Source organism: Podarcis pityusensis (assembly GCF_964106645.2).
Source record: "Podarcis pityusensis genome assembly, chromosome: 3".
Taxonomy (NCBI): domain Eukaryota; kingdom Metazoa; phylum Chordata; class Lepidosauria; order Squamata; family Lacertidae; genus Podarcis; species Podarcis pityusensis.
The window spans coordinates 121659844-121946023 of NC_138026.1; the positions used below are offsets into that span (position 1 = coordinate 121659844).

The following is a 286180-nucleotide window of genomic DNA, read 5'->3' on the forward strand; positions in this document are numbered from 1 at the left end:
CCCATAAAATGAAGAGGAAGAGGAAGGGAATATTGCCGCAGGGCTCAGTCCTAGTCTTGAGCGTCTCCCCAACTTGATTCCCAGCAACTTGCTGCATCGGTCATGCAGCTGCAGCATAGAATTATAGGACTGCCAAGTTGGAAGGGACCCCTGAAGGTCATCCAGTCCAACCCCGATTTGCAATGCATCTCACGCTTAGGTTAGTTAGGCTGAGATTTCTCCCCCCCCCCCCCCCCCCAGACTTGAGCCACCGCCTTTGGTGCGCAGCGTTAGCCGGAAAAGGAAAGCGGAGCGGCTCTTTGGCAAAGGAGAGGCGTAGCAATGGGTAGGAGCAGCGTGCCAGTGCCAGCGAAGGGAGGCTACGGGTTCGAGTTCCGACCAGAGACATGTCCAGAGGCTTCAGCTTTTGCATTTGGCAGACTTCATTCTTTCGCAGCGGAGTCTTGCAACAGGGTAGAAGGCAGGCTTTTTGCATTTTGCCACCTGTTATGAATTTCTGGATTTATTTTTGCAACAAAGCATTTCCCTTTGATGAGTGTATTGGGATCGGTTTGCCCATCAGAGCAATGGGGCAATGTGAAAAAACAGCTGGCACCTGCCTTTGGCTTGCTTAGTGGCCTTGGCCCTCCCAGTTGCATGTCAGCCAGGGATTCTTTTGCTGAGGTCCCTGCATTGCAGGGGGTTAGACTGGATGATCCTTGAGGGCCCCTCCCAAAATTATGATTCAATGATTCTGTCTACCCTCTTCCCACCCCAGTTGCACCATAAAATACTCACCCAGACTCAATGATTTCTCCCAGCTGGTTGTGGGAGAATCACTGCAGCTCTTAAGCTGTAAGAATCATAGAACTGTTGAGTTGGGGGGTGGGGCTACCAAGGGTCATCCAGCCTGACCCCTTTGCCATGCAGGAATCTCAGCTAATGCACACTTCCTTGTTCACACATACATTTCCTCCACTCTTTCCAGGCATGGCTCACTCTTTATGTGGGATGTGAAACACAAGAGCAGTCAAGTACAACATTCCTAGAGTGAACATGTTTACACATGGGGAGGAATGTTTGTCCAGCCAGCAGGTCAACTTCCTGTTTCCTTCTGGGCTGGGACAGACTTCCTCTGCATGTGACTAGAGGTGGGTGTGGCCTCACCTGTGCAGGTAACGACAACAGCACAGGGCAGGGCAGCCATCTCTCTCTTTTTGACTACATGCATCGAAGAAGCAACATCTGCCTAGGGACTGTCTCCTTATGAGATAGTCTCCAGGTGTATGTTACTTTTCTAAGCTAAGTCTGCCTTCTGGGATCCGATTGTGAACAGAATGTGAGTAAACTCTTTTTATACTTTTATAGAAGACTGTGTTGTGTCTTATCTTTTATGAGGGAATAAGGGGGAAATACCAGAACAGTTATTATAGAGGCTTGAGCGAGCCTGAGCAAACGCATCCGCTGTGAGTTTAAAAAGGGGGATGTTACTCTGCTAAATTGTGAACACAAGTTGGAAAGGCTATAATCAGACAATATATGCTCTCTTGCATCCCTGAACATTCCCACACTTTAAAGCTCAATGTCCGAGCACCGCCCTTCCCCCCCCCACCGGAAACTCGATCTCTAAAGCTGAATCGGAGCAAACAGCAATGGGCAGGAAACCTGAATTGACCTTTGCTCTGATAATGCACTCAAGAGTGTTTCTTTTCGTGGGGGGAAAGATGGAGCTTTAAAGCACACAGCTGTGTCAGGAAAGAGCTGGGTGAAAGGTGGGTGTGGCCAAGTCCCTGAGACAGCTTTCAAATGCCACTCTCATTCATTGCTTCTGGGTGTTGCGGCTGAATATTATCATTTTTCTGGTTTCTATCTTTATTCCCCCGTCACCAGTGAAGCCCTGCGGAATTCCCCCTGCAGTCGAGGAATTCAGCAAAAGTCCCTGATTTCGAAGCAGGACAGGGAAAGAAGTCTAAAAACACATTTTTTCCCTAGACTTTAGCTGCCCGGCTAATTCGTTGCAGCAGAATCGCTTCTGATAGCTCAAGGAAAACAGACCGTGAACCCAGATCCGTTGATGGGGGGGGGGGAGGTCTTATTATTCTGAGATAATAACCCTGCAAGTTGCTTCCATCTCAGAATAATTAGGAGGCTCTGAGTTTAAGACTGGGGGTGACTAGGGACTCTTGATCTGCCTTGGTTTCGTCTGGCGCCAAGTGAGGAAACTGCACTCATTTCCTTGGATGTGCAAAGGCGGGTGGAATATAGGGTTTCCCCGGAAACAAGCAGTGGATCAAGAATAAGGAGCTTGGATGGAAATAATTTGGGGTTCGCTGCACCCACATTATTGTGTGTATGTGTGTGTGTCCTGCTGTCTGAACATGGAGAACCGCCAACTACTGCAAAATGACCCCGGCGTGGGTCATTCATGTTGCACGTAACTCAATGTTAAGTCCTGTTGAGCTCAATAGGACTTAGAAGCATAGAGTTTCAGAGTTGCAAGGGACACCCAAAGCTCACCTAGTCGAACCCGTGCAACGCAGGGATCGGGGCTTGTAAATTGAGACTCATTTCTCCCTGCGCAGCTCAGATGTGTGTGACTCATTGCCTCTAGTGTGGGGCTCTACTGTTAAGGGTGTGGGATGTGATACATAAGGAGCAGTCAAGTACAACATTCCTCGTTTTCCTAGAGTGGACATGCAGGGGGATGTTTGGTCCAGCCAGTTGAATACTTCCTGTTTCCTCCTGGCTGGAGCATCCTTCCTTTGCATGTGACTGAATGTGGGTGTGACCTTACCTGTCCAGGTAACACAAAAGGATAGGACACGCAGCACACTCTCTCTTTGACGCCATGCATCATTGGATCAGCTTTCTAGCTAGAGATGCTCTGTTGGCTTCCAGCCAACAGAGGACACTGGGATTATCCCCATATGGGGTACATCCACATGTATATACTTTGTACCTAAGTCTGCCTTCAGGGATCCAACTGTGAACAGAATGTGAGTAAACTACTTTACACAAGATTGTGGCTTGTTTATTCTTTTAAGAGGGATATAAGGTGACTTACCAGGAACCTAATAGTGAGAGGCTTACACGAGCCTGCAACCAGCTACCCACTGTGCATTTAAAAGGGGAAAGTGAAAGTCTGCTAAGTTATAGAACTTGCTAGCACAAGTTAGGAAGGATATTAATAAACAATATATCCTCTCCTGCCTCCCTGAACATTTCCACGAAGCGAACCATAGTGATCAACACACATTTGAGGTTCACATACTATATTGCAGGGTTACTGGTATAACCATAAAATTGGTTGCAAGGGACCCTCAAAGGTCATCCAGCCCAACCCCCTGAGATGCAGGAATCACAGCAAACTGATGGTATTCAGGATAATTTTATAATATGACTTTTCTCGTGGTTGTGCTGTTTAGCCTATTTGTTAAGCTGTTTCGTTAACAGTGCTTTATCGAAGGAGGTTGTTTTACCGATGATTTGTTAATTATTTTACATTATTTATGTTGTGATTGCGGTGTTCTGCTATGGTATTATTTATTGTACGTAAGCCGCTTTGTGACTCGGGTGAGTTAAAAGCGGTATACAAATTTTAAAATGAAATGAAATGGATGAAAGCGCATCAGGGGAGCCTTGCTGGAACAGAACAAAAAACTCATCTTGCCTCCTGCAGACAAACAGATATTCCCAGGCATCAGTCAGGGATTTTCCAAGGGGAGGGGGGCAAAGGAAAACACAGAAAGAGAGAGAGCAAGTTAACACCCCCCAAAAAATTAGAAAAGCACCTATACGTTGTGCCTCCTATCTCAGGTTCTACAAAGGCTAGAAACTTATTCTTGATTTTTTGAATGAAAAATGGGGATCTGGAGATTATGGTTCATATGGAGGGGGTGGGAACTGCCCTCTTTGTCGCCCTGGGGGCACCCATATTTTCAGGGTCTCATGAAGAGGGGTATTCCTGAGGGATTAGAACAGGCTTCCTCAACCTCGGCCCTCCAGATGGTTTGGGACTACAACTCCCATGATCCCTAGCTAGCAGGACCAGTGGTCGGGGATGATGGGAATTGTAGTCTCAAAACATCTGGAGGGCCGAGGTTGAGGCAGCCTGGATTAGAACCACAGAATCGTTGAATTGTGGAGCTGGAAGAGACCTCCATGGGAGTTGTTCACACAACACGTAGATTCACAGTCGCCCAGGTACGTGTTGCCGGGTGCATGCAGTTTTCTGTTGTGAAATGTTGCCTTAAAAAGGCAAGGAATTAATGAGGAATGCTGGGAAGAAGACTACAGCTCCCATAATCCCCAGCGGCTGGCCAGGGATGATCGGAACTCTAGACCAGCATTCTCAGGAGAGCAGCGTGTTGGCCACCCCTGAGTTCAAAGGCCAGGGACACAGGAGGGGCGCAAGACCTCCCTGCCATGTTTCAGTTTCAGCAAATGCCATCTTTGAGGTCCTGAGCCGGGGCTTCACTGTGTTCCCAACGCTGGATCTGAATTGCGAAGGAAGTGCACCTGAGCATGTGCAGAGCGCCTGCCCAGAACTCGCTCCCGGAACCCTGGACAGCCACCGCTAGGCAGCATGAGGGTTCCTGTGCTGGGCTGAACCCTGGCTTGTCTCAGTCCCAGATTCCTGACTTCCTGGGATCCTACAATCCAGACTTTGCTCCTCTTGGATCAGGGTTTCCAGGGACAATTGATCCTCCACTTGAGATACTGTGGCTCATTTAAGCCAGCCGGCAGATATTGCTTTCTCGCCTCCCTTCTTACTCCCAGGTAATGAAATGCGTGAGGGAAGATCTCATTCGCTCAGTGCCTCCCCTCCCCGTTAAGCCACTATTGCTTAACGACGCGGGATGGGCATGATTGACAGCGGCGAGAGCAATATGCTCGCTTAATGCTTCCTGGCCTAATTCTGCCTCCTAAGAGGCCTGTACAGCTTTGCCAAAATGGACGGATCAGAAAAGGGGTTTTTATCGAGCGGGGCCGCGAATTGCACACATGCATTTCTTTCCGCACCCTCCTTCCGAAAAGAGCCCAGGGATCGTTCCTCCTCCATCGACCCATCCATCTTCCCCCTCCACGCTTTGCGCTCTGGAACCAGCCACAGGGCACCGGGCGGCATCCCAGAGGGTTCGTCTGCAACCCAGCCGGCCTCGACTTCCTCCTTTGCCTACGTGACGCTTCGCGGGTTGCCTCTGCCGCCGCGGCCGGGGTCACATGGGCAGAAATATAAAAAGCTTTCGCCTAAGACCGTCTTAGCCTAATTTGCTCGCTGGTGCGTGAGCCTGTTTTACTTGGGAAGCAGAGCTGGACTGTGATTCTCTCTCTCTCTCTCTCTCTCTCTCTCTCTCTCTCTCTCTCCTTTCCTCCTGATTCCCTCCGCTGCACCACACACAGTGTTCTGCACACCAATGTTCAGCAAATGTGCAGAAGGAGAAGTAACGGATGCTCGGGAGAAAGTTTAATGCTCTTAGCTCCAGAGCAGGCCATGGACGGAGGGCGAGGTCAGTGGAACTTGCCCCAGGAAGGGAGAGAATGGGGACAGGGGTTCTCCACCACCACCATCACTCAGAAAGAACAGCGGCCTCTAGGGCCAGCCCCAAACATTGCGCTGCCCAAAGGGAGTGGCAAGATGGCGTCCGCTCCCGGACCGATCTAGGACGTTGGAGATGGAAGAGAAGTGCCAGGACCCCTCCTCCTCCTTTGCAACCCCTCGCCCACTGCCACAGCTTCCACCATCTGAAACAACGACAGCTGTACCTTGGTTCTCAAACGGAATCCGTTCCAGAAGTCCGTTCCACTTCCGAAAACGTTCAACAACCGAGGCGCAGCTTCTGATTGGCTGCAGGAACTTCCTGCACTCAACTGGAAACAGCGTTGAAGGTTCGGCTTCCGAAAAAGGTTCACAAACCGGAACCCTCATTTCTGGGTTTGCGGCATTCGGGAGCCAAAACGAACGAGTACCAAGGCGTTTGACAACCAAGGTACGACTGTAATATAAGATGGGGGACACATCCTGTGCAACTGTCCTGTTTAAAGTGGGACATCCTGAATCTACAGATGTCACCCCGGCATCTGATCCCAACCTCTAAAATAGATGTCCTATTTTAGCACCAGTGCTTTGGTTGCCCCAGAGCGTCGGGCCAAAAGACACACTTTTGGGATCCCACACTGTGGCAGTGCAAGTCTGTTGGCTCACACCAGAGGCTGGAACCGACTCTACAGTTCTATGATTCTAAGAACCAGAGGCCACTCCAGGAAGCCCCATCTCTGCGCCACTTTTTGTATTCTGCTCCAGTAAGGCAGCCAAATAGTATCATAGAGTCGTAATTTGAATCCAATGCCGATGAACTTTAATCTTTTTTTAGAGAGAGAGAAATCACAAACTGGTGTGGAATCATGGAGAACTGAACTGGAAAAGATGAGAAACCAAAATGGGCAGATCTGAGTTGGCAGAGGGAGGGGGCCACTGGTCTGGCTGACCCCACAACGTTCTAGCATGCCCCCAGCGGCTTTGCGGGTTTGTTCCAAGGCCATTGGCCAACATCAATGGCGGAGATGTGGCTGGTTTTCTAATAGGAGCAACTGGCTGGTGGGGTCAATGGACTTCTCACTGGCTCATTTTTGCCTGCTAAATACCCCTCTTTTGTATGGCTACTGCATTTTTGCAGGAAAACAGCCGTTCCTAGAAAAGTGGGAATCTCTTGGCTGCAGGGGTGATGGATCGGAGCTTGCCCCCACAAATCAGGATGTTGGTGGCATGATCCTGCGCTGTGCCTAAAGAAAAGAGAAATGCAACCGCCCTCCAAAACAGAGACGGATTTAAGAGGAAGCTGTGGGGGCTGAGGGCAAAAAGAGGGAGGGGTGGGTCAAGACTGGGGAGATGTGGGGCACAGCTCTGAGCCCCGTGGAGCAGGATTTGGGTGTTTTACGGGCTTCATGTACTCTTGCATAAAAGGTCTTGTATAAAGCTGCAAGGAGGGGCGAGTTCATCCGCGTTGCGGAAAACACACAAGCCCAGAGGTGCGCGACCCAGGAGCTGCTTTGCATGGCCTTGTCCCCTGGAGTGGAGATCGCCCCGAAGGAACGGGACGCAGCACATCAATGGCCGCCTTTGGTCACCCAAGAGCCAACACACACCATTCGTAACTGAAGACATTTGCACACTTAGGGTCAGAGTTCCCTGCCCCGTATCCGATGCACAAACCCCTCCTTACAGGGGAGAAAGGAGCTAACTCACCCCTAAAATGAAGGGAATGAAATGAATGGCGTGGGGTGACCCAGAACTTAATTTTCCCCCATTTATTGGCCAGGGGTGAGGAGAGATGCTATGTCCTTCCATCAGTCTACACTCTATATACAGAGGTATAAATCACACTCAGCCAGGAGAGCTGCCGCTGCCCCCCGCCCCACTTTATCCCATACCCCACTCCCATGGGGGGGGGGACCCCGATTTTCAAGTTTCACATTTTTGCGGAGCTGCTGCAACTGGGAGCATTCAGAAGTGTGGCTGGCGGGACTCCCTTCCAGGGAAGAATGGGCTCGAAGCAGCTGACCCCTCTGGAGCAGCTTGACCTCCATATCTCACCCCCCTTTCTGCAGCTGAGCCCCCTCGGAGCTCTCCATGACTCGGTTTCCCCGTGACCCAGGGAGCCAACCCATCTCTTGCTCTGTCCTCCTAGGCCCACACCCACAACGCCCGGCCCAGCTGCCGACTCTTCCCTTCCCTTTAGATTGTCACCTGTATGAATTTTCGGTTACGGTGGGTATCGTTCCTCCCAGCCTGGGGTCTCTGCCTGCCTATCTCCCCACCCCACCCCCACCGCTCTCCTCCTCCCCTTCCTCTGCCATTTAGGACAGTCCCGGAGAGGGTCTCGCCAGCCTTCAGACCGAGCTGCGCCGCTTCATGAGTCCCTGGAAGGCGGACAGGCTGTGCAGGCCTGTGGATACAGAGCTGATGGCCGATCGCTGGGCGTTGCAGAAGCACCGGTTGGGCGGCGTCTCGGGGTACCGTCCCGGAGACGAGTGGCTCTGTTCCATGCAGGTGTCTGAGGTGGAGAGGTCCCTGGGGATGATCATGGGAATGGAGTACTGCAGCTTCTCCCGGCTCTTGTACCAGAGGCAGGAGCACATGGACTGGAAGTGCAGGACCTCGGCATAGACGTTCCGGAGGCCCCCCCGGCCCCCGGCCCCGCTGCCCACCCCCACGCCCCCCAGTGCGGCGGCCGTGGAGGACGCCGTGGTGTCTGTGGTGTGGACGCTGCTGGCTTGGCCGTTGCGGCTGAGCAGCGCCCGGTGCTCGGCGTCCCTCTTCTCATCCTCAGCGTTCATGGTCATGAAACGCAGCACCACCAGGTTGAGGAAGGCGCCGATCACGGTCAGGCCGGTGAGGATGTAGATGAAGCTGAAGGCCACGTACTGGGGCTGAGTCTGCAGGGCCTGCTCCTTCTGCAGGGCCACATAGTCTCCGAAGCCGATGGTGGTGAGCGTGATGAAGCAGTAGTAGTAGGCCTGGAAGAAGGTCCAGTTTTCGTAGTAGGAGAAGGCGGCGGCCCCGATGCAGAGGGTGCTGATGCAGGAGAAGAAGCCGATGGTCACCATGTTGGCCATCGAGACCTCCGGCCGCCTCATCCCAAGGCACTTCTTGATGCGGTGCAGGAGGTACCTCACCAGCGTGTTAATCCTCTCCCCGAGGCTCTGGAACATGACCAGGGTGAGCGGGATCCCCAGCAGGGCGTAGAACATGCAGAAGACCTTCCCACCATCGGTGCTCGGGGCCGCATGGCCGTACCCTGCGGAACAAAGACACAAAGCAGAGGCAAGCCCGGTCAGTAGCGCCTCGTGGGTTACGGGGACCGGTCGCTGGCAGGGAGGAAGGTGGAGAGAAGGGCCTCCCACCTCCTCGTCTGGGCTCGGCAGGCAGGCGTGCTGGGAGTTGCCTCCTCCTCCTCGTCCAAAATGGCAGCCGGAGAGACGGGAGGGGAGTCGGGCGCCGCTCTGGCCTGCAAACTCGGTGGTGGTGTGTCTGGGCCACGGTCCTCCTCTTCCGGTCCATGTGCTCCTGCTTCTGGTACAAGAGCCCGGAGAAGCCACAAGGCTCCATCGCCATGATGATGTTGTTGCCGCCCCCGATGCCGCCACCCCATCCCTCCAGCCTGGGCACGCAGCAGAGCCACACCACCATGTCTGCAGGCAGGAGCAGCGCCCACCTCAAGCAAAGCGAGGGGGCAAAGGGGGGAATGGGGGGGTCAGAGACGTGGGGGGTTGGCCTTGTCGTAGGGCTCACCTAATGGTCATGGAGGGCTGTGTGGGGAGGAGAAAGGGATGGGCGAACGGAAACTTGGAAGGGTGGAGGGGGGAATCGGAGGGGAACAAAGTCACGGAGTGTGGTGTGGCTATGCAAAGTGCCCAAGGTGTGCTTCCCCCACAGACCCACACATTTAGTTATTTATTGTTAAGTACAGTCATACCTCGTGTTGCGTCTGCTTCAGGTTGTGTTTTTTCGGGTTGCGGACTGCTGAAACATGGAAGTACCGGAACGGGTTACTTCCGGGTTTTGGCAGTCGCGCATGCGCAGAATAATAATAATAATAATCATAATAATAATAATCATCATAATTTATTTGTACCCCGCCCATCTGGGCAGCTTCCACAGAGACCAATAATACACTAAGCTGTCACACATTAAAAACTTCCCTGAACAGGGCTGCCTTAAGATGTCTTCTGAATGTCAGGTAGTTGTTTATCTCTTTGACATCTGATGGGAGGGCATTCCACAGGGAGGGCGCCACCACCAAGAAGGCCCTCTGCCTCCTTCAGGTATACTGGGCCGAGCCAGTGCTTTGCGCATGCGCAGAAGCGCCGAATTGCATCCCGTGCGTGTTGTGAACGCTGCGGGTTGCGAACATTCATCCTGCACAGATCGCGTTCGCAACCCGAGCATCCACTGTACTCTTCACCTTAAAGTCCAACCGTCAGGGAGCTGACAAGAAGAGCAGGTCGTTCACAGATCAGAGAAAGACAGGGAAACACCAGCTAACGTACAATTAATTGGTTTTTGTTTTTTTCCATTAAGGAAGCAGAACAGAGACTTCTCAGGGTTGATCCTGTCTAGATGAAGCACTTGCCCGGACTGGCTTGTAACGCCGCCGCCCCCTCCTCTCCTTATCCCTCTGTGTCCAGCCCTTCACTCTGTCTACGCAACTCCCAAGGGACCCTCTCTGTGTCTGCCTGGCTCTCTGCTCAGACGCCTTGTTCTGGGAGTGGAGGGGGCTTGCCAGCTGTCAGAGGAGAAGCTGTTAGGGTGGCTCTGTGATGGAGCTGCCAGGTCAGATTCCTGTCTCTGCCTTGCGCTGGGCCACCTGCCTGTTTCCTCCTCTTTCTCCTCCTCCAAGATCCCAGCCTCCAGCACTTTTCAGCTCTTCCCCTCCTCTGGGGTGTGGGCCTAAACCACTATTCCCACCACTAGAATCCAGAATTCAAATTGTCTTCCTATGTGCTTCCACCATTCCTCTTCATCCAGCCAGTGCCTGACACTAGGGCAGATTACAGCAAATTATTATTATTATTATTATTATTATTATTATTATTATTATTTATTTATTTGTACCCCACCCATCTGGCTGGGTTTCCCCAGCCACTCTGGGCTGCTTCCAACAAAGATTAAAAATACATCAAAATGTCACACATTAAAAACTTCCCTGAGCAGGGCTGCCTTCAGATGTCTTCTAAATGTCAGGTAGTTGTTTATCTCTTTGACATTACAAAACAGCATTAAAAATAAACAACAGCAACAATGTATTATCTATATCCCGCCCCTCTGGGCGACTCCCAACAGAATTAAAAGCACAATAAAACATTAAACATTAAAAACTTCCCTAAACAGATGTCTTCTAAAAGTCAGATAGTTGTTTATTTCCTTGACATCTGATGGGAGGGTGTTCTGCAGGGTGGGTGCCACCACCAAGAAGGCCCTCTGCCTGGTTCCCTGTAAGCTCACTTCTCACAGGGAGGGAACCTCCAGAAGGCCCTTGGTTAAGGTTACCAGACAACCCTGTTTCCCTGGATTTACTAATCAGTCCCCTGACAAAATCCATCTATTTAGTAGGAAGTTGAAAGGTGTCGCTTGGTGCTGGACCTCAGTATCCTGATTGAACGATTGGGATGGAGACACTCCTTCAGGTATACTGAGCCTTTGAGGCTGTTTAGGGCTTTAAAGGTCAGCACCAACACTTTGAATTGTGCTCGGAAACATACTGGGAGCCAATGTAGGTCTTTCAGGACTGGTGTTATACGGTCTCGCGGCCGCTCCCAGTCACCAGTCTGGCTGCCACATTCTGGATTAATTGTAGTTTCCGGGTCACCTTCAAAGGTAGCCCCATGTAGAGCGCATTGCAGTAGCCCAAGCGGGAGATAACCAGAGCATGCACCACTCTGGCGAGACAGTCTGCGGGCAGGGAGGGTCTCAGCCTGGGTACCAGATGGAGCTGCTAGACAGCTGCCCTGGACACAGAATTAACCTGCACCTCCATGGACAGCTGTGAGTCCAAAATGACTCCCAGGCTGCACACCTGGTCCTTCAGGGGCACAGTTACCCCATTCAGGACCAGGGAGTCCTCCACACCCACCAGCCCCCCTGTCTCCCCAAAAAATAGTACTTCTGCCTTGTCAGGATTCAACCTCAATATGTTAGCCGCCATCCATCCTCCAACCGCCTTTCAACGGCTGAAACAACTTTCGACCCTAAAAACAAGGTGGGTCCTAAGAACATACCACTCCAGTGTCAAGAGTAAAGAGGTATTTCTTCTGCAACCTTTGGAAGCCATACAACGAAGGTGCCATAGCTTAGGGGCCACCACTGAGAAGACCATATCCTGCTGGACCAGAACCACCCCTGAGCCTCTGAGGATGTAGAAACAACAAAGAGAGCCCCCTCTGCTGATTTCAGCACCCACTGCAGGGAAGGAGGCAAACCTCTTGATATTTCACCTTCTGGTTCTCCCTCACAAAGCGTGGTTGATTTGCCAGCTGGGATGTACGGAACTGGAAAGCAAAAACTCTTGTTCCAGTTTCAGACAAAGGCGTTAAAGGTCAGGTTTCCCAGGGGGCTTGCATAACAGGCTACTGCCGTTTGGGGTGGGGTCACAGCTTCTGTCCCCCCACCCCCATTTCAAATTGGAAGCCTGCTTGTGTTGGGTTTTTCTTTATCTTGAGATGGTCAATGGTGCTACTTAGAGGCTTGGCAGCACACCTGTGGTCTCTTGTCAATGTGACTAATTGAAGGGGGAGTTTACTTTCTGCACCGAATGAAGAGATGTGATAGGGTAATTGGTTATTTGAAAACTGTATTTAAGTTAATCAAATGTTTTGTATGCTGCTGGTGATGAGTGATGGCTTACAGCGTTTGACTGTTAAGTATTTGAAATAAAACTAAGCAAAGATATTTATTTCTTTGCCCCAGTCGCTGCGCACACTCTGTGTTGGCACAGAAGTCCAACAGCCAAATGAGACAGAAATTTCAGCCAGTCGGATCTAGGATTGGGGGAGAAATCCAATGCAGAACATGTTCAAAATCAGCTCTACCCAATCCACACTTTCCAAGGCGATATGCAGATTGAGACTCAGATGTCCTTCAAAAGTCGCACTTAGCCGAATTTTGCAATGCAGTGCTCCAACCAAGCAATGCTTGCATAAATGCAAACATTACAGGAGCATGTGCATAAGAATGAAGGTATTAGTGCAAATAATGTACCAAAAAAATAGGGGAAACGGCTTGCAAAAAATGATAAGGCTGCATATAAATATGTGTTTATCAGGACAGATTTGCACTGAAATCCTGACAAATTTTCACTGGTAATCACAAATTGCCACCAGATGCAGAGGACTGTGTTTAAGACTGGGGGGAAATGAGAAAGTGAGAGATCATGAATTGACAGGTCCTGTCCTTCCATCCCTTGTTAAATCAGATACAGGAAATGACAATAGCCGTAAATCTCAGCAGCCTTGATTGTTACTGGGCAGGAGAAGCCAGGCCTTCGAGACAAACTAGACAGCTAGGTTGCTCCCCACTGCTGGCCCTTTGCAGTCCTGGATTTATGTGGGGGCCCCAAAAAAATTTAAAGGGGACAAATTGGATGTATATTTCCAAAATATAAGATAAAAAACAAATAAAATAAAACCTGTTTTGTGTTGTGTAGGCTCCTAAGATGTAAGTCATGGGCCCCGCCTGCTCGCCTGCTCCCTCTAATATCACTGGTTTGATCATTTCTATATATAGGGTGCCTACATTCTGCATGGACTGGTTGCAGGGCAACATGTGCAAATGGCTTGAGATACCTGTGAGGTCCATAAATGACCATATAGCATCTATTCAACACAAAAACAGGGACAATTTGTTGTTGGCAAAGGACAGCTGGACATAGAAAGGGCCCCATTCCCTTCAGGAGCTTAGGGCCTCATCCAACCTCAATCCAGCCCTGGTCCTTTGTAACGGGGAAGAGAGGGCTAGTGGGAAGAGCTCGCTGGCAGTTAACCCATGACGAGCCGGGCTTGAACTTAAGTCAAGTTGTGGACTCGGATAATGAGCTGGGGGAGAGGATGAGAAAATTTTGAACTGTGGCAATCTCTTTGGTGCAGCCCATCAAAAGGAAAACACACAGCCACAATTCTTCACAGCTGGCGATTCTCTGTCCAGGAATCAGAGAGCATCAACTCAGAAGACCTTCTGGCACAGGAGAGTGGTTTGTACAGAAGGAGGCATTCTTACTCCCAAACCAGCCAGAGGATGCTGCCACCATTTATGGGCTTGTTTTATTTCATAGACCACTGACTGTAGGAGGAGAAAAACAAACAAACCTTGAAGCAGTTTACAAAAAAGATAAAGCCATAAAATGATCACTAAGAAAAAAATTGCAGGAGCGCAGAGAGAAGAATTGTGCATCTTCAGCAGCACAACTGGACGCCTTCCTCTGCCCCGGCTGCAACAAAACATGTCTCTCCTGCATCAGTCTCTGCAGCCACAACTGGTGCTGCAACCTCCCAGCGGTTTGACTCTGCCCACAAAGGCACAGCCTTCCCCTGTCTCCCAAGACAGGCGGATGTCAAGAAAAACTAGCAACAATTACCGTACTTTTCCATGTATTAGACGGCGGTTTTTAATTTTTAAAAAAGCTTTAAAATTCAGGGTTGTCCTATACACGGATAGTGCATAGGGGTGACGTGTGATTGGCTGTTGCCACGACCCGGAGGTTGTCAGCGGCTATTAGGCATGCTATTGGTGGCTGCGGCAAGGGGTGGTGTTGATTGGCTGTCACTGCGTTAATTGGGCGGGTGTTTGGAGGCTTGTGCCTGCGATGGGACAGATGACAAACAGGCAAGCAGCTATCGTGACGTATGCGAGCAGCAGGGCATGCGGGTGAGCGATTTTTGGCAATGCTCCCTAAAAAAAACTCAAGAATTTCCCAGAGTTGCAGGTGTTGCCACACCGAACAATTGAGTTCTTGCAAATGTGGAATGGCACCGATCGAAGAGGTTCCCGATTGAAGAGGTTGTGTTGGTGCACGTAGGGTTAAATGATCTCACAGGTAAACAGAGAATCGTAGAGTTATAAGGGACCCCAAGGATCATCTAGTCCAACCGCCTGCAATGCAGGAATATGCAGTTGTCCCATACGGAGATCAGATCTGCACCACGCTCTAGCCAACTGAGCTATCCAGACACATCATTGTAAATTTAATTTAATTTAAAAATATGGTGTGTGTTTTTTCAACTACCCTCTCAGCAATCTTAAGAAGCATTTTAAGTGTAATACTAAGAAGTATTATAACAGATGGAGAACTGAGGCAGCAAAAAAAATTATTTTCCAAGACCATATCAAGAAGGTACAGGAGAGATTATGTATGTCAGGCCAGTTCTTCACCCCATCCAAGTCAAGCACAACCATCCACAGGAGGGGCATATTTCTTGGGATCATCTTGAATTATCTTGCACCCATTTTTTGGACCAATAAGTAAATCTGAGCAGCCCTTTTCTATTATTTGCACACAAAAACCCGTTGAATTATTTACACAGGAACATGAAGAGGGAATTAGCCACAAACTTTCGAAAAGCAAAGGAAACTCACAAGTATCGTTATCCGATGAAGCTGGCAGGTCATGCATTTAAGAGGGCAGATAAAGGAAATATTAAAAATATTATTTACATCCCCTTAAAAAAATGATGTAGTGATGTATGGAAGTGAGAGCTGGACCATAAAGAAGGCTGATCGCCGAAGAATTGATGCTTTTGAATTATGGTGCTGGAGGAGACTCTTGAGAGTCCCATGGACTGCAAGAAGATCCAACCTCTCCATTCTGAAGGAAATCAGCCCTGAGTGCTCACTGGAAGGACAGATCCTGAAGCTGTGGCTCCAAGACTTTGGCCACCTCATGAGAAGAGAAGACTCCCTGGAAAAGACCCTGATGTTGGGAAAGATGGGGGGCAGAAGGAGAAGGGGACGACAGAGGACGAGATGGTGGGACAGTGTACTCGAAGCTACCAGCATGAGTCTGACCAAACTGCAGGAGGCAGTGGAAGACAGGAGGGCCTGGCGTGCTCTGGTCCATGGGGCCATGAAGAATCGAACACGACTAAACAACAACAACAACACCTCAATTTACATTGAGCAGGCAGGCAGTGTGCATTAAACAAGAGAGGTAAATATATAGGCTGCTATGGAATTCAAATAGGGACGTGGGTGGCGCTGTGGGTTAAACCGCAGAGCCTAGGACTTGCTGATCAGAAGGTCGGCGGTTTCGAATCCCCGCGACGGGGTGAGCTCCCGTTGCTCGGTCCCTGCTCCTGCCAACCTAGCAGTTCAAAAGCACGTCAAAGTGCAAGTAGATAAATAGGTACCACTCCAGTGGGAAGGTAAGCGGCGTTTCCGTGCGCTGCTCTGGTTCGCCAGAAGCGGCTTAGTCCTGCTGGCCACATGACCCGGAAGCTGTACGCCGGCTCCCTCGGCCAGTAAAGCGAGACGAGCGCCCAGAGCAACCCCAGAGTTGGCCACGACTGGACCTAACGGTCAGGGGTACCTTTACCTTTACCTTTATGGAATTCAAATAAGGAGATCAGACAAATTTATGGAAGACAGTAAGGCCGTCCATGAATATGAAGGACAAAAGAGAAACAGCATGGAAATTTGCACCTCGCCCAGCTTGCCCTTTTCAGAAGGAAGCTGCATTCCATTCAGTTGGATCTCCTGGCAGCCAGGTCAGGATGTAGACTTGTAGGAGCTAATAACTGCAGAATCATAGAGTTGGAAGGGACCCCAACGGTCATCTAGTCCAACCCCTGTGATGTAGGAATCTCAGCTCAAGCATCCATGTCAGGTGGCCACCCAACCTCTGCTTAAAAACCTCCAAGGAAGGAGAGTCCAGCCGCCTTTTGAGAGAGTCTGTTCCATAATCAAACAGCTCCTATTGTCAGAAAGTTCTTCCTACAGTTTAGTCGGAATCTCGTTCTTGAAGCCATGGGTTCAGGTCCTACCCTCTGAAGCAAATGGAAGCAAGCTTGCTCCATCTTGAATGTATCATTTCTTCATCATCATTAATAATAATAATAATAATAATAATAATAATAATAATGTTGTTGTTTAGTCATGTCCGACTCTTCGTGACCCCATGGACCAGAGCACGCCAGGCACTCCTGTCTTCCACTGCCTCCCCCAGTTTGGTCAAACTCATGCTGGTAGCTTCGAGAACACTGTCCCACCATCTCATCCTCTGTCGTCCCCTTCTCCTTGTGCCCTCCATCTTTCCCAACATCAGGGTCTTTTCCAGGGAGTCTTCTCTTCTCATTTTTATTATTTATATTTTTATTATTTTTATTTCCACAACTTCATTACAGACAGGTAAGACATGGGTCCCAGAATTGGGCACACACTTCATTCTATTAAAAAAGAAATAATTATTTGAATTTAATGATGTTTGAGGAAGCTCCCCAATAACTCTGCCGCTGGCTTCTGCAGGCAGGGAGGTCACCGAAAGATGTTTCTCAATTTAATCTGCACGGAAGCGGCGGTTAATAACAGAGCCTCGCAGAGTCTTAGCGAAGATTCAGCTCCACATCTCTCTACCTGCCGCCATGTACTTTTCTAGCCAGCTCTCATTTCTGGAAGCACAACATTGTGTCTTCTCATTGTGGAGCTTTCCGTTCTGACGTTTCAATTTCAAAGTTGGATGGATTTATATTATGGGCGCTCCTGTTTTAAGATTTGCGTAATGGGTTGTTTTTTTTACACTTTGTACACTGCTTAGAAGGCATTAAGCAGCATGTAAATTAAATAGTTACAAGTGATAGAAGAAAATGGGTCAAGGAGGGTGACCAAGACTGATCAAGGAAGCCAAGCCTTATGAGGATGCTTGAGGGAGCTGGAGAATAATTGGTTTAATTTGCACTGAAATGTACGGTGAAAAGGCCATAACTTGGAGGCTTTCCACAGGGCTATATGAAAAGCAAAAGAGCTCTCTCTTTTTGGAGGTTAAAAATTAACTGTTGGAAGCCGCCCAGAGTGGCTGGGGAAACCCAGTCAGATGGGCGGGGTATAAATGAATTATTATTATTATTATTATTATTATTATTATTATTATTATTACAGTCGTACCTCCGCTTACATATCCCTCCGGTTACGTAAATTTCAGGATACATAAGCGGCAAACCCGGAAGTATATTTCCGGGTTTTTGCCGTGCGCACATGCACAGAAGCGGTCTCTCCAGTTGTGAAAACCTCAGGATCCGACCAGACCTCCGGAACGGATCTCCTTCGCAACCACTGTATTATTATTATTATTATTATTATTATTATTATTATTATTATATCTGGCAGGGATTATTCTTTAGCTGTCATTCCTGCATTGCAAGGAGGTTGAACTAGATGGCCTTTGGGGATCTCTCCCAATTTTACAATTCTATGATCCCACCATCATGGGGAGCAAGAGACTATGGCCAGGACTCTGGCCAGGTCTGTGCTAGTCCACCTTGCTGCTCCCTGTTCCCTTCTTCAAGTAGAGGACTATCTCTTGCAAAAGTGGGACACTTCCCACCTCTATTCCCTCGGCACGTGTGTGAGAAACAAGCCGGCGGGTGCCATTTTGATAAATAATGCATAAACGGCGCAGAATTCAAGTTTTCTTGGCAGAGACTCTTGACATATTTATGCACGGAGTCCTGAATTATGCATGTCGTGCAGAAAGTGGAGGAAGAAAAGTCTTTCTCCTCCTCTCGTCACGTTAGAACTTTCGGGCATCCAGGGAAGCTGAGCGTTGGAAGATTCGAGGCAGGCAAAAGGGAGTTCTTCTTCTGCGCAGCGCATGGGGTTCAACTGTGGAACTCCTTGCCACAAGAGGGAGTGATGGCCGCCAATCGGGATGGGTTTAAAAGAGGGCTGGACAAATCCCCCTTTTTTTCAGCTGGACCTCGCCGGAACTAAGTTCTGGCACCTCTCAGATGGGTACCATTGCCATTTCAAGAGAACGAGGGAGAATTTCATTGTGATGATGATGATGATGATGATGATGATGATGATAAATTTTATTTATATCCTGCCCTCCCCAGCCGAAGCCGGGCTCAGGGTGGCTAACAACAATAAAATAGTACAACATTCTAAAATCATTTCATTATAAAATTAATTCAAATCAAATTGATGGCAACCATTGGGCTAGAGTTCTGTGAAGATTGCCAAAGGAGGGAGTCAGGCTGCACCCTGGCCAAAGGCTTGGCGGAACAGCTCTGTCTTGCAGGCCTTGTGGAAAGATGTCAAGTCCCGCAGGGCCCTAGTCTCTTGGGACAGAGCGTTCCACCAGATCAGAGCCAACGCCGAAAAAGCCCTGGCTCTAGTTGAGGCCAGCCTAACCTCCCTGTGGCCCGGGATCTCCAAGATGTTTTTATTTGAAGACTGTAAGGTCCTCCATGGGACATACCAGGAGAGGCGGTCCCGTAGGTACGAGGGTCCTAGGCCATATAGGGCTTTAAAGGTTAAAACCAGCACCTTAAACCTGATCCTGTACTCCACCGGGAGCCAGTGCAGCTGGTATAGCACAGGGTGAATGTGATCCCATGGCAAGGACCCCGTAAGGAGTCTCGCCGCGGCATTCTGCACCTGCTGGAGTTTCTGGGTCAGTCTCAAGGGCAACCCCACGTAGAGTGAGTTACAATAATCCAGTCTGGAGGTGACCGTCGCGTGGATCACAGTGGCTAGGTCAGGGCGAGAGAGGTAAGGAGCCAACTGCTTAGCTTGGCGAAAATGAAAAAATGCTGCCTTGGTTATAGCTGCAATCTGCGCCTCCATGGAAAGAGAGGTGTCGAAGATTACACCCAAATTCTTAACGGACGGTGCTGGCACTAATTGCACCCCCGCAAGAGATGGGAGTTGCCCCCTCAATCCCATATTGTCCCGTCCCAGCCAGAGGACCACTGTCTTCGAAGGATTTAACTTCAACCGGCTCCCACGTAACCATCCAGCCACAGATGATGATGATGATGATGATGGATCTATGCCCCGCCTTTTCAGCTGACAGGGCACCAAGGTAGCTTACAGATAAAGTAAGAACAGCCTGCACCCTCACCACACTCTGAGGATGGTTACTCTGGCATCACTGTCAGGAAAGGAGTAACCGAATGTTACCTTGATGAACACATGCTGGGAAGGAGTTTTGTGGGCCATTGTGTGGGATGTGAAACACAAGAGCAGTCAAGTACAACATTCCTAGAGTGAACATGCTTACACATGGGGAGGAATGTTTGTCCAGCCAGCAGGTCAACTTCCTGTTTCCTTCTGGGCTGGGACAGACTTCCTCTGCATGTGACTAGAGGTGGGCGTGGCCTCACCTGTGCAGGTAACGACAAAAGCACAGGGCAGGGCAGCCATCTCTCTCTCTTTGACTACATGCATCGAAGAAGCAACATCTGCTTAGCCACAGATGCTCTCTTGGCTCCAGCCAAGAGAGGACAAAGGGACTGTCTCCTTATGAGATAGTCTCCAGGTGTATGTTACTTTTCTAAGCTAAGTCTGCCTTCTGGGATCCGATTGTGAACAGAATGCGAATAAACTCTTTTTATACTTTTATAGAAGACCGTGTCGTGTCTTATCTTTTATGAGGGAATAAGGGGGAAATACCAGAACAGTTATTATAGAGGCTTTAGCAAGCCTGAGCAAACGCATCCGCTGCAAGTTTAAAAAGGGGAATGTTACTCTGCTAAATTGTGAACTTGTTAACACAAGTTGGAAAAGCTATAATCAAACAATATATCCTCTCCTGCATCCCTGAACATTCCCACACATTGGCATTCGGGCATCCTTTGCCAGATTTAAGCCAAGTGAAATTGTTTGTTCCCTTCTCCTCTAATTTGGACAAGCAGACCTCTTTACAAAGACAAAAATAGGCTCCGCAACAGAGGTCTTCCTAAGACAAGTGAAAGTTAAGAGGCCCCCACTGTCAGCATTGTCCTCGTCATCTGTGACCAAAGAATTACCCATGATCCTCCTCTCGGCAGCCATCTTCGCTGGTCCCCCCAAAATGCAACTGGTTCCCACTAGAGGGCTCCAAAGATGCTTGCTGAGCCCTCAAATGTGGTGGCCTGTCTACTGACCCTCTTGCAGCTTCCTGAGTGGATGATGGGAAATTTCCTCATTGACTGATCTCTGCAGCAGTGAAAATGAAAACTGGGCAGTGAAATCAGCTTTCAACTTGCCCTGGAGTTGCAAGGCATAATTACAGATGGTTCTAAAGCCTTAAGAGGATAATATGACGAGAGAGAGAGAGAGAGAGGAGAGAGAGAGAGAGAGAGAGAGAGAGAAATGTGGTGATGATGGTGGCAGCAGCAGGAACACCAGTGGCTCAGCAGGGTAGCACGACAAATATAAAAAGGCGTTCCTCCTGGTTTGCAGGGTAAAAAAGATTAGAAGAAGAAGAGTTGGATTTGATATCCCGCTTTATCCCTACCCGAAGGAGTCTCAAAGCGGCTCACATTCTCCTTTCCCTTCCTCCCCCACAACAAACACTCTGTGAGGTGAGTGGGGCTGAGAGACTTCAGAGAAGTGTGACTGGCCCAAGGTCACCCAGCAGCTGCATATGGAGGAGCGGAGACGCGAACCCGGTTCCCCAGATTACGAGTCTACCGCTCTTAACCACTACACCACACTGGCTCGGTACTTAGGGGTTACTTCTGGGCTTCCATGACTTCCGAGTGAATTTCAAGCAAATTCCAGGTTGCAGAATCAAAATGGATTTGAAGGTCTCGTGCAACAAACTCGTCTCTCCAAAAGATTAGACGTTGCACCATAAAGGGAGCAGAAACGATTATTTGTGTATGCAACGACAGCAGTGCGGATACTACTGGCCCAGAGATGGAAAAAAGACCAGAGACCAGAGATGAATGGTTGATGATGGCGAAATGGACTGGAAAATCAGAAACCAGGAAGAGAAGAACTTTAAGAGGGAATGGGGGGGAATTATAATGTATTTAAGAGAACACTGTAAACAACTAATAACTTGGGCAGGATGTGAGTAACGCTTGTAATGTACTAAAAATAATGGCAAAAATGGATTATTTAAGACAAATAAGAGAAACTGTTGGAAAGAGATTGATAGTGGTAACCATGGAAGGACGGAAGGGAGTTGAAGGATTCAGACAATCCTTAATGTCAATGGGTTTTGGTGTGGTTTTTTTGGTTTGTTTGTTTTTTTGGTTGTTAGTCTTCCTCTTCTTTTTATTTTAATTTATTTAATCATTTTTTCAATACTAACAACCACCACAAAAAACACATACAACAAACCCGCAATAACACTAATAACACAATTTAACATTTCAGATTTGAGTACTGATATACCTATGACTACACCTTTTGAACAATATTTCCCCACCTCTCCTCCCCCTACTTCCCACCACCGTCCGCCTCATCGCTTAAATATTCCTTCCAGATTTCTTCATATTTATCCATTCTTAATTTGAGTCGACATGCAATTCGTTCATATGTGGCTAGTCTGTCCATACTGTCAATCCATGTGCTCAATGGAACCTTTTTGCAGCTCTTCCAATTCATCAGAACAAGTTTTTTTGCTTCTAATATGGCACGGTACATCCATTTTTTTTAATGTTTAATGTTCGAATGTAAATCTGCTATGTAAAACTTAATAAAAAAGATTTGACAAAAAAAAAAAGACTGCACCATAAAGCGATGGGAGGGAAAGTTCACTGGAAAGTGTGGAATAATTTTGTGCCTTAATGTTGTCTAACGCAGCTATTTTTCTAGAAAAAGAAGTGGCCGAACTCACCATGAACACCTCCCTCATTCTCTTAGAATGGCAACGGCGCCCATCTGAGAGGTGCCAGAATTGATTTCTGGCAAGTTCCAGCTGGGAAAAAAGCCCTGGTCTAACCCCCCTGCAAAACAAACCAGGATGAATGCATTGCAGAGGGTTGGTTTACATGACCCTTGGGTTCCTTCCAGCTCTACAAATCTATGGATGTTCATCAGGAAGCTACCTAAGAGGACCTCAAGAGGGAGCCTGTGCCAGCCTCAGGCTAGATTCGTTTCCTTCAAAGAGCCCCAGGGAAAAACATTTCTGCTGCTTAATTTTCCCTTTCCCTGAATCACAGCAACTCAATCCCCTAATTATTTGTTCCTGATAATACAATCATTGACATTGACACCAAGTGGGATGATCTAGGATCAATTTGCCGTAGGTTCTCCATTGTGGGCAAGTAAAGAGTTGTGCAAACCCTACGCCTGACGGTTCTGCTGAACAGACCGGGATTATTTTGCTGGGCCTTGAAATTCCTACAGATGTTTTGCCTGAGCAAAAGGCAGCCCATTTAATCATCGGCACCACCGTCTGTCTTCCCCCATCCCCCGCCCTCCACAAATCAAGAGATTTGAATAATTGCTCTCATTTGCAGCTGATCTTACTGCTGGGATACATCCCTGAATTGCCTCTCGCTTATGCGCTCTTCATTGCTTTCTGGAGATTGCTTTCTGGAGTGAGCTTTGCTTACTACATTACACGGGTTCTGGATCAATTGCATTGGCTTTCTGTTTGTTTCCTGATGTGCCTTCAATGCGCTGGCAAGCAAAATACAAATTCTCCCCCAGCTGAGTTAACATGGCCTCCAGTTGGGAGAGAAGTGAGTACAGTGGTACCTCTGGTTGCGAACGGGATCCATTCCAGAGGCCCGTTCGCAACATGAGAAGAACACAACCCATGTCTGCGCGTCTGCGGGTCGCAATTTGCTGCTCCTGTGCATGCGCGTGACATCATTTTGCGCATCTGCACATGCACGAGCGGCAAAACCCGGAAGTAACCCTTTCTGGTACTTCTGGGTCGCCGCGGGACACAACCTGAAAATGTTCAACCTGAAGCAAATATAACACGAGGCATGACTGTATGCATAGTGCGTTTGCACTCCCCAGGGACACTGTCCCCATTTTCGTCACACGTGGGCACACCCCGTCCTTGCGGGAATGGCTGACCTATGCACTTTGGGGAAGGACTCTCTAGATCAAGGGTAAACCTTCTGCCCTGCATGCAAAGGTCTCAGGTTTTATTTCTGATGGCATCTCCAGGGCAGGTTGGGAGAGATGCCTGTCTGACCAGCTGCACAAACATAAGATGGGGAACATCTGGCTTACCAGTGGTACATGTGAAAAGGATCTAGAGGTCTTGGTGGACCACAAGCTTAACATGAGTCAATCAACTTTGTTGGACTGGTCATGTTGTACGAATGCCTGATGATCGTCTTCCAAAACAACTACTGTATTCAGAACTTAAAGATGATAAGCGTAATGCTGGTGGTCAACAAAAGAGGTTCAAAGACTCTCTTAAGGCAAATCTTTTTTAAAAATGTAGTAGAAACATCAACAACTGGGAAACACTGGCCTACAAGCACTCCAATTGGAAAACAGCATTTATCAAAGGTGTCATGGGCTTTGAAGACGCTCAAACTCAGGACAAAAGGGAGAAACGTGCTAGGAGGAAGGCACGCTTGGCAAATCCACACCGTGATCAATTCCCACCCGGAAACCAATGTCCCCACTGTGGAAGGACGTGTGGATCCACAAGTGGCCTCCACAGTCACTTATGGACTCACTGTTAAGACCGTGTTCGTGGAAGACCATCTTACTCAGCTACAAGTGTTAGAAGAAGAAGAAGAAGAAGAAGAAGAAGAAGAAGAAGAAGAAGAAGAAGAAGGCAGCAAAGGGATGCTATTCTAGGCTGTGTCCACAGAAGTCTAGTGTCCAGATCAAGGGAAGTCATAGTCCCACTCTATTCTGCCTTGGTCAGACCACACCTGGAATACTATGTCCAATTCTGGGCGCCATAATTTAAAAAGCATGTTAACAAGACAAGGATACGGGAAATGCAAGACTAAGAGGAGATATGGTAGCCAAGTAGGTAGATGGAGTAAGCAAGCAAGAGGTTCCTACCAAACATTAGGAAGATGGTAAGAGCTGTTTGACGGTGGAACAGACTTCCTTGGAAAGTGATGGACTCTCCTTTGTGGAGGCTTTTAAGCAGATGTTGGATGGTCACCAGTTCGGGATTCTTCAAGTGGGATTCCTGCCTTGGACTAGATGACTTGGCTTGGGGTCCCTTCCAGTTCTACAACTCCAAGATGCTATGATAAGGACATTGGTGACCTCTAACCTATACAATTCCCAGTGCTGAGAACCACATACCATTGGTACAATTTAGAAAGGGAGTTTCAGAGCTATACAGTCGTAGCTGTTGCAATCTACAAGGGCGAACTATATGGTCATGATGCACCAGAGATCCTGAATGTGCCCCCCCCCCCAAATAACCCTGTGTGCCCTCCATGTGAGGAGGTTCTTCTCCCAGTAAGGCTATGTCTCTAGGTTTCAAAATAGCCATGGGGATGGAGATGCCCCACAGGCTCTTTGCTGTGCTAGCCGATTCCATTAGACACAGATGCAGATAATCCCCCAGGAAATATAAGGAATAAGCCCTTTTAACATAATTTAACATGTGGTTTGGGACAGGCCAGATGGAGATTAATTGAAATCCTGCTTCAGGCATGAACCCTGCTCTCTGAGAGAGAGCTTTTCAGCCATTCTCAGCCATGCACCCCCAAATGACATGGGGGGTACCCCCTAGTTTTCCTGTTCCCCTTCCTAAAAGCTCAGCAGGCCTCAGCTTGGTGGCTGGTGAGGAAGTGGAGTCCTCTATGTGAGAGCTCCATGGAAGGCACTGCAATAGAAGGGGAAGAAATGGAGGCAGTGAGAGATTTCACTTTCTTGGGCTCCATGATTACTGCAGAAGGTAACAGCAGCCATGAAATTAAAAGACGCCTGCTTCTTGGGAGAAAAGCAATGGCAAACCTAGATAGCATCTTAAAAAGCAGAGACATCACCTTGCCGACAAAGGTCCGTCTAGTTAAAGCTATGGTTTTCCCAGTAGTGATGTATGGAAGTGAGAGCTGGACCATAAAGAAGGCTGATCGCCGAATAATTGATGCATTTGAATTCTGGTGCTGGAGGAGACTCTTGAGAGTCCCATGGACTGCAAGAAGATCAGACCTCTCCATTCTGAAGGAAATCAGCCCTGAGTGCTCACTGGAAGGACAGATCCTGAAGCTGAGGCTCCAGTACTTTGGCCGCCTCATGAGAAGAGAAGGCTCCCTGGAAAAGACCCTGTTGTTGGGAAAGATGGAGGGCACAAGGAGAAGGGGATGACAGAGGATGAGATGGTGGGACAGTGTTCTCAAAGTGACCAGCATGAGTTTGACCAAACTGCGGGAGGCAGTGGAAGACAGGAGGGCCTGGCGTGCTCTGGTCCAGGGGGTCACAAAGAGGCGGACACGACTAAATGACTAAACAACAACAAGGCCATAAGGTGAGCCTCACAGCAGGATCAGGCCATTGCCCATCTAGACCAACCCCTCATTCTCCTGGAGGCCAACCAGATGCTTGAATCCAAAAAGCAACACTCTGCCGGCCTGCGATTCCCAGGAACTGGGAGCCAGAATCTTAGAATCATAACCTTGGAAGGGACCCAGAAGATAATCTAGTCCAGGAATGCAGAACTAGGCAGCTGCCCCATATGGAGATTTGAACCTGCAACCTTAGTAGTAACAGCACCATGCTCCAACCAATGGAGCTACGCAGGCTGGCCAGCATTACTGCCTCTGATCATACGGAAAAACTTTCTGACAGTAAGAGCTGTCGTGCAGGAATTTCAGCTAAAGTACCCATGGCATCCAAACTTTGCTTAAAAACCTCCAAGGAAGGAGAGTCCATCGCCTTCTGGAAGAGTCCGTTCCACTGCTGAACAGCTCTTGCTGTCAGAAAGTTTCCCCCTATGTTTAGTCGGAATCTCCTTTCTCGTCACTTGAAGTCATGGGTTCGAGTCCTACCCTCCGGAGCAGGAGAAAGCAAGCTTGCCCCACCTTCCATGTAGTAACCAAACAATTAAACCAAACAATTAAACCCCTGTGTTGCAAACAATTATCAGTAATATCCAAGGCAACACGATGACACAGTACAACAATGCAATGTCAATATAAACTCTTTATATAATCTATACGGAACATAGAACAATATGAAATATGCACTCTCTGCAAACCCAATAAACAGAAATCTCTGAAAGTCACAAAATGTGCACTCTTCAAAACATAGAACCAAATAAACATAAGTCTTATAAGTCTCTGAAAGTCTTTGTAGACTATGCAAGTCTCTGAAAGAAGCAATGGGTCAGATTCTTATCTGGTGAAGACAAGCCGTAACGCTTTGTTTTGTGACGTCCAACGCTGCCAGAGTAGTCCGGAAACAGACATAGTGAACAGTGATTCCGGATATATCCCCCGTTTCGTAGCATTCTTCTTCAGCACAGCAGAAGGATACAGAAATGCTTCACAAACCCATCTATATGGTGAATGGAATTGTATAACTTTATGACCACTGCTCCATAGCTATGGTTGTTATACAGTTCCATTCACCATATAGATGGGTTTGTGAAGCATTTCTGTATCCACCTTTCATGTGACAGCCCTTCGGAGATTTAAAGATGCTCTCACCTAACAGGTGGACACCCAACCTCTGCTTAAAAACCTCCAACAAAGGAGAATCTGCCACTTTCCAAGGAAGTCTGTTCCACTGGCTAACAGCTCTTAAAAGGTAAAGGGACCCCTGACCATTAGGTCCAGTAGTGGCCGACTCTGGGGTTGCAGCGCTCATCTCACTTTATTGGCCAAGGAAGCCGGCGTACAGCTTCCGGGTCATGTGGCCTCATTGCGAGAAGTGAGGTTACAGGGAACCAGGCAGAGGGCCTTCTCGGTGGTGGCGCCCGCCCTGTGGAACACCCTCCCTTCAGATGTGAAGGAAATAAGCAGCTATCTTATCTTTAAGACATCTGAAGGCAGCCCTGTTGAGGGAAGTTTTTAATATTTAATGCTGTATTGTTTTTAACACTCTATTGGAAGCTGCGCAGAGTGGCTGGGGAAACTCAGCCAGATGGGCGGGGTATTTATTATTATTATTATTATTATTATTATTATTATTACTAAGCTGCTTCTGGCAAACCAGAGCAGTGCACGGAAATGCTATTTACCTTCCTGCTGGAGTGGTACCTATTTATCTACTTGCACTTTGACATGCTTTTGAACTGATAGGTTGGCAGGAGCAGGGACCAAGCAACGGGAGATCACCCCGTCACAGGGATTCGAACCCATACGGAATAACTTTCTGGCACGGTATGAGCTGTTTGACATTGGGACCGACCTCCTTGGAGGTTTTTAAGCAGAGGTTGGCTGGCCATCTGCCATGAATGCTTTATCTGAGATTCCTGCCTTGGAGGGGGTTGGACTAGATGACCCTCTGGATCCCTTCTGACAGGGCCCCTTCCAACTCTATGATTCTATGATGCATTATTTTAAATAACTAAGCTGAGTACCACTCAACCCGTCGCTGGATATTTTGATACTGCAGGAGTTTTGCTCATCACCATAGAAAATTTCATTTAAAGAAAGCACATGCTAAATTTTTGGTCGTTTCTGCCATCGCAGAGACAGTGCCATCCACTCTGGGGAATACTCCAAACCCCCTCCAGGAAAGCAATTAAATCTGACCCTACAAAAGGGCAGCCAATATTTGGAAAGAGTCAAGCTGTCTAAATAATTGGCACGACTCTTAGACTAATCAATAGACAAAGACCAAGATGCAACAGAGAGGAGGTTTTACGAGCCGGGTTCTATGCATCAATATCCTTAATCTGAAGATTAAGAATAGATTTTGCCTGGCAAAAGAGCAAGAAGAAAATTTGCAGAATGAAACCTAATGCCTGAAATTTGTTACTGGAAGCTTTTGGCCACGAAGTAACATAAATATCACGCTGGTGGATTATGGCAGAGGATATGGGCTGGACGTTGATTGGGAACAGGTCGTAGCTCAACAGGTAGAGCAGCTGCCTTGCGCTCAGAAGGTCCTAGGTTCAAATCCCAACCTTTGCAGGTAAGGCTGGGAGAGATCCCTGCCTGAAATCCCAGAGAGATGCTGTCGGCCAGAGCGGACAATACTGAGCGAGATGGACGAAGGCACTGATTGGGTATAAGGTGTTTTCCTATGTTGGACGCCTCTGCCTGCCTGCCTTGCATGGTCCAGGGAGGATCATGAGCAGCCCAGGAAGATTAAACCTCCAATGATTTAACTACAGGCTTAACACGAGTCAACAGGTTGATGCAGCAGCAAAAAAAGCTAATGCAATTCTTGTTGTTAAGTCGTTTATCCCTGTCCAACCCTTCCTGACCCCCTGGACCAGAGCACGCCAGGCACTCCTGTCTTCCACTGCCTCCCGCAGTTTGGTCAAACTCATGTTCGTAGCTTTGAGAACACTGCCCCACCATCTCGTCCTCTGTCATCCCCTTCTCCTTGTGCCCTCCATCTTTCCCAGCATCAGGGTCTTTTCCAGGGAGTCTTCTCTTCTCATGAGGTGGCCAAAGTACTGGAGCCTCGGCTTCAGGATCTGTTCTTCCAGTGAGCACTCAGGGCTGATTTCCTTCAGAATGGAGAGGTTGGATCTTCTTGCAGTCCATGGGACTCTCAAGAGTCTCCTCCAGCACCAGAATTCAAAAGCATCCATTCTTCGGCGATCAGCCTTCTTTATGGTCCAGCTCTCACTTCCATACATCACTAGCATTTTTACAAAGTAAAACACTTTTACAAAGTAAAAAAAGGGGGGAAATAAAGAGAATAGGAAGTGTTCCTGGGCATGCGCAAAGCGCAAATGGCCTGGCTTCCTTCTGCAGGGACCCTGCTGCCCTAAGGGTCAGTCCATTCCATGCTCTCTTCCTGTCCTCGCTTGACCTGCGCAGGGGACGGCACATGTTTTTAGAAGATGCCGGAGAGACAAAATGCTTCCTGCCTGATTGCATCTCCTTGCGGATGCAAGTATGAGGCCTGCAGGGGGCGGTTTCTGCCTGGGGTGTTCTGGGCACAGGGCACAGAGTTTCCTCCTCCCCTATTTATCAGGACACACACACACCCCCTCCCGCAGGTTGCCTGTCCTCACAGTGCCCCTGCCTTCAGGGAGGGAGAGACCCATCGCATTCGCTTAAGCGCAAAGCACAGAGACAGCTCATCTCACCAGGCAGGGATGCAGAGGAGGCTATAAAAAGCACAAAAGGGAGTCTGGGTCGTGCGCGTTGCTCATCTCCCCGGTCTGACTCAGCACCCTTTAGCCCGCCGCAAAAGAAAAAAGAAAAATTCCAAAGCCAATTTCGTCCCCCCTGGGCGAAACCCCAAAGCCGTCTCAGGCCAAGGGTTTTGAGCAAAGGACTTTGGCCCCAGAGCTTTAAATGCAGCCCTGGAAACGGAGAAGCATTAATAGAAAAGCCTGCCTCTGGGCATGTACGGAGTGCCTTAGCCTGGCCTTTGGCTCGGAGTCAATTTGATTCCCTCCCCCTCTTTCTTTTTCCTTTTTCCTTTCTCCTCCTGTGAGGAGGCTGCATTTTAATGTTTTAATGTTGTATTTTAATCTTGTTTTTAAGTTGTATTCATTCAACTTGTTTTTGTTATTGCTTGTTGGCCGCCCTGAGCCCGGCCTTGGCTGGGGAGGGCGGTGTATAAATAAAATGGATTATTATTATTATTATTATTAGCCGCAGCAAGCATATCAGGGAGCATGCAGAGGGCCAAAGTGAATGCTTCTCGTATCTGAAGTTTGTGCACCTAATCGACACAGTGCAAGATGGTTTCTGATAAATGTTAGGCAGCCCCGTCGTCTTTCTACTATGACGTCCACAGATTGGGCTGCAGAAAACTGCTATATTCATTTTTAAAAAATCATTTTTATTGATTTTCCAATAAAAAAAAATCCAATTAAATATCCAATCATAATACTTCAATTTAAAAAATTTAAAAAATTAAATGAAAATGATCAAGTTATAGTCCAAATTGTATTTATTTATTTATTTATTTATATTTAACTATATATAATATATAATAAATTTATATATAATAAATAAATAAATAAATTTAAATAAAAGAAAACGGCTATATTCAACTATGCTTTATTCAGAGTTGACCCACTCAAAGTAACAGACCTAACTTAGTCTACTCTGTGGAAAACCACCCTACATTTTGGAAAGTTGTTGGTTCGCTAGGCATTTGGACACCTCTTAAGACACTGTAACTGAATCTTGAAGGATTGTATAGAATTGTAGATTTGGAAGGAACCCCAGGGGTCATCTAGCCCAACCCCTTGCAGCGCAAGAATCGCAGATAAAAAATCCACGACAAGCAACCATCCCACCTTTCTTTAAAAACCTCCAACATAGGAAAGTCCAACACCTTCTGAGGGAGTCTATGGAACTCACTGCCACTGGGCCAGTGGCCTGACCCTGCAGCCTCTTCTTCCATCCACATGTCCTTATGTATTCTAAAATATAAGTCATGGGCCCCACCTGCTCGCCTGCTCCCTAAAATATCACTGCTTTGCTCCTTTCTATATATAGGGTGCCTACATTCTGCATGGACTGGTTGCATGGCAAGATGCGCAAATGGGTTTAGATACCTATGAGGTCCATAAATTATCATATAGTGTACAGTCAAACCTCCTGTTACGTTCGCTTCATGTTATGTTCTTTCAGATTACATCCCGTGGTGACCCGGAAATACTGGAAAGGGTTACTTCCGCGTTTCGCCGCTCGCGCATGCGCAGAAGTACAAAATCACGTCACGCGCATGCGCAGAAGCAGCAAATTGCAACCCGCGCATGCGCAGACGCGCCACTGCGGGTTGTGCTCTTTTCATGTTGCGAATGGGCCTCCAGAATGGATCCCGTTTGCAACCAGAGGTACCACTGTATATTCAACACAAAAAAACAGCAACGAGTGAGAGCTGGACCATAAAGGGGGCTGATCGCCGAAGAATTGATGCTTTTGAATTCTGGTGCTGGAGGAGACTCTGGAGAGTCCCATGGACTGCAAGAAGATCCAACCTCTCCATTCTGAAGGAAATCAGCCCTGAGTGCTCATTGGAATGACAGATCCTGAAGCTGAGTCTCCAAGACTTTGGCCACCTCAGGAGAAGAGAAGACTCCCTGGAAAAGACCCTGATGTTGGGAAAGATGGAGGGCACAAGGAGAAGGGGACGACGGAGGACGAGATGGTGGGAAAGTGTTATAGAAGCTACCAGCATGAGTTTGACCAAACTGCGGGAGGCAGTGGGAGACAGGAGGGCCTGGCGTGCTCTGGTCCATGGGAAGAGTCGGTCACGACTCAACAACTAAACAACAACAACAATCTGAACCCCGAGCTAAGGAGATAAGTAGCTATACAACCTTTGGAAGACATCTGAAAGCAGCCCTGGATAGGGAAGGTGTTTTTTTAAATGTTTAATGTTTTATTCTGTTTTTATATATGTTGGAAGCTGCTCAGGGGGTCACGAAGAAGAGGACACAATTAACCAACTAAACAACAACAACAAAGGACAGCTGGACATATAAAGGGCCCCATTACCTTCAGGAGCTTAGGGCCTCATCCAGCCTAAATCTGGCCCTGCTTGACATTTTGGGGTCTTTTCTCTTAATGCGAAGAACACAACAGTTTTCTGGAGTTGCCCCTTATCTCCAAACTCTCCTTGGAAGAGGAACGAGAGACTGAGTACATGTTGTGGGAACATTGATCTGACAGCTGATCTCGGAGTCTCCTCCAGGATTATCGTTCTCTTCTTCCCTAATCCCTCTCAGTTTAATAGACTTTTGAGATGGCTTGGAGGAGTGGAGAAGGTTGCTGCTGAGATCTTCCCCCCTTCTCTGCCACCCCCACCAGCTCCCATCTCAAAATATCTCTGCCCCGGGGGGCTGCCAGATCCCCACCCCAACTATCTCTAACATACAGGTGACAGGGGTGGGTGAAGACGAGCAAATCCATCCATTTCGCTTGATCTCACATCCCCTGTTTTAAGTTCATAGGAGGCAGTGTGGTGCAGTGGTTAGAGCGCTGGCCTATGACCTGGGAGAGACAAGGGTTCAATAATAATAATAATTTATTATTTATGCCTCGCCCATTTCACTTGATCTCACTTCCCCTGTTTTGAGTTCAGCTCTGCCTATTTCATACGCTGCATAGGAGGCAGTGTGGTGCAGTGGTTAGAGCGTTGGACTATGACCTGGGAGAGACAAGGATTCAATAATAATAATAATTTATTATTTATACCTCAGCCACTCTGGGCGGCTTCCAACCAAATATTAAAATACAATACAGCATTAAGCATTAAGAACTTCCCTAAACAGGAATAATAATAATAATAGTTCAAATCCCCACTGGGCCCTGAAGCTCACGGGATGTGTCTTTGGGGGCCAGTCACTACCTCTCAGCTTCACCTCTCTCACAAGGCTGTTCTTTGGACTAAATGAGAAGGGAGATAATCTTGCGCACCACCTTGATCGACCTCCTTAGAGGAAAAAGGTAGGGCTATAAATGCAATAAATAAATAAACATTTCGGCCTACGGCAATACGCAGCTAGGCCGTATTGCTGCGATAAAAATGAATGTATTGCCTAGAATGTTGTTTTTGTTTCAAACATTGCAAATTTTGGACAAAATGGATTGCTTCAAGAAGTGGCAGAGAGATATTTCTAGATTTGTCTGGCAGGGCAAGAAGCCTAGAATAAAATTTAAAATACTAACGGACGCAAAGGAAAGAGGTGGATTTGCCCTGCCAGACCTTAAACTTTATTATGAATCAGCAGCTTTTTGCTGGCTGAAAGAGTGGCTACTTCTTGAAAACACAGACATTTTGGATTTAGAAGGTTTTAATAATGTATTTGGATGGCATGCATATTTGTGGTATGATAAGGTCAAAGCACATAAAGCATTTAAAAATCATATTGTCAGGAAAGCATTGTTTAATGTCTGGATAAGATACAAGGACCTACTTGAAAATAAACCCCAAGGTGGTTGTCACCGATGGAAGCGAAGGCTTTGAAAAAGCTCAATATGGAGGCCAAATGGCCGAAATATTGGGAAATTTTGGAACAAGAGGGAGATAAATTGAAACTGCAGAGTTTTGAAAAACTAAAAAATAAAGTGCGAGATTGGCTTCATTATTATCAGATAATGGAGGCATATAATTTGGATAAGAAAATTGGCTTCCAGGTGGAAAAATCAAAATTGGAATCAGAACTGTTAGATTCCAAAACCAAGATTTTGTCAAAGATGTATAACTTGCTGTTGAAATGGAATACTCAGGATGAAACGGTGAAATCTGCTGATTAAATGGGCACAAGATGTTGGACATAACATAATGATGGCTGACTGGGAACAGTTATGGACCACAGGTATGAAGTTTATGGCATGTAATGCCTTAAGAGAGAATATTATGAAAATGATTTACAGGTGGTACATGACACCAGTCAAGCTTGCAAAAATCTATCATTTGCCCGATAATAAATGTTGGAAATGTAAAGAAACTGAAGGTACATTCTTTCACCTTTGGTGGACGTGCCCAAGGATTAAGGCTTTCTGGGAGATGATCTATAATGAAATGAAAAAGGTATTTAAATATACCTTCTTGAAGAAACCAGAGCCCTTTCTCCTGGGCATAGTCGGCCAATTGGTGCCAAAGAAGGACAGAACTTTCTTTATGTATGCCACAACAGCAGCAAGAATTCTTATTGCAAAGTACTGGAAGACACAAGATTTACCCACTCTGGAAGAATGGCAGATGAAGGTGATGGACTATATGGAACTGGCGGAAATGACTGGCAGAATCCGAGACCAGGGAGAAGAGTTGGTGGAAGAAGATTGGAAGAAATTTAAAGACTATCTACAGAAATACTGCAAAATCAATGAATGTTAGAATGATGTTGGATTGAAGTTAAATGGTTTCTAGCAGCAATGTTATAAAGGAATATGTAAAAATGGATTGTTAACAGGTGATAATCTAAAGTTACAATATATTAAGATAAAAGATTAAGATAGAATCAAAGAGGGAAAGGATTTGCTGAATTAACTAATTTGAACTGGAATACAAAAAAGGGAGGTGTGAGGAGGTCGGGGAAACAAGTAAATGAAAGATAAGATATGGAAATACTAATCTGTTTTTTAACTGTTTTTATTTTGTATTTTCATTTTCTACTTTTTTCTCTTTTTCTTTTTTCATTTTTTCGCTTATTTTTGTAATATGTTGAAACTTTAATAAAAATCTTATAAAATAAATAAATAAATAAATAAACATTTCGACATCGAATTGATTTTTTAAAAAAATGAACATTTGCCAGCCATTTAGTGCGAACTTCTCCCAGTAAGCGGATCGTTTGCCTGCCTAACGTTTTCACAAAGCAGTTTCCCTTCATGCAATCCATCTTTAGCTGTTATTTTCACTAATACTTGCATTTATTTGCACACTTTGCCTTAGTCCGTGCCTTTTTGTGCACACCGCTTGGGTGGAGAACTACACTGCAAAATTCAGAGAAGTGCAAATTTCAAAGAATGCCCTAGTTTCGGTTTTCAGGTTGTTTAGGAAAGTGCAAATTAGGCAGGTTCACCCTTGAAATATACTTGGAGTCGAGAGTGGATTTCATGCTCTTTATTCAGCTCATAGTGGTGAGAAGGAATGGAAGTTCCCCCAGAATGTCTGCATTATATACATTATTTACACAATGGGCCCCACGTGATTGCCTAATTCCAGGATTCTCCTGTAGGCCAATCATGTTGCGGATTCACTTCCAACTGGAGCTGGATTGGGTGGCTCCTGTGGACCAATTAGACTGCTGCATTCTGGGTCCTATTGTTCTAGGACCAATCAGACTGTTAAATCCCCAACTCTGGGTTGTGGCGCTCATCTCACTTTATTGGCCGAGGGAGCCGGCGTACAGCTTCTGGGTCATGTGGCCAGCATGACTAAGCCACTTCTGGCAAACCAGAGCAGCGCATGGAAATGCCGTTCACCTTCCCACCGGAGCGGTACCTATTTATCTACTTGCACTTTGACGGGCTTTTGAACTGCTAGGTGGGCAGGAGCAGGGACCGAGCAGCGGGAGCTCACCACGTCGCGGGGATTCGAACCGCCGACCTTCTGATCGGCAAGTCCTAGGCTCTGTGGTTCAACCCACAGCACCACAGATGCAGTAAATTTAATCTTAAAGATGGAACCCGTGCACGAAGGGAAGCAGGTCTAAGGGTTCGAAAGAACTCTGTATTTTGATGTTTGAAATGGTTTTGTTTTATATGTATAATTTTTTCAGAAAACTTAATCTCATACACACACACACACACACACACACACACAGTGGTACCTCAGGTTACATACGCTTCAGGTTACAGACGCTTCAGGTTACAGACTCCGCTAACCCAGAAGTAGTGCTTCAGATTAAGCACTTTGCTTCAGGATGAGAACAGAAATCACGCAGTGGCAGCATGGCAGCAGCTGGAGGCCCCATTAGCTAAAGTGGTGCTTCAGGTTAAGAACAGTTACAGGTTAAGAATGGACCTCCGGAACGAATTAAGTACTTAACCCGAGGTACCACTGTATATGGAAACATTTAGTGTAAGAGAAGTCACGCAGACATGGTCTAGACGCGAGTGGTCTAAAAAGCAGAAGTCAAATGGTTTGAGATGGGCCTGCGGTCGAGAAAAGCCACAGAAAGCCTGTCTGTCTGATTTAAATCTGCATGGAAAAGGTCACGAAGAACAGCGAGATCATTATCAGGAATATCACAATGCCCTTATCCCAATTTATGGTGCAACCGCGTTCGGGATAATGTGTGCAGTTCTGGCTGCCTCACCTGGAAAAGAATATCGTAGAGTAGGGGAAAGCACACACCCCCAAAAGAAAAAATGTTTAAAGGGATGGAGAGACACACCTGTGAAGGCAGTTTGCAGCCTTTGGGATTAGAGATTTAAAGGGAGGCATGATAAGAGTTTATAAAATTATGCCTGGCATGGGGAGAGTGGATAGAGGAAAGTTTCCCTTCCTCTCTCATAACGCTAGAATTCACGAAGCTCATGATGTACAGGGCTTTTTTGGCCATGGCCCCGATCTGGTGGAACGCTCTGTCCCAAGAGACCAGGGCCCTGCAGGACTTGACATCTTGCCACAGGGCCTGCAAGACGGAGCTGTTCCGCCTGGCCTTTGGCCAAGGCACAGTCTGACCCCCTCCTTCGGTAATCCTCATAGAACTCTAGCCCAATGGTTGCCATTAATTTGACTCTGAACTTATTTTAGAATGTATTTCAATTAATTGACTGTGATTTTATGTAAACTGTGCTATTTTTACTGTTGTTAGCCGCTCTGAGCCCGGCTTCAGCTGGGGAGGGTCGGATATAAATAAAAATTATTTAACTTTCTTGGGCTCCAGGATCACTGCAGATGGTGACAGCAGCCACGAAATTAAAAGACGCCTGCTTCTTGGGAGAAAAGCAATGACAAACCTAGACAGCATCTTAAAAAGCAGAGACATCACCTTGCCAACAAAGGTCCACATAGTTAAAGCTATGGTTTTCCCAGTAGTGATGTATGGAAGTGAGAGCTGGACCATAAAGAAGGCTGATCGCCAAAGAACTGATGCTTTTGAATTCTGGTGCTGGAGGAGACTCTTGAGAGTCCCATGGACTGCAAGAAGATCAAACCGATCCATTCTGAAGGAAATCAGCCCTGAGTGCTCACTGGAAGGACAGATCCTGAAGCTGAGGCTCCAAGACTCTGGCCACCTCCTGAGAAGAGAAGACTCCCTGGAAAAGACCCTGATGTTGGGGAAAATGGAGGGCACAAGGAGAAGGGGACGACAGAGGACGAGATGGTGGGACAGTGTTCTCGAAGCTACAAACATGAGTCTGACCAAACTGCGGGAGGCAGTGGAAGACAGGAGTGCCTGGCGTGCTCTGGTCCAGGGGGTCATGAAGAGTCGGACACGACTAAACAACAAATTATTATTATTACCAACTTGGGACCAGTTTACCTACCCCAAACAGGCTCCATATAGAGTGCATTGCAGTCATCCCATCTGGAAGCAGTCTACAAACACACACACACACACACACACACACACACACACACACACATCAAGGTTGTGTGAATCCTCTCCATCTCCTGGGATGGATGTTCTGGAAGAAGAAAGCTTTTGTTCCCTGCCAGAGCAACAACAAGATTTCGGTGGCCAAGTGACCTTCTGCCGGACATTCGCGGAGCATTTGGGAGCTAGCAGATGACAGCCCAATTGGCTCGGACGCCATCGGAGAGGAAGGACGCCTTGCCAAGGGGAGGCCGCTGCTGCCAACTATGCCTGCCCCTACCATCCCAGCTGTTGCCACCAAAGACAAAAGTATCCCCCAGGGGATGGAGATTTATGAAATAAGCCCTCGAGGGCACAATGAGGTCGAATCTCAGCTGCCCTGCTTTTTAAAAGAACAAGTGCTTAACCCTCATCGTTTGGGAGGGACGCAGGAGAGCTTTCACACTCAAGGCCGAGAAATCTGGTGGTGGGATTCCAGGGATCAGGATGCGGCTGTGGGAGGCACTGGGTTTCAGTCTCCTTGGTGCTAGGTGCCCATTTCCCACAAGCATCTAGTACAGGGATGTTACGCACTGAGTTGAATAGGATCCAAAATGCAGCAGTCTGATTGGTCCTAGAACAATAGGATTCAGAATGGAGCAGTCTGATTGGTCCACAATAGCCACCCAATCCAGCTCCAGGTGGAAGTGAATCCGCAACCTGATTGGCCTACAGGTGAATCCCGGAATTAGCCAATCACGTGGGGCCCATTGTGTAAATAATGTATATAAAGCAACATTCTGGGGGAACTTCCATTCCTCCTCCTCCCCACTATGGGCTGAAGAAAGAGCATGAAATCCACTCTCGACTCCAAGTATATTTCAAGGGGTGAGCAAACTTTTTCAGCAGGGGGCTGGTCCACCTTGTGGGGGGCTGGAGTATAATTTGGAGGGGGGGAATGAACAAATTCCTATGCCCCACAAATAACCCAGAGATGCATTTTAAATAAAAGGACACATTCTACTCGTGTAAAAACACGCTGATTCCTGGACCGTCCATGGGCCGCATTTAGAAGGCGATTGGGCCGGATCTGGCCCCCAGGCCTTAGTTTGCCTACCCATGATCTAGTGGAAGAAGCCAATGCAAGGAGCTTTCTGCCAGCCTGCCTGCATCAGAAGATGCAGTGCTGTGCAGTGGTTAGAGTGCTGGTGTCAGAGGCAGGTTCGCACCGGAACAGAGGATTGTACGATGCAGCGGCAAACCTGACACAATTCTAGGCTGCATCAACAGAAGGATAGCGTCTAGATCAAGGGAAGCAATGGCAAGGCTTTATTCTACCAGCCGGGAGTCTTGTGTCCAGTTCTGGGCACCACAATTTAAGGATATTGACAAGCTGGATTGTGTGCAACCAAGATGATCAAGGGTCTGGAAACCAAACCAAACATACCCAAGGAGCTGGGTATGTTTAGCCTGGAAAAAAGGAGACTGAGAGGAGATATGAGCGGTGCTTTTTTCCTTTAAAAAAAAATGTTTAGGGATACTCTCATTTTGACTCAAGAAAATCACTGGGAAAGGAAAGGAAGCCGCCACTGGAGGTGGTAACAACAAAACTGACCAATCACCATGCTAGATTCCAATTCCTACTTCACACATTAAACGCCCGCTTCCGTCTGAGACTCAGGATACACCGTGACAGGAATTGAAGCCGCCATCGGGAGTAGCAACGGAATGGATGGTTCACCGTACTAGAGAAGATTCACAAAATGTTTAGGGGTATGCATACCCCCTGCGTCCCCCCCCCCCGAGAAAAAGAAGCACTGGATATGAGCGTCACCTTAAAATACCTTAAGGGCTGTCCCATGGAAGAGGGAGCAAGCTTGTAGGACTCAAACCCATGACTTCAAGTTGCAACAAAGGAGATTCCGACTAAACATCTGGAAGAACTTTCTGACAGTGAGAACTGTTTGACAGTGGAACAGACACCCTTGGGAGGTGGTAGACTCTCCTTCCTTGAAGGTTTTAAGCAGAGGGCCATCTGTTATGGATACATTGCAGGGGGTTGGACTAGATGACCCGGGGGGGGTCCCTTCCAACTACCATATTTTTCGCTCCATAAGAAGCACTTTTTTCCTCCTAAAAAGTAAGGGGAAATGTCTGTGTGTCTTATGGAGCGAACGCGTTGTCCCTGGAGCCGAATTGCCCAGGGGCGAAAAGCAGATTGTGCTTTTTTTTTTTTTAGAAAGAGGGAAGGGGGTGTTGAAACGAAGCCGCTGAGCAGCTGATCAGCAAGCAATCGGGAGGGGAGATAAGGGACTCTAGCAATAAAGGAGGCTGCCTGGGAGGGAGGAGGTAAAAGCACATGGATCCTCAGGATAGGGTCACCCCAAATTCATCATCAGATCAAATAGCATGTCCATGGCTACAGCCTGACCAAAAAAATCATGCATCCACCTTTTCGTGGGGCCACAAAGGCTCAAAAACGTGGTTACAAAGCACAGATCCACATGGATCCTTAGGATTTTTGCATTAGGCTACCCCAAACTCACCGTCAAATCACATATCATGTCTGTGCCCACAGCATGAACCACAAAAATCAGACATCCTCTGAATATTTTTTCTCTTGTTTTCCTCCTCCAAAAACTAGGTGCATCTTATGGAGCAAAAAATACAGTACATAATTCTATTGTTATATGATTCTCATACCAGGTCAAAGCATTACTCAGTCCATCTAGCTCAATATGGCCTGCACTGAGTAGCAGCAGCTCCCCAGATTTCCAGTCAGGGCGCCATCCCCAGCCCTACTTGGAGTATCTGGTGATAGGATCTGGGACATTCTGGTGGAGTATCGGGTCAGGTTTAAGGTGCTGGTCTTGACCTTTAAAGCCCTTTGTGGCTTAGGGCCCTCGTATTTACAGGACCGCCTCTCCTGGTCTGCCCCACAGAGGACCTTAAGGTCCATGAATAATCATAGTTTAGAGGTCCCAGGCCCTAAGGAAGTCAGATTATCCTCCACCAGGGCCTTCTCAGTGGTGGCTCCGACCTGGTGGAACGCTCTGTCCCATGAGACCAGGGCCCTGCAGGATTCAACCTCCTATCATCGGGCATGTAAGACAGAGCTATTCCGCCTGGCTTTCAATTTGAATTAGTCTGATCTTTTATTCCCCTTCCTTCCCTCCCCCTCCCCTTTTATGAAGCTCTGGGATCCCACAGCTAATTCTCCCCTGGTCTCCTCGCTGGCCCAAATAGGACTAATTTAGCCAGCTAGCCCTGGTGATCATCTAATGTTTATTGGATGGATTTCCCCCCTAAATTGATTTTTGAATTCTGTATTTATTGTTATTCACATTTTATACTGCATTTTATGCTGTTTTTTGTTGCATCAATTAAGTGTTTTAAATTTGTTGTTAGCCGCCCTGGGCCCGGTTTTCTGAACCGGGAAGGGCGGGGTATAAATAAAAAATTATTATTATTTATTATTATTCTGCATGCAAGCAGGTGTTCTGCCAGGCTGCTGAGCCCTTCCCCCATCGCACACGCAACGACCTTGGAAATGTCACTGTGTCCCACCCTAAGCTACCTTCTAGTGTTGCTCTGAGGGTAAAAAGGACGGAGGGAACAGTTTGTGCCACCCGTGAGCTCCTTGTTGCAAAGGTGGGATAAAAAGGCACTCTAAATAAAGAGACGGGAATGGCAGGTGTTTCTGGGAAGTCAGCGAGCAGGGCATGGTGCCAACATCCACTTTGTTTACATGCAGAAAGATGCAGGCTGATATTTACAGACTCTATGCAGAGTCCATGAAGGAAGCATTGTTAGATATCCACGAATATGATCATTCCTTTTCCCTGTTTTACCATCATGCAGTCACGAAATTAAAAGACGCCTGCTTCTTGGGAGAAAAGCAATGACAAACCTAGACAGCATCTTAAAAAGCAGAGACATCACCTTGCCAAGAAAGGTCCGTATATTTAAAGCTATGGTTTTCCCTGTAGTGATGTATGGAAGTGATCATCACTACCATAAAGAAGGCTGATCGCCAAAGAATGGATGCTTTTGAATTCTGGTGCTGGAGGAGACTCTTGAGAGTCCCATGGACTGCAAGAAGATCAAAGATTCTTAAGGAAATCAGCCCCGAGTGCTCACTGGAAGGGCAGATCCTGAAGCTGAGGCTTCAAGACTTTGGCCACCTCATGAGAAGAGAAGACTCCCTGGAAAAGACCCTGATGTTGGGAAAGATGGAGGGCGCAAGGAGAAGGGGACGACAGAGGACGAGATGGTGGGACAGTGTTCTTGAAGGTACTAGCATGAGTTTGACCAAACTGCGGGAGGCAGTGGAAGACAGAAGTGCCTGGCGTGCTCTGGTCCAGGGGGTCACGAAGAGGCGGACACGACTAAACAACTAAACAAACAATCATTCAAGCCTACGGCCATTGCTACATTTAGAAACATCTCGAAGGGGTGTGTTTGTACAAGCAGCCCCAGGGTGGTGCAAGGGAAGGGGGCTTCATGGATGTCCCCCCAAAAAACTCCAGATGTTGTAGGACCAGAATTCCCATCACACCTGGTCCTTGGTCATCCTGCCTGTCCGCGGTGAGCGCTGGCCCAGTGACATCTCAAAGGCAGCAGGATGGGGGAAGCTGCCCTAAATCACCTGAGAGCTCTTCCTTCTCATATGTTTTACGTATTCTTAAGAAGCTAAGATCAGGATCAGGCCCACAGCGCGTCTAGCACAGCACCCTCTTCTTCCGCAAGCAGGATTTGAGCATGTATAATTTTCCAAACTGCTAGAGTTCACCTTTCACTGGCCTTTTCTCTAAGCCCATGGTTCTCAAAGGGTGTGGTGATGGAATCTTTTGAGGAGTTGGCGGTGGCGTTTATAAGTGGTCCATCTTTCACAAACATACAGGAAGGTACGCAGCAAATCCAAAGGATTTGCTGCGATAATTATTAACCAGGATACAAAAAAAGGGAGGAGGAGGAGGAGGTCAAAGAAAGAAGGTAATGAAAGTTGAAGATTTGAGAATGATTGTTTTATTTTTATCTGCTTGTGGTGTATTTTTGTTTTTTGAATTTGTATTGTTGGATGTGGCTTGTTTTCTTTTTCTTTTTTGTTTTTTCTTTCTCTGCTTTGTCTTTTTCTGTAATTTAAAAAAAAAAATTCAATAAATATCATTTTTTTAAAAAAGGTACGCTTGTGAAACATGGACCACTTATAAACACCATCTCCAACTCCTCAAAAGATTCCATCAACGGTGTCTTCAAAAAAATTTACACATGAAGACAGGCGAACTAATGCCAGTGTACTGGAAGAAGCAAAGATCACCCGTGTCAAAGCAATGATTCTTCAACATCAACTTCGTTGGAATGGTCATGTTGTGTGGATGCCTGATGATCGCCTTCCAAAGCAACTACTCTATTCTGAACTTAAAAATGGAAAGCGTAATGCTGGTGGTCAACAAAAGAGGTTTAAAGGCTCTCTCAAGGCAAATCTTAAAAAGTGTAGTATAAGCACTGACAACTGGGAAACACTGGCCTGCGAGTGCTCCAGTTGGAGAACAGCCTTTCCCAAAGATGTCATGGGCTTTGAAGACACTCAAACTCAGGACTTAAGGGAGAAATATGCTAAGAGGAAGGCACACTTGGCAAATCCAAACCATGAACAACTCCCACCTGGAAACCAATGTCCCCACTGTGGAAGGATGTGTGGATCCAGAATTGGCCTCCACAGTCACTTACGGACCCACTGTTAAGACCGTGTTTATGGAAGACAATCTTACTCAGCTACGAGGGATCACCAAAAAGAAGAAGAGTGAGCCCACACAGATGGCAGGAAGATTCAAGGACCATCAAAGAAACATTTAAATATTTCACTGTAGCATTATCTATCAAATCTATCCAGCTATCATCTATTATCTATCTATCTATATCTATCTATCTATCTATCTATCTATCTATCTATCTATCTATCATCATCTATCATCTATTATTTATCTATCATCTATCTATCTATCATCTATCTATCATCTATCTATCATCTATCTATCTATCTATCTATCTATCTATCATCATCTATCTATCATCTATCTATCATCTATTATTTATCTATCATCTATCTATCTATCTATCTATCTATCTATCTATCACCTATCATCTATCTATCTGTCTGTCTATCTATATCTATATCTATCTATCTATCTATCTATCTATCATCTATCATCTATTATCTATCTATATCTATCTATCTAGCTATCTATCATCATCTATCTATCATCTATTATTTATCTATCATCTATCTATCTATCATCTATCTATCATCTATCTATCATCTATCTATCTATCTATCTATCATCATCTATCTATCATCTATCTATCATCTATTATTTATCTATCATCTATCTATCTATCTATCTATCTATCACCTATCTATCATCTATCTATCTGTCTATCTATCTATATCTATCTATCTATCATCTATCTATCTATCTATCTATCTATCTATCTATCATCTATCCACGCACAACCAGAACCGTATTCATGCCTCTCTTGAAGAGCAATGGGTATTTTTCTACAGTTTTCCATGACATGTCTTGTTGTGAGCAGGGATTTTCAACTCTGACAAATATGCATTGCAGGGGGTTGGACTAGATGACCCCCAGGGTCCTTTCCAACTCAACAATTCTATGAAAGATCAGAAAAGAAAAGGCCTTCTTTGTGTTGGTGAGGAGATGAGAGTTTGTCTCAGATTAGATCTCGTGTAAATGAGATTACCTGGCAAAAGCAACCTCACGCCTCTCATTGACTTTGTATACAGGTACAAATCTAAGAGGCTCATTTATAATTATATTTTGGGCGGATTCACGTTCTCATGTAGCTGCATTGCTTAATACTTTCCGGGTGTCCCATGAGCATATTATAAAGAACTTGTGTTCTGTGTTATAAATCGAGCACTGCTAAGAGTTGCTTCTTTTTGTTTTCCATTGTATAAAAAAATTCAGTGTGGTGTGAGCAAGTTTTTATTCTGAAAAAGTGGCCCTGAGCGAAAATGTTTGAGAACCAGGCTTAAAACCCATCGTCAGCAGCTGGACAGCAGAATGAGAGTGGTACAAGTCACTTTGGCGATACGCATTTCTATTTAAATTGCAGCGACAATTTCTCAGTTTGCATCTAGTTGTATAAGTGAGCATAGGCGCATATTTATGCAATTATGTGCCCACCTTGTTTTGGGAGAGGGACGGGTGCATTTGCTCTTTGGGGGCAATGGATTACCGTATTTTTTGCTCTATAGGACGCACTTTTTCCTCTTCAAAAATGAAGGGGAAATGTGTGTACGTCCTATGGAGCGAAGACGCCATAGCCCTGCGACCCTCTCCCGGCTGGAGAGGTGACGCGCGGCTATGGCAGGAGCCTCTCCGCTGCGCCTTTCCGCTGCTCCCTGACCTGCTCTTTGGGGCTGGTGGTGGGCTTCCCCCCGCCAGCCCCAAAGAGCAGGTCGAAAGGAACCTAAAGCCTGGAGAGCGAGAGGGGTCAGTGCACACTGACCCCTCTCGCTCTCCAGGCTTCCAAGGTAGCCGCCTGAACGCACCTTAAACGGCACCTTGTTTTAGAGCGGGAAAACAAGAGGGGGAAAGTTCTCCCCCTCTCTGCGCAGCGCCTCCTGCCGCTTCACTGAAGGGGCGCTGGGCAGAGAGGGGGAGAATTTTTTTTTCTTGTTCTCCCCCCTCTAAAACAAAGTGCGTCCTATTGTCCGGTGCGTCCTATGGTGCGAAAAATACGGTAAGTGTCTCCCCATCTCTGCTGAGCACAGGCCTGGAGCAAGCTTTTTCCTAGAGACAAGGAGGTGAAGTCTGCCCTGTGATTGATCTCAATGGGCGGAGGAACTTCACGGAGCCTGGCTACCACATCCACCCCCAGCGCATGAAGACAAAACATTGCCTCTTCCTAATCATCCCCTTCTTCGGGTTACAGTGACTCCTTTTCTGTGCAGGATAGATATGAAGTCAAAAGACAGAAGAAAGGTCCCTCGCCGGGGCATCTTTTCCCAGGAGAGTAAATCAACAAGAGCTTGATCTTTCCCTGGCAGACGAATGACCGCGACTTGGTTCAGAGAAAGCATCTTCCTTTCATCTCAGAATCTCACCATGCTTTGGACGACAACATCCATCCAAACAAAGGATGTTGTTTGAATTAGAGAGACAGAAAGCTGGCAGGCGAGGCTCTTTTCCCCCCGGAGAATAAACTCCTAGGAGATGTTAATGGGAATCTCAGCACAAGAGTTTGGGGATTTGGTTCAGAGAGGTTCGGCACAGAGCAGGCTTCCTCAGCCTCGGCCCTCCAGATGTTTTTGGCCTACAACAAATGTCCATGGAAGTGCAGGTTAATTCTGTGTCCAGGGCGGCTGTCTACCAGCTCCACCTGGTGCGCAGGCTGAGACCCTATCTGTCCACGGACTGTCTCACCAGAGCGGTGCATGCTCTGGTTATCTCCCACTTGGACTACTGCAATGTGCTCTACGTGGGGCTACCTTTGAAGGTGACCCGGAAACTGCAACTAATCCAGAATGCGGCAGCTAGACTGGTGACTGGGAGTGGCTGCCGGGACCACATAACACCAGTCCTGAGAGATCTACATTGGCTCCCAGTACGTTTCTGAGCACAATTCAAAGTGTTGGTGTTGACCTTTAAAGCCCTAAACAGCCTCGGCCCTGTATACCTGAAGGAGCGTCTCCACCGCCATCGTTCAGCCTGGACACTGAGGTCCAGCTCCGAGGGCATTCTGGCAGTTCCCTCATTGCAAGGTTACAGGGAACCAGACAGAGGGCCTTCTCGGTGGTGGCACCTGCCCTGTGGAATGCCCTCCCTTCAGATGTGAAGGAAATAAGCAGCTATCTTATCTTTAAAAGACATCTGAAGGCAGCCCTGTTTAGGGAAGTTTTTAATATTTAATGCTGCATTGTTTTTAACACTCGATTGGGAGCCGCCCAGAGTGGCTGGGGAAATTCAGCCAGATGGGCAGGGTATAAATAATAAATTATTATTATTATTATTATTATTATTATTATTATTATTAAGCTGCAAAGGAGGAAGAGAGATGATCAGGAAGGTGGAGCACTGCGGCTCCAAGGACAGGCTAAAACTTTGGGACTTTTCCGTTCAGAAAACAAAAGTTAGGAGGAGTATTAGAGGTTTCTGAAATTATGCATGGGGAGGAGAAAGTGACGGGGGACGAGGACACAAAAGGCCAAGGCTGTTGGCAAGCTTCCCTCCCTTCCTGGCAACTGAGCCAGAGCGAGGGCAAAGCTATTGTGCCTTTGACACGTTTGGCCAGCGCATTGCCTCATTTACTAGAACTCCTCTCTTCCCATTCTCTGAAATGCCGGGAGTCATAATCACGTGCTGTGATCTCAGACATCCAAGATCTACCCCACCCTCCCCAAAAAATATTGTGCCCCTGCTTTGGCATGATGCAATAGCTTCGCAAAAATCTCTTTTTTTGACGCTCGTTTTCTTGCTGTGCTTTATCAAACCAAGAGGGATGAGTTCTGCTGCCCGGTGGATTGCAACAATCTGCCTGGTGCTTGCTAGGCCAGCTGACCTTACATTGCTGACATTCCTATTATTTTATTTTCTCCCGGTTCTCGTCCCCAGCTGTCACCCTTCGTTAGCGTTTTCTCCAAAGAACTGTTTACCCTCAAAGTGGCACCGAAACCTCACAACTCAGGGGGAGAAAATAGAGCATATGCTATTAATAAGGAAAGGGGCTCACGTGCTAAAGTCTCCGCCGAGAAGGATCCGGCAACGGAAGAGGAGTCAGCGGAGGCGGAAGAGGAGACCCCCACCCCAGCTCCTCTGGGTCTTAAGCATCGCACTGTGGGTGGGCTTCTGGCTGCAGATATCAACCCAGCTGTTGAAACAGCTGGATTTGTCTTGTGTGAACACGGCAGCAACTCTGGCCGGCACAGCCAAAGTGCACCCACGAGATGGCCTGCCAGGAATCCTAGAACTGTAGTGCTGGAAGGGACATCAGGGGTCATCTAGTCCAACCCTCTGTAGTCCAACAATAGAACACGGTAAAATTGTACATGGCATGGAGAAAGCAGGGGGAGAAACCATAGTATACCTGAAGGAGCGTCTCCACCCCCATCGTTCTGCCCAGACGCTGAGGTCCAGCGCCGAGGGCCTTCTGGTGGTTCCCTCACTGCAAGAAGCCAAGTTACAGGGAACCAGGCAGAGGGCCTTCTCGGAGGTGGCGCCCACCCTGTGGAACGCCCTTCCACCAGATGTCAAGGAAATAAAGAACTATCTGACTTTTAGAAGACATCTGAAGTCAGCCCTGTTCAGGGAAGTTTTTAATGCGTGACATTTTAGTGTATTTTTGGTCTTTGTTGGAAGCCGCCCAGAGTGGCTGGGGAAACCCAGCCAGATGGGCGGGGTATAAATAATAAATTAGTTGTAGTAGTAGTAGTAGCTTGAGGATGATGTAGTGGCTGTTAAAGGGACCCCTGACCATTAGGTCCAGTCGCTGACAACTCTGAGGTTGCGGCACTCATCTCGCTTTACTGGCCGAGGGAGCCGGCGTACAGCTTCCGGGTCACGTGGCCAGCAAGACTAAGCTGCTTCTGGCGAACCAGAGCAGCGCACGGAAACACCGTTTACCTTCCCGCCGGAGTGGTGCCTATTTATCTACTTGCACTTTGACGTGCTTTCAAACTGCTAGGTTGGCAGGAGCAGGTACAGAGCAACGGGAGCTCACCCTGTCGCGGGGATTCGAACCGCCGACCTTCTGATCGGCAAGTCCTAGGCTCTGTGGTTTCCAACAGAACATTACAAACACAATAAAACATCAAACGTTAAAAACTTCCCTGGTTCATAGTTCTGCTTGACTGGGGTTACTATAGATCAGTGTTTGTTCCAATTCAGCGGTAAACAATAGGGGAAAGCAGCAGCGCAAAAGGAAATCATAAATGGTAGAAGTGTAGAGTAGGAAGGGACAGCCAAGGGTCATCTAGTCCAACCCCCAGCGATGCAGGAATCACAGCATATTCTGTGCCTTCTGCACACAGATCGACATTGCTTCCCTTCCAACTCTACAATTCTACGACATTTGCACCGATTCGGTGGTAAAATCAGGTTTCCACAGGGGGAAGGGGTGAGAGGCAAGCAGGAGGCTAGATGAGCCCTGAGTGTTTGGATGAAGGTCATTTATGAATTATTTGGGGCACCTCAGCAGCTGGGGCCAGTTGCCAGAAAGGAGGGTCTGTGGACCCCAGCAATGAAGTGGAAATGGGAAGGGCTGGGGACTTTTGCCACACAGGGGAGGGAGCAGCAGGCAGCCTGGTAATCCAGGCAGTGGAACACCGGATTCCTGACTAATCCCTCATTTCCCTGAGAGGAGGGGGCAGGAAGCCAAGGCCTCTGACAGGAGAGATTTAGGACACTCGGCCCTAGAGACCCAGCTGTTCTCTGCCTGGGCATTTGGAAAGTCAGATGCAAAGGGACGACATTGTGTGTTTGCTTGTGTGCGCTTTGCTCCTGGCTGTATCTCTGCAACATTTCCAAGCACAATTCAAAGTGTTGGTGCTGACCTTTAAAGCCCTAAACGGCCTTGGTCCAGTATACCTGCAGGAGCGTCTCCACCCCCATCGTTCTGCCCGGACGCTGAGGTCCAGCGCCGAGGGCCTTCTGGTGGTTCCCTCCCTGCGAGAAGCAAAGCTACAGGGAACCAGGCAGAGGGCCTTCTCGGTGGTGGCGCCCGCCCTGTGGAACGCCCTCCCATCAGATGTCAAAGAGAACAACAACTACCAGACCTTTAGAAGACATCTGAAGGCAGCCCTGTTTAGGGAAGCTTTTAATGTTTGATGCATTACTGTATTTTAATACAGTGGTACCTCGGGTTACATACGCTTCAGGTTACATACTCTTCAGGTTACATATGCTTCAGGTTACAGACTGCGCTAACCCAGAAATAGTGCTTCAGGTTATGAATTTTGCTTCAGGGTGAGAACAGAAATCGGGCTCCGGCGGCCTGGCAGCAGCAGGAGGCCCCATTAGCTAAAGTGGTGCTTCAGGTTAAGAACAGTTTCAGGTTAAGTACGGACCTCCGGAACGAATTATGTACTTAACCAGAGGTACCACTGTATTGTGTTGGAAGCCGCCCAGAGTGGCTGGGGAAACCCAGCCAGATGGGTGGGGTATGGATAATAAATTATTATTATTATTATTATTATTATTATTATTATTATTATTAACCTGTCCCAGACTCGGTTTGGAAGGGCAAGGTCTCCAAAGAGAGAATGCTTGGGAGACATGAAGTCTGCATGCACTCAGAGGAACCCTTTCCGCAGCAAGGCTCCGCGTGTTCCAGCGCTGAGCCCAAGCTAAGGGTGGCCAGCTAGATGTCACCAAAAAGAGAAGGCAAAAGAGGACCACGAGTTTCACCAAGTTTGCAAAAGCTGGTTTTAGTGTGTAAGGAGAGGGTGCTGGATCAGGCCAATGGTCCATCTTGGTCCAGCATCCTGTTCTCACTGTGGCCAACCACAAACCCACAAAGAGCATTTCAGCACATTCCCCCAGACTCTCCAAGTGTCCCTATTTTCCAGGGACAGACCCAGATTTACAGAAGCCACCTCAGTTTCTGATTTGATCATGGAATGTCTCGTTTTTCCTTCGGACATCCCTATCTTCATCAGAAAAATGCTGGAGGGCATCACCTTGCCGACAAAGGTCCGTATAGTTAAAGCTCTGGTTTTCCCAGTAGTGATGTATGGAAGTGAGAGCTGGACCATAAAGAAGGCTGATGGCCGAAGAATTGATGCTTTTGAATTCTGGTGCTGGAGGAGACTCTTGAGAGTCCCATGGACTGCAAGAAGATCCAACCGATCCATTCTGAAGGAAATCAGCCCTGGGTGCTCACTGGAAGGACAGATCCTGAAGCTGAGGCTCCAAGACTTTGGCCACCTCATGAGAAGAGAAGACTCCCTGGAAAAGACCCTGATATTGGGAAAGATGGAGGGCACAGGGAGAAGGGGACGACAGAGGACGAGATGGTGGGTCAGTGTTCTCGAAGCTACCAGCATGAGTTTGACCCAACTGCGGGAGGCAGTGGAAGACAGGAGTGCCTGGCGTGCTCTGGTCCAGGGGGTCATGAAGAGTCGGACACGACTAAACAACAACAACAATCTGAATCCCGAGCTAAGGAGATAAGTAGCTATACAACCTTTAGAAGACATCTGAAGGCAGCCCTGGATAGGGAAGGTTTTTGTTTTTTTAATGTTTAATGTTTTATTCTGTTTTTATATATGTTGGAAGCAGCCCAGGGTGGCTGGAGCAACCTAGTCAGATGGGTAGGGTGTAAGTAATAGATTATTATTATTATTATTATTATTATTAGGCACATGACGGGGATGATGGGTCACAGAGCTTTCCTGTAAAATCTGCCAGAGAGAACTCTATGAGATCACTTCCTTTGCCTGCCTTGGCATGAAGCTATATTCAAGTCGTGCCTTGGATCTCAAACGCCTTGGCTCCCAAACAAATCAGCCCCCGAACAATTGAAACCCGGAAGTGAGTGTTCTGGTTTCTGAACAATTTTCAGAAGCCAAACGTCTGGCATGGCTTCTGCGGCTTCCGATTGGCTGCAGCAGCTTCCTGCAGCCAATCAGAGGCTGCATTATGGACGTCAAATAGACTTCCGGAACGGATTCCGTTCGACTTCCAAGGTCCAACTGTACTTCCTTCTGCCTCCTCTTTCTTTTACCTGCTTCCCAGCTGACCACACATGCAAGTCTGAACCATTTTGAACCTAGATTTATTATTGTTATTGTTACTGTTGAATAGAAACCGCCCCCCCCCCCATTTTCACTGGAGAAATTGTTGGAGAGTATGTTTCCAACAATTGGTTCCAGAAGCATCACTGCCTCTGAGAGATCGGAGCCATCAAATGAGCTTCATTCTCCTACATGAATTTGCCTAACCTTCTTTTAAAGCAATCCCAGGTGGTGGCCATGGCTGCCCCTTGTGGGAGGGAGTTCCACAGGTTATCTATGCGCTGTGCGAATAAGAAGTCTCATCTGTCCTGTATAATGAGATGAAAAGGATGTTGAAATATACATTTTTTTAAAAACAACAGAAGCCTTTTTACTTGGTATTATAGACCAAGACGTTAATAGACAAGATGTCAAACTGTTTTTATATGCAACAACTGCAGCAAGAGTATTGTTAGCCCAGAAGTGGAAGCAAGAAGAAATTCCGACGAAAGAAGAATGGCAGACGAAATTAATGGACTGTGCAGAATTGGACAAAATGACAGGAAGGATTCGAAACCTGCGGGACCAGAGATTCGCAGAAGATTGGAAGAAGTACATGAATTCTTTGAAAAGCAGCTGTAATCAACAAATTACGTTAGTAGGACTATAAGAAGTTTTGTAAGGAGAAATACAGTGGTACCTCAGGTTACATATGCTTCAGGTTACATACGCTTCAGGTTACAGGCTCTGCTAACCCAGAAATAATGCTTCAGGTTAAGAACTTTGCTTCAGGATGAGAACAGAAATCGTGCTCCGGCGGCGCAGCAGCAGCAGGAGGCCCCATTAGCTAAAGTGGTGCTTCAGGTTAAGAACAGTTTCAGGTTAAGAACGGACCTCCAGAATGAATTAAGTAATTAACCCGAGGTACCACTGTATACGAAGTGTTACAAAGTAGAAAAAGATAGAGATATTGGTTATGAGTTTGAAATGTAATAGGGAAGATAAGAAATGCACACTAAGAGATTAGATTGGAAAATTTTCAGACAGGATTGATGGAAGTCCAAAAAACTGCATAAGATGCAAAAGTAGGTTTAATTACTGTTGAAAATTATATGTTGAAAAACATACATATATATATATATATATATATATATATATATATATTATGGGACGTGGGTGGCACTGTAGGTTAAACCACAGAGCCTAGGGCTTGCCTATCAGAAGGTCAGCGGTTCGAATCCCCGCGACGGGGTGAGCTCCCGTTGCTTGGTCCCTGCTCCTGCCAACCTAGCAGTTCAAAATCACGTCAAAGTGCAAGTAGATCAATAGGTACTGATCTGGCGGGGAGGTAAACAGTGTTTCTGTGCGCTGCTCTGGTTCGCCTGAAGTGGCTTAGTCATGCTGGCCACATGACCCGGAAGCTGTACGCCGGCTCCCTCGGCCAATAAGGCGAGATGAGCACCGCAACTGCAGAGTCGTCCGCGACTGGACCAGGGGACCCTTTACCTTTACTATGCCTGAGAGACGCGGGTGGCGCTGTGGGTTACACCACAGAGCCTCTTGGGCTTGCCAATCAGAAGGTCGGCGGTTCGAATCCCCGTGACGGGGTGAGCTCCTGTTGCTCGGTCCCTGCTCCTGCCAACCTAGCAGTTCGAAAGCGCATCAAAGTGCAAGTAGATAAATAGGTACCGCTCCGGCGGGAAGGTAAATGGCGTTTCCGTGCACTGCTCTGGTTCGCCAGAAGTGGCTTAGTCATGCTGGCCACATGACCCGGAAGCTGTACGCCGGCTCCCTCGGCCAATAAAGCGAGATGAGCGCTGCAACCCCAGAGTCAGCCACGACTGGACCTAATGGTCAGGGGTCCCTTTTAAAGGACCCCTGGACAGTTAAGTCCAGTCAAAGGTGACTATGGGGTTGCGGCACTTGCTTTCAGGCCAAGGGAGCTGGTGTTTGTCCACAGACAGCTTTCCAGCTCATGTGGCCAGCAGGACTAAACCGCTTCTGGCACAATGGGACACCATGATGGACACCAGAGAGCACGGAAACGCCATTTACCTTCCCGCCACAGCGGTACCTATTTATCTAATTGCACTGGCTTGCTTTCGAACTGCTAGGTTGGCAGGAGCTGGACCTAATGGTCAGGGGTCCCTTTACCTTTATATATATATATAAAAGAAGTCTCATCTGTCCTGACCCTGCCCACATTCAGCTTCTTCTCTGCAAGATCCGGCGTTACAAGAAAGGGAGAAATGGCCGGCTGTATCCCAGGAAGGTCCAGCCAGCATCCAGACCTGTCAGGTCAAATTTGTCATCCTTGCCTGCCTCCCCCCCCCCCCCCCCCAGATCTCTGCTGCTGCTCAGCTGGGAGGGACCTCAGCCCTCCATCGGAGCTGATGGTGTCATGGAAAATGCTGCCGCCAGCCAAAGGGAGTGTTTGTGCCGACAGAATCAGGCAATTTCTCTGCTTTTTTCTGCTTTCTCCTTGGCGCCTGGCCAGGCACAGCCAAGTCCTTCCAGCAGAGGATCAAGGCAGAAGGAGAGAGAGAGAGAGAGAGAGAGAGAGAGAGAGAGAGAGAGAGAGAGAGAGCGCTCCGTCTTCTTCCCTCCCCTTCCCCACACCCAGGCCTGGAGGGAAAAATGCTTTCCCCCCCTCCAGTGACCACAACCTCCCTCCCCAGAAGCAGCTTGTTTTCACCAGCCAGAGGGAAGGAGGGTTTCAGAGGAAGGAGCAGGAAAAGAAGAAGAAGATGATGTAGCCACGCTCTTCTTCCATGGCCCAGTTGCTGTAAACTGCAGGAGGAGAAAAAGAGATCCTCCCTGCGGGTTTCTGGGTGGCCACTGCAAGAACAGGATGCTCAACTAGATAGTAATACTACTACTACTAATAATAATAATAATAATAATGAGAAAAGAATGCAATGAAGGTGCCTACTTGAGCTCAAGAGGCAGGGAGTTCCAAAGGGCAGGTGCTGCCACATGAAAAGATTGAGTTCTTGCAAATGCAAAACGGGTGTTGTATTGAACAGGGCAAGTTTTGCCGAGTGAAGCAGCGGGCTAGCCAGCCCAGGACATTTTGGCACCTAATAATAATAATAATAATAATTTATTTATACCCTGCACATCTGGCTGGGTTTCACCAGCCACTCTGGGTGGCTTCCAACAGAACACTAAAATACAATAACTTATACATCACCTTGCCAACAAAGGTCCGTATAGTTCAAGCTATGGTTTTCCCAGTAGTGATGTATGGAAGTGAGAGCTGGACCATAAAGAAGGCTGATCGCAGAAGAATGGATGCTTTTGAATTCTGGTGCTGGAGGAGACTCTTGAGAGTCCCATGGACTGCAAGAAGATCAAATCTATCCATTCTGAAGGAAATCAGCCCTGAGTGCCCGGACACTGAGGTCCAGCGCCAAGGGCCTTCTGGCGGTTCCCTCCCTGCAAGAAGCCAAGTTACAGGGAACCAGGCAGAGGGCCTTCTCGGTGGTGGCACCCGCCCTGTGGAACGCCCTCCCACCAGATGTCAAAGAGAAAAATAACTACCAAACTTTTAGAAGACATCTGAAGGCAGCCCTGTTTAGGGAAGCTTTTAATGTTTAATAGGTTATTGTATTTTAGTGTTTTGTTGGAAGCTGCCCAGAGTGGCTGGAGAAGCCCAGCCAGATTGGCGGGGTATAAATAATAAATTATTAGTAGTAGTAATAGTAGTAGTAGTAGTATCATCATCATCATCACACAGTTAAACTATGGAACTCCTTCCCACAGGACACAGTGAAGGCCACCAACATGGGTGGCTTTTAGAGGACTGGAGAAATTCGTGGAGGACGAGAGAGCTATCGGTGGCTACTACTAGTCAGCTCTGCCTTCACAGCTGGCAGCTGCTGAATCCCAGTTCGTTGCTGCAAGCCTCAGGAGGAGAGAATTGTTCTTGGGTTCTTGCAAGAGGGGTTTCCTGACTTTCGGGTTTGGTGGGTGTGCGTCAGTAAACGAGGGGAATTAAGACTAAGAGAGCTGGGTGAGGGTGTGCTTGTGTAATCTCACTGTATACAAGTTGTACAAGTGACAAGAAAGTATTTCAATTCTCAATTTCAATTTCTCAGGTGCCTGCCAGCTTTCAGAACTGCAAAAGCTGAGAATATGCAGAGTAGCCTCTTTTTCTGGAGAAAAAAAAATAGCATCCCCTGGCCTGATTCTCCCCCCACAATATTAAAGGTCAACTCCTTTTGCAACTTATTCAGAATCGGATTCTGAGCACATCCTCAATGAAACTTGTGCATTGCATTGTGTTATTTTAACTAAAACATTTTCTTTTTCATGCTGTTCTCCATTGCTATTTGACCCATTTAAGGTGGGCCATTTTATTCCCTCCCTCCTTTGGTTCCATTAGGATATTCCTGCATTGAAGGGGGTTGGACTAGATGTCCTTTGGGTACCTTCCAACTCTTAGATTCCATGATCCTATGATTCTATATCACAGCTGTTGTTATCGCGCTATACTTGGGGTTTTTTTAAGCATTAAAAAAAAGGGGGTTATTTATAAATAATAATAAAAAATCAGCAGAGGCTTGTTTTAGAGCAAAGTTCCATCCTGTGTCAGCAACACCACTATAGATGCTACGAGGGATTAAAAAAAGAAAGGAGTCACAGCAAATGCTCTTAAAATAAACTGCTCCTTTGCAACCTGGGTGACCGGCAGCTTCCATTCTGAACCCTTCCCAGTCGTGCGGAGGAGGCGGTGCCACTAGGCGCCGCTGTCTTTCGATGCTGACAGAGCATCTTTGCACTCGGGAAACCTTGGATTTTCTTGATATAGACCAATGGTAGAGCACAATTTGGCAAAACAGCCTTGCTGAAAAGATTATCACACAAATGCTTCTGGCATAATGGGACACCATGACGGAAACCAGAGCGCACGGAAACATCGTTTACCTTTCCGCCACAATGGTACCTATTTATCTACTTGCACTGGTGTGCTTTTGAACTACTAGGTTGGCAGGAGCAGGGACTGAGCAATGGGAGCTCAGCCCATCACCTGGATTCGAACAGGCAACCTTCCAATCGGCAAGCCCAAGAGTCTCGGTGGTTTAGACCACAGCGCCACCCACGTCTTTTACCTTTGCATCGGGTTAACCACTGTGAGGATAGGATGCTAGGCTACATGGTCTGCTGCCCTGGTCCTGCAGGCTCGTCTAATGTTCGTAATAAAGTGGCTTCATGTATGTATGTGTCGGGGTGTGCATGATCCAAACAGGCACCAGAAGAAGAAGAGTTTGGATTTGATATCCTGCTTTATCCCTACCCATAGGAGTCTCAAAGGGGTTAACAATCTCCTTTCCCTTCCTCCCCCACAACAAACACTTTGTGAGGTGAGTGAGGCTGAGAGACTTCAGAGAAGTATGACTAGCCCAAGGTCACCCACCAGCTGCATGTGGAGGAGCGGAGACGCGAACCTGGTTCCCCAGATTACGAGTCTACCGCTCTTAACCGCTACACCACACTGGCTCTCAGGGGGAAAGGGCAGAGATTCTGATTCAGCAGGAGACTCTTGGCTGGCAGTGGGTGATGGAACTAGAGAACGAAGACCCCAAGCAGGTTTGCGATGGGGGTATAAGGACATAAAACAGCAGGCCTTCCGATAAGCAAGCCCATGGGGCTCGTGGTTTAGACCACAGTGCCACCCACTCCCATAGTCGCCTTTGGCTGGACTTAACCATCCAGGGGTCCTTTACCTTTACCTTTAGGTGACAAGCAGGGTCTCCAGGAGCTCACAGAGAAAGGAAGAAGGCAGAGCAGATGTGGGCTTGCAACTGCTTGGGAAGAACCCTGGAGCCTTAGAGATTGGAGGAGCTTCAGTCCTCGCAACTGGCCTGTTGGAGCAAGACCTACTGGGAAGAGCTGGTGGGATCGCTAGGCCTGTTTTGGTTTCTTGAATAAAGAGTTAATTTCACTGACACCTTGGATTGCTGACCTATGCTTGATTCCAGCTCCTGACAGTACCCCTAATTTATGGCATGGATTTGCTTGTACAGAGAGTTAAAGCATTATTGCGATGAGTGCCCACCACCCAGACCCTGTGGCACAGAAAGTAAGCAAGCAAATGCAATAAGCAAAATGCTGCAACATTAATGGTAAGTGTATTATAATTTGCCTGGTTCACCATCAGTTCCTAATACTGAAAATAGATTTTTTTTAAAAAATTGGTGTGTTTTTTAATGAGCTCATAGATCCTAATGGTTTCAATTTACTTTAGTTTTCCTACACCCGAGGCACTTGCTTTTTCCTTTTGGTGTCCATTAATATTTTGAAATTCTATTTTAAAAAGCAATTTGGGTTGGAGGGAATTCCACTTGCATCTTAACTGGAACCTGCCTGACCAGAGCATCTTCAAGAAAACAAATATATGCATCGGGTCAGAGCTATCCTTCAAAATTTGCGCTTTTCCAGATTTTGCAAGGCGGTTCTCTAACCAAAAAAGAGCACCTGAAAACATACATAATGTTGGATAGTGCGCAGAGGGAAAAACTCTGTGAGGTTTCCTACAACTGAGCGGTATGTGAATTTTGTGCAATAAATAAGTAGATCAGGCTCTAACCACTGCACCGCATTGCTGCCTCTGCCTATGAGCCTCCCCTCCTCCCTAGCAGCGCTTGAGTCTCCCCACACACAATACTTTCCCACTTGCCCTTACCAAATTTCATTGTGTCGCTCCAGAGGCCCCTTTGCCAAGGTCAGGGGAAGTCCTCTAATCCTCTCCTCTCGAGGGTATCATCCTACTTTGACGTCCTGCTGTGCAGCCTGCAAAAATCCTGCTCCATGCCCAGAATTGCAGGCATGTGTGTGTGTGTGATTTAGCAAAGCCAAGGCCAGATCTAAATATTAATAACCTACTTGGATGTTGGACCAGCTTTGCAAAATGTCTGAAAGGCCAGATGATGTGTCAGGCGAGGCACAATTGCTGTCCTTATACCCCCATCGCAAAACTGCTTGGGGTCTTTGCTCTCTCGCTCTACCACCCTCTGCCAGCCAAGGGTCTCCTGCTGCATCAGAATCTCTGCCCTTTACCCCTGGTGCCTGTTTGGATCATGCTCACCCTGACACATACATACATGAAGACACTTCATTAAGAACATTAGACGAGCCTGCAGGACCAGGGCAGCAGGCCATATAGTCTAGCATCCTAACCTCATAGAGGTTAACCCAATGCAAAGGTAAAAGACGTGGGTGGCGTTGTGGGTTAAACCACTGAGCCTCTGGGGCTTGCTGATTGGAAGGTTGCCGGTTTGAATCCCGGTGACGGGGTGAGCTCCCATTGCTCTGTCCCAGCTCCTGCCAACCTAGCAGTTCGAAAGCACACCAGTGCAAGTAGATAAATAGGTACCGCTGTGGCGGGAAGGTAAACGGCGTTTCCATGCTCTCTGGTATCCATCACGGTGTCCTGTTGCACCAGAAGCGGTTTAGTCCTGCTGGCCACATGACCTGGAAAGCTGTCTGTGTACAAACGCCGTCTCCCTCAGCCTGAAAGCGAGATGAGCGCCACAACCCCATAGTCACCTTTGACTGGACTTAACTGTCCAGGGGTCCTTTAAAAGCGACCCCTGACCATTAGGTCCAGTCGTGGCTGACTCTGGGGTTGTGGTGCTCATCTCGCTTTACTGGCTGAGGGAGCCGGCGTCCAGCTTCTGGGTCATGTGGCCAGCAGGACTAAGCCGCTTCTGGCGAACCAGAGCAGCGCACGGAAATGCTGTTTACCTTCCCGCCGGAGTGGTACCTATTTATCTACTTGCACTTTGATGCGCTTTCGAACTGCTAGGTTGGCAGGAGCAGGGACCGAACAATGGGAGCTCACCCTGTCGTGGGGATTCGAACCACCGACCTTCTGATCAGCAAGCCCATGAGGCTCAGTGGTTTAACCCACAGCGCCACCCGCATCCCTCAGGGGTCCTTTACCTTTTACGTTTAACCCGATGTCCATTATGGGAAACCCGCCAGCGGGATCCGAGCACACATGCCTTCTCCTGAGATTTCCAGCAACTGGGATTCAGAAGCATCCCTGTCTGCAAGCACAGGCCTCCCTCAAACGCTTTAACTTTTCTCCAAAGGAAAACTCCCAGAACTCGGAGGAGCTGCAGGAACACGGCCCTCGGAAGTTGTGTACCTGCCACCTGATCTGCCTGAAAAGCTTATTTGCTGTTCTTTATTGCACTCCAACATACGAGGATCCTCTGAAAAGCAGTAGAGGAAGAAAATCGCTTGTGTATTGTTCAAAACCTGCCAATTTTGTCCAGGGAAACCCGTCTTCCAAGAGGAGGCAAAGTGAACGGGGCATGAATCGGCACGTCGGTCATAAAACCGACCTGGGAGAAGCAAGGCATGCCTGTGTTAATTAAATCAAAGGCCAGGTGGGTCTTCTTTCTATTGGTTTTGTCACCTGGGGTTTCATGAGCGTTGCTCTCTGACCTTGAAATGATGATGCTCGTAAATCCAAGAATGAAACAGCCTTGACTTATCTCTGCATCTCTCTCTCTCTCTCTCGGGTTCAGTTTCCAGGGACCAGGATGACACATTGATGTCCCCGTCCTCCTGACGCCATCTCACAGAGCAGGACAAAAGAGCAGTAAACACACCATGTGCAACACCTGTTGAGTTGACATCTCAAGGCCAGGCCAGTACAGGCTTCCACGTGGGGCCTTTCCACGTGTGGGGCGGGCGGAAAGGAAAAAACTCCCACCCTGCACCCTAGAACAGGGGAGGGTTTCATTTCTGTTCACATTTAAAGGCCAGCCTCCCAAGTTCACATTGTTCTAAAACGACACGTGGAACGGAACGCGGAGCCACTCTTCAGAAATTTGCAATGCCGTTCTCCAGCCAAGTAGTGCGCGTCAAAATGCTTTAATAACTCGTGCACATAAATGCATACATTAGTGAAACTAACGTGCAAAAAAGTGCATCACGTTGGAGAAATCTGTGTTGCAGAAAGTTCATTTTGGACAAAATTTCACTTGGAAATGCGTGCGGTCGGAGAAATTCGCACCAAAAGGCTGGCGAATGTTCGTGAGGACTTTAAAAAAAGATCCTCAGCTGATTCAGAAATGTTGGGAATGGAAGTTAAGATTCACAAAATGAGAAACTGAGAGGTTCACTCATCCCTACAGACAACAAGACAGCCCTCTTACTAACATATACTAGCTCAGAGATCGGCACTGGCTGCTGATTTTCTACCAAGCAGGTTTAGATTTAGCAATGCTTATCACTGAGCATCTTGCAAGAGCTGCAACTGAGAGAACAAGGACCTCAGGTGTAGCAAATAATGTTAATCTGGATGAAAAGGAGTGGGAACCTTGTAAGGAGCTCTGATTTAAGTCGGGCAGGATGGGCTTGCTTGTATCATTTGCAAAACGGTTTGGCTCCACCGTCAGCTAATTAAAACAAGGACCTGAAGTGCCTAGGTATACTCCGCTGTAAGCTGATTAAAATGAGAACATGAACCAGGCGGCGCTTTTAATTGGCTTGCAAACAAACTGCCTTGCCTGGCGCGGTGTTTTCCTGTGATCTGAAAAGCAGCTCATCGCTAAGAGATAATTGACTCTAATTGCCACGGACCTTGTTCAAGAAACAAGATTGAAAAGAAAGGCAGGGAACAAGAGAAGAGGCACAGAAACGGAAGGGAAGGGAGTCAGCAAAAGAGTGCAATGTCTCCATTGAGACCGGCACGCGCCACCTTCGCCATCCTGCAGCCAACTTTCAGTGGGTAGTGCCTGATTCCAGGACCACAAAGACCTTAAGCGCTTGTGATCAGAAGGAAATAAGTGGCTTGCCTTTGCGTCCTTCAAAAGTTGTGCCAGAAGAAATGTAAAGAAAAGGAAGGAACCTTTTATCATATGTGGTGGACCTGTCCCAAGGTGAAAGACTTCTGGGAAAAGATTTATAATGAATTGAAAAAAATGTTGAAATATATATTTATAAAGAAACCAGAAGCCTTTCTTCTTGGAATAACAGGTTTGGAATTGCCCAAGAAAGATGTTAAATTATTTTTGTATGCCACAACTGCTGCTCGTATTTTGTTAGCTAAAAAGTGGAAAACCCAAGAATTACCAACAATAGAAGAAAGGCAGATGAAGATGATGGATTTTTCGGAGCTAGCCGACCTGACTGGAAGAGTCCGCGACCAGAAGGAGGAGGAGTATCAGGAAGAATGGAATATATTTAATGATTATTTAGTTAAATTTGTTAAGTTAAACTAACTGGAAATAGCTTGCGGATACTTAATGGGCTTAGGATTTTATTTATGTTAAGTGATGAATTAATATGTTTAATTCTATAAGGTAAAGATTTAAGGATGTTAATGTTTAAGTTAAATTTCATAAAAATTGGGATTTGGAAAACCGTTAAAAGGACATGCAATGAAATTCAACCAAGGGGAAGCGAGGAAGTCGCTTAACAAAGTTAATAACTGTAATTTTTAATAAGGCTATGATTTATGTTTGTTTTGTTTGTTTGCCTTGTGTGTTTGTTTGTGTGTTTATAATACTGTGAAAACCAATAAAAATTTTGGAAGGAAAAAAAAAACAAAAGTTGTGCCAGAAGAGTCGCCAAGTCCCTGCTCATTCACAAAGTTGTGGGATTGGTTGCGGTTTAATTTCAAGAACACAAGCATTGCAGGGGGTGGGACTGCGTGACCCTCCAAGTCTTCGATTCTATGATTCTAAACTCCTTTCAGGAAGGGGCTGCAACCAAGCAGCGTAGAAATGTTATGAAACAGACATGCAATAATTTGACCGCGGAGAAATCCTTAATCCTCGTATAATAAATCCCACAGACCGTGGAGTGAAATTTGCACTTGCAAATCGAGGGTGAGGTGACCACAGCATGCTGCGGAACAGCATGAAGTGTTCTTGCACTCAGGCAAAGCTTTTCACAGAGGGGTCTTAATCAAAAGCCAGCCACTCCCAGCTCAAAGGCCTCCGATTAATCGTAGAATCCCGCCTGGCTGCCAAGTGCAACGAGCGAGCTGGAAGAAATAATCTCTCTCCCCCCACTTTCTCTAGCAGTTAAGTGAGACTGAAATTTCATGCCTCAGATGCAACAGCTGAACTCTCTCTAAGAAACAGGCGTGCCAAAGATTGTTAGCCAGCTTCCCAGTTAGCCATCCTTTTTCTGTTGCGCTGTGCCACTCTGCACCCCATTGCAGCTGCGCCAAGCCAATTCGGCTGCTCTGATCTTTGCTCAAGAACCTGCAGAAAGCTGTCCTAGGACCCACATACCTACGAGACAGCCTCTGCTGGTATGCCCCGCGGAGGACCTTAAGGTCCACAAATGACAACACTTTGGAGGTTGCAAGGTGGTTAGCTTGGTCTCAACTAGAGCCAGGGCCTTTTCTGTGCTGGCCCCGACTTGGTGGAACGCTCTGTCCCAAGAGACTAGGGCCCTGCGGGACTTGACATCTTTCCGCAGGGCCTGCAAGACAGAGCTGTTCTGCCTGGCCTTTGGTTTGGACTCGGTCTGACCCTTATGTTGCCCTCCCCTTATGGTTTTGATCTAGGGGCTACTTTTAAAATGAGGCTGCCTTTTAAATTGCATTTTAACCTGTATTTTAAATTGGTGGGTTTTTTTCCTATTATGTTTTTACTGTAATTTTACTGGTGTTAGCCGCCCTGAGCCCGGCTCTGGCCAGGGAGGGCAGGGTATAAATAAAAAATATTATTATTATTATTATTATTATTATTATTATTATTATTATTATTTCAAGACTGTGGCAGCCCCCCCCCCCTCCATCACCCATCCCTTGGCATTTTATGTAGCATGTACTGGATAAAAACAGATTCAGGTAGATAGCCATGTTGGTCTGATGCAGTGGAAATAAATAAAAAAAAACTGTCCAGCAGCACATTAGGTAAAGGTAAAGGGAGCCCTGACCATTAGGTCCAGTCGTGGCCGACTCTGGGGTTGTGACGCTCATCTCGCTTTACTGGCCGAGGGAGCCGGCGTTCAGCTTCCGGGTCATGTGGCTAGCATGACTAAGCCGCTTCTGGCAAACCAGAGCAGCACACGGAAACGCTGTTTACCTTCCCGCCGGAGCGGTACCTATTTATCTATTTGCACTTTGACGTGCTTTCGAACTGCTAGGTGGGCAGGAGCAGGGACCGAGCAATGGGAGCTCACCCCGTTGCAGAGATTTGAACCACTGACCTTCTGATCGGCAAGTCCTAGGCTCTGTGATTTAACCCACAGCGCCACCCGGCCACTAGAGACCAATTAAGTTTATTCTGGGTATAAGCTTTTGTGTGCATGCACAAATTCTGAAGAAGGAGGTCTCTGAAGAAGTGTGCATGCCCACGAAAGCTTATACCCAGAACAAACTTAGTTGGCCTCTAAGGTGCTACTGGACATTATTATGATGATGATTATTTGGATAAAAACAGTCACCCAGGCACCAGCAGTGAGCTGAAGATCCCAGAAGTTCGTGCCGTAACAAAATGGTTAGGTTGTCAGGTGCCGCAGAACACTTCACCATATTTGATACAACACGCTGATTCTGGGGAAGAAAGGGAGCTCAAAACAGGCCAAGGGTGGAGCACCTTCCTTGCAAGGAAGTGTTAAAGTACTCATTTGCAAAGTGGGTGGTGGCACCTGCTGGGGGTGGCAGGATTGCCTGGGGGTTCTGTGAGGCAAGAGGATGCAAAATGACTATCAGACCTTGAAAAGCTCATGTCCCTGGATAATCCCTTCTGTTGAGTTAAACTAAATGGTTTTTATTGGGTTTTGAAGAAATGTGCAATTAGCAGAGAAATGGTTCTTGCAGAGAGATAAAAACTATGCTATGAATAAGGTAAATGTTATGTACTGAGTTGAATAGGATCCAAAATGCAGCAGTCTGATTGGTCCTAGAACAATAGGATTCAGAATGCAGCAGTATGATTGGTCTGCAGGAGCCACCCAATCCAGCTCCAGGTGGAAGTGAATCCGCAACCTGATTGGTCTACAGGAGAATCCCGGAATTAGCCAATCACGTGCGGCCCATTGTGTAAATAATGTACATAAAGCAGATATTGTGGGGGAACTTTCATTCCTCGCTACTATGAGCTGAATAAAGAGCATGAAATCCACACTCGACTCCGAGTATATTTCAGTAAAGGTAAAGGACCCCTGGACGGTTAAGTCCAATCAAAGGCGACTATGGGGTTGCGAGGGAGCTGGCATTCGTCCACAGACAGCTTTCCGGGTCACGTGGCCAGCAGGACTAAACCGCTTCTGGTGCAACGGGACACCGTGACGGAAACCAGAGCACACGGAAACGGCGTTTACCTTCCAGCCGCAGTGGTACCTATTGATCTACTTGTAGTTTGACGTGCTTTTGAACTGCTAGGTTGGCAGGAGCTGGGACAGGGCAATGGGAGCTCACCCCGTCGCAGGGATTCGACCTGCCGACCTTCCAATAGGCAAGCCCAAGAGGCTCAGTGGTTTAGACCACATCACCACCCAGATCGTGATTCCACAGAAGCACAATGGAGCAATCAATAATAAGTCCCAGAATGCAGTCAAATCCAGATAAAGTCATCCTTTGCTAGGTATGAGTTTGTCTTTTGACGTAAAGCCACTTCCGACATAAGAAGGAGGTGGTGTTGCGGGCTCACGCCCCCAACACACACACGGGAGCCGGCTTCAACCCCCGCGCGAACAGGGGAATCCTCGGGGCCGCGTCATTCCCCGAGCCACCCTATCGGCCGGCTCTGGTGGCGTGGCTTGCCTCATTTAAGGCAAGCGCGGCCCTGGGATTTCCCTCTTTGGGTCTGCTCAGCTGGTAAGGTTTCCCCACCCACCCACCCTTTAAGGTTCCCCTTTCGACCTTGCTATGGACCTTGGTCTGCCCATGTGTGGGTCACGATTCGGAGCTTCTGCGCATGTGCAAAGCACGATTTAGCACTTCTGCGCATTTGCAAGCACCAAAACCCGGAAGTAACCCATTCCGGTGCTTCCGGGTTTGGCGCAGTGTGCAACCCGAAATCGCGCAACCCGAAGCGTCTGTAACCCGAGGTATGATTGTATTTGAAGAGCTGTCACATGGAGGGCACAGCAAGCTGGTTTTCTGCTGCTCCAGAGTAGAGGACACAAACCAAATGATTCAAATGAGATTCCGACAAAACATCAGGAAGGACTGTCTGACAGCAAGAGCTGTTCAGCAGTGGAAGGTTTTTAAAGAGAGCTTGGATGCCAGCCTGCCAGGGATTCTTTAGTTGTGATTCCTGCATCGCAGGGGGTTGGACTAGATGACCTTTGGAGTTCCCTTCCAACTCTACAATTCTGCTTCTATTATCTCTCCTCAGTTCAGAGGCCCAGCCCTCACCATCCACCCACCTCCGAAACACCTCCCTTGCCACAAGGAGTTAGTAAGCCCATTGGTTTCTAAGCACATTTTCCTTTCAGTGTGTTTAGCAAACATTAATCATCATATCCCTCCAGGGAGGTCAATTGGCAAATATTTTCTCTCTCGTGTGCAGATAATTAATCAAATAAAAATATGACAGGGTGTTTCAAAGGACCTTAGCAACTGCTCCAGCCTTCAATTTTCTGGGCAAACAAAATGAGAGGGGGTGGGGAAGGATCCACAGAATTTAGCAAAAGGTCACACATTTAAGGATATATGTATTCCGCTTCTGACGACTTCTTTAAAAAACAGAAATGAATATTGTCATTAAAAAAGATCAGACTTGGCCAAGGAAAACCAAAGCCATGGAACAGGCCACCACTAATGAATGGCTTTGATTTGATTAAAGCCTTTTTACTGGATTAAATAACCATAGAACTATAGTCTTCAAAGGAACCCTTTTAGAATTAGAGGCAGGATGTCCTATTCCTCATAAACCCAAGTAGTTTCCATACCAACTATTATTTCTGGACACTGTTTGAGAGACAGCGTGGCATAGCGGTTGACAGCGTGAGCTATGAGCTGGGAAACTGCCGGGTTCAAATCTTGCTCAGGTGTGAAAACAGGTCATGTAGCACAGGGGCGTTATCCAGACTCAAACCATTTGTCCCTTTCAATGTAGGAACATAAGAAGAGGCTGCTGGATCAAGCCCATGGCCCATCTAGTCCAGTATCCTGGTCTCACAGGGGCCAACCAGTTGGGGAAACCCGAAAGCAAGATCTGAGCACATGAACCCTTCTCTTCTCCTGGGGTTTCCAGCAATGGGAGCTCAGAGATTTTTCCGCCTCTGGCAGGCGAGGCAGAGCAGAGCAATCCTGGCCAGTAGCCATCCATAGCCCTCTCCTCTTCCATGAATTTGCCCAATCCTCATTCAAAGTCATCTAGATTGGTGGCCATCACTGTGCTCCAACGACAGTAAGATAAAGGTAAAGGGACCCCTGACCGTTAGGTCCGGTCGTGGCCGACTCTGGGGTTGTGGCGCTCAACTTGCTTTATTGGCTGAGGGAGCCAGCGTACAGCTTCCGGGTCATGTGGCCAGCATGACTAAGCCGCTTCTGGTGAACCAGAGCAGCGCATGGAAATGCCGTTTACCTTCCCGCCAGAGCAGTACCTATTTATCTACTTGCACTTTGACGTGCTTTGGAACTGCTAGGTTGGCAGGAGCAGGGACCGAGCAACGGGAGCTCACTCCATCGCGGGGATTTGAACCGCCGACCTTCTGATCGGCAAGCCCTAGGCTCTGTGGTTTAACCCACAGCGCCATCCGCATCCCTTCCAACGACAGAGGAAGTCAAAAAAAGACAGGGGGGCTGCGTGCCTTGTCCTTTTTGTTACCTGGACAGGTAAGGTCACGCCCACCTCTAGTCACATGCAAAGGAAGTACCGGTATGTCCCAGCCAGGAGGAAACAGGAAGTTCTGACTGGCTGGACCAAACATCCCCTTGCATGTCCACTCTAGGAAAACAAGGAATGTTGTACTTGACTGCTACTTATGTATCACATCCCACACCAGGGCCATCTAGGAATTGCACCTAAAGAGAACCCTGACAGGTGGCCATCCAATCTCTGGTTTAAAAACCCCAAGGAAGGAGAGTCCACCACATTCTACACTTGTCCATTCCACTGTCAAACGACTCTTACCATTAGAAGGATCTTCCTAAGGTTAAGTCAGAATCTCCTTTCTTGTCATTTGGATGGGTTCAGGTGGTCCTCCTTTCAAGGCAGCAGAAAACATGCTTATTCCATCCATTATTATTATTATTATTATTATTATTATTATTAATTATTATTTATACCCCGCCCATCTGGCTGAGTTTCCCCAGCCACTCTGTGCGGCTCCCAATCAAATGTTAAAAACAGTACAGCATTAAATGTTAAAAACTTCCCTGAACAGGGCTGCCTTCAGATGTCTTTTAAATATAGGATAGCTGCTTATTTCCTTCACATCTGAAGGGAGGGCATTCCACAGGTCGGGTGCCACTACCGAGAAGGCCCTCTGTCTGCTTCCCTGTAACCTCACTTCTTGCAATGAGGGAACCGCCAGAAGACCCTCCGTGTCCGGGCTGAACGACCTCCGTGTCCGGGCTGAACGATGGGGGTGTAGACGCTCCTTCAGGTATACTGGACCGAGGCTGTTTAGGGCTTTAAAGGTCAGCACCAACACTTTGAATTGTGCTCGGAAATGTGCTGGGAGCCAATGCAGATCTCTCAGGACTGGTGTTATGTGGTCCCAACGGCCAGTTCCAGTCACCAGTCTAGCTGCCGCATTCTGGTATTAGTTGTAGTTTCTGGGTCACCTTCAAAGGTAGCCCCAAGTAGTCCAAGCGGGAGATAACTAGAGCATGCACCACTCTGGTGAGACAGTCTGCAGGCAGATAGGGTCTCAGCCTGCGTACCAGTTGGAGCTGATAAACAGCTGCCCTGGACACAGAATTGACCTGCGCCTCCATGGATAGCTGTGAGTCCAGAATGACTCCCAGGCTGCGCACCTGGTCCTTCAGGGGCACAGTTACCCCATTCAGGACCAGGGAATCCCCCACACCTGCCCGCCTCCTGTCCCCCCAAAAACAGTACTTCTGTCTTGTCAGGATTCAACCTCAATCTGTTAGCCACCATCCATCCTCCAACCTCCTCCAGACACTCACACAGGACCTTCGCCGCCTTCACTGGTTCCATGGGACAGCCCTTCAGATATTTGAAGATGGGTGCCTTGTCGCCTCCCAGTCTCGACTCTTTCCCAGGCTAACCATCCCCAACTCCTTCGACCGTTCCTCACAAGGCTTGGTTTCCAGACCCTCATCATCCTGGCTGCTCACCTTCCCATGATGCACTAGTTCAGGATCCCTTCCTGCAATCTGCATGAGGAGGGAAAAACTTGGGGGGAGAGCAGCAGCAGCCGTCTTCTGGCAACACTTTGTGAGCTGGGGGGGGCGCAGGCCACGCTCCTTTGCCACCGGGCCTGCTCCCCCTCACTCGATTTGCCAGCTCCTCTCTCCCCGTCGGGACCCGCACCATGAATGATTCATTGGCCGAGTCAGCGCCTCGCCATATCCAGACGCCGGCAGTCACTCCAGCGCGAAAGTCATTTGATAAATATTTAATTGAACCCATCAATCCGGCAGCCGAGGCAGCAGCACCAGGTGCTAAAAATATTCGCTTTGCCTATAGGACTCTGCCGGGAGGGGTGAGGTGGCACGGGTGGCTCCAGGGGGCAAGGTTGGGGGAGAGAGATGCCAATCTCTCTTGTACAAGATGATGCCAGGTGCCCTCTGGCTTTGCTACCCTGTTTTGGGGATAGAATCCTAGAATTGTAGAATTGGGAGGGACCCCCAAAGGCCATCTAGTCCAACCCACTGCAATGCAGGAATCTCAGGTAAAGCATCCGCGGCAGTTTGGTGTGCTTAAAAAAATCTGTGTTTGATAACTTCAAACACCAGAAGGGTTCTTATCCTGAGTCACAAGAACATCAGAGGGACCCAATGGCCTCTCCGAAAATCTCAAAACCAGGACAGGTTCCTATGAGGGAATATGGTCTTTCAGAAAGCTTGGCTGCAAGTCTTTAAAGGTCATAATCAATGGCCAATCTCAGAGCCTGCAAGTGTCCCAGAACAGGGGCCGTTTTTTGTTGCTGTGATCTCACACGATTTCATGCCGACATCTCGCCCTGAAATAGGTGCGTTTATCAAGGCTGTGTTAAAGCCATGGTTTTCCCAGTAGTGATGTATGGAAGTGAGAGCTGGACCATCAAGAAGGCTGATCGCCCAAGAATGGATGCTTTTGAATTCTGGTGCTGGAGGAGACTCTTGAGAGTCCCATGGACTGCAAGAAGATCCAACCTCTCCATTCTGAAGGAAATCAGCCCTGAGTGCTCACTGGAACGACAGATCCTGAAGCTGTGGCTCCAAGACTTTGGCCACCTCATGAGAAGAGAAGACTCCCTGGAAAAGACCCTGATGTTGGGAAAGATGGAGGGCACAAGGAGAAGGGGACGACAGAGGACGAGATGGTTAGACAGTGTTCTCGAAGCTACAAACATGAGTCTGACCAAACTGCGGGAGGCAGTGGAAGATAGGAGTGCCTGGCCTGCTCTGGTCCATGGGGTCACGAAGAGGCGGACACGACTAAACGACTAAACAACAACAACAATCAAGGCTGTGATCTCTTGCGGTGCTCCAAAACGTGTCATGGGTATGGGCAGGCCAGCAACAGCCTGATCTGTTCTCTGGGTGAAGCTTGCCCACCTAAGAGTCATCCACTTACGTCTCGCACCAACCGGGCCATTGGTCCACCCAGCTCAATACTGCCTGCTTTTTAGCATCTCCAAAAAGGAATAACAGACTCATAGATCTGGAGACTTGGAAGGGAACCCAAAGGTCAACTAGTCCAGCCCCCCTTGCGATGCAGGAATTGCAGCTAAAGAAGTTTCAAAGCATCAGCTCAGTTGCTTAGAGCCTGGTGTTGATAACACCAATGTTGCAGGTTCGATCCCCGTATAGGACAGCTGCCTTGCAGCCGGATGGACTGGGGTGGCCAACTCCCAAGAGACTGTGATCTACCCACAGAGTTAAAAACTGACAGTGATCTTTTTTTAGGAACGAGGAAGGCCTGCTTTTTAGGGGAGTCAAAGTTATTGAGCTTCTTGGGGAGAACCAGTGATCTACCTTACCTTTCTCGCCCTGATCTGGCCACAGTGATCCATGCAACGGTCACCTCCAGGCTTGATTATTGCAACTCGCTCTACGTGGGGCTGCCCTTGAAGCTGACCCAGAAACTGCAGTGGGTGCAGAATCCCGTGGCAAGGCTCCTTAGATGGTTCTTGCCGTGGGATTGCATTCATCCAGTGCTTTACCAACTGCACTGGCTTCCGGTGGAGTACAGGGTCAGGTTTAAGGTGCTGGTTTTGACCTTTAGAGCCCTAGGACCCACATACCTACGGGACCGCCTCTCCTGGTATGCCCTGCAGAGGACCTTAAGGTCCACAAATGACAACACTTTGGAGGTCCCAAGTTGCAAGGTGGTTAGATTGGTCTCAACTAGGGCCAGGGCCTTTTCAGCACTGGCCCCGACTTGGTGGAACGCTCTGTCACAAGAGACCAGGGCCCTGCAGGACTTGACATCTTTCCACAGGGCCTGCAAGACGGAGCTGTTCCGCCTGGCCTTTGGGTTGGACTCAGTCTGACCCTTCTGTTTCCCTCCCCTTATGGTCTTGATTGATGGGCTACTTTTAAAATGAGGCTGCATTTTAAATTGCATTTTAACCTGTATTTTAAATTGGTTCCCCCCCCCCCCATTATGTTTTTACTGTGATTTTATTGGTGTTAGCCACCATGAGCCCGGCTCTGGCCGGGGAGGGCGGGGTATTAATAAAATTTATTATTATTATTATTATTATTATTATTATTATTATTACCACAATTCACGATCTACCTATTGAACGTGCCTCAACTAGATCCTCAAGGTTCTCTTCCTACAATTCTATGGGGCTGGGAGTTGGGCAAAGTATTTGCTTTCCCAGCTCAGTTCTTCTACCGGCTTCTCTTGGGGTTGAGAATCATTGCCCCAGCTCTATCCCCTTCAAAGTTGTGCAGCGGACAGAAATTCAACAGGTTCATCTCTCTCTCTCTACCTCCCTGCTGTAGAGATAAAGAGGGCTTCACCTGTTTGATTTCTGCAAAGGGCAGCAGCCCTGCCAGACAGAAAGGTGGAAACCCTTTTCCCCTAACACAAGCGGAAGATAGCCAGGGAGTTATGAGGGTGGGGCAGTGCAGGGGGGGGAGAGCAGGCAGGAATCTGACTGCAGCTGTTCCGCTTGGCAGTTGGGGAGAAGGTCACCCGGCAGATAATTTTTCCGTTTGGGCAGGGAGAGGGGGAGAGAGAGGGGACGTGACACACGCGAACATTGTTCTTGGATCCTTTCAAACCCTCCCCGCTGCGCTTCTCCCATCGAGCCTCGAGCCGATTTTGCTCATCGTTAATTAATGTATCCCTAAACATAGCCATTAAAATAATATCGGAGCAACATGGTCCATTTCTTTTTGTGCATTGCAGACCCAGAGTTTTCTTTCTCTCTGTGTATAAATCATATATGCATATATATATACACACACACTCACATACTGGTTAAGAGAACTTTTGTTCTGCAAGCATAGATCCACATTCCTGGCAGCTGCTGGGAATCCTTCCAAGGCCCTTTTTAGCATTCAGGAGAGCGGCTCCTTCCATTGCACGTGTGAGTTGGTCGGCTCAGCAAATCTAGGAAGAGAGCAGGCCTTGGATCTTTTAAGAGCCAGTGTGGTGTGGGCTGCTCAGAGTGCCGGACTAGGACCTGGGAGATGAGGGTTCGAATCCCCACTTGGTGAAGCTCGCCAGGCGCGATCTTGGGCCACTCGCCGCCTCGCCTGCCTCACAGGGTCGTCGTGAGCATGAAATGGCAAGGAGGAAAGCTGCTTGTGCTGCCTTGAGCTCCTTGGAGGATGGCAGGCAGGATGCAAATGGCAATAAATCAGCAAAATGAATAGAAGTGCAGAACTGTAGGGTTCGAAGGGATCCCCAAAGGTCATCTAGTCCAACCCCCTGCGATCCATGAATCGCAACTACAGACCCTGGAAAAAGCTTTCCCACACATGAGACTTGAAGGGTCTAACCCATAAGGGAGGCATTCAAAAGATGGTGGTCAAAATCAGCAAGTCGCGCTGGCGGTGGTATCAGGGTCGTCTCAGTGGTGGCCCCCTCTCTGTGGGATGCACAAATTTACACTGTTTTTGCTTTTTTAAAAAATAATTTTGTTACCCCTACTGCTTTTTAATTTGGAATCTTACGTTGTTTCATTATAGCAGTGGTAGTATTTTAAACCTGTTTTTCTAGTAACTGTCCTGAGTATATTTAGTGGAGGTCAGGGTGCAAAATACTCTTCAGACACGTCCAGCAGGTAGATTGTGATCTACCGGTAGATCATTGGACGTCTCTGGTAGATCACTGGCTCCCCTCAAAGAAGCTCAACAACTTTGGCTCCCCTAAAAAAAGCTCATGATTTTAGCCCTGCTTTCCTCCTCCCTAAATAAACCTCATCTTTGACCTGAACCCCCAAAAAGGGGGTAGATCACTGCCTGTTTTTAACTCTGTGAGTAGATTGCAGTCTCTTGGGAGTTGACCACCGCTGCTCTAAATGAATTAGCAGCATCTCACCTCAGCTATGAACTCATCTGGTGGGAGTCAGGCTTCCCAAACTACCTGACCTGATGGATCAATTATCTGTCGCTGCAAGTTTATTAAGGAAAGCCAGCATTGCAAATCTTCATAGTGTCCCTGTTTTCCAAGGACATACCTGATTTAGAGAAGCCGTCCCGGTTTCTGATTTGATCCTGGAATGTCTCGCTTTTCCTTGTTGTTGTTTAGTTGTTTAGTCATGTCCGCCTCTTCGTGACCACCTGGACCAGAGCACGCCAGGCACTCCTGTCTTCCACTGCCTCCCGCAGTTTAGTCAAACTCATGTTTGTAGCTTCGAGAACACTGTCCCACCATCTCGTCCTCTGTCGTCCCCTTCTCCTTGTGCCCTCCATCTTTCCCAGCATCAGGGTCTTTTCCAGGGAGTCTTCTCTTCTCATGAGGTGGCCAAAGTATTGGAGCCTCAGCTTCAGGATCTGTCCTTCCAGTGAGCACTCAGGGCTGATTTCCTTCAGAATGGATCAGTTTGATCTTCTTGCAGTCCATGGGACTCTCAAGAGTCTCCTCCAGCAACATAATTCAAAAGCATCAATTCTTTGGCGATCAGCCTTCTTCATGGTCCAGCTCTCACTTCCATACATCACTACTGGGAAAACCATAGCTTTAACTATACGGACCTTTTCCTTAAAGGTAAAGGGACCCCTGACCATTAGGTCCAGTCGCGACCAACTCTGGGGTTGCAGTGCTCATCTCGCTTTACTGGCCAAGGGAGCCAGTGTACAGCTTCCAGGTCATGTGACCAGGATGACTAAGCCGCTTCTGGCGAACCAGAGCAGCGCACGGAAACGCCGTTTACCTTCCCGCTGGAGCGGTACCTATTTATCTTCTTGTACTTTGATGTGCTTTCGAACTGCTAGCTTGGCAGGAGCAGGGACCAAGCAACGGGAGCTCACCCCGTCACGGGGATTCGAACTGCCAACCTTCTGATCGGCAAGTCCTAGGCTCTGTGGTTTAACCCACAGCGCCACCTGCATCCCACAACCTTTTCTTTAGGACACCCCTATTTCCATTTGAGAAATGTTGGAATTATCCGATCCCCGAGCCGTCTGAAGGCAATTCTGTATAGGGAAGGGCTTTTTAAAAAATGTTTAATGTTTTATTATTATTTTTAATATGTTGGAAGCCGCCCAGAGTGGCTGGGGCAACCCAGTGAGATGTGTGCGGGGTATAAATAATAAAAAATATCATTGTGGAATGGGATGTCCCTATTTCCATCGGAGAAATGTCAGAGGGTATGGGATTGTGCAGCGGCTGCAGCGTCGAACTAAGACCTCGGAGACCAGGGTTCAAATCTGCAAACCCAGCCATGAATCTCATGGGGTGACCCTGGGTCAGTCGGCCGAGCCTCCCTCCCAGGGTTGTTGTGGTTGGGATTAAATGAAGAGGGGAAGAAGTATGGCAGAGCTTAGCCATCATGGCTAGTAACTCTTCTGTCCACACAGCGGCCGGCCGGCTGGATGCATCTTCTGGAAAATCTGCAAGCAACAGCAACCCTTGCCCACACACACTCCCGGCTATTCGGCTTGGAATCAACTTGATTCCTCCCCCCCTTTCCTTTTTCCTTTCTCCTTCTGTGATGTATCTCCTATTTGGGGACTTCCCTGGCTTTTTCTGGCCCACGTAGGACCAGTCTGGATAGTTAGCCTTGGTGAAGACTTGACATTTTCATCCCCCCAAAAAAAGTTTTTGATTTGAGTTTCCATTGAAATGAGGCTGTATTTTAATGTTTTCATGTTGTATTTTAATCTTGTTTTTCAGTTGCATTTCAATCAATTTGTTTTTATATCAGGTGTTAGCCGCCCTGAGCCTGGTCTTGGCTGGGGAGGGCGGGGTATAATTTATTTATTTTTTTGGTATAATTTTTATTAAAGATTTAAACAAAACATATTATCCAAAAGATGCCATCCTTAATTTTCCCATTTCCCCTCAGTTCCAGTCTTTGCTTTCTTTGTGAACACTGATCTCTGCATGTTACAAAGTTGTATAAATCCTTAAATTGTTTAACTGATTATTGTCAATAAAAAGTTTGTGAGTGTTGATTCAAAGCCTGCCAAGAAGTCCAGTTCACTTTGTTGTCTTTGTGAAGGGTTCCCATTCATCTTTAAAGTCACAGTTATCCTTGTCCCGTAGCTTGTGTGTCAATTATTATTATTATTCACAGCAACTGGGATTCAGAACTGTGCTTCCACCGCCAATATCATGAGGGTGGGCTGCTAGATTCCCCACCTGTCAGGACCCAGCCTTTTCCTCTCCTTAGGAATCGGCCGCACCCAGCCAATGCCGCTGGCGAAAAGAGGCTTCCCACGTACGGCCCATCTGGCCGCATCCAGAGCCCTAGACGGCCGTCCACTCAGCCTCTCTGCTGGGTTCAGTTCAAGCCGAGGTCCCCATTGACGTCAGTGGCATTAGCGGCCGCACTCCGGCGAGAAAATCTTCTTAGCCCCGGGCAGCAGGCAGGGAAACGTGCCACACCTGCTGTGGCAAGAGAGGGACGGGGGCAGGCAGGTATCGTCCCCACGCACCCCAAACTTACTACCACCGTGGGCCCAGGAAGGCTGGAGGGAAGGGGGAGAGATGTCCAGCAAAGGCTCCGCTGAAACTAAAATTCTCATCATAAATAAGAGATTTCTCTTTCTCTCTCTCTCTCTCTCATATCAGGAGAGAGGGGCTTCCCTGTGCAACTCAGAAAAAGGCAGAATTTACAGTGGCAATTCTCTCATTGGCCTCTCATCAGGATAATAATAATAATAATAATAATAATAATAATAATAATAATAATTTTTATTTATACCCCGCACTTCCTGGTTTAAAAACCAGGCTCAGGGCGAATAACGGCAAATATAAAACATGGATTAAAATGTGACTTAAAAACAGCATAAAATGCAGAATCAATATCAATAAAGTTCAAAAATTCAGGGGTCATTTTTTGGGGAGGAACCCAGTCAATAGACATCAAATGATCACCAGGGCTAACTGGTCATGTTGGTCCTACTAGGGCCAGCAAGGAGACCAGGGAAGAGTTTAAATGTGGGGTCCCAGAAAGGGTTTCTTCATAGAAGAGAAAAGGGAAAAGGGGATAGAGGATCAGGCTAATTCAAATTGAAGGCCAGGCGGAATAGCTCTGTCTTACAGGCCCTGCGGAAGGAGATCAAGTCCTGCAGGGCCCTAGTCTCCTGGGACAGAGCATTCCACCAGGTCGGAGCCATCACTGAGAAGGCCCTGGCCCTGATGGAGGATAGTCTGGCTTCCTTAGGGCCTGGGACCTTCAAGCTACTATTATTCATGGACCTTAAGGTCCTCTGCAGGGCAGACCAGGAGAGGCGGTCTTGTAAATACGAGAGCCCTAAGCCACAAACTGGTAAAGCACTGAGTGAATATGCTCCCGTGGCAGGGACCCCATGAGGAGCACAGCATTCTGCACCCGCTGGAGTTTCTGGGACAGTTTCAAGGGCAGCCCCACATAGAGCGAATTACAGTAGTCAAGCCTGGGGATGACCGTCGCATGGATCACTGTGGCCAGGTCAGGGCAGGAAAGGTAAGAGACCAACTACTTGATACGGTGAAGATGGGAAAATGTCGCCTTGGCTGTTGCTGCAACCTGCGCCTCCATGGAAAGGGAGGCGTCAAGGATTACACCCAAACTCGGAACGGAAGGCACTGGCACTAATTGAGCACCTGCAAGAGATGGGAGTTGGCCCCCCAACCCCATGTTGTCCTGACCCGTTCCAGTACCTCTGGGTTCAGTACAGTGTGCAACCCGAAATCGCGCAACCCGAAGCGTCTGTAACCCGAGGCATGACTGTATGTTACATGTCACCCCAATCTCCAGGGGGTGAGAGATCCCTGGGGTACCAGGGTTCAGTTGGGTTCAGTTTCCTTGGAATTAAGGTCAGCAGAGAGAAATGGTTTTAACTACCCATATATACAAGCTGAGCCTAGGATGGAGAGGCTCACAGCATTGACAGCCCAACAGATCTTGCTTCTCCATTAGTCACGACTTCAAATCCAAGCAGGTCTCTGTGTCTCCAGCTTCCAGTTCATCTCACATCCACTCTGGCAAATGTCCTGGCAGCTAGGTGAGGGGGTGGAGGAAAGGCCCACCCATTACCCTGGAGAGCCCCAGGACTTAGTTGCAGCTCTTGCAAGCTGGCTCATTCTTTGGAGATGTTGATGAGGACACCCCAGCAACCAGTTAAGGTCGTTGTCTTACAAAGAAACCTGTCTGACTTGTTCAGCAATATTTATTAGATGCTAAACTTCCCTGGGTACAGGACCCCCGAGAATTGGAATGGTTACTCAGGGCATCATCCAGACTCACCTCTCCAAACCCACAACGTCACAATAAACCTCCAACAGTCCTTGCAACAGAGGCGTCATCAACACAACAATCAAAAGAGCCAGAGGTTCAAAACACATCAGATGGTAAACACTTGGCAGAAGAAGGAGGCAATAAAAGATGTTAAAATGAGTGCCAGATGAATATTCCCCATGTGGAGAGAATTCCACAGGGAGCCACAACCAAGGAGACTCTTTCAACATCTGGGTTTCAAAAACATTGTGCCACTTTGAGTTCCCTGCTGGAGGAAAAGTTGGGTGTCAGTGCCCTTAATTCCTTTACAGCCACTTTTGTCCAAATAGATGCACCTCATCATTGTTGATTTATTCCTGGAGCAGTTCCTAACACAGCTACAAAGTATAGAATCACAGAATAGTAGAGTTGAACTGGCAGCTAACAGATTGAGGTTGAATCCTGACAAGACAGAAGTACTGTTTCGGGGGGACAGGGGGTGTGCAGGTGTGGAGGACTCCCTGGTCCTAAGTGGGGCAACTGTGCCCCTGAAGGACCAGGTGCACAGCCTGGGAGTCATTTTGGACTCACAGCTGTCCATGGAGGCGCAGGTCAATTCTGTGTCCAGGGCAACTGTTTACCAGCTCCATCTGGTACGCAGGATGAGACCCTATCTGCCTGCGGACTGCCTCGCCAGAGTGGTGCATGGTCTCACTTGGACTACTGCAATGCACTCTATGTGGGGCTATCTTTGAAGGTGACCTGGAAACTACAACTAATCCAGAATGTGGCAGATGGACTGATGACTGGAAGCAGGCCGCCAAGACCACATAACACCGGTCAGAAAGACTTACATTGGCTCCCAGTATGTTTCTGAGTACAATTCAAAGTGTTGCTGCTGACCTTTAAAGCCCTAAATGGCCTCGGTCCAGTATACCTGAAGGAGCGTCTCCACCCCCATCGTTCTGCCCAGACACTGAGGTCCAGCTCCGAGGGCCTTCTGGTGGTTCCCTCATTGCGAGAAGCAAAGCTACAGGGAACCAGGCAGAGGGCCTTCTCGGTAGTGGCGCCCTCCCTGTGGAACGCCCTCCCACCAGATGTCAAAGAGAAGAACAACTACCAGACTTTTAGGAGACACCTGAAGGCAGCCCTGTTTAGGGAAGCTTTTAATGTTTAATAGGTTATTGTATTTTAATATTCTGTTGGAAGCCGCCCAGAATGTCTGGGAAATCCGAGCCAGATAGGCGGGGAATAAATAATATATTGTTGTTGTTGTTGTTGTTGTTGTTGTTGTTGTTGTTGTTATTATTATTTTGAAAGGGACCCCAAGGGTCCTCTAGTCCAACCCCCTGTAATGCAGGAACCTCAATGAAAGCATCCATGACAGATTGGCCACCCAACCTTTGCTTAAAAACCTCCAATGACTTTTGATCAAATGAAAGGGTGAGGGGGGGAACCACATGAATGCCGGGGGCTGGACTAGATGACCCATGGCGCCCCTCCCAACTCTGCAATTCGGTTCATATCCACACCATCCATGCCACAAAACCCGTGGCTGCAGAAAGGAATCAGTGGCTACTTTTCAGACTACGCGAGAGGTCCCATCAGCCCCACCCTTGCCGGCTGCCAGCTTCCAAATCCCTTAACAGCCCTGGGGATCATGACAGCTTCTAATCCTCCCCTGTAACTCAGCAAAAGAGGGCAGGATTTGGGGGCCGGCTAAAGCCCCAGGATCCGGCCTCTGAAGGGTGGCAGCAGCTGCCTGCCTGGCGCACCAGCTGGGTTAATAGCACCACATGGATTCCATGTTTGAGCTGCGGCTGGGGCTAAAATTAAGCCAAGCTGTGTGCCACTTGGCCAGGCTCTCTGCAGCTGTGAGCGAAGGGCACCCCCTCGCCTCTCTCCTGCCTGCTCCCTGCCCCACAAGGACCTCAAGTCTCAAAAGAGGCACCAAGGCTCACCAACAGCTGACAATAGCACTCTCACGCTTTCTGAACTGGCAGCTGCCCTAATGGAAATGAATTATAGGTGGTACATGACACCAGTCAACCTTGCAAAAATTTATCATTTGCCTGATAATAAATGCTGGAAATGTAATGAGACTGAAGGGACATTCTTTCACCTTTGGTGGACATGCCCAAGGATTAAGACATTCTGGGAGATGATCTATAACGAAATGAAAAAGATACTCAAACTTACTTTCCTGAAGAAACCAGAGGCCTTTCTCCTGGGCATGGTCGGCCAATTGGTGCCAAAGAAGGATAGAACTTTTTTTATGTATGCAACAACAGCAGCAAGAATACTCATCGCGAAGTATTGGAAGACACAAGATCTACCCACCCGGGAAGAATGGCAGATGAAGTTAATGGACTATATGGAATTGGCGGAAATGACTGGCAGAATCCGAGACCAGGGAGAAGAGTCGGTGGAAGAAGACTGGAAAAAGTTTAAAGACTATTTACAGAAATATTGTAAAATTAATGAATGTTAGAAAAATGTTGGAATGAAGTTATATGGCTTTAGTAGAAATGTTATAAGGAATTAAGTATAAATAGATTAATAGAGTATTAAAGGAAAAAATAAGGTTAGAATGTGTTAAGATAATTATAGGATAGAAAACAAAGGAAGATGGAAAGGAATTGCTGAAACAATTAATAGAAGTGGAATACAAAAAGGGAGGTGTGAGGAGGTCGTGGAAATAAGGGAATGAAAGATAAAATATTGAAACTGTTTGATGTGTTTTAAGCTGTTTTTGTTTTGTCTTGTTAGTTTAATGTGTTAGTGTTATGTACTGTTTTTGTATTGTATTGTATTGTTTATTTTTTTGTAGTGTTTAAATTGTTGGAAAAGTAATAAATATTATTTTTTAAAAAATGAACTGGCAGCTGCCCTCTGAGTAGCGGTTGCCAACCATTTGGGCCACTCTCCGCTCCTGTGGCTTCCAGGAAGTGGAATTCAGAGGCATAGCTGCCTCTAAGTGTGAAAGCAGAACCATCATGGCTAGTGGAGACAGCTAGCACTCTCCTCTTCCATGAATATGACTCATCGCCTTGCCACAGAATCAAAGAATCTTAGAGTTGGAAGGGACTCCCAAAGGTCATCCACCTAGCAGTTCGAAAGCACGTCAAAGTGCAACTAGATAAATAGGTACCGCTCTGGCGGGAAGGTAAATGGCGTTTCCGTGCGCTGCTCTGGTTCGCCAGAAGCGGCTTAGTCATGCTGGCCACATGACCCGGAAGCTGTATGCTGACTCCCTCGGCCAATAAAGCGAGATGAGCACCGCAACCCCAGAGTCGGTCACGACTGGACCTAATGGTCAGGGGTCCCTTTACCTTTATTCTGCATTGACCAAACTGCGGGAGGCAGTGGAAGACAGCAGTGCCTGGTGTGCTCTGGTCCATGCAGTTACGAAGAGACAGACACGACTAAACGACTAAACAACAACAACAACAATTCCCCATGAAGTTGTTACACTTTGAACCAGTGCTTTTCTTCCAGGGGGAAAAAGGCAACGGTTACTGCATATCCTTGAGTACCCCCAGAATAAGAGCACTGCTAAAAAAAACCAGGCGTCTACACAGACAGGAAAATAGGTCTTGGTCCAAGTGCCCTGTTCTGTGACTTTGCAAACTGCAGGACCAAATGAGTCTTGGGTGTTTATGATTAAATGGTCCTGGGTCTCCCCAGGGTGACCAAGATGCTTCAAGAAGCTCCTACAGCATCAAGAGTCCACAAAGAACAAGGTCAGCCAGGGTGACCGCTCACTTGGACGAAGCAAAGGGAGCACAGCTGAATTCCTTGAAGGTTTTTAGAAAGTTATTAAAGCGATGCTTCCCTCTGCATCGTGGAGAAGGGCATGTGTCCATCTGGACATCTTGGCCTGGGGGCTCCTCTCTATCCGAAGTTTTCTGGTGAACATCTGGAGAACCTGCCTGGCTGATTTGTGGAGCCCTTCCTCTCCTCTCGGGCTCTGTCCCAGGGAACAGGATAGCTGGGCAGAAATATTTCACGTTGTCCTTGGGCCGGAGGATGGGTAGCTTGGCTGACTCGGCAGAACAGCTCAAGAACCAGACTGCTGGCTCTCCTCAGGGTCTCATCCTGGCATTGCATACACATATAAGCAGTTCGAGGCCTCTATCCTGGGTTGCATCTTGACTAGAAGGTCTCAGCCATGCTCTGTATCTTTTTACATAACTTTGATGGAGGCGTTGGGGGAGGGCTCATCAAATTTGCAGATGACACCCAACTGGGACAGGTAGCTAATATTGCAGAAGACAGAATTGGGATTCAAGGTGACCTTAACAGATTGGAGCCCAAACTACCAAGGTGAATTTCAATGGGGACAAATTTAAGTTTCCACACTTACACACGAAGAACCAGCCGTACAAATATAAGATGGGGAACACCTGGCTTACAAGGGAAAAAACAATGCTGTCCAGGGTTGTAAAGACTGTGGAGAGGATAATCGGGTGCACTCTTCCCACCTTGGATCAAATCTACGCTTCCAGGTGCCATAAGAAAGCTGTAGATAGCGCAGGATAGTGCGCACCCCGGAAATGATCTCTTTCAGCTTCTGCCTTCTGGAAGAAGGTCCAGGGTTATAAAGACTAGGACTAGCCGCCTGAGAAACAGTTTGTATCCAAATGCAATTTTGGTTTTAAACGCAGTGTAAGGTAGTCTCTATGGGAGTATATTGTATTTTAAAATGGGCTTTCGAAGTTTTTAGGGGGCTAACCAGGTTGGGATAGCTGGGATAGCAGGCTTGTTGGGTGTCGAATATCTTATGTAGATCTTTTTCAATTCCGTTGTTCTGTATGGGACAATGACAATAAAGATTATCGTATCGTATTGTATCGTACATGTGAGAAGGATCAAGGGGTCTCCATGGACCACAATCTTAACATGAGTCCACAGTGTGGCACAGAAGCAAAAAAAAAGAGCACATGCTATTCTGGGCTGCATCAATATGATAAAGGTCTGGAAACCAAGCCTTATGAAGAAGAAGAGTTTGCATTTGATATCCCGCTTTATCACTACCCTAAGGCGTCTCAAAGCAGCTAACCATCTCCTTTCCCTTCCTGCCCCACAACAAACACTCTGTGAGGTGTGTGGGGCTGAGAGACTTCAGAGAAGTGTGACTAGCCCAAGATCACCCAGCAGCTGCATGTGGAGGAGCGGGGAAGCGAACCCGGTCCCCCAGATTACGAGTCCACCGCTCTTAACCACTACACCACACTGGCTCTCTTATGAGGAATGTTGAGGATGTTTAGCCTGGATAAAAGGCGACTGAGAGGAGATGTGATAGCCTTCTTCAAAAGGGCTGTCACGTGGAAGATGAAGCAAACTTGTTTTCTCCTGCTCTGGAGGGCAGGACCCAAACCCGTAGCTTGAAGTTACAAGGAAGGAGATTCCAACTAAACATCAGGAAGAACTTTCTGACAGTAAGAGTTGTTTGACAGACTCCCTCAGAAGGTGGTGGACTCTCCTTCCTTGGAGGTTTTTAAGCAGAGGTTGGACGGCCATCTGCCAGGGACGCTTTAGCTGTGATTCCTGCATTGCAGGGGGTTGGACTAGTTGACCTTTGGAGTTCCCTTCCAACCCTACAATTCTATGATTCTATGCCCAGGCTTTGCATGGTTAAGTCTGCCTTGTGTTGCTCAAGATTTTGCTGGCGGGTGGCAGAACTTGTCCTTGTGTTTTTGAAGGAGCGTTTTAGGAATTTTGTTTTGTACACTGTTTGCAACTTGATTGTTGAATTGCTTTTATCTGCTTATATTTTGTCTTGCTGCTATGTCACTCTGACATTTTATTATCATGACTTTGTGTAAAACAACTAACAAATGTAAACCGGCATCGCTGCTGGAAGGTTCCAAAATTGCTTAGGGCAAATTCGGGAAGCAAGAGGAGAACTCTGTTACCCTACGACATTGGGACCCATGGGGCAAGGTAACTATGGGCAATTCCATGCAGCAGCAAAAAAAAAAACACCCTTTTTCTCCTGCTTTGGAGGGTAGGACTCGAACCCATGGCTTCAAGCTACAAGGAAGGAGATTCCGACTAAACATCAGGAAGAACTTTCTGAGGGTGATAACTGTTTGACAGGGAACGGTCTACGATTCTATGACAAAGTTGAAAGAAGGGCTGTGCAAACTGAATCAGCCAAAAAGCAGACAGGATGATAGATTTTCCGTGGAAATCCCCTGCTCAGAACTTACACGGAAATGAAATTAAGCCTGCAGGGCCTACGACATAGGCTTTACTCATGCCCTGTTTTTAGGATTTCTGTGGCGGAGGAGGGAAAGTGAAAGCCCACAAGCCCACACTTCAAAACCACCCAAATTTTCAGCATGGGTAAGTAACGCTGAGTGTACATGTGCTGATTCCTCAATGCTGACATTGCAAAGCTCACGAAGGTATATGCCCTTAAATTAGAAAGTCCATGTGATGGAAACCGACATGGCCAGAAATAGGAGTTCAAAAAAAGGAATGAACTTGCTTTCCTCCACTACAGTAGCATGACAGACTCTCCCTGTTTCTCTGTTGAAAGATATTTTGGGGGAAGAAGAGGGTGCCTATTAACTTATTGCATCACTCTCTGCTTTGCCAGCTTCCGCTGCCTGTGAATCGGGGCCTCCACCAACCAGGCATGCTATGAATTACAATGACTGGTGGGCTGTTGTCAGGAAAGAACCCCGGGCTGTGTCCTTGCACTGAAACAGTTGGAAAAGAATCCCACCAACCGCCAAGGCTGAATTATTTTTCTCATTGTCCCAATTGGTCATGGAGGCCTTGGCTGGTCCTTTCTGGTGAGGAGGAGGAAGAGGAGAAGAAGTGAGTGGGATGTGGAACACAAGAGCAGTCAAGTACAACATTCCTAGAGTGAAGATGTTTACACATGGGGAGGAATGTTTGTCCAGCCAGCAGGTAAACTTCCTGTTTCCTCCTGGGCTGGGACAGACTTCCTCTGCATGTGACTAGAGGTGGGCGTGGCCTCACCTGTGCAGGTAATGACAAAAGCACAGGGCGGGGCAGCCATCTCTCCCTCTCTTTGACTACATGCATCGAAGAAGCAACATCTGATTAGCCAAAGATGCTCTCTTGGATTCCAGCCAAGAGAGGACAAAGGGACTGTCTCCTTATGAGATAGTTTCCAGGTGTATATTACTTTTGTAACCTAAGTCTGCCTTCTGGGATCCAATTGTGAACAGAATGTGAGTGAGTAAACTCTTTTTATATTTTTATAGAAGATTGTGTCGTGTCTTATCTTTTATGAGGGAATATGGGGAAAATACCAGAACAGTGGGACACAGGTGGCGCTGTGGGTTAAACCACAGAGCTTAGGACTTGCTGATCAGAAGGTTGGTGGTTCGAATCCCCGCGACAGGTGAGCTCCCGTTGCTCGGTCCCTGCTCCTGCCAACCTAGCAGTTTGAAAGCGCATCAAAGTGTAAGTAGATAAATAGGTACCGCTCCGGCGGGACGGTAAACAGCGTTTCCATGCGCTCCTCTGGTTCGCCAGAAGTGGCTTAGTCACGCTGGCCACATGACCTGGAAGCTGTACGCCGGCTCCCTCGGCCTATAGAGCGAGATGAGTGCCACAACCCCAGAGTCGGCCACGACTATACCTAATGGCAACCCCATAGTCACCTTTGACTGGACTTAACCATCCAGGGGGCCTTTACCTTTACCTTTTTCTCCTTCCATGGTTGGAGACAGCAATTCTTCTGAACCCCAGCTACTGGAAACTACGTATAGTGTGGAATGGGAAACACAAGAGCAGTCAAGTACAACATTCCTAGAGTGAACATGTTTACACATGGGGAGGAATGCTTGTCCAGCCAGCAGGTAAACTCCTGTTTCCTTCTGGGCTGGGACAGACTTCCTCTGCATGTGACTAGAGGTGGGCGTGGCCTCACCTGTGCAGCTAACGACAAAAGCACAGGGCGGGGCAGCCATCTCTCCCTCTCTTTGACTACATGCATCGAAGAAGCAACATCTGATTAGCCAAAGATGCTCTCTTGGATTCCAGCCAAGAGAGGACAAAGGGACTGTCTCCTTATGAGATAGTTTCCAGGTGTATATAACTTTTCTAAGCTAAGTCTGCCTTCTGGGATCCGACTGTGAACAGAATGTGAGTGAGTAAACTCTTTTTATACTTTTATAGAAGACTGTGTCGTGTCTTATCTTTTATGCGGGAATAAGGGGGAAATACCAAAACAGTTATTATAGAGGCTTTAGCGAGTCTGAGCAAATGCATCCGCTGCAAGTTTAAAAAGGGGGATGTTACTCTGCTAAATTGTGAACTTGTTAACACAAGTTGGAAAGGCTATAATCAAACCATATATCCTCTCCTGCATCCCTGAACATTCCCACAAAGAGGACATTCCATGCCCATCAAACCCCTGAGCTGGACTCCAGCCAGTCTGCCAGGAGGCAGTGGAAGGGTAGCATTGTGCCCCAGCTCTTTCGGAAGAGAGAGGGTATCAGGAAGTGCTTCTGTCCTCTGGCTCAGATGATGGAACAGCCCGTCCACCTGCCAGCTGTCTGTGCCAACCCGTCACTCCGCCTGAGTCTTAATACCTGCTGTTCTGGGAGCGATCTGGGAGCCCCCGCGGTGATCTCATTCCTGCGTATTTATTTAAGCGAGGCAGCTCCCATAAAAACTTACGACCGGCCAATTAAAAATACCTTCTGAAACAGCAGTGGTAAAAGCAGTCAGCGTAAATGCCCGGGAAGAACAGCTACTGAGACAGCAAGCCGTGGCAACGTCCCACTCTATTCTGCCTTCGTCAGTCCCCGGGTGGAGTCCTGTGTCCTGTTCTAGGCACCCAAAATGTAAGAAGGGTATTGAAAAGATGGAACATGTGCAGAAGAGGGTGACTGGGATGGCCAAGTGTCTGGGAACCAAGCCCTGTGAGGAACAGTTGAAGGAGCTGAGAATGTTTAGCTTGGAAAGGAGGAGGGTGAGAGATCGCCCACACTTGTCCTAGTGGACACTTCCACCACTGAATCGCAGCACATTTCAAGTGGGTTTTTCTAAGATTGACATTTGCTACAAGTCAGTGGTAAAGTGGTAAAACTCACTCTACGTGGGGCTGCCCTTGAGACTCCCAGGCAACTCCCATCTCTTGCGGGGACGCAATTAGTGCCAGCACTGTCCGTTAAGAGTTTGGGTGTAATCTTCGACACCTTCCTTTCTATGGCGGCACATTTTGCAGCTATAACAAAGGCGGCATTTTTTCATCTCCGCCAAGCTAAGCAGTTGGCTCCTTACCTCTCTCGCCCTGACCTAGCCACTGTGATCCAGGCGATGGTCACCTCCAGGCTTGACTACTGTAACTCACTCTATGTGGGGCTGCCCTTGAGATTGACCCAGAAACTCCAGCGGGTGCAGAATGCCGTGGCAAGACTCCTTACAGGGTCCTTGCCGCGGGATCACATTCACCCGGTGCTATACCAGCTGCACTGGCTCCCGGTGGAGAACAGGATCAGGTTCAAGGTGCTGGTTTTAACTTTTAGAGCCCTATATGGCCTGGGACCCTCGTACCTACGGGACCGCCTCTCCTGGTATGTCCCATGGAGGACCTTACGGTCTTCAAACAACAACATATTGGAGGTCCCAGGCCACAGGGAGGTTAGGCTGGCCTCAACCAGAGCCAGGGCTTTTTCGGCTGTGGCCCCGATCTGGCGCAACACTCTGTCACAAGAGACCAGGGCCCTGCGGGACTTGACATGTTTCCACAGGGCCTGCAAGACAGAGCTGTTCCACCAGGCCTTTGGCCAAGGCACAGTCTGACCCCCTCCTTCTGTAATCCTCATAGAACTCTAGCCCAATGGTTGCCATTAATTTGACTCTGAATTGATTTTAGTATGTATTTCAATTAAGTGACTGTGATTTTATGTAAACTGTGCTATTTTTACTGTTGTCAGCCGCTCTGAGCCCGGCTTCAGCTGGGGAGGGCAGGATATACAGTGGTGCCTCGCAAGACGAAAATAATCCGTTCCACGAGTCTCTTCATCTAGCGGTTTTTTCATCTTGCGAAGCAACCCTATTAGCGGCTTAGCGGATTAGCGCTATTAGCGGTTTAGCGGCTATTAAAGGCTTAGCGGCTTAGCGGCTAAAAGGCTATTAGCGGCTTAGCGGCTTAGAAAAAGGGGGGGCGAAAAAATCGCAAGACTCGCAAGACTTTTCGTCTAGCGAAGCAAGCCCATAGGGAAATTCGTCTTGCGAAGCGCATCGAAAAACGGAAAACCCTTTCGTCTAGCGGGTTTTTCGTCTTGCGAGGCATTCGTCTTGCGGGGCACCACTGTAAATAAAATGTTATTATTATTATTAAAGCATGGGTTTTCCTGGGGAAAGCGATGGGACAAGCAAAAAACAAACAAAACCCCTCTCACACCGAGGAGAACCTAAGAACCACCTTCTGGACCAGGCCAAAGGCATCTGTAGTCCACCATCCTATTGTCACAGTGCTCAACCAGATGCCCAATATGGGAACCCTGCAATCAGGATTCGAACACAAGGCCCCTCTTCCCTCCTGTGGTTTCCAGGAACTGGGATCTAGAAGCGTCGCTGCCTCCAACTTTCTCCTTGCACCTTTCCATCCCACCCCGAAGCTCACCATCAATGCTCCATACGAGCTGAATGTTAGAAGGTACAGGACCGATAAAAGAATGTTCTTTTTCACTTGTGGAACTCACTGCCACAAGAGGCAGGGATGGCCACTAACCTGGATGGCTTTAAAAGAGGATTAGACAAATCCATAGAGGAGGAGAGGGCTCTTGATGGCTACTAGCAAGGACGTCTCTCTGCTCCAGCTCCACTTCCGCTTCTGAAACTCCAGAAAGGGAGAGTGCCTTGCGTTCGAATCCTGTTTGTGGGTTTGACATTGGGGCATCTAGGTGGCCACTGTGAGAACAGGATGCTGGACTAAGATGGACCAGGGGCCTGATCCAGCCTCAGGGCTGTTCTTATGTCCTTACGTTAAGTGAAAGTTTCAAAGGAAGGGGCTCTTAGTGGGACATCGTTTCCCCTCTCAAGCAAGAACAGAGAAAAGCTTGCAGAACAGATGCTGGCACAGAATGGCAGAAATGCAACGTTGGCAATGGAGATCGTAACTGGCAAGGCAGCGGCAGACTGCGGAGAAGCCCCTGCCAGCTTGGGCCGAAAGCAGGTTGGAGGCTGGCAAAGAGGGAGAGGTTCTCAGGCTGGCACAGGAGAAATGCCAGCTGCCTGCCCCGTACAATGACACGGCTGCCTCGTTGCTCCACGCAGAGTGTTTGTCCTCTCTGCTAAAAGGAGGGAAAACATTTCTCTAAAAATGCTGTTGGTCCAAGCGTTGAAATTCTGCAAAGGAGGCGAATTTCATGACCTTTATAAATTGCAGTGGTGAACCACATTGCATTGCATAGAATCATAAAGAGCTGGAAGGGACCCCATGGGTCATCTATCCCAACCCTCTGAAATACAGGAGTCACCATCCTTATTTCACATAACGTCTTCTAAACATGCCCTTGATAGCTTTGAGATCCTCTGCTGAGCAGCGGAGACCCACACCCAGGAACCCCACAGGGAAAGGGTTGTTGTTGTTTTGTTGTGTTGTTTTGTTGTTTTTGTTTTAATTGTTTATGGAAAGAAGCAGAAATACCCACTAAAAAAGAATGGATAATTAAGGTAATGGATTTTGCAAAATTGGCAGCTAAAATAAGAGAACCTAATGACAAAGGTTTTGTTGAAAAATGGAATATTTAAAGAAATGCTATATGATGAACACACTACCAGGATTTGAACTACAAGCAACAGAAGGGATTAACGATTATACTGGTTTTGTTAAGGTTTAAGACATAGAAGACAGAGTGCAGCAGAGGGAAAGAAACAGAAACACCAAGGGAAAGGAGGTGGTAAGCAAAAAAAAAAAGTATCGAAATGTATGTGTGAAGTTTTGGGAAATTAAAAAAAAAACTTTTGCAGTATATAAATTTAATAAATAAAAATAAAATAAATAGGAAGCTTCCATATTCAGAGTCACTGGACCCTCAAGCATCATATTGTCTAGAGGCTCCATAACATGATTACGAACCCCAAAGGAGAGAAAAGGGATCATGCAATGCGCTCTATGTGGGGCTACCTTTGAAGGTGACCCGGAAACTATAACTAATCCAGAATGCGGCAGCTAGACTGGTGACTGGGAGCGGCCGCCGAGACCATATAACACCAGTCTTGAAAGACCTACATTGGCTCCCAGTACGTTTCCGAGCACAATTCAAAGTGTTGGTGCTGACCTTGAAAGCCCTAAACGGCCTCGGTCCTGTATACCCGAAGGAGCGTCTCCACCCCAGACACCGGGGTCCAGCTCCGAGGGCCTTCTGGCAGTTCCCTCATTGCAAGATGTGAGGTTACAGGGAACCAGGCAGAGGGCCTTCTCGGTGGTGGTACCTGCCCTGTGGAACGCCCTCCCATCAGATGTCAAGGAAATAAACAACTACCAGACTTTTAGAAGACATCTGAAGGCAGCCCTGTTTAGGGAAGTTTGTAATGTTAAAAACAACAACAACAACAATTTACTATTTATACCCCGCCCATCTGGCTGGGTTTCCCCAGCTACTCTGGGCCGTTTCCAACAAAATATTAAAAATACAATAAAACATCAGACATTAAAAACTTCCTTAAACAGGGCTGTCCTCAGGTGTCTCCTAAAAGTCCAATAGCTGTTTACTTCCTTGACATCTGATGGGATGGCAGTCCACAGGGCTGGCGCCACCACCAAGAAGGCCCTCTGCCTGGTTTTATCATGTTTTTAATATTCTGTTGGGAGCTTGCCAGTGTGGCTGGGGAAACCCAGCTAGATGGGCAGTGTATAAATAAATCATCATCATCATCATCATACTGACTACGATACGAAAACTTCAAAATTCTCCAGAAAGTGATCGCAAGACCATGAGGTCTAGAAACATGCCTAGGATGCGAGATGTCTGAGAGCACATCCTGAACAGAAACTACTCTCATCCAATCCGGATTCAGTGGGGGAAGCACACCTGTGATCAATGTGCTTCGTTGGCAGGCTGCATTGCAATGCCGGGTGGCCAGCCGTGTTCCTCAAAGGAGCCGGCACAGAGGCGTTGTTCGAAGCTCATCTTCAAATGGAGATTTCCTCGAGGGTTGGAGAATTAGATCAGGAAATGGTTGGGGAGATAAGCACAGCCTCATGAACGGAGCCAAGGGTGATTCTGAGCCGCCGGCAGAGCCGAGCCGCCGAGTCAAGGCCGGAGCAGGGATTCCGGAGATAGCGTACATTCTGTGCGGTCGGGAGGAGGGCGGCGTTCCATGCGCCACAGTGGCCTGCGTGCTTTCAGAGCCGCCGTGGCCTGGGAGCATCACAGAGCAAATAAACCAGAGGGCGAGGAGGCCTTTCCCCTAATTCTCCAACCACTCTGCAGTCCGAGAATCACACTCTGCAGACAGAGGCAGTTAAGGCATCTGCACACCAGTTGCTTGAAAACAGGAGAGAGCACTCTTGCGCACAAATGCTGCTTGCAGGTTTCCCACAGGGCTGGATTTAGGTTGGATGAGGCCCTAAGCCACTGAAGGTAATGGGGCCCTTTATATGTCCACCTGTCCTTTGCCAAAACAAGTTGTCACTGTTTTTTGTGCTGAATATATGCTATATGGTCATTTATGGACCTAATAGGTCTCTAAAGCCATTTGCAGGGACGCGGGTGGTGCTGTGGGTTAAACCACAGAGCCTAGGACTTGCTGATCAGGTTGGTGGTTCTGGGTGAGCTCCCGTTTCCCGGTCCCTGCTCCTGCCAACCTAGCAGTTTGAAAGCACGTCAAAGTGCAAGTAGATAAATAGGTACCGCTCCGGCGGGAAGGTAAACGGCGTTTCCGTGCGCTGCTCTGGTTTGCCAGAAGTGGCTTAGTCATGCTGGCCACATGACCCGGAACTGTACGCCGGCTCCCTCAGCCAAGAAAGCAAGATGATTCTGAGCCGCCAGCAGAGCTTAGTTGGTCTCTAAGGTGCTACTGGAAGGAATTTTTTTATTTTGTTTCGACTACAGCAGACCAACACGGTTACCCACCTGTAACTAGAACTTACGTTCTTAGGTTAGCCCCGCTCTCACCACTAGATAACTCTGAGAAGCAACAGCACCCCAACTGCTGTTCAGACTCAAACTGCCTCCGATGGTGCAGCTATCATGGCCAGCAGACATTGGTAGCCTTTCCCCCCATGAATCTGTCTGAACAGTATTTAAAGCCATCCAAGTTGGCGGCCATTACCGAATCTTGTGGCAGTCAGTTCCACAGTCTAACTATGTGCCATGTGAAGAAGGACTTCCTTTCGTCATTTTGAATCTCCTTCTGTTCACAGCTCATTGAGTGACCTCCCCTCTAGTATTTTGAGAAATGGAGGAAACCTTCTCTGTGCCACACTTTCTCCATGCAGAATATTACCTCACTATAATCGTGGAAGTGGGGCCTGTTTGTCACTCCCATGTAAGCCTGTCCTTCACAACCGACACTGACATTCCCAGGTGGTGAATGTATTCTATTCAGTTCATAGTCACAAAACAAGAACCAAAGCAGTCCTGTCCTCTGAAATTTGCATTTCTCTGAATTTTCTGGTGTGATTCTGCAACTGAGCAATGCCTACAGAATTGCATTGATGAGGGGAAAGTGTCCATACAGGCATATATTCAGAAATGTATTCTATTAGCAGAAATGCCTTTGTGTATATCAGTCAAAATTCCCTTCGAAAAGGTGCAGAAGAAATTCAGACTAAAATGCTTTTTCACAAGGACTTTAAAAAAAAAAAAAGGAATTCATAAAGTCACGTGAACTGAATTTAAGATGGGAAAAAATGAGACACTGAGATTAACTTTGGGAAATTGCACTTCTCTGAATTTGGCCGTGCAGTTCCCCAGCTAAAATTCATTATGCTAGCGGAAAGGGCTTTGCTAAAAATAAAAAAAAAGTGTATTCTCAGGTTAGACTGCCTTTAAGATGTGCATATTTCATTGTTAACTGACTTCCTCGGATCCCTCCTATCTGAATTTCATTGTATCATCTTATAACAGCTCTCCAATATCCTTTTTCTACTAAAATTAATTCCGTCAATTAACTGTCTTCTTTTCTTTTAATAATATACTAAATCCAAAAAGAAAGATAAATTGGGTTTTACAAGAAATATGTGTTTAAATTTCCCTCCCTTGTTTTAGTAATGTCATGTGTTTTCTTTTGTGTGTTTGTTATAATTGTGGAAAAGTTAATAAAAAAAATTGGGGGGGAAATGTGCATATTAGGAGAAATTCTCAGTAAGGTGCTGAAGAATTTTCATGAGGACTTCCAAAAAGAAGAAGAAGAATTCGTAAACTCATATGGAGAACTGAACTTTAGAGCGGAAAAAATGAGAAACTGAGATCAACCGAAACTGACAGATTCTCCCAGCCCTCATGGCCCTTTTGTCCTTGTGGACCATGAATCAGCCCCTGGATGGCATCACCTCAGGCTCTCCGTTGTGAAAACTAAGCTCTGGACTTCACTCTCCAGCCTCCCCTCCCTCTGCGGCTGCCTTGCTGCTTGACCTTTCCCTCCCCTCCTCCCTTCCATCCCCATCCTAATTCCACCTAATCTCTCTCTCTTCACATTTGGTTCCAAATCCAGCCGCCCTCAGCTTCCCTGGATTAACCAACTTGAACAATTTGCATGCAAAGCTTGGGGAGCACCGGCCAGAGGGACTCGAAGCAGCCCCAAGCGAAGAAAGATGCTTTTGCACCCGGCTCCCCATTGAGCTCAGTCTTTCCAGCACTGGCTGGCAGAGGCTCTCCGAAGGTTTCCCCCATCCTGCTTACTCCCCAGCCCTACCTGGATGTGCCCCGGACCAGATCTGCACATTGAATGAACTGCCACCTTTCCCGTCACATCCACATGGGAATTCACGCAACCCATTCCTACCTTTCCAATCGCTGGCAAGTACAGTCATACCTCAGGTTAATAGTAATTATTATTATTTATTTATTTATTTATTTATTTATTTATTTATTTATATCCCGCCCTCCCCAGCCGAAGCCGGGCTCAGGGCAGCTAACAACAATAAAATAATACAACATTCTAAAATCATTTCTTTATAAAATTAATTCAAATCAAATTGATGGCAACCATTGGGCTAGAGTTATGTGAAGATTGCCAAAGAAGGGAGTCAGGCTGTGCCCTGGCCAAAGGCCTGGTGGAACAGCTCTGTCTTGCAGGGCTTCTGGAAAGATGTCAAGTCCCGCAGGGCCCTAGTCTCTTGTGACAGAGCGTTCCACCAGATCGGGGCCACAGCCGAAAAAGCCCTGGCTCTGGTTGAGGCCAGCCTAACCTCCCTGTGGCCCGGGACCTCCAAGATGTTGTTGTTTGAAGACCGTAAGGTCCTCCGTGGGGCATACCAGGAGAGGCGGTCCCGTGGGTACGAGGGTCCTAGGCCATATAGGGCTTTAAAGGTTAAAACCAGCACCTTAAACCTGATCCTGTACTCCACCGGGAGCCAGTGCAGCTGGTATAGCACAGGGTGAGTATGATCTCGCAGCAAGGACCCCGTTACAGCCGCTTCAGGTTGTGTTTTTCGGGTTACGGACCGCCGAAACCCGGAAGTACCGGAATGGGCTACTTCCGGGTTTCCGAATCGCGCATGCGCAGAAGCACTAAATTGCACTTTGCACATGCACGCCGAATCACAACCCGTGTGTGCACAGACGTAGGTTGCGAACGTGCATCCCACACGGATCACATTCGCGACCCAAGCATCCACTGTAGAAGGCTTGTTATGGGGTAGTCCCAGCGAGACAAGGTGGCTGATGGGAAACTCTCCATGGGGTCACCTTCATCATGCTGCCTGTCCTAAGAGATGGGTGGATGATGATGATGATGATGATGATGATGATGATTACTACCTCGCCCATCGGGCTGGGTTTCTTCAGCCACTCTGGGTGGCTCCCAACAGAATATTAAAACACGATAAACATCAAACATCAAATGGAAGTGAGAGCTGGACCATAAAGAAGGCTGATCGCCGAAGAATTGATGCTTTGGAATTATGGTGCTGGAGGAGACTCTTGAGAGTCCCATGGACTGCAAGAAGATCCAACCTCTCCATTCTGAAGGAAATCAGCCCTGAGTGCTCACTGGAAGGACAGATCCTGAAGCTGAGGCTCCAAGACTTTGGCCACCTCATGCGAAGAGAAGACACCCTGGAAAAGACCCTGATGTTGGGAAAGATGGAGGGCACAAGGAGAAGGGGACGACAGAGGAGGAGATGGTGGGACAGTGTTCTCGAAGCTACCAACATGGATCAAACTGTGGGAGGCAGTGGAAGACAGGAGTGCCTGGCATGCTCTGGTCCAGGGGGTCACAAAGAGTTGGACACAACTAAGCGACTAAACAACAAAACATGAAACATTAAAAACTTCCCTAAACAGGGCTGCCTTCAGGTGTCTTCTAAAAGTCAGGTAGTTCTTTATTTCCTTGACATCTGTTGGGAGGGCGTTCCACAGGGCAGGCACCACCACCGAGAAGGCCCTCTGCTTGGTTCCCTGTAACCTCACTTCTCACAGGGAGGGAACCGCCAGAAGACCCTCAGAGCTGCATCTCAGTGTCCAGGCTGAAGGATTTATACCCCGCCCATCTGGCTGGTTTTCCTCAGCTGCTCTGGCCGGCTTCCAACAAAAGAGCAAAAATACATTAAATATTAAATAGAGTGTCTCTGGACCTGGAGGCTCCATAAGAAGAACGTGCTGGATCAGGCCAGTGGCCCACCTAGTCTGGCCTCCTGTTCTCACAGTGGCCAACCAAATGCCCATTATGGGAAACCCACAAGTAGAATTCAAACACAAGAATGCTCTCTCCTCCAGAAACTGGTCTAAACTAAAATTGAAAAGCCCCAAACACGGTACACTTTTTTCTGAGGTGATTTCGCTCCTGCTGCCTTGATCATTCTGGTTGTCCTTCTCTGCACTGGGATATTGCAGATGACGATTAAGATTTAGATCCCAACCGTCTATAAAATAAACGCGAGGGAATTTACAATCAGGGTAAATATACACACACTTGAATTAAACTCAAGACGATATCAAGTAACTCCCGTAAACAATCTAAAAACTAAAAAGGTCTAAAAGGCAACAGGATGAAGGAATGGAGCCAAATTTTGCAGAAGAGTTTGCAAGCTGTATCTCTCAAATATCACATCGTTCCGCTGATACGAGAGGCATCCTCTTGAGTTATTAGAGCAATTGGTTTGGAAGTGGGAGCTGGCTTCAAACTTAATCTGTTTGTTATATCTCCACTCCAGCCTTCCACCCTGAGCACAGTTTTTCACCTCCCCCTTTCACCCCCCACTACAACTCTGTGAGGTAGGCAAGGCAGAGAGACAGTGGATGGTTCAAGGTCAGCCGGTGAGCTTCACAGCTGAGTGGGAATTTGAACCCTGGTCTCTCCCACGTCTTACTCCAACATGCTCTCTAACCATTACATCAAACTGGCACTTAATAAAACTTCACTCCTTTTTCTACTATTATTTTCTCATGGATTTCTATGAGATTTGACCATTGATATCACACACACACACACACACACACACACACACACACACACACAAGAAGGAAGGAAGGAAGGAAGGAAGGAAGGAAGGAAGGAAGGAAGGAAGGAAGGAAGCCATGGAAGAAGACAGAAAGTATCCATCCAGTAGACAGACAGTAGGATTAGAAGCTCAAAGTCCTGGATTCAAATCCTGTCACAGCAACAGACTACTTAAATTTGCTGCCAATGTGCTTCCTGTGACCTTTATGCGCTGTTTCATGTGTACATGTGTTCAAATTAATTCTTCTAATCATATAGTATATTTATATTTATGTATTGAAAAGTGATGCAAGCTGCTTGGAGAATTTTGCGTAACATGCAAACATAAATACATTATGGTTCAAGTTTCTTGTATTAATTCACAAAGCCCTGGGACAGCTTAGGTCCAGGGTCCTTCAGGGACCACCTGAATTCTCCTATCCCCACTCGGTCATTGAGGTCATCTGCAAGAGCATCATTGGTCATACCCCAAGTTGCTGGGGCTCATTTGACAACAAGTAGCTAAGCCTTGGGTGTCATTGGCCCTGTCCTCTGGAACTCTCTGCCACTGGAAATTCACCAGGCGCCTTCTGCGTCGACTTTTAAAAGCCTGCTGAAAACTTTTGTATTCTGCCAGGCCTCTGACTGCAATTAAGAACACATTGGTCCACAACTGTTGTTTGAGGTCTATTTTTAACTTTTATATGGATGCCATTGCGTGGTTTTTATGTCTTCATTTCTTTAAACTGCTTCAGTTTATTTATTTTTATGATGCAGCAGTATACAACTATTCTTATAAATAAAGAAAAGCAACTATCAAGACTAAATGATAATAATCAAGGTTGAACAAGACACTGCTATAATTCCAGCACAACCTTGCAGAGGGGGGAAACTTGACCTCTTGTTCACAGAATCACAGAATTGGAGGGTTGGAGGGGATCCCAAAGGTCATCTAGTCCCGTCCCCTGCAGTTCAGGAATCACAGCTAAAGCATCTCTAACAGATGGCCACCCAACCTTGGTTTGAAAACCTCCAACGAAGAGAGTCGACCACCTTCCACTGGTTCTGGCACACTTGCCATCACTAAAGCCACTGGGATCTTAGCGAAGGTTGCAATTTTCCCACAGCCATTGTGCGCCAAAAACTTCAATAGGAATTGAGTCTTGTGCTGAGTTTTCCAACCGATCCAATCCCTTGTAACCTCTGGAATTGGCCTCTGCTTTCCATGGAGCTGCATTTGGCAACTAGTGCAAATAATAATAATAATAATAATAATTTATTTATACCCCCGCCCATCTGGCTGGGTTTCCCCAGCCACTCTGGACGGCTCCCAAGAGTATATTAAAAACACAATAAAACATTAAACATCAAACATTAAAAACTTCCCCAGCCATCTCAAGGGATCCTGCGCAGCCTCTTTTGCAACAAGTGTCCTGGTTCTTTCTTGCCAGGGCCAGGAACCTACAAAAGTCAAAGAGGCCTTTTCCCTAAAGCAGTCCAGCTGCTGTTTACATTCTGTAGCAAGCAACAGGGCCAGCCCCCCCCCCCCAAGTGCCCTGGAATGTGAGAAGGCCACTGTCAGAGGGTTTAGGGCATGGGTAGGCAACCTAAGGCCTGGGGGCCGGATCCGGCCCAATCGCCTTCTCAGTCCGGCCCACAGTCAGTCTGGGAATCAGCGTGTTTTTACATGAGTAGAATGTGCCCTTTTATTTAAAATGCATCTCTGGGGTATTTGTGGGGCATAGGAATTCGTTCATTTCCCCCCCCCCCAAAAAAAATATATAGTCCAGCCCCCCACAAGGTCTGAGGGACAGTGGACTGGCCCCCTGCTGAAAAAGGTTGCTGACCCTTGGTTTAGGGACTCTTTCTGTTTTTGTGACTTAGAGTTAAAGAACTGTGGAGTTGGAAGGCACCTCCGAAGGGCATCTAGTCCAACCCCCTGAGATGCAGGAATCTCAGCTAAAGTATCCATGATAGAGGGCCATCTGCTTAGAAACCTCCAAGGAAGGAGAGTCCATCACCTTCTGAAAAGTCTGTTCCCCTGTCGAACAGCTCTGACCATCAGAAAGTTCTTCCTGACTTAGTTGGAATCTCCTTTCTTGTAGTTTGAAGCCACTCTGGAGAGGCAGAAAACAAGCTTGCTCCATCTTCAGATATTCAGCTAACATGTTTGTGGAGTGCTGTCCCCAGGGAAGCTCAAATGGTCCTTTCATTATATATATTTAGGTGCCAGGCAAAACAACCCTCTTCTCCCAGGCTTTTAACAATCTATGTCCTTTGGAACTGGGGTTTATTGCTTTTGTTTGTTATTATGCTATATATATTTTTCTGTTGTTATATTATAAACTGCCCTGTGATCTTTGGCTGAAGGTTGGTATAGAAATTTAATAAAGAATAAATATTTCGGAGAAGATAAAAAGCTATCCTTTTCTGGGACACCTGCACTGCTTCTATTGATTCAATTGCATTTATTTCTTTGTTTTATTAATACTCTTTTTAGGCATAAGTATTGCCAACCGGCAACAGCAGTCAGTGTCCACTCTCAAAAGGGTACTCAGAACACGAACGAGAAGGAAAAGCAGTAGAAAGATTTTTTAAAAAAGTGAAATAATCAGCACAGAGGGAAAGCACTAAAAAAAAAATTGAAACCAGGAAGAGCGCCATATTTCAAGGAGACTCTGCAGGGAAGCGCTTTTAAGAGCTTGGGATTTGAGAAACAATTTGGAAGCGTTGCAAGAGGCTTCAAGGCTGTCTGGCCTGGGGGGTCTTTGGCCAGAATTCCAGAGCAGCGGCATAAATCAGGAATTAATCTGATTGCAAGCAAGAGTTAGGAGCTTAAACTGATCTCTTCCTCTGCGCGTCAAACTGCGCCCAATTGCATTCGTTTGTCCTTAAAAACGCTCTATTTGTAGCTGGCTTAATACGTCGTAAACAGAGGCACATAATTTCTCCTTTTTAAAAGCGTCAAAGGAAAGCCTTCTGTCCCCATTAAGAAGAGAAATGTCGGAAGGGTCAAAGCGAATGCCTTCCCGGTTTACTCAACAGGCAACATGATTCTATGCTCACTCCAAAGTTCAATGTGACTTATTCCTAAGTAAAAGTGCACAGAACTGAAGATGAACTACATCATGCACAGCTACAGATTTAGACTTTGCAGTACAGCTGACCTGTCTCACTTTATTGTACGGAGGCAAGAGAAAATATTGAGGTGCAGTTTGGAAATTAATACATTTCCGCTTACAGAAGGGTCCTTTTCTCATTTTACATAGAATATCTAATATTGTGCTAATATCCAGGGGTTTCTTGCCAATCCACCTCAGATCACATGACTTAGCCCATGAGGGTGGGGGCACTTTATGAGGAAACAACAAGTAAACTTCAAGGATGCTAGAGCTTTGGGGCCAAAAAGGCCTGGGATTTACGGTACGGTAATTTCTCCGCCTTCTGACACGGGTTCCCTTCTGCCCACCTCAACTCTCCATCTGTAAAATGGGAACAAGCCCTGGAACGCCAAGCACGCAAAACGGGTAAGGGGAAAAACATTGCTACGCATTTGGATTATTATTGAAAGCTTGGCAGGTCAGGATCCCACGATTATGGCGAAGTGAGTCCCACTGGGCTCTACGGCGTTTACTCCTTCTTTAGTGTGCCCACGACTGCAGACTGAACTGAAAGATGCTCTTAAAGATCTGAGGCTCTTGCCTCGCGCAGAGGATCTTCCGAAGCTTAGTGGAAAGGAGGGTGGCAAAGAGGATCCCCAGCTATAGGACTTCTCTGGGCAAGGAAACCCCCCTTCTGTTTGCAACGCTGCCCACTCGCAGGAATCCTGCGCATTGCAGACACGGCGAGACCTCCCCCCCCCCCCCACGCCTTGGCTTCCTCTGTGTTTTGATTCACATGTTTGGAAACTGGCAAAATGACAGGCTGGGTGTTCCCCATAAACAACCCATGAGCCCTGAATCCACGAGCTCGCCTCCTCCTCCTGGGAACAGCGGAGGAGCAAAAGAGATCCTTTTTTGTTTTACTCGAGAGAAGCAGGAAGAAAAACAAGCTTCCTGAACCTCAGTCGCTTCCTGCATAGTAGGGTATGTGGGGGGCAACCTTCCTCTTGCTAAGCCCACGCACCCACCCCCAAAAACACCCCACTTGAGGGCAGGTAGATAAAGTCAGCTCACGCCTTTTACGACAGATTAATAAATCGCCGGCATCACACGCAGCGTCGTCTCCCTCTCCCTACAGGGATTAGGAAGCGGTCACGCACAGATGGCAAGGGGGAGGGGTCCGAAAAGTGCTTCCTAACTCTTGCAGGCCGCGATCCGGCGCGCCTACTCGAGAGTAGACCCCGCGGAATGCAGCTGGGCTCGCTTCTGCGGGACCACGCGTGGGATTGCACAGTGAATGCATCTGGTAAGAACCTCGGACGCTGCCTTATGACAGTCAGAGAGACCACTGGTTCATCCAACACAATATTGTCGACACTGGCTGGCAGCAGCTGCCCAGGGTGTCAGCCAGGGATCTCTCCCGCTTCTGCCTGGAGAGCTACTGCCTTCCTCATTCCGTGCAAAAGACATTTTTATGGCCCAGCCTATGCATTTTTACTCAGAAGTAAGCCTGATAACTCTTCCTAGTACATTTATATACTCCTATCCGCAGCCCACTAACGCACCCTACTGCATGTTTACTCGGAAGTAACTTCCACTGTGCCCAACAACATTTACACTTTGGTAAGCATGCTTCGGAAGACAGTGGGGTCAATAATGCGAGACATTCGTCCTAGCGCTGCCTCTGAGTTCACTGGGGACTTGGAGCCTGCCCCTGTTCCGCTCGCTTAGCACCCTAAAAAGCCCCCCATCCCATTATCAACAGCCGCCGCCCTCCCCACCCCCCGCAACTCAGCAAAAGATCATTCGGCCACAGCTTCTACCCAGACACACCAACGACCCTCCACGAGAAATTCCGGAGATCACAGTCGCGCCTCCAAACCCAACCAGTAATCTGGTTTGGTGGTCTTCAATGGGGAGGGGGGAGAGACAAGAGAGGAGGGGTCTGCTTTCCAGGGAAGACCCTTTGTCTTCATTGTTCCTCGCGCTTTAGCATGCATTTCACGCTCCCTGCCTCCAGACCTCTCCGCGCCCCTCGCCACTTTTTCCATAGAAGCCTACTGAGGTGGGGGGCGGTCATTATAAAAACAACTAGTCCCCCACTTTTCCAGAAACAGGTTTGCTTTAGGTCTGGGAGGCTGTTGCTGTTTTTTAAGGGAGATTTTTCTTCCGGGCGCCGCTGAGAACGTGCCGTCTCCTGCGCACACCCCACCCGAAGACTACTTTCGGGGCGGGGGGGGGGGGGGAGACAACAGAAGAAGGCGAAGGAGGAAAAAACGGATGGACCGGGATCGGGGCGTGAGCCTTGTTCTGAGCTTGGATGGTGATGGAGAGAGCGAGCGATTTTATAGCTGGAAGAGGGGCTTTGTGTGTCTATTAGAGAGTAAAGTAATAAGGGAGAAACTCCCCCCCCCCGCCCCCGCAAGAAAGAAAAGCACTCAGAGCTCAGCGAAAGGTTTCCGAAGCCCGTTCTTAAGTTGCCCAACTCCTCTCCAAACCGGCGTCTCCCTCTCCAAAGTGGGAAAGCGGTTCGGAAACGCAGCAGGCGCGTTTGGGGAGGCAGGTCTGGCCCCAAAGGGGAAACTGAGGACAAACTATACAGGTGGAATGTGGCGGCGGGAGGGGGGGAGAGAGGCACGCACGCACACTTTCTGGGGACAGTCCTTCTCCTTCCCCACCCCCACCCACCCACCCCCTCCGGGGCTTCGTGCAGCCTCAGGCGGCGCCCCGGGGCGCAGACGGCGGCGGCGGCGGCGATGGGCGCGCGGCGAGGCCGCCTTACCGATGGTGGTGATGACGGTGATGGCGAAGTAGAAGGAGCCGGCGAACTTCCACTGGACGCCGGCCTTGTGGGGCTTGAGCTTGAGGACCACCCCCTCGAGCTCGCAGTAGTTGGCCTCGGACAGGTTGTACTTGCTCTTCAGCTCCAGCTGCTTCTCCTCCAGCGCCGTCCGGTCGGCCGTCTCCGCCTCGGACTCCAGCGCGTCGAAGACGGCGGCGCCCACCAGCAGGTAGGTGAAGGTGCAGATGATCAGCGCCAGCGTCCGCACGTTCTGCCGCTTCATGGTCCCGCCGGGCTGGGGCTGCCGGACGCCGGGGAGCCGCGAGCGGAGGGCGCTTCTGCTGCTGCTGCTACGGCGGATGGAGAGGATGGAGACGACGGTGGAGAGGAGACGCAAGAAGCGGCCGTTGCCTGGCTCATGGCTGCTGCTCCGGCGCCTGCCTGCTGCCTCCTGCCGCCGCCGCTGCTGAGGCTCCCGCGGCAGCTGGGCTGGCCAAGGCGACGGCTGCTCCGGGAAGGCGGGCGGGCGGGCGGGCAGCACCCGCCGCCCAGGCTCCCCGGGGGGAGGGAGAGCGCGCCGGAGGGCGGAGGGAGGGAGCCGCGGAGCTGTCCCTTCAGCACCACCTCCAGGAGAGCCCGGGCCACGCCACGCCGCCTGGGCGGGCGGCCTTAGAGGGGAGGGGGGACGGGGTGCGGTGGGGAGGGGAGGGGTAAGGAGAGAGGACCCCCCAGGGAGAAGACCCCCGGGCCCGCACGAGCTTGGATCCCAGGGGTGCTGTTTCCTTGCCCCTGGCGCTTTGCTAGCTCGGGAGAGTTGGAAGAGTGGCCCTGTCCAAGCCTCCGCGGGGCGGGGACCTCCGGGAAAGGGTCCTTGAGAGACAGCCGTCCGACCTGTGTTTGCAAACCTCCGGGGGATTATAGAATTATGGGGTAGTTGCGTTGGAAGGCACCCCAAGAGTCTACTAGTGCAGCGAAGGGATCCTCCAGAGGCGGCCACGCAAACTCCGTTTTAAAAGCCTCTGTGTTGTAGAATCATGCAATTGTACAGGTGGAGGGAATCCCAAGGGTCATCTAGTCCAACCCCCTGCAATGCAGGAATAACGGTGAAAGGATCCACCATAGATGGTCACCCAATCTCTGTTTTAAAATCCCAATGAATCATAGCATTGCAGGGGTGGAAGGGGCCACAAAGTCCAGCCCCCTGCAATGCAGGGATCTTAGATTAGGGTTATCAGATGTCCCCAGGAACAGTCCCCAGATTTCCAAATCTGTCCCCGGGAAATGTGGCAGCGGCAGCCTCAGCAGCTCGGAGCCAGCCTGGTAGTGCAGTTGGCTCTGGCTGGCTTCAGGAGTTGGTCGCTGCCATGTGCCTGCCATTTTCCCCCGCCGGAAGTCCCCATATGATGTGTCTTGTGCGCATATGATGTGTCTTGTGCGATCTCCTGCCCCCTTTGTTTTGACTGCTCAGGAGTCGCGGGTGGGCAGCCGTTGCCCAGTTTTTTAAAAACTCTGCGCATTTATGTTTCACAGGGTGCAATAGAAGGACTTTGCACTTTTATACAACATGCATGTGTGCTTGGGCCCAGGGTCTTTTGCCTCATCATCCCCACTACTGACTTCCTGTTGCTACTCAGATTTAAAAAAAAAAAAAAGTGTCCCCGGATTCATTGAAAAAAATCTGGTAACCATATCTTAGATAAAGAATTCCTGACAGATGGCCAGCCAAGGAAGACGAGTCCACCACCTTCTGAGGTCATGGAATCACAGAATTTTAGGGGCTGGTAGGGACCCCCCCCCAAAAAGGGCCATCGAGCCCAGTCCCTTGCAATTCAGGAACTACAGCTAAAGTGTTAAAGTTAAGCTACAGAACTTCCTCCCACAGCAGGTAGTGATGGCTGCCAATCTAGACGGCTTTGGAAGAGGATTGGACAAATTCATGAAGAGGGCTGTCAGTGACTAGTAGGCATCATGGCTGTGTTCTGCCTCCACAGTCAGAGGGAACAATACTTCTGAAAATAATAATAATAATAATAATAATAATAATAATAATATATTATTTAAACCCCACCCATCTGGCTGAGTTTTCCCAGCCACTCTGTGTGGCTCCCAATCAAGTGTTAAAAACAGCACAGCATTAAATATTAAAAACTTCCCCGAATACCAGTGGCACCTTGTGTTACAGATGCTTCAGGTTATAGACTCTGCTAACCCAGAAATAATACCTTGGGTTAAGAACTTTGCTTCAGGATGAGAACAGAAATTGCACGGCTGTGGCACAGCAGCAGCAGGAGGCCCCATTAGCTAAAGTGGTACCTCAGGTTAAGAACAGTTTCAGGTTAAGAACGGACCTCCAGAACAAATTAAGTACTTAACTGTACCAGTGGCTAGAAACCACAGGAGGGAAGAGGGCTCTTGTTTCCCACAAGTATCTGGCTGGCCAATGCAAGAACAGGACACTGGACTAGATGAGCCCATTGGCCTGATCCAGCAGAGCTCTTCTCATGTTCTTATTTACTAATCCCCTTTCACAAGGCAATCTGGTTTATCTTGTAAAACGCATAGCTGAAACACAATTGCAAAACGATAATAACAACAGCAGAAGGTGAATTTTAAAATGGTTCCAAGTGGACACTTATGGCAAAGACCTGTTCATCCAGTTTGGAAAGCTGGATGGAACAAAAAATGTTTCCAGTTCCACCCCAACCCACCCACCCCCAATGGCCCATCTCACCCACTGTCTTGTTCTCACAGGAGCCAACCAGATGCCCCAATGGGAAACCGGCAAGCAGGATCCGAGCACAAGAGAGCCCTCCTGAATTTGCCCAGCCCTCTCTTAAAGCCATCCAGGTTGGTGGCCGTCCCTGGCTCTTGTGGCAGTGAGTTCCATATACTAACTCTGCGCTGCATGGAAAAAGTCTTCCTTTCCCCTGTCCTGAATCTTCCACCATTCCACTTCAGTGGATGCCCATGAAGGCATCTAGTGCCACAAGAGAATCTTTCCCATTACAGGTATTAGATTAAAGGGCCCAGGCGGAAACGATTAGCACTGTGAATAGGTTATCTTGTACACGGTTGGGAAGTGCTTAGAAATGTCATGAGCAAAATGCTCCCTTTGTATCTCATGGCCTTTTAGGACCACAGCTTACAAAAGAAGTTTTCTTCTGTGCTTGTATGCGAGTGTCTATCGGCCAGCTGGGAGAAGGACTTCCTTCGTTTGGCGAAAAGAGGATTCCAGAAGCCACGCTAAATCTGTTAGTCTTGGAGGTGCCACAGGACTCTTTACAGTTTTCCTGCCCTCATTTGCACAACCTCTCTTTAAAGACTAAAATTAGCATTCCACTAAAAGGGGGCTAAGGGCACTGTGAGTTAAACCGCAGAGCCTAGGGCTTGCCAATCAGAAGGTCAGCGGTTCGAATCCCTGCGACGGGGTGAGCTCCCATTGCTCAGTCCCTGCTCCTGCCAACCTAGCAGTTTGAAAGCATGTCAAAGTGCAAGTAGATAAATAGGTACCACTCCGGTGGGAAGGTAAACGGCGTTTCTGTGCGCTGCTCTGGTTCGCCAGAAGCGGCTTAGTCCTGCTGGCCACATGACCAGCTGTATGCCGGCTCCCTCGGCCAGTAAAGCGAGATGAGCGCTGCAACCCCAGAGTCATCTGCGACTGGACCTAACGGTCAGGGGTCCCTTTACCTTTACCTAAAAGGGGGCTATGATATGCCATAGTGATGATGGAAGGATTCAGCAGACTTTTCAAACTCCTCTGTTCATTTCAAATATTTATCCTCCCTGTGCCAACTCTATCAGGGTTTCCTTGCTTCTTTTAGATTCTTTAGGACAGTTTCACACAGAGTAGACCTGTTGAAATTAATGGACCTAACTTAGCCATGTCTGTTGATTTCCATGGGTCTACTCTGAGTAAAACCTCATTTTATATTTACTTATAACCTGCCTTTTCCCACTGGGCCAAGATTCAAGGCATCTCACCCAAATTAAAACAATACTGACAAAATACAAGACACAAAGAACATATGAAATATAATCATTTTAAAAGTAATTAAACTAAAACCATATAAACAATAAAAAACACCCAAATCTGTACAGATAATAAAAACAGTACAGCACTGTTAAAAGCCACTTCCTTTAACAATAATATAACTAGTGTTTTTAACTACAACTCCCATCAGTCCCAATCATTATGGCCACACGGTGGTGCTTGTGGGAATTATAGTCCAAAACATCTGGTGCGCACCCAGTTGGCAAAGACCCACCTCAATATTCCCCTTCCCCTCTGCCTCCAGAGCTGAGTTGCCTCCAGCCCACCCGCAGCGAGACCCCTTCTCTGGAAAGATGCTTCCAGCCTCCTCCCACCCGCAACACAAGGACAAAAGCGAGGAAGACAATATTACGCCACACTGATGCCTGTCAGGCTCCAGGAGAGTCCTCTGAGGAATAAGAAAGGTTTGGTGTACTTATAAATAATTGGCCGCGCTTGGCTCCTGTGGGATGCTTCCATGCACAGAGAGACAACACAATTTGATCACAGGTGCCACTGGAGGAATATGGCAGGTTTGCAAGGCTCTGTTGCCTAATATCATTTGAGTGCTCTGCTCCTCAGGTTCCTTGAATTCTGCATGAGACAAGGACAGGAATCTAGGTCTTCTCCTTATTTGTCTTCCAAGGCAGGGGTCTATTACCCAACAGAGGGTGGCAAGCCATACCACAGTGTCCTCTGGGCACCTTTAAAAAAATGCTCAGGTGGGTTCTGTGGGATGTAACATCACTGAAACAGTCAAATGCAACATGTCCTGTTTGCCCAGAGTGGACACACAGGGGAATGTTGCTCCAGCCAGGAGGACTTCCTGTCATACCTGGTCTGGAGCATCCTCTCCCCGTGTGTGACCAGGGTGTGACCCTGGCAGACCCTATAAAGGGGCTAGTCACGCAGCCATCTTTCTCTTGTGTCTCTTGATCCCATCTCTTCTTGATGCCTTTTGCTGTCTGCTGGCTCTCAGCCAGCAGCGCATAGGCTCATCCCTCTCAAGAGGATGAACCCACACTTTTCTCTGTAGCTGTAACTACAAGCTCAAGCCTGCCTTCAGGACCATGCTGTGAACTGAATATAAGTAAACCTTATCATTACGTTTTTAAAAAGACTGCTGCGTCAGTATTATTTTTAAGAGGGAACTAAAGAGGATTTACCATGAACAATTCAATCTGGACAAGCCAGACTGGATTGCTCAACTCAAATGATTCTAATGAATCCATCAAGTAGCTTTCTGCAATGTGCAAGAGAATGTGCTCTGCTACAGACTCACTAGCGTGAGTGAGGAAGGATAATATTTCATCAATACATCCTCTCCTGCTATCCTCAACATTCCCAAAAGTTCTCTATCAAGAGAACTCTGTCTCCTGCTGTCAGCTCTCATTGGTGAAACATCCACACACCCCTCAGTGGCAGGACCAGGTGAAGCAGGGGAGGGGAACCTCGGATCCCGTGTCAAGGACGGGTAGGACATAGAGGAATGGTGGGAGGAACCAGCTGGGGAACCATCAAGGGAAGAAGGCTCAGAGCCCGGGAGGTGGGATGGTGATGAGCGATCAGAGGGAGCAGACTGGGAAGAAGAGGTGTCGGAGGCTGAAGGGGTAACAGGGCTTAGTGAGCTGGGAGAGTTTGTGGCAGAGAGAAGTCAAGAACCAGAAGCTGAAGCAGCGGAAGAGGGAGGCCAAGAGGCAGAGGTGAGCCAGGCTGGTGAAGGCTGCTGCACCAGGCTCCCTTCTTCCTGTGACACCCAGAACCAGAAGAGGCATGAAATGGGAGGAGCAAAGGCAGGCTGCACACAGGCTCAGTCTCTGATTGCTTGGAAGAAGCCCTGGGAAGGAGGAGGCCTAGACGGCTGTGGGGAGGCAGGGAGTTTTAATCTCAGCAACTGGCTTCGTGGAGTAAGACCTACAAGGCAAGAGCTGCTGTGCCATATGCAGCCCTCCAGTGCTCTCTCTATGGCCATCCAAACTCTCTTCAGGCCACGCCCTCTATCTCCAGGCCACACCCCCTCACCGGCCCTGCTTCACAACCCAAGTTACCTGGCTGGAATGTGTCCTTGAGTTCTAACCACGTCCCTTGCTTGTCTGAATGGAGGATAGAGATTAGCTTACCACCGACTATACTTCTCGAAGCTACAAACATGAGTCTGACCAAACTGTGGGAGGCAGTGGAAGACAGGAGTGCCTGGCGTGCTCTGGTCCATGGGGTCACGAAGAGTCGGACACGACTAAATGACTAAACAACAACATACTCATGGAGTACAGTGGTACCTCGGGTTACAGACACTTCAGGTTACAGACTCCGCTAACCCAGAAATAGTACCTCGGGTTAAGAACTTTGCTTCAGGATGAGAACATAAACCGTGCTCCAGTGGTGCGGCAGCAGCCGGAGGCCCCATTAACTAAAATGGTGCTTCAGGTTAAGAACAGTTTCAGGTCAAGAACAGACCTCCGGAACGAATTAAGTACTTAACCCAAGGTACTGCTGTATAGCCATTGGCTTGAGGAGAGAAGTAAGGCAACCTTCCAGAGTCCAGCGAGCAAGTGATCCAAAGAGCAAGATGCAGGAAAATAAAGGGGAGATTCAGGACCATGGACAGAGCATGGGATGCTGCTGCAGGTAATCTTGAGCGCTGAGCTAGTCTTGAGTGTTGCTTCAGCACTGGTCAGGAGCTCCCCACCACCACAAGGGCTGAAAGACCATCACACCCTAAGTTTTAAGTCAGATTCTCCTTTCTTGCAATGTGAATTCATTGGTTTGGGTCCTCCATTCTGGAGCTGCAGAAAACAAGCTTGCTCCATCCTCCATGTGGCAGCCCTTTAGATACTCTGATCCATTTCCTCCTTAATATTGATTTTAGGAGTGGATTCCCTGGTAAACCCTAACCTTTAGTGTTAAATCACAAGACCAGCCAATTGCCTCTCAAACAGCTGATGACGCTTTCTCCTCTTCTCCCTTTTGCAAACACCATAAAGTCAGGCACAGCTGTGCTGCCCAACAGAGCCAAAAGGAGCTGGGGTTTTATTCGCTAATTAAAAATCTCCTAGCAGCCAAGTCTGTGCTGTCTGGAGGCAGATCAGATGTCCACAGAGTTACCAAAACTGAGACCGTTCTCTTGGTTCCCAAAGCCCATCAGCATGGAAAGTTCCATGGCCAGGTGCTCAAAGAACAATCTCACATCCCAGTCCTACTTTCGCTTGATCTGTATTTTAATAATAATAATTATTATTATTATTTATTATTTATAACCCACCCATCTGGTTGGGTTTCCCCAGCCACTCTGGGCGGCTTCCAACACAGTAATGCATCAAACATTAAAAGCTTCCCTAAACAGGGCTGCCTTCAGATGTCTTCTAAAAGTTTGGTAGTTGTTCTTCTCTTTGACATCTGGTGGGAGGGTGTTCCACAGGGAGGGCGCCACCACCGAGAAGGCCCTCTGCCAGGTTCCCTGTAACTTGGCTTCTCGCAGCGAGGGAACCGCCAGAAGGCCCTCGGAGCTGGACCTCAGTGTCCGAGCAGAATGATGGGCGTGGAGACGCTCCTTCAGGTATACCAGTGTTATGTGGTCTCGGCGGCTGCTCCCACTCACCAGTCTAGCTGCTGCATTCTGGATTAGTTGTAGTTTCCAGGTCACCTTCAAAGATAGCCCCACATAGAGCGCATTGCAGTAGTCCAAACGGGAGATAACCAGAGCATGCACCACTCTGGCAAGACAGTCCACTGGCAGGTAGGGTCTCATCCTGTGTACCAGATGGAGCTGATAAACAGCTGCCCTGGACACAGAACTGACCTGCGCCTCCATGGACAGCTGTGACTCCAGAATGACTCCCAGGCTGCGCACCTACTCCTTCAGGGGCACAGTTGCCCCATTCAGGACCAGGGAGTCCCCCACACCCGCCCACCTCCTGTCCCCCAAAAACAGTACTTCTGTCTTGTCAGGATTCAACCTCAATCTGTTAGCCACCATCCATCCTCCAACCGCCTCCAGGCACTCCAGATACTGGTTGCATTGTGTGCAGATTAATTCCCCTGGGATTTTCTCATTGTCCCGTGGCTGGAGATGCTGAGAGCTGGACTTGGGACCTTCTGCTTGCTCTTCCACTGAGCTCTGTTCCCTCCCCACTTTGGCTTTCCAGGGGCAGGGAGTCGTGTTTGCAGAGGCACTGAAATACTTCCTGAAAAACCTGTGAAGGGAAATATTACTCTTCTGTGTGCCTGTTTTCAGCCATTACTTCGCCAGACTGCTGCTGCTGAGGCACCATCTAGTTGTCAGTGTGCTCCCAGCCAATCAGGAACCAGTGCTTATGTGGGCAATCGTGTGCTGATGTCATGGGCAGAGTGTGAGCCAAACTTCCTGGACTGGTCCCACTGGGAAGCCAAGTCAGCCAGCAAAGGGAGGGCAACTCTCCATTGGCCTCTGTAAAACAACAGCATCTCCCAGCATGTTCTCTTGTGCAAGCTTCTCAGAAAAGATGAACAGGGAGGAAGACCTTGCCCAGGAGGATTTCCCGGTAGATGGGACTCTGGGGAGGCTAGGAGATTTTGCACGCTCTCTGAGCCACGCAAGGCATCTGTTGCTGCCTCCGAAACCGGACCTTGATTTGTAACATAGTTAAAAGCAGCAAAATGGAGATTTGATTAAGGGAACATCTGGCGCCTGTTTGTTTAAATGCTCAAAAGTCATTTATCACACTGGAGCTCGCTGTGGCTCTTCTCCAGGGGAGTTGAGACATAGGGACAACGGACAAGTGAGCAGGAGCCTTGCTCTGTGATCGCCTGCCGTTCATGAATCGTTATCTCCGTCCAAAACAGACGAAGGCCTCTCATTTCCCGGCAGTGGTCCTTAACAGCTATGCCATCTCACAGCTGCTCCCAGTCATGTCAATGGAGCTTGTGCAAGAGAAATAGCCAGAGGGCCAAGCCCTTGCATAGTTAATAAAGGTAAAGGGACCCCTGACTGTTAGGTCCAGTCGCAGATGACTCTGGGGTTGCGGCGCTCATCTCGCTCTATAAGCCAAGGGAGCCGGCGTACAGCTTCTGGGTCATGTGGCCAGCATGACTAAGCCGCTTCTGGTGAACCCGAGCAGAGCAAGGAAATGCCGTTTACCTTCCCGCCGGAGCGGTACCTATTTATCTACTTGCACTTTGACGTGCTTTTGAACTGCTAGGTGGGCAGGAGCAGGGACCGAGCAATGGGAGCTCACCCTGTCGCAGGGATTCGAACCGCCGACCTTCCGGTCGGCAAGCCCTGGGCTCTGTGGTTTAACCCACAGTGCCACCCGCATCCCTTGCTTGCATAGTTAACCTACCCCTATTTTCAGAACTTTGGGCCGCCATTTTTTCCGAGGTTTATTTTCAGATTGAGAGTCACTTAAAATAAAATTTAAAAAACCCCTAGGGGAATCTTCCATCCTAGCACTGCAGCAGCTACCAGTCTGCCAGATCGCCACCTGCAGTTGTGGGCACCACAGTTTGAGAAGGATATGGACAAGCTTGGCGGGGTGCAGAGGAGGGTGACCAAGGTGATCAAGGGTCTGGAAACCAAGCCAGATGAGGAACGGTTGAAGGAGCTGGATATGTTTAGCCTGCAGAAGAGGAGAGACGGAAAGGTGATGTGATGGCCATTTTCAAATACAGGCAACTCCCCACCTATAAACGCTCTCTCCAGATCAAAAATACTGTATCTAAAAATATCCACAACTGGAATGGAAGCTCTGGGGCCGGCAGGTGATGTTTTAAATATCCCACAGTGCTGATAGGGAGGGGTGGGGTAGGTCAGGCGGGGGGGGGCAGTGGCTGGCCCAAAGTCACACCCAATGAGCTTCATGGCCAAGCAGAGATTTGAACCCTGATCTCTCCCAGTTCCTAGTCCAACGTTATAACCACTACACCACACTGGTGTAATGGGAGCAATTAAAGACAAACTACAGTGGTACCTTGGTTCTCAAATACCTTGGTACTCAAACAACTTGGAACCTAAACACTGCAAACCCTGAAGTAAGTGTTCCGGTTTGAGAACTTTTTTTGGAAGCCAAATGTGCTCCGTTTGGAGTGTTACGCTTCCGATTTGAGTGCCACACTTCCACTTTGAGTGTTACACAGATGTCTGCTATTTATTTTGTGTTTTTGTTTTTGCGGCTCTTTTTGTTTTGTTTTTGCAACTGTGTGGAACCCAGTTCAGCTGCCGATTGATTGATTGTGTGACTGCAGTACATTGTTTATTGCTTTCATTTTATGGATCAATGTTCCCGTTAGATAGTAAAATTCATGTTAAATTGCTGATTTAGGGGTTACTTCTTAAAGTCTGGAACAGATTAATCCATTTTGCATTACTTTCTATAGGAAAGCATGCCTTGGTTTTGGAACACTTTGGTTTTGGAACGGACTTCCGGAACAGATGAAGTTTGAGAACCAAGGTACCACTGCAGTTTAAAACAACCATTAAAATACAGCAGAACACATTTAGAACCAGTGATTAAGATACAGTTTGCCTTGTCTGAACCTAGTTTCCAAAGGCCTCTCTGCTGGCAAAATGATAACTTCTCTAGGAGGGAAATCATAAGGCTTTTAATAATTCTGTATTTCCTCCAGGGTCCTCCAGAACTACACCTGCATGCAGAGGTAGCGTCTGTAGCAAGGATGTCTTAGGCTGATTCACCTGCTATGACCCTTCCTGGAGAGGAATGACCAAGTGATTCATGCCTTAGTCACATCGAGATCGGACCACTGTCATGTGCTTCATGAACTCACATAAGCATGCCTTGGGAAACTGCAACCGGCTCAGAAGACAACTGGAAGTCGGGGAGAGCTCAGCCAATGCAGGCCGTTTGAGTTGCAAGTCAGGGAAAAGGGCTGCTCTTCTACTCAGGCCCTGCTTGCAGCCTTCGTGCTGAGACATGTGGCTGGCCGCTGTGAGAACACAATGGACTGTCCCCCAACTGGACAGAATTCAAGCACAAGAGCAAAGTCCCCTCCTATACGTAGTTTCCAGTAGCTGGGGTTCAGAAGCAATGGTGTCTCCAACCATGGAAGCAGAAGGTAAACGGTGTTTCCGTGCGCTGCTCTGGTTCGCCAGAAGCGGCTTAGTCCTGCTGGCCACATGACCCGGAAGCTGTATGCCAGCTCCCTCGGCCAATAAAGCGAGATGAGCGCCGCAACCCCAGAGTCGGCCACAACTGGACCTAATGGTCAGGGGTCCCTTTACCTTTACCTTTACCGTCAAAGGTAACTATGGGGTTGCGACACTCACCTCTCTTTCAGGCTGAGGGAGCCGGCGTTTGTCCGCAGACGGGTGCCTGATGATCGTCTTCCAAAGCAACTACTCTATTCAGAACTATAAAATGGAAAGCGTAACGCTGGTGGTCAACAAAAGAGGTTTAAAGACTGTCTCAAGGCAAATCTAAAAAAATAATGTGGTATAAACACTAACAATTGGGAAACACTCACTTGTGAGCACTGCAGTTGGAGAATAGCCTTTACCAAAGGAGTCATGGGCTTTGAAGACACTCTAATTCAGGACACAAGGGAGAAACATGCTAAGAGGAAGGCACGCTTGGCAAATCCACACTGTGGTTGACTCCTGCCTGGAAACCAATGTCCCCACTGTGGAAGGATGTGTGGGTTCAGAATTGGCCTCCACAGTCACTTAGGGACTCACTGTTAAGATCGTGTTCATGGATACAATCTTACTCAGCTACGAGTGATCACCAAAGAAAAAGACAGACAGCTTTCCAGGTCATGTGGCCAGCAGGACTAAACCGCTTCTGGCACAACGGGACACCGTGATGGAAACCAGAGCGCACGGAAATGCCATTTACCTTCCCGCTGGAGCGGTACCTATTTATCTACTTGCACTGGCCTGCTTTCGAACTGCTAGGGTGGCAGGAGCTGGGACAGAGCAACGGGAGCTCACCCCCTTGCTGGGATTCGAACAGCCGACCTTCTGATCGGCAAGCCCAAGAGGCTCAGTGGTTCTCCCTGCAGCCTTGAAACCTGACCAGAGGCGACTCACAGGTGCAGAGAACAGCTGCATTCTCCTGACTGATGCTGCCTGTGCCATTTGCAGGATTGCAGCTGCTAAAATGCAGCCCTTTCTCGGGCCGAACCTTGTCAACTATTTCACAGCAAAGAGCAACGTGTGCTCGCCCATCGCCAAATGTCACGCAGCTGCAAGCAGAGTCTGCTTCCATGCACCTTCTCCAAAAAAGCAGAGTGTACTGTGATCTGGGTGGCTTTGTCTTGCGGTTCCACAGGCGCCCAAATTCTGCGTCCTGGCAAACAGCCTCCCGTCAGAAGTCAAGGAAACAAACAACTATTTTACTTTTAGAAGACATCTGATGGCAGCCCTGCAGAGAAAAGTTTTTTTAAAACGTTTGAAGTTTTATTGTGTTTTTAATATTTTGTTGGGAGCTGCCCAGAGTGGCTGGGGAAACCCAATCAAATGGCCAGCATATAAATAAAGCCACTATTAATAGTATTATTAGCCACATTCCATTATCCCAGTTGTCTTTGTCCATGGAGTTTTCTTGGCAGGGATACTGGAGTGGCTTGCCGGTTCCTGCTCCAGGTGGATCACGTTTGGTCAAAACTCTCCAATATGACCTGTCCATCTTGGGTGGCCCTGCACGGCAGAGCTGATAGCTTCTCTGAGTTATTCAAGCCCCTTCGCCACGGCAAGGCAGTGATCCTAGACAGCATCTTAAAAAGCAGAGACATCACCTTGCCAACAAAGGTCCATATAGTAAAAGCTATGTATGGAAGTGATGTATGGAAGTGAGAGCTGAACCATAAAGAAGGCTAATTGCCGAAGAATGGATGCTTTTGAATTCTGGTGCTGGAGGAGACTCTTGAGAGTCCCATGGACTGCAAGAAGATCAAACCTCTCCATTCTGAAGGAAATCAGCCCTGAGTGCTCACTGGAAGGACAGATCCTGAAGCTGAGGCTCCAAGACTTTGGCCACCTCATGAGAAGAGAAGACTCCCTGGAAAAGACCCTGATGTTGGGAAAGATGGAGGGCACAAGGAGAAGGGGACGACAGAGGATGAGATGGCGGGACAGTGTTATACAACAGGGGTCAGAAACCTTTTTCAGCAGTGGGCCTATCCACTGTCCCTCAGACCTTGTGGGGGGGCGGACTATATTTTGAACAAACTAATAAAAATGAACAAATTCCTATGCCCCACAAATAACCCAGCGACAACAAAGGAAAAGTGGGACATTCCGGGATCAAATCAGAAACCGGGACGGCTTCTCTAAATCAGGGATTTCCAAGGAAAATAGGGGCACTTGGAGGGTCTGCTATAAATGGATTTTGTCTATCTAGATGTGTGTGTGTGGATATATATATATAGAGAGAGAGAGAGAGAGAGAGAGAGGGACGCGGGTGGTGCTGCGGGTTAAACCACAGAGCCTAGGGCTTGCCGATCAGAAGGTCGGCAGTTCGAATGCGACGGGGTGAGCTCCTGTTGCTCGGTCCCTGCTCCTGCCCACCTAGCAGTTCAAAAGCACGTCAAAGTGCAAGTAGATAAATAGGTACCGCTCCGGCGGGAAGGTAAACGGCGTTTCCATGCGCTGCTCTGGTTCGCTAGAAGTGGCTTAGTCCTGCTGGCCACATGACCCAGAAGCTGTACACCGGCTCCCTCGGCCAATAAAGCGAGATGAGCGCTGCAACCCCAGAGTCGGCCATGACTGGACCTAATGGTCAGGGGTCCCTTTACCTTTATATATATATATAGCGAGAGAGAGAGAGACCGCTAGGAAGGTGCTGGTTGGACCTTTCTGCACCCAGGCAGTTCCCCACCCCCAAAAACACACCCCCAGGCTGGCCTTGACGATGACAAACCTGCTTCCAGGAGCTCACAGCCGCCGCCGGACCCCCCTGGAAAAGAAAACCTTTCTGCTCAATACTTGGCAACCGCCTCAGGGACAAAAGCTCTCTTCCCACGACAGGTGCTGTCGTCTCCCTTCCATGCCTGGAACCAGCCTGGGCTTGTTCCATGGAAATTTTGGGAGCTGGCCAGGATGCTGAAAGCCTCCAGCCCCCTGCATGGTGGGGGCGGCTATTTTTTGCTTTCTCTCTGCCCCCCTCCCTCCTGCAGCCAGCTGCTTCTCTTGTGGCCAGGACGCTGGCACGGGACAGACAATTCGCAGCCTGTTTGCGTCCCCGTTTTCCAGAGGAAATCTGAGCCGGGCAGGCCTTAGCCTGCCAATAAAACACAATAATTTGCCAGCCGGGTGCCTATATTTAGACGCCTGACAGGTGGCAGGGCTGGGAAGAACAGGGGAGCCAAATCCGAGCCCTGCCCCTCCGAGGGGAGCAGCGGCTACGAGGCCTTGCTGCCACCCCAGCAATCAAGGGGATGGAGAAATTCATGGAAGAGGAGAGAGCCATCAATGACTCTTAGCTCCAAATGATAATAGTAATAGTAGTAGTGATAATAATAATAATTTTATTTATTTATTTACGCCCTGCCCTTCCCGGGCAGAACCGGGCTCAGGGCGGCTAACACCAGTAAAATTACAATAAAATATAATAGGAAAGGGGGGGGGACATTTAAAATACGGGTTAGAATGCAGTTTAAAATGCATCCTCATTTTAGTAGTAGCCCATAGAGCAAAACCATAAGGGGAGGGAAACATAAGGGTCAGACTGAGTCCAAACCAAAGGCCAGGCGGAACAGCTCTGTCTTGCAGACCCTGCGGAAAGATGTCAAGTCCCGCAGGGCCCTGCTCTCTTGTGACAGAGCGTTCCACCAAGTCGGGGCCAGTGCTGAAAAGGCCCTGGCCCTAGTTGAGACCAATCTAACCACCTTGTGACCTCCATAATGTTGTCATCTGTGGATTTTAAGGTCCTCCGCGGGGTATACCAGGAGAGGCGGTCCCGTAGGTACGTGGGTCCTAGGCTTTGTTCCGCCTCCACAGTTGGAGGCAGTGGTGCCTCTGAATGCTCATTGCTGGAAAGCACAGCAGGGGAGAATTGCTCCTGCGTTCGAATCCTGCTTGTGGGTTTTCCACTGGGGTCACAGTGAGCAGAGGATGCTGGACTAGAGGGGCCTTTGCCCTGATCCAGAAGGTTCTCATTGTTCTTATTACTTATTTCATGAAAATTTTATACTGCTTGTTGTAAAAACAACAACAATAACAACAACTCAAAGCAGTTTACAAAAGAAAAAACAGTGAAATCAGGGGGGAAATATAATAATAATAATAATAATAATAATAATAATAATAATAAATGTTATTCTATACCCCACCCCGGACAGAGCTGGGCTTAGGGCGGCTAACACCAATATAATCACAGTAAAAACATAATAGGGTGAAGAAGAAAAACACCAATTTAAAATACAGTTTAAAATACAGGTTAAAATGCAATTTAAAATGCAGCCTCATTTTAAAAGTAGCCGATAGACAACCATCATAATCGTATTTCTAGCCAAAGTCAAAATACTAAAACAGATTAAGATCACCTCAACTTTCTAAGCAACTGGGTAAGCTTGTTGAGACAAGACTGCTTTTATGTTATTTGTTTATTTATTTATTTGTTTGAATTTATATACTGCTCTATTCCCAGAGATCACAGGGCAGTTCACAGAAGAAAAAAAACACAACATATATAATCAGAATAAAAACAACAACCCAATAACACGCCCCAAGAAAAGAGCCTCATTTTAAAAGGGCATAGGATGCCAATCAGATCAGCCAAAGGCCTGGTTAAAAAGGAACGTTTTTGCCTGGCGCCTAAAGGTGTATAATGAAGGCACCAGGCGGAATTCCCCGGGGAGAGCATTCTACAGATGGGGAGCCACTGCAGAGAAGGTCCTGCTCTCGTGTTGCCACCCTCTGGACCTCTCGAGGAGGCGGCACACTTTTTAAGCAGGTGCTGAAAAGAGTGCAGTGAAGGCAGTGAGGTCAATGCTTCCTTCCTTTCCTCTGAAGTGTGATGGGTAAAAAACAAAAAGGGGCCCAGCGGTAGCAATTTGCACTCTTCATGCAATTTGCACCCTTCTCCAGCTTTCGGCTGGATGCTAATACCAAGCTTTAGATAAGAAAATAAAATGTTTTAAAGAGAAATCTTTTTTTTTTTAAGAATATTTATTCCAATTTTAAAATTACAAGAAAAATATAGAAAAGAAAAGAAAAAAAACCACATACATCTTACAAAAAACAAACAGTAAAAAAGGAATTAAAAAAGACAAAAAATCACAATAGAAAATGACAAAAATCAAATTAGACCTTTACAACCATCTTCCCATTTACTTGTTTCCATGACTTCCTCTCACCTCCCTGTTGTATTCTAGTTTAAATCGTATCTCCAGCAAATCCTTCTAACCTACTTTTCTTTTACTTATTTTAACATTCGAAAGTATTTAATTCTCCTCTATCCTCATTTTACACTTCATATTTACTTATTCCATTATACCCTGTCTGCCAATACGGTCTAATATTCTTCTCCAACCTTTTCTAACATTCTTTTATATTACAGTGTTTCTGAAGATATATTTTAAATTTTTTCCAGTCTTCTTTTAAAGAGAAATCTTAGCTCTGCTCTAATTAGAACTGCTCAGGATCACACCACTGGGTTAATGTTGTTGTTGTTTAGTCGTTTAGTCGTGTCTGCCTCTTTGTGACCCCCTGGACCAGAGCACGCCAGGCCCTCCTGTCTTCCACTGCCTCCTGCAGTTTGGTCAGACTCATGCTGGTCCCTTCGAGAACACTGTCCCACCATCTCCTCCTCCGTCGTCCCCTTCTCCTTGCGCCCTCCATCTTTCCCAACATCAGGGTCTTTTCTAGAATGCTGGTGTGTTTTTCAAGTTCATTGTTGGCTTCGTTTTTCTTCTGAATGTTTTGAATGCTTTTACTAAATAAGATTCTTGTTTTATTCTTTTTGCAAGTGGCTTCGAGGGTGTGTGTGTTTTTAACAATCAAGTGGTATATAAAATGTATTAAATAAATCAATACGCAGTTCTGGTGTGGTTCCTTCATTGCAAAGGGTCCCTTGCACTTGGGGTCCCATCCAGCTCTACAGTTCTATGTTTTTTCCTTCCTCAGTGACATGATTATGGAGAAGGGGCAGGGCTCTAGTCAAATGTTCCTTGGGGGTGTCTCCCCCACCCTGAACAATAGAATGATAGCGTTGGAACGGATGGAGTTTGTCTGACACCCAGCCATTATTTTGACCTACCAGTGTCAAGACAGGGCTGTTCAAAGGGAGTGCTCTCCTGCTGATCATGTATTGTTTCTGCTACTTGTCGACTTGCAGTTTAGGGGAAGAATAACGGCTAAGGGAGCTGGGCATGTTTAGCCTGGAGAAGAGGAGGTTAAGGGGTGATATGATAGCCATGTTCAAATATATAAAAGGATGTCACATAGAGGAGGGAGAAAGGTTGTTTTCTGCTGCTCCAGAGAATCATAGAATCATAGAATCATAGAGCTGGAAGAGACCACAAGGGCCATCGAGTCCAACCCCCTGCCAAGCAGGAAAGCGGACACGGAGCAATGGATCCAAACTACAAGAAAGAAGATTCCACCTAAACATTAGGAAGAACTTCCTGACAGTAAGAGCTGTTCGACAGTGGAATTTGCTGCCAAGGAGTGTGGTGGAGTCTCCTTCTTTGGAGGTCATTAAGCAGAGGCTTGACAACCATATGTCAGGAGTGCTCTGGTGGTGTTTCCTGCTTGGCAGGGGGTTGGACTCGATGGCCCTTGTGGTCTCTTCCAACTCTATGATTCTATGATTCTATGATTCTATGGTCGTGTACTTTTTGACTTGTTTTATTTATTGTTTCTGACTTTTGTTATGTTGGTGATTATTTAAATCTTGTTACAGGTAGATAGCCGTGTTGGTCTGCCATAGTCAAAACAAAATAAAAAAATTCCTTCCAGTAGCACCTTAGAACATCACCTTGCCAACAAAGGTCCGTATAGTTAAAGCCATGGTTTTCCCAGTAGTGATGTATGGAAGTGAGAGCTGGACCATCAAGAAGGCTGATCGCCGAAGAATCGATGCTTTTGAATTCTGGTGCTGGAGGAGACTCTTGAGAGTCCCATGGACTGCAAGAAGATCAAACCTCTCCATTCTGAAGGAAATCAGCCCTGAGTGCTCTCCTGCTGAAAGGACAGATCCTGAAGCTGAGGCTCCAAGACTTTGGCCACCTCATGAGAAGAGAAGACTCCCTGGAAAAGACCCTGATGTTGGGAAAGATGGAGGGCACAAGGAGAAGGGGACGACAGAGGACAAGATGGTGGGACAGTGTTCTTGAAGCTACCAGCATGAGTCTGACCAAACTGCGGGAGGCAGTGGAAGACAGGAGTGCCTGGCGTGCTCTGGTCCATGGGGTCACGAAGAGTCGGACACGACTAAACAACTAAACAACAACAACAGCAGCACCTTAGAGCCCAGCTAAGTTTGTTATTAGTATGAGCTTTCGTGTGCATGTACACTTCTTCAGATACCAATAACAAACTTAGTTGGTCTCTAAGGTGCTACTGGAAGGAATTTTTTTATTTTATGTAAATCTTGTCATGTTGTAAGCCACCTTGAGCATTGTTTTAACTAAGGAAAGGTGGCATAGAAATAAAATGATGATGATGATGATGATGATGATGATTTCAATCCTGTTTCACATCATGCAGTTTCCGGAACACAAGCAAACTTTGCGCAGATCTTTGGCTCCGATTGTTTTCCTAACGGCGCAGCAGGGTAAGCTCCCCTCCTGCGCTCGTGAGAAGCATTTGATGTTTGTTCCCGCAACTGGGACTGAGCGGCTGTGCTTGTACGTGTGTCGCGCTTTGCTGTGCTACAGGGAGCCGCTGCTGAATTCTGTGCTCTGCGCAGGCGATACTCATTCAGCCTGGCTGGCTGCCTCCTTCTGCGCTCTCCTCCTTGTTTCCCACAGGTCCAACCATATGCGCAAGCAAGCTTTAGTCAATCTGCACGGTGCCTGATGATCTAACTTGTAATTACCTGTCTAAAGCAGACCAGCGTTATGAGATGTTTGCCTGCGCAGGAACATTCTTCTCTCTCGTCTCATTTGCAGGTTTTTTTCCGTATCTAGGACAGTTTGCAGAGGCAGGTCTACCTGTTTGCAAGCGTGCAGATGCAGCCGGGAGTGTCCTTTGCCGTTGCAGTACAGAACGCTTGCTCTGATACCGTCCCCGCAAAATCAGCTGCTCCTAGGGATTTTAGAACCTGTTATCATGTGCAAAGCTCAATATTCATTATGAAAAGGGAGGTAATGGGTCAGACTGCACATTTTGCGGTTACAAAGCAGGAAATGGTTATTGCATGAGGCTGTGTTTTTTGTTTCGTTTTGCTTTTCAGTGGTTTATTCTGCAACAAGCCATTGATGCAATGATAGTGGGGAAGAGAATCATAGAATTGTAGAGTTGGAAGGGACCCTGAGGATCATCTAGTCCAACCCACTGCAATTATTATTATTATTATTATTATTATTATTATTATTTATACCCCACCCACCTGGCTGGGTGTTTAATGAAATGGCTGGTGCTGTCCTGTTTTTATTGTAATTACTGGTATGTTCTTAATAGATCTTAGATAGATAGATAGTTTTAATTCTATTAATGTTTAGTAGTTTTTAAATGGTTGTTACCTGTCAGTGTTTTTAGCTGTTCTGATCTGATCTGTAAGATGCCTTGTGTCCCTGTCAGGGGAAAAAGCGAGGTATAAATATATATATAGCATCATCATCCTGGATCGCTCAGTTGGTTAGAGCATGGTGCTGATAACATCAAGGTTGCGGGGTTGATCCCCGTATGAGACAGCTGCATATTTCTGCATCTTGAAAGACCTACATTGGCTCCACCCCCATTCTCCAGCCCAGACAAGCGAAGTTACAGGGAACCAGGCAGAAGGCCTTCTCGGTGGTGGCACCTGCCCTGTGGAACGCCCTCCCATCAGGTGTCAAAGAAATAAACAACGACAGTGGTACCTCGGGTTACATACGCTTCAGGTTACAGACGCTTCAGGTTACAGACTCCGCTAACCCAGAAATAGTGCTTCAGGTTAAGAACTTTGCTTCAGGATGAGAACAGAAATCGTGCTCTGGCGGCGCGGCAGCAGCGGGAGGCCCCATTAGCTAAAATGGTGCTTCAGGTTAAGAACAGTTTCAGGTTAAGAACAGACCTCCAGAACGAATTAAATTCTTAACCCAAGGTACCACTGCATCTGACTTTTAGAAGACATCTGAAAGCAGCCATCTGAAAGCAGGGAAGTTTTCAATGTTTGATTTTTTTTAATTGTGTTTTTAATACAGTCATACCTCGGGTTGAATCCGCTTCGGGTTGAGCACATTTGAGTTGCGCTCCGCAGCAACCCGGAAGTAACGGAGCGTGTTACTTCCGGGTTTCGCCGCTTGCGCATGCGCAGGCGCTCCAAATGACGTCAAGCGCATGCTCAGAAGCGGCGAAAAGCAACGCACACGTGCGCAGACGTGCAGTCGCTAGTTACGTTTGCTTCTAGATGCGAACGGGGCTCTGGACCGGATCCCGTTCATAACTAGAGGTACCACTGTATTCTGTTGGGAGCCACCCAGAGTGGCTGGGTATAAATAAGTTGTTGTTGTTGTTGTTGTTACTGGTTTGAGACCTACCTTCTGGAGCAGGAGAAAACAAGCATGCTCCTTCTTCCATCATTGTCAAGCCATTGGATTCCAACTCCCACCATCCCTGACCATTAGCTATGCTCTTTGGGGCAGCCCTTCGGATGCTTGGAGATGACTCTCATATCTCCTCTCAGTCTCCTCTTTTCCAGGCCCAACGTCCCCAGCTCCTTCAACCATTCCTCATCAGGCTTGGCTTCTAGACCCCTGATCATCTCGGTCACCTTTCTCTGTCAATATCTCCTTCATTTGAGGGTTTTTTTGTATTTGTTTTTTACTTTTGTTTTTTATTGGTTTTCACATATTACTTTACAATACAGATATACCAAAGCCAACACCATTTCCTCCCCATCCCCCCATACGTTTACATTTCTATTTCCTCAATCCATCTTATTATCCTTTTCTCCTTCCTCCCACTTCCCTCTGCCCCCACTCAATTTCTCCACATTAAACAATTTACAATAATCTTTGCATTCTACAATCTTCTCAAATCATCTACATATTCTTATTATCTTTCCTTACTAATTTTTCTTCCATCCAGTACTTCACATTTTAATCTAGGCATATTAGCGTATCTTTTTTGGAGCAATATTTTGCCATATATTCATCAAAACATTTCCACTCCTTTTTTAATTTTTGATTTGACTGATTTCTTATTATAGCAGTAAATTTTGCCAAGATTAAATATTCATTTAGTTCACAAATCCATTCCTCCTCTGTGGGTATAGTTTGTGACTTCCACCTTGCAGCAATCACTATTCTAGCAGCTGTACTTGCATACAGAAAAATTCTTCCCCCCCACCCCTGGTATCTCATCATCTATCAATCCAAAGAGATATGTCTCTGGTTTCTTTGTTATTGATATTTTCAACATCTTCTTTAGTTCTTCATGTACTACTACCCAAAATTTCTTAATTTCCTCCTTCATTTGTGGTTTTTAAACAGGGACTGGGTGGCCACCTGATAGGGATTCTCCAGCTGCGGTTCCTGCATTGCAGGGGGTTGGGCTGGATGACCCTTAGGGGTCCCTTTCAGTTCTGCAATTCCACAATTCCCTGGCTGGAATGGCATCTGCCATCAGGTCAGGGTAGCCCTGGACCCACAGTCCTGACTGATTTGCCTGGCCCAGAGTATCATTAACCCTTCTCATATCTATTTTTAGATCTCCAGCCGATGTACACTAGCTCTTAAAAGACGATTTCACCCAACATAGTCTGATTTAAATAGGGTTATTCATAATAACTGGGGGCAACTCTCCAGCTTCTGCAGTCTTGCAGGGACAGGCTGAGGCGAGAGAGGGGCTTTTGCACCGCACGCTGACCTTAAATGCTATAAATGCACACACGCTGTGCCCTTGGGGGCAAGCTATTTATATGATCTGCCACGATCACAGTTGATTTCCATTAACATACCAGAGAATGTGTCTTGAAGGCATCAGCTCTCTCTCATCCCGACCCAACTGGCTGAATGTTGTCATTTCAGTCTCTGGAAAGAAGCTGGGCTTTCGTAATAGTTACAAAAAAAAGCTGCTCGTCTTGCTCAAGTGGCGGGGAGTTCCGAGGGTGTATGTATTTCGTTGACAGGGTCTGTTTCCAGACAGCACGCGAAACGTGTGGTTCCTTTGCAATTACCTGTTCAGGTTCTTAATAATAATAATAATTTATTATTTATACCCCGCCCATCTGGCTGAGTTTCCCCAGCCACTCTGGGCGGCTCCCAATCGAGTGTTAAAAACAATACAGCATCAAATATTAAAAACTTCCCTAAACAGGGCTGCCTTCAGATGTCTTTTAAAGATAAGATAGCTGCTTATTTCCTTGATATCTGATGGGAGGGCGTTCCACAGGGTGGGCACCACTACCGAGAAGGCCCTCTGCCTGGTTCCCTGTAACCTCACTTCTCACGATGAGGGAACCACCAGAAGGCCCTCAGTGCTGGATTTCAGTGTTCGGGCTGAATGATGGAGGTGGAAAAGCTTCTTCAGGTATACAGGACCGAGGCCGTTTAGGGCTTTAAAGGTCAGCACCAACACTTTGAATTGTGCTCGGAAACATACTGGGAGCCAATGTAGGTCTTTCTAGACCAGTCTTGGTGGCCGCTCCCAGTCACCAGTCTAGCTGCCGCATTCTGGATTAGTTGTAGTTTCCGAGTCACCTTCAAAGGTAGCCCCACATAGAGCACATAGCAGTAGTCCAAGCATGAGATAACCAGAGCATGCACCACTCTGGTGAGACAGTCCGTGGGCAGGGAGGGTCTCATCCTGCATACCAGGTGGAGCTGGTAGACAGCCACCCTGGACACAGAATGGAACTGCACCTCCATGGAGAGCTGTGAGTCCAGAATGACTACCAGGCTGCCCACCTGGTCCTTAAGGGGCACAGTTACCCCATTCACAGGGTGTGAAAGAAGGGGTTTGCACCTTGCCTGGCAGAGAAACCGTGCGCCTTGCACCCCTCCTGGGCAACGGCCACCCACTCATGACTTCCGAGCCTCCCCCGATCTGTCAAAACAAAGGGGGAAGGGGGCAGGAGATCTGTACCGCCGGACGTCCCTGGTTCCCCTTTGGCAGTGGCGGCGGCAGCGAGCAACTCCTGAAGCCAGCCAGAGCCAACTGCGCTACCAGGCTGGCTCCGGGCTGCTGAGGCTGCCGCTGCCACATTTCCCGGGGGCAGATTTGCAAATCTGGGGACATTCCAGGGATGGAATATGTCTGGGGACAGATTTGCAAATCCGGGGACTGTCCCCGGGAACCGGGGACATCTGGTAACCCTAGATTAATGTCAATACTGCATTCTTTTAGCTGAGATTCATAGAATCATAGAACGGTAGAGTTGGAAAGGACCATGAGGTTCATCTAGTCCCTCCCCCCCCCCCAAAAAAATGCAGGAACTTTTTTGCCCGAGGTGGGGCTCTAACATACAACCCTAAGATTAAGAATCTTCAACATCAACTTCGTTGGACTGGTCATGTTGTGCGGATGCCTGATGATCGTCTTCCAAAGCAACTACTCTATTCCGAACTTAAAAATGGAAAGCGTAATGCTGGTGGTCAACAAAAGAGGTTCAAAGACTCTCTCAAGGCAAATCTATATAAAAAAAAATTAAAATGTAGTATAAACATCAACAACTGGGAAACACTGGCCTGCGAGCGCTCCAGTTGGAGAAAAGCCTTGACCAAAGGTGTCCTGGGCTTTGAAGATGCTCAAACTCAGGATGCAAGGGAGAAACGTGCTAAGAGGAAGGCACGCTTGGCAAATCCACACCGTGATCAACTCCTGCCCGGAAACCAATGTCCCCACTGTGGAAGGATGTGTGGATCCAGAATTGGCCTCCACAGTCACTTACGGACTCACTGTTAAAACTGTGTTTATGGAAGACAATCTTACTGGGCTACAAGGGATCGCCAAAGAAGAAGAAGACCCAGCAGATCTCTTGTTACGACCTTATGTGTTCACAGCAGTGACCTGGCTGGGGGCCCTGCTCCCCACCTCCTGACGCGCAGCCAGTGTACATCGTCTGAAGCTCTGGGAAAAGAGCTGGACTTTCCTGCTTCCCAGATGGCCTAATGCAATCACAGCTCAACCCCCGCTGCTCCTGAGATGGTGGAGCTCTCTCTCTGTGGCGGTCAGACACACTCTGGCCTCCTCTCTGCTTGGTGGAATCTGATTTCATCTATTAAATCTGGAAAGCAAAACCGGAGGAACACACTTTGCAACCTGCTCTTCAGATGTTTGTTCCGGAGGCAAAGGTCCAGTTTGTCTCAGGCCACAAGCCAGTGATCAACAAAAAACCAAAGACTCTGGTTACAGCTTGCTGCCCACCAGGCATGGGGCATGGCAGCCAAGGCTAGCCAAGTTATTTTGGCATCTCATATAATAAGAATAAGAATAATTTATTATTTATACCCCACCCATCTGGCTGGGATTGCCCAGCCACTCTGGGCGGCTTCCAAAAAAATATTAAAATACCATAATACATCAAACATTAAACGCTTCCCTAAACAGGGCTGCCTTCAGATGTCTTCTAAAAGTCTGGTAGTTGTTGTTCTCTTTGACATCCGGTGGGAGGGCGTTCCACAGGGAGGGTGCCACCACCGAGAAGGCCCTCTGCCTGGTTCCCCGTAACTTGGCTTCTCGCAGTGAGGGAACTGCCAGAAGGTTCTTGGTGCTGGACCTCAGTGTCTGGGCAGAATGATGGAGGTGGAGCCACTCCTTCAGGTATACTGGGCCAAGGCCATTTAGGGCTTTAAAGGTCAGCACCAACCAACACTTTGAATTGTGTTTGGAAATGTACTGGGAGCCAATGTAGGTCTTTCAAGGCCGGTGTTATGTGGTCTCGGCGGCCGCTCCCAGTCACCAGTCTAGCTCTTAGCATGTTTCTCCCTTGCGTCCTGAGTTCGAGTGTCTTCAAAGCCCAGGACACCTTTGGTAAAGGCTGCTCTCCAACTGGAGCGCTCGCAGGCCAGTGTTTCCCAGTTGTCAGTGTTTATAGCATGCACAATCTCACTCACAAACGCACTCGAGATCCTAAGCTCCATCTTGCACCATCCTTTTCCCCAGCCGAGCTGGAGCTACCGTTCAAGGTTGTTGTGACAGGTAGAAGCTTTGCCCAAGATCTACCATGCATGCCACACAGAGGCAACCCCACACTTCTGCTGCAAGCTCCCAGCAGCCTTGAGTCTTTGCCAATTTGCCTTTGCCGGCTAGCTTGTCGGAAGCCGGCGTTCCAGTTCCCTGGTGGCATTGTCCTCCTGGTGACATCACCCTTCTCGAAGCTGGGAAGGCTAACGTCGGAGCGCTATTTTAAGGAGAATGACTCCATTGCCCCTAAAAGAACATGCACACATTCCTGTCAAAATACAGGGTGGGGATGCTTCCAGTATTATTTTAAAAAAACAAAACAGCATGGAAAGAGATCTTCTGTATCAAATCAAAATTCGTTCTGGTTCACTGTTTCTTTCCAGCGATGGGTAGCCAGATATCTCTGGGAGCTCACGGGTGCAGGAGGCCCTTAGGAACATGAGAAGATCTCTGTAGCTATATGGCCATTGGCAGGGCTGCCGTAAGTCCAGATTTTACCAGGGATTACTGTTAAGTTGTGGGTGAACATATCAGACGACACAGCGATTCTTGTTTATTCACAGGCCAGAACAGAACTGAACTGAAGGGTTCAGCCAGCCTGCTTATATGGAGCTCAACTACAAAGCAACAGTAACAACTTTCTGTAACTATCCAATCACTGAACGTCACTTTCAATCCCTTATTTGTATATGTGGACCTGAGTGAAAACTATCTACAGTATCCCCCTGCTGGCCCAGGGTAAGTACATAACAATTACCATGATTTCGAAGGCAGAATTGATGTCCAGGGGAATTTCCAAAAGGCAGCGCTTTGTCCTGGATCTTAGGCAAGTCAATTGAAAAATCGCCAAAAAAAATTTGGCGTTTATGTAAAAAAAACAACTCAACAACTTTCAGGGTGTCTTCCTGGTTTTTACTTTTTGAAATATGGCAACCGTACCACTGGGCCATCTCAGCCAGCATCCTGTTCTCACAGTGGCCAACCAGAAGCCCATTATGGGAAGCCCACAAAGGAATCAAGGACAAGAAAAAAACTCCCCTCCTGTGGTTTCCAGGAACTGGGGTTCAAAAGCACAGCTGCCTCCAACTGTGGTGGCAATGCTTAGCCAGGAGCCCTCAAGAGCCCTCTCCTCTGTAGGGATGATCGCGGAGTGGGGAGTGGGGTCCGGAAGGAGCACACTCCCCACCAGCAGGCAGCCACAGTCTGCCTGCCTGCACACGTGACCTTGGGGTGCGGGGCACCCCCCTCCCCAGACAAGCCACAGCTGTCTGAACATCGTTCCCTCTGTCTAACCTTTTGCGGTCTCAGTAGCCTGCGGTGTCCTGTCTGTAACCTTTGTCCCTGAGACCTTTTGTCTCCTTCGTCGTACACTGTGCAAGGGGGAAATGACGTGGTGGAAACAGGTGCCAAAATAACTTTGTACCGCCCCACGATCTCAGGACCGGAAGATGTGTAAAGGTCACAGCCCAAAATGTATCTGCCTGGTTTGCATATTTGTCTCAATAAAAGGAGGCTCCACAGGGCTGGCCAGCAGCTTGCATGCAGCCCACCTGTGCGCAGCTCACCTGCATTATCAACTCCTGCCTCATGTCCTTCACTTCACTCCTCCTCCATGAATTTCTCTCCTCCTCTTTTAAAGACATCCAAGTTGATGGAAGGCACCAGCTTGGAGGAGCTTTTGCTAGAAGACACCTTCCTTTCCTCCCTCCCTCCACCTTTAAGGCTCCAGGCACATAACAAATACCCACAGCCCTTTATGAAACACCCTGTCTTTTGAAAAAATGACAATCCTTCATTGCTGCCAGCTTAATCCCAGCCACTCAGGATTAGTCCCAACTCCTTTTAAAGTCTGGTCCCACTTCCTAAACATGTCCCTCTTCAAGATGAGAGAAATCTCTTTGCGGAAAGAGTTCTGGTGTGATTTGAGAGAAGGTCTCTGGATTCCACATGCTCTGAATGCGCAGCAACATCTCTCAAAAGTTGTTCCGTGTTTGCTCTTCAGTCTAAGAGGCCACATTCCGGTTTCTGATTTGAGCCCAGAATGTTTTCCTTTTTCCTCCCTTCCATGTCTTAGAGAAAAATTAAAAATGGCCTTTGTATGTGGGTGCAAAAACAGAGTCCTGTTTATACCAAAAATAAAACACCTGCAACAAATGAAGGAAATCGTGAAGCCCTTCCTATAATTTTGAAGGAAAATGTTAAACAATCGACTTTAATTTCTTTAAATGCAATGCATCAGCAGCCTGCAATTTTTTAAAGAAATGCATGGTGTTTATTCCTTTATTGTAAATTGAGTCTTACTCTGCAAGCCTTTACATATCTACTTAGAAGTAAGTCCCATTGTATTCAATGCAGCTAGTTCCCAGGTAACTGGGTAAAGACTGTGTAGCCTTACACTGCAACCCTAAGTCCCACTGAGTTCAATAGGATTTACTCTCTGGTATGTTCCTGATGTGTAGGGATGTGGGTGGCGCTGTGGTATAAACCACAGAGCCTAGGGCTTGCCGATCAGAAGGTCGGCGGTTCGAATCCCCGCGACGGGGTGAGCTCTTGTTGCTCAGTCTCAGCTCCTGCCAACCTAGCAGTTCGAAAGCACACCAGCGCAAGTAGATAAACAGGTACCACTCCAGTGGGAAGGTAAACAGCGTTTCCGTGTGCTGCTCTGGTTTCGCCAGAAGCGGCTTAGTCATGCTGGACACATGATGTGGAAAAACCTGTCTGCGGACAAACATCAGCTCCCTCGGCCAGTAAAGCGAGACGAGCACCGCAACCCCAGAGTCGTTTGCGACTGGACTTAACTGTCAGGGGTCCTTTACCTTTTTACAGTAGTACCTCGGGTTAAGTACTTAATTCGTTCTGGAGGGCCGTACTTAACCTGAAACTGTTCTTAACCTGAAGCACCACTTTAGCTAATGGGGCCTCCTGCTGCGCCGCCGGAGCACGATTTCTGTTCTCATCCTGAAGCAAATTTCTTAACCTGAAGCACTATTTCTGGGTTAGCGGAGTCTGTAACCTGAAGCGTATGTAACCCGAGGTACCACTGTATATGTTCCTGATCATTCTCACAGTTTCCATTATTATTATTATTATTATTAAACTCAAGGCAGCTTACAGCTAACATTTCATTCCATTGATCTGCTGAAGGTGCTTTAAATGATCCTTTCCCTCGCCCTTTTTTTTTCTTTACAACAATCCTGCGGTGCAGGTTAAGCTGAGAGGTTGTGAGTGGCTCGAAGGGACAGATGAACTGCATATGGTTGTATGACATCTATGTCTCCAGTGAGACAGAAGGCGGGAGAAGCTTCCTGGTTGGAAGAGAATGTCCCTGTCTTCCTTGGAGAAACGTTGGAGGGAGTGAAGAGAAAAAGAAATTCAGCAAGTTGCCATTCAGCCCAGCTTGCCATTCCATTCCAGTTGGAGGTTGCATGGCGGCAACAGATTGAGGATTAATCCTGACCAGACAGAAGTACTGTTTTGGGGGGACAGGGGGCGGGCGGGTGTGGGGGATTCCCTGGTCCTGAATGGGGTAACTGTGCCCCTGAAGGACCAGGTGCGCAGCCTGGGAGTCATTCTGGACTCACAGCTGTCCATGGAGGCGCAGGTCAACTCTGTGTCCAGGGCAGCTGTTTACCAGATCCATCTGATACGCAGGATGAGACCCTCCCTGCCCGCAGACTGTCTCAACGGAGTGGTGCATGCTCTAGTTATCTCCCGCATGGACTACTGCAATGCGCTCTATGTGGGGCTACCTTTGAAGGTGACCTGGAAACTACAACTAATCCAGAATGCGGCAGCTAGACTGGGGACTGGGAGCGGCCGCCGGGACCACATAACACCGGTCTTGAAAGACCTACATTGGCTCCCAGTACGTTTCTGAGCACAAAGTGTTGGTGCTGACCTTTAAAGCCCTAAACGGCCTCGGTCCTGTATACCTGATGGAGCGTCTCCACCCCGGACACCGGGGTCCAACTCCAAGGACCTTCTGGCAGTTCCATCACTGCGAGAAGCCAAGTTACAGGGAACCAGGCAGAGGGCCTTCTCGGTGGTGGCGCCCGCCCTGTGCAATGCCCTCCCTTCACATGTGAAGGAAATAAGCAGCTATCTTATCTTTAAGACATCTGAAGGCAGCCCTGTTTAGGGAAGCTTTTAATATTTAATGCTGTATTGTTTTTAACATTTGATTGGTAGCTGCCCAGAGTGGCTGGGGAAACTCAGCCAGATGGGCGGGGTATAAATAATAAATTATTATTATTATTATTATTATTATTATTATTATTCCAGGCCTTCACTGCCTTCCGGATTCCGCAAGCAGAGGAGCCCCTTTCAGAGACCGGGAACATCTATTATTTCCCCTCCAACAGCAGAGGCTGGAAACCCCTTTCTTAAAGGAAGCTAAATGGAGCAGCCCCAGGCACCAACCGATCTCTCTCTCCTAATGAGCCCAGAAGGCGAGGATGGGGCCCTCTCCTTCCACAGACAGCTGGCAGCATCACCCCATCAATTACCCCGGGCATCAGGAGGTGGGAGGCAATTTGTCCAGGGAAAAGCAGAAAAAGCCCTTCTTCCCATCCTCCCCTGCTAATGAGCAAGACTAATGAGGTGACGAAGCGCCTATCCATCTCGCTATCTGGAACCGAAAGGCTTTGCCAGCTCTCTGGCACTCTGCAAGACAGGACTGTTTATTATTCCCGGGATTTAAAAAAAACAAAAAACCACAGCAGCAAAAACTGAAAATTCTGCCCTGACCCAAGGCTTGCAAATATGTTGTTGTTGTCTAGTCATTTAGTTGTGTCCGCCTCTTCGTGGCCCCATGGACCAGAGCATGCCAGGCACTCCTGTCTTCCACTGCCTCCCGCAGTTTGGTCAAACTCATGCTGGTAGCTTCGAGAACACTGTCCCACCGTCTCGTCCTCTGCCATCTCCTTCTCCTTGTGCCCTCCATCTTTCCCAACATCAGGGTCTTTTCCAGGGAGTCTTCTCTTCTCATGAGGTGGCCAAAGTATTGGAGCCTCAGCTTCAGGATCTATCCTTCCAGTGAGCACTCAGGGCTGATTTCCTTCAGAATGGATGGGTTGGATCTTCTTGCAGTCCATGGGACTCTCAAGAGTCTCCTCCAGCACCAGAATTCCAAAGCATCCATTCTTCGGCGATCAGCCTTCTTTATGGTCCAGCTCCCACTTCCATACATCACTACTTGGAAAACCATAGCTTGAACTATACGGACCTTTGTTGGCAAGGTGATGTCTCTGCTTTTTAAGATGCTGTCTAGGTTTATCATTGCTTTTCTCCCAAGAAGCAGGCGTCTTTTAATTTCGTGACTGCTGTCACCATCTGCATTGATCATGGAGCCCATTAGCTGTGCAGTGATAAGAGGCAACATGGGTTAAGATCCACACTCGACCATGAAGTTCACTGGGTGACCTTGGGCCACTCACACTCAGCCTAAACTTCCTCGTAGGGTTGTTGTTGTTGCTAGGATAAAACGGGGAGGAGGAGAGGTACATATGCCGCCTGGAGCTCCTTGGGAGAAAGGCAGGATAAAAGGTAAAGGGACCCCTGATCGTTAGGTCCAGTCGTGGCCGACTCTGGGGTTGCGGCGCTCATCTCGCTTTACTGGCCGAGGGAGCCGGCGTACAGCTTCCGGGTCATGTGGCCAGCATGACTGAGCCGCTTCTGGTGAACCAGAGCAGTGCACGGAAACGCTGTTTACCTTCCCGCCGGAGCGGTACCTATTTATCTACTTGCACTTTGATGTGCTTTCGAACTGCTAGGTTGGCAGGAGCAGGGACCGATCAACGGGAGCTCAGCCCGTCGCGGGGATTTGAACCGCCGAACTTCTGATCGGCAAGTCCTAGGCTCTGTGGTGATAGAAATGCAATAAATAAGAATTGTAAAATTATGCATGGCATGAGGACTTGCAACATGCCTTGCACTCTTACCTGGAAGTACATTTTTTTTACAGTAGATGCACGCCTAGGAGTCCACGTTGTCATTTATCTCGCTGGCGGTGCATGGTGGCTTTTCCGATCACAGGAATTCTGGCTCCTAGCTTGGCACAAGCAACGCCTGCGATTCCTGCATTGCAGGGGGTTGGAATGGATGACCCTGTGGGGTCCCTTCCAACTCGACATGCCCGTGATTCGATGCTCTCTTGGCAGAACAGTACAGTGGCCCCTTGGTTCTCAAACGCCTTGGTACTCAAACAACTTGGAACCCAAACACTGCAAACCCAGAAGTAAGTGTTCCGGTTTGCAAACTTTTTTTGGAAGTCGAACATGCTCCGTTTTGAGTGCCACGCTTCCGTTTTGAGTGTTACGCTGAGGTCTGTCTGTTTTTACTATTTATTTTGTGTTTTTGTTCTTGTGGCTCTTTTTCGTTTCGTTTTTGTGACTGTGTGGAACCCAGTTCAGCTACTGATTTATTGATGATGTGACTGCAGTACATTGTTTATTGCTTTCGTATTATCGATCTATGGTCTTGTTAGATAGTAAAACTCAAGTTAAATTGCTGTTTTAGGGGTTGTCTTTTAAAAGTCTGGAAGGGATTAATCCATTTTGCATTATTTCTATAATAACAATAAATAATAATAAATTTGTAATTATACCCCGCCCTTCCCGGTTCAAAAACCAGGCTCAGGGCGGCTAACAACAAATTTAAAACACTTTAAAACACTTAATTATAAAAGCAGCATAAAATAAAGTATAAAAACATAAATAACAATAAAAATAAAAAATCCGTTAGATAATCCTCAGGGCTAGCTGGCTGAATTGGTCCTACTTGGGCCAGCGAGGGAACCAGGGGAGAATTAGCTGTGGGATCCCAGAGCGGGGAATCTTCATAAAAGGGGAAGGAAGGGGAATAAAAGATCAGGCTAAGTTTAAATTGAAAACCAGGCGGAATAGCTCTGTCTTACAGGCCCTGCGGAAGGAGGTTAAATCCTGCAGGCCCCTGGTCTCATGGGACAGAGCGTTCCACCAGGTCAGAGCCATCACTGAGAAGGCCCTGGCCCTGGCCCTGGTGGAGGATAGTCTGACTTCCTTAGGGCCTGGGACCTAAGGAAGCTCACCTTGGTTTTGGAACGCTTTGGAACGGACTTCCGGAACGGATTAAGTTTGAGAACCAAGGTACCACTATAATGCAATTGGAAGTCTAGGCCGTACCCAGAAGGAGAGGCAGACCCCTCCATGAAGTGTCTTTAAAAACCCAATAACACCAGCTCTCCGGCTGCCATCTGTTGTAGCTGCAATACCAAATAAACTTATTCTTTTTCCGGATGGAAAAGTCACAGCTGCCTGGACACAACGGCTGTCAACCTGCAGGACCTTTCAGGTAACGGAGTCTGCGAAAACCCTGCTTTTCTGCCTCTGCAGCTTGGAAAGTGTTGCCCAGTCGGTGCCACACAAATTCAAAGGTTGCTGCAAAATTTTCCGAATTCATTTTTGACAGAGCTTATAAATATCACCGAGGAAACTATTCATCCTGATCCGAAATTAATGTGGCTGAGTGTTTTCGATGACACCAACATAGATATACCGTCAAAAGAATCGGTCTTACATATGGCTGCAATCGTTTGCAGCAAGCAAAATAGCTGCTCTATAAAGGACGAAAGATGTTTGCCATGAAGGGGTTGAATAATCGTGAGACTGGAGAAGCCAGGATAAATTGAATTTTTCAGCTGAATTCGGCGGGGGGGGGCGGCACTTGAAGCATCCGTTGTATCGAGCCATTTCAATTGCTTTGATTTGATTTGCTCATTGCAAACAGCCGAAAGTCTGTAAATGTTGATAATAAACCCAATTTGCAATGGGGGGGTTGAATAATTTCAACTGCAACCGTATGATCTTGGCAGCACAAACAGTAATCACAACTCGATGGGAAAAAGCCCATACACTTACACACCGGATACTTGGTAGTGCTCGCTCTGGAATAGAGCTATTATGGAGACAATCATGAATCCTCTGAGGTTTCGACAGAACCTCCAGGTTTAATTTGATTTGGTGTTCCTTTATTGCCTGTACAGCAAAAGCATCATTTTCAAGGCAACCAGGGCACAAGCCTGACAAATCTGAAACAGTACAATCTGATAAAGTCAAAAGCCTTTGCTATTTTAACCCCTGTGCATGTGGACTCATTCTACATGCCTATCTTAAAGTTCTGCTTTCCCCCTTTTAATTGGTGTTGTTCTCTCTGTTTCATATGCATCATAACATGAAATAACAGTGGAAATCCGGACAGAAAAGTTGTTGAGTTTGTTTGTTTGTTTGTTTGTTTGTTTGGCCAAAGTTGCTGAGCCTTTTTTTTTTTTTTCAAAATCACCATTTCTGAGCTTTTTTTTTTAATGGAAAATTGGCAGACAACAACCAGATTTTCCTGTACTATTTTTTAAAAAACCCAATTTCCACCAGAATCCCAGTTTCTGGAAACCACAGGTGGGGCGGTGGCTGGCTCTGTGTTCGAATCCTGCTTGCTGGTTTGCCATTGGGGCCTCTGGTCGGCCCCTAGATGGACCACTGGCCTGATCCAGCAGCCTTTTCTTCCTTTCTTACATATTAGCAGCCTTTGCCATTCTTTTCCACCGCAGGGGAGAGAACGGCTGTGCGTTTGGGTGTTCATCGGGAAATTGAAGTTGATGGACGCGTCTCCCGGAACCGGGGAAGTTGGTGATCTGAAGGCTGATCCCATCCTTGCGTCAACTGCAATTTTTCAGCTCCGTGTCAAAACGTTGCCTTTTAAAGCCTGCCTCTCCTTCCCCTGCTGTGCTCACCCCCCCAACACACAACGAAGAGAATAGGCTGCCTCCCTTTTAAACAAAAAGAAGAGACAGCTTTCCAAAATAGGTGTCATGGAAAATCTCCAGGTATCTGCTCATCTCGGCTGCGTGCATAAGCTATTCCGAACCTGGCAAATTCAATTACTCAGGGAAGGGCTGTTTCCTGAGCTGGGAGTTGTTGGGGGGGAGTTGGAGAGATAAAAAGGAATTGGATGTTCCATTAACGAACAAGCGGCGGCCACATGCGCTGATTAATTGCGACAGGATGGCGGAACCGCCTCCCGGGATCATAAACAGCCCGGGACATCAAGGCCGTGGCAGAGCTTTTAACTCTAATTCGCCAGCGCAGACAGGTGTGCAACCAGCAGCCCTGTTTGCCATCACCCGGGAATCCGTAGGGAACCGTTTCCCCTTCAGAAAAACAAGCAGGCCCTGGATGGAACAGATGTTGATAATCAGGGATTTGGGGTGGGGAGGAAGAGCGGAGAGATCAGATAGATTTGGGCCCCCCCAGATTTTTGTTGTATTTCCTCTCTGGCTCTGCTGTGGCGTAATCTCATTGCATGCCCAAGGGTACAGTAAAGGTAAAGGTAAAGGAACCCCTAACCATTAGGTCCAGTCGTGGCCAACTCCGGGGTTGTGGCGCTCATCTTGCTTTACTGACCGAGGGAGCTGGCGTACAGCTTCCAGGTCATGTGGCCAGCAGGACGAAGCCGCTTCTGGCGAACCAGAGCAGCACACGGAAACGCCGTTTACCTTCCCGCCGGAGTGGTACCTATTTATCTCCTTGCACTAGTGTGCTTTCAAACTGCTAGGTTGGCAGGAGCAGGGACAGAGGAACGGGAGCTCACCCCGTTGCGGGGATTCGAACCGCCGACCTTCTGATCGGCAAGTCCTAGGCTCTGTGGTTTAACCCACAGCGCCACCCGCGTCCCTTTATATACATGGGGGTGTGGTAGGCAGCAATAAAAAGATAAAAAGGGAGGTGTGCCCATTGTTCCTGGGGAGAGGAGATATGGAAAGCCAGCTGAGACACCGCGTTGTGTGATAGTTGGACTAGAGACTCGCGTTTTGATCCATGCTGATCAGAAGGTCGGCGGTTCGAATCCCCACAACGGGGTGAGCTCCCGTTGCTCTGTCCCAGCCAACCTAGCAGTTCCTGCCAACCTAGCAGTTCGAAAGCATGTCAAAGTGCAAGTAGATAAATAGGTACCACTGTGGCGGGAAGATAAACCGTGTTTCTATGCGCTCTGGTTTCCATCACGGTGTCCCGTTGCGCCAGAAGTAGTTTAGTCATGCTGGCCACATGACCCAGAAAGCTGTCTGTGGACAAACGTCGGCTCCCTCTCCCTGATCGGCCACTGTGAGAACAGGAAGCAGAATGAGGTGAGCCTTTGGCCTGATCCAGCCGGGCTCATCTTATGTTCTAGTAAAAGGGTCAGCAAACTATTTCAGCAGGGGGCTGGCCCAGTGTCCCTCAGACCTTGTGGGGGGCCGGACTATATTTTGGGAAGAAGCAAAAAGAACGAATTCCTATGCCCCACAAATAACCCAGAGATGCATTTCAAATAAAAGGACACATTCTACTCATGTAAAAACACGCTGGTTCCTGGACTGTCCGCGGGCTGGATTTAGAAGGCGATTGGGCCAGATCCAGCCCCCAGGCCTTAGTTTGCCTACCCATCATAGCTGTCAACTTTTCCCTTTTTAAGGGAAATTCCCTTATTCCGAATAGGATTCCTCGCAAGAAAAGGGGAAAGTTGACAGCTATACTACCCATGTTCTAGTATGAAGCAAAGCACCTCAGCATGCAAACGAAGATGCGCTTTGCAAAACCTGGACTGCCTTATGCAAAGCTGCTGTTCTGCATGGGAAGATGTGCCTTGCAAAACCTGGATTTACTGCAAATGTTAAGTAGAGCTCTCTCTCTCTGTCTGTCTCTCTCCACTTGAATGTTGCTAAACCTTGGCTGCTCACCAGATTGAAGGTCCTGCAAGCGGGCTCTCTAATTTCATCAGACGTTTTCTTTTCTAGCATGGCAATACAAAACCTCTGAACAGATTTCCTTTCAAGATACAGATATTTAAAAGAGCAGCCTCGGCTTGCCTGAATCTGAGCCTGGTCTGGGACCACAGACAGGGCAGGCTAAAGGTAAAGGTAAAGGACCCCTGACCATTAGGTCCAGTCACGGCCGACTCTGGGGTTGCGGCGCTCATCTCACTTTACTGGCCGAGGGAGCCGGAGTACAGCTTCCGGGTCATGTGGCCAGCATGACTAAGCCGCTTTTGGTGAACCAGAGCAGCGCACAGAAACGCCATTTACCTTCCCGCTGGAGCGGTACCTATTTATCTACTTGCACTTTGACGTGCTTTTGAACTGCTAGGTTGGCAGGAGCAGGGACCGAGCAACGGGAGCTCACCCCGTCACGGGGATTCGTACCGCCGACCTTCTGATCGGCAAGCCCCCAGCTCTGTGGTTTAACCCACAACGCCATCTGTGTCCCACAAAGCACCTTAAGGTAAAGGTAAAGGGACCCCTGACCATTAGGTCCAGTTGCGGCCGACTCTGGGGTTGCGGCGCTCATCTCGCTTTATTGGCCGAGGGAGCTGGCGTACAGCTTCCGGGTCATGTGGCCAGCATGACTAAGCCACTTCTGGCAAACCAGAGCAGTGCACGGAAACGCCGTTTACCTTCCCGCCGGAATGGTACCTATTTATCTACTTGCACTTTGACGTGCTTTCGAACTGCTAGGTTGGCAGGAGCAGGGACCGAGCAATGGGAGCTAAAGGGCAGGCTAAAGGTGTAGTAAATAAATAAATGGAGGCCATCATCAAGGTTGGCGGTTTCACACACACACAAAAGAGAGCATAGGCGTAACATCCTGCGCACGTTTACCAAGACGTCAACCCCACTATGAACAGTGGGCTTACTCCCAAGAAATTTCCATCCCCTGGAATTTCACAAATGGGCAAGGAGCTGGATTGGCTGACAAGCTGGTTGAAAGTACAGGAGGACAGACCCCAGAACATAAGAAAAGTCCTGCTGGCTCCAGTCTAGAATCCTGTTCTCACAGTGGCCAACACAACAATTTTGGGAAACCTGCAAGCAGTATTCAGGCTGGAAGCTGGAGACACAGAGACCTGTTTGCTCTATGCCGGCTCCAAAGCTGTGGATAATAGAGAAGCAAGACCTCCTGGGGTGTCGATGCTGTGAGCCCCTCCATCTTATGCTCAGGTTGCGCACATGTGCAGATAAAACCATACATCCCAAAGACACCACAGTCTCTGCTGATGTTCATTCCAAGGAAACCATATCTGGATAACCCGGAATCTCTCGTTGCTCAGAGATTAGGGTAGTGGATGCTTTCTTTAGCGAGAAGGGACGCCGGTTGCGCTGTGGGTTAAACCACAGAGCCTAGGACTAGCCAATCAGAAGGTCAGTGGTTTGAATCCCCGCGACCGGGCAAGCTCCCATTGCTCAGACCCTGCTCCTGCCAACCTAGCAGTTCAAAAGCACAAAGTGCAAGTACAGTGGTACCTTGGGTTAAGTACTTAATTCGTTCTAGAGGTCCGTTCTTAACCTGAAACTGTTCTTAACCTGAAGCACCACTTTAGCTAATGGGGCCTCCTGTTGCCGCTGCACCGCCGCCACGCGATTTGTGTTCTCATCCTGAAGCAAAGTTCTTAACCCGAGGTAATATTTCTGGGTTAGCGGAGTCTGTAATCTGAAGCGTCTGTAACCTGAGGTACCACTGTAGATAAATAGGTACCGCTCTGGCGGGAAGGTAAACGGCGTTTCCGTGCGCTGCTCTGGTTCGCCAGAAGCGGCTTAGTCATGCTGGCCACATGACTCGGAAGCTGTACGCCGGCTCCCTCCGTCAATAAAGCAAGATGAGCGCTGCAACCCCAAAGTCAGCCACGACTGGACCTAATGGTCAGGCGTCCCTTTACCTTTACCTTTACTTAGCGAGGAGGAGGAAGAGGCAGTGGCACTCTGCACGTGTGTAATGACACTCTTTTCTAAATTAGGTTATGCACAAGTCCTATTGCAATGAAAATCGGAAGGTTAAAAATTGCAGCCCCACTAAGCTGAAATGATGCCAGCCGCCGCTAACAGCGACGTACTGGCAAATATGAAAGTAAAAAGAGGCACCTGACCCCAATCACCTTTCCCCCCTCCACCTCTCTTTCCCTTTTCTTCCCAATGTCTCAACAAATGAAAGTGGTCTGTAAAAAAAGTTACTTGAAAGAAAAAAAGAGAAAGAGTGCACATACTTTTGTAAACCAAGAAAATATTTAATAAAAATACATTTTAAAAAAAAAAGAGAGACTACTGGATCAGGCCAATGGCCCGTATAGGCCAGCATCCTGTTTTCACTGTGACCAAACAGAAACCAGCAAGCAGGTTTCGAACTGCTATCCAGAAACATCGCTGCCTCTGACTGTGGAGGCAGAGTACGGCCATTGTGGCAAGTAGCCATTGATAACTCTCCCCTCCTCCATGAATTTGTCTCCTCCTCTTTTAAAGCCGTCTGAGTTCATAGAATCATAGAGTTGGAAGAGACCACAAGGGCCATCGAGTCCAACCCCCTGCCAAGCAGGAAACACCATCAGAGCATTCCTGACATATGGTTGTCAAGCCTCTGCTTAAAGACCTCCAAAGAAGGAGACTCACCGCCTCCTGTGGCAGGGAGTACCACAGTTTAGCCACGTGCTGCGCTAATAAGTGCTTTTACTTTATCTCTCCTTAAATAGGGTGGGAATAGCTGCTCAAAACATCCACAGGGCACCGGGATGGGAAAGGCCATCCATCAGACTGACCAGCAGGCAGCGCACAACACATTGAAATAAAAAATTAAGGTCTTATGTAAATAATAAAGGTTCATCAATGTAGCAAGCAAACACGTACATAAATATATAAACCACTTGTCTGAAGCAGCACAGGAAAACAGCCATGAAGCCATTTTGACTCCAGGTGTTTTATCTGCAAAGTCAGGTGGAAAGGCCTCCCCATTGTCTTTTCTTTCACAAATCCTGTCTTAAGGGTATGTCTGTGTATGAATAGGGTGAGCCTGTGACCTGGCTCAGGAACTAAGTATTTGTCATTACAAAAGACTAGCCAGGCTCCCCAGGGTATCCAATCAAGTGACCATTAACAGGTAACCTGCCAGACAGGAGGTAAACAATGCACTCAGATTTCTGGTAAACAAAGCACTCAGATTTCTGTTGTAGACCACCCCTTTCTGTGATGTAGGTATGATGTTTCTGGGGTGGTCTTGAACTCCAGGGTGGGCAATTTAAAATGTCTATATAAGAGTGGACAGAAAGATTGAGGGCTCAAGGAGAAGGGGACAACAGAGGACGAGATGGTGGGACAGTGTTCTCCAAGCTACCAGCATGAGTTTGACCAAACTGCGGGAGGCAGTGGAAGACAGGAGTGCCTGGCATGCTCTGGTCCAGGGGGTCACAAAGAGTCGGACACGACTAAACGACTAAACAACAACAACAAGGGTGGACACACCTGGGTTCTAGGTCCTCCTCCTCCTCCTGCGTGTGGTTGTGAGGACCCTGTTGCAACAGCTTTAACAAAGATCAGCCTTCCTAGCTGCTTTGCTTCTCAATATTCTCTGGTTGGCCTCTGTTATTTTCTCCGACCGATGGAGAACCTGCAAAGGACTCTATAAGGGCTCTTGTGTCCCCCATAAGGGAATAAGGGCAGATTTCCATTTATTACACACCATTCTCCTTATTCCTCGCTGGGCATGTTTTAGTCAAGCCAAACTTTTGCAGAGCTCGAGGGCAAACAAGCACACAGCACCTCCTTCTTGTGACTCTCTCCCTCTCATCTCCCCCCCCCCCCAGCCCCCGGATGTATCCTGCTGGCTGGGCCTGGAGCTGATCTTATCATCTTGTTATTTTCCACTGGTTATAAATCTCCGGCTTGCTTGTGTTTGTCTTTGCATCTCGGATGAGGGATTATGAAAAATGAATACATTCTCCGTGTCACCAAAGAAGGAGAAAGTGATGGAGCTTGAAGGAGTTGTGAGAGAAGGCCGGGAGGCGGAGGACTGCGGACTGGAGGGGGCACGATGCGAACTCCGGGCAGGTCCAGCTGCAACTCACCCCCTTGTACCTAATTATTACAGGAACACAGTAAGGAGGGGGTCTTTCGTAGAAGCACCAGCTCCCAGTGGCTGCAAAGAGTCAGAAATCCTGCTTAAGTTTTTGTATGCATTGGTCTGGATGCTTAGTCTCTGCTGGAGGTTGTATAACCATGGAATCGTAATAATAATAATAATAATAATAATAATAATAATAATAATGTTTAGTCATGTCCGACTCTTTGTGACCCCATGGACCAGAGCACGCCAGGCCCTCCTGTCTTCCACTGCCTCCCACAGTTTGGTCAAACTCATGTTCGTAGCTTTGAGAACACTATCCAACCATCTCGTCCTCTGTCGTCCCCTTCTCCTTGCGCCCTCCATCTTTCCCAACATCAGGGTCTTTTCCAGGGAGTCTTCTCTTCTCATGAGGTGGCCAAAGTATTGGAGCCTCAGCTTCAGGATCTGTCCTTCCAGTGAGCACTCAGGGCTGATTTCCTTCAGAATGGAGAGGTTGGATCTTCTTGCAGTCCATGGGACTCTCAAGAGTCTCCTCCAGCACCAGAATTCAAAAGCATCCATTCTTTGGCGATCAGCCTTCTCTATGGTCCAGCTTTCACTGCCATACATCACTACTGGGAAAACCAGAGCTTTAACTATACGAACCTTTATCGGCAAGGTGATAATAATTTATTATTTATACCCCGCCCATCTGGTTGGCTTTCCCCAGCCGCTCTGGGTGGCCTCCAACAGAACATTAAAAACACAATAAAACATCAAACATTAAAAACGTCCCTAAACAGGGCTGCCTTCAGATGTCTTCTAAAAGTCAGATAGTTTTTTATTTCCTTGACATCTGATGGGAGGGTGTTCCACAGGGTGGGCACCACTACCGAGAAGGCCCTCTGCCTGGTTCCCTGCAACCTCACTTCTCGCAGTGAGGGATCCGCCAGAAGGCCCTCGGAGCTGGACCTCAGGGTCCAGGTTGAACGATGGGGGTGGAGTTGGAAGGGACCCCCAGGACGTAATAAAACCATGGAATTGTAGAGTTGGAAGAGACCCCTGAGGGTCATCTAGTCCAACCCCCTGCAAGAAGAAGAGTTTGGATTTGACATCCTGCTTTATCACTACCCGAAGGAGCCTCAAAGCGGCTAACATTCTCCTTTTCCCTTCCTCCCCCACAACAAACACTCTGTGAGGTGAGTGAGGCTGAGAGACTTCAGAGAAGTGGGACTAGCCCAAGGTCACCCAGCAGCGGCATGTGGAGGAGCCGGGAAGCGAACCCCGTTCACCAGATTATGAGTCCACCACTCTTAACCACTACACCACACTGCAAGGCAGGAATCTCAGCTAAAGAACAAATGTCCATCCAACCTCTGCTTAAAAACCTCCAAGGAAGGAGAGTCGTCCAACTCCCAAGGGAGACCTTCACACCGTCTAACAGCTCTTGCTGTCAGAAAGTTCTTCCTGGTGTTTCGTCAAAATCTCCTTTCTTGTTTCTTGAAGCCATTGCTTCAGATTCTACTCTCTCAAGCAGCAAAAAAACAAGTTTGCTCCATCTTCCATCTCACAACCCATCAGGTATTTTACTCGTCTTTTCTTTAAACTGTAAGGTCCCTACTCTCTACCCTAATAATAAAAATAATAAATTTTATTTATACCCCGCCCAGAGCCGGGCTCAGGGCAGCTAACACCAATAAAATCACAGTAAAAGCATAATAGGGGGGGAAAGGGGGGGGGAGAAAAAAAACAATTTAAAATACAGGTTAAAATGCAATTTAAAATGCAGCCTCATTTTAAAGTAGCTGATAAAGCAAAACCATAAGGAGAGGGAAACATAAGGGTCAGACCAAGTCTAAACCTTGCATTTTGTAAGTACTTAAATTCATCTAGCAAGCGCTGGAATGAGAAAGGCTCCGTTTTATAGGAACCTGGGAAGCTGCCTTATTCTGAGTAATTGATCCAACCAGCTCAATAATGTCTACACAGGTCAGCAGCTGCTCCCCAGAGTTTCAAGCCGGAGACATTCGCTTAGGATATGGATCATCTCCAAGGTGTCCAGAGGAGGAGAACCAAGATGATCAAGGGTCTGGAAACCAAGCCTTATGAGGAATGGTTGAAGGAGCTGGGTATGTTTAGCCTGAAGAGGAAGAGACGGAGAGGAGACAGGAGAGCCATCTTCAAATATCTGAAGGTCCATCACATGCAAGATGGGAGCAAGCTTGTCTTTGCTGCTCTGGAGGGTAGGACTCGAACCCATGGCTTCAAGTTACAGGAAGGAGATTTCCACTAAATATTAGGTAGAACTTTGTGATAGTAAGAGCTGGTTGACAGCGGAACGGACGTTCTCGGAAGGTAGACTCCTCAGTTGGATTTTTTAAGAGATTGAACGGTCATCTGCCAGAGATTCTTCAGCTGCCATTCCTGCATTGCAGGGGGTTGGACTAGAGGATCTTCAGGGGTCCCTTCCAACTGTACAATTCTACGATTCCGTGATTCATTCCTACCTGGAAATACAATGAATCATACAAAGCGGATGTTCTGCCCCTTAGCTCTGCCCCCCTTCCCTCTTTCCCCTGTTTTCTCACTCTTTATAGCATCTGCGCCTGGGATGCACACCAGAGTGTGCATACAAGATTCCTGGCCTTGTGTCAATGGCTGAAGAAGAAGAGTTTGGATTTGATATCCCGCTTTCTCACTACCCTAGGGAGTCTCAAAGCGGCTAACATTCTCCTTTCCCTTCCTGCCCCACAACAAACACTCTGTGAGGTGAGTGAGACTGAGAGACTTCAGAGAAGTGTGACTGGCCCAAGGTCACCCAGTAGCTGCATGTGGAGGAGCGGGGAAGCGAACCCGGTTCACCAGATTACGAGTCTACCGCTCTTAACCACTACACCACACTGGCTCTCTTATGATGATGGTCACTGTGGCGTTTGTCCTCCTAGGTGTGTGACATCATAATGGGTTCATAAGGAAAGAGTTAACTAATTGTAAAATGACTAACCAATAGGAACCCAAGGGGAGGAGTTAGAGTTAGAGTTAGAGTTGTTAAGTCAGTCTGGAGTTAGAGAAGAGAGAGGCAGGATAAGTCTGTGGGTTGGGCTAGTCTGATGTGAGAGAGGGAGAGAATCTGTTAAGAGGAGTCAAGCAGTTGAGATAATCAGTCAGAAGGTATTAGGAAGGTATATGCCGGTAAAGAAACTAAGGTTAAGAAACTGACAAGAATATTATCTGAGAAACCATAAACTTGTTAACACATAAAATAAACTTGTTTATTTGGTTCAATTTAAACAACTGTCTGGACTCAGTGTGTACCCGAGAGTAATGGGTTGGTGGCAGCGGGGAGGCGAGCACAGTGGTGGCACAGGGATCAATAGACCGTCAAACGTCCGGGGACCCTGTGTGATCGCCACAGTCACCATTCGGGACATGTCCAGCAGCTGTCAGGGCAACTGCTGAGGCTTCCATACATTATCATCTCCATTTTACACATTACTTGGGAAGACAGGCGAACTAATGCCAGTGTAGTGGAAGAAGCAAGGATCACCAGCGATGAAGCAATGATTCTTCAACATCAACTTTGTTGGAATGGTCATGTTGTGCGGATGCCTGATGATCGTCTTCCAAAGCAACTACTCTATTCCGAACTTAAAAATGGAAAGCGTAATACTGGTGATCAACAAAAGAGGTTTAAAGACTGTCTCAAGGCAAATCTAAAAAAAATATAGTATAAAGGTAAAGGGACCCCTGACCATTAGGTGCAGTCGTGGCCGACTCTGGGGTTGCGGCGCTCATCTCGCTTTATTGGCCGAAGGAGCCGGTGTACAGCTTCCGGGTCATGTGGCCGGCATGACTAAGCCGCTTCTGGCGAACCAGAGCAGCGCACGGAAACGCCGTTTACCTTCCCGCCGGAGCGGTATCTACTTATCTACTTGCACTTTGAGGTGCTTTCGAACTGCTAGGTTGGCAGGAGCAGGGACCGAGCAACGGGAGCTCACCCCGTCACGGGAATTCGAACCGCCGACCTTCTGATCGGCAAGTCCTAGGATCTGTGGTTTACCCCACAGCGCCACCCGCAACACCAACAATTAGGAAACACTAGCCTGCGAAGGCTCCAGTTGGAGAACAGCCTTTACCAAAGGGGTCATGGGCTTTGAAGATGCTCAAACTCAGGACACAAGGGAGAAACGTGCTAAGAGGAAGGCACGCTTGGCAAACCCTCACCGTGATCAACGCCCGCCCAGAAGCCTATGTCCCCACTGTGGAAGGATGTCTGGGTCCAGAATTAGCCTCCACAGTCACTTACGGACTCATTGTTTATGGAAGTACGGGTACGAGTGATCGCCAAAGAAGAAAGGCATCTCTCACCTGCCAAAGTCAAAACAAAGCTTTAAAAAAAAAATAAAAAATCCTTCCAGTAGCACCTTAAAGACCAACTAAGTTTGTTATTGGTATGAGCTTTCGTTTGCATGTACACGTCTTCAGAGTCAAAGTCAAGGTTCTTTCTCTGCAGTGCATAGCAAGAGTGGTCTCAGTTCGTTCAAACCGCTTTCCCTGCTAAAAACAAACCTGTAGCCACAATTTCTTTTTAAAACTCATGTAACTGAAAACATACTAGGGCTCTGGAGTCCCTGCCCTGGGCGGATAGGGAGATGAGGCCATTTTAGAGGGGATTGTGATAGAAGCTTGTAAAATCAGGAATTGTGCTGAGAGTGGATATTATTTTCCCCTCCTATAATTTGAGGGTCACCCCATAAAATCAACGGGCAGCAATATTTTTGCATGATGGATAGTATCAAATAAATACTTTCTTCATAAGATGTAATGGGCGCCTAATACAAAAATAGCCTCAAACACTTTCAAATGCATCCAAAAACAGGGGCTGGGGTTCACCCAGGGCTGTCCCACGGAGGACCTTAAGGTCCACAAATGACAACACTTTGGAGGTCCCAGGTCGCAAGGTGGTTAGATTGGCCTCAACTAGGGCCAGGGCCTTTTCAGTACTGGCCCCAACGTGGTGGAACGCTCTGTCACAAGAGAGCAGGGCCCTGCGGGACTTGACATCTTTCCGCAGGGCCTGCAAGACAGAGCTGTTCTGCCTGGCCTTTGGTTTGGACTCAGCCTGACCCTTATGTTGCCCTCCCCTTATGGTCTTGATCTATGGGCTACTATTAAAATGAGGCTGCATTTTAAATTGCATTTTAACCTGTATTTTAAATTGGTGCTTTTTTCCTATTATGATTTTACTGTAATTTTATTGGTGTTAACCGCCCTGAGCCCGGCTGTGGCCAGGGAGGGCGGGGTATAAATAAAATTTATTATTATTATTATTATTATTATTATTATTATTATTATTATCATCCTGGCGCCTTTGAACGTTGTGGCTGCCGACTTAAGTAAGAGCATAACAAACTTGAGGAGAGCCTGCCGGATCAGGCCAGTGGTCCATATAGTCCCACATACTGGTCTCACAGAGGCCAGCCATGGTGGGAAACCCGTAAGCAGGTTTCGAACACAAGACCAACACTCTCCCCGCCTGTGGCTTCTAGAAATTCAGGAACATTGCTGTCTCCAACTGCTGAGGCAGAGTCATCTTGGCTAGTGGCCATCGATAGCCCTTCCCCTCCTCCGTGATTTTGCCTAATCCTCCTTTAAAGCCATCAAGGTTGGCAGCCATCACTGTGGCAGGGAGTTCCACAGTTGAACTGTGCAAATCACTCCTTCCTTTTATCCATCCCGAATCTCCCAGCTCTCAGCTTCATCCAATATCTGCGAATTCTGGTGTTACGAGAGAGGGAGGAAAACTCCATCTGCTTTCTCCAATTTTATAAACTTTTGTCCTATTCCTTCTTACTCGCCTCTTCGCTAAACTAAAAAAATTCCAAATGCTGCAGCCGTTCCTCACAGGTGAGTCGCTCCAGTCCCTTCACCGTTTGTTGTTTTTTTTAAGTGCAACATCAAAAAATAAAAGCCATAGAGCATCACAGCCCGGGATAACAAACGTACTAAGATACCCTCCAAAGCGATAATGAAGTATTAACTTATACAAAGATTATTCCCTTTTCAAATAATACAGATTTATTTATTTATTTTAAAAATTGCTTGCCTATTTCTCAACCTTGCAATATGCTTTAAGGCAACAGCAACTGCACACTGTATTCATGGTTCCCGTCCTTAATGCAGATGTTTCGCCCACAAGCGAGGTGCCTCTTGCCTTCGGTGCAGCAGAAGGGGTTAACTGGGACCCCCCCCCCCAGGTCCAGCGCCCAAGCCTCATTCGCTCCCCAAGCCGCTGATAGAAGGCAGGTTTGAAAATAGCCTTGGCAAAGGCCTTTTAGTGTTTTTCCATCTTTTCCCCCTCTTCTCCCGGCCTCCCACAGGTCACGGCCCAGAGAGAGAGGCTGACGCGGGATGGAAAAACCATTTATCTCCAGGCTGAGCCCTGGAGCGGGTTGTGGCGAGGGGGGGTGGCAGCTGGGAGGAGGGGGGGTGAAGTGTAAGACAGCAGCAGCCGCCCAGCTGGTTTCAGCCTTGGCTGGAAACCTCCGACCCAGGTGCAAAAGCAGCCGGTCCGTCGTGTGATGCATCCCTGGGGGACCTCTCCATCACCATCGCTCCAGGATGGGAGGTTGGTCCTTTGGGTGCTGGCCTGGAGCTCAGTGAGGAGGCCGGCAGCTTACTCTCTGGAAAGAGGGGTGGGCAGAGGATGGCTCTGGTGGGAGGCCCTCTATGTGTGGGGCACCGGCAGTCTCAGATGGCCGCTACTACAACAAGGTACTGTTTCTAAGCACAATTCAAAGTGTTGGTGCTGACCTTTAAAGCCCTAAACGGCCTCGGTCCAGTATACTTGAAGGAGCGTCTCCATCTCCATCATTCAGCCCAGACACCAATGTCCAGCTTTGAGGGCCTTCTGGCGGTGCCCTCACTGCAAGAAGCCAAGTTACAGGGAACCAGGCAGAGGGCCTTCTTGGTGGTGGCGCCCGCCCTGTGGAACGCCCTCCCACCAGATCTCAAAGAGAACAACAACTACCAGACTTTTAGAAGACATCTGAAGGCAGCCCTGTTTAGGGAAGCTTTTAATGTTTAATAGGTTATTGTATTTTAGTGTTTTGTTGGAAGCCGCCCAGAGTGGCTGGGGAAACCCAGCCAGATGGACGGGGTATAAATAATAAATTATTACGATTATTATTATTATTATTATTATTATTATTATTATTGAAAAATTCTGGGGTGAGAGACTACTCAACAGCCCAGCTCGTCGGGGTGCAAGTCCCCTGTGGGTCCATGCGGTCAGTTAAAGAAGGAAGTTCCAGCCAAGTAATTTGGAGCAAAACAACGGTCAGTAGACCATTATCTTTATTGTTGCGCAACAGGTCCCCACAGGAGTAAGAACCCCAAGCATGTGGTTATGTCCTCTTTTAAAACTTTTTAAAACAGAATACACTTTGAGCAGCAGCACTGAGACATCATCACTGAGCTTAGGGCTTGCCGATCAGAAGGTCGGCGGTTCGAATCCCCGCAACGCAGTTCGAAAGCATGTCAAAGTGTTTTCGGGGTCGTGTGGCCAGCAGGACTAAACTGCTTCTGAAGCAACGGGGCACCATGACAGAAACCAGAGCACATGGAAACACCATTTACCTTCCCACCACAGTGGTACCTATTTATCTACTCACACTGGTGTGCTTTCAACCTTCCATTTGGCAAGCCCAAGAGGCTCAGTCGTTTAGACCACAGAGCCAGCTGCGTCCTAGTGTGGCATCACCTACACGTTGGAACTCCTTCACTGGAGAAAACAGCCACACACTGCAGAAGTGAAGGACCCTCTTGCAAATTCCCAAGAACAGAAGAGACCTGTCGCTGGATCAGGCCAAAGGGGGTCCATCTGACCTTGACAGATGACCCTCCAACCTCTGCTTGAAAACCTCCAAGGAAACAGATTCTACCACCTTCCACTGTCAAACAGCTCTTGTTGTCAGAAGGTTTTTCCTGATGCTCAGAAACAATTTCCTTTCTTGTAACTTGCAAGCCAATGGTTTGGAGCAGGAGAAAACAAGCATGCTCTCTCCTCCATGTGAAGCCCTTCAGATATTTGAAGGTATTAAAGAACCTCTTAATGAGGGTGAAAGATGAGAGCGCAAAATATAGTCTGAAGCTCAACATCAAAAAAACGAAGATCATGGCCACTGGGCCCATCACCTCCTGGCAAATAGAAGGGGAAGAAATGGAGGCAGTGAGAGATTTTACTTTCTTGGGCTCCATGATCACTGCAGATGGTGACAGCAGCAATGAAATTAAAAGACGCCTGCTTCTTGGGGGAAAAGCAATGACAAACCTAGACAGCATCTCAAAAAGCAGAGACATCACCTTGCCAACAAAGGTCTGTATAGTTCAAGCTCTGGTTTTCCCAGTAGTGATGTATGGAAGTGAGAGCTGGACCATCAAGAAGGCTGATCGCCAAAGAATGGATGCTTTTGAATTCTGGTGCTGGAGGAGACTCTTGAGAGTCCCATGGACTGCAAGAAGATCCAACCAATCCATTCTTAAGGAAATCAGCCCTGAGTGCTCACTGGAAGGACAGATCCTGAAGCCGAGGCTCCAAGACTTTGGTCACCTCATGAGAAGAGAAAGACTCCCTGGAAAAGAACCTGATGTTGGGAAAGATGGAGGGCACAAGGAGAAGGGGACGACCGAGGACGAGATGGTGAGACAGTGTTCTCAAAGCTACCAGAATGAGTTTGACCAAATTGCAGGAGGCAGTGGAAGACAGGAGTGCCTGGCATGCTCTGGTCCAGGGGGTCACGAAGAGTCGGACACGACTAAACAACATCAACAACAAAAATCATATCACCTCTCAGTCTCCTCTTTTCCAGGCTAAACATACCCAGCTCCTTCAAGCACTCCTCATATGACTTAGTCCAGACCCTTGATCATCTTGCTCGCCCTCCTGTGCACACCTTCCAGCTTGTCAACATCCTTCTTAAATTGTGGTGCCCAGAATTGGACACAGTATTCCAGGTGGAATGCGGTACTTCTGACCAAGACAGAATAGAGCGGGACTATGGCTTCCCTGGTGGACGCGGGTGGTGCTGTGGGTTAAACCACAGAACCTAAGACTTACCGATCAGAAGGTCGGCAGTTCAAATCCCTGTGACGGGCTGAGCTCCCATTGCTCGGTCCCTGCTGCTGCCAACCTAGCAGTTCAAAAGCATGTCAAAGTGCAAGTAGATAAATAGGTACCGCTCCGACAGGAAGGTAAACGGCATATCCGTGCGCTGCTCTGGTTCGCCAGAAGCGGCTTAGTCATGCTGGCCACATGACCCGGTAGCTGTACGCCAGCTCCCTTGGCCAATAAAGCGAGATGAGCGCCACAACCCCAGAGACGTCCGCGATTGGACCTAGTGGTCAGGGATCCCTTTACCTTTATGGCTTCCCTTGATCTGGACACTAGACATCTGTTCTTTCTTTTCTACCTTATCAGCCACTTTTCTTTCGAGGGAACCAAACTGGGAAGTGGCAGAAAGGGTGGCAAAGTATGGGCTTCTTCCAGGGAATTTTGCACTCGCTTGTGTTCTCAGCCTGCAAGACAGCTCACAGCGGCGCTGCAACCTCCCCCCCTGCTGGTCCAGCGCATCAGCGCAGCCTTGGTTGGCTGCACATTGAGAGTGCATCTAATTGCTTCACCTGAACCAGCTCAGGGCAGGTGCAAGTTGTTTGTACCTGGACACGACGACATCGACAGGAATCCACAACTCACGTGTCGGTGCTGAAGCAAGTGCAACAAGAATCGTAAGGGCTGTCATGACCCTAGGAGTACCTTGCCCTTGCGCAGCTTCAAAAAAGATTTGTATTTGTTTATTGCGGTTTATTTATTGCATTTCTATTCCACCTTTCCTCCAGGGAGTTTGAGGTGGCCTACACAGCTTTCCTCCTCCCCAGATTATCTCTCAACAATCCTGTGAGGTTGGTTAGCCTGAGAGGCCGTCCCACCCAGTGAGTTTCATGGCTGAGTGGGGATTTGAACCAAGATCTCCCAGGTCATAGTCCAAAACTCTAATCCAGGCATAGGCAAACTCGTCCCTCCAGATGTTTTGGGACTACAATTCCCATCATCCCTGATCACTGGTCCTGTAACTAGGGATCATGGGAGTTGTAGTCCCAAAACAGCTGGAGGGCCGAGTTTGCCCATGCCTGCTCTAACCACTGCACCACACTGCCTCCCAAGGAGTTTCTCTTTCATTTCACCCACCTGATTTGTTTCCATCAAGTCCATTTAATAAGGAAGACCGCACCTTGGCGAAGGCCAGTAGAAGCTTAATGGAAAATGGATTTGCTTTATTAAATATGTTCCATTCATAGGGTAGGCTTGGCTTCCCACCATCACCAGAACACAAGAAGCGCCCTGCCGGATCAGGCCAGCGGCTCATCGAGTCCAGAATCCTGTTCTCACAGTGGCCAACCAGATGCCCATTATGGGAAACCCACAAGGAGGATCCAAGCCCAAGAGTGACAGTTGTGTCCAGCAATGAGCATTCAGAGGCATCGCTGCCTCGATAACGGTGGAGGCAGAACAAAGCCATCCTGGCTAGTTGCCATCAATAGCCTGTCATGAAAATTCCACTCAGTGTTGATCCAGAGGCTTTTTCTGGGTGGCACCGAGAGAGGCAGCACCATGAAGGCGTCGGGCACCCTGAGGGAGTACAGAGTTGTTGGGAGATGCCTCCCCACTCCTAAGTGCCCAACACCACCTCTCTATCGTATGCGCATCTTTGCTCCTAATCATGTTGTTGCAAAGTCCCGTTTCTGGTATTTTGTCTCTCAACTGAAGAAGATGAAGAAATCTTCTGGGGAAATTGTGTACTGTGGACAGGTTTTTGAGAAGTCTCTGTTGAAGGTGAAAAAATTCAGTATCTGCCTGCACTATGATTCTCGTAGTGGAACTCATAACATGTACAGGGAGTACAGGTTTTTGACAACAGCTGGAGCTGTTACACAGTGCTATCGCGATATGGGAGCCCGTTACAGAGCTTGTGCTCACTCAATTCAGATCATGAAGGTTGGAGAGATCGCTGCTAGCAAGTGCCGCAGACCAGCTGTCAAGCAGTTCCATGATTCCAAAATCAAGTTCCCTCTGCCACATAGAGTTCTGCATCGTCAACATAAGCCACGCTTCACCAGCAAGAGACCTAACATGTTCTTCTAAATGCAGACTTGGTTCATTTGCTCTGAGTTTCAATAAAGTTCTTTTTGAACTTCTGGAAGAAAAAAACAATGTTGATCTAGAGTAGATTCCAACCTATAGTTAGCAGAGCAAAAACTTAAGCATGTTGCAAGATTCCCCCAAAAAATAAACCAGAGGCCATTGTACCGTATTTTTCGCTCTATAACACGCACCCGACCATAACACGCATGTAGTTTTTAGAGGAGGAAAATCCGCAGGCATGGCACCCATAGGCATTCCCTCCATAACACGCACAGACATTTCCCCTTACATTCTAGGAGGAAAAAAGTGAGTGTTATGGTGCAAAAAATACGGTATTTCATCCAGGAGAGCTTTACTGCTACTGAAGGCAAGTGAGCATAATCCAATACATTCACAAATACATTCACAAATCCAATACATTCAGGACAGGCACAGTCCATAAGAAATCCTGTTGCAGCAGACTTAACTTAAACTTACAATAACTTATAATAAGTCTAAACCTTAATACTAAGCATATTATGTACAGAACACCACACCAGAAGGAAAAGAGATAGAGAAAGTGAAACCCGGGCTCCTTCTGGCCTACTTTTATAGTCAGCATGTCCTTGACAGAAGAGATAGCAGGACCAGTTTAAGGCAGCTGTACTCATCTTCTCGGAAGGAATAACCCAAATGTCAGGAAACCTTCTGCTTGTTTCTTTCACACAGAGAAGCTTCCAGAACCCTCTTGAATTAATTAGAATAGGAAATATCTCTACACATCAGATCCATACTTTCTGCACTAAGAAATGCAAACCGACACAGCCCTCTCTTTCTCCATGAATTTGTCTAATCCTGTTTTAAAGCCATCCAAGTTGGTGGTCCTCACTGCCTCCTGTGGCAGGGAGTTCCACAGTTTCAACTCTGTGCTGCATGAAAATATCCTTCGGTTTGTTCTTTCCGATAGTCTTATCTTCCTCCAAGTCATGCCACTTTATCTATAAGTGATATTATAGTCTTGAGTTAATTCCACACATACCCCCAACCCTGATGCCTTATTCCTTGATTACTTCTCTAGCGGTGGTTCCCCGATTGCTTCACTTAGGGCTTATCATGCGATTGCTTCACATAGGGCTTGAAAACCTCCAGCAAGGAGAGTCCGCTATCTCCAGAGGAAGTCTGTTTCACTATCAAACAGCTCTTACCGTCAGAAAGTTCTTAATGTTTAATCAAATCTCCTTTCTTGTAACTTGAATCAATCGGTTCAGGTGCTCACCGCCAGAGCAGGAGAAAACAAGCTTGCTCCATCCTCCATGTGACAGCCCTTGAGATATTTGAATACGGCTCTTATATCTCCTCTCAGTCTCCTCTTTTCCAGCCTAAACATACCCAACTCCTTCAACCGTTCCTCATAAGGCTTAGTTTCCAGACCCTTGATCCTCTGGGTCGCCCTCCTCTGCACACCTTCTTGATTTGTGGTGCCCAGAACTGGACTCCAGGTGTGGTCTGACCAAGGCAGAATGTTGTTGTTGTTTTTTTTTTTTTTTTTAATCATATTTATTAAAATTTCCAATAATAACAGAATAAAGAAGATAGAAAAGATAAAGAAAAAAAAGAAAGAAAAGAGACCAATTTTAAACCCTTATTTTCATAACCTTCTTTCTGGGACTCCCTCCTTCCCCTCCCGACTGTATTCCCCTTTCCCTACGTTGGTTCCACAAGTTCTCATTCCCAATTTAACCTAATATGTTATGCCTAATAGCCAATTTAAATTACAATCTTAACATCACTCCTCACCTTTAACAAAATAGAACAAAGATTTTTTTCCCCAAAATCTACCCCGTTTCCTTCCACGAATTCCCCCTTTTCTTTTTTTTTCCAAAACTTGTTAAATCAAAATACCAAAGTTATATATAAAAAAAAATTTAAAAGATAGAAAATAGAAGAAGGTTCCAGAAGTTGATTACATAGCCTTTGGATTCTAGAATTCCCCCTCCCTTCCCCGGTTTAGATTCCCTATGTCCATCAGTCTGTATGTTGTCGGCCTGGAGGTCTCAAGTCCACAGCCAAACTTTCTCAATTCATCTTGCCGGTTTTCTTTAAATTTACTTGTTTTGATAATATTTAATTTCAAAAGTCCAGTCTAATCGAGGCCTTTAATTTCCCTTGATCATTGTTACTCCTCCCATTGTTCTTGCCGTGGCGTAGTTGGTCCTTTACTCTTTTGTTTCTTACTTTCTCAGGTTTCTGTCTTGTTCAGCTGCAAAACCATTCTTATTCTGAAATCTAGTATCTCTACAGAGGTTTGTTATTCAGGAGCTTACTTAAATAGAAAGATTCTATTGTGTTGTCACCTCTGTAGACAAAACAAATATTTCAGTTTTGCTACTTTCCCAGGAGCTAAGACCAGTAGTACACATCCCAGAGTAGTTTTCCATATACGCCGCTTGTAATGTCCCAAAGCCCCTCTAGAGGGATTGCAATAACTTTGTGTCCTCTCATCCAAAAGTCAAATTGTTGTTTCTTTTTCCACCCGACATTTTGTATCCATATTTATATCCAATTGTATCAAAATTAACCAGCAAAATACTTGTAGCAAAGTCCTCTTTATATTCTCAAGATTTGACAGCTACTTTGACAGCTGTCAAACTCTCCATCTCTCTCCGCCAGGTTCTCTGAATCGCCCCGGTTCCCGGGGGGGGGGTTGCCTTTTCCCTCTCACCCTCGACTCTCCTCCAGCACAATTCTTGTAATGATTCCATCGTGGAATTTGGTATTTTTAGTCAGCAATAAACTTCTGAATTGATCTTGGTTTCTCAGTCCTTGTTTTAGCATGTTTACAATCAGGGAGGGGACTGACTTCCTTTTTAGATCCCCCCCCGCTCGTGCCGAATCCGAAAAAAAAAAAAATTCCTTTTTTTTTCCTCCTTTTGTACCCGGTTACCCAATTACTCACGGGTTTTTGTTAAATGTCCGAATTTCAAATGGAAGAAGCCAGCGCTCTCCGACGAATGGCATGCGGCTGCACTCGGCAGGGGAAGCGATAGACTCAAAGTACCACGCCACTCCCAGGCACCCGATCCGTAGCCTTTAAAAAGGCTCCTTCACGAGTCGGGAGGGCGCTGACGGTACCAGCCGAGTCCCCATGTCCACGGGCCCCGTGCCCGTGGTTTTTAAGGGTCCCCGCGTCGCCGGCGCGGTAGGACCCAGCCCCTGCCGAGCCGACTCCCTCCGGAGCTCGGAGGGAGTCCGCCATTCGGCGATGGCGCCAACCCGGAAGTCAGAATGTTGTTGTTGTTGAGTCGTTTAGTCACATCCGACTCTTCGTGACCCCTGGACCAGAGCACGCCAGGCCCTCCTGTCTTCCACTGCCTCCCGCAGTTTGGTCAAACTCATGATGGCAGCTTCAATAACACTGTCCCACCATCTCGTCCTCGGTCGTCCCCTTCTCCTTGTGCCCTCCATCTTTCCCAACATCAGGGTCTTTTCCAGGGAGTCTTCTCTTCTCCTGAGGTGGCCAAAGTCTTGGAGCCTCAGCTTCAGGATCTGTCCTTCCAGTGAGCACTCAGGGCTGATTTCCTTCAGAATGGATCGGTTTGATCTTCTTGCAGTCCATGGGACTCTCAAGAGTCTCCTCAAGCACCACAGTTCAAAAGCATCAATTATTTGGTGATTAGCCTTCTTTATGGTCCAGCTCTCACTTCCATACATCACTACTGGGAAAACCAGAGCTTGAACTATACGAACCTTTGTTGGCAAGGTGATGTCTCTGCTTTTAAAGATGCTGTCTAGGTTTGTCTTCATTACTTCATTACTTCATAGAATCATAGAGTTGGAAGAGACCACAAGGGCCATCGAGTCCAACCCCCTGCCAAGCAGGAAACACCATCAGAGCACTCCTGACATATGGTTGTCAGGCCTCTGCTTAAAGACTTCCAAAGAAGGAGACTCCACCACACTCCTTGGCAGCAAATTCCACTGTCGAACAGCTCTTACTGTCAGGAAGTTCTTCCTAATGTTTAGGTGGAATCTTCTTTCTTGTAGTTTGGATCCATTGCTCCGTGTCCGCTTCTCTGGAGCAGCAGAAAACAACCTTTCTCCCTCCTCTATGTGACATCCTTTTCTATATTTGAACATGGCTATCATATCACCCCTTAACCTCCTCTTCTCCAGGCTAAACATGCCCAGCTCCCTTAGCCGTTCCTCATAAGGCATCTTTTCCAGGCCTTTGACCATTTTGGTTGCCCTCCTCTGGACACGTTCCAGTTTGTCAGTGTCCTTCTTGAACTGTGGTGCCCAGAGCTGGACACAGTACTCCAGGTGAGGTCTGACCAGAGCAGAATACAGTGGCACTTCATTTGATCTGGATACAATACTTCTGTTGATACAGCCTAGAATAAAGGTAAAGGACCCCTGACGGTTAAGTCCAGTCACGGCCAACTCTGAGGTTGTGGCGTTCATCTTGCTTTACTGGCCGAGGGAGCGGTGTTTGTCCGCAGACAGTTTTTCCGTGTCATGTGGCCAGCATGACTAAGCCGCTTCTGGCGAACCAGAGCAGCGCACGGAAACGCCGTTTACTTGCACTTTGATGTGCTTTCGAACTGCTAGGTTGGCAGGAGCAGGGACTGAGCAACGGGAGCTCACCCCGTCACGGGGGTTCGAACCGCCAACCTTCTGATTTAGACCACAGCACCACCCGCGTCCTAGAATAGCATTAGTTTTTTTTGCTGCTGCATCACACTGTTGGCTGATGTTCAGCTTGTGGTCCACCAAGACCAGGGGTCAGCAAACTTTTTCATCAGGGGGCTGGCCCACTGTCCCTCAGACCTTGTGGGGGGTCGGACTATATTTTGGGGAAGAAGAAAAAAGAATGAATTCCTATGTCCCACAAATAACCCAGAGATGCATTTTAAACAAAAAGACACATTCTACTCATGTAAAAACACACTGATTCTCGGTTCCTGGGGAGAGGAAATATGGAAAGCCAGCTGAGACTCCACGTTGTGTGATGGTTGGACTAGAGACTCGCGTTTTGATCCATGCTGATCAGAAGGTTGGCGGTTCAAATCCCCGCAACTGGCTGAGCTCCCATTGCTCTATCCCAGCTCCTGCCAACCTAGAAGTTCGAAAGCACGTCCAAGTGCAAGTAGATAAATAGGTACCACTCTGGTGGGAAGGTAAATGGCGTTTCCGTGTGCTGCTCTGGTTTCCGTCATGGTGTCCCGTTGCCCCAGACGTGGTTTAGTCATGCTGGCCACATGGCCCAGAAAGCTGTCTGTTGACAAACGTCGGCTCCCTCTCCCTGATCGGCCACTGTGAGAACAGGAAGCAAGATGAGGTGAGCCTTTGGCCTGATCCAGCCGGGCTCATCTTATGTTCTAGTAAAAGGGTCAGCAAACTTTTTCAGCAGGGGGCTGGCCCACTGTCCCTCAGACCTTGTGGGGGGTTGGACTATATTTTGGGGAAGAAGCAAAAAGAACGAATTCCTATGCCCCACAAATAACCCAGAGATGCATTTCAAATAAAAGGACACATTCTATTCATGTAAAAACACACTGATTGCCGGACTGTCCGCCGGCCGGATTTAGAAGGCGATTGGGCTGGATCCGGCCCCCAGGCCTTAGTTTGCCTACCCATAACCAATACCCCAAGGTCCTTTTCACATGTACTACTAGTAAGCCAGGTGCCCCCCCCCCTTCCTATATTTGTGCATCTGGTTCTTCCTGCCTAAATGCAGAACCTAACTTGTGTCCCTATTGAAATTCATTTTGCTGGTTTGGGCCCAAGCTACGGAGGAAGGGCAGTATACAAATTTTGTTATTATTATTATTTTTATTATGCCTGTTGTCTTTGTCCATGGAGTTTCCTTGGCAGGGATACTGGAGTGGCTTGCCGGTTCCTCCTCCAGGTGGATCAGGTTTGGTCAAAACTCTCCACTATGACCTGTCCATCTTGGGTGTCCTGCTCAGCATAGTTCATAGCTTCTCTGAGTTATTCAAGCCCCTTCGCCACGGCAAGGCAGTGATCCATGAAGGGGATCACTTGCCAACAAAGGTCCGTATAGTAAAAGCTATGGATTTCTCAGTAGTGATGCATGGAAGTGAGAGCTGGACCATCAAGAAGGCTGATCGCCGAAGAATGGATGCTTTTGAATTCTGGTGCTGGAGGAGACTCTTGAGAGTCCCATGGACTGCAAGAAGATCAAACCGAAGATCAAACTCAAAGCATCACTTGAACCAAACAACACAGACTCCCATTGTCTTCAGAGTCAGACGGATAATAATAATAGTAGTAATAATAATAATAACAGTATTTATACCCCGCCCATCTGGCTGGGTTTCCCCAGCCACCTTAGGCAGCTCCCAAGAGAATATTAATATTATTAATATTAATAATATTAATAGTAATAGTAATAAAGCGATCAAACATTAAAAATTTCCCTAAACAGGGCTGCCTTCAAATGTCTTCTAAAAGTCTGCTGGCAACCAAAGCTTGCCATTCTGGAAAAGTACACATTGCTATATTTAAAATTCATCAGGAGATAAACAAAGTCCATTATTAACTAAAAGCACTCATCCTGCGATAACGTTAACAGGACACAGCCCGCACGCGCCTCCGGGACCCGACTAAAAATATTCATTTAAAGCGAGTTTTTTGTGTTTTTTGTGTGTGTTTTTTGCTGCATTCATAGAACGGCAGGAAATAGGAATTGCAAAAATAGGAATTGCAAAAATAGGAATTGCAAAAAGAAAAAATCAGTTTGCAAGTGTGTGCGGGGGGGGGAGCTTGGAGTAGTGACCCCCACCCTTTTGCACGGTGATTGGCACCAGGGGGCGGTCCCCAGATTTGGGAGCCTCCCCCCTCCCTCCCCCAGCCCCCCGTCAGCTGACTGGCTGCGGTCATGTGACCTGCCTAGGAGGAAACGCGCCCGGGCTGTGGCTGAGCGAAGCAGCTGCTTTGGTGCCGGAGCTGCAAAGCGGATCCGGGGCGGTTTAATTTCATTTTATTTCTGGAAAAAAGCTCGGCTGCGGAGCGAGGATGGCCTGGACCAAGTACCAGCTCTTCCTGGCCGGGCTGATGCTGGTCACCGGCTCCATCAACACCCTCTCGGCCAAGTAAGTCCGGGTCCCCCCCGCCACTGCCTTCTCCTCCTCGTGGGGTGTTCCAGATGACCTTTGGGGGTCCCTTCCAAGTCGGGGGATGCTGGGGCGAGGGGTCCAGGCGGGCGGGATTTGGGGAAGGAGGAGGTCGGGTGGGGGGTCTTGTTGCAGTTTGTTGTGTTTTTTTGAATTTGCATTTTATGATTACAGTGGTACCTCGGGTTACAGACGCTTCAGGTTACAGACTCCGCTAACCCAGAAATAGTACCTCGGGTTAAGAACTTTGCTTCAGGATGAGAACAGAAATCGCGCGCTGGTGGTGTGGCGGCAGCAGGAGGCCCCATTAGCTAAAGTGGTGCTTCAGGTTAAGAACAGTTTCAGGTTAAGAACGGACCTCCGGAACGAATTAAGTACTTAACCCAAGGTACCACTGTACTGGACCGAGGCCGTTTATTTGTTAACATTCTTATGTTACATCGGTAAATGTTGTCCTATTACATTACAGGACTTGCTAGAATATGTATACAAAAAATATATTTTATATACCTAGAAAGAAAATGAAACAAAAATAAAAAGAACAGAGGAAAAAACAAAAACAATTTCCCCTCCCCAAAATCATATACATACCAACACACTAGACTTCCTGTCTTTCCGTTGTATATTCCTTTTTTATAATAACTTATAATAATAATAATTTATTATTAATACCCCGCCCATCTGGCTGGGTTTCCCCAGCCACTCTGGGCAGCTTCCAACAGAATACTAAAATACAATAACCTATTAAACATTAAAAGCTTCCCTAAACAGGGCTGCCTTCAGATGTCTTCATTTTACAAATGAATGTGCTCTTATTATTGTATATTTCTTTACATATTATCCAATACATTCCTATACCAATATGTGCTCTTCGTCTTGTTTCTCAACTCAGTCTCACTCCAAAGTCAATCAAACGCTAGCAATGATAGTGAACCTTTACTGTATTTTTGAACATAGGTTTTATATCTATCCCACTTTTCCATAAATTTTTGTTTTGGATTGCCTCTCATTTGTCAACTGCGCCGTTTCAGCAAATTCTTGTACCTTGTACTGCCAGTCCGTTATTGTCGGGGCTTCTTGTTCCTTCCACCCCTTTGCCACCAAAGTCTGAGCTGCGGCCGTTGCATATAAAAACACCTCCCTAAAGGCCTTCGGGATGTCCCTGCCAACAATGCTTAACAGAAATGCCTCTGGTCTTTTTTAAAAAAATTATTCCAAACATTTTTTTCAACTCCTCGTAAATTAAGCCCCAGAACACTTTGATCTTCCTACATGTCCACCACATATGATTGTTGTTGTTTAGTCGTTTAGTCGTGTCCAACTCTTCATGTCCCCATGGACCAGAGCGCGCCAGGCACTCCTGTCTTCCACTGCCTCCCGCAGTTTGGTCAAACTCATGCTGGTAGCTTCAAAAACACTGTCCCACCATCTCATCCTCTGTCGTCCCCTTCTCCTTGTGCCCTCCATCTTTCCCAACATCAGGGTCTTTTCCAGGGAGTCTTCTCTTCTCATGAGGTGGCCAAAGTCTTGGAGCCTCAGCTTCAGGATCTGTCCTTCCAGTGAGCACTCGGGGCTGATTTCCTTGAGAATGGAGAGGTTGGATCTTCTTGCAGTCCATGGGACTCTCAAGAGTCTCCTCCAGCACCAGAATTCAAAAGCATCAATTCTTCGGCGATCAGCCTTCTTTATGGTCCAGCTCTCACTTCCATACATCACTACTGGGAAAACCATAGCTTTAACTATATGGACCTTTGTTGGCAAGGTGATGTCTCTGCTTTTTAAGATACTGTCTAGGTTTGTCATTGCTTTTCTCCCAAGAAGCAGGCGTCTCTTAATTTCATGGCTGCTGTCACCATCTGCAGTGATCATGGAGCCCAAGAAAGTAAAATCTCTCACTGCCCCATATGATACATGTCGCCAGTACTCCCAACACACCTCCAACAAGCATTCGCTAAGTTTTTAGACATCTTCAATAGTCCTGAGGTGGTGAGATACCATCTGGGCTGCATCTTTAACTTATTTTCTTTGATGTTATAACATGCTGTAAAATTTCTTTTCCAAAGCTCTTCCCATTCGGCCATCATTCTTGGACGTCCAATGTCCTGCGCCCATCTAATCATTGGTGCCTTAGTTGACTTCCCAGGCTCAGGGCCAGTGCACCTGCTTGGCATGTAGAAGGAAGGCCCTGGGTTCAAAGATCCAGGCTGGGAGGGATGCCCTGCCTGAAACCCTGGCGAGCCGCCTCTTGGTTTCAGCCCAAGGAGAAAACATTGATTTGGTAAAAGAGGCAGCGTTGTGGAGTAGCTCTTCACCTTGGGGTGCCAAGTCCTGTTGGACTCCGGTTCCCATCATGCCTGACCCCTGGCTAGGAGGGGGTGGAGTTGAAGACCAGCAAGAGGAACCCAAGGAAAGCCTGCTGAATCAGGCCAGTGACCCCCCCAAGTCCAGCATCCTGTTCTCGCAGAGGCCAACCAGATGCCCGTAACAGGAAACCCGCTAGCAGGATTCGAACACAAGACCCCTCCTGTGGTTTCCAGCGACTGGTGTCCAGAAGCGATGCTGCCTCTGACTGCGGAGGGCAGAGCAGAGCCATCCTGACTGGCAGCCGCCAATTGCTGCCCTCTCCTCCTCCATGAATTTGCCCGGTCCCCTTTGAAATCCGTCCAAGTTGGTGCTTTGTTTGAAAAGGGCTCCATTGTCCGTTTCTCATGGTTGACTTCACTACTTAAGAACATAAGAAGAGTCTGAGGCGTCATTGCGACGACGCACCTCATCACAGAATCACAAAATTGTAGAGTTGGAAGGGACCCCCAAGGATAATAATAATAATAATAATATTTTATTTTATTTATATCCCGCCCTCCCCAGCCGAAGCCGGGCTCAGAGCGGCTAACAACAGTAAAATAATATAGCATTCTAAAATCAATTCATTATAAAATCAGTTCAAATCAGATTAATGGCAACCATTGGGCTAGAGTTCTGTGAGGATTGCCAAAGGAGGGGGTCAGACTGCGCCTTGGCCAAAGGCCTGGTGGAACAGCTCTGTCTTGCAGGCCCTGTGGAAAGATGCCAAGTCCCACAGGGCCCTAGTCTCTTGTGACGGAACGTTCCACCAGATCGGGGCCACAGCCGAAAAAGCCCTGGCTCTGGTTGAGGCCAGCCTAACCTCCCTGTGGCCCAGGATCTCCAAGATGTTTTTGTTTGAAGACCGTAAGGTCCTCCATGGGACATACCAGGAGAGGCGGTCCTGTAGGTACGAGGGGCCTAGGATCATCCAGTCCAGCCCGCAGTTGCCAGCCAGGTGAACCTATGAAAAGCCTGCTGGAACCTCTCACTTCACCTTTTTATCTGTTGCGGAAACCCTCTAGGAACACAGAATTGCTCTCATGCTCGTATCCTGCTCGCCGGTTTCCCACAGGCCACTTGGCTTCTTGATCCAACAGCCTCTTCCAGTTCTCAAAGTGGCCAATCAGATGTCGCAAAGGGAAGGCCGCAAGCAGGATTCGAACACAAGAGCCCTCTCCCTCCTGGGTTTTCCAGCACCTGGGATTCAGAAGCATCGCTGCCTCTGAGTGCCATCCTGACTAGGAGCCACTCCTCCATGAATTTTCCTAATCCAGGTTGGTTCTCCTCTCTACCTCCTGTGGCAATGAGTTCCATAGTTAAACAATGTTAAGAAGCCCTTTCTCTTCGCTGCCCCGAATCTTCCGACTTTCAGCTTCTTCTTTTATATATATATATAAAATTTTATTAGTTTTTTAACATATCATTTTCAACAGTAATTAAACATACTTTTACATCTTATTCAATTTGTTTGACTTCCATCGGTCCTGTCTGAAAATTTTCCAATCCAATCTCTTAGTATGCATTTCTTATTTTCTCTATTACATTTCAAACTCATAACCAATATCTCTATCTTTTTCTACTTTGTAACACTTCGTATATTTCTCCTTACAAAACTTATTGTAGTCCTACTAGCATAATTTATTGATTACAGTTGCTCTTCAAATAATTCATATACTTCTTCCAATCTTCTGTAAATCTCTGGTCCCACAGGTTTCGAATCCTTTCTGTCGTTTTGTCCAATTCTGCATAGTCCATTATTTTTGTCTGCCATTCTTCTTTCATCGGAATTTCTTCTTGTTTCCACTTCTGGGTTAACAATACTCTTGCCGCTGTTGTTGCATATAAAAACAGTTTGACATCTTGTCTATTAACGTCTTGGCCAATAAGTAAAAATGCTTCTGGTTTTTTTTTTAAGAATGTATATTTCAACATCTTTTTCATCTCGTTATATATCATTTCCCAGAAGTTCTTTACTTTCTTACATTCCCACCACATATGATAAAATGTTCCTTGACTTTCAGCTTCACTCAATGTGCTAGGAGAGAGGGCAAATTTGTCCGTGAATTTGTCCAATCCGCTTTTGAAGCCATCCAAGTTAATGGTCCTCACTGTCTCCTCAGACAAGGAGTTCCACAGTTTAACTACGCGCTGCTGTATGAAGTCTAAAGGCAGCTATCTGAGCAGCAGCAGCGTCCTTGTCTTTTTAGCTAAGCCAGCAGAATGTGGACCTCGCGTCCTGACGGTGCATCTTTCGCTCGCTTACTCAGCTCCTGATTTTGCAAGAAGCAGCCCCCAGGAACACAAAGCTTACTCATTGCTTTGGTCTGGAGGGAGGGGCAAAAAACCCAGAACGCCACAGGTTTCGAAATCCCTGCAGCCCTACAAACACCGTCTCCGTGTTCACAAGCACTAGGGGTGAAGAGGCAAAGTCCAGAGACCACGGGGGGCAGGAGGAATGAAGCCCCATACTCCCAGTGCCGGATTTCCGTATAAGCTAAACAAGCTCTAGCTTAGGGCCCCGCTCTCTTGGGGGCCCCAAAAAAAATTAAAGGGGAAAAACTGGATGTACATTTCCAAAAATTGTTGTTGTTTAGTCGTTTAGTCGTGTCCGCCTCTTTGTGACCCCCTGGACCAGAGCACGCCAGGCACTCCCGTCTTCCACTGCCTCCCGCAGTTTGGTCAAACTCATGCTGGTAGCTTCGAGAACACTGTCCCACCATCTCGTCCTCGGTCGTCCCCTTCTCCTTGTGCCCTCCATCTTTCCCAGTATCAGGCTCTTTTCCAGGGAGTCTCTCTTCTCAAGAGGTGGCCAAAGTCTTGGAGCCTCAGCTTCAGGATCTGTCCTTCCAGTGAGCACTCAGGGCTGATTTCCTTCAGAATGGATCGGTTTGATCTTCTTGCAGTCCATGGGACTCTCAAGAGTCTCCTCCAACACCAGAATTCTAAAGCATCCATTCTTCAGCGATCAGCCTTCTTTATGGTCCAGCTCTCACTTCCATACATCACTACTGGGAAAACCAGAGCTTTAACTATACGGACCTTTGTGGGCAAGGTAATGTCTCTGCTTTTTGAGATGCTGTCTAGGATTGTCATTGCTTTCCTCCCAAGAAGCAGGCGTCTTTTAATTTGGTGACTGCTGTCACCATCTGCAGTGATCATGGAGCCCAAGAAAGTAACGTTTACAAAATATAAGATAAAAAACAAATGAAATAAAACCTACATACAGCAACAGTGTTTTGTGTGTGTGTGGCCCTGTTAGGTCCATAAATTACCATATAGCATATACAGTAGACCAGAGGTCTGCAAGTTTTACCTCGCCTGGGCCAGTTCACTCCGGCGGACATCCCTCCGTGGACCGGATTCCGCATGTACATGAGCGCCCGTGCTTGCAATTTCCAGCGTCTGTGCAGACGGGATTTTAGGTGCCGCACTGCGCTGGTTTAGCACGAGGACTCACTGAGCGGGTGGCTCAGTTCAGGGGCGGCTTGGGGGCTGGTTAAACGACTCCCGTGGGCCACTTGTGGATTTAACCTCAGGATTTAACCGCCTTCCGTCGGGCCTGTAAGACAGAGCTATTCTGCCTGGCCTTTAATTTGAATTCAGCCTGATCTTTTATTTCCCTTCTCTTTCCTCCCCCTCTCCTTTTATGAAGATCACCCGCTCTGAGACCCCACAGCTAATTCTCCCCTGGCCTCCTCTCTGGCCCAAGTAGGACCAATTCAGCCAGCTAGCCCTGGGGATTATCTAATTGATTTTTGAATTTTATTGTTATTCATGTTTTTGTACTGTATTTTATGCTGCTTTTACAATTAAGTGTTTTAAAGTGTTATAAATTTGTTGTTAGCCGCCCTGAGCCCGGTTTTTGAACTGGGAAGGGCGGGGTATAAATAAAAATGTGTTATTATTATTATTATTATTATTATTATTATTGTGGCCCATGGGTCTTAGGTTGCCAACCCCTGAAGTAGATCCTCGGCTTACGTTACCCTCAGGTAACGTAAACTTTGGGTTGCGAAAGCAGCAAACCCGGAAGTACATTTCCGAGTTTTGCCACTCAGGCATGTGCAGAAGTGCTCTCAGGACCACGCACATGCACAGAAGCGTTTTTCCGTGCCGCGCACGTACACAGAAGCGGCGCCTCCAGTTGCAGAAACTTCAGGATACCGCCGGACCTCTGCAACCGGAGGTTCCACTATATTCAACACAAAAAAACAGCGACCATTTGTTGTTGGCAAAGGACAGCTGGACATATAAAGGTTCCCATTACCTTCAGGAGCTTAGGACCTCATCCAACCCTGCACACTCCCCAAATCAGCCTTCAGCAAGCTAGTTACCCACCAGTTGTTTTGGACAGCAATGGCTCCGTAGAGGAAGAACACATAATCATAGAACTGTTGGAAGGGACCCAGGGGTCATCTATCCCAACCCCGTGCAATGCAGGAATCTCGAATTCAGCATCCGTGAGCCGTGTTCTTACGGCTGAGGAACTGCTGTGCGCTTTCCCTGAGAGACGTCTCGACCAGCCTTGCGACGCGGAGCATCTCCTTGCCTTTCATTTCTGGCAGAGATGAATGGCAGGCCGGACATCCGATCTGCGGCAGACTCTGCCTTCTTTGTTATATCCAGGTCTCCGGTTCCAGGAACCTGGCAGGCGCTTGGCGTGACGTCAGCTGACAGACACCGCAGCCCTGCCTTTGCTCCTCGGCTGGGGGGCAAGTCCAGGCACAGAGCGAGAAGCCGGCACTGAAACAATTCCTTTCCAGCTGCTTCGTACTGCTCTAACACCGAACCATCTTAGGCAAAGGCAAAGCAACGGCCTACGCGGCCATCGGCTCGGGATTCTTTAGTTGTGATTTCTGCTTTGCAGCGGGTTGGACTAGATGACCCCTGGGACCCCGTTCCGCTGGGTTCCATACCTGGGAGGCCTCCAGGTACCCTGCTGCTGTTAGGAACCAGCCTTCCCTAACCTGGTGCCAACGTTTTGGACTTGTCTGCCCAGTTTCCTTGCTGAAACTCTCCCATGTATTCTGTTTTGGACAGACCTGGTATACAGCCTGATACTCTAAAATTAATTGATTTTTAAGAAGGTAAGAACAAACTGACCTAAAAAAATATATTCAAAAGGCAGCATTTTAAAATATGCATTCTAAGATATTATAGCAAGGATTATTAGGTTTTCGAGGTACTGAAATCTGTGTGAGACCCCAGATTCCATTTAGGGGGGTGGGCCTCCGCCCATTATACCTGAAGGAGCATCTCCACCCCCATCGTTCTGCCCGGACATTGAGGTCCAGCTCTGAGGGCCTTCTGGTGGTTCCCTCTCTGCGAGAAGCGAGGATACAGGGAACCAGGCAGAGGGCCTTATTGGTGGTGGTGCCCGCCCTGTGGAATGCCCTCCCACCAGATGTCAAAGAGAAAAACAACTACAGTGGACGCTCGGTTTGCGAACGTGATCCGTGCAGGATGCACGTTCGCAACCCGCAGCGTTCGCACCCTGCGTCTGCGCACACGCAGGTTGCGATTCGGCACTTCTGCGCATGTGCAAAGCATGGTTTAGCGCTTCTGTGCATGCGTGACTGCCAAAACCCGGAAGTAACCCGTTCCGGTACTTCTGGTTTCGGTGGTCCACAACCCAAAAAAATGCAACCTGAAGCAGCTGTAACCCGAGGTATGACTGTACCAGACTTTTAGAAAACGTCTGAAGGTGGCCCTATTTAGGGAAGCTTTTAATGTTTGATGTTTTATCATGTTTTTAATATTCTGTTGGGAGCTGCCGAAAGTGGCTGGGGTAAACCCAGCCAGGTGGGCAGGGTATAAATAGTAAATGATGATGATGATGATGATGATGATGATGATGATGATGATGGAAGCCCAAGGAGGTGTGTGTGACAGGTTCTGACCAATGCCCCTCTTTTTCAGGTGGGCAGACAGGCTGAGCGCGCGAGGATGCAATGCCACGAGCGAAGAGCACACCTTCCAGCATCCCTTCCTCCAGGTACTGCCAGATGGATTCTGTCTGCTTCCACGTGACGTAGAGGCTTCCATCCTCCTTTGATTCCATATCTGCCCATTTTGGCCCTGGGGTGCTCCCCCAAAATGGCCAGGTTGCTGGCAGGGGCTCCCTTCAGATCCCACATAACCCCTGTTTTGAATCAGGTGTGCTGGCTGCCGGTTTCTTTCTACGCACGATTTAGGGGGCTCACGTCAGTGTTCAAAGCCCTAAATGAACATAGCTGTCAACTTTTCCCTTTTCTTGCAAGGAATCCTATTCGGAATAAGGGTATTTCCCATTAAAAAAGGGAAAAATTGACAGCTATGTAAATGGATCAGGCCCCCCACATACCTGAAAGTCTCCTCCCCGAGATTAGCAGAGGGACTCTCTTGGTCAGGGATCGGCAACAGCAGGGACTTGCCAAGTGGCACTGGAAACTGCGTCTGCGCACACACAGCTACTGGAAATCACGTCTGTGCATGCCCAGACGCCGAAAATCCCTTCTGCGCAGGTGCAATTTTTGGCGTCTGCGGCAGTCTGGCTCACGGACGATCTGCCATGGCCGGTAAACCTTGCTGACCCCTGCCCTTGGTCATGGGTAGGCAAACTAAGGCCCGGGGGCCAGATCTGGCCCAATCCGGCCCGTGGACTGTCCGTGAATCAGCATCTTTTTACATGTGTAGAATGTGTCCTTTTATTTAAAATGCATCTCTGGGTTATTTGTGGGGCATATTAATTCGTTCATCTCCCCCCCTCCGAAATACAGTGGTACCTCTGGATACGAACGGGATCCGTTCTGGAGCCCGTTCGCATCCTGAAGTAAACGTAAGACGTGACTGCGCATCTGTGCGGGTCGCGTTTCGCCGCCTCCGTGCTTGTGCATGACATCATTTTCTGCGTCTGCGCTTGCGCGAGCGGCAAAACCCGGAAGTAACACGCTCCGTTACTTCTGGGTCACCGCGGAGCGCAACCCGAAAATATTCATCCCGAAGCTACTTCAACCCGAGGTATGATTGTATAGTCCGGCCCCCCACAAGGTCTGAGGAACAGTGGACCGGCCCCGTGCTGAAAAAGTTTGCCAAGCCCTGTCCTAGAAGCACAGAGCTACAGAGTTTGGAAGCGACCCCCTAGACTGCGGAAATCATGTTGCTGATCTGCTACTGGTCATGATCCAGAAAGCTCACAGACCCCCTTTCTTGCCTCCCAGGCCGTGGGCATGTTCCTGGGGGAGTTCTCCTGTCTGGCTGTCTTCTACCTCCTGCTCTGCAATGACCGGCGGAGGCCAGAGCCCACCATGGACCCCCCTCAGTCCTACAACCCTCTCCTTTTCCTGGGTCCAGCCCTGTGCGACATGACAGGGACTAGCCTCATGTATGTGGGTAAGTGATGCTTGGCGGTTGCTTTCTCCTCTGCGAAAACTTGGGCATGTGGAGAGCCCTGCTGGCAATCTCTCTTTCTCACAAACTCATATTTTTCAAGGAAAGGAGGAGCAGAAACGCTTGCAAATACATCTCTTAATATTTGTAGTATTTACTGCGATTTCCTAGGCCTGGACTGGGTAAGGAAGTGTGAAACCAGCCTGTCCCAATGCAGTTCTTTCCTTGCTAAGCAAACACAAGCTCTGCAGATCTTTAAAGTTAATAGAAGGCCCAGTAAAAACGAAGGGTCTTTTGGAGGGGGGTGGGACACACAGATGTTGCTGCAGCAATTTAAAAACTAGGGGTCAGCGCAGTTTTCCCAGTAGTTTTAGAGGAGGATTTTTACTCAGGATAGATCTTCGGTCTGTTCCCCACTGCATGCCCCCATGCAGCGGCGTAGCGTGGGTTGTCAGCACCCGGGGCAAGGCAAGTAATTTGCGCCCCCTAACCCGGGGCAAGGCAAGTAATTTGCGCCCCCTAACCCGGGGCAAGGCAAGTAATTTGCGCCCGCTAACCCCTAACCTGCCGCCGGTGCCAGCTTCTTCTTGCTGTTGCCTGGGCTGGTCTGGTGTGGTTCTCTCCCGCGCTCAGCGCTGCGCTGGGCGTCCACTGCACTGTCCCTCCCCCAGATAGTCCCTCACTCTCTCTCCGCACCGCACGCCTGGCACCCACCCCCTCCACAGTGGGCGGCGACCCAGCGGCTCGGATCGGATACACACAGCCAGCACTGCAGTGAGAGAGAGTGAGCGAGCCAGGTAGGGGCAGAGAGCTGCGAGTGCGAGCGCCCCCCCCAGATGTTGCGCCCGATGCGGCTGGCCCCCCTGCACCCCCACGCTACGCCAGCATCAACACTTTGAATTGTGCTCGGAAACGTACTGGGAGCCAATGTAGGTCTTTCAGGACTGGTGTTATATGGTCTCGGCGGCCGCTCCCAGTCACCAGTCTAGCTGCCGCATTCTGGATTAGTTGTAGTTTCCGGGTCACCTTCAAAGGTAGCCCCACGTAGAGTGCATTGCAGTAGTCCAAGCGGGAGATAACCAGAGCATGCACCTCTCTGGTGAGACAGTCTGCGGGCAGGTAGGGTCTCATCCTGCGTACCAGATGGAGCAGGTAGACAGCCGCCCTGGACACAGAATTGACCTGCACCTCCATGGACAGCTGTGAGTCCAGAATGACTTCCAGGCTGCGCACCTGGTCCTTCAGGGGCACAGTTACCCCATGCAGGACCAGGGAGTCCTCCATACCTGCCCACCCCCTGTCCCCCAGAAACAGTACTTCTGCCTTGTCGGGATTCATCCTCAATCTGTTAGCTGCCATCCATCCTCCAACCTCCAAAACAATCCAGAGCAAACTCTTCCTGTGTCTGATACCAAATATCCCTCCTTGAATTATTTCCTCCTCCGCCCCCCTTTTCCCCCCTTCTAGCTCTGAACATGACCAGCGCGTCCAGCTTCCAGATGCTGCGAGGAGCCGTGATCATCTTCACTGGCCTGCTCTCGGTGGCCTTCCTCGGACAGAAGCTGGTGCTCAGCCAGTGGCTGGGCATCCTGATCACCATCGTAGGGCTGGTGGTGGTGGGCTTGGCAGACCTGATGAGCAACGGAGACCATGAGCACAAGCTCAGCGAGGTCATCACAGGTACGGCAGGGCGGGGAGAGCCAAAGGGGGGTCCCCAATACCAGGAGGACGGCTCTGCTGGCCTCCTGCAGCGCTCCTTTCCTTTGGGGTCCTTGCTTCTCTCTCCCGCTCCTAATTCTGTCGTTCTCAGATTGGTGGGTACCAACAGAACTTCACATCTTATACAATAATTTTTGGACTTCCATCAACACCTCTGATGACTTTTCGTTGTCATCGCTTATTATGCATTTCTTAATTTCATATTGCCTTTAATTATCTTCAACTAATAATTCTCCTCATTGTCTTTTGTGCAATATTTCAAATAATTCACTTTACAAAACTTCTTGCAGACCGACTAGCGTAAATCTGTCCATCACAATTACTTTTCAAATAGTCTGTAAATTTACTCCAGTCTTCCGGCGAATCTCTGGTCCTGCGGGTTTCGAATCCAGGGTCAAATAAATTCATCTCCTCCACAGTTGGGGGCTACCTTGGGTATATAATTTGCTCTGATTTTCCTAGCGGCAGTCGCAAAGAGTGCTACATGCCAGGTCACATACTTATCTGTGTCTGCGAGGGTTAAGGTTAGGGGGAGTGGGGGCGCCAGGCCCTTTCAGAACTGCCCAGAATCCCCTTTTCTCTCCTGCAGGGGACCTTCTGATCATCATGGCCCAAGTGATTGTCGCCATCCAAATGGTGCTGGAACAGAAGTTTGTCTACAAGCACAACGTCCACCCCTTGCAGGCTGTGGGCACGGAAGGTGAGCAAGCAAGCAGGCGCTGGGGGAGCGGATTGGGGGCTTCGTCTTTTATTTCTAGGACTTCTCTCCCTTCTCCATCATTCTGCCCGGACACTGAGGTCCAGCTCCGAGGGCCTTCTGGCGTTTCCCTCCCTGCGAGAAGCCAAGTTACAGGGAACCAGGCAGAGGGCCTTCTTGGTGGTGGCACCCGCCCTGTGGAATGCCCTCCCACCAGATGTCAAAGAGAGAAACAACTACCAGTCACACAATCAATCATTCGGTAGCTGAACTGGGTACCACACAGTAACAAAAACAAAACAAATACGCAAAATAAATAGCAAAAACAGACAGACCTCAGCGTAACACTCAAAACAGAAGTGTGGCACTCACGTTAGAAGCGTAACACTCAAATGGGAGCACATTCAGCTTCCAAAAAAAGTTGGCAAACCGGAACACTTACAGTGGATGCTCGGGTTGCGAACGTGATCCATGAAGGATGCATGTTCGCAACCCGCAGCTGCACGTTTGCGCACGCACGGGTTGCAATTCGGCACTTATACGCAAAGCACGATTTAGTGCTTCTGCGCGTGTGCGACCCCCGGAAGTAACCCGTTCCAGTAGTTCCGGGTTTCGGCAAGTCCGTAACCCGAAAAAATGCAGCCTGAAGCGTCTGTAACCCGAGGTATGACTGTACTTCCGGGTTTGCAGTGTTTGGGTTCCAAGTTGTTTGAGTACCAAGGCGTTTGAGAAGCAAGGTACCACTGTTCTGGCTATGTGCATATCATTCATTACTGGCTACATGCAGCTCATTCCATAGCCACCCCCTCCCAACGCCTCCCTTTCTCAAAACTATGTCCAAAATCAAAGAAGGTCCCCAGCCCTATCACTTTCTCATAACTAACTGATTAGGACATTAAAGGCTGTTCTCATGCCATCAAAGAACTTACCGTATTTTTCGCTCTGTAAGACACACTTTTTCCCTCTTAAAAAGTAAGGGGAAATGTGTGTGCGTCTTATGGAGCGAATGCAGGTTGTGCGGCTATCCCAGAAGCCAGAACAACGAGAGGGATTGCTGCGCAGCGATCCCTCTTGCTGTTCTGGCTTCTGGGATAGCTGCACGCAGCCTCTTCCTGGCAGGGGAAGCCTTCATCCCGCTGCCCTGAAGAGGCTTCGTGTGGCTATCCCAGAAGCCAGAACAGCAAGAGGCTATCCCAGAAGCCAGATCCCTCTTGCTGTTCTGGCTTCTGGGATTCAGAATATTTTTTTTCTTGTTTTCCTCATCCAAAAACTAGGTGCGTCTTATAGAGCGAAAAATACGGTTACAAGAGACAGGGACAGGGAAGGAACAGAGGCAGGAAGGATAACCGTGTCAGATCACTAACCCCTCGAAATACCATTTATCTTCTGGATAGATTGCCCATACAGTGGGCGGGTCATTGTTTCAGTCTACACCTCTCGTTCGGTTAGTTGACGGAAAGCCATGGCCCACGTCCCCCTTTCTGAGCACCTCTTTCTCCTCCCTGCTCAGGGTTTTTTGGCTTCCTCATCCTCTCCCTCCTGCTGGTCCCCATGTACTTCATCCCGGCGGGCAGTTTCGGGAGCGGACCGCGCCGCGTCCTGGAGGACGCCCTGGACGCCTTCTGCCAGATCGGCCGGGCGCCACTCATCGCCGTGGCGCTGCTGGGCAACATCAGCAGCATCGCCTTCTTCAACTTTGCCGGCATCAGCGTCACCAAGGAGATCAGCGCCACCACCAGGATGGTGCTGGACAGCCTGCGCACGGTGGTCATCTGGGCCGTCAGCCTGGCTGTGGGCTGGGAGGTCTTCCATGCCCTCCAGATCCTCGGCTTCTTCATCCTCCTGCTGGGCGCCGCCATCTACAACGGCCTCCACCAGCCCCTGCTGGCACGGCTGCCCTGGAGGAGGGCAGCGGATGCAGATGCAGATAGGGAGGGGCTCTTGGCCGCGGATGGAGCCTCCATCAACGGAGACAGCTGACCGCCAAGCAGCGCCCTTGCCCGCTCCAGAGCTTGGCCAGACCTCTGCTGAGCGAGCTGGCCAGCTTCTCAGGCTGGAGCACGAGACTGGCTTGGGGGTCTGCGTTGCCGTGAAATGTCGAGACGTTGCTCTGCCGCCTGGCTCCTTGAGCAACTGCCAAGGAGATGCCCTCTGCTATTGCTTGACCACATCTCTCATCGTCCCTGGCCGTGATGGGAGCTGGAGCTCCAACGTGAGCTCAACATTGCCTGCTTTAAGCAATTGGTTGAGGGTTTTCTGTCGCTGGCTGGTAGGCCTTCAGAAATCGGCGTGTGAGACATCTCTGGGCAGCTCGACTCCCAGACTGAATCGGCTTGCTTTGTGGGACCCCTAACGCCTTCCGGGACTTCGTCCTTTCCCCCAACTTCCTTCACCCAAAGGTGATAAGGGAGGCCATTGCAGTGAGGTTTCCCAACAACCCTTTCCTGGAAAGAGTTCCCTCTTTCCGCCCCTTCTGCTAAACAAAATATTGCTATTTGCTCTCATCCCCACCCAAAAGGATGCCCAGAGTGGTCCAGAGTCCAGAACTCTCCTCGGCACTATTTCCCAGAATCCCCTCTGATGCGACAACAAAGTCTAAGCTCCCCCAGGCTGGCCGCCTCCAAGGTATTTCAGACAGCAGCACCATTTGGGCTGCAGCGGATGGAAGTTGTCGCCCCAAAAATCTCGAAAGGGGGTCCCAGGCTGATGAAGTCTGCTCTAACTTGGCAGTTCGATGTTGTTTTTCCCCACTGGGTCTGTTCCAAACCTCCCTAAGAAAAGCAAATGAGCATCTTTTTCTTAGGCCTCCCCTGTTTCTATCAAACTTGGGGTTCTGCAGGAGGCAACGCCACAGATCGGGCCCCTTGAGGCTAGAGTTCGAATCAGTGGCATGGGAATCACTTAACAGGCGTCACACCAGCGGCACTGGGCGCAGTAGTGGGTGACCTGAGAGTCCTTTGCCCTGTGGCACGGCGGGTCGCTGGGCCTTGCCTATCAGATCAGCTTTGGGCTGCCAAAATTACTGGGGGAACCCATTGATAGGGGCTCCTTCCCCGACGGATCACATAGCTGCGATTGAGGGCTGTGGGAAAGGGAACACCCCAGACATGTCCCCACATATGCTGCTGTTGCCTTGTCCACATTTTGGGGGGACAGGGGTGTCTCTGCTTCTTCCTAAGGCTGGAGCTGAGCGATGGGGATCGAAGGGATCCTCGATGCTCCCTTAGCATACTCAAGAGTAGGCAGCACCCCGGTTCCTTCGTCCGTCATGTGACGGAATATTCCCCCTCGTCCTGAGCATTTTGGAGGGGGCCCAGAGAGCTCACTCCTCAACCCTCTCCTGATTCTGTTCGGAGCCTGCGAAATGTGTTGCCCCCCAGCTATCGAGAGTCCTGGGACCTCTTAATTTCCCACTGCTAGCAAGGTGAAGGCGAGAGCTGAGGTCTTGCCCAGTTGTAGGGGACTTAAGAGGGCTCTCTGGTGCCATTTTGGGGTTCGGTCGTATGGAGGGCACCCCTCACTTTAGCATCCAAGCCATGAACACAGCTGGTCTAAGCTGCGCAGCCAGGATCCGTCTCCTCGACAAAGTTCTCAGATGCTGAGCAGACCCACTTCGGTGCTATGGGGAATGAGAGGGAGGGATGGGCTTGTCTTTGCCTTGGGACTATGAAAAAGAATGCATTTATTCACCAATAAAAACTTTCTCATCATAAGGCCGTTTCTAAAAAAAAACACTGGCTGAACTTGTGTTTTTTAACGTGGGCTTTTGACGGCATGTATGAGCCCAGGGCTCTCTTTTTTGGGGTTGGGACAAGGGGGGGGGGGTGGCAAGATTAAAAGGTTCTTTAATTCCTCCTCACTGTCTGCCATCAAGGTTGGGTCATCTGCATATCTGAGGTTGTTGACATTTTTTCTGGCAATCTTAATTCCGGTTTGGGATTTATCCAGCCCAGCCTTTCGCATGATGAATTCTGCATATAATTTAAATAAGCAGGGAGACAATATACAGCCTTGTCGTACTCCTTTCCCAATTTTGAACCAATCGGTTGTTCCATATCCAGTTCTAACTGGAGGGGCTTGCCAGTTCCTCCTCCAGGTGGATCACGTTTGGTCAAAACTCTCCACTATGACCTGTCCGTCTTGGGTGGTAGCTTCTCTGAGTTATTCAAGCCCCTTCGCCGCGGCAAGGCAGTGATCCAGGAAGGGCTTTAAAATTATAATACATTATAAAAAAATTACTTTATATACTTACTTATTTATAAGACTTCAGTTATTCCCAGGGTAAAAAAAAGGGGGGCGCGCATTATCTACCTGGCCCGGGGGCCCTGCCTGGCTCTCCCAGGCACCAGAATTCATCCAAGGTGCAAAGCCAGCAAAGGAAGGGGAATAATGGATCTATGGGGCGAGTGACCTCTAGGGGGCGGCGAAAGAGATCCAGCTGCAGCGGATCTTCCTCCGCGGGACTTTCGCTTTCCTTTTCCACGGTGCGCGCAGCTGCCGGGAACCGTGCGCGCTCAAGGCCGTGGAGAGGGGTGGGGGCTTCCACCCGGGGTGTCCCAGCACCCCAAATCCCGGATTGAGAGCCGCGCCCCGGGGGTCCCAGCCTGGGAGAAGCCGGCTTCCAATTCCCCCTGCAGCGCGTTCCGCAGGTCAACTCCTCGGACCTTGGCCGGCCAGAGGAGAGATCCAGCCCGGAGGGCGCGGCTCTTTCCGGGGATCGGGGCCCTGGGCGCTGCGGAGCAGACAGGGTTGGGGTTCGACTGAGCGCCGGATCCAACCCCACCGAGTTATGTCCGGGGGGTGGGGAGACCAGAGCAAGGCAGAGAAGCCCCCCCGACAAGCATCCCGTAGCCAGGTGAGATGGAGGGAGGCGAGGGATGGGCGAGGCACTCTGCACATGCTCGGCGGCTTCAGGTCAGGGGAGACGCCTCTCCTCCCGTGCAGAGAGCCCCACCCAATGCAGAAATTTGGGGCGGGGGGGGGGGGGCAAAGCTTCCTTTGCTGCTGATGGGACCGGGGGAGGGGAGCGTTCCTAAACCAGAGCAAAGTCCTCGCCCCTTTCTTGGGAAGTGAAAGCGGCTAGGAAGAAAGTGAAAGTGAAAGGGAGCCGCTCGCTTAGCGGGGGGTGGGTGGGTGTGTCTTAGCTAAGGGGGGGGCCAAACCTCACCCACCTTGCAGGGCTGTCGTGAACATAAAATGGGGAGAACCATTTCGGCCCCAGCATCACACGCCTTAATTGGGACGCGGGTGGCGCTGTGGGTTAAACCACAGAGCCTAGGACTTGCTGATCGGAAAGATGGCGGTTCGAATCCCCGCGACGGGGTGAGCTCCCGTTGCTCGATCCCTGCTCCTGCCAACCTAGCAGTTCGAAAGCACGTCAAAGTGCAAGTAGATAAACAGGTACCGCTCCAGCGGGAAGGTAAAAGGCATTTCCGTGCGCTGCTCTGGTGTCATGATGGCAACATGACCTGGAAAAACTGCGGACAAATGGCGGCTCCCTCGGCCAGTAAAGCGAGATGAGTGCCGCAAACCCCAGAGTCGGCCACGACTGGACCTAACAGTCAGGGGTCCCTTTACCTTTACATTTTGGGTAAAAAAAAAACAGGAATCAAGGAGGAATGCATTTAGCAAACCCCAGAGGTAATAAGCAGGAAGCAAGCAGGAAAGGAAGGACAGGCAAGGAAAGATAGTATTTACCATCTCCTTGTGAACTCTCTTCCTGGCCCTTGTTGTTTAGGCATTTAGTCGTGTCCGACTCTTCCAATTCCACTGAGAGCCAGTGTGGTGTAGTGGTTAAGAGCGGTAGTCACGTAATCTGGGGAACCGGGTTTGAGTCTCCGCTCCTCCACATGCAGCTGCTGGGTGACCTTGGGCCAGTCACACTTCTCTGAAGTCTCTCAGCCCCACTCACCTCACAGAGTGTTTGTTGTGGGGCAGGAAGGGAAAGGAGAATGTGAGCCGCTTTGAGACTCCTTCGGGTAGTGATAAAGCGGGATATCAAATCCAAACTCTTCCCCTTCTTCTTTTTCTTCTTCTTCTCCCCACCTTGAAAACCTGCACACACCCCTTTTCAGCCAGCCCCCCAAAAAGTACAGGGATGGAGCCTGCCTAGCATCAATTGGCAGGGAGTTCCAAAGTGCAGGTGCTGTCCCGGAAAAGTAATCTCTGCTTCAGAGTGGAAAAACCCGGGGTCAAGATCCCAGCTTGGCCGCAAACTTCCCATTTGACCTGGAGCCTGTCCCTTGGCCTACCTCACAGGGCTGATGTTAGGATTAGGGGCTGGGTGAAAGTTGCATTGTCATAGGTAGTGGCTGGGAATCTGGGGTCCTGCTTGCAAGCTTCTTCCCATGGGGGCATCTGGGCAGTAAAATAAAAAAAATTAAGGTCATGTCATATATATATATATATATATATATATATAGTAAATGTTCATAACTGCATATATAAACCACATGTCTGAAACCCCACAGAAAAAGTCCTGAAACCATTTTGTCCCTCCCAAATTGACCTCAAATATTTTTCTGCAAGGTTGAAGGAAAATGGAAAAGCCTCCCCATTGTCTTTTCCTTCACAAATCCTGTCTTAAGGGTATGTCTGTGTATGAATAGGGTGAGCCTGTGACCTGACTCAGGAACTAAGTATTTGTCACTACAGAAGACTGGCCAGGCTCCCCAGGGTATCCGATCAAGTGACCATTAACAGGTAACCTGCCAGACAGGAGGTAAACAAGGCACTCAGATTTCTGTTGTAGACCAGCTTTTCTGTGATGTAGGTATGATGTTTCTGGGGGTGGTCTTGAACTCCAGGGCGAGCAATTTAAAATGTCTATATAAGGGCGGACACACTTTGGTTCTGGGTCCTCCTCCTTTCCTGCGTGTGAGGGGAGCACCCTGTTGCAACAGTTAATAAAGATCAGGCTTACTAGCTGCTTTGCTTCTCAATATTCTCTGGTTGGCCTCTGCTATTTTCCCCGACCAATGGAGAACCTGCAAAGGACTCTATAAGGGCTCTTGTGTCCCCCATAAGGGAATAAGGGCAGATTTCTGTTTATTACAGCAGACACTGTGGGAACAGGATGCTGTGCTACGTGGGGCCCCTTTGGCTCTTTAATCCACCTGCAGGGTTCATGTATGAACAAGTTGAGACTCCTGCCTTGCAGGGGGTTGCACTAGATGACCACTGGGTTCCCTTCGATTCTCTTCCAAGGCAGCATTCCCAGTGTGTGGCTATTGTCTCCTTAGTGAGGCTGGTCTTCTCTCTTGCTTGCTTTATGTTCATTCTGCTTTTAAGAGGCTTCTTCTCGTTGTCTACAGCCTTTGAAATCGAACAGCCGCTATTATTCACCAATGGGAGGAACCTCAAGCCAGACGAAAACCAACCCTCCACAGTCTGAGATGCAGGCAAGTCCTAAAATCAACACCAGGAAATCCCAGGGCTGGTTTTAACTTCTAGGCACCCCCTCAATGGGGGTTTTGGGCTGCTTCGCTGTCATGGATGCGTAAGTTGAGATTCCTGCCTTTTAGGGGGTTGGACTAGATGACCTGGGGGGTCCCATCCAACGCTACAATTCTATTATTCCTCATGTCACTTGCCTCCTTGGAATCGCAGGATTGCAAAGTTGGAAGGGACTCCTAAGGGGCATCTAGTCCAACCCCACTGCAATGCAGGAATGTCATCATCATCATCATTTTTTCTTTGTACGCCGCCTTTCCAGAGTTAAAACAATGCTCAAGGCGGCTCACAATATGAAAAGATTTACATAATTGCAGACATAGCAAAGTGGTTACAAAAATAAACAAAACACATTAAAAACTGCAAAACCAAACTGAACAATTTCCACCTAAAAGTAAAGATACAAGAAGTTAATATCAGTAACAACAGCAATAACTCCCAACAAAATGTGAGAAGCTTTGCTGCTATTACAGGTCATTATTGCTATTATTACTCTGCTGTTGCATGTGGGGGGAACGAAGCCCAGGGCAGGAAGGCAGCTCCATCTGGTACGCAGGATGAGACCCTACCTGCCCACAGACTATCTTGCCAGAGTGGTGCATGCTCTAGTTATCTGTCGCTTGGACTACTGCAATGTGCTCTACGTGGGGCTACCTTTGAAGGTGACCCGGAAACTGCAACTAATCCAGAATGCGGCAGCTAGACTGGTCACTGGGAGCGGCCGCCGAGACCACATAACACCGGTCTTGAAAGACCTACACTGGCTCCCAGTACGTTTCCGAGCGCAATTCAAAGTGTTGGTGCTGACCTTGAAAGCCCTAAACGGCCTCGGTCCAGTATACCTGAAGGAGCGTCTCCACCCCCATCGTTCTGCCCGGACACTGAAGTCCTCCTTTGAGGGCCTTCTGGCGGTTCCCTCATTGCGAGAAGTGAGGTTACAGGCAGCCAGGCAGAGGGCCTTTTCGGCGGTGGCACCCGCCCTGTGGAACGCCCTCCCACCAGATGTCAAAGAGAAGAACAACTACCAAACTTTTAGAAGACATCTGAAGGCAGCCCTGTTTAGGGAAGCTTTTAATGTTTGATGCATTACTGTATTTTAATATTTTGTTGAAAGCTGCCCAGAGCGGCTGGGGAAGCCCAGCCAGATGGGTGGGGTATAAATAAATTATTATTATTATTATTATTATTATTATTATTATTATTACACAATGCAATAGTATAGTACAACCTGGCGCTCTCCCGGCGTCTCATGCTATAACTCCCATCAGCCCTGGACAGCATGGCCAGTGCTCATGGGTGATGAAGTTCAGCGATACCTGTTTGTGCTGCCTTTAAGGGGCACCCTCTGTGTTCGCAGCGCTGGGAGCAAGGTCAGGCAGAGAGCAGAGGTGGTTCACCGTCAAAGCAAACATCGAGTCGGGCAGAAAAAGGCTCTCTGGACTCAGAGCCGCAGGCAAGTAACAGAGTCATCTTCCTAAGCTACTGACGAGAAGTTCATTAAATTCATTTTTTCCAATATTGTGCTTTTATATCATTGCAATTTGCCATGGGAACCTCATGCTGAGGGGCAGGTGAGAAACCAATAAGATATTCTGCTAAGATAAGTTATTCTGCTCTGGTCAGACCTCACCTGGAGTACTGTGTCCAGTTCTGGGCACCACAGTTCAAGAAGGACACTGACAAACTGGAACGTGTCCAGAGGAGGGCAACCAAAATGGTCAAAGGCCTGGAAACAATGCCTTATGAGGAACGGCTAAGGGAGCTGGGCATGTTTAGCCTGGAGAAGAGGAGGTTAAGGGGTGATATGATAGCCATGTTCAAATATATCAAAGGATGTCACATAGAGGAGGGAGAAAGGTTGTTTTCTGCTGCTCCAGAGAAGCGGACACGGAGCAATGGATCCAAACTACAAGAAAGAAGATTCCACCTAAACATTAGGAAGAACTTCCTGACAGTAAGAGCTGTTCGACAGTGGAATTTGCTGCCAAGGAGTGTGGTGGAGTCTCCTTCTTTGGAGGTCTTTAAGCAGAGGCTTGACAACCATATGTCAGGAGTGCTCTGATGGTGTTTCCTGCTTGGCAGGGGGTTGGACTCGATGGCCCTTGTGGTCTCTTCCAACTCTATGATTCTATGACACTGAGGTCCAGCACCGAGGGCCTTCTGGCGGTTCCCTCATTGCAAGAAGTGAGGTTACAGGCAGCCAGACAGAGGGCCTTCTCGGGAGTGGCACCCGCCCTGTGAAACCAGATGTCAAAGAGAAGAACAACTACCAAACTTTTAGAAGACATCTGAAGGCAGCCCTGTTTAGGGAAGCTTTTAATGTTTGATGCATTACTGTATTTTAATATTTTGTTGAAAGCTGCCCAGAGCGGCTGGGGAAGCCCAGCCAGATGGGTGGGGTATAAATAAATTATTATTATTATTATTATTATTATTATTATTATTACCCAATGCAATAGTATAGTACAACCTGGCGCTCTCCCGGCGTCTCACGCTATAACTCCCATCAGCCCTGGACAGCATGGCCAGTGCTCATGGGTGATGAAGTTCAGCGATACCTGTTTGTGCTGTCTTTAAGGGGCACCCTCTGTGTTCGCAGTGCCGGGAGCAAGGTCAGGCAGAGAGCAGAGGTGGTTCACCGTCAAAGCAAACATCGAGTCGGGCAGAAAAAGGCTCTCTGGACTCAGAGCCACAGGCAAGTAACAGAGTCATCTTCTTAAGCTACTGACGAGAAGTTCATTAAGTTCATTTTTTCCAGTATTGTGCTTTTATATCATTGCAGTTTGCCATGGGAACCTCGTGCTGAGGGGCAGGTGAGAAACCAATAAGATAGCAATGGTGATTATATTAATCATCAAAGATGGAGGGGTTGTTGCTGGCATCCGTCTCTGTCTCGAGGGACAATGGAGTGTGCTTCCAGGAGTGAAGTCAAAGCACTGTGTTTGCAGCTCCGAAGCGACTTTCCTGGGGTGCAAGCCTCCATCAAGGTCCTGGGCTTCCCAGGTGGCAATACTTCTTGGGGTTCTTGGCCTAGCTGAGGGGTTTCAAAGGAAAGCACAGCAAGACATTTGACAACTGTTTGGCTGCAGGAGTGCCGGAAGGAGGCATATAAGGTGCCAGCCAACCATCCTAGGAGGCTCCCACAACCCCAGGCATAGCTGTCAAGTGTCCCTTATTTGAAGGGACAGTCCCTTATTCCAGCGCTATGTCTCGCTGCTGTCCCTTATTGATGGATGTCCCTTAAATGATGTCCCTTAAATTTCAAAGGAAGCAGCTCCTCTCCCTCCCTGCCTGCCGGCCAGGGAGGAGGGAGGCTCCAACTGTGTTCCTTGGCTGTGTTGCTCACCCAATAAGAAGTCTTAAGAACGACTGGGGGGGTGGAGCTTGCATGCCTTGTGTGTGGCTAGTTAATGCAAGCCGAGGGGGTTTTTGAATGCTGGACGCCATTTTGTTGCACGTGCTGCTGCAAACTTTGCAGTGCAAAACCAGGCCGGGGAGCCATCTTAAGTTGAGGCTGCATAGGCCTTGTGGTGCATGTGATTCAGATTCTATTCAGTTGAACCTCTGGTTACAAAGTTGGTTGGACAGTGTTCTCGGAGCATGAGTTTGACCAGACTGCAGGAGGACAGGAAGACTGGAGTGCCTGGAACAGGGGAGACTGCTGGTCCCTTATTTTCAAATCTGTAAGTTGACAGCTATGGCCCCAGGGGGTCGAGAGTAATGAGATCTGGATCCCAGCAAACAGTGATGAGACTCTTAAAAGCAGCATGAACCTGTTTGGGCTCACCTGTCCGGAGTTTTGGTTTGGGGTGCCATCAGTATGCTGATGACACCCAACTCTATCTGTTGATGGACGGCCATCCTGACTCGGCCCCAGACACACTGATCAGATGTCTGGAAGCTGTGGCTGGATGGTTACGTGGGAGCCGGTTGAAGTTAAATCCTTCAAAGACAGAGGTCCTTTGGCTGAGTCGGGACAATATGGGATTGAGGGGGCAACTCCCATCTCTTGCGGGGGTGCAGTTAGTGCCAGCACCGTCCGTTAAGAGTTTGGGTGTAATCTTCGACACCTCTCTTTCCACGGAGGCGCAGATTGCAGCTATAACAAAGGCGGCATTTTTTCATCTCCCCCAAGCTAAGCAGTTGGCTCCTTACCTCTCTCGCCCTGACCTTGCCACTGTGATCCATGCAAAGGTCACCTCCAGACTGGATTATTGTAACTCGCTCTACGTGGGGCTGCCCTTGAGACTGACCCAGAAACTCCAGCGGGTGCAGAATGCCATGGTGAGACTCCTTACGGGGTCCTCGCTGCGAGATCACATTCACCCAGTGCTATACCAGCTGCACTAGCTCCCGGTGGAGTACAGGATCAGGTTTAAGGTGCTGGTTTTGACCTGTAAAGCCCTATACGGCCTAGGACCCTCGTACCCACAGGACCGCCTCTCCTGGTATGTCCCACAGAGGACCTTACAGTCTTCAAACAAAAACATCTTGGAGGTCCCGGGCCACAGGGAGGTTAGGCTGGCCTCAACCAGAGCCAGGGCTTTTTCGGCTGTAGCCCCAATCTGGTGAAACGCTCTGTCCAAGAGACTAGGGCCCTGCGGGACTTGACATCTTTCCACAGGACCTGCAAGACAGAGCTGTTCCACCTGGCCTTTGGCCAGGGCACAGTCTGACCCCCTCCTTCTGTGATCCTCTTAGAACTCTAGCCCAATGGTTGCCATTAATTTGATTTTGAACTGATTTTAAAACAAATTGATTTTAGAATGCTGTGTTACTTTTATTGTTGTTAGCCGCTCTGAGCCCGGCTTCCGCTGGGGAGGGAGGGGTATAAATAAAAAAAAGTTGTTTATTATTATTATTATTATTATTATTATTATTATTATTATCATCATCATCTCTATTTACAGCACCAGGTTCAAGACACGGCAGAGAGTGGAAGTTGCACCACAGCAAACGGAGCATCAAGTCAGACAGAGGCGGGCTCTCTGGAGTCACAGCTGCAGGCAAGTAACTGAGAGGCATCATAGTCTTGTAGCGTTGGAAGGGACCCCAAGGGGCATCTAGTCCAACCCCCTGCAGAACAGGAATAATAGCCTGGTGACATTCAAAAAAGGAAAAGTTAACTGCATCTTTTTCTCTTTTTCAAAACTCAATGAAAATGATTTTGTTTAATTAATTGGTCATAAACAATAAATAAAACACCAGAAAGTACAATACGATACAATAATCTTTATTGTCATTGTCCCATACAGAACAACGAAATTGAAAAAATCTACATCAGACATTCAAAAACCAACAAGCCTGCTATCCCAGCTATCCCAGCCTCGTTATCCCCCTAAAAACTCAGATACCCCAGTCTTAAAATGCAATATACTCCTGTAGAGACTCCTTATATACTGCGTTTAAAACCAGAATTGCATTTGGGTAGAAACCGTTTCTTAGGCGGCTAGTCCTAGTCTTTATAACCCTGTACCAAGGTGGGAAGAGTGCACCCAATTGTTCTCTCTGCAGTTTTTACAACCCTGGATGGCATTGTTTTTCCCCTGACCATGCAGCTCCCAAAACACACACACAGACCGTAAGTTAATACACTCTCCACAGTACAATGGTAAAATGCCATCAACAGGTCCTTTGAGCGATTATTTTTCCGGAGGATTCTCAGAAAATATAACCTCTGCTGTGCTCTCTTCATCAGGTCTTTGCTGTTTTCTCCCCAGGTTAGGTCGTCTCTCAACTCCATTCCCAGAAATCAAAACACCGAGACCTGTTCCACGCACTTCCCCTCAATAATAAGTGGCTGAATATTCATTTTACATTTCCTAAAGTCCACAATAATCTCTTCTGTTTTCTTTAAGTTAAGGAGTAAGTTGTTTTTCCTGCACCACTCCCCCAACTGCTCAACTTCCTTCCTATAGGCCGCCTCCACCTCTCCAGCTGTGATTAAACCAACCACCGTTGTATCATCTGCAAAGTACACAACCAAATTAATAATAATAAAGATACAAAATTAATACAACACCCAACACAAGCCCCCAAACAGCCCAAGTGTTCAGCAGCCTCAGCTTTGTGCAGTTGGAGTCAGTCCAGACCCCACCCTCCAATACTCCTCTTATAAAGCCTGTTATGTAGCTCAAGTAGTTTCCCTCTGGGCTCACCCACTTCACTGCTTAGATTGCCTTGACAGCCTGGGACCTTCCCTCTTTTGCAGACTTTGAGGGGTTCCTTGCACCCCTTGGCCTCCAAATTCCTCCAGGCCCAGGAGGTGGTTGTCCGAATCGCTGCCCAGCTGTTGGCCGACGATCAGCCCCTGAGAAGCAGCCTGCCAGCCGCAAAGCCCAACCTGCTAGAAGCCAACCAGCGGCTCCGTCGTCAGCTGAGCGAGCAAGAGGAGCTAGTTTTCCAGCTGCGGGAGAGAAATCGGCAGCTTCAGAGCATCCAGGAAGAGCAAATGGCCCGCAGGCTGGAAGAGAACCGGCAGCTGCAGGAGCAGAAAGAGAAAGTGTCCCGTCTGCTGGAGGAGAAGCAACAAGTCCAGGAGAAGTTGGAGGACCAGGAAAAACTGGTGTCCGAACTACTGGGAAAGAATGGGGAGCTTCAGCAGGAGCTGGAGGAGAAGGACATCCGAGTGTCACACCTGGTGCAAGAGAACGACTGGCTCCGTAAAGAGAATGCGAGACTCCAGAGGAGCCCCGGATCCCAGAGATGGACTTCTTCCTCCTGGCCCAGTTCTGCTCCCGCACTCACAGGTAAGCACAGCCCAAATGCAGCCATTTTGAGTGTGAGTGCCTGGAAGCGGTTGGAGGATGGATGGCGGCAAACAGATTGAGGTTGAATCCTGACAAGACAGAGGTACTGTTTTGGGGGGACGGAGTGGCCAGGTGTGGAGGACTCCCTGGTCCTGAATGGGGTAACTGTGCCCCTGAAGGACCAGGTGCGCAGCCTGGGAAACGTTTTGGACTCACAGCTGTCCATGGAGGTGCAGGTCAATTCTGTGTCCAGGGCAGCTGTCTAGCAGCTCCATCTGGTACGCAGGCTGAGACCCTCCCTGCCCACAGATTGTCTCGCCAGAGTGGTGCATGCTCTGGTTATCTCCCGCTTGGACTACTACAATGCACTCTACATGGGGCTATCTTTAAAGGTGACCCAGAAACTACAACTAATCCAGAATGTGGCAGCTAGACTGGTGACTGGGAGCGGCCGCCGAGACCACGTAACACTGGTCCTGAAAGACCTGCATTGGCTCCCAGTAGGTTTCTGAGCATAATTCAAAGTGTTGGTGCTGACCGTGAAAGCCCTAAACGGCCTCAGTCCAGTATACCTGAAGGAGCGTCTCCACCTCCATCATTCTGCCCAGACACTGAGATCCAGCACCGAGGGCCTTCTGGTGGTTCCCTCCCTGCGAGAAGTGAGGTTACAGGGAACCAGACAGAGGGCCTTCTCAGTGGTGGCACCCACCCTGTGGAACGCCCTCCCATCAGATGTCAAAGAGAAAAAACAACTACCAAACTTTTAGAAGACATCTGAAGTCGGCCCTGTTTAGGGAAGTTTTTGATGTCTGATGTTTTCTCGTCTTTTTGATATTCTGTTGGGAGCCACTCAGAGTGGCAGGGGAAACCCAGCCAGATATTATTATTATTATTATTATTATTATTATTATTATTATTCCGGGAAGATGGTTTGACTACAACTCCCATTGGCTACCCTCACCTTGTATGGTCATACCTCGGGTTACAGGCGCTTCAGGTTGCGTTTTTTCGGGTTACGCACCCGCCGAAAACCGGAAGTACCGGAACCGGTTACTTCCGGGTTTTGGCGGTCGTGCATGCACAGAAGCACTAAATCGTGCTTTGCGCATGCGCAGAAGTGCCAAATCACAACCCACACATGCGCAAGCGTGCTGCTGCGGGTTGCGGACGTGCATCCCGCACGGATCACCTTTGCAACCCGAGCGTCCACTGTAAATCAATAAACAAAAATAATAATGCAGCCAAGTAGAGAAGAAGAAGAAGAAGAGTTTGGATTTGATATCCTGCCTTTCGCTCCCTTTAAGGAGTCTCAAAGCGGCTAACGTTCTCCTTTCCCTTCCTCCCCCACAACAAACACTCTGTGAGGTGAGTGGGGCTGAGAGACTTCAGAGAAGTGTGACTGGCCCAAGGTCACCCAGCAGCTGCAGGTGGAGGAGCGGGGAAGCGAACCCGGTTCCCCAGATTACGAGACTACCGCTCTTAACCACTACACCACACTGGCTCTCAGAGGTGAGATTCCAGCCATGAACTGAAAGGGGTCCTTCTCTCCCCATTCCCTTCTTCCCTTCCTCCTGTCCCCAGCCTTCCCCGTGCAGGTCTGGACCACTGGGCAGACGGGAGGCTGCGAAAAGGACATTGTCAACGACGTCTCCAAGCTCCTGGCAGGCCACGGGATCTCCCTCCAGCAGGAGGGTTACGAAGAGAAGTCTGACCGCTTCCTCCTCCTCTTCTGCCCTGTCTCCTCCCGCGTGGGCAGCGACACCCTCTGTGCCCTGGCGGCGCTGAACAGTGAGTAGCTCTTGCAGGGCAAGCAGGTCTGCACTCTGCCCCACGCAGACAAACAGCTCGCATTCACGTCCCCCCTTGCGAGCATCCCAGTAAGGGCATCTGGCTGGCCACTGGGGAAACGGGATACTAGACCAGGTGAGCATCCTCTGGCCTGATCCAGCCAACAGGCTCATGTCATGGGCTTTAAAAAGGTACAGGGTACCTCTGGATGCAAACGGGACCTGTTCCGGAGCCCCATTCGCATCCAGAAGCAAATACAACCCGCGTCCACAGGTCGCGATTTGCTGCTTCTGTGTATGCACGTGACATCATTTTGACTGTCTGCGCATGCACGAGCAGCGAAACCTGGAAGTAACGCGCTCCACACCCCGAACCTGAAGCGGCTATAACCCGAGGTATGACTGTACAAATTGACTCCAGTCTTTAGAAAATACTCCATCTTCCTGGTTTCTTAATACAGTCATACCTTGGGTTGAAGTAGCTTCGGGATAAGTATTTTCGAGTTGCATCCTGTGGCAACCCGGAAGTAACGGAGCACGTTACTTCCAGGTTTCACCACTCGCACATGCGCAGACGCTCAAAATGACGTCACACGCAGAAGCGGCAAATCATGACATGCGCAGACGTGGGTTGCGTTCGCTTCTGGATGTGAACGGGGCTCCGGAACAGATCCCGTTCACATCCAGAGGTACCACTGTAATAATAATAATAACAACAACAATAATAAATGATAATGATGTTTCCGCTCCATTTCCCCCCACCCCAGGAGTGCGAAAAGCCGTCTTGGTCGTCCTTCACCACAAGCCGAAGGGCAGCACCCAAGAGATCTTGGACACCCAGCGGCAGGTCCAGCACGAAGCCCTGGTGCGCACGGTCCATGCCTGTTACAGCATCCAGGACGGATTCTACCCCTGCGAGATGAACGAGGCCGCCGTGGCGTCCGTGGCAAAGGCCATCCAGGAGCAGAGGAGGAGCTGAGCCACAGATCCGGCGCTCCGACTTCTGTAGGGTGGTTGGTTGCGGTGGGCATGCAAAATTGAGTTTTCGGGGAATGAGGGTGCTCACGTTTTTCGGACAGACCTGGCCAGGCTGCCTCCACTCACCCTGGGATGTCATGATAACGGGTGCAGAGCTCTCGGAAGAAGGTGTCTTGTCAGAGTCAGAGCCTCGGGTCCATCTAAGTCTACACTGTCTACACAGGCTGGCAGGGTTCTCTCCCCGCCTTACCTGGAAATGCCAGTGGAGAGTTTACCTTGAACCTTCTGCAGTCCAAGCAGGTGTCCTAGCACTGGGCTATAGCTCTTCCCTCTCGGCACAGGGCTGGCTGCCTTCAGCCGGGGAGAACGTCACCTTGCAAGTTTCCAAAACGCACCGGCCCACTTCCAGCCGTGATGCTACCTGGAGGGAGCTAAAAGCCAGCCTTTTGCAGGAACTCTGCCTTACAAAACCACGTTGCTGGAACAGCTCTTGAATCTGGTTGCTCCAGGAGAGAAGTGCAAAGTTTTAAATTTTGAAATCAGGGTTTTTTAGAATTGCAATTGGGGTTCAAGTGCCAAGGGTGGTGGTTGAGAAATTTGGGTCACCCGTGTTCCCTGCCAGACATCCAAAATCTGCAGCCGACTTGCAAATGTCTGACCATGTGCATATGTGCTTTTCACACAAGGAGCACACACGCAACTGTGTGAAGGTTGTCACGGTTGCTAAATGTGCTGTTGCATTGACGACGGAGATCTGAGCACCCTCTCTAGGCTTCTGCTCGTATGCGTTTGCATGGCTGGATTTGCATTGGTGACGGGGGTCTTTTCGGTTTTCTAAACCTCTAAGAGGAAGGCGTAAAATTAGAGCTACACTTCAGGGGTGGTGTTGGGGACAGAGAAGGCAAATTCGGGTCTGCTCATGCACCTGTATTAGCAACTGTTGTGTCCCCAGTGTGAAATATGGAAATAAAGCTAATAAATTGGGCTACTGAGCCACTGACTGCATTTTTGTTCCCTACAAAATCCAGCCTGTGAACAACCCTTTTTATCACAGACCTGAGAGATCGGCCTAGGCATGCTGCGAATTTGTATTGTCAGCGATGCATCCTAAAATAATTTTCAGAACTGCGAGTGATTTTTCAGCCTGAGGAAGAGCAAATAGAGTCCGGGGTTACGAACACACCATATACATTTAAAGCATATTTTCCCTCCGTGGAATCTAGTGGGGGAAAAGTGCTTTATAGTTATGGCATGTTTGCAGGCAGAGACTGTGAAATCTTAGTGAACCTTGCTGTTTGTCTCTATAAAGTGGTACCTTGGTTCTCAAACGCTTTGGTACTCAAACAACTTGGAACCCAAACAACTTGGAACCCATAAGTGTTCCGGTTTGCGAACTTTTTTTGGAAGCCGAATGTGCTCCGTTTTGAGTGTTACACTGAAATCTGTCTGCTTTTGCTATTTATTTTGCATTTTTGTTTTTGCGGCTCTTATTTTTTTGTGACTGTGTGGAACCCAGTTCAGCTACTGATTGTGTGACTGCAGTACATTGTTTATTGCTTTCATTTTATGGATCAATGGTCTCGTTAGATAGTAAAATTCATGTTCAATTGCTGCTTTAGGGGTTGTTTTTAAAAGTCTGGAATGGATTAATTCGTTTTGCATTACTTTCTATGAGAAAGCGCACCTTGGTTTTGGAACGCTTTGGTTTTGGAATGGAATTTCCGGAACGGATTAAGTTCGAGAACCAAGGGAGCACTGTATATTAAAAGTGTGCTAAGGGCCAAGCTACAAGGGCTGGCACATTTTGCAAGGTGGTAATTCACCTGCTCATTAAGTACACAAGCGCCAAGGACCCAACTCACATGCTTGCAGTTACTGGTTAATGACTGAAACAGAGAGATTCATAGAACTATAGGCTTGGAAGGGACCCTCAGCGGTCATCTATCCCAACCCTCCGCAATGCAAAAATCGCAGCTAATGAACCCCAGCAGTCGGCCACCGGACCTCTGTTTAAAAACCTCCAGGGAAGGTAGGTCCACTTTCAGAGGGAGTCCAACGGCTCTTAAGTCTCAGAAAGTTGTTCCTAAGGTTTTTCCTCTAGAAAACCAAACCTATAGGAAACACACATAGCACCAATACGTCCCAGAGCATTGGGCCTAATATAATCTTTTATTTCGGGTTCGGATCAGCAAAGACCCAGCAGCAAAAACAGGGCAGGCGGTACAGTGTAAACTACTAAGACAGACGGACAGCGCTTGGCGGGCGAAGGTCCTCGGAGGCGTTCTAAGAGAGCATTGGCAGCAGGAACAGCAGAAGGCTATGGCTTCTCTCTCTCTCCCTTGTCGTGGCCTGAGATCCAGGGGGGGCAGGCGGGGTGGGGGGGGAGGCAAAGCTACTCCCTGTTTGAAGGGGGGGGAGAGAGAAGGGGGAAAGAGAAAGTTATTTGTTGCGGAAGAACTACTGTATTTTTCACTCCATAAGACGCACCTTTTTCCTCCTAAAAAGCAAGTGCGTCTTATGGAACGAATTATGGTCTGTGCGTCTTATGGAATGAATATGTGGCCGATTGCTGGCTCCCTTTCTGCATAGCTGTCAACTTACAGATTTGAAAATAAGGGACCAGCAGCCTCGAAAATAAGGGATCAGCAGCCAAAATAAGGGATTTTGCTTAGCTTATGCAGAAATCTGCCACTGATGGAGCCATGCTGCTTTGGCTGCGACTGACTGTGTTATGCAGGAGGTTGGACTAGATGATCCTAAAGGTCTACAACTCCGACCAAAGAAGAGTGGCAGACAAAACTGATGAACGACGTCCAGATGGCAAAGCTTACAGGCAGAATTAGAAACCAGGAAGAGGACTTCTTTAATAAAGAATGGGGAAAGTTTATAATTTAGTTGAAAAGCTATTGTCAAGAGTTACATACATTGGTAAGATTGACAGAAAACTTGTAGTAAAAATTTGAACTATGGATGGACAAATGATTTATAAAAATAGAGTTATGAAAGGGATGCAGAGGGGGAAATCACTACATTAAGATGCTGCACTGGTTGGAGGGGATGCTAAGCAGCACGTCGGGGCTGCTGTTGTCCTGGCGCGAGGAGTTCCATCAGCCCTTCCCCGCCCGAGAGAGAGGGAGGGAGGGACAGAGACACTCGCCCACGCTGCCCGCAAGCCTGGCATGAATCGGTTGCGGCACCGCCCATCTGCGTCCCTCCCCATCCCCTCCTCTTCCTCCTCCCTCAGGCTGCCTCCTCAGCCGCTGCCGCCTCCGGCTTCCCCTGGCAGCGCGGTGGAAGTCTTGCAAGAGAGGGGCTGACTGCCCGACCGCTGCCACCCATCTCCTCACAATGCGCCCCTGAGGGGGGAAAGGGAGAGACGGAGACGCGGCAGCTTGTGTGCGCTCTCTCTCTCGCTCGGAGGACCCCGAGCTGCTGCTTCCGTCCAAAGCCGGGCGAGCGTGAAACCCGGGAAATTAAGGGACATCATCAATAAGGGACAGCAGCGGGACATGGCGCTGGGATAAGGGAGTTTCCCGCCAAATAAGGGACGGTTGACAGCTATGCCTTTCTGGCCCCGCTCCCTTGCCCAGGCCTCCGTTTTTGAATGTTCTGCAGACGGAGGCTGTTTGTTTCCCCAGCGACATGGGACTGGCTGATTAGATTATCTGTCTGGAAACTGTAGAAACGGATCCCTTTCCTTTCCTAAAGAAGTTGCAGAACTGTGAGTTGAACCCCATAAAAACAGGATTTTTTCCCTTTGCAAAGTAAGCTCAACAACTTTGAGCTGATCCTCAAAAAAAGGGGGGCTTTCCCCCTTTCCTCCTCTAAAAACTAGCTGCGTCTTATGGTCAGATGCGTCTTATGGAGCGAAAAATACGGTGAATAGCCAAATACAGCGGCCAAATACCCCTGGGAAGCTAGGAATCCAGGTAGACTGCCCCTGGCCTTGGAAGCTCCATAAGAAGAGCCCATGGAGCCCAGCTCATTTCTGAGAGGGGGGCCACACCGTTTGGAGCCCCCAATTCGAGGCATGGCCTCTTGGGGGACCCTGCGCCATCTGCCTCGGCTAAAGCTCAAGGGGCTCAGTTTCCCCCCAAAAGTTAAGTAGCCCTGTGTCTGGGCTGGACCCCTTCGGACTGGGTGCAGGGAGGGGTGTCACGTGATGGAACGTGCCAGTGAGCGAACTCCAATCCCACACGAGACCCCCCCCCCCACGGTCCTGAATGGTAGAGCCCAAAGAGCTGCTATGGAACTGCTTTAAACAGTCACGGCTGGCCCCAAAGAACCCTGGGAACTGTAGTTTTCTCAAGGCGTGCAAAGCTACAATTTCCAGAGTTCGCCGTGGAGAAGGAAGGATGGTTAAGCCATAAATCGCGCTGAGAATTGTAGCTCTGGAGGGGGAATAAGAATCTCGGCGCCCTGAAAACTACAGCTCCCAGAATTTTTTCTGAGAAGCTATTACTGTTTAAAATGGTATCTAGTTAATCTGTTGTTTGGTCTACCGTTATTTTAACTTTTCAAAAGTCTGAAATTTCTGTCAATAATTTTTTAATCTTTTTTTAAAAAACCGCTTTGCGGTCTTTTTCTCATTTTAAATCAAGCAGTTTTTATAAACTAAATAGTGCTTTAAAGATATGGTGTGAATGTGGCCAAAAGAGTGCTTTAGCAATCAATCATTCACAGGGAACTCCGGGAATTGTACCTGTAGGGGGATAAGAATAATGAATCACAAGATGGGAGGGACACCCCAGGGTCATCTAGTCTAACCCCCTGCAAGAAAGGAATCTCAGCTAAAAGTATCCATCCCTGGTGGCCATCCAACCCCTGCTTAAAAAATGGGACCAGATCTACCCCACAATGCTCTCTCTTTCCAGCTATTTCTGGACTACAATTCCCATCATCCCCTGCTAGCTCAGGATGATGGGAGTTGTAGTCCCCCAAAAAACCAGCTGGAGACCCAAGTTTGGGAAACCCTGGTCTACACGGATTGGCAGCCATGGCTGTCTGGGGTTTCAGGCACAGAGTCTCCCCCCAGCCCTACCTGGAAGTGCCACCGCATTTCGAACCCAGAACCTTTCCCCTGCAAGGCGGATGGCTCTAGCTACTGAGCCCTCTGGACACTTACACTTCATTGGCCTTGAACTGGCGGATGGCCTGCTTGGTCACTAGGTCCATGAATCGGGGGTCTTTCACTTCCAGGTCCCCCGGCACCAACAGGGTCAGGGGCTCAGAGTCAAAGAGCTGGACGGTCACCTGTGTGTCCGACGGCTGGGCTGGGTCCTCGGGGTCAGAAGTTTTGGTCGCCACCTTGGAGAAGACGGGGAAAGCAGATCAATGGCTCTTAGCACATGCAAGCGATTCAGAAGGCAGTTCTTGCTGCACACTGGATTCTCCCAGCTGTGACCAGTGTTGCGTTCTGAAGGCAAAGGAAGGACTGGACCCCAATTAATACAATAGACAAGAGGCTTGACCAGCAAGACCCTGGGAGAAAGTGCGCATCCCACTCCCTGGCCCAGGTCGTTCTTATTAACAAAAGAACTTTTACAAAGCGTTTGTAAGAACCAATCAGATTTCCCCTGAGCATTTCAGAAAATCCCCACGTGTGGACAAAGTCCGATCAGAGAAAGCTTCTTAACTACAAAGAACTATTTCCTATTTTGAGCATGCATACATGTTTAGGCTAAATAAAACAGGAACCCAGGAGGAATGCATTTAGCAAACCCCAGAGGTCATAAATAGGCAGTAAAAGGACAGACAGGCATTTTACCACCTATATGTGAACTCTGTTTCCTGGCCCAAAAATCTACCTAAAGATTAACAAAAGCCACAACTTTTGGGTTGTGGAATGGGTTACTTCCATGTTTCGGCGGTCGCGCATGTGCAGAAGCGCTAAATCTTGCTTTGCGTATGCACAGAAGCGCTGAATCACAACCCACGTGTGCGCAGACGCGGGTTGCGAACGCTGTGGGTTGCGTACGTGCATCCTGCACGGATCATATTCGCAACCCGAGCGTCCACTGCAAATTACAACAACAACAAACAACCATGGCTAAGCAAGGTTTTTGTGTTTGGACATAATGCCAAACCACTGTTAAACCATGGTCTGTAAGGCAACAAACCATGGTTTGCTGGTAGAAAACAAACCATGGCCAGTGTGCTTGGCTGCATCCGCACATGCAAACAACCCATAGTTAGGCTGAGCAAAGCATGGCAGAGCATTATGGGAGGACTAGGCACAGGGGCAAGGAGATACCCACCATGGTGACCTGCAGAAGTTTGTCGCTATTCCGCGTGACGTTGGCCAGGCGGGACACCCAGCCAAACTGCTGGTTGAGCTGGTCCAGGAGACTGGTGGTGTTGAGCATCTCCTCCTGGAAAGCCTTGAGGATTTCGTCGTATCTCCGGGTAAAGCGCTCCGCCAGTCGAAGGGCGTCCTCAAAACGCTCTCTCAGCAGGGTCTGCTCCGGGTCTGTCTGGGAGCAATCTGGAGGAGGTTTGGAGGCAGGGAAGCAAAGGTCGAGGGAATAATAGAATCATAAAATTGTGGAGCACAGAATCTTTGATCAAAGATCCTTCTGGAAAGCGAAGGATCCAGAGCAAAACACCCTCATCTTTTTCCCCCATATAATTTTTACTGATATTTTAAAATTACAGTCAGACCTCGGGTTACAGACGCTTCAGGTTGCGTGTTTTCGGGTTACAGACGCGCCGAAACCCGGAAGTACCGGAACGGGTTACTTCCGGGTTTCGGCACTCGCGCATGCGCAGAATCACGAAATCGCGCTTTGCACATGCACAGAAGCACTGAATCGCAACCCGTGCTTGCGCAGACGCGACGCTGCAGGTTGCGAATGCTGCGGGTTGCGAATGTGCCTCACACACGGATCACGTTCACAACCCGAGCATCCACTGTATAAGAAAAGGAAAAATTTACAGAAAGAATAGGAGAGAGAGAAAATATGCCAGGAAAAGAAGTATTATGCAGCCTCATTATGCACGGAACATGAGTACAGCAGAATATGTTTGAGAATATTCCAAATATTTGGGGGTGGGGGAAACACCCCAGTAATTATCAATACATTGGCTGGATCAGACAAAAATGTTCATCTTAATTCCCTTGCCGTCTTATCATGTGCACATCATTTGAACAGAGAGACAATCAGAATAAGATATGATAAAATAAAAGAACATGGGTTTATTGTGTCTTATTGACTGTATTTTCATGAAACCCATACTTTAGCACAAGCAGGAACGACCATTTGTCCACATGCCTCCTTATGTGTAAAGGATATGAAATCAAGCCGTACCGCAATAAATGTTTTGGTTTTTTTACTAGACACCCCAGTGAAACAATAAGGAATTGTCAATGAAATATTATTTTCAAAAGCAATTGATCCAGAGCAAAGCGCTCAGTCAGTAGAGCAAGAGATACTTTATCTTGGGGTCGTGGATTTGAGCCCCACTTTGGGCAAATGATTCCTGCATTTTAGGGGGCTGGACTAAATGACCCTCATTGTCCCTTTCAACTTTCTCATTTTATGATGGCACAGACCCTCCCCATCTTTGGCACCCAGAATTGGGCAATCCAGGCGAGGAAGAACTAAGTGGCCCATCTCCTGCAAAGTTACTCCAAACCCATTGCAGCTCCTGACCCCAAAATTCAGGCTCTGTAAGAAAACTGTAAGAAAACTCTGTAAGAAAACTGCTTCATTGACTGTGCAAAAGCCTTTGACTGTGTCGACCACAGCAAACTATGGCAATTTCTTAAAGAAATGGGAGTGCCTGATCACCTCATCTGTCTCCTGAGAAATCTCTATGTGGGACAAGAAGCTACAGTTAGAACTGGATATGGAACAACTGATTGGTTCAAAATTGGGAAAGGAGTACGGCAAGGCTGTATATTGTCTCCCTGCTTATTTAACTTATATGAAGAATTCATCATGCGAAAGGCTGGGCTGGATGAATCCCTAGCCAGAATTAAGATTGCTGGAAGAAATATTAACAACCTCAGATATGCAGATAACCCAACCTCGATGGCAGAAAGTGAGGAGGAATTAAAGAACCTTTTATTGAGGGTGAAAGAGGAGAGCGCAAAATATGGTCTGAGGCTCAACATCAAAAAAACAAAGATCATGGCCACTGGGCCCATCACCTCCTGGCAAATAGAAGGGGAAGAAATGGAGGCAGTGAGAGATTTTACTTTCTTGGGCTCCATGATCACTGCAGATGGTGACAACAGCCACGAAATTAAAAGACGCCTGCTTCTTGGGAGAAAAGCAATGACAAACCTAGACAGCATCTCAAAAAGCAGAGACATCACCTTGCCAACAAAGGTCTGTATAGTTAAAGCTCTGGTTTTCCCAGTAGTGATGTATGGAAGTGAGAGCTGGACCATAAAGAAGGTTGATCGCCGGAGAACTGATGCTTTTGAATTCTGGTGCTGGAGGAGACTCTTGAGAGTCCCATGGACTGCAAGAAGATCAAACGCATCCATTCTTAAAGAAATCAGCCCTGAGTGCTCACTGGAAGGACAGATCGTGAAGCTGAGGCTCCAATACTTTGGCCACCTCATGAGAAGAGAAGACTCTCTGGAAAAGACCCTGATGTTGGGAAAGATGGAGGGCACAAGGAGAAGGGGACGACAGAAGATGAGATGGTTGGACAGTGTTCTCGAAGCTACCAGCCTGAGTTTGAGCAAACTGCGGAAGGCAGTGGGAGACAGGAGTGCCTGGTGGGCTCTGGTCCAGGGGGTCACGAAGAGGCGGACACAACTAAACAACAACAAGAAAACTGAATGGACAGTGGTGGGGTGGGGGGGGGCTCCAACCCAAAAAGAGAACACTGCCCCCCAAAGGGAAGTTGTTTTCATGAATCAAGAGGCAGCCTTGACCGACTCACCGACGTCCAAGATGGCCTGGCATTTCTCGCACTTCTCCCTCATCCTCAGGCAGCCGGCAGAATTGCGGCGGATCTCACGGCACACCAGGCGGTCGTCCGCAGGACTGGGGGCCCCTGGCAGAGAAGGAGAGAGACGGTGACTCTAATGACGGGGGCTTCTAGTCCCTCCCTGATGCACCCGAGACACAAACTGGCATCTTCCATTAAAGCCAAGGGGAACTGCAAGTATCGTAATGCTTTCCTCGCCCCCATCCTAATGGGAAAAGGGGGCTGCTGGGTTCTCAGAACCAGGCCAGCTGCCTTGCAAGCCGAAGGGCCCAAGTTCCATCCCCACTGGAGCTGGACGTATCTCCTGCCTGAAACCGGGTATAACTGCTACCAGTCTGTGCAGGCAATATGGAGCTACATGGACCCATTGACCTGACTCATTGCATAACGGCATCACGATACTGGCAGTTTCATTTCCAGTTCCTTTCCTAATGATTCCTAGCATGGTGTTTGCCACACGCAGGGTCAACCTCCTCATCAAACCATCCACTCCAAGCTCAAGGTCTCGTTCCTGGTTCATCAGTTCAGACCCCACGAGTGCAGGTGTGAAATTAAGATATTTTTTTCCCCTGACACTTTACACTTGTCAACATCTAACTGGATTTCCCGTTTTGCCACCCATTCACTCCTTTTGCAGCTCTTGGCAACCCCTTTTGGTTCTAACCACCCGGGACTCTAGATAATTTGCAAACAAGTCAAAAAGCACAGGTCCCAATTCTGATCTGGGCTGGGGACTACACTTTCTACTTGTCTCCATTATCCCCAACAAAAAGGACTTTGGTGGGGGTGTTTTTGGGGGGGGAGTGCTTTTAAACATTTTTTCCCAATTCATTATGGATCATTTCCCAATACTTTTTACCCTTTTACAAGTCCACCACATATGAAAGAACATTCCCTCTGCCTCTTTGCATCTCCAGCACCTATCTGATTCAGTCTTATACATTTAAGCAAGCCTACTCGGAGTTAAACACCATCTAGATTCAGGTAGGTATCTGAAGAAGTGTGCATGCACACGAAAGCTTATATCCAGAACAAACTGAGTTGGTCTCTAAGGTGCTACTGGACAATACCATCTGTAAATCATTTTCAAGTAGTTCTCCCTCAGGGAATAACATGCTGTAAACTTCAAATTGCTTTTCCAAAGTTTTTCCCAGAGGTTAAAATCTGTATTACCGTAGATTCCGGCATATAAGACAACTTTTTAACTGCACTGGGAGGAAGCTGCCCGGCGAAGCTGCCGAAGCGTATAAGACGACCCCCCCAAGTTGGAGCTGCCAATTTGGGGGGTCGTCTTATACGCCCAGTTGCCTAATACGCTGGAATCTACTGTATGTCCTGTATCTATTGCCCAGCAGGCGGGCAATTTTGGATGGGTGTCAGAGGCCAGACCTGCTCACCTGCCCACCATCTCCACTCACCTGTCGGGAACCTCCCCAGGGAAAGCCCCGGCCGTCCTTCCGGCCACTGGCCAAAGGGCCCCTTCTGCACCCCGTCCATGAGCTGCTGGGTCATCTGGTGGAGCGACTGGAAGAGCTGGTGGAAGTCCTGGTGGGGTCGGTACTGGCCTGGGAAGGAGGGGAAAGGGGACACATCCCGGGCCAGGCGGGACCCCGGGAGGCGGATGCTGCGGATGGGACCCCAGAACATGTCCCGGAAGCCGCTGAAGGGCGACTGGAAGAAGGGGGCCAGGTGGCCGTAGGCCTGGGTGCTCTCTTGGAAGAGGTCGTCCACGCCACCCTCGACCAGGCTGTAGCGTTCCTCCAGGTCGTCCAGCCGCTGGCCTTGGTCCTCGTCCGCGTCCTTCAGGGAGTCGATGCGCTCCCCGTTGACCCAGATCGTGAAGGGCGAGGAGTGGTTGAGGAAGTCCTCCAGCTGGAGCAGCGAGAGCAGAGAAAAGCCCAGAGCATCCTTGCAGCGTCTACACCTATAAAGCCTTAAACGGCTCAGGAGCGCCTCTCCCCATATGAACCGACCCGGACCTCAATACAGTGGTACCTCTGGTTGCAAATGGGCCTCCGGAACATGCAAAGAGCGCAACCCACAGCGGCACGTCTGCGCACGCTCGGGTTGCAATTCGCCGCTTCTGCACATGCGCATGACGTTATTTTGCGCTTCTGAGCATGTGCGAGCAGCGAAACCCAGAAATAACCCTTTCCAGTACTTCCAGGTCACCGCGGAATGTAACCTGAAAGAACGTAACATGAAGCAAACGTAACATGAGGTATGACGGTATCATCTTCTGAGGCCCTCCTTCACGTGCCTCCTCTTTGAGAGGTCCAGAGGGTGGCAACACGAGAGCGGGGCCTTTTCTGCAGTGGCTCCCCATCTGTGGGATGCTCTTCCCAGCGACGATCACCTGGCGCCTTCATTATACACCTTTAGGCGCCAGGCAAAAACGTTCCTTTTTAACCAGGCCTTTGGTTGATCTGATTGGCATCCTATGCCCTTTTAAAACGGGTTTCTTTTATGGGGGGGTGTTATTGGGTTGTTGTCTTTACTCTGATTATATGTTGTGGTTTTATATCTTAATTTTATTCTGTGAACTGCCCTGAAACCCCGGGTATAGGGTGGTATATAAATTAAATTAAATTAAATTATTAAATTAAATTAAACTAAACCACAAGATGGGGAAAGGGGTCCCTACAATTAGGGAACTCCGTTCTCCATCAGCTAAGCCCTGGAGGATAATCCAGTGGGAACGTCAAGCGGTAGGGCAGCAGGGAGAGGGAAACGGTGAATGGGATTTTGGACCAGTCAAAACTTCGTTACAGAGAGTCATGGCAGATAGCTGCCCACAACTGGTTTAGCAATGCCTAAGAACACGGGTAGGCAAACTAAGGCCTGGAGGCCGGATCCGGCCCAATCGCCTTCTAAATCCGGTCCGCGGACAGTCCGGGAATCAGTGTGTTTTTACATGAGTAGAATGTGTCCTTTTATTTCAAATGCATCTCTGGGTTATTTGTGGGGCATAGGAATTCATTCATATTTTTTTTCCAAAATATAGTCCGGCCCCCCACAAGGTCTGAGGGACAGTGGACCGGCCCTCTGCTGAAAAAGTTTACTGACCCTGCCTAAGAACCTATGAAGAGCCTGCTGGAACCTCTCGCTTCGCCTTTTTACCAGTTGCGGAAACCCTCTAGGAACGCAGAATTGCTCTCACGCTTGAATCCTGCTCGCCGGTTTCCCACAGGCCACTTGGCTTCTTGATCCAACAGCCTCTTCCGGTTCTCAAAGTGGCCAATCAGATGTCGCAAAGGGAAACCCCCAAGCAGGATTCGAACTCAAGAGCCCTCTCCCTCCTGGGTTTTCCAGCACCTGGGATTCAGAAGCATCGCTGCCTCTGAGTGCCATCCTGACTAGGAGCCACTCCTCCATGAATTTTCCTAATCCAGGTTGGTTCTCCTCTCTACCTCCTGTGGCAATGAGTTCCATAGTTAAACAATGTTAAGAAGCCCTTTCTCTTCACTGCCCCGAATCTTCCAACTTTCAGCTTCACTCAATGTGCTAGGAGAGAGGAAGAAAAACTTTCTCGATCCCCTTTCTCCACACTGCACATAATTTCATGAACTTCTGGCATGACACCTCGTACTCGCCTTTTCTTTAAATTAAAATGTTAGTGTAGGTTTATGCACACAGAAGAAAGGGGACAAGAAACGGCTGGTTTTGGTGTGCTGTTTAATTTGGCCGTGCCTCATCCTGCACCTGCAGCTAGTTAAGCATGTGAGAATGAGTCAGCAAGCATGTGAGAACGAGTCAGCACAATATAGAGTATAAATGCTGATGTGGTTGCGGCAAGCTTCAGAACATCATCTATATGCTGCAAGGATCTACAACTGTGTGAAACCACATTATACTGTCAGCAAAGCAAACTGACTCTTCCTAGAACGGTTTGGTGTTGCCGTGTTCTTTCAGCACACTCTGCTGGCATTGCAATGGGCACTCTGCGCATGCCCCGGCATAAAAAGTCCCCAATGTTGCAACCTTTCCGGATAATGGACGGATGGCGGCTAACAGATTGAGGTTGAATCCTGACAAGACAGAAGTACTGTTTTGGGAAGGACAGGGGGTGGGCAGATGTGGAGGACTCCCTGGTCCTGAATGGTGTAACTGTGCCCCAGAAGGACCAGGTACGCAGCCTGGGGGTCATTCTGGACTCACAGCTGTCCATGGAGACACAGGTCAGTTCTGTGTCCAGGGCAGCTGTTTACCAGCTCCAACTGGTACGCAGGATGAGACCCTATCTGCCCACAGACTGCCTCGCCAGAGCAGTGCATGCTCTGGTTATCTCCCGCTTGGACTACTGCAATGCGCTCTACATGGGGCTACCTTTGAAGGTGACCCGGAAACTGCAATTAGTCCAGAATGCGGCAGCTAGACTGGTAACTGGGAGCAGTTGCCGAGACCACATAACGCCGGTCTTGAAAGACCTACATTCAGCGGCGCAGCGTGGGTTGTCAGCACCCGGGGCAAGGCAAGTAATTTGCGCCCCCTAACCCAGGGCAAGGCAAGTAATTTGCGCCCCCTAACCCCTAACCTGCCGCCGCTGCCAGGTTCTTCTTGCTGCTGCCTGGTCTGGTCTGGTGTGGTTCTCTCCCGCGCTCAGCGCTGCGCTGGGCGTCCACTGCACTGTCCCTCCCCCAGATAGTCCCTCGCTCTCTCTCCGCACCGCACGCCTGGCACCCACCCCCTCCACCACACGCCTGGCATCCCTCCCCCAGATAGTCCCTCACTCTCTCTCCGCACCGCACGCCTGGCACCCACCCCCTCCACAGTGGGCGGCGACCCAGCGGCTCGGATCGGATTCGCACAGCCAGCACTGCAGTGAGAGAGAGTGAGTGAGCCAGGTAGGGGCAGAGAGCTGCGAGTGCGAGCGCCCCCCCCAGATGTTGCGCCCGGTGCGGCCGGCCCCCCCTGCACCCCCCACGCTACGCCACTGCCTACATTGGCTCCCAGTAAGTTTCCGAGCACAATTCAAAGTGTTGGTGCTGACCTTTAAAGCCCTAAACGGCCTCAGCCCAGTAGACCTGAAGGAGCGTCTCCACCCCCATCGTTCTGCCCGGACACTGAGATCCAGAGCCGAGGGCCTTCTGGCGGTTCCCTCACTGCAAAAAGTAAGGTTACGGGGAACCAGGCAGAGGGCCTTCTCGGTGGTGGCACCCGCCCTGTGGAACGCCTTCCCATCAGATGTCAGAGAGAACAACAACTACCAGACTTTTAGAAGGCATCTGAAGACAGTCCTCTTCAGGGAAGCTTTTAATGTTTAGCAGACTACTGTATTTTAATACTTTGTTGGAAGCTGCCCAGGGTGGCTGGGGAGACCCAGCCAGATGGGCAGGGTATAAATAAATTATTATTATTATTGTTATTATTATTATTAGGGAGCTACCCCATCCCCGTGAGATCATTCTGGGTGCCCTTTCCCGAACCTTTTCCAACTCTTCGATATCCTTTCAGAGGCGAGGCGACCAGAACCTCCAGCCCTAGGCTGCTTCACCCCTTTAAAACCCCAAATAGTTTGCAGAGTCTGGGTACCTTAAGGACTTTCTTCCATATGCCCACTCCTGGGGACCCCGTTCATCCCCTGAGGTCCTGATCCCTGGCCCCTGGCGCAACAAGGGAGGACGAGGAACAGAGCCTTCTCCGGCTGACTTGCCATGCCCGACCCTGCTGCCCCGCCTGGCCCCATCCAGATATTTATCTTTCCGTATCAGATGTTTCCCCGGTTCTCCAGGCGGGTTCTTGGGGTACCCAAATCACATGCTCACCTGCCTGCCGACCAGACCGGCTCCACTGTGGCACGTCCGGGTGTAAAACCTCATGCAGGTCTGTTTCAAGCAAGGCTTGCACTCTTCCCAGAGGGCCAACATGGTCTCGTTGCAGACCTCCTTCTCGCTCAGCTGTTTCTCAGTCTCCTGGGCAAGGAGGAGAGCTTCCTACAAAAGCCAAACAGGGCTGTTAAGTTCTTTGCAAGAGGGCAAAGGATTAAGACACTTTGGGAGATGATTCATAATGAAATGAAAAAGGTATTTAAATATACCCTTTTGAAGAAACCAGAGGCCTTTCTCCTGGGCATGGTCGGCCAATTGGTGTTAAAGAAGGATAGAACTTTTTTCACGTATGCAACAATAGCAGCAAGAATACTCATTGTGAAGTACTGGAAGACACAAGATTTATCTATTCGGGAAGAATGGCAGATGAAGTTGATGGACTATATGGAATTGGCAGAAACGACTGGCAGAAATCCGAGACCAGGGAGAAGAGTCGGTGGAAGAAGACTGGAAAAAGTTTAAGACTATTTATAGAAATACTGTAAAAATAATGAATGTTAGAAAAATGTTGGAATGAAGTTATATGGCTTTAGTAGAAATGCTATAAGGAATCAAGTATAAATAGATTAATAGAGTATTAAAGGGAAAAATAAGGTTAGAATATGTTAAGATAATTATAGGATAGAAAACAGAGGAAGATGGAAAGGAATTGCTGAAACAATTAACAGAAGTGGAATACAAAAAGGGAGGTGTGAGGAGGTCGTGGAAATAAGGGAATGAAAGTTAAGATATTGAAATTGTTTTGTGTTTTAAATGGTTTGTGTCTTGTTTTGTTAGTCTTATGTTTGTTTGTTTTTCTTTTTTGTTTTTCTGTTTTGTTGTGTTTAAACGGTTGGAAAATTAATAAATATTTTTATTTTTTTTTTAAAGACAAGTAATAAATGTTGGAAATGTGTGTTTTTTAAAAAAAAAAATTCTAAAAAAATAAATTTTATTAGTATTTTGCACACAACAGCAACAACACGAAAGATATCAAAAAGTAACAACACACAACGCACAAAAATCAACATTCGAAAACTAAAAAAACAACAAAAACAAAACAAGCCCATAGCTTACAAGTTAATATTATAAACACTAAAACAACAACAAGACATTGACTTCCACCCATCCCACAGCACCTCCTTTATCTCTCATTGTGTCTTCCTGTTTTCTTTATCATCTCTATCCTAACATCTAGATATAAATCCTTCTTAACTTAACTTAATAATTTTTATTAAGTTTCTTACAGATATAACACATATCACAACAAAAGAAAAACGGGGGGGAAACAAAAAGGAAAAAAGACAAGATCACAAATATAAACAAAACAGAGAGTCAAAACAAGGTACCGGTAAATACCTAAACAACCTAAACAACACAAATTAATTAATTATTTAGACTTCTAACCTCATAAACATATTTTGGGCTTCCTCTGAGCCCTTCCATCTGAAATTCCTTGTAATTAAAATGTAGCAGTTTTCTGATATCATTTTTTAAAAAAAACACACAATATTCCAATTAAAATAAAATTTCTTAACTTTCCTTAAAGTTCTAAATCTTATTTATTTAATTAACTCTTAATTTAATCCTAGGCCTATTTTGGTATTTTCAAGTAATTTCTAATTTTTAATATCACAGTATTTATGCAAATAGTCCTTAAATTTCTTCCACTCTTCTTGGTATTCCTCTTCTTTTTGGTCGCGGATTCTTCCAGCAAGGTCAGCCAGCTCCATATATTCCATCGTTTTCATCTGCCATTCTTCCACAGGTGGTAGTTCTTGTGTTTTCCATTTCTTGGCTATTAAAATTCGACCAGCAGTTGTGGCATACAAAAATAACTTTACATCTTTCTTGGGCAGTTCAGAACCTATTATTCCAAGGAGAAAGGCCTCTGAGTTTTTTTTATAAATGTATATTTCAATTTTTTTTTTAATTCATTATAAATCTTTTCCCAGAAGTCTCTCAACTTGGAACATGTCCACCACATGTGATAAAAGGTACCTTCCTTTTCTTTACATTGGAAATGTATTGTTGGAGTGGCACACAAAGGATGAACAAGTTAAATCTGTGATGATAGATTGGGCAAGAGATGTCGGACATAACATAATGTTTGAAGACTGGGAAAGGTTGTGGAAGAAAGGGGTCAAGTTCACTGCATGTACGGCGTTAAAGGGAAATGTTATGAAAATGATGTACAGATGGTACTTAACCCCCGTAAAACTAGCAAAGATTTACCACAAGAGCGATAATCTATGTTGGAAATGTAAAGAAAAAGAAGGTACCGTATTTTTCGCTCCATAGGGCGCACCTGACCATAGGGCGCACCTAGTTTTTAGAGGAGGAAAACAGGAAAAAAATATATTCGGATCAAATATTGCACTAAATTATTTAAAGCAGCAAAGCGGGCGGCTCCTGTCCGCTTTCCTGCTTTAAATCGAGCCTCAGAGGAGGGTAGAAAGGGAAACCATGGCTTATCTAAGTCCAGTTAATAATGAATTGCCTGACTTATGGCCATCGAGATTAGCCTGGCCGTCTCAGTGGAAATCTGGGGAGGCTGAGGTGGACTTTCCAGTGGTCAAAGTGTGGTTGTGTCTTCCTGCCTGGCATCTATTTCCTGCCCTCTTTCCCCCCTGCACCCCCGCACCCTGCTTCGAGGGAAGGAAGCGGAGCCATGGATCCTCTGCTCACAACTGCAGCAGATTCCCTCCGCTTTGAAGTAGGAAAGTGGGAGAGGAGCTGCTTACACGAGTGTAAGCTACTCCCCTCCCACTTTGCTGCTTCAAAGGGAGCCCTGGAGGAGGGAATCCACTGCATGGATCCCCTTCCTTCCCTCCTCCATGGTTGCTTTGAAGCAGGAAAGTGGGAGAGGAGCTGCTTACACGGGTGTAAGCGGCTTCCCTCCCACTTTGCTGCTTCCAAGCGAGCCACGGAGGAGGGAGGGACGGACGGAATCCCCTTCTCTCCCTCCTCCCCGGCTCAGGTCAGCAGCAGCGGCTCTTGCTGGCTTTGCTCCATAAGACGCACAGACATTTCCCCTTACTTTTTAAGGGAGGAAAAGTGCGTCCTATGGAGCAAAAAATACAGTACCTTTTACCAAATGTGGTGGACGTGTCCCAAGGTGAAAGACTTCTGGGAAAAGATTTATAATGAATTGGAAAAAATGTTGAAATACACATTTATTAAGAAACCAGAAGCCTTTCTACTTGGAATAATAGGTTTGGAACTGCCCAAGAAAGATGTCAGATTGTTTTTGTATGCCACAACTGCAGCTAGAATTTTGCTGGCCAAAAACTGGAAATTACAAGAAATACCAACAGTGGAGGAATGGCAGATGAAGATGATGGATTTTTTGGAGCTAGCCGACCTTACCGGAAGAGTCTGTGACCAGAAGGAGGAGGAGTACCGAGAGGAATGGAAGAAATTTAAGGATTATTTAGTTAAATATGTTAAGATAATTTAAATAGAACTACCTGCGAGTAACAGATTGGCCTAGGATTTAAATATGTGAAATTGTATAATAATACGGATAGAAGTCAAAATGAAAAGAAAGAAAGATGTTAATTGAACAAGTCAATTTTATATGAAAATAGTGTTCGAAAATTGCTACAATGAGTTACACGGAAACTCAGCTAGGGGGATTTGAGGAAGTCACCCAACAATGGTAACAAAACTGGAATTTTTACTGTTAGGATAAATGTTTGTTTGTTTGTTTTTCGATATTGTAATGTTTTTCTTGTTTGTTGTTGTGTTTGTTATAAATTTGGAAAACCAATAAAAAAAATTGGGGGGAAAATAAATGTCAAAACCAGCACCTTTGGGGGCGAGGTCAAGCTGTTGCAAGGTTGCAGTAATTTGACCTCACCCCAAAGGCGCTGCTGGTCAGCTTTGAGTTGCATCTTTTGCAAGAGTGGGGCATTTTGGGGGAAGTTGTGCAGACAGACCTCCTTCTGCTTCTTCGTGTCCTCCAAAGCGTTCAAGATATCCCGGTGGTCCCTGCTGGTCTGGTCCATGAGGACCTTCATCTGCCGGACGCCGTTGATGGCATTCTCCAGCTCCGAGTCGACCAACTTGCTTCCCGTTTCAGACATCTCTGTGGGAAGAAAACTCGAACACTTCAGAAAACGGCCGGCAGAGGCAGAGAGAAATCGCTTCCCGTTTCGTGGGGTCGTCTTGAAGGAATGGGTTTCCCAAACCCAAAACTGACTGTGCAGGCAGTTTGAAACTGCACCAAAATCCCTATTTTTCCTTAGCTAAAATGCTTTAACTTGAGCTCTTGAGCCAAAACCCAGATGTAAACAAGTGCTCAAAGCTCTCTCCCTTATCAGTCCATGAAGGCCGGTAATGACGGATGGCTTTGTCCATTCCAAAGCGGAACAGGGATGACACTCTGGGCCTTATCTTACATCCTGACCACAAAGACCACAAAGACGCACAGACCTAGTCCGGGAACAGCGCCAGAGTGTGTTCTTGGAGTTGGTGACCTCTTGCTCCAAGATAAGAGTAGGAACAGGAAGATCCTTTTATGGTCAGAAGTACAGGTAGGAAAACCCTTTTATGGTTAAGAATACCGGAGCAGGAACATATGTGATGTCAACCTGCGTGTATAGGCTGACGTGGTTGGATTCCTGGGGAAGGAGGGAGAGGGTGCCTGGAGGATATATATACTGCATGAAATTTCTCATTTCTTTGGACTTGCTGTGGACTGACCCCACAAGTGCCGTTCTGCTGTTCCAGAGAGCAGAAATATAGAACTCTTTCTCTGAACCAACCCTTGGTGTCATTTGACTTCCTTCCTCCTGTCCTGGAGCAACGCAGACCCAATTGCTGAACTCCTATAAGTTTGCAGTCTCACATAAGAATGCCTATCTATTTGGAGGAGGAGTACCAGGAGGAATGGATGAAATCCAAAGAGTATTTAGTTACCGTATTTTTTGCCCCTTAGGGTGCACCGGCCCATAGGATGTGCCTAGTTTTTTTGGGGGGGGGAATAAAGGGGGGGGATTATTTTTTCCCCAGGCGCGGGGCTGGGGCGGGGGATGCCCAAGCTTCCCCCGACCCCAGCCCCCAGAACAGGCTGCTATCCACAAGCCTAGGGAGCCCGGCGGGAAGTCGAGCCGGTCTCCCCAGGCTTGCGGATATCTGTCCCCTGAGCTTGTGGGGCTGGCGGTGAGGAGAAGCGGGCTTCTCCCCAGCGCCAGCCTCCAAACCAGGTCGGGGAACAGCGGGAAGGCGGCGCTCCGCCTCCCCGCTGTCCCCCAAGCTTGTGGGGCTGCCCAATATCTGCACGAAGCCCGGGGTGCGCTGTGCAGCGCGCCCCAGGCTTCAGGATGAAGGCTGCTATCTGCAAGCCTTGAGAGCCCGCCGGGACCTCCCGCCGGGCTTGCAAGGCCTGTGGATAGCTTCCTGAAGCCTGGAGAGCGAGAGGGGTCGGTGCGCACCGACCCCTCTCGCTCTCCAGGCTTCAGCGAAAGCCTGCATTCGCCCCATACACATTTCCCCTTCATTTTTGGAGGGGGAAAAGTGTGTCTTATAGGGCGAAAAATACGGTAAATATGTTAAGTTAAATTAATTGGAAAAGCTTGCAAATACTAGAGAGGCTTAGGATTTAAACATGTAATGTGATAAATCGATATGTTGAAATGTCAAATGGGAATGAAAGAAAGATGTTAAGGGAAAGGTATAAATTAAGGAAGTCTGCCTTTCCCGGACTGCATGAAACTTAAAGCAAAGGAAGATAAAGCCGCAACCTGAGAAAAATCTGAGAAACGTAAGTTGAACTAAGTAACCTTGACGTTGGGACTAAATCCCCCCGTGCAGGCAGGGGCAGGGGGAGGAAGAAAAGTGAATTTTGGATAACCTGCATGGAAATGTTAAAGGGAAACGTCTGTCTACTGTCTTGACTCCTTGGAACGGACTGCCTAAACAAGGCACCTATTGAGAACTGTCATCTAGAACTGTCATATTTAAGACTTCAAAAATACTTTGTTATTTTGTTACTGGACTGCTCTGTTTTGGAGATTTAACTGCTATATTGAAGCTCAGAAAAGATACTTGAGATTGTTGTTATAGACTTTATTGGATACTTTCAAAGAGATACTTTGTTTTTGGACTGCTCCCTCTAGGGGGTTGCAGGGAAACAGTTGCAAAGTGTGCCACAGAAACCAAGCTAGTGGAATTTTCCATTTTAAAATTCCTAGACGAGGGAACGACCTTGGTTGATATGAGTGGCCCAGCAGAGGAGATAATAACAAGAGCCAAGAGTAAAACTGCACAAAAGAAAAGAGGTTCACTCTCAAGTATTCCGCCAGCAGGAACGGCTGCAGCTGGGCAGTCGAAAACAACAGTTATGACTTCTGACCCCGTGACACAAGCATTACTCAAGATTAATGAATCTTTGGAAGTGTTGCAGAAACAGGGGGCAGACAATAGTAAACAGCTGGCAGACCTTGCAGCAAAACTTGATTTAAATACCAAAAGTATAACATCTAATACAGAAAGTATAAATAAATTGGTACAAGAAAATACTACAATTCGAAAGATTGCTGAAGAAGCTAAAGAAATTGCAGAAACCACACAGGCAAAATTGGCACCAGTCTGTAAAAAAGTAGATGAACATGAGTTGGCTTTGTCCATGCTTGAATTGCAGAGAAAAGAAAGAAATTTGAGACTGAGATTGGTACCCGAAAATGAAAAAGATAATTTGGAGGGTTTTTTGACAAAAGAGTTTTTGGAATTTTGGCAATTGAGCCCGGAGAAGGAAGAATTTAAGATAGTTACTGCTTTCAGACTGGGCAGAAAACAAAATAGAAAGAAACCAAGGGATTGCTTGATAATATTAAGATCAAAGGAAGAAAGAGACAAAATTTTAAGTCTACATCTTCAAAGAACTCTTGAGATTGAAGACAATTTTGTGGAAATTTTCAAGGATCTTCCTAAACATATCTTGGAGGTGAGAGCCCACTATAAGGATTTGGTCTACCTGCTGAAAAAGAACAGAATACTCTTCAGGTGGGAATTCCCACAAGGCCTATCGTTCAACTACAAAGGAAAGAAAGTTAAAATAAGAACTGTTCAAGATAAAGAGCAATTTTTAGAAGTGAATGAAGAGGACCTGGTGAAGGAGGTGGTGGCAGAGGAACCAACCCCAGAAGTAAAGGGGGTTACGGACATCTTAAATTTAACATTTGGACTTAAATCACCGACTGAGGACGAACAACTGCTTGGAGCAGTTGGAGGGGCAACCAAATAACAACAAGATGGCTCTGCAATTTCTGAGTTGGAATTGTAATGGTTTAAATCTTCCCAGAAAAAGACGAGCTGTTTTTCATATTTTGAAAAAAGAACAATTGGACTTGATTTGTTTACAAGAAACCCATGTGACCAGGGTCCACAGGAAATTACTTATTAACAAAAGATTAGGACAGGAATTCATATCATCGGACAAAGTTAAGAAAAGAGGAGTGGTAATATATGCAAAGGAAAAATTAGCCCCAAAATTGATGTTTAAAGATGAACAAGGAAGATTTTTGGCTATTGAAATACAAGCTCAAGGAGAAAAATTCTTGATATTAGGGATTTATGCACCAAATGAAGGGAAGTCAGAATTCTTCAAGAAATTGCATGAAATTTTGTTGGACTATTTAGATTACAATTTAATCATGATGGGAGATATGAATGGAGTAGTCTCTACAAACATGGACAAGGCACAAAGACTGGTAGTCTCTAAGGATGGGAGACTACCAAAGACATTTTTTGAAATGACTGACAATATGGACTTAATTGACATTTGGAGATCAAAGAACCCTCTCGAAAGAGAGGGAACTTTCTTCTCTGAAGCAAAAATGACATGGACAAGAATTGACCAAATATGGGTAACTAGTGGAATGGCTCCAAAGATAAAGAAAGTGGAAATCTGCCCAAAGATGTGCTCCGACCATAACGCCGTAAAGATGGAGATGAGGCTAACAACAGCTGGTTCTTTTAGATGGAGGATGAATGACACCCTTTTTAGAGATGAAGAGGTCTATAAAAAGGCCCAAAAGACTTTGAGAGATTATTTTGAGATAAATCTGAAAACAGAGGTGGAAAAAAGAACAATTTGGGATGCAAGTAAAGCTGTGATGCGAGGCTTCCTAATACAACAGAACTCTATAAAGAAGAAGAAACAAAATGAGAAGAAGGATAAAATCCTGGAAAAGATAAGAGAAGAGGAAAAAAAGTTGAGGTCTAAACCAAAGTCCCAGGAGATCTTGAGAGAAATTAAGCTGTATCAGACACAATATTTGGAACTGATGAATCAAGAAATAGAATGGAAAATTAAACAAATGAGACAAAGGACCTTCGAATCTGCAGATAAATGTGGGAAGCTTCTGGCATGGCAATTGAAGAAAAGACAAAAATTAAATACGGTTACCAATTTAGAGGTGGAAGGAAAGAGTATCAACAAGCCAAACGAAATTAGAAACTGTTTTCAGAGCTTTTTCAGAAGATTATATTCACAGGGCCCGGTGAATGAGGGAGAAATAGACGAGTTTCTCAAGAAATATGGATTACAAAAAATTTCACAACAGAGTAAAATAGACCTGAACCAGAAAATAACTGAGCAAGAAATAGAGGGTGCCATTCAAAATATGCAATTGGGAAAATCTCCAGGACCAGATGGACTGACTTCCAGATATTACAAAGCTTTGAAGGAGTGGTTGATACAACCTTTGAAGGAAGTCTGTAATGAAATATTAGAGGGGAAACAGGCACCTGAATCGTGGAAAGAAGCGTATATTACACTGATACCAAAGACAGAGACCGAAAAGACTCAGATCAAGAACTACCGCCCTATATCACTACTCAATGTGGATTACAAAATTTTTGCAGACATTTTAGCAAAAAGACTGAAAAAAGTGTTGGTGGGTGAGATTCATAAGGACCAAGCAGGCTTTCTCCCAGGAAGACATTTGTCAGATAACGTGAGGAATATAATAGACATTATGGAATTATTAGAAGTCAATAGAAACACTAAGGCAGTTTTGATATTTGTGGACGCGGAGAAAGCCTTTGATAACATTTCTTGGAGTTTTATGAAGAAGAATCTACAAGGGATGGGGGTAGGCCAAGGTTTTGAGAATGGTATAGGTGCAATATATTCTGAACAAAAGGCCAAATTAATTGTAAATAACGTGGTAACTGAAGCAATTCAGATAGAAAAAGGGACACGACAGGGGTGCCCAATATCTCCACTGCTTTTTATATCAGTCCTGGAGGTCCTGCTAAATATGATTAGAAAAGACCAGTTGGTTAAGGGGGTTCAGGTCGGAGCAAAACATTATAAATTGAAGGCCTTCGCAGATGATTTAGTACTTACTTTGCAAGAGCCAGACACTAGTACGAAAAGGGTTTTGGAATTAATTCAAGAATTTGGTCAAGTTGCAGGTTTTAAATTAAACAAACAAAAAACTAAAGTGCTGGAGAAAAATCTAACAGCTACGGAAAGAGAGCAGTTTCAAAAGGAAACAGGATTAGCTGTGGTTAAGAAAGTGAAATACTTGGGGATTAACATGACATCTAAAAATGTGAATCTATTTAAAGATAATTATGAGAAATGTTGGATGGAAGTTAAGAAAGATCTAGAAGTTTGGTCAAATTTGAAGCTTTCCTTGTTAGGCCGAATTGCTGTTATTAAGATGAATGTTTTGCCTAGAATGCTGTTCTTATTTCAGGCTTTGCAGATTTTGGACAAAATGGACTGTTTCAAGAGGTGGCAGAAAGATATATCTAAATTTGTCTGGCAGGGCAAAAAGCCCAGAATAAAATTTAAGATACTTACGGATGCAAAAGAAAGAGGGGGGTTTGCCCTGCCGGACTTAAAGTTGTACTATGAATCAGCAGCTTTTTGCTGGTTGAAAGATTGGCTGCTCCTTGAGAATACAGACATTTTAGATTTGGAAGGGTTCAATAATACCTTCGGATGGCATGCTTATATATGGTACGACAAGGTAAAGGTTCATAAAGGTTTTAAGAATCACATTGTTAGGAAAGCTTTATATAATGTTTGGATTAGATATAAAGACTTGTTGGAAAACAAAACCCCAAGGTGGCTGTCGCCAATGGAAGCTAAAGGGTTGAAAAAGCTTAATATGGAATCGAAATGGCCAAAATATGGGGAAATTCTAGAGCAAGAGGGAGATAAGGTAAAACTACAGAGCTATGAAAAATTGAAGTCTAAAGTTCGAGATTGGCTCCATTATTATCAAATAATGGAGGTTTTTAAACAAGACAGAAAAATTGGCTTCCAGGTGGAAAGATCCAAATTAGAAACGGAATTGTTAGAACCCAATACTAAAACTTTGTCAAGAATGTATAACTTGTTGCTGAAGTGGAATACAAAGGACGAGACGGTTAAGTCAGCTATGATTAAATGGGCACAGGATTTCGGTTATAACATTATGTTTGCTGACTGGGAAAAGTTATGGACCACCGGTATAAAGTTTACGGCATGTAATGCCCTAAGAGAAAATATTATGAAAATGATTTACAGGTGGTACATGACACCAGTCAAGCTTGCAAAAATTTATCATTTGCCCGATAATAAATGCTGGAAATGTAAAGAAACTGAAGGTACATTCTTTCATCTTTGGTGGACTTGCCCAAGGATTAAAGATTTCTGGGAGATGATTTATAATGAATTGAAAAAGGTATTTAAGTATACCTTTCTTAAGAAACCAGAGGCTTTTCTCCTGGGCATGGTTGGCCAATTGGTGTTAAAGAAGGACAGAACTTTTTTTATGTACGCCACAACAGCAGCAAGAGTCCTTATAGCAAAGTATTGGAAGACACAAGAACTACCCACACTGGAAGAATGGCAGACGAAGGTGATTGACTACATGGGACTAGCTGAGATGACCGGCAGAATCCGAGATCAAGGAAAAGAGACAGTGGAGGAAGATTGGAAGAAATTCAAAGTTTATCTTAAGAATTATTATAAAGTAAATGAATGCTAAAACGCCAAGGTTAGGAAATTATGAGGTTACTGCTGTATTGACTTGGTAATGACAAGAGGGTTTAAAGGTCAATTAATTAAAATTTGAAGAGAGGATTTGCTGGAAGAAATTTGAAAACAGGGATGCAGAAAGGGAGGGTATGGGGAAGTCGGAGAGAATAGGGTTATGAAAAGAAGGATTTGAAATTTTACATGTTTATGTGTTTGTTTGTTATTGTATTGTGTTTTGTATGTGTTAATTAAGTGTTAAAAAATCAATAAAAACATTAAAAAAAAAAAGAAAGAAAGATGTTAAGTGATTAAGTGATGAAGTTTATGAGAATATTGGTTTTGGAAAACCGTTAAAATGATATACATTGAAACTCAGCCCCGGGGATACGAGGAAGTCACTTAACAATGTCAATAAGATTGGTTCAATTAAGGCGTTGATTTATGTTTGTTTGTTTGTTTGTTTGTTTGTTTGTTTGTTTGTTTGTGTTTGTTTGTTTAAAAAAAATTTGGAATATCAATTAAAAAAAATTGGGGAAAAAAGAATGTTTATCTATTTGTTTACTTGTTACATTTCTATCCCACCTTTTTCTCTGCGGAGCTCAGGGTCGCGTAAACAGTCCTCCCCCTTCCTCATTCAATCGCAACAACAGCCCTGTAAGGCTGAGAGGCCAAGGTCATACCAGGTGAGTGGGGGATTCGAACCCTGGTCTCCCCCAGCTCCTGACCACCACGCCATACTGGCTCTCAAAAGAAGAGCCTTGCTGGATCAGGAAAGCGGTCCGTCCGGTCCAGCATCCTGTTCTCACAGTGGCCACCCCAATGCCCTTTTGCAAGCAGGATTCGAACACAAGACCCATCTGCCCTCCTGCTATTCAGAAGCATTGCTGTCTCTGGCCATTGAGGAAAAGCATAGCTGTTGTCACTAGTAGCTATCAATGGCCCTCTCTCCCATGAGTTTGTCTCATCCTCTTTTAAAGCCCATTTTAAACTTTTCGAAAATTATTGTTAATTTTTCTTGTTTTTATTTTTACTTCTTTTGTTATTTTTTAGTATCAGGTCAGGTTTAAGGTGGTGGTTTTGACCTTTAAAGCCCTTTGTGGCTTAGGGCCCTTGTATTTACGGGACCGCCTCTCCTGGTCTGCCCCACAGAGGACCTTAAGGTCCATGAATAACCGTAGTCTAGAGGTCCCGGGCCCTAAGGAAGTCAGACTATCCTCCACCAGGGCCAGGGCCTTCTCAGTGGTGGCTCCAACCTGGTGGAATGCTCTGTCCCAGGAGACCAGGGCCCTGCAGGATTTAACCTCCTTCCGCAGGGCCTGTAAGACAGAGCTATTCCGCCTGGCCTTTAATTTGAATTCAGCCTGATCTTTTATTCCCCTTCCTTCCCTCCCACTCCCCTTTTTATGAAGATTACCCGCTCTGGGATCCCACAGCTAATTCTCCCCTGGTCTCCTCGCTGGCCCAAATAGGACTAACTTAGCCAGCTAGCCCTGGTGATCATCTAATGTTTATTGGATGGATTTCCCCCCTAAATTGATTTTTGAATTCTGAATTTGTTGCTATTCACGTTTTATACTGTATTTTATGCTGTTTTTTGTTGCATCAATTAAGTGTTTTAAATTTGTTGTTAGCCGCCCTGAGCCCAGTTTTCTGAACCTGGAAGGGTGGGATATTATTATTATTATTATTATTATTATTATTATTATTTACAGAATCAATGTAAAGAAATGGACTCCCTTGCAGGGTTTGATGAAACACTTGCAATTAACAAAACAAATGCAGAAATTAATGGCAGATGAAAGTGATGGACTATATGGAACTGGCTGAGATGACCAGCAGAATTCGAGACCAGGGAGAAGGGTCGATGGAAGAAGATTGGAAAAAATTCAAAATATATCTTCAAAAGTACTGCAATATAAAAGAATGTTAGAAGGAGGTTGGAAAAAGAATATTAGGTCGTTCTAGTAGATATGATATAATGGACTAAGCAAAAATGAGTTGATGAAATCGATGAATTAGAGGAGGTTTAATCACATTATTTTAATTTTAAAATAAGTAAATGAAAATAAGGTTAGAAGGATTTGCTGGAAACACGATTTGAACTAGAATACAAAATTGGGAGGTGAGAGGAGGTCATGGAAATAAGTAAAGGGAAAAGGTTATGTAAAGGTTTAATCTGCTTTTGTTTTATTTTAACTTAATGTATTTTTATATTTTTTGTTAAGTTTTCTTTTTTACTCTATTTTATTGTTCTCTTTATTCGTTTATCTTTTGCTTTGTTATGGTTAAAACTTTCTTTGTATTTTGTATGGTTTTCCTTCTTTTTTCTGTAACTTTAAATTTGGAATAAATATTATTTAAAAAAAAACAAATGCAGAAATTATTATTATTAGTCTCATTGTTAATTTTATTGCTTTATCCTTGTTTGTAATTTTTTCTTTTTTTTACAATCAAGCAGCTCATTTATTTCTTGCAATTTATAAACATACCACGCATCCCAGAATTTGGGGGAAGTGGGGAATAGCCACTGATTGGTGAGTTACTGCTGCCTTTTCCTGCCCTTCTTTTTGCATCCTGTCTGGGGCTTTTCAAGCGCCAACAATCATTCCCAAATCATCTAAATACACACAGAAGCAGCAGCCTCCGCCCTGCGCCCTTGACCGCAACCCTGGCAATTTGGCAACCCTAGCAAAACATTGTGACCTCGCCAGGCAGAAATGATTCCCCCCACGAGCCCCTGAGTCACAGTTCTGGGAAATGACTTCATGGTGCAGGTGTCGAAATTATGCCCTTGGAGCCTAAAATTGGCAAGAACGTTTCTTTTTATCCCTTTTTTTAAAGATTCTGGGCATCTATTATGGATGCCACAAGACAGGTCTGATCAAGCCGCAGTTCCAACACATCCTCTCTGCCCGCCCCGTATCCTTACCCAAAAATGAAAAGCGCAAAGGAGTTGTGTGTTTTTTTAGCAAACCTGATTGATTTGTGACTCAAATGCAAAAGCGTTTTCCAGTCCGGGGCTCCTTCGACTGCTCTGTAATGAGAAGCACTTCCAGCACAGTCATACCTCTTGTTACGTTTGCTTCATGTTACGCTTTTTCAGGTTGCGTCCCGCAGCGACCCGGAAGTACCGGAAAGGGTTACTTCCGGGTTTCGCTGCTCGCACATGCGCAGATGCACAAAATGACGTCACGCACATGCGCAGAAGCGGCGAATCGCGACCCGCGCGTGCGCAGACGCGGGTTGCTTTCCTTTCATGTTGCGAACGGGCCTCTGGAACGGATCCCGTTTGCAACCAGAGGTACCACTGTACATTTCTAATAATAATAATTTATTATTTATACCCCGCCCATCTGACTGGGTTTTCCCAGCCACTCTGGGCAGCTTTCAACAAAGTATTAAATACAGTACAGTGGTACCTCGGGTTACAGATGCTTCAGGTTACATACGCTTCAGTTTACAGACTCCGCTAACCCAGAAATATTACCTCGGATTAAGAACTTTGCTTCAGGGTGTGAACAGAAATCGTGCTCTGGCAGCGCGGCGGCAGCAGGAGGCCCCATTAGCTAAAGTGGTGCTTCAGGTTAAGAACAGTTTCAGGTTAAGAACGGACCTCTGGAACGAATTAAGTACTTAACCCGAGGTACCACTGTAGTCTGTTAAATATTAAAAGCTTCCCTAAACAGGGGTGCCTTCAGATGTCTTCTAAAAGTCTGGTAGTTATTTTTCTCTTTGACATCTGGTGGGAGGGCGTTCCACAGGGGGGTGCCACCAACGAGAAGGCCCTCTGCCTGGTTCCCTGTAACTTGGCTTCTTGTAGCAAGGGAACCGCCAGAAGGCCCTCGGAGCTGGACTCCAGTGTCCGGGGTGGAGACGCTCCTTCAGCTATACTGGGCTGAGGCCGTTTAGGGCTTTCAAGGTCAGCACCAACACTTTGAATTGTGCTCTGAAACGTCCTGAGAGCCAATGAAGATCTTTCAAGACCGGTGTTATATGGTCTTGGCGGCCGCTCCCAGTCCCCAGTCTAGCTGCCGCATTCTGGATTAGTGGTAGTTTCTGGGTCACCTTCAAAGGTAGCCCCACGTAGAGCGCATTGCAGTAGTCCAAGCGGGAGATAACCAGAGCATGCACCACTCTGGCAAGACAGTCTGCGGGCAGGTAGGGTCTCAGCCTGGATACCAGATGGAGCTGATAAACAGCTGCCCTGGACACAGAACTGATCTGTGCCTCCATGGACAGCTGTGAGTCCAAAATGACTCCCAGGCTGTGCACCGGTCCTTCATTTAAGAAGAATGTAGAGATATAGAAGCACCAGCCTCTCCACCGTTGCTTACTTACGTTTCAGCTCTTCAGGAGGAACAAGGCAGTGTCCGCCATCCCAGAAAAAGAGGAGCCCCAGCAGAGGGAGCCATCCAGAAAGTGTCATCTTCTCCGCAGAAACAAAACCAGGTTCCTGAAAAGATAAGGAAAGTCGTCAGGAAGACAGGAGGGCCACATCAGACAGTGTGAAGGGTTCAGGTACTGAACTGCTCATGTACTGTCATACCTCTGGTTACGTCTGCTTCATGTTACGTTCTTTCAGGTTATGTCCTGCCACGACCCGGAAGTACCGGAAAGGGTTACTTCTGGGTTTCGTCACTCGCGCAGAAGTGCAAAATGACGTCACGTGCATGCGCAGAAGCGGCGAATCATAACCCGCGCGTGCGCAGACGTGCCGCTACGGGTTGCACTCTTTTCATGTTGCGAACGGGCCTCCAGAACGGATCCCGTTCGCAACCAGAGGTACCACTGTATGCTACAACTGCGGCTAGGATATTGCTAGCGCAAAGATGCAAAAGTATTGAAATACCAACTGAAGAAGAATATTAAGGAAAGCAGATGGAATAGGCTGAAATGGCAAAACTAACGGAAAGACTTTGAGAGAAAGACAACAGAGATTTCAAGAAGGACTGGGAACCATTTCTGTTCTATTTACAGAATCAATGTAAAGAAATGGACTTGCTCGCAGGCAGGCCCAGACAGAGGGGGGGGGCAATATGGCCACTTGGCCCGGGCATCCGATTCCAAAGGGGACTTCGGTCAGCATATTTATCTATATTTTCCATTTTGTCTTTATATGCAGATACGGTTCAAGCCTTGAAATAAAATTATTTGTCAGCATAACTTTTGGGGATATTATTTATATACTTACTTATTTAAAAGACTTCAGTTATCCCCAGGGTAAAAAAACGGGGGGAGCACATTATCAACCTTGCCCGGGCCTCTGCCTGGCTCTGCAAAGCCCTGCTCACAGGGTGTGACTAAACACTTGCAATTAACAAAACAAATGCAGAAATAGAAGCAGGGTTTTAAAATGATAAGAGAATAATAATTATTATTTTTTAAAAAAATTAAAGAATAAAAAATAACCAATAAGCAGGGAAAGATAATATGGCAAGAAACCCAGAAAATGAAGTTGAGGGAAGTCACCGGGGGGGGGGGGGACGTGTTGAGAATTTATAATGTATTTTGTTTTTGAAATAATGATTGTGGTGGTGGTAAAATTCAATAAAAATTATTATTATTATTTTAAAAGGGTTCAGATACTCCAAGGGTGGACAGGATGGACACCTCCAAGTGCAGAGAAGTTGAAGCGTCCCTCTCCTGCCAAAAAAGCACAGGGAAGATATGGGAGGCGGCGGAACTCTTTGCTACTGGAAACCAACCCTGTGCCCTCTCAGTCATTGCATTACTGAAATTGTGACTGCTGGGTGGCGGTTTTAAAAAGAAGTTTATTAGCATTCTGTTTCCATGTTTGATCTCGCATTTGGATTTGCTGTGGCTGCATTTCACTGTATAAGCCACTTTTAATTCAATACTTGAAAGGTGAGTTTGATGTCAAAAACTGACCAGCTGATTTTGGGGATGAGGACATAAGGAGAGCCCGGCTGGATCAGGCCCATGGCCCACCTAGTCCAGCATCCTGTTCTCACAGTGGCCAACCAGATGCCACAAAGGGAAACCTGCAAGCGGGATTCGAACTCAGGAGCAACTCTCCCCTCCTGCAGTTTCCAGCAACTGGGATTCAGGAGCATCCCTCTAACTTTGGAGGTGGAGCAGAGCCATCCTGGCTGGGAGCCACTGACAGCCCTCTGCTCCTCAATGAATTTGTCCAATCTTCTTTCAAAGCCATCCAAGTTGGTGGCCGTCACTGTGGCAGGGAGTTCCACAGTTTAACTCTGCACTGCATGGAGAAGTCCTTTCTTTTATATAATAAATAATAATAATAATAATAATAATAATAATAATAATAATTTATTATTTATTCCCCCCACCATCTGGCTGGGTTTCTCCAGCCACTATGGGCGGCTTCCAAATAAACATTAAAATACAGTAATGCATCAAACATTAAAAGCTTCCCTAAACAGGGCTGCCTTCAGATGTCTTCTAAAAGTCTGGTAGTTGTTTTTTTTTTTATATATATAATCTTTATTAATTTTCCAAATAAGATTACATTAAGAATCAAAGCTCAGGAACATAGAAACATACATCCAAAAAAAAAGAAAAAAAAGGAAAAAGAAAAAGAGGTTCACCTCTTTACACTTATTTTCAGTAACTTCTTTTCAGGACTTCCCCACGTCTCCTCCTATTGTTTCCCAACTCCAGTTTATTTATTCTAGCAAGTTTTTCCCCTAAACATCCTGTACCTTATTTTATTAAAATTACTTAACCCTAGTTTGATTAAATTCATTTTAGTTATAAAATTATACTTTAATTCATTTGTTGTGCTAGCATTTTATTAACGTATACCCCTTAATCCTCTGTATAAGAGTAAAAGAACAGAAAAAAGATATAAGCATGTTTCTAAAAAAGAAAAGAAGATACCTTTCCTAAAATTGCCACCCTTTCCCCCCCAGGGATTCCCCATTCTTATAAAATATTCTTTATTCTATAAAAATTAAAAGGTAGAAAACAAAAAACAAAAAAAAACAAAAAAAAACTTCAACCCCCTTCGGACTGTTAAGTCCCACCCTTCTCCCCCGGCTTCAATCCTTAATCAAAGTACATTTAGTCCATCTTTCTAGCCTGGTGATCTCACGTCCGAGGCGCGCAAGTCTCTCACAGTTCCTTTCAGCCGATTCCTTCGAAAGTCTCTCATGCTTAACTCCCAGGATCGAAGACTTATTTTCTCAATGTTGGCGATGATTCTTTCAGTTAAACCTGTTTGCTTGTGTCCCATATTCCAACATTGTTTCATAAATCTATATGTCCCAAGTAGTCCTGTTTTCACCTTAGTCAGTTTAGATTTCTTCTTAGCAGATCTTGGTCTCTCCTCTCCTTTATGTGGTGTCTCAGCCTTCCCTTCCTTCAGCTCCTTTTGCTTGGCAGGTGTCTTTTCCTCCTCAATCTTGGGTTCTTTCCCTTGTCCAGCTGCCTGTGTTTCAAACGATGAGTCCCTTTCCAAGTCAGTTAGTGTATTTTCAGATAGCTTCGGGTCTGGTGGGCTCATAGACAAAACAAGGCCTTTCTCATTCCTCTGTATCAAATTTCCCACAAGAGAGATCAGCTCTTTCAAACCAGCACGTATTTCCTGTATTCCTTGTTTTAGTTCCATTCTTGCAATGTCCAAGAGTCCCCTCTAGAGGGATTCTGGTTTTAATGATCTTTCCCTCTCCGATCCAAAAGTCAGACTTGTTTGTGTCGATCTTTCCTTATTTGTAATAATTTGTAGCAATTTAATCGGTTAAAGTTTCAATTTTCAGTTCTTTCAACTTTGACAGCTAATTTGACAGCTGTCAAAAGTATCTATGTCTCAGCAGGCTCTTAGCTCGGATTGCTCCCGGGCTTGAGTAGGGTGATACTTAATTTCAAACAAAATAATCTCTTGTCCTCCAGCACCTTAGCTTAGGTCTTTTAAATCCGTGAGGTCTGTATTTTTTATCCAATCTCACAAGTTTTCCCGCAACTTTAGTTGTCAAATCCTTGCTTGCACTGTTAACAATATGGAGGAGGCGGACTTCCCTTTTTTTTCATCTCCTCCGTTCGTACCAAATCCAATCCGAAAAATTTATAATCCAATTTTCAAATTACTCACGGGTTGTTGCTCTTAGTTTTGAGTCCAAATTTAGCAGGAAGAAGTTAGCGCTGACTGAAGAATGGCATGCGGCTTCGCTCGGCAGGGGTAGCAGAAGACTCACAGCACCACGCCGCTCCCAGGCACCCGATCCTTAGCCTTTAAAAAGGCTCTCTCACGGGTCGGGGGGGCGCTTACGATGCCCGCCGAGTCACCATGTCCACGTACCCCGTGTACGTGGTTTGTGAGGGTCCCCGTGTCGCCGGCACGGTAAGACCCGATCCCCTGCTGAGCCGATTCCCTCCGGAGCTCGGAGGGAATCCGCCATTAGACAGACGCGCCAACCCGGAAGTCCTAAAAGTCTGGTAGTTGTTGTTCTCTTTGAGATCTGGTGGGAGGGCGTTCCACAGGGCGGGTGCCACCGCCGAAAAGGCCCTCTGCCTGGTTCCCTGTAACTTGACTTCTCGCAGTGAGGGAACCGCCAGAAGGCCCTTGGCACTGGACCTCAGTGTCTGGGCTGAACGATGGGGGTGGAGACGCTCCTTCAGATATACTGGACCGAGGCTGTTTAGGGCTTTAAAGGTCAGCAGCAACACTTTGAATTGTGCCTGGAAACGTACTGGGAGCCAATGTAGGTCTTTCAAGACCAGTGTTATATGGTCTCGGCGGCCGCTCCCAGTCACCAGTCTAGCTGCCGTATTCTGGATTAGTTGTAGTTTCCGGGTCACCTTCAAAGGTAGCCCCACGTAGAGCGCATTGCAGTAGTCCAAGCAGGAGATAACTAAAGCATGCACCACTCTGGCGAGACAGTCTGCAGACAGGGAGGGTCTCATCCTGCATACCACATGGAGCTGGTAGACAGCTGCCCTGGACACAGAATTGACCTTGATGGAGAGCTGTGAATCCAGAATGACCCCCAGGCTGCGCACCTGGTCCTTCAGGGGCACAGTTACCAGGGAGTCCTCCACACCTGCCCGTCCCGTCCCCCAAAAACAGTACTTCTGTCTTGTCAGGATTCAACCTCAATCTGTTAGCCGCCATCCATCCTCCAACCGCCTCCAGACACTCACTTTATCTGTCCTGAACGTTCCAACATTCAGCTTCATCGCATGTCCACAAGTACCGGTGTTAGGAGGGAGAAAAACTTTCCTCTGCCCCCTTTTTCATCTTTAATTATTACATTTGCATACCGCCCTTCATCTGCAGATCTCAGGACGGTTCAAAACATTAAGAAAAACCCACAAAATAAGTATTAAAAGCAAGAACAACAACAAACCAATTTTAGAGATTGCCTTAATTGCAGAGACTGCCGTCACGCTCTCTGAAGAGCTGGCGCTCTGATCATGTGCACTGTGCCTTATCTAGTCCAGCCATTGAAAAAAAAAAAACAAACAGGAAACTTGGCCGCAGAGGAGATGACGGCTGAAAAGCGCTCCACCTGAGGCCCTTGGAAGCGGCTGGAGTTTTGCATCGCTCTCCCTGCCCCCTGCCACCCTAGAGACCAGCTGCAAGACCCCCCAAACAGAGCCACAAAATAGGGGTGGACATGCTCTGAGTACAGAGTGTCTGAAGGGAGAAACACACAGAGCTCAGAAGTTTCTTGGCCAGCCTCCCTCGTCTCCATGGCCTGGAGCTTCTGGAATCCAGGGGGGGTGCGGAAATGGGGGCCGCATTGTGCCAAGGTCCCGCTTTCTGGAAACTCCCTCCCTTGTACCCGTTGGGAGGAAGAGTTGCGTAACAGATGGCACTGCCATCCAAGGCAAGCGGGGCGGGCAGGCAGCTCTCACGGAGAAATAGAACGAGGGGGGAGATTGGCATGCTGGCTGCGTGTGCCCTCTGAATCAGCAGGCATAACGGGGGGAAGAAAGGAACAGGCTGAGCCTCCCTCCCTCGGAGATTTTGTGCCTGTGCCCTCAGCAAGACTGGCAGATGGATCCCCACCAGGAGAGGAAAGGGGGAGAGGATTGCTGGGAAAGCGTTCGGAAAAAAGCCAACCCAAACCACCGAGGGTTTGAGCAAAAAAATCCCCGATGATGGCAGGCTGGAGGGGGGCTGGCAAAGAGAGAATAGACAGGGGGAAAACCTTGGTAGACTTTGGTAATCTTTGGCAACACGGTGCCCTGAGCGAAGCCAACATTTGGAGCCCCCAACTCGATCTTCTCAATTGTGGATCTTCTTGATTTTGAACCCCCTTGGCTAGGTGTCGGTACAGTGGTACCTCTGGATGCAAAGGGGATCCATTCTGGAGCCCCATTCGCATCCAGAAGCGAATGCAACCAGCGTCTGCGCATGCGTGGGTCGCAATTCGCCGCTTCTGCACATGCATGTGATGTCATTTTGACCGTCTGCGCATGCGCGAGCGACGAAACCCGGAAGTAACGCGCTCCGCTACTTCCGGGTCGCCACTGAGTGCAACCCAAAAATACTTATCCCGAAGCTACTTCAACCCGAGTTATGACTGTACAGGGAAACCGCAAACACCACCCAAAATCCAACGCTGCTCTTGCTCCAAACACTAGAACTCGCAGTCATCGAAAGAAGCTGAATGTTGGAAGATTCAGGACAGAAAGTGCCGGATTTGCGTATAAGCAAAACAAGCTATAGCTTCGGGCCCCGCTGTCTTGGAGGGCCCCCCGAAATTTAAAGTATACCTGAAGGAGCGTCTCCACCTCCATCGTTCTGCCCAGACACTGAGGTCCAGTGCCGAGGGCCTTCTGGCGGTTCCCTCGCTGCGAGAAGCCAAGTTACAGGGAACCAGGCAGAGGGCCTTCTCGGTGGTGGCGCCTGCCCTGTGGAACGCCCTCCCACCAGATGTCAAAGAGAAAAATAACTACCAAACTTTTAGAAGACATTTGAAGGCAGCCCTGTTTAGGGAAGCTTTTAATGTTTAATAGGTTATTGTATTTTAGTGTTCTGTTGGAAGCCGTCCAGAATGGCTGGGGAAACCCAGCTAGATGGGCGGGATATAAATAATAAATTATTATTGTATTAATATAAAGGAAAAAACCTGGATGTACATTTCCAAAATACAACATAAAAAACAAGAAAAATACAGCAACAGTGTTTTGTGTTGTGTAGGTTCCTATGATGTAAGTCACGGGCCCCGCCTGCTAGCCTGCTCCCTCAAATATCACATATAAAAGGCCCCATTACCTTCAGTAGCTTAAAAGTAAAGGGACCCCTGACCATTAGGTCCAGTCGTGGCTGACTCTGGGGTTGTGGTGCTCATCTCGCTTTACTGGCCGAGGGAGCCGGCGTACAGCTTCCGGGTCATGTGGCCAGCAGGACTAAGCCGCTTCTGGCGAACCAGAGCAGCGCACGGAAACGCCGTTTACCTTCCCGTCGGAGCGGTACCTATTTATTTACTTGCACTTTGATGTGCTTTCGAACTGCTAGGTGGGCAGGAGCAGGGACCGAGCAAGGGGGGCTCCCCCCGTCACGGGGATTCGAACTGCCAACCTTCTGATCGGCAAGTCCTAGGCTCTGTGGTTTAACCCACAGCGCCACCCGCGTCCCTCTTCAGTACCTTAGAGCCTCATCACACCTCAATCCGGCCCTGGGGAACTCGCAACAGCAGGAGACCGACTGCCCATCATGGAGCAGGGAGTAAAATGCTTATTCCCAGAGAACCATTTTATCCTTGAGTGCCAGGGGGCTGCCCCACACAAGTGTGATGCCCAGAGGCAGCAAGAGGCTGTGTGCTTTGGATCCTTGCAACAAGTAGCCAGTGTGTCCCAAGCCGCCCTTGGCCTCCCAGAGCTCGATGGCGTGGGAAGGGAGCAGAAGAGGCATCACGTTGCTCAGACCCACAGGTCAATGGCAAAGCACCTGCTCAGGGATGCAAGAGATCCCTGTCTCAAGCCCTGGCAACGACACCTGGGAACGTGTAGCCGGCAAAGAGCATCTCTCTCCCACCCTCCTCTCCTTCCACCTGCTCAGCGGCAGGGCAGCTGCTTGGCATGGAGAAGGCCCCGGGTTCAACACCCCCCCAGCATCTCCAGTTAAAGGGATCGGGTAGCAGTAGGGGATGGGAAAGACGTGGCCGGCTCGGCCCGGGAGGCCTGCCAACAATTCTGGGCTCAATGGACCAGGGTCAACGCACTACCTCTTTTCAGCGACAAGCACAGTTTTCTCTCTAGACAGGCAACAACAAGGGGGACCCTGCAAAAACTCGGCACATCCACACCGTATACCGTGTTTAAAGACATAAGGAGAGACTGCTGGATCAGGACCGTTGCAGGAATTTATGTATAGGTTGGGGGGGTTGCCCCTCCAGCAGATATCATGCACATGCAGCCCACTACCAAAATCAGCACAATCACTTTTGTGACTTTTGTGATTTGTCCCCACAAAACACTTCATCACAGTTTCTTCCTATCTATTCAAAGGGCCTCTGCTGCAAGAAACCAAAGGTAAGAATTCACTGATAAATGTACTTATGTACTGGCTCACTGGGAAAACTTCAGAAATTCATCTAGACATGTGAGCTAAGCTACTCAGCAGCCCCTCTGCCTGAGTGATAATTCCTGGCATCCTGATACCTGAGTGCCAGACAGGTAGCCATTCCAGAAATAACAAACCCAGATCAAGACAAAAGGGTGTGATGAACTTGGCTGCGAAACAGTGAAATGCAAATATCTCTTTTGTTCCACTTGATGGGTGTTTGGTGGAGGGCAAGGGGAACCATGGGGCAGGGTCCAGGATGCTCAGATTCCTGCCACCAGACCTCCCCTTTCATGATGTAACTGTGATGTATTAGTGATGTAGTTGGGGGGGGGTTGTAACATGGGAATTAAAAGGTAAAGGGACCCCTGACCGTTAGGTTCAGTTGTGGTCAACTCTGGGGTTGTGGCGCTCATCTCGCTTTACTGGCCGAGGGAGCCGGCGTACAGCTTCTGGGTCATGTGGCCAGCATGACTAAGCCGCTTCTGGCGAACCAGTGCAGTGCATGCCGTTTACCTTCCCGCCGGAGCGTTACCTATTTATCTACTTGCACTTTGACGTGCTTTCGAACTGCTAGGTTGGCAGGAGCAGGGACCGAGCAACGGGAGCTCACCCCGTCGCGGGGATTCGAACAGCTGACCTTCTGATCGGCAAGCCCCCAGCTCTGTGGTTTAACCCACAGCGCCACCCGCGTCCCATAACATGGGGATTAGCAGCTAATAAAAGTTTGGGGGCTCTTTTGTTTGGGGCTTCCATCTTGTTCCACCTGGTGGCAGCTGGGAGTCCTGTTGCGACAGTCTTCAGTAAAGACCAAGCCTACTGGCTGCTGTTTTGCTCTGCTATTCCTGGCTGGGGTCCTTGTTTTTGTCCAAGGGAGCCCTCGGATTTCTGCATTAACAGGGCAAAGGGGGCTCATCTAGACCAGCATTCTGTTCTCACTGTGGCAAACCAGATGCCCTAAGGTAAACCCTGCAAGCAGGATTCAAACACAAGACCAACTCTCCCCTGCTGTGGTTTCCAGTGAAATAAATATTTTGATGCTGACCTTGACAGATTAGAGAACTGGGCAAAAACAAACAAGATGAATTTTAACAGGGAGAAATGTAAAGTATTGCACTTGGGCAAAAAAAATGAGAGGCACAAATACAAGATGGGGGACACCTGGCTTGAGAGCAGTACATGTGAAAAGGATCTAGGAGTCTTGGTTGACCACAAACTTGACATGAGCCAACAGTGTGACGCGGCAGCTAAAAAAGCCAATGCAATTCTGGGCTGCATCAATAGGAGTATAGCATCTAGATCAAGGGAAGTAATAGTGCCACTGTATTCTGCTCTGGTCAGACCTCACCTGGAGTACTGTGTCCAGTTCTGGGCACCACAGTTCAAGAAGGACACTGACAAACTGGAACGTGTCCAGAGGAGGGCAACCAAAATGGTCAAAGGCCTGGAAACGATGCCTTATGAGGAACGGCTAAGGGAGCTGGGCATGTTTAGCCTGGAGAAGAGGAGGTTAAGGGGTGATATGATAGCCATGTTCAAATATAGAAAAGGATGTCACATAGAGGAGGGAGAAAGGTTGTTTTCTGCTGCTCCAGAGAAGCGGACACGGAGCAATGGATCCAAACTACAAGAAAGAAGATTCCACCTAAACATTAGGAAGAACTTCCTGACAGTAAGAGCTGTTTGACAGTGGAATTTGCTGCCAAGGAGTGTGGTGGAGTCTCCTTCTATGGAGGTCTTTAAGCAGAGGCTTGACAACCATATGTCAGGAGTGCTCTGATGGTGTTTCCTGTTTGGCAGGGGGTTGGACTCGATGGCCCTTGTGGTCTCTTCCAACTCTATGATTCTATGATTCTATGAAAAGCGTCCCAGCCTCGTAGGGAGGACAGGACTCTCAGAGAGAGCACTTTTGTGGAGGCTCTGCACCGGTCGGGAAATATAGTACAGTACAGGAAGTGGGTGCACGACCTTTCAGAAGACATTCAGAAGCCTCGCTGCTTCTGACTGTGGAGGCAGAGAAGAGCCGTAATGGCTAGTAGCCCTGGACAGCCCTCTTCTAATAATTAATAATAATAAATTTTATTTATACCCCGCCCTCCCCAACCAGAGCCGGGCTCAGGGCGGCTAACACCAGTAAAATTACAGTAAAAACATAATAGGAAAAAAACAATTTAAAATACAGGTTAAAATGCAATTTAAAATGCAGCCTCATTTTAAAAGTAGCCCATAAATCAAAACCATAAGGGGAGGGCAACATAAGGGTCAGACTGGGTCCAAACCAAAGGCCAGGCAGAACAGCTCTGTCTTGCAGGCCCTGTGGAAAGATGTCAAGTCCCGCAGGGCCCTAGTCTCTTGGGACAGAGCGTTCCACCAAGTCAGGGCCAGTGCTAAAAAGGCCCTGGCCCTAGTTGAGACCAATCTAACCACCTTGCAACTTGGGACCTCCAAAACGTCATCATTTGTGGACCTTAAGGTCCTCCGTGGGACATACCAGGAGAGGTGGTCCCGTAGGAACGTGGGTCCTAGGCCACACAGGGCTTTAAAGGTCAAAACCAGCACCTTTGGGGGCGAGGTCAAGCTGTTGCAAGGTTGCAGCAATTTGACCTTACCCCAAAGGCGCTGCTGGTCGGCTGCATCCATAAGACACACCTGACCATAAGACGCACCTAGTTTTTAGAGGGGGAATGCAAGGGAAAAAATATTCTTTAAAGGGAGCGCTGAGCAGAGCCTCCCACCTGCATTCGCTCCATAAGACGCACACACATTTCCCCGTACTTTTTAGGAGAGGAAAAGTGCGTCTTATAGTGCAAAAAACACGGTACCTCTATGAATGTGTCTCATCCTCTTTTAAAGCATCATTCGGAATTTGCTGGTGCCTTTTAGGAAAAATGGCAGTGGAAGGAAACTGATCCAGCAAGTGAGATCTCAGCACCTGCTTTGTCTCTGTCTTTATTCTCTGGGACCAACGAGGCATCAAAATGAGCAAAAGAGAGAGAAGGGCAGAGAAAGGGGGCTGTGAATGCCAGCAAAGTTGGACGGCTGCCCTTCTGCCCAGGCTGCAAAACAAAAGAGGCAGGGAAACAGCTCTGGGACAAAGTAAATTCCTCCCAGAGATAAGGCGCCAGACAGGGAAGAGGAGGAGGAGGAGGAGGAGGAGGAGGAGGAGGAGGAGGAGGGAATTGTTCCTGCACTTGCAAACAAAAAATAAAAACAGAGAAAAGAGAGAGAGAGAACCCTCTTGATTCAAGCCCTGAGCCCTTGATTGTGCAAACAGACCATAATGATCTTCCATGCCTTTCAAACACACACAGCTGCCCACACCACCTCTCCAATTCCAGGGCCTGGATGAAAAACACGGAACGGTGTCAGCTGCGTTTCACAGCGGCCGGCATTTCACGCGCGGAAGCCAGCCACACAAATCTGCCGGGATCACATTCCACAAACTGGCTGCGCATCGCTGGCCCTCTCTCCAACCAGATTGCATCTCAAATGAGAAAAGCCAGTAGCTCAGCCCAGCCTGGAAGCCCTGCCAGGCCACAGTTGCTCAGTGATGGCAGAAATGCTCTCTGCACTGTTCTTCCCATGCTCCTGTGTGGATTTCTAGTGGGCCCTGGCAAATAATAATAATAATAATAATAATAATAATAATAATATATTATTATTATTATTATTATTATTATTATTTATAACCCGCCCATCTGGCTAGGCTTCCCCAGCCACTCTGGGCGGCTTCCAACAAAATATTAAAATACAGTAATGCATCAAACATTAAAAGCTTCCCTAAATAGGGCTGCCTTCAGATGTCTTCTAAAAGTCTGGTAGTTGTTGTTCTCTTAGTGGGAGAACACTAAGTGGGAGGGCGTTCCACAGGGAGGGAGCCACCACCGAGAAGGCCCTCTGTCTGGTTCCCTGTAACTTGGCTTCTCGCAACAAGGGAACCACCAGAAAGCCCTCGGCACTGGACCTCAAATAAAGTCTTATTTTCCAAATGATGGAGTGACTGTGATTGATTCTCAGTTAAATATCTGGCTAGTTCAGAGGACAACCTTGAGCCAGGTTAAGAACTTCCGAGTACTTAAAGAAGAAAAGTCACTTTTCCCAGGGACAATCCTAATTACATTTTCTTAATGGTGACACGGACCATTCATAACGTAGGGATATTCTTCACAACTGTGAGGGTTGGGGCAAGTGAAGATGAGCGACGAAATTTAGGTACAGCCTTTTGCACTGCTCCTGCTTGGGCTGCACGGAAAAGGCATTTTGGTTCCTGAAATTCATTCTGATTGTGCGGATCAAATAAAACTGCTAGAATGCCACAGGACTTTGCATTAGTGTGTGAAAACAGCCCAGATTCAATGATCCCCAGATGGTGGAGACGCCAGGCACCAATCCTGGCTCCCGGGCATCTTCACTTGGTTGCAAGTGGTTGATAGCCAGATATTCCGCTTTGGTGGCTATAACCTTGGTTTAAGGAACCTAGCTTATATATTTTAGTTTCTAACATCTAGTCCAACCCCCTGCAAGGCTGGAATCTCAACTAAAGCATCCCTGACAGAGAGCCATCCAACCTTCGCTTAAAAACCTCCACCACCTTCCGAGGGAATCTGTTCCACTGTCAAATGCCTCTTACATGATGCCAGCTCTGCGATGCGGGCGAGTCCTTCCACCCCAATAACAGGCACAATCTTTGTATTCTTTGATAGCAATAAGCCATCCGCTGCGGCACTCTGAATACAGCAAGCGTTCCCTGTTTGCAGACATGACCGGCTCCTTCGAAGGGGAGAGAAAAGCAAATTTGGCCAGCTTTTATGAATACTCTTCCAGGAATCTTTTGAGATTTGGGTTTAAAAAACCCAAGCAAGTTTCTAGCTCTCATTAACGCAGAAGAATACGCTGCCTGCAAACTTGGGAGAACAGCCAAGGGCCGAAAGCCTTTCAAGGCAAGACCCAGTGTCAAAATGAATGGGGCACCAAATCACGGGGGTGTGCAAGAGAGATATGATCACTATTGTCATCCCTCTAGAGCCCTCGCGTTTGACACTCTTCCCTGCTGCTCTTTGAGCACCAGAGCACAGCTATCCGGTGCAATCGCATTTCAGAGCAGGAACAAAGCCCGTCGTGAGAGATCAAACGGATCCTGCCCCGGGTCTTGCACTTAAGGAACAAGCTGCCCCAAACACCTAAAAATCTGCAACAATTTTCCAGGCACAAGAGGGGGAGAGAGGGAGAGAAGGAAGAGAAGTATCAAACGCTGCCACAAAGAACTGCAATTGCAGAAAAATGAAACGACACGGCTGGTGGGTTGCAATTCGGCTGCAAAAGGCCCATTTTAGAGCTCACCAGAACCTAAGAAGTGCCCTTTCTGGGAGATGATATATAATGAAATGAAAAAAAATGTTTAAAATAACTTTTGTTTAAAAAAAAAAGAAGCTTTTCTATTAGGAATTATGGGTACAGATGTTCCAAAGGAGACCAGAAAAGATATTTTATGTACGCGACAACAGCCGCACGGATGCTACTAGCCCAGGGATGGAAAGAAGAAAGAGTTCCCTATGAGGGAGGAATGCCAAGCAGAGCTGATGGACTGTGCAGAGATGGCAAAGTTGACCGGAAAGCGAAGGAATCAAGAGGATGAAAACTTTTAAAAAGAATGGAGGAATTTTATAATCTGTTTGAGAGACGGTTGCAAGAAAATGAAAACAGCAGGGTTTTAATCTCACTTGCAAAACACTATAATTTTATGTTTGTAAAATCAAATAAAAATGATTTCATTAAAAAAAGAACCGAAGGAGAGCCTGCTAGATCAGGTCACCCATTTTTCAAACCATCCAAGCTGCATGTGGCAGGGAGTTCCATAGTTTCTGCACTGAGTGAATCTGTCCTGAATCTTCTAACCTTCAGCTTCATTAAAGGTAAAGGTAAAGGGACCCCTGACCATTAGGTCCAGTCGTGGCCGACTCTGGGGTTGCGACGCTCATCTCGCTTTACTGGTCAAGGGAGCCAGCGTACAGCTTCCGGGTCATGTGGCCAGCAGGACTAAGCCACTTCTGGTGAACCAGAGCAGCGCACGGAAACGCCGTTTACCTTCCCGCCGGAGTGGTACCTATTTATCTACTTGCACTTTGAGGTGCTTTCGAACTGCTAGATTGGCAGGAGCAGGGACCGAGCAGCGGGAGCTCACCCTGTCGCGGGGATTCGAACCGCCGACCTTCTGATCGGCAAGTCCTAGGCTCTGTGGTTTAACCCACAGCGCCACCCGCGTCCACAAATTCTAAAGTTATGAGAGAGTTATGAGTCATCCTCTATCCACTACCTCCAAGCCAGGCATAATTTTTTACCCTCTTCCTCATAGCTGAAAGCCGTTCGACAGTGATACAGACTCCCTCGGAAGGCGACGCACTCTCCATCGCAGAATCATAGAGTTGGAGGGGACCTCAAAGGTCATCCAGACCAACCCCCTGCAAGGCAGGAATCTCAACTGTAGCATCCATGAGGTTGGAGGCTTTCAAGCAAAGGTTGGGTGGCCATCTGTCAAGGATGCTTTAGATGCGATTCCTGCATTGCGGGGGGTTGAGCTGGATGACCTTTGGGGTTCCCTCCCTCCTCCAGAGTTCTGTTTCTGCTCGTCTTTTCTCTGAACTAAAAAGCCCCAAAGGCTGCAACCTTTCTTCATGGAGTCGTTCCATCCCTTCAATTTTGCGTGCAGTTTTCTAAACTTCTCCCACCTCTACAATATCCTTTTTGAGCTGGATGAAGGCTGCAACTCGGGCGAGGAAAGAGGGAGCTGGAAGGGATTGGGGTACCCTCCCTCTTGCAATTTGGGGTGGTGCAGGGCCTGCCCCCTCAAACTCCACCCCACCCTCCCCTTCCTCGGTTTCCCCCATGGCGGCATCTAGACTGGCCAAGACCTGCACACTTCCTCCCTCTGCCAAAGCCCCAGATAGGAATTCAGAGGCATGTTTTGAACGGTCATGAGGTCTAGAAACCTTGCCAGGCGAAAGCCCACCGCTGATGCGTCAACAACTCTCTGCCCGAGTGCCATTCCGGGGTCAGCAAAGCATTGTTTCCCAAAGGCAGCCACGGAGCCAGAAAGTGCATCAGGGACACCGTGCCCAGCCTACGAAAGGAACACGGTGTTCCTGGTCTGCTTAATCTGACCCAACTCAGCTGCGGTGACAAAGCCTTGCCCATCCTCAAGGCCAGGGACGGATTCTGCATGGCAACGAGGGCGGGGCTCAGGGCACAGGATCTGCACCAACGGCCCCCCCCCCCTGCAGCCTCCCACATCTCCAGGGAGGGCAGCTGAAGGCTGCCTTGTCTGAATTCCCAGAGAGATGCTGCCAGTCAGTGCAGGCCATATAGGGAGAGGTGGAGCAACGGTTTGACTCGGGATAAGGAAGCTCCCAACTCCGTTCAGTATAAGGAAGTGAAACGCTCTTAATTGAAGGGGGGAAGCACAAGGCCTGGGTTCTCACCACTATACAGCACTTCCCTCCAGCGGACCCCCTGGAGACTGCGTTCAGGAGCCAGGTTCCCAACCACTAGGCGAGACAGCCTGCCCTCTTTCCCATCAATGTGCCACTCTACGGCAACCCGCACGCTCCGTCTCGGGGGCGCACCCAGCCCATCCTCTCCCCCACACCCCACGCCGAGCACGCGCGTACAAACCAACCCACACGCGTGCGCGTACACAGACACACACACCCCTCCAGCAACGCAAGACGTCCCAGTCCGAGTTATCCCGCAAAGACCCGCTCCTTTCCCACCATCCCCAAAAAGGCCGTTTTCTAACCGCGTCCTTGAGGGAAAGCGTTCACACGTGACGCGTGTGCCCGCGCAGGTCAGACTAGGGCTTTCGCCGCATCCACCTACACAGCAGATGTGCGGTGGTCGTTTCTTGAGTCGACCACCCCTCCCCGCCCCACTTGACCTACTCCGAAGCAGGTGCGCACTGCAGAGCTCGCCTCTCCGGCTCCGCGCACGTGTGGATGCGCTGCTCCGGAAAGGAAACGGGGGGTTCTGCCTTTGCAAATATTAACCATCCTCGCCTCCCCTCGCGCGCGCGCTTCCCAGCCCTTTGCAAACCCTGCCCGGCCTGCGCAGATATCCGCAGCCGCTGTTTGGAGGCGAAGGGCGCAAAATCCAGCCGACTTTGCGCGCCGCCTCCACTTTTCCTGCAAAAGCGCTGCCGCTGCATCACCTCTCGAGTCGCTCTCGGCTTGTCCTCCTCGCCCGGTCGATCCGTGGCGCAGTGGCCGCTCTGCGCTTTTATAGGCGGGTCCCTCCCCCCCCCCTTCTCTCCCCCCCCCCCTCAGCTGCTCTGAGCTCATCGCAAGACAGACAGCAACCTCCACCCCCCCTCCCCGCCCGCCCGGGATGGAGCCTGGGAAAGCAGCAAGCCAGAGCGCAGCTCCCCGACCTGCCGCCAGGGGTAGCTCCCGCTCCATCGCCGACGGGGCGCCCCCCAAACTGGTTCTGGTTCCCCCAGACTCCCGCTGTTTGTTCAAGCATGGGGGGTCCATTCGTAAAAGGAGAGCCAGAGCGACCTCCCCCCCCAGGCCTTCTCACCGTCCCCCATCACCGCAAAGCCCCTTTCTCCAAAGCCTTCTTCATGCACATGAAGAAGAAGAAGAGTTTGGATTTGATATCCCGCTTTATCACCTCCCCAAGGAGTCTCAAAGCAGCTAACATTCTCCTTTCCCTTCCTCCCCCACAACAAACCCTCTGTGAGGTGAGTGGGGCTGAGAGACTTCAGAGAAGTGGGACTGGCCCAAGGTCACCCAGCAGCTGCATGTGGAGGAGCGGAGACGCGAACCCGGTTCCCCAGATTACAGGACTACCGCTCTTAACCACTACACCACACTGGCTCTCTGAATTACCGTATTTTTCGCTCTACAACACAGACCCGACCATAACACGCACGTAGTTTTTAGAGGAGGAAAACAAGAAAAAAAATATTCTAAACGAAACAGTGGATGTATGATTTTTGTGGTTCATGCTGTGTCCACAGACATGTGATCTGACAGTGAGTTTGGAGTAGCCCAATGCAAAAAATCCTGAGGATCCATGTGGATCCATGCTTTGTAACCACGTTTTTGCACCACTGTGGCCCCAGGCAACAGTGGGTGCGTGATTTTTTGGTGCAAGATGTAGCCATGGACATGCTATGTGATCTGATAGTGAATTTGGGGTGACCCAGTGCAAAAATCCTGAGGATCCATGTGGATCCGTGCTTTGTAACCACGTTTTAAGTGGGGAGGGAAGGAAAAGCACTCGAGGGACAAGGAGCACGCGTGGGGTGGGTGGAGAAGGATGCAGCTAATAATGAAGAAGAGGGGTTTAAGGGGAGAAGGCTCCTCTCCTCTCCCGCTTTGCTCCTTTAAAGCAAGCAGGCTCTGCTTTTCTCCCTCCTCCCCGCTCATCCCCGGCTTAGCGAGCTGAAAAACTTTGCTGCTATTTAGCGAGCTGAGTGGGGAGGAGAGAGGGACAGAGAGCCTGCTTGCTTTAAAGGAACCAACCGGACAGGAGCTGCTTACACTCATGTAAGCGGCTCCTCTCCCGCTTTGCTCCTTTAAAGAAGCAGGCTCTCTGTCCCTCTCTCCTCCCCACTCAGCGGCTCTTCTCCCGCTTTGCTGTTTCAAAGCAAGCCACGGAGGAAGGAAGGAAGGGGAACCATGGATCCTCTGCTCACGACTGCAGCAGACCCCGCCCCCGCCACCTGTACGCATTCCCTCCATAACACGCACAGACATTTCCCCTTAGTTTCTAGGAGGAAAAAAGTGAGTGTTATGGTGCAAAAAATACGGTATTTGTTGCTGTTTAGTCGTGCCCGCCTCTTCGTGACCCCCTGGACCAGAGCACACCAGGTTATGTCTCTGCTTTTTAAGATGCTGTCTAGGTTTGTCATTGCTTTTCTCCCAAGAAGCAGGCATCTTTTAATTACGTGGCTGCTGTCACCATCTGCAGTGAGCATGGAGCCCAAGAAAGTAAAATCTCTCACTGCCTCCATTTCTTCCCCTTCTATTTGCCAGGAGGTGATGGGACCAGTGGCCACGATCTTCATTTTTTTGATGTTGAGCTTCAGACCATATTTTGCGCTCTCCTCTTTCACCCTCATTAAAAAGTTCTTTAATTCCTCCTCACTTTCTGCCATCAAGGTTGTGTCATCTGCATATCTGAGGTTGTTGATATTTCTTCCGGCAATCTTAATTCCGGCTTGGGATTCATCCAGCCCAGCCTTTCGCATGATGAATTCTGCATATAAGTTAAATAAGCAGGGAGACAATATACAGCCTTGTCGTACTCCTTTCCCAATTTTGAACCAATCAGTTGTTCCATATCCAGTTCTAACTGTAGCTTCTTGTCCCACATAGAGATTTCTCAGGAGACAGATGAGGTGATAGAATCATGGAATTGTGCCGTTGGAAGGGACCCTGAGGATCATCCAGCCCAACCCCATGAGATGCAGGAATCTCAGTTGAAGCATCCCTGGCAGATGGATATCCAACCTCTGCTTTAAAACCTCCAAGGAAGGAGAGTCCACCACCTCCCAAGGGAGACTGGACCACTGTCCAACAGTTCTGACTGTCAGAAAGTTTTTCCCAATGTTTAGTCTTGTCACTTGAAGCCATGGGTTCGAGTCCTACCCTCCAGAACAGGAGAAAACAAGCTTGTTCCCTCGTCCTTTTGAAAGCCCTTTAGATATTTGATGATGGCTACCATATCCCCTCTCAGTCTGCTCTTTTCCAGGCTAAACATACCCAGCTCCTTCAACCGTTCCTCATCAGGCTTGACTTCTAGACCCTTGATCATCTTAATAATAATAATAACAATAAATTTTATTTATACCCCGCCCTCCCTGGGCTCAGGATGGCTAACACCAGTACAAGTTACAGTAAAAACATAATAGGGAGGAAAAGGGAAAAAACCATTTAAAATACAGGTTAAAATGCAATTTAAAATGCAGCCTCATTTTAAAAGTAGCCCATAGATCACATCAAGGGAGGGAGACATAAGGGTCAGACTGAGTCCAAACCAAAGGCCAGGTGGAACATCTTAGTTGCGCTCTTTGGGTTTGGTCTGCCAACCAGGTGCAAATCCTCCTAACGGTTGCCTCATCCAGCCCTCATTTTGCCTACTTCTCCACGAGAATATCGTGGGGGACTTTGTCAAAATCAATTTCAATAGGAGCTTTGCAACAGGTGGGACAGGGTTCTTACAATCCCCATCTTGCTTGTTTTATTTTTATTTATTAGATGTCCCCCTTGGGATCCATTCCAACTCTACAATTCTGTGATTACATTTATATACCATGTTTTTCTTCCAAGGAGCTCAGAGAGGTCTCCCCATTTCATTCTCGCAGCAATACTGTGAGGCAGGCTAGGCTAAGAGACAGGGACTGTCACAAAATCACCCAGTGAGCTTCATAGCTGAGCAGGGATTTGAACCCAGGTAAACTGCTCCCAAGTTGTTAAGGGCTTTATATACCATTAGTAACACTAATCGTAATGATGATAATAATACCATCTCCACAATAACCTGTGATAACCCAGAGAATCGGGTTGTGGGTGAGAGTCTGGGTCGCTTCAAAGGGACAGCAGCGGTTGTGGCTGCAGCAGCCGGGCAGCTGTGAGGATGCTGACATCCGCACATCCAGTGGTGGAAGTGAAACTGGGGCAGGGGGCTAAAAATAAAAGAAATGCTTGCTCAGCTGTGGCAACTGATCTCTTGCCAAATCACAAGATCTGTCTGGCTTTGGGGTTTGTCAGATCTGAGAGAAGGGACTTCTGCAGAACACACCTTAGAAACCTCGCTGGATAGCATCATAAGATTCTAGAGTGGGGATAGACCCCAATGTGGGGATGTTCAGGGTGGCAGGAGAGGATATATTGATTATTAATATCTTTCCTAACTTGCGTTAGCAAGTTCCTTTACTTAGCAGAGTTTACATTCCTGTGATGGCCTGGGATTCGGACTCGGATGCTGAACCTGAGGGATCCCAGCCTGCACAGGATTTCCCACCTCCAGAACCAGCTGAGCCGGGGCTGGGGCATGAGCCTGAAGGGTCCTCACCTGTGCTGGATCCTCAGGTGCAGGCACCAGCCGAGTCTGCTCTGGCTCCTGAGGTGATGGAGGACCCATTGCCTACAGGTGCTCCACCCTCAGCCCCATCAGGGGAAGCTGAGGTTGCCTCTGGGTCCGGTAACCCTCCAGCCTCTCCTGAGCTGCAGAGGCTCAGGGCAGAGAGGCGGAGGGAACTAAGTTCCCGCAGGAGGAGTGCTCAGCTCCAGGCCAGGAGAGGCGAGTCACCAGAGGATTGGGGCCGCCCTATGCCTCGGGGCAGATAAAAGCCGGCCAACCCCAGTCCCAAGTTGCGGGAGCAACATGTTTGGTTGCTAGTTCCTGCCTGAACCCTGTCCTGCTTTCCTGCCTGAGCTCCTGACCTGCCCTGGCTCCCTGCTTGCAAGCCTGTTCCTGACTTCACCCGACTCCCTGCCCTGCACCCAGCTTCAGCTACTACAGACTGCCTCCACGTTGCACCTTTGACCATGGACCGGACTTGGACCTCGCCTCTCAGGTAACCCACAGGACCAGCACAATTCCCCTTTTCACATGCACAGCAGATAGCTGGTTGCAGGCTCGTGTGAGTCTCTCACTGTTATACAATTCAGTCTGTCTCAGATTGAATTGTATAGTTCCTGGTAAGTTTGCTTGAATCCCTCTTAAAAGAATAAAGACACGACAATCTTATTCGAAGTCAATAAAATAAGTTTACTCACATCAGTTCACAGTTGGATTCCTGAAGGCAGAATTAGTTACAAGTATGTACATGTGGATCTACCCCATATGGGGGAATAATCCCAGTGCTGCTGCTAGCTGAATGAGCAAGCATTGGGGGGGCTTGAAAGAGAGTCTTCATTCCCTGATGGGCCTCCCTTCTGTCAGCAGAGGGCAGCATCCCCAAGCGCTTAAGCCCTCTGTGGGAACGAGGGTCTCTTGTTAGCCTGTTACAAGAAAGATCACCAGGAGATCCCTGCAGCCACTGGGTTAGCCAAGGTAAAGGTAAAGGGACCCCTGACCATTAGGCCCAGTTGTGGCCGACTCTGGGGTTGCGGCGCTCATCTCGCTTTACTGGCCGAGGGAGCTGGCATACAGCTTCCGGGTCATGTGGCCAGCATGACTAAGCCGCTTCTGGCGAACCAGAGCAGCGCATGGAAACACCTTTTCCCTTCCCGCCGGAGCGGTACCTATTTATCTACTTGTACTGGTGTGCTTTCGAACTGCTAGGTTGGCAGGAGCAGGGACCGAGCAACGGGAGCTCACCCCGTCACTGGGATTCGAACCACTGACCTTCTGATCGGCAAGTCCTAGGCTCTGTGGTTTGACCCACATCGCCACCCGCGTCCCTCGTACCACTTGTTTACAGTGAGATGAAACAAGCCCCCCTCTCCGCCCCCCCACAGTCTCTCAGTCCTTGTTACACTCTGTGTGTCCTACGACCACCAACCCCAAATGTCAGCTGCAATGTTGCTATCTTCCATTCAGCAGCCTCACGGCCCACGGGTAGAAACTGTTCTTTAACCTGTTGGTGCGACTTATCATGCTTCTGTATCTACTGTCTGAGGGCAGGAGATTTCAGAGGTGCTGGCCAGAGTGTGAGTCATCCCTGAGAATGTTCCTCGCTCTTCTGAGGCAATGGTCTCCTGCGATGACATCTAGTGGACTCAGGGGACAGCCCATAATATCATGTGCTGTCTTCACCACCCTTTGTAGGGACTTTCTGTCTGTGGCTGTCAAACCAGCGTACCACACCGTAATACAGTATGAGAGAACACTTTCTATCATGGTCCGATAGAAGGAAATCATCAGTTGCTGTCTAACATTTATATATGTCTGTGTGTGTGTGTATATATATATATATATATATATATATATATATATATATATACCGTATTTTTTGCTCTATAAGACTCACTTTTTCCCTCCTAAAAAGTAAGGGGAAATGTGTGTGCGTCTTATGGAGTGACTACAGGCTGCACGGCTATCCCAGAAGCCAGAACAGCAAGAGGGATCACTGCTTTCGCTGCGCAGCAATCCCTCTTGCTGTTCTGGCTTCTGGGATTCGGATTTTTTTTTTCTTGTTTTCCTCCTCCAAAAACTAGGTGCGTCTTATGGCCTAGTGCGTCTTATAGAGCGAAAAATACGGTGTGTATGTATATATATATATATATATATATATATATATATATGTATATATATCAGATGACTTCTAAAAGTCTGGTAATTGTAATTCTCTTTGACATCTGATAGGAGGGTGTTCCACAGGGTGGGTGCCACCACTGAGAAGGCCCTCTGTCTGGCTCCCTGTAACCTTGCTTCTCGCAGTGAGGGAACCGCCAGAAGGCTCTCAGAGCTGGACCTCAGTGTCCGGGCTGAACGATGGGGGTGGAAATGCTCCTTCAGGTATACTGGGCCTTTGAGGCTGTTTAGGGCTTTCAAGGTCAGCACCAACACTTTGAATTGTGTCCGAAGTGTACTGGGAGCCAATGTAGGTCTTTCAGGACCGGTGTTATATGGTCTCGGCAGCCGCTCCCAGTCACCAGTTTAGCTGCCGCATTCTGGATTAGTTGTAGTTTCCGGTCACCTTCAAAGGCAGCCCCACGTAGAGCGCATGGCAGTAGTCTAAGCGGGAGATAACCAGAGCATGCACCACTCTGGCGAGACAGTCTGTATTGTATGTTCTTTCTTCCCAGAAGTCCTAGGTCAGAGGTCAGCAACCTAAGGCCCATGGCCCAGAAGCGGACTGAGCCACCCACTTGGCGAGTCCCCGTGCGCTGCGCTAAAGTGGCGCAGCGTGGTGCAGGGACTCTCTTCCGCGGCTCTGGAAATCGTTTCTGTGCATGCCCGAAATAGTTTCTGTGCATGCAGAAGCGATTTCCGGCACCGCAGACATGCGCAGACATTATTTCCAGCATCACACTGCGCCAGTCCTCTCATCTTCCATCTTTTTCCTGCCCCCACCCCCTTTGCTTCATTTACCATCCCAGTGAAGAGTAATGGAGAACTTGAATGCTTGGACACTATTTTGGGATGTTTTGCTTGGCCTAATAAAGACCAGTTATTGATTTTGAGATTTTCCTTATGGACCAGCAAGGCTATCTTTGCTGTGTGTGTGTGTGTGTGTGTGTGTGTGTGTGTGTGTGTGTGTTCCTTAGAAACCGAAGTTTGCGAAAACAACTTGTAAGGCACAAATCCAGGAATCACTTCTACAAACTCAGCCCCACCGAAGGTCCCTAAGGCTTGAAGTGATGATGGCTGCAGTTTTTAAAAATATGAACATGTTCTCAATGTGTTCCAGAACGTTAGAGCTGGCACCTCTACAGGATTTTAATTCCTTCTTTAAATGAAAGAAATGGGCATTTGGCCATCAGCTCTAGAAATCCCCATTTCAAGAGACTCGGAAAGAGATAAATGTAAAACTGTGATAAATGTACAATTCTATTTACGTATAGGGTCTGTAATGCATCTGCATAAGGGCTTTTGTATGTTTACGTGTGTGCTGTTGTGTGTCTACACAAGTACGTCATGATGACAGTGAGTTTTTAAAAAGGCTGAGTGGCGTCCCTTCCCCCAAAATGTGACTTTGTTTGAAGGGCCCCCAAACTTTCAATCAACTCAACCGACACACAATGTACCAAGACAGTATCATTTTTCTAAGACCTTGACCTGTCGAAGAAATCACTGTTCTATGGGATACAATGCTCCTTATTTCAAAGGAGGCTGCAGCCTCCATTTTGCAGAGCAAGTCACTTTTGCTGCCGCTTAACAGGTGGGAAACTGAGGCTGAGGAAGGCTCATAGCTCAGGGATAGAGCACTTGGCTTCCGTGCACATGGTTCTGGGTTCAATTCCTGGCATCACCACGTAGGCCTGGGGAACGATTCCTTGCCCTAGGGAGCCACTGCCAGGTGCCGTTGATAAGTGGCCTGGAGACCCGAATCTGCCCAATATCAGGTGAGCAGATGAACACCAAGGGAAGGCACCGCTTGCTAAACAGCTGCTTATCATCCAAAGCATACACAACACACTTTTAAAAGCACATGATTTCCCCAAAGAATAATAATAATAAATTTTATTTATATCCCGCCCTCCCCAGCCAAAGCCAGGCTCAGGGCGGCTAACAACAAACAAATAATCAAACAATCAAATAATCCAACATTCTAAAACATTTCATTATAAAAATTAATTAAAATCAAATTAATGGCAACCGTTAAGCAAAGTTCTGTGCAGGTTGCCAGAGGAGGGAGTCAGGCTGGGCCCTGACCAAAGGCCTGGTGGAACAACTCTGTCTTGCAGGCCCTGCGGAAAGATGTCAAATCCCGCAGGGCCCTAGTCTCTTGTGACAGAGCGTTCCACCAGATTGGAGCCGCAGCCGAGAAAGCCCTGGCTCTAGTTGAGGCCAGCCTAACCTCTCTGAGGCCTGGGACCTTCAGGATGTTTTTATTTGCAGACCGTAGGTTCCTCTGTGGGGCATACCAGGAGAGGCGGTCCTGTAGGTACGAGGGTCCTAGGCCGTATAGGGCTTTGAAGGTTAAAACCAGCACCTTAAACCTGATCCTGTACTCCACCGGGAGCCAGTGCAGCTGGTATAGTACCGGATGAATGTGATCTCGCAGCGAGGACCCCATAAGGAGTCTCGCCACGGCATTCTGCACCCGCTGGAGTTTCTGGGTCAGTCTCAAGGGCAGCCCCACATAGAGCAAGTTACAATAATCCAGTCTGGAGGTGACCGTCGCGTGGATCACAGTGGCTAGGTCAGGGTGAGAGAGATAAGGGGCCAACAGCTTAGCTTGGCGGAGATGAAAAAATGCCGCCTTTGTTATAGCTGTAATCTGCGCCTCCATAGAGAGGGAGGTATCGAAGATTACACCCAAACTCTTAACGGACGGTGCTGGCACTAATTGCACCCCCGCAAGAGATGGGAGTTGCCCCCCCAATCCCATATCGTCCCGCCCCAGCCAGAGGACCTCTGTCTTCGAAGGATTTAACTTCAACCGGCTTCCACGTAACCATCCAGCCACAGCTTCCAAACATCTGGTCAGTGTGTCTGGGGCCGAGTCAGGATGGCCATCCATCAACCTTGGGAACTATAGTTTACCCTACACAGAGGTACCAGCTTTCTTAACCAACTGTAGTTCCCAGGATTCTTGGGGGCCGTGTGCATTGAATTTCCGCTAACAAAGAAATAGTACCTCAGGTTAAGAACTTTGCTTCAGGATGAGAACAGAAATTGTGCAGCAGCGGCGCAGCAGCAGCAGCAGGAGGCCCCATTAGCAAAGTGATGCTTCAGGTTAAGAACAGTTTCAGGTTAAGAACAGACCTCAAGAACGAATTAAGTTCTTAACCTGAGGTACCACTGTAGTGATGTATGGAAGTGAGAGCTGGACCATCAAGAAGGCTGATCGCCGAAGAATTGATACTTTTGAATTCTGGTGCTGGAGGGGACTCTTGAGAGTCCCATGGACTGCAAGAAGATCAAACCGATCCATTCTGAAGGAAATCAGCCCTGAGTGCTCACTGGAAGGACAGATCCTGAAGCTGAGGCTCCAAGACTTTGGCCACCTCATGAGAAGAGAAGACTCCCTGGAAAAGACCCTGATGTTGGGAAAGATGGAGGGCACAAGGAGAAGGGGGCGACAGAGGACGAGATGGTGGGACAGTGTTCTCGAAGCTACCAGCATGAGTCTGACCAACTGCGGGAGGCAGTGGAAGACAGGAGTGCCTGGCGTGCTCTGGTCCAGGGGGCACGAAGAGGCGGACACGACTAAAGGACTAAACAACAACAAGTCGAGATGCTTCTGAATCCCTGTTGCTGGAAGCCGCAGGAGGTGAGAGTACTGTATTGCTCTTGAGTTCAAATCCTGCCTACAGGTTTTCCACATGCATCTGGTTGGCTCCTGTGAGGACAGAATGCTGAACGAGGTAGGCCATTGGCCTGACCCAGCAGGCTATTCTTAGGCCCCTCCAGAAAGGGCATGCTTGGGGGCTGGGGAGACCCCGGATCCCCCCATCTCCTCCCCCCCCCCGCCTGCCTCCTGCTTGCCTCTTTCTCTCCCCCTCCTCTCCCCCCTTCCCCGGTGAAGAGGACATTTGTTAGCAATTAGGGCTGGAGGGAGGGGACCCAGCGCATATTTCGGCAAAGCTCCAAGGCCGCCTCGCCTCCCTTTCCTCCCCTCCCTCCCCCACCCCCACCCCCTGCTGGATTTGGGGGCAGCGGCCATGGGAGGGAAGGCTCCAGCCAGCCGGAGAGGCGGCTGGCATATAGAGGAGCCACTCGCCCTGTTTTGAAAGCGCGAGGAAGTTTGTCTGGGCAATGGACCAGGGGCAGCACGCAGGAGAGGAGAGAGAGCCGTGCGCCCTCGAGGCAGCAGAGATGCGGCTCTTTGCGCACTGACTGAAGGCCACTCTCTGGGGCGAGGGGAGCCAGGCAGGGGATGGATGTTTAGCCAGGTGGAGGAAGGAGAACCCAGCCACCTTCATGGGGCACTGAAGGGGTGAGTCTCGCCGCCACCTCCCTCGGCGCACCGATGGCCAGGTGAAAAAAATGGCCCACTTTTAGCAGCGCTGGATGGAAGCGAGGACCCCTTTCTCCAGGCTGCTGTGGAGCGGGGTGCGGGAAAAGGATGTCCACTCCACGCTCCGGAGCCGCGATGCTCTGTTCCCCGAGCCGCGTCCGGTGTCTCTGGGATGCGCTGCTGGGATGTGGCGCGACCCTCTGAGCTCCATCCTCGAGGACCAGAGACGTCTGGCAAGCTGCGCCTCTTCACCTGCAAGGCCTATCGAAGTCGAACCTCCCTCGCTCGCTTGCTTGTTTCGGTAGAAGCGGCTCGGACTGGGTCGTGGGGGTCGCAGTTCTCCTCAGGGGGAGGATCATGAAAGGTGAGTCGGAGGCAGCGACGCTGCTGTGTTCCACTGAGCTCTTTGTCGCTTCCGCTGCAAGAGAAAACGGTGGCGACCCTTCTGGAAATGAAAGAAAGGTCTCCCTTTAGTGATCTGAGGTTTGTTCAGAATTGACGCAGCTCTTCAGAGCCACAGTTACATTGCCGTCAACTTTTCCCTTTTCTTGCGAGGAATCCTATTCGGAATAAGGGGATTTCCCTAAAAAAAGGGGGGGGGAACGTTGACAGCTATGCAGTTATGATTTGTCACCTGCCCTGAGGTTCGCACTGGAGAATGTCCCGCCGGACATTAACGAACCTGGGCAAAGGCGTAGTAGATCTGTTTGGATTTTCTGCCTTGCGCGTCCAACTGATTTGGGCTGGCCGGGATTGAAGGCATGGCACCCGCTGTGAGAGGAGTCCTGGGTGCACTTCTGAGCCTGAAATCTTGTGGTTGACTCTACAGACATGATGTCAGCCACAGTCAACAGCTTGTAGTGCCCAGGTCAAAGGAAGGAATAGTCCCACTCTATTCTGCCTTGATCAGACCCCACCTGGAATCCTGTGTCCAGTTCTGGCCACCACAATTTTAGGAGGATATTGAGAAGCTGAAAGGTGTGCAGATGAGGGCGACCGAGATTATAGAGGTTCTGAAAACCAAGCCTTACGAGGAATGATCTGATCTGAAGCCTTACGAGGAATGATCTGTGTATCTGAAGAAGTGTGCTTGCACACGAAAGCTCATACCAAGAACTAACTTAGTTGGTCTTAAAGGTGCTACTGGAAGAATTTTTTTTATTTTGACTATGGCAGACCAACACGGCTACCTATCTGTTACGAGGAATGGTTGGGGATGCTTTAGCTGAGATTGCTGCATTGAAGGGGGGTTAGGCTAGATGACCCCTGGGGTCCCTTCCAACTCCACATTTCTATAATTCATATCTTCCCTGTCATTTCTTACGAAAGGCTGTATTTTGATGTATTCCCCCCCCCCCAAAAAAAAACCCCAGCTTCGATCCAAACTGGGCAAAAGAAAACCCCAGCTGCGTTTTAATATGGCGATGTGCCCACAGCCTAAATCTCCCAGGCGCTGAATTCAAAATGAGCGTCCCCTTTGCAAATGCCGGAGACCCCGAGATGTTTGTCCGAGAAAGGCAATGCAGAGGGAGACTGGGCGAGGAAGGCAGTCAGGAATTGCTACCAGGGGTCTGAAGGAACACAAGAGGCGGGGGTGGGGAGGGGGAAGTGGGCGGGAGGGGCGGGGCCGGTGGGGTTACGCAGAGGGCTCGCAGCTCTGGCTACAACAGCGGCTCATTGCTTGCCTTCCAGTCCTCAGGACATCCACCCACCCCCCTCCCACTATTTTTTCTTTTCGTCTGACTTCAGAGATCAAACGTACAGCTCAGATTTCAGAGTGCAAATTACCAGAAAAACAGATGGAGGGGACTGGACGGGACTGTTTCTCGTCTGTGCGCAAGACGCATCGTTTAGCGCTGATGGTCATAATTGCGGGCTTGAAACTTGACCCCGCAAATGTCGCTGGGTTCCTGGTGCAGGAAGTTGCAGAAGCGCCGTTTGAATCTGCTCTTGGCCCAGGCAGATTCTCAGTCCTGAACATGCCCTGAAGTTTCCTTTTCCCTCGCTCTCATCCTGCAAGCGCCACCCTCTGGGATTGCTGCGGGCCGGTTCTGCCGCCGTGGAGTCACAGAATTGTAGAGTTGGAAGGGACCCCCAAAGGTCATCCATTCCAACCCCTACAGTACAGGAATCACAGCTGAAGAATGCCTTAATCCGAGGTTTCAAAGCAGAGGTTGGGTGGCCATCTGTCATGGATGCTTCAGCTGAGATTCCTGCATTGCAGAGGGTTGGACTAGATGCCCCTTAGGGGTCCCTTCCAACTCTACAATCACAACCTGACTTGTGGGAAAATAAACCCCACATAAAGGTAAAGGTAAAGAGACCCCTGACCATTAGATCCAGTCGTGGCCGACTCTGGGGTTGCAGCGCTCATCTCGCTTTATTGGCCGAGGGAGCCGGCGTACAGCTTCCGGGTCATGTGGCCAGCAGGACTAAGCCGCTTCTGGCGAACCAGAGCAGCGCCCGGAAACACCGTTTACCTTCCCGCTGGAGCGGTACCTATTTATCTACTTGCACTTGACGTGCTTTCGAACTGCTAGGTTGGCAGGAGCAGGGGCCGAGCAACGGGAGCTCACCCCGTCGCGGGGTATCGAACCGCCGACCTTCTAATCGGCAAGCCCTAGGCTTTGTGGTTTAACCCACAGTGCCACCCACGTCCCCCCAACCCCACATACCTGGGAGTAAACTTACTGATTTCAATAGGACTTCTGAGTAGAGCAGACATGGTTAGAAGTGCACTGTATGTATTTATTGTTGCATTTTGTGGCCTATGTAGGCATGCATTCTCTCTCTTTCTCTCTCTGTGTGTGTGTGTGTGTGTGTTTGTCTTACATACACAAAGACGCCCTGACCTACATCCTAGTGTTTAGACATGAATGCAGCGCAGAACTAGGGCATCATCAGATAGCATGGATGGGGCAGTCAGTGGGAATTCCTAGTCATTAGGAAGACAATGGACTCAACTGGCTGGGAAAGTCTCATAACAACCGAAGAAGAGCGCTGCTGGATGAGGCCACTGCCCAGCATGGTCTTCTCACAGCGACCAACCTGATGCCTCGATGGGAAGGAGGATCAGAGCCCAAGATCCCCCCTCCCCTTTCCGGCAAGTGGGAGGCAGAAGCATTACCATGGATGGCCTCTGTTGTAAACAAAATCTGCCTTTATTCCCTTATGGGGGACACAAGAGCCCATATAGAGTCCTTACGTAGGTTCCCTATTGGTAGGAGAAAATAACAGAGGCCAACCAGAGAATATTGAGAAGCAAAGCAACTAGTAAGACTGATCTTTATTACTCTGTTGCAACAGGGTCCTCTCTCATAACGCGCAGGAGGGAAGGGGAACCCAGAACAAAGGTGTGCCCGCCCTTATATAGACATTTTAAATTCCCTGCCCTGGAGCTCAAGACCACCCCTCCATACATCATACCTACATCACAGAAAAGGCGGTCTACAGCAGAAATCTGAGTGCGTTGCTTATCTCATCTGACAGGTTACCTGTTAATGCTCACTTGATTGGATACCCTGGGGAGCCTGGCCAGTCTTTTGTAATGATAAATACTTAGTTCCTGGGCCATGTCACAGGCTCACACCCTATTCAAACACAGACATACCCTTAAGACAGGATTTGTGAAGGAAAAGACAATGGGGAGGCTTTTCCATTTTCCTTTGACCTTGCAGAGAAAACATTTGGTCAGTCTGGGAATCAAAATTGGTTTCAGGTCGGTCTTCCTGTGCTGATCTATGTATGTGCTTGGTTGGTACATTATATATCTAAGACCTTAAAATTCTTATCACAATTTATATCCTCCTCCACAAATCTGTCTAATCCTCTTTCAAAGCCATCTAGGTTGGCTGCCATCACTGCCTCCTGTGACAGGGAGTTCCATAGTTTAACAATGTGCAGCGTGAAGATGAAGTTTCTTTTATCTTTCCCAAATCTTCCAGCATTCAGCTGCATTGGATACTTGCAATGTCTCCTTTTTGCAAATGAATGGGAGTTGGGCAACCAGACCAGACCCTGAGTCAATTCTTCCAGATCTGTGGATTCCAGCCCCCTGCCCTAACCCAGATGATACGCAGAACAATCCCTGTTTCTTTGCCTTAAAAGCTGCTCCTGTCCAAACAAAGATTCGGAGCTCTCTTCGTCTTGCACGCACTGCAGAGCTTCATTTTTGGCTAACAGAACCCCGTCATTACCAGATCCCCAACCCGGAGTTTACAATAAATAAATAAATTAAAGGCCTGCATCTCGCGAACTCACCAGTCCTGGGAGTTTAAGCTAGCAATCATCTCATTTCCAAATGGAGGGCCTGGTCCTTCCTTGCTCTCCTTCAAAGGCCTCCTGGAGTTCACCCTGATTTTTGTGGACAACCTTCCATGCTATAATCACTCAGAAGAGAGACAATCTGCAATTATGCTGGGGAAGTGGAAGGGCTGATTATTGGGCTGGACTTTGATGAGCATTTGTGCGGATCCCAGACTGGGTTTGGAGCTTATTAGTTTGATGATGATGATGATAATTTGGGACAAATAAAGGGGCATGTGACAGAGGTTTAGAAAACTATTCACAGGCATGGGGAGAATAGGCAGAGAAACCTTTTCCTCTTCTCAGCTCCTAAAGCTAGACCCCTGTGAGGATCATGTAGCCAAGCAGGCAGATTCACACTGTTAGTGGAGAAATCTGAGGGCTCCCTTGGACAAAAAACAAGGATACCGGCCAGGAATACCAAAGCAAAACAGCAGCCAGTGGGCTTGGTCTTTACTGAAGACTGTTGCGACAGGACTCCCAGCTGCCACCAGGTGGAACAAGATGGAAGCCCCGAACAAAAGAGCCCCCAGACTTTTCTTAGCTGCTAATCCCCAAGTTGGGACGCGGGTGGCGCTGTGGGTTAAACCGCAGAGCCTAGGACTTGCCGATCAGAAGGTCGGCAGTTCGAATCCCCACGATGGGGTGAGCTCCCGTTGCTCAGTCCTTGCTCCTGCCAACCTAGCAGTTCGAAAGCACGTCAAGTGCAAGTAGATAAATAGGTACCACTCCGGCGGGAAGGTAAACGCCGTTTCCGTGCGCTGCTCTGGTTCGCCTGAAGTGGCTTAGTCATGCTGGCCACATGACCCGGAAGCTGTACGCTGGCTCGCTCGGCCAATAAAGCGAGATGAGCGCCGCAACCCCAGAGTCAGCCACGACTGGACCTAATGGGCAGGGATCCCTTTACCTTTACCTAATCCCCATGTTACACCCCTCCCAAACTACATCACTCATACATCACGGTTACATCATGAAAGGGGAGGTCTGGTGGCAGGAATCTGAGCATCCTGGACCCTGCCCCATGGTTCCCCTTGCCCTCCACCAAACATCCCTCAAGTGTAACAAAAGAGATATTTACATTTCCCTGTTTCCCAGCCTTTTGTCTTCATCCGGGTTCATGATTTCTGGAATGGCTACCTGTCTGGCACTCAGGTATCAGGATGCCAGGAATATCACTCAGGCAGAGGGGCTGCTGAGTAGCTGAGCTCACATATCTATATGAATTTCTGAAGTTTTCCCAGTGAGCCAGTACATAAATACATTTATCAGTGAATTCTTACATTTGGTATCGTGCAGCAGAGGCCCTTTGAATAGATAGGAAGAAACTGTGATGGGGTGTTTTGTGGAGACAAATCACAAAAGTCACAAAAGTGATTGCACTGGTTTTGGTAGTGGGCTGCATGTGCATGAGATCTGCTGGAGGGGCAACCCCCCCCACCTATTCTTGCAACAACAATTCCGTCCTTGGATGGTCTCTTCCAACATGGCGGCTCTATGATTCACACGGCGCTTTGGAATTCAACACCACAAATTCCTGTGGCGTCTAGTAATTTTTATGGCTTTAAAGTCAGATTAGACAAATTGAATAAGGCTATCAGTTTCTATGCCTCCAGGCAGAGAAGCAACTTGGCCCTTTCCTGAAACAACTCATTTGGTAGGAGGAATAGAATTGTAGCACTGGAAGGGATCCCCAGAGGTCATCTAGCCCAATCGCAGGTATCACAATGAAAGAATCCCCAACAGATGGCTATCCAGCCTCTGCTTGAAAACCTCCAAGGAACGATAGTCCATCACCTTACGAGGGAGTCTGTTCCTGTGCAAGCAAGCTTTCGAGCTGCACAGGTCTCTTCATCGGGCACAATGGGAAACACAACTAGATCACAGGTACTCCTTTGGCAGATCCTTTCCACAGGGTGCAGCGTACGCCTCTGACTTTGGACCCCAAATCTCCAGGGTGCCCCTTGGCGCTAAGTTCTTCACCTGGCAGCCCTCGGTCCTTCAGATGGCAAATATTTGTTTGCCTTCGCCGCAGGAGGATAAATGCGGGTGCCAGGTCTGCTGCTCTGGAAAACAGCCTGCCCCTGGCCAGACCGCTTCTCCCTTCCCCTTGCTGATGTAAGGGAAGATGGGGGTTTCATAAGCTGTTGACCCAAGGAAGCCCGTCAGATGTTGAAAGGCTCTTTGCAAACCCCTTTGCTGGATTGATTTCGATCCACATCAAAGTCCGGGCACTCAAGCCCACGGTAACCATGAGAATGCCAAGGGGGCGCAAGGCCTGGGGGAACACAACGCCCACCCTCTGGGCAGCCACCTGGGAGAGGCTAAGACAGGGGCTCTTGTCTCAGGTGTGTAGGGCAGCGAGGAGGGACAGCACCAGCACCTGGCAATCTGGGGCATCTTTCTGCAGGGCTTGCAAGACAGAGCTGTTCTGCCTGGCCTTTGGTTTGGACTCAGTCTGACCCTTATGTTTCCCTCCCCTTACGGTTTTGATTTATGGGCTACTATCAAAATGAGGCTGCATTTAAATTGCATTTTAACCTGTATTTTAAATTGGTTTTTTTCCCTATTATGTTTTTACTGTAATTTTACTGGGGTTAGCCGCCCTGAGCCCGGCTCTGGTCGTGCAGGGCGGGGTATAAATAAAAATTATTATTATTATTATTATTATTATTATTATTATGACACGGGTGGTGCTGTGGGTTAAACCACAGAGCCTAGGACTTGCCGATCAGAAGGTCGGCGGTTCGAATCCCTGCGACGGGGTGAGCTCCCGTTGCTCAGTCCCTGCTCCTGCCAACCTAGCAGTTCAAAAGCACGTCAAAGTGCAAGTAGATAAATAGGTACCACTACGGAGGGAAGGTAAATGGTGTTTCCGTGCACTGCTCTGGTTCGCCAGAAGCGGCTTAGTCCTGCTGGCCACATGACCCAGAAGCTGTACGCCGGCTTCCTCGGCCAGTAAAGCGAGATGAGAGCCGTAACCCCAGAGTCTGCCACGACTGGACCCAATGGACAGGGGTCCCTTTACCTTTACCTATTATTATTATTATTCTCATCATCATCTGCCAGGGCCCAGTACTGATGCCTGCCCCTGACCTCATAAGATCCCGCTGGATCAGGCCAAAAGCCCATCTACTCCAGCATCTCTTCTCAGCATGGCCAACCAGATGCCCCAATGGGGAACTCAGCCTGTTATGTACTGAAGTTCTCACCCTGGGCCAGCAGGGGGATACTGTAGATAGTTCAGGTCCAAATATGCAAATAATAATAATAATAATAATAATAATAATAATAATAATTTATTATTTATACCCCGCCCATCTGGCTGGGTTTCCCCAGCCACTCTGGGCGGCTTCCAAAAGAATATTAAAATACAATGATACATCAAACATTAAAAGCTTCCCTAAACAGGGCTGCCTTCAGATGTCTTCTAAAAGTCTGGTAGTTGTTGTTGTTCTCTTTGACATCTGGGACATAAGGGATTGAAAGTGACATTCAGTGATTGGGTAATTACAGAAAGTTGTTACTGTTGCGTTGTAGTGGAGCTCTATATAAGCAGGCTGGCTGAACCCTTCAGTTCAGTTCTGTTCTGGCCTGTGAATAAACAAGAGCTGTTTGAAGAATCGCTGTGTCGTCTGATATGTTCACCCACAACTTAACACAGCCAGCAGGATCCGAGCAGATCAGCATCACTCTCCCCTCCTGTGGTTTCCAGCAACTAGTATTCAGAATTGTTGCTGCTGCTGACTGTGGAGGACAGGGCACAGCTATCTTGGACAGCAGCCTTCAATATCCCTCCTCTCCATGAAATTGCCCAGTCCTCTTTTAAAGCCGTCTAGGCTGGTGGTCCTCACTGCCTCCTGTGGAAAGGAGTTCCATAGTTTAATAATAATAATAATAATAATTTATCTGTTTTCTTTAAAAAATCATTTTTATTAAGTTTCCCATTTTAACAATCCAATCAAACCACATTGAATGTTCCAAATTATACAAATACATATCAAATAGTCCAAATATTCTGCCTAAATTGTAAATTTTTTGTTGCGACTTCCCATGCTTCAAGTTCTGAGGGGCTCTGATCGTCTCATATCTCTGCTGCCTTGGATAGTCTTTCCAATAGTTCCTTTAAATCTTCCTATTGTTAACCTTCCTTCTTTCATGGCCTCTGAGTTGTTTCCACAAGCGAGTTGAAATAAGCAATGATAATAATAATAATAATAATTTATTATTTATACCCTGCACATCTGGCTGGGTTTCCCCAGTAACTCTGGGTGACTTCTAACACTAAAAACAGAATAAAACTTCAAACATTAAAAACTTCCCTAAACAGGGCTGCTTTCAGATGTCTTTTAAAGATGGGATAGCTGCTTATTTCCTTCACATCTGAAGGGAGGGTGTTCCACAGGGCGGGTGCCACCACCGAGAAGGCCCTCCGCTGGTTCCCTGTAACTTGGCTTCTGGCAGCGAGGGAACCGCCAGAAGGCCCTCGGAGCTGGAACCTCAATGTCCAGGCTGAACGATGGAGGTGGAGACGCTGCTTCAGGTTTAATTCTGTGCTGCGTGCAGAAATCGTTTTATCTCTCCCGAAAACCCCAACATTCAGTTTCATTGGATTCCAACTCCACCATTCTATGATTCTTTGAGTCTCTTGGTTTGTCCTTTTATTTTTATTTTCTGGCTCAGAAACGTCCGCCAGTCTTGTGTTGCTGACAGAGCAAGTCAAACCATCTCTTTTTAATTTTTTAACACTAGTAGGAATGGGTCTGAATTTGTGACTGGTGATTATTTGTTTCACCCCTCAAACTGAGACATTGGTTTGCTGCTAATGGATTCCATCAGCCTCCAGCAAGCGGGCGCCATTCAGAATCTTTGAACTACAACTCCCCGGGGCCATCTGTTTAGCACCCAGGTTTATGTATGTATTTATTTCACAAAATTTATACACCACTTAAGAACAGCTCTGTAAGTCATTCATAATATAGAATGACCAATCAACCAAAAACAGATTTTTAGAAGTCCACATTCTGCATGTCTGGAGAGGCTTGCCTAAGCAAAAATGTTTTTAGCCGGTGCTTGAAAAAAGCACAGGGAGAGCGTTTGCCTGGCGTCAAGTGGCAGGGAGTTCCAAATTGATTCACTCCCCGCTGGCATCTGCAGGAAGGGCTTGCCTGAAACCCCGGAGAGCCGCTGCCAACCAGTGTGTACAAGCCTGACTCAACATAAAGCCGTTTCCACTATTCCTGTACATTGTTATAAACAAAAATTGCCCTTTTCCCTTATGGGGTATCCAAGAGCCCATATAGAGTCCTTACGTATGTTAACGGAAAAATCTGAGGGCTCCCTTGGACAAAAAGTAAAGACACCAACCAGAGTAAATTGAAGCAAATCAGCAGCCTGTAGGCTTGGTCTTTATTGAAGAAAGACTGTCGCGACAGGGTGCTCCCCTCACTTGCAGGTGAGAGGAAAGACCCAGAAAGATGGTCTGCAAGACCTTATAAAACTTTTGAAATTCCCCTCCTCCAGTTCAAGCCCACCCCCAGAAACATCATACATACATTACAGAAAGGAGGGGTTGACATCATGCATACATTACAGAAGGGGTTGACATCATGCATACATTACAGAAAGGAGGGGTTGAGGGAGGACTTGTGGTGGTAACCTGAGTGTCCTGTCACCTGGCTTTCCCCCTGCCCATGAGTCACTTCCAGGAGACAAAGGGGAGTTTGCAGTTTCCTGCCCCCAGAGGGAAGATCTGATCATTGTCCTTTGATTCAGTCCATGCTGAATCCACTAACATATGCAAGTTCTTTGTCATTTTGATTGTCTTCTGTCTGGGATTATCAGGGCTGACATAGCAACTGGGCAGGGCTCCTGTGGATGTGCTGGTATGCTGAAGGGATTATGGCTGACCAGAACCAAGCCACCCCCCTTTGATAGTCCTTGTCACATGGAGTAAAATAAAATGGAACAGTGCAAATCCGATGTATGGTTGATTTTCTATGAATTTATAACAGAAATGTGGCGTATGTAGTGTGTGAGTGTGAGTGTGTGTGAAGTTTGTGCAAACAGTATGATTGGGGTGGGGGGTTCCTGCTACAGTTGGTTCCCTATTGGGAGGAGAGAATAACAGAGGCCAACCAGAGAATATTGAGAAGCAAAGCAGCTAGTAAGCCTGATCTTTATGGATCTGTTGCAACAGGGTGCTCCCCTCACACGCAGGAAAGGAGGAGGACCCAGAAAAATGGCATGCAAGGCCTTATAAAGACTTTTGAAATTCCCATCCTGTAGATCAAGACCACCCGCAGAAACATCATACATACCTCACAGAAGGGGTGTAACCTAAGACCACCCCTCAGATACATCATACCTACATCACAAAAAAGGCAGTCTAAATCAGAAATTTAAATATTGTTTTTCTCCTGTCCTTGTTTATCTCCTGTCTGGCAGGTTACTTGATTGGATTTCCTGGGTAGCCTGGCCAGTCTTTTGTAGTGATAAATACTTAGTTTCTGGGCCAGGTCTCAGGCTCACACCCTATTAATGCACAGACATACCCTTAAGACAGGATTTGTGAAGGAAAAGACAATGGGGAGGCTTTTCCACTTTGACCTTGCAGAGAAAACATTTGCTCAGTTTAGGAATGAAGACCGGGAAGACCATTTTGGTTCCAGGTCGGTCTTCCTATGCTGATCTATGTATGTGCTTCGTTGGTACACTTATGAACATTACCATATATCTAAGACCATAAAATTCCTATCACAACATTCTGGGACCGATCAGATTTGCAGTTCGAAACATCTGGGAGACGCCAGGTTGGGGGAGACTGGCTTATGTTGCTTTCAAATAGAAGGCGTGAGTTGCATTTCTGATTTGGCTTTGAGGTGTTTCATTGTTTTTTTATGGCCCTATCGCCAGCCCCCCTCGGCTTTATGGAGCCATGAGGCAGGATCAAGAGGGAAAGGAAAAATCAATAGCAGACGGTGCTGAAATAAACTGTGCCCCGAGTGCCTTTGGAAATGAAACCTTCCCCCTCATCCATAGCTGCCTTATACAAGGCCGGACCATTGGTCCATCTAGAATCATAGAAGTGTAAAGCTGCAAGGGACCCCCAAAGGTCATCCAGTCCAAACCCCTGCAAGGCAGGAATCTCGGCTAGAGCACCCATGACAGATGGCCCTCCAATCTCTGCTTAAAAACCTCCAAGGAGAATTCACAAGGGAGTCTGTGCTACTGTTGAACAGCTCTTACTGTCAGAAAGTTTTTTCCATGTGTTGAGTCGTAAACTCCTTTCTCGTCACTTGAAGCCATGGGTTCGAGTCCTACCCTGCAGAGCAGGAGAAAATCTTTTTTTTTTTTTTAAATTATTTATTGAATTTATATAGCACCCAGTACCTGGAGGTCCCTCTTCCATGTGACAGCCCTTGAGATATTGGAAGATGGCTCTCCTATCTCCTCTCAGTGTCCTCTTTTTCCTTCTAAACATACCCAACACCTAATGATGGGAGACTGCTATAATGTCAGCTGCTTTTTCCAATTTATTTATTTTTATTTTTTATTTAGTCTTCAGACCAGCAGCGGCTAGTTTATCAAATGTTAGCTATCCTTGTCTCCCCCCCCCCCCCCCAGAAGCAGAACTTTTTTCTTTTTTCTTTCTGCAAATTCTTGTACGCTGTGATGGCTTTGGTGATTTCTTTCTTGTAACAACCCACAAAATTAGGAGAGGGGTCTCTCCCCTCTCCCACCAAAGCAGCTTAACCCCAACACGTAAACCAACTTTGTCACCAGGGAAACATTTGGTAATTACACATTTCATTTCCTTTTAAAACTTTTTTAGAATAATTATTATATAATAATAATTTATTATTTATACCCCACCCGTCTGGCTGAGTTTCCCCAGCCACTCTGGGCGGCTTCCAATCAGGTGTTAAAAACAATACAGCGTTAAATAGAAGATGTAATTAACTGCAAAACACACAAACAAAGCAATGCAGATTTAGTGTGTGTGTGTGTGTGTGTTTTACAGGAAGTTGTAAAAAGAGGTTTAAATGGGTATTTCTGAACTATTAATCAGTTTCAACGGCTGCAGCATATGGCACTGTCTTACCTTAACTCTCCCTAAATTCTGCTTTTGACTAGGCATGAAAAACTAAATCTGCAAATACAATGCAAACAAACAAACAAACATACCCAATCCCCTCCCCAACCGTTCCTCACACACATGGGCGCCAACTCCTAGGGGCTGAAGTCCGTTCGCCCTCCCCCCCAAAAATATTTCAGGTGTCCAGGGGCCCCCAAGACTGATGGACATTGCCCTTCAAATGGTGCGTGTGTCCCGTGTCATGTCCTTGATTATGTGGGGTGGGGTTTGCCTGGGCCCCCCAATATTTTATTCAAGTTGGCACCCCTGCTCACCCACAATACTGTGCGCCCCTACCTAGCAGCCAGGTGGCATTAGCACGAAGGAGCCCCTCATTTAGTTGCGTCTCTCGCATCCTGGCTCCCTCTTTTGAGATGTTGATGAGGACACTCAAAGGGCCAGCGAAAGTCCTTGTTGTGTAAGGAAACGAACACAGGAAATAGAAGGGGGGACACAGGGCATCATCTAGACTGACCCCCCTACCCCTACCCACAACAGTGTGTATGTTTGTAAAGCATAATCCTAGCTGCTTTGGGTGAAGAACCCGTTCCGAGGACTCTTGAAATCTTTCGTCTGTCTTCTTCATCCCTCGATGGCCGACGTCTCTGCCAGCTCTTATTCTCCTTGTCAGAGTGCCCGGCTTGCGGCTGGCAAAGAATTCCCTGGTGCGCCCTCATCTCTTAAATGAACCACAGCGTCCAAGAAACACAGCGTCTTTCCCCCGAAGCATCCCGCTTGTACTTGGCCATCTAGCACTTTCGAAAAAGGCTGGAAGCCTCAAGGGAAGTGGGTCAGAAGGAGGTTCCTGACCAGAAATTCAGAGTAGGTTGATTGGCATCTGTCTGTCTCAGGAGACAACGAAGGCGTGCGCATTCTGGGGTGAAGTCAAACCGTCGGAAGGTTGCAGGACCTGCTGTGGCTGTAGAGAGCGATACAGGAGAGGCATGCTCATGTATGGTGGGGATGTGATAAAATTAAGAAATTTTGGGGAAATATACATGAGGAACTGAAAAAAAAGGTTTAAAACAACAATTGGTAAGAAGCTGGAAACATTGCTTTTAGGAATTAGAACAAATGACATCCCAAAAGACATGCAGAGAATCTTTTTATATGCAACAGCTGCCGCAAGGTTATTGATTCCAAAAAGTGGAAATCAGAAGAAGTACCAACATTGAAAGATTGGCAAAATAATTTTTTTGAAATGATTGAATTAGCAAAAGTGACAGCAGCAATCAGAATGCAATCTAATCGAAATCTCAAACAGGAATGGAAATGTATAGAAGAATACAGGACCAAAAGATGCTCCAACAAGAATTTATTGATATGTATAGACTGATTTCACTAAGTTAAGCTAAGCTAAGCTAAGCAGATATATAAGATTGTAATTTTGTATCTTAATAATTAAACATTCAATCTCAATAATAAAGTTACAAAACAATAACAAGGAAGTCACGCATGATTGAAGGGGGAGACAGGGCAAGAAATGGATAAATGTTGGTACATAATGAAATGTGAAAATGTGAATTTATGAATATCATGTATATGTATCAATATGTAAAGATTTCATATATGTATTGCAACATTAATAATAAATAAATTAAGTGCAAAAAAACCACAGGAGAGGCATGTTCAGAGGCGGAGCTAGCTGCTTCTTGACATGTGACGGGAGTGCGTTCCACAGGGCGGGCGCCACCACCGAAAAGGCCCTCTGCCTGATTCCCTGTAACCTGGCTTCTCGCAGTGAGGGAACCACCAGAAGGCCCTCGGTGCTGGACCTCAGTGTCTGGGCAGAATGATGGAGGTGGAGACGCTCCTTCAGGTATACTGGACCAAGGCCATTCAGGGGTTTAAAGATCAGCACCAACACTTTGAATTGTGCTCAGAAACCTACTGGGAGCCAATGCAGATCTCTCAGAACTGGTGTTATATGGTCCTGGCGGCCGCTCCCAGTCCCCAGTCTAGCTGCCGCATTCTGGATTAATTGTTTTGTTGCAGCTGGAGCAGAGGAAAGCATCCGGATGTGCTGCTGCAGATACAGCATGGCGATTCTTCTCTCTGTGCTCCTCCCAGCGGTCATTTCTTTGCTCACTGGTATGGGTGCACAGCCTGACTGCCAGTTTCCAGGCAATGCGGTTGTCTGCAAGGGATTCTCCCGGGGGGCAAGGGTGACACTGCCAGCCTTCATGTCGATGTTTGCACACATCTTTGTAATGCAGAGGTGGTCTAGTGCCAGAGGCCAGCTCCCCCTGGAGCACAGAGGTGTAGGGGGATCGTTCCCCTTATGAAAAGTTAATCTAGATGCCCAACTGATCTCTCTCAACTGAGATATTTAATTGCTTTGTACAAGGCTGCTCTTAAATCCTCATAGGGCAAACAGGTTAGTAGTGGACAGCATCTTAAAAAGCAGAGACATCACCTTGCCGACAAAGGTCCATATAGTTCAAGCTCTGGTTTTCCCAGTAGTGATGTATGGAAGTGAGAGCTGGACCATCAAGAAGGCTGATCGCCGAAGAATTGATGCTTTTGAATTATGGTGCTGGAGGAGACTCTTGAGAGTCCCATGGACTGCAAGAAGATCCAACCTCTCCATTCTGAAGGAAACCAGCCCTGAGTGCTCACTGGAAGGACAGATCCTGAAGCTGAGGCTCCAAGACTTTGGCCACCTCATGAGAAGAGAAGACTCTCTGGAAAAGACCCTGATGTTGGGAAAGATGGATGGCACAAGGAGAAGGGGACGACAGAGGACAAGATGGTGGGACAGTGTTCTCGAAGCTACCAGCATGAGTTTGACCAAACTGCGGGAGGCAGTGGAAGACAGGAGTGCCTGGTGTGCTCCAGTCCAGGGGGTCACGAAGAGTCGGACATGACTAAACAACAAGCTAGTGGGGTAGGCTCCAGGCACTTTAATGCCACGTGCACAAACTCTCGCTTCATAGGGGATCCGGCAATCCTTCAGCTAAGGCCAAGGGCACAGAGTGGAGATGCAGAGCTGTAAAGGCTTTTCTCCATTCAACATTTTCAGTGCTGGTTGTAAAGTGAGGACGAGGGTCCGAAAGCGTCGTTTGGCATGTCAAGGGGACAGATGGTTTGTTTAAAAAGGTTTAACACCATGCCCCTTTTGTGGTGTAGTGGTTAAGAGCAGGAGACTCGTAATCTAGGGAACCGGGTTCGTGTCTCCGCTCCTCCACATGCAGCTGCTGGGTGACCTTGGGCTAGTCCCACTTCTCTGAAGTCTCTCAGCCTCACTCACCTCACAGAGTGTTTGTTGTGGGGCAGGAAGGGAAATTAGCCACTTTGAGACTCCTTCGGGTAGTGATAAAGCGGGATATCAAATCCAAACTCTTCTTCTTCTTCCATGGAAGCAGCTGATTCCAGCACTTTGTCCTTCTTATTTTTTAACAAAACAATGTTTTCATTTTGTATTTCAGAGGAAGACCTCATTGGAGAAGACGACGAGATGCCATCCTTCAGATACAGGCCAAATGGTAAGAGCAGCTGGGCAGAGAGTGTGTTAGAGCCCAAAAAGAAGTGTGTGTGTGTGTGTGTGTGTGTGTGTGTGTGTGTGTACGATTGCATGCTTGTAAGCGGTGATGCTAAGAGAAGGAACATATATAAAAGTATTGGGCATTTGAAACATGCCACAGCGTGCGGGCAGAGTAGACTAAACGGATGGAATCACTGAAGAGACGCAAAAATATCTTTGCATGGTTTAATAACAAAACTCCTTTAACATACATCTGCCATAGTGTCTATAATCACCACCCATCCATTCACCAGGGGAGAGTAAGGTACATATTGCACATTATATATCATTCACAATTTCTGACACAGCTAATTACAGTGACTTATCAGCACCTGCTACACTGCTAAACAGCTGTGAAAATTAGGTCAGGATATGCACTCCTACTTTTAAAGTGGTATACATCCTGCAGAACAATAATGAACCCTAACATTTAAACAATATATTCAACAAAAAGTGGCAGCGGTGGCAGCAATGTAATATGAACTAGGACTCCTCACACAGCTTTAATAATTTTTTAAATTGTTCTTTTATTAATTAAATAATTTAATAAATATTAATTTTTATTATTATCCACCCTCTCTGGCCAGAGCCGGGCTCAGGGCGGCTAACACCAATCAAATCACAGTAAAAACATAATAGGAAAAAACCATTTTAAAATGCAATTTAAAATGCAGCCTCATTTTAAAAATCAAGACCATAAGGGGAGGGAAACATAAGGGTCAGACTGAGTCCAAACCAAAGGCCAGGCAGAACAGCTCTGTCTTGCAGGCCCTGCGGAAAGATGTCAAGTCCCGCAGGGCCCTAGTCTCTTGGGACAGAGCGTTCCACCACGTCGGGGCCAGTGCTGAAAAGGCCCTGGCCCTAGTTGAGACCAAGCTAACCACCTTGCAACTTGGGACCTCCAAAATATTGTCATTTGTGGACCTTAAGGTCCTCCACGGGGCATAACAGGGTCCCTCCAGGCATCCTTTTTACTGAACATTATTATTTGTGCTCGTGATGCTATCGGAGCAGTCAGATGAACGTGATCAAAACTTATCAAGGGGACAGAGGGATTCCCTTACAAAGGGAGACTGCAGCGTTTAGGACTTCTTAGTCTGGAGAAACGGCAAGCAAGAGAAGGCTTATAAAATAATGCAATTACCAGAATTCTTTGAGGGAAAGAATGTGCTTTAAAGTTATGGTGTGTCCACACCCCGGCATGCACTAAAGAAGGGAACCTGAGCATGGACAGCTACTGAGTAGAAAGTCGGCTGTGATAATTAACTGTCATGAACGCTTTAGCTGAGATTCCTGCATTGCTGGGGTTGGACTAGATGCCCCTCAGGGGTCCCTTCCAGTTCTATGATTCTATGATGCCAGCAAGCTTTCTGGATCATCTGGCGGTGGAGTTTTCAGGCCAGGGGAGAAACCTCCAGACAAATGTAAACTCCAGCATTTCTGATTAAGACATTTAAACTTGACACTGATGCACAAACACCTCTGCTAGACACACAATAGTCTCCCATCGAGTGTCCCAAAATCCATCTATTCTGCAGAACAGCCATACGAGAAATATGTAAATTAACTAAGCAAGTATTAGAAACCTCCCCAGAATTGGCCCTGCTAAACATCTTCCAAGACAAAAATGCCCATTTACACCACAAAGAACTCATAACCCACCTACTTTCAGCAGCCAGAAACACCGTAACCAGACACTGGAGAGACCTGTCAGGAGTAAGTATGGACCAATGGTACCAAATAGCATGGGAAACAGCCTTACTAGAAAAATTAACCAATAAACTGAAACTGACACGGGGACAAATAGAAGACGCCTTCACCCCGGTATGGCTCCCCTTTATCACATACACAGCCCAACAAAAGGACCCTGACCATTAGGTCCAGTCGTGGCCGATTCTGGGGTTGCAGCGCTCATCTCGCTTTATTGGCCGAGGGAGCCGGCGTACAGCTTCCGGGTCATGTGGCCAGCATGACTAAGCCACTTCTGGCGAACCAGAGCAGCGCACGGAAACGCCTTTTACCTTCCCGCCAGAGCGGTACCTATTTATCTACTTGCACTTTGACGTGCTTTCGAACTGCTAGGTTGGCAGGAGCAGGGACCGAGCAACGGGAGCTCACCCCGGCGTGGGGATTCGAACCGCTGACCTTCTGATCAGCAAGTCCTAGGCTCTGTGGTTTAACCCACAGCGCCACCCACGTCCCTTACACAGCCCAACAAGACAATGACAAAAATCCACCAACAGCATACAAATCAATATGGCTAACCTGATCCAAAACACCCACCCACCCCACTCACACATGAAAACAAAGACCACCACAGCCAACCACAAATGAACAGCCACACCCTGGGCCAACCCCAACCTCTCTCACCACCAAAGGAACACAAGTGAATAGCAGAGAACCTGCACAAGCAACGCTGAGACAAAACCCCACATATATTAAGTAAAATAGAAACATCTTCCTAATGTCTCAACAAATGAAACTGATCTGTAAAAAATGTTGCTTGAAAAGAGAGAGAGAGAGAGAGAGAGAGAGAGAGAGAGAGAGAGAGAGAGATTGCACATACTTTTGTAAACCAAGAAAGTCTTTAATAAAAATACATTAAAAAACAACAATAGTCTCCCATCTCTGTTTTGTGCTCCCTCCCCAATCCAGGCCGGATGAGGACCAACTGCAGTCAGTGCGAGAAGACCCTGACCCTGCAGACGTCCGTGAAAGTCCTGTATGTCTTTGTCGTCTTGCTCATTGTGGCTGTGGTGGTGCTGGCAGCTCTGGGTGAGTAGGACACACACATCCCTCCTGTCTCTCAGGTTCAGGAAACAGAAACCGAAATCATCAAGGGTGTGGAGTTGCTCCACTCTGCAGCAAGGTTGCAGAACCCTGGGACTTTTTAGTTTAGAGAGAAGACCAGGAAGAGACAACATGGTAGAATTATGTATTGCATGGAGAAAGCAGACAGAATCATTTTCCTCTCTCTAAAAGCTAGAACCGGTGAAGATCCAATGAAGGTGAATGCTGGAGGATTTGGGACAAGGGAAGGGCTTCTTCGCAAAGTGCATAGTTGTGGGAATGTTCAGGGATGCAGGAGAGGATATATTGTTTGATTACATTCTTTCCAACTTGTGTTAACAAGTTATACAATTTAGCAGAGTAACATTCCCCTTTTTAAACTTGCACAGCGGATGCGTTTGCTCAGGATCGCTAAAGCCTCTAAAATAAGTTTCCTTGGTAATTTCCCCTTTAGTCCCTTCATAAAAAGATAAGACACGACACAGTCTTCTATAAAAGTATAAAAAGAGTTTACTCACTCACATTCTGTTCACAGATGGATCCCAGAAGGCAGACTTAAGTTATAAAAGTAATATACCTGGAATTTATCTCATAAAGAGATAGTCCCTTTGTCCTATTTTGGCTGGAAGCCAAGAGAGCATCTTAGGCTAAGCAGATGTTGCTTCTTTGACCAATGTGGTCAGAGAAAGAGAGAGATGGCGGCCTCTGCTAAGGTATTTTGTTACCTGCACAGGTGAGGCCACACCCACCTCTGGTCACATGTAGAAGAAGTCTGTCCCAGCCTAGGAGGAAACAGGAAGTTCTGACTGGCTGGTCCAGACATCCCCTTTTTATGTCCACTCTAGGGATGTTGTACTTGACTGCTCTGTGTTTCACATCCAACAATAGTTAAGTTGTGGAACTCTCTGCCACAGGAAGGAGTGATGGCCACCAACTTGGATGGCTTTAAAAGAGATCCAGTCACTTTTGGAAGAAACTTTTGGAAGATCCATTTCAGTCGGGATTTAGGCCTGGTTTTGGCACAGAAACTGCTTTGGTCGCCCTGTATGATGACCTCTGTTGAGAGAGAGACAAGGGAGACATGTCTCTGTTAATTCTTCTCGACCTCTTTCGATACCATCGACCATGGCATCCTTCTGGAGTGACTCTCCGAACTAGGGTTGGGTGGCACCGCTTTGGGGTGGTTCCAGTCCTACTTGGATGGTCGTTGCGGAGGTTGCTCACCAGAGCAAGACAGTCTGAGCATATTATACCTATCCTGGTCTGATTGCACTGGCTACCAATTAGTTTCCAGGCTTAATGCAAAGTACTGGTTTTGACCTATCAAGCCTTAAACAGATCAGGACCACAATGTTGGCATACAACCAAGGAAACGGGGGCAATTGGCAGGCCCCCAGCTGGCTCCTGCCCACCGGCCATCAAGAAACCAGGAGTCAAGAAACCAAAGGTCCGAGGGTCAGGAAGCAAGGAGTCACGAGGTCAAGGGTCCGAGGATCAGGAAGCAAGGAGTCACAAATTCAAGGGTCTGAGGATCAAGAAGCAAGGAGTCAAGAAACCAAAGGTCCGAGGGTCAGGAAGCAAGGAGTCACGAAGTCAAGGGTCCGAGGTTCAGGAAGCAAGGAGTCACGAAGTCAAGGGTCCGAGGTTCAGGAAGCAAGGAGTCACGAAGTTAAGAGTCTGAGGGTCAGGAAGCAAGGAGTCACAAGGTCAAGGGTCCGAGGGTCAGGAAGGAAGGAGTCATGAGGTCAAGGGTCCGAAGATCAGGAAGCAAGGAGTCACAAAGTCAAGGGTCCGAGGTTCAGGAAGCAAGGAGTCACGAAGTCAAGGGTTCAAGGACCAGGAAGCAAGGAGTCACGAGGTCAAGGGTCCGAGGGTCAGGAAGGAAGGAGTCATGAGGTCAAGGGTCCGAGCATCAAGAGTCAAGGAGCCAAATGCAGCAAGGCAGGAAACATGTTGCTGTAGCAAAGAGCCGAAGGGAAATGCTGACCTTATATCCCTTCCCGGCTCTTGCCACCAGGTGCTGTGAGTTACCAATCGGCCTCACCTGTGTGGCCGTGCCTTGCCTCTCCTGAACAAACTTAGGAAGGCCCCAATCCTGCAAAGTCCTATTAGTCACAGGGGAGTGCTCCTGCACGCACTCTTGACACCCCCCTCTTTCCATCCCAAGCCTCTCTGCCTGGTCGTCTTTCGCTGCATCCAAGCTCCTGCACCAGCATCCGGCTCTCCAGGAAAGGAGGCCCTTCTCTCATCTCTGGGTCTTGGCCGAGACCACCCACTGCCTCTTGGCATGGCTGGCGCACCAGGTGGCCTGGGCTGAGAGCCCTTCCTTGGTCTGAGGCAGCAACTTCCCTGCTGCCCCCAGGTGGCCTTCCCTGCTGTGTTGTTTTGGGCAGAGAGAAGCTGCCCTCTCTCTCGAGATCACGTGCCCCAAAGCTGAACTCAACTTGTGGGCCTGGCACACAGCTGAGAGGAGCCTGAGGTTTGGGTCCTGTCCCAGCTCACAGCAGAGCCACGGATTCTGCAGCCCCAGCAGCTGCCTGGGTGGCAAAAGAGCTCTGCGTTCATATATTCATTGGCCTGATCCTCTCCTTACAGTCTTGCAAGAGAATCACAAATCACGCCTAAGGTAGCAGATGCCCGATGCAAATCGTGCAGACTGATGCAAATCGTGCAGACTGTTTGCAACTTTCGCACAGAATACAGAATTTCAGGTTTGCTTGGTGCAAAATTTCAGGGGGTTTTTTTTAGCCCAAGACCACCTTGTTCCAATGAGTCCTGCCCTTGAGTCAGTTTAGCGGCAGGAACATTCAAGGATCTCAGATGGAGATGCAGGTGGGGTCTGCAGTTGGCTAGAGAAGTGGGGGCATCAGCTGGCAACCAAAGTTGCCTAGAGGACAGGCAATGGATGGGCAAGAGAAGGCAAAAGCCAGCCTGAGAAGCCAGGTTGGGGGGTGCAGATGCAATAGCTTTGAGAAGCTGGCCCCCACAACACCAACAGGCTGCCAGTCCAAACCTAAAACTGGCAATACAGTCGTATTTTGGATCCCGAATGCATTGGTACGCGGACGTTTTGAATCCCGAATGCCGCAAACCCGGAAGTGAATGTTGCAGTTTGCGGATGTTCTTTGGAACCCGAATGTCGAACGGAGCTTCTGATTGGCTGAAGGAGCTTCCTTTCAGCCAATCGGAAACCGCTCCTTGGTTTCCCAAACATTTCGGAAGTTGAATGGACTTGCGGAATGGATTCCGTTCGACTTCCAAGGTACGAATGTATAAGGATCGGTTGCAAGGCTCAGCTGGCCTGCATTCTGAAGAAGGCAAGATCTCAGCTGTCAGATTTCTGTGTGTGGCTCAAAGCTACACAATTGGTAAAGCTTGCTTGCTTGCTTGCTTATTTATTTATTTATTTATTTATTTATTTTCTTTCATAACGTTGACTGTAAAAAAACAAAACACACAACTCCAAGCAGTTTGCAAAAAAAATGGTAAACACAATAAAATTATCAATAGCAATTGGGAAGCTGCAGTTAGTGAAGAATGCTAAAGCACGATTGCTGACCAGAGTGAGGCCTTGCCAGCATACAACATCTGGAATCAGAGATCTGCACTGGTTGCCAATTTGCTACCGGACCAAGTTAAAGATGTTGCTAATAGTACCGTATTTTTCGCCCTATAGGACGGACTTTTCCCCCTCCAAAAATGAAGGGGAAATCTGTGTACGTCCTATGGGGCGAATACAGGCTTTCGCTGAAGCTTGGAGAGCGAGAGGTGTCGATGCGCACTGACCCCTCTCGCTCTCCAGGCTTCAGGAAGCTATCAGCAAGCCTGGGGAGCCCGCGGGAGTTCCCGCAGGGCTCCCCATGCTGCAGATAGCAGCCTGCTGCACAGAGCGCGGGGCGCGCTGAAGCAGAGCGCCCCATGCTTCGGGCAGACATCGGCCAGCCCCACAAGCTCGGGGGACAGCGGGGAGGTGCAGTGCCGCCATCCCGCTGTTCCCCGACCTGGTTTTGGGGGGGAAATAAAGGAAAAAATTATTTCCTTTATTTCCCCCCCCCCAAAAAAAAACTAGGTGCGTCCTATGGGATGAAAAATACGGTATATAAAACCCTTAACAACTTGGGACAAGTTTACCTACGAGATCATAATATCCATTCTGCACTTGTAAAAAAAACTCCCTCTTTTAGTATGGCTTTAGTATAGCTGCGTCTACACTTTGGAACTCCCTGCCAATTGATATCAGGCCTTCGGTGCACATTTTTCAACGCCTGCTAAGAACATTTTTGTTTAGACCTAGGTGTTTAAAAAGTTGCTGTGAGTTCTTTTCTTAGCGTATTGTTCATTCCACTTTTCAAAAGCCTTAAATTATTGTTGTTAGTTTCTCTTATTGATCATTTTATTGCTTTCCCTTTTTTGTAAATCACTTTGAGGGGCTTTTTTTAAAAAAAACAAAAAACCTCAAATGTTGGATGGATTTTATGAAATAAATAAAGCACCAATACTTTTCTAAGCACCATACAGAGATTGAAACCTGCATGTTCACAGTCAGAGAATCACGGCACAAAATGAACATGACATGGGGAGGGAAGAGGAAAGCAAAGCCAATCCTTGAAATTAGTAACTGGCAAGGGGGCAAGAGGGGGGAGTTTGAAAGGAAACCAGATCTGGGTCAGGAATATTTTTAAAAATAAAGAATCCATTTCTGAAAAATGCCGAAAACTTTAGGAACTGTGTTGATAGGCTGCACTGTAAGCATTTTCAACATTGCAAGGTTGGTAAACGAAGCTGAGATTGTGCCTAAAATCTGATTTGACATAAAAAGAAGATTGAAATCCTACACACACACACACACTCACACACACAGACTGCATCAACTAAGCGGCATCACCATTTTTCCACCTCATTTTCCCCAGGAAAGGAAACCTCGAGGGTACAATACAAAGCGAAAAGTGAGGATCAGATAACCAGCTGGCTGGGAGGAACCGGTGGGATACGGTGGACTGCAAGCGAGAAACATGAGTCAGGAAAAGCGGGCGATTGCCAGGAGAAGGGGATGTTTCTTGGGGATGCATTAGCCAAAAGAACGTGAAACAGTTCCGCTCTGCTTAGTCCTTGGCTGCAGCCAGGATCTCCACCCTGGAAGGAGGAGGCGGACAAATTTCAGAGGGTAAAATGCAGCAAAATGGGGGGGGGGGGCGTCCTGCTTGCAGAAAGGAAAAGAGATTGCCCTTCCTTGTTTTTGTTGTTGTTGTTTAGTCGTTTAGTTGTGTCCGACTCTTTGTGACCCCCTGGACCAGAGCACGCCAGGCACTTCTGTCTTCCACTGCCTCCTGCAGTTTGGTCAAACTCATGTTCGTAGCTTCCAGAACACTGTCCCACCATCTCGTCCTCTGTCGTCCCCTTCTCCTTGTGCCCTCCATCTTTCCCAACATCAGGGTCTTTTCCAGGGAGTCTTCTCTTCTCATGAGGTGGCCAAAATCTTGGAGCCTCAGCTTCACAATCTGTCCTTCCAGTGAGCACTCAGGGCTGATTTCCTTCAGAATGGATCGGTTGGATCTTCTTGCAGTCCATGGGACTCTCAAGAGTCTCCTCCAGCACCATAATTTAAAAGCATCCATTCTTTGGCGATCAGCCTTCTTTATGGTCCAGCTCTTACTTCCATACATCACTACTGGGAAAACCATAGCTTGAACAATATGGACCTTTGTTGGCAAGGTGATGTCTCTGCTTTTTAAGATGCTGTCTACGTTTGTCATTGCTTTTCTCCCAAGAAGCAGGCGTCTTTTAATTTCGTGGCTGCTGTCCCCGTCTGCAGTGATCATGGAGCCCAAGAAAGTAAAATCTCTCACTGCCTCCATTTCTTCCCCTTCTATTTGCCAGGAGGTGATGGGACCAGTGGCCATGATCTTCGTTTTTTTGATGTTGAGCTTCAGACCATATTTTGCGCTCTCCTCTTTCACCCTCATTAAAAGGTTCTTTAATTCCTCCTCACTTTCTGCCATCAAGGTTGTGTCATCTGCATATCTGAGGTTGTTGATATTTCTTCCGGCAATCTTAATTCCGGCTAGGGATTCATCCAGCCCAGCCTTTCGCATGATGAATTCTGAATATAAGTTAAATAAGCAGGGATAAGCTAAACAGGCTATAGCTTAGGGCCCCACTCTCTTGGGGGCCCCCCAAAAAAATTTAAAGGGGAAAAAAACCAGGATGTACATTTCCAAAATATAAGATAAAAAAGCACATCAAATAAAACCTACATAAAGCTACATACAGTTTTGTGTTGTGTAAGCTCCTATTTGTTATGTGCAAATGGCTTTAGATACCTATGAGGTCCATATATTCAACACGAAAAACAGCGACAATTTGTTGTTGACAAAAGACAGCTGGACATATAAAGGGCCCCATTACCTTCAGGAGCTTAGGGCCTCATCAAGCCTAAATCCGGCCCTGACCGAATCCATAGATGAATTATGCAAAGCTTTGTTGATTCGTTCCCAGAAGTTCATATCAATTGGACTTTCACCAATACTGGAGCAGAGCCACACAATATATTTAAAGTATTTGCAGCACCCCAGGGTACCCCTTTCTATTCCCACGCAACCATTGAGATCACTTGCAAGAGTGTTGTTAGTCATTCCCCCAAGCTGGTGAGACTCATTCATCAACAACCAGAAACCGAGCTTCCTGTGTCATCGGCCCAGACCCGCGGAACTCTCTGCCACTGGAGATTCAGCAAGTGTCACCTTTTTTTTTTTTTTTCACTGATAAATTTTTATTGGTATTATACATATATACATATAAACTTATACAAAGTCCAATACTTAAATTACACATAATATATTCATTCCATAAATCATAAATACATTTATTTTCGGCTCTGCCAAGCCTTGAACTTCCTTCCACTCCTTTGGTAAGTATCAAATAGATTTTATATTCACGTATTTTATCTCTTTTACATAATAACCTTTTATTGTTAGAGTTATTCCAATCCCGCCAGTGTCGTTTAAAGTTTAGTCCCAATTATCATGAAATTTAATCCAATTATCATGAAATTTCTGTTCATCTTGATCTCTTATTCTTCCTGTTATTCTAGCGAGCTCGGCATAATTTGTTAATTTAATCTGCCAATCACTTATATTAGGTATGGCGTCCGTTTTCCAATTTTGTGCTAACATGATTCTTGCGGCTGTTGTGGCATATAAAAATAGTACCTTATCTTCTTTTTTAATTTCTTTACCTGTCATTCCTAGCAGAAAGGCTTCGGGTTTTTTGGGAAACGTGTATTTAAAAATTTTTTTAAGCTCGTTATAAATCGATTCCCAAAAGCCTTTCACTTTGCTGCATAACCACCACATATGGTAGAAGTCACCATCTACTTCTCCACATTTCCAACATCTTTTGTTCTTTAACCTATAGATCTTAGCCAGTTTCACTGGTGTGAGGTACCACCTAAATATCATTTTCTACATAATTTCCCTTAATGCCATACATGCCGTGAACTTCATGTTAATATTCCATAATTCTAGCCATCTCTCAAAATCGATGTTATAGCCAATGTCTATTGCCCACTTAGTCATAACCTCCTTCACCTCCTCGTCTTTTGTATACCACTCCAGTAAAATATCGTATATTCTAGACAGTATTTTGTTCTTTCCTTCAACAACTTCCACATTGAATTTGGATTTTTTATCTTCGAATCCTATTTTCTTTTTATCTTCTTTTAACAGGTCATTTACCTGGTGGTATTGCAGCCACCCAGTAAATGAGTTTTTAATCTCTTCATAGGGTCTAAGTTTTATACCTTGATCCGTTTTCCTAGTCAGTTCTTCATAGGTAGGATTCTTCCCTTCCATATTAACTTTTTTGACCGTTAACACCTCTGTTGGTGAGATCCACAAGAGTGTCTTCCTTTCCAATAGGTTTTTATTTCTTTCCCATACTTGGAATATTGGCCCTCTAAAAATATGGTTTAAAAAGCCTCTATGTACTTTCACCTTTTCATACCACAGGTACGAGTGCCACCCGTACCTGTTATCGAAGCCTTCAAGATCCAAGATGTCTCTGTTTTCTAGCGTTATCCAGTCTTTCAACCACGATAAACACGCCGCCTCATAGTATAAACATAAGTCCGGAAGGGAGAAACCCCCTCTTTCTTTTTTATCTACCAGTATTTTCATTTTTATTCGCGGTCTTTTTCCCTGCCAGATGTATCTCGCCAAGGCTCTTTGCCATTCTTTACATTGCTTTAAACCTTTAAGTACCGGGATGGTTTGAAATAAAAATAACATTCTAGGCAAAACGTTCATTTTAATAACCGCTATCCTCCCCAAAAAAGATAATCTCATTCTCTCCCAGATTTCTAAGTCTTTCTTAATGTTCTTCCAGGTGACCTCATAGTTATCCTTATATAGATGGATGTTCTTAGCCGTAATCCAGACTCCAAGGTACTTCACCTTTTTTGCCGTCATAATTCCGGTTTTTTGTTCTAGGTCTACTATATCTTCTTTAGATACATTTTTAGTCAGTATTTTAGTCTTATTCTTATTGACCTTAAAGCCTGCCACAGCACCAAACTCTTCAATTTTTTGTAGGGCTTCTTTTACACTGTGCTTTGGATCTTTTAATGTTAGAGCAATGTCATCCGCAAAAGCTTTAATTTTATGTTCCTTAGTTCCTACTCTGACTCCTTTAACCTCTGCTGTATCCCTCAGCCTCTTAGTAAGTACTTCCAATACTAAGATAAATAATAGGGGGGACAGAGGGCAGCCTTGCCTCGTCCCTTTAGAAATATCAAAAAATTCTGATGTAGTATTATTTATTATAAGTTTTGCCTTTTGCTCATGATAGATAGCCTCTATACCTTTTCTGAATCTTTCTCCCATCCCCATCCTTTTCAAATTTTCCATCAGAAAGCGCCAAGAGACATTATCGAATGCCTTCTCCGCATCGATAAATATCAAGGCCGCCTGTTTATCTATTCTAGTTTCCAGGTATTCAATAATATCTATCACATTTCTTACGTTATCCTTTAGTTGTCTTCCTGGTAGGAAGCCCGTTTGATCTTTATGAATTCTATTTTTTAATACCCTTTTTAGTCTTTCTGCCATTATATCCGCAAACAGTTTATAATCGTTATTTAATAACGAAATTGGCCTATAGTTCTTCACCTCTAAGGCATCCATATCTTTTTTAGGTATTAAAGTAATATATGCTTCCTTCCAGGTATTCGGAATCCTTCCCTCTTTTAAAATATTATTCATCACTTCACATAGAATTGGGCATAATTGCTCACTTAATGTTTTATAGTACTTGGCTGGTAGGCCATCCGGCCCCGGCGCTTTCCCAATTTTCATCTTTTTTATTGCCTTCCTTATCTCATCTTCTGTAATCCTCTGGTCTAATAACTCTTTCTCTTCTATGGCAATCTGTTGTAAATGGTGATCTTCCAGGTATCGGTCTATTTCATAATCTATTTCCTTTCCTCTTTTATACAATTCCTTATAATACGACTGAAATATACTTTTTATTTCTTTTGGCTCTTCCACTATCCTTTCTCCATCCCTTATCTTGCAGATCGTATTTTGTTTTTTCCTTTCTCTTATTTGCCACGCCAAGAATTTTCCTATTTTATTAGCTGATTCAAAGTTCTTTTGTTTCATCATTTTAATTTTCCACTCAATTTCCTGGTTAACTATCATAGAAAATTGGGCTTGTAATATTTTTAAATTTTGCTTTATTGTCTCGTCCCCTGGTTTAGTAGCTAGTTGTCTTTCATTCTCCATAAGCTGTGTTAGAATCTCTTCTTTTTTTCCCTCTTTTTCTTTTCTTAAATGGCTGTTTTTCTGAATTAGGAAGCCCCTCATAACGGCTTTTCCTGCATCCCAGACCGTTTCTATAGCTGTTTCTTTATGTAAGTTCCACTTGAAGTATTCTTCGATTGTTTCTTTCGCCTCACTTACTATCTTTTGATTATTAAATATACCTTCATTCATTCTCCATCTAATTACTCTAGTATCTTTACCCTTTATCTCCATAAATACCGGATTATGGTCAGATATAGTTTGTGGGAGTATTTCAGATTTAGCTAAGTTCTGTGTCAGCTCCTTCGAGATCCAAATATTATCTATTCTCCCCCAACTCTGATTTGGGTTTGAGAAAAAGGTATATTGTTTTATAGTGGGGTTTTTAAATCTCCAGGCGTCAATTAGTCCCATATTATCAACCAAATCAAAAAACGTTCGAGGTAGCTTGCCTTCCTTTGTCTCTTGCTTTTTTGTTGACCTATCCAAATTTGGGGACACCACTCCGTTAAAATCGCCCATCAATATCATTTTTTGATCGATCCATTCTAATAACTTATTACCTAATTCTAAGAAGAAAGCCGATTTTTTATCGTTAGGTGCGTATATTCCGGTGACAATTATTTTTATTCCTTGGAATACAATCTGTACTACTATCATTCTCCCTTGCTCGTCTTTATACAGTATTTTTGGGTTGAATTTTTCCTTTATATATAGTACCACACCTCTTTTCTTAACCTTATCCGATGCCACAAAATCCAACCCTAGTTTCTTATTATTCAGAATTCTTTTATGTTTTCTTATTACATGAGTCTCTTGTAGACAGATTATGTCAAGGTTCTTTTTTAATAAAATATGTGTAATCTGGTTCCTTTTATTTTTATTGTTAAGTCCGTTCACGTTCCAAGACAGTATTTTTAAAGCCATCTATTATGTACAATTAGTAAATTATCAAATCTGGCTTAAAGCTGCTGTTCTTTGTCTTCTTTCTCTTCCTCTTCCCTCGCTTCTGTTAAGTTTATCTCTCTCTCTTCCTCTTCACTCCCCCCGCCCCCGCCCCCCTTCCCTGGCCGCTCCCCTCCCTCCCCCCACCCCGCAACCCTTCCAAGTTCCTTCTCGTATCTTCTTGCAAATTTTTCAAGTTCTAAGGGGCTGGACAATTTGAATCTTTTATCCTTAAAGTAAAATGAAATTCCTTCCGGAAACTCCCATCTATATAGGATCCCATTTTTCTTCAGTTGGTTAGTTAATTTTTTATACACATCCCTCCTTCGAAGAAATCTCGAAGGGATCTCTTTAAATACAATAATTGGGTTTCCTTCAATATATAACCTTTTACTATAATTCTGTTTCAATACTTCATTCCTCATATCCAACGAGTTAAACATGGCTATTACATCTCCTGGCAATTTTTTCCCCCTAGCTTTAGCCGATTTTGTTTTTATCCTAAATATATTTGCTAGGGAGAAGCTTATCTCTTCCTCCTTCCTATCTAACCAAATTGCCAACTCTTTCACCATTTTAGATCTTATATTCTCGTTTGGGTCCTCTGGGATCCCTCTAAATTTTAAATTTAGTTGGTTCTGTCTCATCTGAGTCATAGCCATACTGTCCAGCAATTCTTCCTGTACCTTACCTATCTCCTTAACTTCTATTTTAATTCTGTCCAAATCCTTCTTACTATCTTTTGTATCCTTTTGCACCCTTTTCATAGAATCCTCAAGTACTTTGGCTCTTACCGATAGGTCTTTGACTTTTCCTGTCAGTTCTCCCACCACCCCCTCTAATCTCTTATCTAATGTATCCTGCACTTCCAATAGCTTTTTCTCTATATATTGCTCATTATGTTTAAATTCTTTCCTTATTTCAGCCATCAAACTATCGTAGTCCTTGATCTCTTTTCCCTCCTTCCCGTCTTCTTGTCTAGATGGCCTCCTTTCTGCTGGCGTTCCCACCGCCTTTTTCATTTTGTATGTCAACTTAAGTTAACTAATTATTAAAGACTTTCCCCCCCGTAAGACACTGAAGAGAGCTGCTGGCCTGTTCCTCTCATTAATTTCTTCCAATGCAGTTTCCTTTGATCCCACACGATGGCGCCTTGTTGACCTTCCAAGTCTTAGTTCTCTTCTCTTCAGTAGAGTTCATCAACCGAATGTCTCCTTCTGCACAAGGCCAAGCAGCTAGTCTCGTGCAATATTAGCAATCACACAATTAGGGGGAACCAAATATACAAAGATGCGCTAAATACCAACTGAAGCAAAAACAACAAAAAGGAATAAAAAGAAAGCAGCTAAAAAAGCCGAAGAAGGAAAACCAATAAAAAGGAGAACCAAAGAGAAAAGAACAAAAAAGAAAAACAAAAAAAGAAAACAAAGCAGTTACAAATAGGGAAAGCCAGCATCTCAGAAGATACCCTAGGGACGTACAATAGAGAGGGTAAAGGAAGGGTTAAAGGGAAATAAAGGGTGGGTGGAGAGGTGAGGAAGAAGTAACCGCCAAAGATACATGGGCGGGTGGGTGAAGTCACGTAATCGCGTAGTGGCTCTCTGGAACTCTGGAAGAATTGTGAGGTGAGTCTCGATCCAGGAGCGGACCCAGGAGAGCAAGGCGGGACCGAATGGAGAGACACTCCGCGATGAAAAGGATTCCGTAAATGGCAGAGTGTCCTGGCAATTTGTCTTATTGAATTTCTTTTCTTGCCAAAGAGTTCTCAATCTTTTTCCGCTGCATTAATAGTTCAGCCTTTTCCTACTTAAATATTGGAGTATGTCTCTTTAAAACGGGTGGAGACTGGGAGGAAAATGGCGGTGCAAAAACCCAGTAAGTTTTTTCTTTACTTTAGTTTACTTTCTCCAAGCCATTCACTTTTTCTCCCAAACCTCGCCGGAAGAACACTGCCTTTCCGCGTCTCCCCTCCTCCTATTATCAGTCTGATTTTCAATCGTTTAACTGGGCTAAATATGTACCAGACTCTCCCCTTTGTTCAAACGTGGAGGATGAGAGGAGTAGAAATCGTTGTTTAAGTAATACTTAAATCAGTCTCCGCTCAAATACACCAGGCATAGAATTGGGTGTAAAAAACCCCACCAATATATCTCAAGCCGGTCGCTGGCACAACACTCTCCGACCAGATAAAACAGACAAATTCCTTTCACTTCTCTCTTATCTCTAGTCCATTAAAATATTTTCAATGTTACTTTGCCTCAGATTCCTTGTATTTTATACTTTGTATCTGAGGTCTCTCCTCTACGCCCACTTAGCAGCAGCTTTTCATGCTTTCTCTCTTTCGCAGTCTTCCGCCATACTCCCTTTTACTCTTACCGCCAGTAGTGGATTCCTTCTCCTTCACCCCACACAATTCTTTTTCCGCTGGGTTCTTTAATTAAGCTTTCTGTCTGTTATCAGCTTATTTACTTTGGCTATTTCCCAGCTTTTTTGCTATTGTCGGAGGTTCACCGCTTTTCACGCGGAGCCTGAGGCTTCACAACACGGAGTCTGTTGCTTCCCCTTCATGCTGCAGCTCCAGCCCTGTAAAACGCCAACAACACAGGCGAGCACAAGCAGCGTCGCAGGGTACTCTGTCCCCCAGAATAATCCTCCTGAGGTTTTGGGGTTCACGGAGCCTTCGTGACCCCTCTAGAACACCATGTTGTTCGAGACCCCCCCCCGGAGGGCAGCCTCGCGCTCCTTCCCGTGGCCGCGGCGTCCCGGAAGCTCACCAGCTATGCTTTCTTGCTTGCTCCACAATGGCCAGCAAGTGTCAACTTTTTAGTAACCATTGAAAATTTTTCTATGCCACCGGACCCAATGGTTCATCGATGTCTGTTTCAAACTATTTTTATACAGCTTTTATGGTCCGGCTTTACGTATTTATTGCAGTAAACTGCTTTGATATATATTTTTGATGACACAGTGATGCACAATTTTTTTTATATAATTAATTGAATGAAACACATTTAGAGCACACGACTTCTCCCCAAAGAATCCTGGGTAGTTTGATCAAGGTGCTGGGAATTGTAGCTCTATGAAGGGGGAGGGGTCTTTGGGGGGGGGAAGCATGTGTTCTAAACGTGTGTTGGATGGTGTGTGGATCTGCCCTTTCCGTTTTTAGCATGTCTTGCTTGCCATATAAGCGTGAAAACGAAGCAAATGAAAGAAGGAACACGCAAGGGACCATGATTCAAATATCCTTTATTAGGCATAGCAAACCACACATTATCAAACAGACACCGTATACAAATTGTGCATAATACGAGCTCAGCGTAAAAAGGTTTGTCCCAGTCAGATCTTTAACTCCAGAGGAAATCAATTTGCATAAAGAATACAACACTACCACATCACCAATCAATTAAGAACCACTGATACTCTTTATAACGGCCCAGTCTTTCTACATGGACAGCACTCCAAAATTCAGCCACTATTAAAGTAATTTGATCATTCCTGTCCGAAAGCAGGTCCGGAATCGTTGGTAGCATAGAATTCAGCCTATTGAGTTGTAAGGACTCTAATAATTGTCTTCTGGCATAAATGCCAAAATCACAAGAAAAGAAAATACGCTCCAAAGTGTCAGGTTCCTGTTTACAGTGGTGCCCCGCAAGACGAATGCCTCGCAAGACGAAAAACTCGCTAGACCAAAGGGTTTTGCGTTTTTTGAGTCATTCCGCAAGACGAATTTCCCTATGGGCTTCCTTCGCAAGACGAAATTTCTTGCGAGTTTGTTTCCTTTTTCTTAAAGCCGCTAAGCCGTTAATAGCCGCTAAGCCGTTAATAGCCGCTAAGCCGCTAATAGCCATGCTTCGCAAGACGAAAAAACCGCAAGACGAAGAGACTCACGGAACGGATTAATTTCGTCTTGCGAGGCACCACTGTACTACATTTGCAGAGATGCGCTGATTCTGGGAGAGCTGAATATCTTCCTCAATCATCGAGGGAAACATATTAAATCTGGCTAACATTAACAGCCTGCACAATTCATGATTCTTCAGATTTGCCATATAAGTGGGAAAATGAAGCTGGCGAGGTGAGCTTGTGTGTTCAAAGCCAGGTACCCCCAGGGATAACGTGCTCACTTTTTGTGTCATCCTTGCAGTCTTCAAGAAAGTGGATTCCATAGCTGACGATGTTAACTCTGCCCAGACGTACTATGAGAAGAAAATCGGGTCGGTCCAGGAGGACCTCCAAGAGCTGGGTAAGTTAGAGGTTTTTAAAGAAAGGTTAGGTGTCCACCTGCCAGGGATTCCTTACCTGTGATCCCTGCATTGCAGAGGGTTGGGCTCGATGACCTTTGGGGTTCCCCTCTGATTCTGTGAGTCAGCTAGTTCAGTATTGATTACAGCAGCTCCCTGTGCTGGACCCGGGGGTTAACGCGAGTAATGCGGTCCAGGTCCGGTCCCGAATCCAGGGGCTCCACGAGGGGACAGTCCGACAGGGCCAAGGCAGGAAACCAGCCAAGGACAGGTACAGGGTCTCAGGCAGGTAGCAGCAGTGTTGCTCTCACCACCTGGGGCGGGGTCCGACAGCCTTTTATCTCTGTCGGGTAATGGCCGGTCCTGATCCCACAGCGACTCACCTCCCTGTCTTCTCCAAAGGCGAGCACTCCTCTGGCGAGTACTCAGGTCTCTCCTTCTCTCAGACCTCAGTCTCTGCAGCTCAGGAGACATCTGTGGGTTCCTAGACCCAGAAGCCGCCTCAGCCTCCCCTGACCCAACTGGTAGAGGAGCAGCTGTAAGTGATGGCCCAGCTGGAGGCAACGAGGGAATCCCCGCATCTGGAGCCAAGGCAGGCTCAGGCCCCTGACTCGGCCCAGCTGGTGCTTGTTGCAGGGGAACCTGTGCAGACTGGGACTCTTCAGGATCAGGCCCCAGAATTGGTTCAGACGATGCCTGAGGCAAAGGATCCGGTGCCGACTGAGACTCCTCTGGTTCTGAGTCCAAGCTCGAGTCTCAGGCCATCACACTCCCCAGACTGAGGTTGCTCCCAGCCCTGCCTGAACATGACAGGGATTCAAACCAGGACCTTCTGCATGCCAGGCAGGTGTCCTGCCTTTGAACTACGGACCCAGGTAAACCACAGCCAACCGCCTCCTCCGCCAAATCTAGAAAAGGCTGCAGCCTCAATGTCACCTCTCAGTTCGCTCTCAGGGCAGAGCAGGGAGACTTCCCCCACCTCCACCTGTGTCTAACACAGCTCCTTTAACAGGCAATGTTGAAAGGGACATCTCCTCTGAGTTATCCATCTTTAGGTACTGGCATGATTAAAGTTGCCAGGCTGCACAGGGGGTTGGACTAGATGGCCTTTGGGGGTCCCTGCCAACTCGACAATTCCACAGTTTTGCACACAGCTAGTTTTCCACGCTGGTATATGCTGCTGGGATGAGCAGTTTCCACCCTGGTGACCCCGCCCATCTGGCTTGGCTTCCCCAGCCACTCTGGGCAGCTTCCAACAAAATAGTAAAATACCGTAATGCATCAAACATTAAAAGCTTCCCTAAACAGGGTTGCCTTGAGATGTCTTCTAAAAGTCAGATACACTGGTACCTCGGGATGCGAACGGGATCCGTTCCGGAGCCCCGTACGCATCCCGAAGGGAATGCAAGGCGCGACGGCGCGTGGGCGGGTCGCGTTTCGCCGCTTCCGCACATGCGCGTGACGTCATTTTGAGCGTCTGAGCACTCTGTTACTTCCGGGTTGCCGTGGAGTGCAACTCAAACACGCTCAACCCAAAGCACATTCAACTTGAGGTATGACTGTAGTTGTTTATCTCCTTGACATCAGATGGGAGGGTGTTCCACCAGGAGGGAGCCACCACCGAGAAGGCCCTCTGCCTGGTTTCCTGTAACCTCACTTCTCACAGGGAGGGAACCGCCAGAAGGCCCTCGGCGCTGGACCTCAGTGTCTGGGCAGAATGATGGGGGTGGAGACACTCCTTCAGGTATACTGGGCCTTTGAGGCCGTTTAGTGCTTTAAAGGTCAGCACCAACACTTTGAATTGCGCTCGGAAACGTAATATAAATGTAAGCTTCTGTCAGGTGCTCAGGAACAGTTCTTGGAGGTCTCTGTTTAGCAGGTCTTGCAAGATCTCGGTCGCAGAGGAAATGGATGAGTAAGACTTTGAAACGAGAAGAAGCAACATCTGCTTAATTGCTGAGCAACATGTCTTGTGAGGGAGCGAGAAAGTTTGCTGTCAGTCAGCAAACTTGACGCTTGGATTTTGCAAGCATCTGCAAGCGATTGGGAAGTCTCTGACTCACTCTCAGGAACCAGAGGAAGCCAGTCTAGCAGTCCCCTCCTAAGCCAAGCTCTCAAGGGGCTTACTCCCTGGTCCAGCGGCTCCCAAACTTTTTGTGGGGGTGTCACTGTCCTCATGCTTCCAACTCACCCCCAGTGTTACCCCTCCTACCCTATAAAAAGGATTATTCAGAACAGCGGTTTGAACAACCCACTTGAGAAGATAATAACACAGTGGAATTCAAAACAGTAGCAACTAATTGCATGGTTTTTCTTTCTCAAAATCCAGTTAAAACTATTTAGTTTAATGAATTCCACGAAACGGATGAACTTGATCGAGTGAAACCAGCTTTTCAAAGTCTGATAGTCATCTATACCTCCAGTCCTGCTCAGCCCAGGGAATTTTGGGGCATTGCTGCCCCCCAACTGCAGAGGCAAAGCAAAGCAATCCTGGCTAAGAGCCATTGAAGGCCCCCTCCTTCTCCAGGACTGGGTCCAATCTTCTTTCAAAGCCATTTAGGTTTGTGGCCATCACTGCCTACTGTGGCAGGGAGTTCCACATTTTAACTCTGCACTGCAAGAAGGATTTTTTTCCCCTCTGTCCTGAATCCAGCTGCACTGGATGTCTGTGATTGCTAGTCTTATGAGAGAGAGAGAGAGAGAGAGAGAGAGAGAGAGAGAGAGAGAGACTTTTCTCTATCTACTTTCTCCATGCCAGGCATACATTTATAAACTCTCCTTTTTCCTTTCTACTTCTGTGATGGAACTCCTATTTGGGGACTTCCCTGGCTTTTTCTGGCCCACGTAGGACCAGTCTGGATAGTTGGCCTTAGTGAAGATTTGACGTTTTCATCGCCAAAAAGTTTCTGATTTGAGTTTCTATTCAAATGAGGCTGCATTTTAATGTTGTATTTTAATCTTCTTTTTAAGTTGTATCTTAATCAATTGTTTTATATCTGTTGTTAGGAGACCTGAGCCCGGTCTTGGCTGGGGAGGGCGGGCTATGTATGTATGTATAAATAAATATAAATATAAATATAAATATAAATATAAATATAAATATAAATATAAATATAAATATAAATATAAATAATATAAATATAAATAATATAAATATAAATAACTTCTGTCATATACTAGAAAGCCCGAATGCTGCATCCTTCGTTCATAGGGGACTCGATCGATCTCGTTGGCCTTTTCTGTGCCTTTTCCAGCTATTCAATACCCTTTTTGAGCTGAGGCGACCAGAACGGTGCACAGTAATTGGGCAGATTCGCAGTTTTATTTCCGTGGTGCGTTCTGCCGTTTAGCTATGGGGAAGGACAAGGCCTGGTCAACTGCTGGGTATGTGCTAGAAGCTGTTTAACCAACCTGCTTTCTTTCTGCACCCCACCCTCCAATCCAGATCAGAAATCCCTGGGCAACTGCTCCTTCTGCCACGATGCAGGCCAGCTGGGACAGGAGATCAGCAGGCTGCAAGAGGAGCTAGAAGGAATCCAGAAGAAGCTCTTGGCGCAGGAGGTGTTGCTCGACCGCGCTGGCCAGAGCCACCAGCAGCTCTCGTCCGCCAGCAACAAGATCAACGATGAGGTGGACGGGTGCTTCTCCGCCATCCAGCGGGTCAACCAGAGCCTGGCGCTCTTCCTGGCACAGGTGAGGGGCTGGCAGGGGGCCACTTCCGAGCTGGGCAGCTCGCTGAAGGAGCTGTCGCAAGAGCGCTTCGACATGGAAGCCGCCGTGCAGCAAATGAACTTCACCGTCGGCCAGACCTCCGACTGGGTGCACATCATCCAGAGGAAGATGAACGAGGAAACCTTGACGCTGCAGAAGATCGTGTCCGACTGGCAGAACTACACCCGCCTGCTGGGGGGCTTGAGGACCACCTCCTCCAAAACTGGGGAGCTGGTTAAGGGCATCCAGACCAGCCTGGGCATCACCTCGCAGAGGATCGGGCAGAACTCGGAGGGCATGCACGACCTGGTTTTGCAAGTCATGAGCCTGCAGTTGCAGCTGGACAACGTCTCGTCCTTCCTGGACGACCACGAGGAGAACATGCACGACCTCCAGTACCACGCCCGCTACACGCAGAACCGGACGGCCGAGCGCTTTGAGACGCTCGAAGGACGCATGACCTCCCACGAGATCGAAATCAGCACCATCTTCACCAACATCAACGCCACGGACAGCCACGTCCACAGCATGCTCAAATACCTGGACGACGTCCGGCTCTCCTGTACGCTGGGCTTCCATGCGCACGCCGAGGAGCTCTACTACCTGAACAGGTCGGTCAGCCTCATGCTCAGTGCCACTGACCTCCTGCGCGAGCGCTTCAGCCTTCTCAGCGCCCGCCTGGACTTTGACATCCGCAACCTCTCCATGGTCATGGAAGAGATGAAGGCGGTGGACACCCGTCACGGGCAGATCCTCCGAAACGTCACTGTCTTGCGAGGTGAGAAGCAGCGATGGGGAGGCAAGCGGGAGGCACAGGGTTGTTTTGATGACTACTTGTTAAATTCATTAGCCGCCCTTTTTGTGATGGCGACTCAAAAAATAAAGCTATAATAGATGCAGGCATTAAAACCGGGAGACAGGACATACCGTATTTTTCGCTCCATAAGACGCGCCTGACCATGAGACGCACCTAGTTTTTAGAGGGGGAAAGCAAGGGAAAAAATATTCTTTAAACGGAGCGCTGAGCAGAGCCTGTCTGCATCCCAGGCTCTGCTCAGCGCTCCCTTTCACAAGCCGCGCGGAGTGTGTACGCGGCACTTGTGGGCTTTTCCCAAGGAGGGAGAAGGGATTGACAGGCTGCCCTTCTCCCTCCTCAGGGAAAAGTCCCCAAGAGCTACACACATGCTCCACGCAGCTCTTGGGAGCTTTTCTGGGAGGTGGGGAAAGGGACAGAGCCGCGCACTCTGTCCCTTCCCCCACCTCCCGCAAGAGCCGCACGCGAAGCCAGGACAGCAAGCTGGATCGCTGCGCAGCGATCCCTCTTGCTGTCTTGGCTTATGGGATAGCCGCACGCAGCCTCTCCTGGGCAGCCAGATGAAGGCTCCCCCAAGAGCCGGCTCTTTAAAGGGAGCGCTGAGCAGAGCCTCCCACCTGCATTCGCTCCATAAGACGCAAGCACATTTCCCCTTACTTTTTAGGAGGGGAAAAGTGCATCTTATAGAGCGAAAAATACGGTACATTAAAGAATCTCACCCACTCTAAAAGGCCATAGATAGTTAAAAGCCTGGTTGAAATTGTTATTACTATGATTATAATTACAGTGGAACCTTGGTTCTTGAACGCCTTGGTACTCAAACATTTCAGCTCCCGAATGTTGAAAATCCAGAAGTAAGTGTTCTGGTTTTCAAATGTTTTTTGGAAGCTGAACGTCCGATGCAACTGTCAGCAATTGTTTCCTGGGCGCCTGCACCAATCGGAAGCTGCACCTTGGTTTACGAATGTTTTGGAAGTTGAACGGACTTCCAGAACGGATTGCGTCCGAGAACCAAGGTACCACTGTATTTATATCCCAGTTTCTTCCCTGTCCGGGACTCAAGGTGGCTTACACAGATGAAGGAATGTTTTTGCAAAGTGCTTGAAAATATGCAATGAAGGGGCCAGGCGAGCCTCTCTGGGGAAAGCGTTCCACAAACGGGGAGCCACCACAGAAAAGACCCCTTCTCATATTGCTGCAGGTGCCTTCTGTGCTAACCATTAATCACCTGCAGGAAACTTTTCATTTCCACCAGGCCTAGGCAGGCAATTAAAAGTACATCGTTCCACTATGGTTAAATGAGGTCTGTTTTTAACTTTTTTGTGTTTGTTCTGGCATGCTTTACGTTTCTATTGCACGAAACCACTGTGACCTATTTTTCATGCCACTGGGGTATACAAATATTTTAATTAATGAATGAAACAATGAAAGACACCTTCCCTGCTCCCATGGCCAGCTCTTGTGCCAGGGACTCTGTGCCCTTCCTGCGCCAGGGGGTCTCGTGACCCAGTTTGGACTCAGGGAGGTCTAGATCCTGACCTGCACACTGTGGACTTCTAGGGACCACTCTAGCCACCCAGCCACCCATGGAACAGAGTGGTAAGGGCTGCTTTCGATGCTTGGCTTTGGATTTTTGCAGCCTCTCCTGAATCTCCAGAGCAGGTTTACTTGGGCTGCAAAACCCAAATAAATAGATGAGTCACGGGCTTGGGCGACAACCTCTAATATTTCGTAAGCTTGTTTTTGCCAATTTGCAGAGCTGTCTTTCCCATCAGCTGCTGGCCACTCGGAACAAACTTCATTCAGGGACTAATCAAAGTGGGTGTCCATATAAGAAAAGAGCGTAAGAAAATCTGCTGGACTCCGAAGCATTGCTGCCTCTGACTGTGATAGCCATCAATAGCCCTGTCCTCCATGAATTTGTCTAATCCTCTTTTAAAGCCATCCAGGTTGGAGGCCATCCCTGTCTCCCGTGGCAGGGAGTTCC

General features: G+C 47.8%; 5 protein-coding genes, 3 long non-coding RNA genes and 1 pseudogene across 13 annotated transcripts in view; 6 read left to right on the forward strand and 3 right to left on the reverse strand.

The window, feature by feature from the left end:
- Positions 1 to 232: 232 nt before the first annotated feature.
- Positions 233 to 102112, reverse strand: KCNK3 (potassium two pore domain channel subfamily K member 3). Of its 2 annotated transcripts, XR_013984779.1 has the most exons (3): positions 101611 to 102031; positions 1937 to 8777; positions 233 to 849 (listed from the first exon to the last, which is right to left on the reverse strand). XR_013984779.1 is itself a non-coding variant. In XM_081001120.1 (2 exons), exons 1-2 carry the CDS (start codon positions 101891 to 101893, stop codon positions 7870 to 7872), a joined length of 1191 nt encoding a protein of 396 aa, XP_080857246.1. In that variant the 5' UTR covers positions 101894 to 102112; the 3' UTR covers positions 233 to 7869. The 2 variants fall into 2 exon arrangements, 1 of the variants encoding a protein (XP_080857246.1); XM_081001120.1 differs by having other exon boundaries at positions 233 to 8777; positions 101611 to 102112.
- LOC308474781 lies at positions 51665 to 214887 on the forward strand. Its single transcript, XR_013984956.1, has 2 exons — positions 51665 to 52085; positions 214568 to 214887. It is a non-coding gene; the product is annotated as an uncharacterized lncRNA (long non-coding RNA).
- LOC308474774 lies at positions 101785 to 131745 on the forward strand. The gene is made up of 3 exons (XR_013984949.1): positions 101785 to 101839; positions 105906 to 106065; positions 131127 to 131745. It is a non-coding gene; the product is annotated as an uncharacterized lncRNA (long non-coding RNA).
- On the forward strand, positions 152351 to 152964 carry LOC308474074 (large ribosomal subunit protein eL20 pseudogene; annotated as a pseudogene). Its single transcript has one exon. The product of its transcript is annotated as a large ribosomal subunit protein eL20 pseudogene (transcript).
- SLC35F6 (solute carrier family 35 member F6) lies at positions 159793 to 175873 on the forward strand. Its single transcript, XM_081001139.1, has 6 exons — positions 159793 to 160009; positions 168296 to 168371; positions 169576 to 169747; positions 171212 to 171424; positions 172053 to 172163; positions 173671 to 175873. The coding sequence occupies exons 1-6, from the start codon at positions 159933 to 159935 to the stop codon at positions 174138 to 174140; spliced, it is 1119 nt and encodes a 372-aa protein (XP_080857265.1). The 5' UTR covers positions 159793 to 159932; the 3' UTR covers positions 174141 to 175873.
- Positions 176646 to 190111, forward strand: LOC308474597 (uncharacterized protein). 3 transcript variants are annotated; one of them, XM_081001109.1, is made up of 6 exons: positions 176646 to 177015; positions 180949 to 181069; positions 184536 to 184618; positions 185824 to 186361; positions 187943 to 188149; positions 188916 to 190111. In XM_081001109.1, exons 1-6 carry the CDS (start codon positions 176950 to 176952, stop codon positions 189125 to 189127), a joined length of 1227 nt encoding a protein of 408 aa, XP_080857235.1. In that variant the 5' UTR covers positions 176646 to 176949; the 3' UTR covers positions 189128 to 190111. The 3 variants fall into 3 exon arrangements, with proteins under 3 accessions (XP_080857235.1, XP_080857234.1, XP_080857236.1); XM_081001108.1 differs by having other exon boundaries at positions 180949 to 181065; positions 184523 to 184618; XM_081001110.1 differs by having other exon boundaries at positions 180970 to 181065; positions 184523 to 184618.
- On the reverse strand, positions 191275 to 235680 carry CLU (clusterin). 2 transcript variants are annotated; one of them, XM_081001079.1, is made up of 9 exons: positions 235560 to 235680; positions 219202 to 219316; positions 207821 to 207969; positions 203838 to 204005; positions 199491 to 199944; positions 198025 to 198138; positions 195384 to 195610; positions 194252 to 194433; positions 191275 to 191525 (listed from the first exon to the last, which is right to left on the reverse strand). In XM_081001079.1, the coding sequence occupies exons 2-9, from the start codon at positions 219287 to 219289 to the stop codon at positions 191519 to 191521; spliced, it is 1389 nt and encodes a 462-aa protein (XP_080857205.1). In that variant the 5' UTR covers positions 219290 to 219316; positions 235560 to 235680; the 3' UTR covers positions 191275 to 191518. The 2 variants fall into 2 exon arrangements, with proteins under 2 accessions (XP_080857205.1, XP_080857206.1); XM_081001080.1 differs by having other exon boundaries at positions 191275 to 191518; positions 194246 to 194433.
- A 9941-nt stretch (positions 235681 to 245621) lies between these two features.
- The window catches only part of SCARA3 (scavenger receptor class A member 3), a 48756-nt gene continuing 8197 nt past the window's right edge, over positions 245622 to 286180 (forward strand). Inside the window, exons 1-5 of the mRNA XM_081001018.1 lie at positions 245622 to 246297; positions 261801 to 261857; positions 264551 to 264670; positions 279572 to 279670; positions 283114 to 284157. Of these exons, the coding sequence (XP_080857144.1) occupies positions 246291 to 246297; positions 261801 to 261857; positions 264551 to 264670; positions 279572 to 279670; positions 283114 to 284157 (1327 nt within the window). The 5' untranslated portion in view covers positions 245622 to 246290. The remainder of the gene's footprint in view (positions 246298 to 261800; positions 261858 to 264550; positions 264671 to 279571; positions 279671 to 283113; positions 284158 to 286180) is intronic.
- The window catches only part of LOC308474769, a 161491-nt gene continuing 156486 nt past the window's right edge, over positions 281176 to 286180 (reverse strand). The window contains exon 3 of the long non-coding RNA XR_013984944.1: positions 281176 to 281368. This is a non-coding gene — a long non-coding RNA (uncharacterized lncRNA). The remainder of the gene's footprint in view (positions 281369 to 286180) is intronic.

What these genes read in the sequence shown, in the direction of transcription:
- KCNK3 (XM_081001120.1), bottom strand. Translation starts at nt 101,893, where the DNA reads ATGAAGCGGCAGAACGTGCGGACGCTGGCGCTGATCATCTGCACCTTC. An exon ending in CACCGTCATCACCACCATCG is followed by an intron (nt 8,778 to 101,610) that starts GTAAGGCGGCCT and finishes TTTGTTCCGCAG; the next exon opens with GGTACGGCCATGCGGCCCCG.
- SLC35F6 (XM_081001139.1), top strand. Translation starts at nt 159,933, where the DNA reads ATGGCCTGGACCAAGTACCAGCTCTTCCTGGCCGGGCTGATGCTGGTC. An exon ending in TCCAGCATCCCTTCCTCCAG is followed by an intron (nt 168,372 to 169,575) that starts GTACTGCCAGAT and finishes CTTGCCTCCCAG; the next exon opens with GCCGTGGGCATGTTCCTGGG. An exon ending in GCAGGCTGTGGGCACGGAAG is followed by an intron (nt 172,164 to 173,670) that starts GTGAGCAAGCAA and finishes CTCCCTGCTCAG; the next exon opens with GGTTTTTTGGCTTCCTCATC.
- LOC308474597 (XM_081001108.1), top strand. Translation starts at nt 176,950, where the DNA reads ATGTCCGGGGGGTGGGGAGACCAGAGCAAGGCAGAGAAGCCCCCCCGA. An exon ending in CTCTGGACTCAGAGCCGCAG is followed by an intron (nt 181,066 to 184,522) that starts GCAAGTAACAGA and finishes CTCTATTTACAG; the next exon opens with CACCAGGTTCAAGACACGGC. An exon ending in TTCTGCTCCCGCACTCACAG is followed by an intron (nt 186,362 to 187,942) that starts GTAAGCACAGCC and finishes TCCTGTCCCCAG; the next exon opens with CCTTCCCCGTGCAGGTCTGG.
- CLU (XM_081001079.1), bottom strand. Translation starts at nt 219,289, where the DNA reads ATGACACTTTCTGGATGGCTCCCTCTGCTGGGGCTCCTCTTTTTCTGG. An exon ending in CCAGGCCATCTTGGACGTCG is followed by an intron (nt 195,611 to 198,024) that starts GTGAGTCGGTCA and finishes AACCTCCTCCAG; the next exon opens with ATTGCTCCCAGACAGACCCG. An exon ending in AACTTCTGCAGGTCACCATG is followed by an intron (nt 194,434 to 195,383) that starts GTGGGTATCTCC and finishes GTCTTCTCCAAG; the next exon opens with GTGGCGACCAAAACTTCTGA.